Source organism: Melanerpes formicivorus, unplaced genomic scaffold (genome assembly GCF_026170545.1).
Source record: "Melanerpes formicivorus ecotype bairdi unplaced genomic scaffold, bMelFor1.0.p_v2 SCAF_11, whole genome shotgun sequence".
NCBI classification, from domain to species: Eukaryota; Metazoa; Chordata; class Aves; order Piciformes; family Picidae; genus Melanerpes; species Melanerpes formicivorus.
Window position 1 is genome coordinate 13274513 of NW_027142363.1, and position 286270 is coordinate 13560782.

Below are 286270 nucleotides of genomic sequence, written 5' to 3' on the forward strand. Positions count from 1 at the left end.
TTTCACAGACTGGACCCACTGGCCAGCATCACTGCCCATGGCCACTGTTTTGGGCTCATACACATGCCGGAGCACCAAGCTTCAGTGCAAAAGCGGGCAGCACACCTCAGAAATTAGATGCACTGTGTTTGGAGCACTCCCTTTGCTTCTGCAAATGTGTTTTCAAAGGGAAGCTCAAACCTTAAAATATTTATCAGATCAGTTAGAGAAGAGCCCTGCAATCTCAAGTGCTTTCAGCCTTGGGGGAAGGGGCCTGAGGAGCCAGTTTTTCTTCATCTGAAAAAGGGAGTGAGAGCATCTCTAAACACTGGTGCAGGCAATGCTTCAGCAGACAGAGATGAAATTACCCCCTGAGGAGCTGTATTTCTCCTATTAAAAAAACTTGTTTTGCACATCTGTGAGCATGACAGATTTGGCAGATCTATTTGGCAGATGCATAACAATTATTTTAAAGGCAGAACCCCTATGCAACCCTAGTTTGCCTTTTCAGTACTTACAATCTGGGCACCAAGGAGCCTTGGCTCTGTCCTTTCCTAATGTTGCCAGCTACAGTAATTAAATGTAGGGTAGATACAATCTTGGTGTGATGGGGGAGCTGGAGAACTTCATCTGCAGTTACAGGAGGAGGAAGACAAGCTTCTGTGGACCCTGGGGACAGCTGAAGGCACCCAGCCCACAGACAGCACCTTTCCTCTGCTGTAGAAGGTAAGGAGTGATGGGGACTTGGAAGTTTGAACAGAGAGATCTTCACTTCAGGCAGGCCCAAAAATGCAATACCTTGAAGGGTGGTACAAAAATGTATATTATTTTAAAATGGTGTAAGTATCTGCCATATCTTTAGCAAAAATAATTACCTGATAGATTACCCTTTTATGACATATTTTTTATGTCTCCTAGAGTAGTCACAGCCTTATTCAAGCTGAACTATGAGGGCTAAAGGAAATTGCTGGTGGGCTTCCCAAAAACAAGCTGCAAATAATTTTACTCCTGAAGATCTTAATCAAACATGCTGAGCCGATTAATATTATCAGGCCTACACCAAAACTCCACATCTGGTCACCTGAGGTTGAGCTTGAACCGAGAAGGACAAAAAAGGCCTAAAAAGCAGGCCATGGACCATTGCTTTATGAAAAAAAGTATAATCTTTTGATAATTCCTTCTTCAAACTACCACCCTAATGATGAGGAGGCTGAAAGCTGAATTTTTCAGTTACAGAAAGATTTCTCCAGACCACCTTGTGGATCCTTTCACTTAACATTACTGGATTTTTATTTAAAATGGAGCTTGAAAAAAATGTGAATTCCTTATTTGCATGCAACCTACATACAGGACAAAACATGCATCAATTATATATATATATATATATATATATGAAATTCTGCAGCCCTCAGAGGATAGCACAATGGAGTTTTCCACTTTGTCGGAGTGGCTGGAGAGCTCCCAAACAGAGAGGGACCTGGGGGTGCTGATCGACAGCCACCTGAATATGAGCCAGCAGTGTGCTCAGGTGGCCAGGAGGGCCAATGGCATCCTGGCCTGCATTAGGAATAGTGTGGCCAGCAGGAGCAGGGAGGTCATTGTGCCCCTGTACTCTGCACTGGTTAGGCCGCACCTTGAGTACTGTGTCCAGTTCTGGGCCCCTCAGTTTAAGAAGGACATCGAAACACTTGAACGTGTCCAGAGAAGGGCAACAAGGCTGGTGAGAGGCCTTGAACACAAGCACCATGAGGAGAGGCTGAGGGAGCTGGGATTGTTTAGCCTGGAGAAGAGGAGGCTCAGGGGTGACCTCATTGCCCTCTACAGCTACCTGAAAGGTGGTTGTAGCCAGGAAGGGGTTGGCCTCTTCTCCCAGGCAACCAGCACCAGAACAAGGGGACACAGTCTCAAGCTGCACCAGGGGAGGTTTAGACTCGAGGTGAGGAGGAAGTTCTTCACCGAGCAAGTCATTCGGCATTGGAACGGGTTGCCCAGGGAGGTGGTTGAGTCATCGACCCTGGAGGCATTCAAGAAGAGACTGGACGTGGCACTTGGTGCCATGGTCTAGTCATGGGGTCTGTGTTGATAGGTTGGACTAGATGATCCTCGAGGTCCTTTCCAACCTAAGTTATACTGTGATACTGTGATAGAGAAAAATTGAGTCCCACAAATATTAAAAGGTTGCCCGTATCCATGGAAGGGACCTGAACAGAACTGCACAGTTTGCTACTGACCAACTGGGCTCTCCTTCTCTTGTAAAATGGAGTCTTGGGAACAAGGGAAAGATATTAAGAGGTGCCTAAAACATGAAGGTCAAAAATTCACTACCTTTAAACACTGAATTTAATAAAAGAGTGTCAGTGTTATGACTAAACCAGCGAACAGTGTCACCATTCATAATGGCAGAAAAAGTAATGTTGATAACATTATCTATAAGGTTAATTAATGCATAATTGTTCCTTGGAAGCCGTTTTCTTTTGTTCCAAAGCAAGTTGTTTGCCAAGCAAATGCCAATAGATGTGTGAACCACCTACAGCAAATGTTCATACAATGAAAGTTTCAGAAGTGACTGGTGATATTTGCTCAGGTATTATTTTCAGCCACCTGCGCTGAGTTTACAAAGCGGGTGGGCAGCCATCCTATCTTTTGTGTTTCCAGCTTTCGTTGCTGAGCTACAACTCATTCCCAACAGTGAAAATAAGCCTGTCCGGTTTCTTCCTCTGTCTGAACCTCAGGGCTTCCAGAAAGAGATCATGTACCCCAAGCAAAAAGGGAGCTCCTTTTCTTTCAACGCTTCCCTGTGCCTAGGCAGAAGCTGCATTTTAAAACCCACATGAGTGGATCATGGTCTAGGGGATGTTTTCCTAAATGTCAACTGAACATAAAAAATGGCTTGAAGAGCAACATCAAACCTCCAGTAAGTTTTTGCTGCCCACATCTTCCTGTGGTTTTCAGCTTGGCTCTCCAGTAAGCCAAGGTGGTTATGCTATTCCCACATGTGGAGAATTAAGAAAATTATTGGGCAGATTATGAGTGCCACTCTTATTACAGGAAGCCATGATAGCCTCTTTTTAAAAGTCACCTTCAGCATGACTTTACAGCATACAATTCATAACAGTCTACAAACCTCACGTAAGTCCAGAAAAGGGTGGCAGAGGACTTAAAGGACAGGAATGCTAGGGGCTTCATTTCAGCCAAGTAGCTAAGTATTTAACCCACATTGACTTGAAGCAACTTTTAATACAGCATAACATTGAAGGAGAAAACAAGCTTGGAAACGGTGCAAAGCATGTAGTGGATGGAGACAGTAGTAAGAAGCAGGGGAGACCTTACTGCTCTCTACAACTACCTGAAGGGAGGTAGTAGACAGGCAGGGGCTGGTCTCTTCTCACAGGCAACCAGCACCAGAACAAGAGGACACAGTCTCAAACTGCACTGGGGGAGGTTTAGGCTGGATGTGAGGAAGAAATTCTTCATAGAGAGAGTGGTTGCCCATTGGAACAGGCTGCCCAGGGAGGTGGTGGAGTCACCATCACTGGAGGTGTTTAGGAGGAGAATTGATGGGGTCCTTGGTTTCAAGGTTTAGTTGATTAGATAGTGTTGGATGATGGGTTGGATGTGATGATCTTGAAGGTCTCTTCCAACCTGGTCTATTCTATTCTATTCTATTCTATTCTATTCTATTCTATTCTATTCTATTCTATTCTATTCTATTCTATTCTATTCTACTCTACTCTACTCTATTCTATTCTATTCCCCTGCTAAGAGAGAATAAGAGAGAGAGAGAGTAAGGTAGCTATGCAAGAAGAGGCTCAGATTAAACCATCATGGAAGTGCTCAGAGAAGAATTTGCAGAATTGCTTTCTGAGGTTCATTCTTTTATTGCAGTCTCTCTCTCTTCTGTTTTTTAATGTCAAGATGTTTTTTAATCAGGCTAGTATTCCTTAGTTTATTGTCACTTGAACTCAGGAGAATACAAATGGCATACTTCACCTGCCTAAGACACCAGGAAGCAGGAAGATGTTTGGAAAGCCTAAACTAAATGCTCCAGCTGCTCAGTAGCTAGATAACAGAGCCACAATGCCCAGGAAAAGTACCAGGCACATAAAGGAGCTCAGTGATGGTGTGCATATATATGTGCAAGTGCACATATTGAGTGGTCAATATCCAAACCCAGTTTACCATAAATCATGTCAGATTCAAAGGTTGGTGCCTATCACAACAATTTTGGCTGTCCAGAATGTGGACTGAGGTGAGTTGTGATGCTGTGCATATGTTTGTTGAAATGGTCATCTGCTTTGTAAAGAAATATAAGGTTGCCCTAGCTGTCTGTCTTCTGAATAACAAAAAGGTTGTGAAATATTGCAGAGTGAATCTCCTGTAAAATACAAGCACCAGCAAAGGCTTTAAGTGAGCCTTTTTCTGCACCTGTGCCTTGAAACAGAGGAAAAATGTCCTAGGTTGAAAACCAGCCTGAAGTATTACTTTTTAAGGTGATTTTCCACGTTAATATCAGAGACATATCAAGCACTGTAGATGGAAGCAGTTAAACATTTTCACACACAGGCTGTGTCACCTGGGTGCCTGCAATACCAAGAAACCAGAGTGCTTCCTAGTGGCAGCATGTCTGCACAGAAGACCCAGTGCTGCAATTTGAGCTTTAATTTATTGCATAAATGAGAACTGAATTAAGCACACATGGGCTGTTGGGGTTTTGTTGTTTAGTTGGTTGGTTTGGTTTTTCACATTAGTGCAAGAGATCAGAAAGTTACAAATGGCCAGGCTCTGACCGTGTGCCATGGTTTAACAGACAATACTTCACCATGCTCTGTATGGGTGGATTTTGATTTTTAAGCCTTCTCAAGCCTTTCTTTTGGGTAAGGACTGTACAAACATAGCACACAAAATTCTTCCATGCTCCAAAAAGTTTACAGTTGAAGGACACAACTGGAGATAGTCAGGTAAGAAGCACAAGGAAAACAGTGCAGTGACTGTAAGCAGTAGTTCTAATGAGGTGGTTCAGCACATACAGGCATCTCATTCTGTGTGTAATCTAGCTTGCAGTTAACAGATGAAGAACTATTAAAGCCAGAGTAAGGTACAGAAGTTTTCCCTGAATATGTCTAGGGAATTTGCAGTTTTATTTGGGAGGGAATTTTGCTGATGTTTGAATTGGACAAGAAATTAGCCCCATATCAATATGCAGATTATGAACCGAATGGCAGGCAAAATGTTGCTATTGTACACTTGCATTCACACTGCTGTTGAGCTGACAACTAGACAGGCATAAGGAGATTGCCAAAGAGTGATAAAATTTTTGTTTGGACAAAAGGTGATGACCTGGATTAAAGAGGTGTATCTCTGACTCATCAGCATGAAGATTAATGTTGTGTTTACAAGTGAGATTATCCTGGGAGAAAATGTAGATCATAGGGATGCCATCCAGAAGGACCTTGACAGGCTAGACAGGCAGGTCTGTGCAATCATCTTGAAGCTCAACAAATTGAAATGCACAGTCTTGGACATTGGTCAGGACAATCCCAAACACAAATACAGGCTTGGTGGAGAGTGGATTGAGAGCAGTTCTGCAAAGAAGGACTTGGATCTGTGGGCTGGTGAGAAGTTCAACATGACCTGGCAATATGCACTTGCAACTCAGAAGGCCAGTCATATCCCGGGGTGCATCAAAAGAAGCATGGCCAGCAGGCTGAGGGAGGTGACTCTCCACTCTGCTCTGGCAAGACCCCTCCCAGAGTACTCCGTTCTGCTGTGGAGCACCCAATACAAGAAGGTCAGGGACCTGCTGAAACCAGTTCTGAGAGGGGCCACAAAGATGATCAGAGTATTAGATCACCTCTCCTATGAAGAAAAGCTGCGAGAGTTGGGGTTGTTCAGCCTGTAGAAGAGAAGGCTCCAAGGAGACCTTATAGTAGCCTTCTAAAGGGGGAGACTTTTATCAAGGTTTTGTAGTTACAGCACAAGGAGTGTGCTCTAAATCCTTTTAGGGTAGATTTAGACTAGATATAAGAAAGAAGTTCTTTATTATGAGATTGTTGAGGCACTGAAACAGTTTGCCCAGAGAAGTTGTGGATGTTCCATCCCTAAAAGTGTTCAACAGTTGGATGGGGCTTTAAGCAGCCTGACCTAGTGGACAGTGTCCAGCTCATGGCAGGGACATTGGACTAGAGACCAGTAAAGTTCCCTTCCAACCCAAGCCATTCTGTGATTCTATAATTCCATGATTTCACAGACTCAGGAGAATTATTTGTGGGTTAGGAGTCTAGTGCTCAAAGTGAGTAAAATTATAGAAATCTGCCTTACAGTGGGGTACATCCACCTCTAAAGAAACACCAGAGCAGCAGCAGCTATCTTTCTTAACCCTGCCACTTATTTGCCCCACAAACTCTTTGAGCTAATTCGTTATCTTGTTTTATATTGCAGCAGGTACAGAAAATTCAGATGACGCAAAAGGCAGGGTGTGTTTATTTTGGAAAGTGCTGTGGTCAATTCCACATTTAACACTAAAATAACATTAAATAACATTTTAAAAGTGCTCTGCCTTTTAAAGTGAACAGCACTGCTGCCAAAACCCAGCTAGCGTCTCAGGGACCAAACTCACATTTGGTCCTGATCATCTTCCCTGCCATCTGCTGCCATTTTCCTTGGCACTGGGATGTACAGCTCTCAAGCACTGCATTGGGAAGAAGGAAGCTATTGGCACGGCGTATCCAGGGAGCGCTTTGCCAGTCAGGGCAGCAGATCCGTGTGCAGCACCTCATAGCCCAGGACACGAGCAGTCTTTCACTGCAGAAAACCACGATATGTCGTCAAAGATCTTATCATCAAGGAGCTGTTTGCTCTTCAGAGCGGAAGTGTGCAGTTATCTTCAAATATTCAAGAGGCGTGTAGCCCACATCCCTTCAGAACAAGTGAAAACAGATGGAAACCTCAGCATGGGAAGAAGTGCATTTGCCAGAGTGGCTTTTTCTCATCCAGATGCATATGTTCAGTGCGGTGCTCTTGGTGGCATTAAACAGTGGGTGGGCCACATGACTGGCTGCTGCTACTGGAAGAATTAGTTGGGATTTTTTTTATCTCAGGCTAAAGAGGTTCACATTTTAAGGTCCCAGTCTCACTGCTATTTCCAATGACACCCTGAAAAGTTCAGCATCCTGTCTTCTGAGAGAAAGCTGTCTCTGCAGAAAATGGCAGCAAAGCCCTCACAGATGCTGCGAAATCCCATTAAGATCCACACCATATACACCTTGGGGCCTGTTGCATGTATCCATTCCAGTCCTGTTGCCTTCTGCATGTGGCATAAGAGGTGATTGGCTCAGGAGACTAGCAGGTTCAAAATATCCTGTGTATAAGCAGAGCCAAGACAAACAAAACTGCACCATAGCTCTCTATTACTGAGCAGAAATCTGCCTCTCACCATTAAGTTGTACAAAGTCTGGACAGAGTAAAATGGCATTTGTTCCACTGAATTACAAGATTTCGTGCAGAAATTTGCTATGTTCTCATCCAGCTGAAATATACAACTGCATTGCAGACTAACACTGCAGACTAAGCAGTGCTCAGTTGCCAGATGAATTTAGAAAGTGCCCAAAACCTACAGACTTCACATTACAACATGTCATAGAGTGAAGATGCCTGGCAATGCAAGAGACATCAAGGTTGTTGTTTGATGATTCATGCCAAATTCTTGGTGTGTGCAACACAGGAATGAAATGCAGCCACCTTCATCAGGTAGACTTTAACCTTGCCTAGGCTGCACAAGTAGTATGAAGCCCAAGGCAGCACTGATGGAAATGCAGCAGCTTATGTCAGTACAGCTTAGGGTAAGTACATTGATATTGCAGTCAAAAGATATGTCTATGCCTTGTGGTAGGTGTACTCAAGACAAATATCAGATAGCTAAATATGGTTCTGATTAACTGGATGACTAAGCAGGATGGAGCTTTAATCTTCTGTGAATCCATGAGATCAGTAATATCCCTAATCATCTGAGAACTGATCAATGTCCCAGACCACTGCTGCAAGCTTCTCCCCAGCACTCCTGTCAGCACTGGAGCCAGCCCTGCACCAGCTCAGGTGTGTTTGCAGGAACATGTCCCACATCTCGTTTCCTTGTTACAGTACTCGAGAAATCAGCCAGAAGTGTAACAAAACAAAACAAAACAAAACAAAACAAAGCAAAGCAAAGCAAAGCAAAGAAAAAAACACACACACACAGACACACACACACATACACACACACACGCAAAATTACAGTGAAAAAAATTGCAAAAATCTTGTCTTTAAGGCATTTCTTTGACTCCCTCTGTATGTTGGAAGAATAGACTGTGACATAACCTTCACTTTGGTCTCTTAAAGATGCGTAAGCCATCATGCACTTGACACATGTTGATTGTCTTTGGGCATACCTTGCATACCCTTGAAAACTCAGCTGCTGTGCTTTCCTGGGGTGATGTGTCCCCCAGGACTCTGACCTGCTAGGAAAGGCACTGGCATTACACCTCTCGCTGTCTCCCAATGCAGGCTTACAGTTCCCTTACACCACCCACTGAGAGCCAACAGTAACTTCACAGTAAGTAATTACTCTGCTGGTCTGTACACATTGCAAGAGTGTATCGGTGCTGAGGTTTTCGTGGTAAGCTGGGAGAGGAGTTAACAGCATGCTAGTAGCACTATCTAACCTCAGTTGTTTTATCCCAACATGGCTGTGGTTTGGCCTTCAAACAAGCCGAAAGATAAGCAAATATCTGATGTGACCCCCTCTTGCATCATGTATATTTTATGAAAGCAAACAGTACTGTGTAATATTATGATTCATGCCTCACTGATGAATACTCAACAGAGTAATCACTACACCAGAACAAGTGTTGCAAGTGCTTTTATTCCTCCCCAAAGTGACCAACCAATCTGAACAACCATGAGGAAATCCCATGCAGACATTGTTGGGGATAGAGAGGGAGCATCTGCTTTTCCCCACAGCTAAAATATCAGCCAGAGGATCCTGTACTGGTGCTGCTCCAGTTCTCACAGGCAGGTAACCAGGCAAAGGGCAGGGAAAGGGTATATAGTGTTAGATACTGCAGAAGTCACTTTTCTGGTTCCTGTTCCCTGTTTAACAGATGCACCCTATCTTCCTTGTCACTAGTACCCCAGAGTTACATTTCCCTAACTGTTTATTTGGTGTCTTCTTAAAATAATGCACGAACTACACAAACAGGAGAATCTTATTTCAGAGAAGCATCTCATTGCAAAGGCATCCTGGAAAGAGCAGGAAAAGGCAAAAAACATCATTCACGTCATTAGTGGAATCACACAAGTCCAAACCTAAAAAAAAAATGTGCATAGTTCTCAGCTCTCTTGGGACCTGACATTTAAAATCTCATATATATTTCCTGCATGTCTTACAAGAGCCTCTTAAAAATAGGCTTGGCGGCAGCTGAGTGATGAAGCACCAAATCCAAACCATAGACACTGAGAATCTCAAGCCAACTATTCATTGGTATTTACTTTCTGAATTAACTGTAAGAAGTTAAAATCTGAGTAAGAGGTATACTGAGTCAAGGTTACTAGTATGGCTTCTTTTTAATTGGCATTCAGGTCTCAATACCTCTGGAGGAGTACTGTGAGGCAGAAATAAAACAGTATTTTGTTCTGAGATGGACTTTTGGGATCCTTAGGTCCTGAAATGGCATTGAAACCCACCAAACAGGTCACAGTTCTCATTTAAGCATTCTAGGGTTGTAAATTATATGCAGTTTAAGGAGCATAACACTGTTGCAGTGCCAGTGCTTTTCCCTTCAAAGCTTATCCTGACTAAATAAAAATTGTAACCCAGAAAAGATTTGCCAAAGAAAGGCTCCTTAGGATTTAAACAATAAAAATACTGAGCCGTTCTTCAGTCACAAATTTAGACAGCTTAGAGCAGACACAGCACACTTGTACCTTTTAACAGGCACATTTGTCTAACTAAAAGAGTGGAAACTCTCAAGTTTCCAAACTGCAGTCTTCTCACCTGATCATGTGTGGGCTCTGCACTGCACTTTTGGTCCTTTGGAAACAACTTCAGGTCACTGCTAAGTTTTTCTGTTCAACTTTCTCAAATTTGTTGCAGTACCACAGTATTTCTGTAAAGCTATAGTATCATTTCCTTTCATTCTTCCAATAACAGTTTGGTTTGTTAGTTAGAGTTCTCTCCTAAGTTAGTTCTCTGCAAAATCGAAACCAAGCTATTTTAGCACTGTGAATCAAAGTGCTCCTCAAACTCAAGCTCAAGCTCAAGCTCATCCAACCCCACGGGCACCTTTCAGAAATGAGCTGTGATGAACAAGCACTGTTGTGAGCTGCATTGCTGAAAAATATAATGGCATGCTTATATTTTCAGCTGCTTTGGGTGAGAGTTTAGCAAACAAATTATCCATTCAGTAGGCAGCATTCCCTTCCAGTGCCCAGTTTGTGGTTATAGAACTAGAAGAGAGTGAGCAGCAAAACATACGTTGGTGGGGCTATCATCTGGCAGCTTCCAAAGATAAAAATGGCAACAGAAAGAAATGGCAATAGAAAGAAATGGCAATTCTGTACAGGAGCTAAGATAATTCATCCCAGTGTCTACTCTCTGACAGCAGCCAGGACAGCCTGGCAAAGGGAAGCATAGAACAGAGAACATGCATGATGGTCTTGTGCTAGTTTGTTTTCCCTCTTTTTGCCTTTCTCTCTTTCTCCCTTTCTGCCTCTCCTACTCCCTCTCTCTCTGTCTCTCTCCAGGCTATCAGTGTCATCCTCATCTCCACCATTTTGGAAACCATTTCTCCTTTTGGCCTCTGGGACATCTTGCAGCAATAAGCTCCACAAACCAACTATGCACTACTCTGCAAAACTTTTCCCTTTTGGTTTTTTTTTTGCTTTATAATCCCACCAGGCACCCCCTACTGCTTGTGTTTTGAGAAAGAATACTTCTCTATCTGCTTCCCCCATGCTATTCAGGGTTTTATAGTCTCCTATCATAACCCTTTCCTATTCCATTTGTCTGTTTTCCCAAACTTATGAAAATTGGTATATTTAAACTTCCTTTCTGCAGGGCTCATTTCAATCTCTGCTTTTCTCGTTACCTTTGCTACAGTTTTGCTGTATTCAAGAACTGATAAAAAGGAAGGACGTGCTACATTATTTATGCTATACTGCATTATACTCTGCTATGCTGTATTATTCCTGTGTAAAAGGACATGTACTCGTGAGTTATACAGTGGCTGAAAAATGTTCTGTTCATTCCTTGTCCCTTTCCTGCTAATCTCTAATTGCCTGTTTGCCTTTTTCCCTGCTGCTGAGCCCTGAACCAGTATGTCAATATACCACAACCCAACAGTCACAAGGTGATAGCAGTATCCTGAAAGTAGTCAAATCCCTGATTTAAATGCACCATTGCCTTCAATGTGTCTCAGCCAAAGAACAAATGTGCAATGAAGAAAGGGTCAAAATATGGCCTGTGCATCTCTTAGCTCTCATTCAAATGCCTTGTGTTAGAAAGGGAGTGGAAAACCAGCTGTTTTGCATAGAACTGAATTTAACTCCAAATAGCTCAAATTATAAGCCAGTTCTAGATGGCAAAAATGCAGCAGTCAATTTCAGTTAAACTTATTTAACTTTGAAAGGTCAGAAAGAGTGCATATTTGGCAGATATAAATGCTTTTTGCTCATTCTAAGCATAAACAAACTGTTCTAGGAGAGGAGGAAGCACTCCTAATATCCACTATTTTTCTTCTTCTTCTTGCTTTCTGAAGACCTACATGGCTCTTGAACACAGGAATTATACTGCAAAGTATGGACAAATATTGAGCAACTGACTTGAAGAAAAAATAACTTCTAATGACTGCCTCAAATCAAAGAAGTCTTGGTTGGAACTTGAATGTGCTTTCAAATATCAAATCAATTAATCACAGCCCGGGTTACAGGTTTTATTTAAAAGGCTGATTAAAAACATACCCCATTGTCTGGCACCTGGGGAAAGCTACACAGCAAACTGATACTGCATTACACAAAAGCAGGCATCATGTCTGCCACCTATGCTTTCTTCCTTCCTCCCTCCCTCCCTCCCTTTCTTCCTTACTCTTTCTCTCTCCCTCTTTCTTTCACTCCTTCCTTCTCTCCTCCCCTGCTCTCTTTCCCTTTCTCACCTTCCCTTTCTCTTTCTTTTTTCATTCCTCCCATCTCTAACACACCAGGGTGCACTGTTGAGCACTGCCACAAGGCTATTCCCAAGTAGTCATCCAGACCAACTTGAAACACCTCAACATTTTCAGGTTTTAGACTCAGAGACTTTATTTGGATCCATCACTGCTGCCCTCTTCTAAGCCTGAAGGATGCTCTAACATCTCCACGGGCCTCTGTCATTCCTCATGCCTTTTCATTGATCACATGGTCCTGCATGTACTGTGTATGAAGTAACACAAAGCAGAGCTATTTTGATGGGTCTGCCTCCAGACCTTCTCCTTCTGATGCAAACATCTGATATTTTTTTGTAAAAGATTGATCATTTCTCATGCACATAACTGAGATCCCTGCTTCACGTGTCAATAGAGGGAAGAAAAATGAAGAGTTCTTTGTGCATTTAGTGTTCTGCTGATTGGCAACAAAAATAAACCAACACATCCCTGCATACTCTCACACAAGATTTACAAGAAGACAGTAACTGCATGAGGATAATATCTAAAACCAAGGCCCACAAAACTTTTGGGTAACAAAGTCTTGCAGATTTTCTTTAATTTTGCTCATGATCTCACATACTTTTGTTAATTAATAATTGTCATGTTGCTTTAGGAATCTCTAATGTGGCATTCATTTGGGAGCTGCAGAAAAGTGACAATCATCAGAGACACAGCAAATATGGCTGAATAACTGGAGTCACAAACTGCGGGGGGGAGGGGGAGGGAAGTAAGTATTTCTTATTGAATTCTGCCCAACACGAGTGGGAAAATGCCCCTATACACAGGAGAGAGAAAGCTCCCATCACAGACTAGCAGGAGAGAGGAGACACCAAGAAAGACTACACAAAAGCCAGGTTATTTCATAAGCAGCAAAATTAACTTCTGTTTCCTGTGGGTTTGTATCCACCATTCCCAGCACCCTGGGATGGCCCCTCTGGGTATGAAGCAGCCCAGCTCTCTGTGCATCAGGCTTTGCACTGTAGCCTGGGGTGATTGGGATAGCAGCACCATGGGGAGTGGTTGAAGGGGTGAAGGCAGAGATAGCATAGGTAGAGGCTGACACCCTTGCACCCCCAAGCCTCCAACAGCCCTTCTAGCACACTAAGGAACAGCCATGACCTAAGTTAGCACCTTCAGCTCTCTTCTTGTGATCTGTGACCTGAACTCTGCCTACTGCAATTCCCACATACACCCCAAATATTTAGTTTACAAAGTCTCTGGTCGCAACCACAGAAGCCTTACCTGACCTGCCCTGACCAACAGGCCGACAATGACTCACTGCAAAACCCACAATCCATCATGGAGGAAAAATAATTAATTTCTGGTGAAAATATAAAACAAACACAGAGTTGTTTGCAAATAAGCTGCCTTTTCTCTCCCATGGGATTACCCTGTGTCTTGAAGGGTGTGATGACATTTGAGAAGAGATGGTACGTACACACGTGCGTGTTTGTGTATATCTTGCACACACACAGACCCATCCCACTACAAGCACTGCTGAATGACATCATGTTGTTTAACTACAGCAAACTAAACTGCATAGCACAGTTTTCTTGCAGAAGATAGGCAGGATTATAATATTTCAATAATTTCTGGTGGTACACCTCAGAATTGCCCAAGCTTTTGCCTTGCATGGAAAAAAAAATATATCATTATTTGGTTCTTCTGATTATAGTAAAGAACATTTGAGTTTAGTACAGTCAGAAACCAGAAGACAAGTAAAATACCACCAAAAATCAGCACAGGCTGTGTTCATATGATCTTGGCATTTTCAGGCCAGCCTTATAATGGCAGAGAGAAACAGGCCCTTAGGCAACATTAAAGGTGCACACTGAAGAAGTTTTTAGCCATCATGCCTTTTCTAGAAAGACCTCCAAGAAGTGCTAATTTTCTCCAGCCAAGCTGCCAGCAGGAAATGGCAGAAGAGAAGACCCTTACCTGTCACATACACCTTGGTGGCTAAGACCATCCCAGAAGGTACCTTAACACAGGAAGAAGGGAGAGGTTCATCCCCAAAGGGTGCCAAGGCATGAAGGAGTTTCTCTCACCAGGCAAGCAGATGCAGAAAGGAGCCAGGATGTCATTCCCCACTGGGTGGATTCATCCCATGGGAAGCCACATGTTCACTTGCCTCTTTTTGTTTGTTTCATTTTGGTTTTGTTTTTGTTTTATTGGTGTTGAGAGCACCAGGATACCAAGTACCATGCTTCAAGTGGCTGAAAGAGGTCTCACATACTGCAGGAAACTGGTGCCCTCAGGGCATTGCTGAGGAAGCTCAGGCATCGTGTTAATATTTCAGGTGTTTGGGAATCATGGGGCCAGGATAATAGGGAGTTTTCCAGTAGGTCTGCTGCCAGTAACAACGTGGTTACCTTGGGAGAGAGGGACATTCAGATTGCTTGAGCTGTGCTATCAGGATGTTGGCATACTGCAGAATTAGCCATCACGAGCACTGGAAGTTAAAAACCCCACCAGTGGGCATTTGGTTATATACCAAACCAGAGTTAAAATTATTAAAAGAAGAATCAGTTCACTTTACAGGTTGTAAATTGCTGAGGAGCTCAACAGGGGTATTTTTAAGCACTACTTGAAGCTGTCAGGGCTCTGAGAGTTACTATTCACACAATATTTGGTCCTCTACTTCCTGGTGTTAGGCTTTACTTCGCACTATGAACATCCCAGCTCTGTAGACTTGAACCATGGTGTCAGTGCTGTCTATCCTTTGTCTTAATGACCAAAAAGCACAGGGGCAGAGGTGACAGGAGCAATAATACATTTATACAATTGCATTAGGGGAAAGCTAATTTATTGCAAGGCAGTATTTGAGAGAGACACCATTTAGAAAGAAGACATCAGAAGAAATGCACATCAGAAGAAATGCACCTCTAAACACAAACGCAGATAGCCACAGTTATCATTCAGAGGATCTGAACCCTGCCAGCAAGCAAAACCACAATAAATGGCTAATAAAAGCTAATCTCTATAGAACATAAGAAGAAAAAAAACTGATGCACTTTACCATTATGTTGTGGTTAATTCTCAGACAATAGTGCAAAATAAGCGTGAAGTGTTACTTCCTGTCATTTAAAGGAAAAGTAACCCAAACACTAAGAATTCTTCAAGCTAAGGAATGCAGACATACATCATGTCTGCAAGAATCATAAAAAGATCAAATGTAATATTTTCTTTCAGTGCAGACAACTGCTTTGAGATTTTCCATTCAGACAGCCTCCAAAACCGCCTCCAGCATTTGCCAATTACTACTGACAAATACCATTTGGTAGTGAGTGATGTTTTAAGTGAAATAAAACAGCGAAGAAAACTGAACATGATGAAAGGATTTCTTTTCTCCCTCTGAAGTGACTGTAAGTTATATATTCACAAGGTAGGGTTTACGCTTCCTGCCGGTGACAAATTCCATGTGATGTTGAGCGCAGAGGTGAAGTTTGTTTGACAGTAATAGGAAAGGAAGACAAAACTCATTTTCATGTTCTTTTTAAGCAGTCAGATATTTTCTAGCCATAAACAAAGGAGGAGTTGCGAGTACCTCGCTTCCACGTCATTCTTCATAATCTAAGTGCACTAATGGAGAGAATGATTCTTTAATACTGAGGTGGTCAGCCTACAGAGAGGGTGTACAGTGGAGCTTTCTATCAGCAGCACTTGATTTACATATGAGCTGCAACGTGCAACCATATGTGTTTTAAATATTTATCAGTCATGGAGAGCTTTGAGATAGGTAAAAATAACTCATGCTATGTGACTGGAAGAGGTGTTTAAAGAATTGCTTAAATAACTGACTGTTAGTCCTCTACTGACTTTTTTCCCTTTTAAACACTGGATTGTGGTCCATTTAGCTTTACCTAAGACTGTCAAGACTATTTGTCTATGGTCCTTGCTTCACACCTGCTTGCCACACTGTCTCTAACTATACACCCCACCACAAGCAGGAAAGTGTTTAGGAGGTAGAAAGCATGGCACAGGGAGCCCAAAGCCCAAAGCCTCAGATTTATCTTTACCCTGATCTTTGCCTGGCCTGGGCTCTTCCTCTCAAGGGGAGTAGCATCTTTTTGTAACTAGTACAACACTGTGTAGCAGCAGCAGCTGTTTTCAAACTTATCCAAGTAATGATCACATTTTCCCCCCTGCTTGACATTCAACAGTTGCATCTTGTTATTGACTTGGATTCAGATCTTACTTTCATCTTGAACCAGTGGGGAAAGCAGGGGGGAAACTCCAGAGAATGTGGGTACACTAAGAACATTTCTCTTGCCATTTCATTTTGCAGTGGTCTGAGGTTTCTTTGTTTTACAGCTCCCTGCATGTTTTCTTTAACAAACATTTTACTTTAAAATTAGGAGTGCTTAACCCATTGACTTTCCAGTGTTGCTTCTCTCTGTCTCTTCTTTTTTTAAGGGGAGGGAGAGTGTTCATCCTCATACAGTGATCCTTCCAAGAATTTTGAAATATATATTAACAAGAAATAGTCAATACTATAATATGATTTTCCACCTACATTTGATGTTTCAGCTCAAAACTTCTGCAGGGATATTCCTGACTTCAGCAAAGGACTTCTGCCACACAATCCCTGATTACTCTCAAGGAGGCATTAAACAGGGACTCACTTGTTCACAAGGTCCACAGATATGAATGCAGTGGCCTTAATGTTGTTGTGGGGGTCTATTTATAAGGCCTAGGTGGCCACAGCATGTAGAGGTGACATGTATCAGAATGTGCATGGAAGCAGATGAATTGCCTGGCACATGTACATAAAGCCCAGCATGTGTGGGAAGGAAAGGGGAAGAGGAAGGGGAAGGGGAAGGAACCCTGAACATACATAAATCAGATTTTGTCAGCATGCTTTGGACTACAGCTGTGTCTAATGAAGCCCCAAGGCCAGATACCAAAACCAAGGTGTAACTCTGTTTGAGACATGTGGAATTAAATCAGCATAAAAATGACATGGGATGAACTGGTTTTTCACAGGTTTTGCTGGAAGCAGCCAGGGACAGAGACAATGTTATGCCTCCTTGGGGGTCAGGTCAGCCTAGACTGTACAACCACTCTGGTCTCCAATTCAGTTAAGCTCAATGTTGGGTTCAAAATTTCTGAGTTTCTATTGTGATTTGCATCTGGATGCATGAGAACACAAATCTCTGTATACCTCAGTATGCTGCTCTCCCCTTCCACTCTCATATTCTCTGAACACATTAGCCATTTCAACCAAATGTGACATAAAAGAGCAGTCTCAAATGCCACACCTACTCTGTCTTTGTAAATGCTGTTGGCTGTATGCTCAAACCCCAGCTCTCTGACCATCCACCCCACTTCACCTCTGAGGAAAAGACAAAGGGGTGATCATGAGAGCACCTGGGCTGAAATGCCAGAGGAAATCTGGGGACTACTCATTTATTTCTATTTCATCTAATACATGTGTCCTACATCACTGGACAGCTCCACCCCCAAGAGCATTGTACCCCTGTACTCTGCACTGGTTAGGTCACACCTTGAGTACTGTGTCCAGTTCTGGGGCCCTCAGTTTAAGAAGGACATCGAGACACTTGAACATGTTCAGAGAAGGGCAACAACGCTGGGGAGAGGCTTTGAGCACAAGCCCTATGAGGAGAGGCTGAGTGAGCTGGGATTGTTTAGCCTGGAGAAGAGGAGGCTCAGGGGTGACCTCATTGCTCTCTACAACTACCTGAAAGGTGGTTGTAGCCAGGAAGGGGTTGGTCTCTTTTCTCTAGCAACCACCACCAGAACAAGAGGACACAGTCTCAAGCTGCACCAGGGGAAGTTTAGGCTCAAGGTGAGGAGAAAGTTCTTCCCAGAGAGAGTTGTTGGCCATTGGAATGTGCTGCCCAGGGAGGTGGTGGAGTCACCATCCCTGGAGGTGTTCAAGAGGGGATTGGACATCCCCCACAGCAAATTGCTGGCCAAGCTGTCAGACCATGGCCTGGATGGGAGCACACTGTGATGGGTTAGGAACTGGCTGGAGGGCCAGTGGTGGATGATAGATTGGACATGATGATCTTGAGGGTCTCTTCCAACTTGGTTTATTCTATTCTATCTACAACCAGTCCTTCTTTCTTTGTTAATACCTGGTCCAGCATTGCACTCCTCCTTGTTGATTTTTCAGCTACCTGCAGGAGAAAGTTGTCATCAGTGCACTGCAGCAAGCTTTTGAACTGTTTGTGCTTGGCTGTGTGATCTTTCCAACTAACATCAGAGAGGTTGAAGACACCCATGAGCACCAAGGCACTTGATCTTGAGGCTCCTTCCAGCTGCCTGTAGAAGGCCTCATCAACAGCTTCTTCCTGGTCTGGTGGCCTGTAGTAAACACCCATAACTGTATCACGCATGTTTGCATATCCCTTCACTCTTACCCATAAGCTTTCAATGCTGTCACCATCTCCCTCTGTGTTAAACTCAAAGCATTCTAGTTGCTTATTCACCTAGAGAGCAACTCCAGCACCTCGCCCTGTCAGGCCTTCCTGAAAAGTACATAGTCATCCACATTCCAGTCGTGGCAGCAGTCCCACCACGTCTCTGTAATCGCAATGAGATCATAGCCCTGCGACTGCACCCAGATTACTTCATCCTGTTTGCTTCCCAAGCTTCTTGTGTTGGTATACAGACACTTCAGAGATTTAGCAGAGGAGTATCTGTTACCATTGTGGGCATCATATCATCCACCATCCCCTACAGCCCCTGGGATAGCAGTGGAGCTGGTACCCTGCCTCACAATTGTCCCAGGATTGTCTTCAGTGAGCCTGGTTTTCCCCTCTTCCCCCTTCAAAATTAGTTTAAAGACCTATCAATCAGCCCTGACAGTTCTTGTCCCAGGATGCTTTTTCCTCTTAGAGACAAGCATTTCCTATCTATAGTCAGCAGGCCTGGGGTCTTGTAGAGTGATCAAAGAAGCCAAAATCCTGCCATTGGCACCAGTCCCAAAGCCAGGCATTAATCTGCTGGGTAATAATTTCAAGGAAGAATAACATGAATCAACTCGAGAGAGGAGCAACTCTAGTTGTCAAGTCAAAATACAAAATAGTTGAGAACAGATTGAAGATTAAAAAGCTTCAAGTTTTACTTGAAATCAGCAGGAAATGGGGAAAAAAAGGGGGGGGGGGGAAGACACAAACAAACCTGCATTTTCAGCTATTTATCTAATAGCAGTCACTAAGTATCACTGAAGACAACACATTTCACTACTAAAAATGGAATAAACAGGATTATAATTGCATGTGTATGCACTGTAATTTCTTACCTCTCTGTAGTACAGTTGCATCATCTAGTGGACAACACAGGGATTGCTCGAGTTTTACACAGTTCAGACTGGAGTTCCATGGAGTATCTTTGATTTTTCTATTTAATATAGCTCATTGCAACACTTTCTGAAACTTAATATTGGAATTATACACAGATATCCACTAAAACATTCAGTGGAATTGACTAGAAATGGCAGGGGTTTTTTTTCACCCCAATCCACAGAAGACTGATGCTACATGAGCTTTGTTAAGAGAGAGAAAATCGAGTCACTCCAGCTGCATTCAGCCACTGAGCTCTGATTTCTCTGCTTTGGTACTGAAGTTATAAAAGTCATTTATTTTTATATGGCTCAAATCCAACTGCTAGTCCAAACTGAGGGAAAATTTATACATCTTGTAGTGTCCTCCCTACTCTAATCATGAGGTCTGTGGTGACAGGTTGGACTCGATGATCTTTGAGGTCTCTTCCAACCTTAGTGATACTGAATACTGAATAATTTTGGCTTGTATTTATTGTGCAAATAAACTCATAAAGTTCTGTTAGGACAGTTTTCCCCTGGCTAGAGTTCATTATCTTCACCACTGTAGCCACAGATGCATCAAGTGCAAACAAACACTTCAAATTATGCCAAAGTATAACACTTTTAAAGAGGTATTCTTTACCTTCCGGGTGGGGAGGGGCTACATACCCTAGGAGACATCATTTTTAAAAGCTCTTTCTTTGCAAATGTCATCTTTGAAATGTTTTCATAATGTAGCTAAAAGCTTTAATTATCAGCCTGTGAGAGTTGATACTCCCTTATCTTGTCCTGAAGCAGACAGGTCTAAAGGCACTTAGCAATGATGGATGATCTCTACACATTACTGTTGAAGAAAACTGTAAACTAGAAGCCACTTTCTGTAGAAGATCAAAGAAAAATCCATGCCATATTTACATAAATTGACACAGGAAAGACACTGTCATGAGGCTTCATGTTTATCATTTTTCAGTGACTCCAGACTGTACTAAATCAACTCTCTCCTCTCAAAAAAGAGGGGGGAAAAAAGTCACTCTGTGCTATGTCTGCCTCACAATTATCACAAGAAAAAAGCTTTCCTCATTACACCTACCCAAACCCAGGGTTTTCACTGCAGTCACAGAATGCGTCCCTGCTTTAGCTGTGTTTGAGCCATACTTCACAAGCTGGATGAGACTGTAGCTCACTACCATGGTCTATATGAAGTTTGCACTTACCATGCTAAAAAGCTGGGGTCTACTGCTACTGTTGCTGAGATTTGCAGATACAACCTCCAAGGCAGTTTACACAAAGACAACACAGCCTTTCCACACTACTACTGCGGCTAAATCTCTTCTTAGACTAACACAGAGCCAAATGTATCAGCATGTCACTAAATCTGGGCAGTTAAGATGTTTGCAGCTCACTGGGGCTCTAGTTAGAGACTGAGTAAGCATCTTCACTCTTGAAAACTCAATTTATTGTTCTGTGAGACAGCTGGAGAGCACTCCCAGTGCAGTTAGTTCTTCAGTCACTCTAGCTCTTAGCCAAGCTTAGGCTGCCCTGTCTTGCACATAGTTTAAGTTTGATGCAAAAAAAAACCAAAGAAAGAAAGAAACAAAAAAAACAACTTCAGGTGTTTCCAACTAAACACAGATACAGATAAATGCTTGGTCATGATCTGGTTTATTCCTGCAAAAAATCCATTGCTACTGATGTGTGCTATAAAAGCACCAGCTTCAGTTTATTCATAGAATCAATAAGGTTGGAAAAGACCTCAAAGATCATCATGTACAACCTGTCACCCAACACCTCATGACTATTAAATCATGGCTTCAAATGCCAAGTCCAATCCCCTCTTGAACACTTCCAGGGATGGTGACTCCAACACCTCCCTGGGCAGCCCATTCCAATGGCTAACGACTCTCTCTGTGAAGAACTTTCTCCTCACCTTGAGCCTAAACTTCCCCTGGCACAGCTTGAGACTGTGTCCTCTTGTTCTGGTGCTGGTTGCCTGGGAGAAGAGACCAACCCCCTCCTGTCTACAACCTCCCTTCAGGTAGTTGTAGACAGCAGGAGTTTGTTTTGACATTAAACACACACAGATAGAGATCCAGAACACTTGCTACAGTTCTTAAGGTAAAGCTGGGGGCTTACTGCTGTGCTTACATGCAAGAGACAGACAAGCAGTTCATACTGTCAATCCTCCTGCACTGCCAGATCCCCTTCCTGCATTCCCTGGGGGGGCATGTAGGAGTCATGGTAGAAACCATATTCAGACCACCTGGTATAAATGTGCCATCTAAAGTGCAGTACTGAAGTAAATAAACTTTCAAAGTAGTACCCATCTTGCATGACACATTGCACAGAGGCTGCTCTTAAAATACCCATCTTTGGAAAAGAAGAAGAAAACAAACCAAGCAAACATTCTTATCTTCTTTAATTTTGGTACCATTTCACTACAAAATTTTCAAATGAGAAACACATCTGTTCTTAGAGAATGAAACAGGTTTTATTAAGTGCAAGTAAGATGTCAAACAGCCCAACTGTAATCATCAGAACTGCAGGACATGTTCAAAGCAAGGATGCCTCCAGGCCAGGACTCTATTTCTCACAGTGTCCACCAACACCTTAAGAGAGCAAGCACAGGTCAAGAAGTTACAATACCTGCCATTAATATCCTCCCAACTTTCAAGTATTTGAGCTCAGGGGACTACACAAAACCAAAGCTGTTTGTCTGGCTGGTAACTGCCAACAGCTTCCATGTGTACATGCACCCACATCAGCTCTTGTATCTGTAGTCTTAGCAACCTCAGTGGATTTTCTAATCACAAATGACTTCTTCAAGCTTCCTTTGAAAGCCCTTACTTAAACTGTTCAGCCACCATTCACCCTCTTCATGTCATCCTTGACTTCTGTAGACCTTTCTGCAGACCTAATCTAAATGAATGGGCACAGAGTCAGTTCAGGGCCTCAGTTACATTTATCTCTGCTGTAGCCAAGCTCAGCAGTACAGAAGGATCCTTCTGCAAGGTGACGAGAATTGTCCTTGGTGAGTTAGCAGAGACTGAACTCCCAAATCCAGACATCTTATCCCAGGAGGTACTTCAGAATGGGACTGACTGGAGTATAAAATATGGCACTCAGTGACTTCCAGGGGTTTAAACTATGGTTTGCCCAAAAGATGTAATAAATGGGCTTCCAGCTCCAGAGAGCACTCTAGTTCCTCCCCTAACCCATCCACCATGCCCTCTGCTCTAAATGTAAACTAACCACACACTGTCAGCATTTCCATATGAATACAGAAAAGCCAAGTGTACAAGAGTCCCAGTGCATCAGGCAGGAAAAAAAAAAAAAAAAAAAGAGCTTATTTTCAGAATTTCCTAATCCTAGGAAAAGGTTAGGAAGATGGTACCTCAAAACTAAGAACTTTTGTCTTTAGAAACTGAATAACAGTAACTGTTACAGTTTTCGGTTCCTGCAGGCTTTTGAATCTAAACCAACACATCCTTCTAGGTAAGGAAGGGCTCTTCTCAAAGCTCCAGGTATCAAGGCACTTACTGTGCCAAATAGCCCAAGGCAGGGGGAAAAAATGAGCAGGGAAAGGGAAAATCCCTAGGCTCCAATTCAACCAAGTTTACACAATGACATTCTTGTTCACCTGGTATTAAAGAAGTCTGAAAGTGTATTCGAGCTTGAATATCTAAGTTTCCATTTGCTACATTTCTTTCCTTAAATTATATCATTAGCTAGAATGCATTTACTGATGTATACCATTTATTTCAAAAGTAGAGAAGTCTTGTAGAAAATAAAGCAATATATGTACAAAAATAGAACCATTTTTCAAACACAGTCCTTACAAAATGCTATAAAGTAATGAAAAAAAATCTATGAGATGTGATCCCCCACAAAATGGAAAATAATCACAACACAATCACAATCATAAATGAAGTTTTCCCAGCTTAAATAAGGGTCCTGCCCTGAAAAACCCTTTGAAGCAGCCTCACTTCTCTAAATACATGGAGCTCAAGCTCCTTACTTAAGCAGAACTAAGACTGAAAGGCAGCTCGTGAGACTATCCCTCTGTAGACAAGATAGGAACATGTGATTCACCAGAAAGGAATGGAAACAGAATTAATTGCCTGGGTGGTCTTCCAAATGAGAAACAGAGTTCAAAGTGATACATCCTTTCAATTCTCATTCCCAGCAGGAGGAGACAGAACACAAACCAGTGAGCATGAGAGTACAAATGGGAAATTTGCACTTCCTGGGCTGAAACTGTAAAGGGAATGACTTGGACCTGGTCACAATAGCACTGATCTGTGTTCTAGTCCACATCACTCCAGCAATGAGCAGACACTACATGGAGAGATCTGAGGGGAAAAAAAGTAAAGGATCACTCTTCCTTTTTGTCAAGTGCCAGAGCTCAAATGCATGCTAAGACTGCCTGCTTGACCCTATGATCCACACTTTAGCCAGAGAGGCAGCTGTGAAGCCTAGGACTGCTGAAGCCCACAGTCCTGGGACTGCTCAAATTACCCCAGCAGCCAGGATTTCAACGAGATGTGATCAATGTAATGTGTGTCACCCTCTACCATTTGGGCCAAACCTTGTACTGCTGAAGGTCTGCAAAGAACAAAATGAGACTTAGGTGCTGTGTGACCCAGTCAACAAAACTAGGCATATTCTGTGACTTTGTACATTATTCTTTGTTGTGCAAGTCCATTGAAACAGTTGAGCAAGGCACATCCATGGCAAATGAGCTCATATCAGCCACAGCTATCATAAGTCCATAGAGATGAAGTTGCTGCCATATTCAAGTTGCAAGAACCTCAGCTGATTTTTGTAGTATCTTCAAATCTTCCAAGCGTAGTGCTTCTACCAAAGCCAGGTGTTCTTTGAGGTTCTCTTTCATTCTTTTCAACTGGGAAATCTGAAGTTTATACAAATGAGATGAAATCACTAAAAAGATTATTTCATATAGAACATGAACATAAAATTTGTGGAAAGATTATCTGTGGTAGGGATTCTATGAACTAGGTTAAAATACTACTTTTTTAGTCTTCCACAATAGACATTGGAATAGTAAAAGAAGAAAATAAAGGGGTAAGAAGGTCAAAAATGAGGAAGGAAAGGGTTTTCCTGATATCAGGGTCCTAAGTCCATACTGTCCTCAGGATTTTGCTTGAGACCAGATGCACCTCATACTCTGTGCATGTATGTATTTCTGTTGCAAAAGTGTGGTTTTAATAACCCTTTTCTGTGATATCTATCCAACTTGACATTAAGTACACATTTGTTTGCCAAAATGTAGAAAGAAAGGAGAGATTGGTTCTCTAAAGAGCACAGATCTGCCTCACAGGAAACTGGCTGACAGTTCATTTGACTTGCCCAGATTTAACAAATACAGCACTCCCATTCTGCAACAAAGCACTCGTGGCAGGTCAGCAACATCTTATGTGCCCGCCTCATACAAGTCTGCACTGTATTTTAACATCATAGAATTGTTAGGGTTGGAAAGGACTTCAAGGATCATCTAGCTCCAACCCCCCAGCCATGGGCATGGACCCCTCACACTAGATCAGTTTGCTCAGAGCCATATCCAGCCTGGCCTTAAAAACCTCCAGGGATGGGACTTCTACCACCAAGAAGTAACTTCAATAAACACATTGATACTGCAGCCAGAGGAAAGTTAAATACTTTTCACTTGTTTACAGGGTTTCATAAAAGCTTTGTAATATGGTTCCTCTCTTTGCTGCTACCACAAATCCTGCTGAGCAATTCGGTGCCATCAGTCACACTAGAAACAAGTCCTATACCACCTCAGTGTAGTCCATTCCCTCTATCATTCTGTTCTCACCCAGAAAATTACACTGCTGTACATTTATGCTAGGAGAGACAGGAATCTGGGCTACCTTGTTCTTCCAGTCAAATTACCTGGAGAAGGGCATGCTGTGTCTCCTCTATCAAATAATGGCATATTTTTGCTGTTATAGTCAAAGTCTGCTGTTCATTTTTTGCTGAAATTACATCACCAAGCAGCGTTCTCCTCCAGCAAGTACTAGAAGCAAAATGTTTGAACGATACACAGTCACTTGCTGTACTCCCCAGCTGAATGATAAACATATGGTTATGCTAAGAATAACATTGCTGGCATAAGGCAGATAAAGACAGCGTACGTGAAAAAGGCATGCAGTATTCAGATAGGAGCCTGACAAGGCAAGCAAGAGAGAACAGAAAAATTGAGTGGTCTGGAACAGCACTTCCAATCTTCCACCCTTACCCTTTCAGCCAAAGTCACAGTCTGAACTTGGACCAATGCTCCTGGTCTTTACTACTCTGCTATGCTGCCAGCAGCACCAGCAAGGAGTAAAAGCTATCCACTCAGAACTTTCAAGTGTGGCTTCTGCTAAAGTTCATCTCACATGGGCTTGAAACCAGTATCACAGGGATATATTTTGTTCTTACAAACAGCTTATTCCATTCAGCAGTGAATCTTCAAAGCATAAAAACCAGCTTTGAACATGAGAAAAGATTTCTTTTTATTTACTATTACAAGCAAAGCCCAGGTAAGCCATTTTCTATTAATGCTGTCTGAGGCAGATTTGTCATTCGGAACAAATAATGAAACCTGTGCTGACAACCACCGGAGATGAATTTCAGCAACTTACTCGGCCCTAGAATTTCAGAAGCAGCCTGTGGAACACACGCTTTGAAGTAGTCAAACAAGCATCAATAGCATTTAAAGTCCCATCAAACAAACTTGAAAAAGGTTTGGACCTTAGGAGCCTTTGGAGCCTGGACCTTAAAGTGGTATCTGCCTCTCAGAATAGAAAGGGAAAACAAGAAAGCAAAAGACTAAAACAGCAAATGAGCAATGACTTTATATTGTCTACTGTTCACTACCTTTCCCTTTTTCTCTTCTCACCTGGAGTCAATGACATACACACAGGAAATCCAAATCAATTGTCACAGTATCTCATATCCAGCCAGCAAAAAACAAATAAATGAAAATAGCACATGCACACTGTCTAAGCATTCTGAGTACCAAAACGTACAATTCATCTGCTGCAAGACTTAACAACTTCAGAGCTGTCAGGAGCCTCCAAGATGGTCCATCCCATCCAAAGGTCAGGTTTCTAAAAAGTCAAAAGTGGTGAGATGCAGAATGTATAGGTGAACTTATATAGAGTGTGATAGCTTTCTTCCTGATCAATGTCAACAGGGCAAGATCTGCTCCTCAGAGCTAGAGGACTCCTCGACTTCCCTTACTCTGCTGCTGTCCACAAACAGGTATCACAGTAGCACAGTACAACTAAGGTTGGAAGAGACCTTGAGGATCATCGAGTCCAACCTGTCTCCACAGACCTCATGACTACACCATGGCACCAAGTGCCACGTCCAATCCCCTCTTGAACACCTCCAGGGACGGTGACTCCACCACCTCTCTGGGCAGCCCATTCCAATGATGAACGACTTGCTCAGTGAAGAACTTTCTCCTCACCTTAAATCTAAACCTCTCCTGGCGCAGCTTGAGACTGTGTCTCCTTGTTCTGGTGCTGGTTGCTAGAGAGAAGAGACCAACCCCTTCCTGGCTACAACCTCCTTTCAGGTAGTTGTAGAGGGCAATGAGGTGACCCCTTGATCATCCTCTTTCCAGGTTAAACAATCCCAGCTGACAGGCTGTACCTTGAAACCTATCTCAATTTTTGAAGTAATAAACACCAATATCAACATTCTGCCACAAACAGTAAGCAAAATGGTTTGTTAAAAAAATTATTAGTATTATTTTATGCTGGATTTTGATATTAGAAACAAAATCTGACTCCCAGAAAACCTGAAAAGAAAGCTCACAAACAAACAAACTCCAGATACCTACTCTAAGAAACCATGATCCTTTAAAATGGAAAGTTTTGCATTTCTCTGCTTGTCCAGTGGTGGGAAATATTTGAGGAGAATATCTGCATAAAAACACATGTCCGATATTTAAATAAATGGTATGTAAAAGAAATCACAATCCTCAGTTCTGAAATGACACTTCAACCACACTTTTCAAGCAGCTACAGGGCAAAGAACAAAAGCTGCTACATTTTGGTGAACTTCAACATAATCAAAATCGTATCTACTTCTCAAGAGCTATCAGCAATCTCTGGATTGTATCCTTATAATGGAAATCCTGACTTGAAGTAATCAACCACTCTCAGCAACTTCAGCTTGTGAGGATCAGGACTTCAAGACTGAAGTCAACGGTACAGTCCAAGATGTCTTGGAATGTCTACGTATGTGCTGCTTGGAACCACAATTTGACAGAAAGACAAGTTATCAAAGAACACTTGCAACTTTAACTCTCCAATCCTTAAATTCTGTGCTGTTCAAAGTGCTATCAAACCCTTTTCCACTTATTGGAAATACACACTCAAATACCTTGATGGTACAAAGAAACCCCAAATTCATAATGTCTTAACATGCATTGTGCATGTATGTATACACACACGCATGAACCTCTTCACTGTTCTTATATCAGCCCTATTTATGGACATCCACTGTTGAAGACAGACATGCATTAACAAGCTCTGATGCTCTGCCTCCATTAGTGTGCCTTTCAATGTCAAGACAATCTATAAATCCAACCTGATGAGACATAAACACAGCTATGAGGATTATCCATGGCAATAAATCCATATTCCAGCAGCAGTCGCTGATTATCATGAGGCCCATAGCAGATGAAGACTTCTTCATATTTTTTGCATTGTGAATTTGTCTGAATTTCATAGCTTCTTGTCTGGTCATTAAATGCAGCCTTTACCTTTGAGAAGTTAAAAATAAAAGGTTTTACACTTGGCAGGAAGACAGGGTGTAAAGGAATCACATCCTCAATATCAAAATCCAACAGCACTGAACACTTCTCTCACACCGGAAGAAAACAGCGTTACTGATGTCTGAAAGGGCAACCCATTAGTATAAAGAACAACCATCAAAACCTTAGTCTGGAGGATGTATCACCCACTGTGCAGACTTATTACAGGGGGTTCAAATCCACAAATAAACATGGCTTCATGCAGAGTTGGCCACTTTTGAGCTGTCCCAACTCTGCACTGGCACATAGTCTCCAACAGAAAGTGGAACTGCCCTATATGCTTTCCCAAGGCTGCTCAGAAGCTTCAGCCAAAGGTCAAGTAACACAGAGACCATGTAACTTGAGTTTTGTCCTAGGAGCAGAGCCCTTTGGGAAAGCAGCGTAAGGTTAGGAGGAGACTGGATGAGGCACTTGGTGCCATGGTTTAGCTGATTAGATGGTGTTGGGTGATAGGTTGGAGTTGATGATCTCAAAGGTCTTTTCCAACCTGGTCTGGTCTATTCTATTCTAGAATAAACAGTTATATTTAGAAGTGTCTCATTCATTCTCCATTCATACTCTGAATGCAAGTCTCACCCAGCCATTATGGGCTCTCCCTGTCACTTTGACTTTTGCTACTTACACTGAAACATTTGCATCATCTTTACTCGATTGCCTTGAACTCGAATAACAAGCTCCAGGATATACACAAACAGTGAGTTACTCAGCCTGCTCATGTACTCAAGAGATACTTTCCCAGTATGAGATCTTTCACTGACCTCCAGACACTCCTAACCCATCACATTGAGACAGTGCATTTACAAATAAAGAAATTTTGTGTGTTCTTACCTGAACATTTGGACTGTGGTTTAGCAAATCTAAATACGGTGCCAATGCATACACATCTGGCTCAAGAGAAAAACATTCCCTCTGTGAATGTTTCATGTATATTGTCCTGGTATTAATAGTGCACCAAGCCCACTCTAGAGCATGGTAGTTAAAAATAGTTCCTGTGTTCTCAGCAAACAAAGGCTGCAGGGAAGAGAAAAAAGCCTTGGAAGACATGTACAACTCATGGACCATTGCCCTCTGCTCCTGAGCCTTCTTTCTTAAAGGTTCAGGAAGAAGGCTTACTACATCGTGCTCCAAACAAACAGGGCAAGTGTAGGTCTTGGGTAAAACATCAAGATATGGCTTCCATTGAGATCCTTCACCAGCATACTTCTCTGCTATTAAAAATGTGCACAGTGCTATCAAAGGAGATACAGGAGGCTTCCATCTATTAGAAAATAAAATAAGAATACCAATGTAGCAGATACACAGAGGTGAGATAGGAAATGGATGCAGCAGTAATTTGTCCATCTAGTTCTTTTAAATGTTATAAATAGCTTCTATTTCTAACTCCTTTGTAGTTCATCTCCAAATTCTTCTGGGGCTGTAACAGCTGATTTGTAGTAACAACTTCAAGCTCACCTCTTGGGTTGTTGGTTTTCTTGGGGGGCAGGGGGAAGGGTTAGGGTTTTTTTAGGACACATCACAAGTACTCAATGACCAGCACAGGTCTTTGTTCCGAATTTTCCAAAAGGCCATGCTCAGATCACTGTTTTGCAACTCCATTTTATCCTCCTTTTCCTACTGAAACATACGCACAAACTCCCCATAAGCCATTCATAACTGGCATTTAGATTCAAGCTGATTCCAGAGGCAGGTCAAGTTCAACCCCATGCCTTCCCTCCAATTCTGCCTAGCTAAAAAGGGGATGCTCTGAGTCCAAATCTTACAAATCTGAGCGCTCCACACCTGTGAAAGTTCACAAGAAACACACAAATTAGGGTATGCAGTTTAAAGCCCTAGCACCACTTAGGAGGATTAATCTGTTAATAAGCAACACACAGTAAAGGCCAGCTTGCCCATAAAGCATCAATTTTCACTTACTTCATAATGTATTCTCCCAAGCAACTACTAAGGACAGTGCTGGTGGTGAGTAAGCATTTCTCAGGCAATGAAATAATCAGATCTCCTGCCTTTGAGGGGGGGAAAAAAAAAAGGGGGGGGGGGGGAGGGGGAAATCACATGAAAAGAATAGTAGAAGTCAAGTGTAAATGACTTATCTGCTACACAATTTCAGAACAGAGAAACATTCCTCAGAGAGTATCAGCATCAGGAAGCAAACAGATGTGATGTTGAATTTGATGGAAACTGGGATATTTGAAAATAGCCTCAGTGCAGGGAACAAGGGTGACTGGAGTTAGTAGGAACTGTTTCTCACAGAAAGATAGCTGTTCAGAGATTTGGTGCCTGGCTACACACTTTCTTCATAACCAAAATATTTTAGGTTAGGTTTCACAAACAGCTGAACTTCTATAGACATAGCAGTATGGGGTAAGGATATTTTAGGTCACGCCTATCCTGACCTTGTTTGTTGTGCATGTAAATTAGCTTTCATGCCTGACTTGAGCAATATGTATCCATGCCCGTAGGGAGAGGATGTGAATCAAGTCAATTGTCTCCCCATTCCTATTCTGAGTTTCCCTATATTACTCAAGCCCAAATGAGTCTAGGTCTCATTTCACTTACTGCACACAACCTGAGCCTCTGGCTTCAACTGCTGACTCTAATCCTGAACTAGCACTGTTCTCTACACATGACTTCTTCACTCTACCTCCTTCCCACCTCTTGCTATGCTCTCTCTTTCACATAAGGTTTGGGATCTGATTCCCCATTATATGATATACTATTCCCATACCAGTTAGGTAACTCCTCCTACAAGCCTTTTTGGTGAGAGGCACTTCTCAGTCAGAATTCAGTCTTTCTGCAGCAATATCTGAAGAGCAAATTATTTTTCCTATTATTCCACTTTCCTGCTGGGAACATCTGAGAAATAGTGGTTTTATTAGCTAGTCTGTCAACAAAGAAGAGGGCTTTCAAAGCAAGGTTAAAGCTATGGTTTCATATTATGGCTAATATAATCTAAAGCCAAACGCTGCTTAAAGCTCCATCCCTTTTCCTCCATTCCCCTCCCCAAAACACCTCTCCTCCTTTTGCACCACCACTGGTATGACCAAGGTAGATTTCAAAGGCCAAAGATATCAAAGTTAATATTTTTTTTAAGAGAGAGTTTTCTGATAGTTTAGTTCCCTGACACAATTTACCATATCAGTACTGAAGACTGCTACAGCCAGTTCAAAAGAAGTTGTGGGAGGCTGTGGGTGAGAAAGAAGGTGTAGAGCAGGGAAAGGACCTGCTCCTAGTGTCAGTTAGCCACTGATTGCCTTAAACTGAAACACAAGTCTACATACATCCAAAATCTCTGCAAATGAGTAAAGGAATGTCTTCATCCAGCAAGCCCTCAGGCACAAAGGGCATCACCTTGCAGATAAGGCAACACTGCAAATCCTGGTATTAGGCCAGAAATTACATTCATAACAAGGCCTGTGAAGACCTCGTCTGGAATTTTGAGTAATGCTTGTTGCAAAAGTCATTGTAACTCAAAAGAACCTGAGAAGCTCATGCATCAGACTCAACATTACTAACCTGAATAGCTCTTGTTGTCATCAGTCCTCTTCCTGTTTCTGAAGCAGGTACAAAGAAGATGTTTAAATAAATAGTTTTGAAACACAATCTACACAGATCAAATACAAGTATATACCTTTACTGCAAACAGTACTAAGTGAATCCCAGCTCTAAAATCTTTTCCTTATCTGTGTCACTAGATCTGCTAAATTTACATGGGAAAAAGAAGATAAAGAAATGATAACAAGGTTAGGTTCAAATACAGGCAATACTTAAAGAGATGTTACGTTCTTCTTTAAACTTGTGCTACTAACACAGGTAATTCAGCACAGGTGTGCATGTTCTGCAGCACACCAGAGTATACTCAAAAGAGTTCTACACAAGATCCTCTTCATAAAAGAAACGACTTGCACTATTTTGGGCCTTCATATCTATTTGTTTATATTAAATGACATTCACATCCATTTGCCAGAAATCCTTAAAAAACTAATTATAACTGATTTTTTTTCCTCATGCTACCCAGGTATGTGATCCATAATGAAAGCAAGAATCTGAAATTCTTAGAACTAGAATATTTTTATCACCAGTAAATAACTAAAACATTACCCAAGAACTCTGCTGGTCTTAAATTACTGTCTTCAAAACCTCTGTCTTTCAACCACTTCTTAAGCTGAATGTACTCCAGCTTGTGACTGCAGTTGACTAAGAACAAAAAAAAAAGAAGGGATTAATGCTATAAAATAGCACTCTGTGGCAAAATAATGGAAATTGAAAATCTTACTGCATAGTCTTAAAAACTGTATTTTGGATATTTTAATATGGCATAATAAGATAGCAACTCAAACTAGCTTACCAAGTTCTCAGGTCTCAGATCCTGGTCTTACCAGGATCTCAGGTAGTCAGGATCTCAGGTAGTGATAGGACTAGGGGGAATGGAATGAAGCTGGAGGTGGGGAGATTCAGGCTGGATGTGAGGAGGAGGTTCTTCACCATGAGAGTGGTGAAACCCTGGAATGGGTTGTCCAGGGAGGTGGTCAAGGCCCTGTCCCTGGAGGTGTTTAAGACCAGGCTGGATGAGGCTCTGGCCAGCCTGATCTAGTGTGGGGCGTCCCTGCCCATGGCAGGGGGGTTGGAACTAGATGATCCTTGTGGTCCCTTCCAACCCTGAATGATACTATGATACTATACTATGAAGTTCTGGGCTTCAGAGGACTGTGAGCTCTCAGGACTGTAGGAGTTATTCAGTATATTCAAAGGTTAAGGAATTAAGAATAATGGAGTAGCTGCCATTAGCTGGAAAAGAGAGCTCACAATATTCACTACACTCTGCTTGAGATTGTAAACTAATGGTGCAATATTTGAAAGAGAAAACTAACAGGTATTAATGCTATTTTCAAAGCACAATGGTGTTTGACAAACATACACCACAAAATGACGCCTTGCAACAATGGGTTATTTTGTTTAGCAGTACTTCCACAGACAGTACCTCCATCCACAAAGCTCTGCAAGCATTTTCTTCGTCTTTTTCGACCTGTCCGACCTCTGCATTTCTTCATATTTAGGAGATTTTGCCTTATTTAGACAACCTGCATTTAAAAAATAAAGAAAGTTACTTAAAAATATTTAAAATCCCTTTCAAATCCCGTGTTTCTTTTATCTCAACAAGAGAAATCAGAGCATTGCTTGTTTGATAAGCTGGCTCTCAAAAGTTTAGAAAATGCACTACAAGCAAACCCCTAAAGAAGGGTGGGTGACAGGGACAAGGGAAGACAGGAAGCCTTTATCTCCAAATATTATCTTGGCCAAACCATGGCCTTAATCCTCTAAACGAAATGGAACACTGGTGCTGTGTGCACAGAGTGTAAGTTTTCAAACAGCAAACATATCACCGCTATAGAAAATTAATTAGCATAAACAGCCTCTGCAGTTTACTTCTTTGAAGAACAAGAAGCACAGAATGGAACTCCTGGACTTGAAAGCCTTTTCAACCAAAATGATTGTTTCTATGGTCACACGCACCGCAGAAAACCAGACTTTTCGCACATCACCACCCCCAGGAACCCCAGTCCGATGCAGCACCGGGACACTACACCTCTGCTCAACAGCTCCAGCGTGCATGACAGGTGAACTGCATCAACCTTACTCCTTATATTTCCATCTGTTGTTGAAATGTGTTCTTAATTTCCCCTTGCAAATATTGCCTTTAATTGAGCCTCCGAAGTGCAGATTTTGCTTGAGGGCTTACAAGGACGGGTGACACCAGCACACTGGTTTCTCCCCGCCGAGGCACTGCCTTCCCCAGAAGTCTGACCATCCTGACCCCAGGGCTGGGGAGGCTGTTTGAACATCCCCCTTCCCCGCCCGGCACAAGTCCCCCTGGCTGACAGCGAGGGGAGATGCCGGGCGCCTGTGCCTGAAACTGCCCAAGGAGCCACGGCGCTTCCTCGTCGCACATGTGGGCCTCTCCTCCCTCTCCCGCGCCCACCCGGCTCAAGCTCCCTATGGTCTGACAAAACCCCGAACCGCCAAAGCGAAGCGGCGCGGCTCCTGTGCCCTCTCGCATTTTAAGGCATTGAAGATTACCAAGAGAAACCCTGGACGACTCGACAGCCGCTTCGGCTCCCAATTATCTCCCCAGACTAAAGTCGCGATGGAGGAGAGAGCAAAAGTAAACAGCATGCCGTGCGACCCCCGCAGCCCCACCACCCGCCGCTGGCCCACCTGCAGCAGAAGACGCATGGACCACCACCACGGCACTGCCCGCTGCCGCTGACAACGACGCCCCCTCCTCCGCCCGCACACACCGCCCCTGCCGGCAGCGGGAGGCGGGGCTCCCTCGACGCCATCTTAGCTGCCTTCGACTTCCTTTCGCGGTGAGTCTGCGGGTGGGAATCCGCTCGGTCTCTAGTCGCCGTGCAGAGCTCAGGAGCGAGCGGGGAGGCACCCGGTGCTAGAGGTGGGTGAGGCTGTCCCTCCGCAGCCGCCTCGCAGCTACTCGCTGTGCTGAGCTGAGCAGTTTGGGGGCGCTGACGGCCTCCCGTCTGTGCAGGGCTGGCTGCTGGGATGCCTTGCATTCACGTGAGGAAGGGAAAAACGGTCCTGAATGAAATGTGTGTGTTTGCAGGGGGGTGGGACCTTGATGGTGTTACGGGGAGGCTGTGAGTAGGCCCTGGTGAAGTCAGTAGCCGGGCAGGCTTTCCAAAGCTGCTTGGGATTTCATGCTCGCTGGGTGGCTGCCTGTGGTTACGGGCTCGTCTGGAAAGGAGGCGGCAATTAAGAAGTGAACAAAACCAGCATTTAAAAGTTGCTTTTAAGGGGGGAGTACATCTTTAAATGTGGTTGGGTTTTTTCCCCCTCATTGAAAAAAAAAAGCCACAACACACACACACACACACACAAAACTCAGGCTTTGTCTCTAGAGCCGACTGGTATCTTAAACAGAAGAAACGTTGTTTGTAGTCAGACTGGGGCCCACTGTTTCCTGATGAAAGCTCTAGAATTGGTTCTCCTGCCTGACACTTGAGGATCAAGCCATTCCCTTTTTTGAGCCTGAGTTTTCCAGCTTTGATGGTCTCGGTGTTTGAACGGAACCAGCTGGCTGTCCTCGAGCATCGAACATCGAGTGATGTTTAAGGCTGGGGTCAGAGTGGCTGGAGAGCAGCCAGGCAGAGAGGGACCTGGGGGTGCTGGTTGATGGTAGGATGAACATGAGCCTGCAGTGTGCCCAGGCAGCCAAGAGGGCCAATGGCATCCTGGCCTGCATCAGAAACAGTGTGGCCAGCAGGAGCAGGGAGGTCATTCTGCCCCTGTACACTGCACTGGTTAGGCCACACCTCGAGTCCTGTGTCCAGTTCTGGGCCCCTCAGTTTAGGAAGGAGGTTGACTTGCTGGAGCGAGTCCAGAGAAGAGCAACAAAGTTGGTGAGGGGCTTGGAACACAAGTCCTATGAGGAAAGACTGAGGGAGCTGGGGCTGCTCAGCCTGGAGAAGAGGAGACTCAGGGGTGACCTTATCACTCTCTACAACTACCTGAAGGGAAGTTGTAGACAGGCAGAGGTTGGTCTCTTCTCCCAGGCACCCAGCACCAGAACAAGAGGACACGGTCTCAGGCTGTGCCAGGGGAGGTTCAGGTTGGATATTAGGAAGAAGCTCTATACAGAGAGAGTGATTGCCCATTGGAATGTGCTGCCCAGGGAGGTGGTGGAGTCGCCGTCATTGGAGGTGTTCAGGAGGAGACTTGCTGGGGTGCTTGGTGCCATGGGTTAGCTGTTTGGGTGGGTTGGATTGGTTGATGGGTTGGACGCGATGATCTTGAAGGTCTCTTCCAACCTGGTTTGGTTAATTCTAAATAAAGTTTATTCGAGGGAATCTATATTCCTGTAAGGTCAATGTGCAGAACTCACACCCATCACAAGTCAATGTAGTACTAAAGATTAGTCATTTACTTTATTTTGTTTTTTTCTTTTGTTCCCAACCACTGATTGGATTTTCTTCATAACCTGTAACACCAAACATACATTTCTTTGCATGTACCTCATGCTACATTATTAAGTTACAGTTACTGTGCACTCTATCTTAGTTTTACATGTTTCAGAGTGGAATGCTAAATGGGATTGTAAAGGAAAAAATACTTTAATTCATTTTCAGATAGCTGTCTGTGTCCATCAATGTAAAACTTCCTTTGCAGTTTGCAGTTATCATCGCTTTGGTATACACTCAGAGCAATGTCCAACGTGCCAGTGGCTGTGGTGACCGGTGCCAACAAAGGGATCGGATTTGCAGTTGTGAAGGCTCTATGCAAGCAGTTCCCAGGGGATGTGTACCTGACAGCCAGAGACCCCGGCCGTGGCCAGGAAGCAGTGGCAAAGCTCCAGAAAGAAGGGCTGCATCCACTCTTCCATCAGCTGGATATTGATGATCTGCAGAGCATCCGAGCTCTCCGTGATTTCCTAAAGGAGAAGTATGGAGGGCTGAATGTTCTGGTTAACAATGCAGGAATCGCTTTCAAAGGTAGGAAGAGGACTCTCTGGGATAGCCCTACAAAGCCATGTGGAGAACAGCAGTAGATGCAACAAGGATTTTACAAAGCTACTTACAACAGAACTTCTGTGCCAATGCCATATTTTGGCTTCAATTTTTTTCTTCTGAGATAGGTGTTTCTACCCCAGCTTGCTTCTTGCCTCAACAGATTTCTGCTACCATCCCAGAATTTATGCTTTCCTTTCTTTATTGTAGTACTGTTGTCATTGCTGTCTGTCAAATTAGATGTCAAGGTAAACCTAATCTTTATTGTTTGGGTTTTGTGCTGCACTACAGTTAGTCCAGCAAAATCCTTAGTCCAGCAAAAACCGTTCATGCATGAAATGATTATGTATCTGTGGGTTGCCTTCTGGATTAGTTTATTGTGAGAGCAGTTACTTTAGTAATGACTGTTCAATCAGGGGAGTGTGTATCTTTCAGGTGTAACAAGTATCATAGCATGTTAAACGAATGAGTGGCTTTTAGAGTATAGGGGAATCTTCCCTCTTACAGTGTGGTTAGGGAAGCAGGATTTTGGAGTTGTGTAGGTTTTTTGGTTTCTTCTCCCTCTGTTGTAACTCTGGGCTGTGGTCTGGCTTCATGCCTCAAGTTTAAATGCAAGCTAGCAATTTGCAAAACTAGATGACATCAATGCCTACTGCTTCAGAGTATAAGTCAACCATTAAAGCTGGGTTTTTGCACTTAAACCACAAGTGCCTTAAATATTAACTGACCTGTTACTGCTTCTGTTGAGTTTACATAGATCTGGGCAAGTGGAGACCTGCAAGTGACCTGAGCAAGTGGAGACCTGCTTAATCTATGTAGGTGACCTTTTATCACTGCAGAGGTAGAGACTGTAGCAGAAGTACAGGATGCCTAACATATGGCTTTTAGCTGACCCAAATTTTGTTGATGGTGGCAAGCTGTCAATTCTGCCTGGTGAAATCATACCCTTACAGTGCAGTTCCATTGTCTGCTTATGCTTACCTAAATCAGATTCCTTCCTAGGTGCTAGTTCCCACTCTCTTGCTTGTGCTAGAACAGATCCATCAGTTCAGGGGGTGATTTTTGACACATTTACCAGGTTTAAGGCTGGTTGGCTTTGGGTTTGTTCAGGGTTTTAGGGTTGGGGTTTTTTGCTTGGGTTTGGTTTTTTTGGTGGGTGTTTTCTTCAGCTTTTGTGGGTTTATGTTTGGTTTGTTGTTGGGTTGTGTTTTTTAAGACTGCACCAAATCTTACCTTTGCATTCATTATAGATTTTTACAGTGTTACGGTTCAGCACTGGTCTGACTTTAAGCCCCATCTAAGTGTCAGGATATAAATGCAGTTGTCTGCCTTGTTGTTGGATAATAGTACTAAGGTGATGATTTAACTTCACATCTTCAGGGGCAGCATCCTAGATTCAGCATCTTCCTTTCTGATTACCTTTCTGCCCCCTGTGTCAGGCTGGCTGCAAAGTGCTGTACTGTGCATTTAAGAGGAGAGGGCACCTCCAAGTTTACTTTGTGCAGGCTCTGAGCACTGAGTGTGAGTAGGTAGGTACAGCCAGGTCAGTGGGCAGGTTGGGCAGCATACCCTGCAAGAGCAGTTTTTCCTTGTCTCTTGCTTGTAGAAAAACAAATGGCCTGTGGGCTGGCAAATGACTCTAGAGATGGATACAACTGGCTGTTCTGGAGCACAGTTAATATTTTCAGCTAAGAAGTGAAGACATAAACAGTGCATTACTAATTTTGCAGAGCTATATGATTATATATCCATTTCCTTGACATTTAAAAAGAAGGGAACTAAAATAAACTTTTGGGGTTAAGTAGTTAGGTAACTTCCTTTCCAACAGTAGTATAATTCTGATTATTTTTTTTTCCCCTTTTTCTCTCTGCCTTCACTACCACCACTTATGAAAAGTTCACGACACAACTCCATTTGCAGTCCAAGCAGAGGTTACGCTGAAAACAAACTTTTTTGGAACCAGGAATGTTTGCACAGAATTGTTGCCTCTTATGAAGTCTTATGGTAAGTGTAACTTAAGCAGAGAAATAGTTTTATGTGAGTTTTGGTCCTCATTAAATGGGAAAATCCTGTCCAGTCTCAAAAGCACACTGCCTCATAACAAGGGGAGTGCACATTGCTGCGCTGCAGGCAAGAGAACAAATGGCCTTCCATGACCCCCAAAATGTCTCTGCTGTGTATATTTACATCTGCTTTCAAGCTGGTGACATTCTTCTGTTATGGATTGAAGTGAAATTCTCATGATGCCCTTAAGAAGACATGAAAAATGTGCATGTCTTCTGTCAGTGATATGCATGCATGTAGTGGGTTGAGAGAGAAGGCCTAGCTTTCCCTCCCCCACAAAGAGGAAAAAAAACACAGCTAACTCAGTCGGAGAAGCAAAAGGGATGCTATATTTACAAGCAGTGCAAAAATGCAGGTTTGATATACACAATATATACAGTATTTACAATATATATACAGAAATATACAGCAAAGAAAAATACAGGAACAAAATTCCCTCCTCCAGACAGAGGAGGGTCCCCCCGTGTACCCTGCTCTCTCCCCCTACCTCCCTTTTTTCCCAAAAGGGGTTAGAGAGAGAAAAGGCAGTTATTAAGGAAGAAAGGTTTTAGTAGGCCTCATGCAAATTGATGCAGGATTAGTGCTTATCTTATCCAAGGTCGCTCTGGCTAGGTACCCAGACCCAGAAGCAGGCCAGCAGGAAAGGGAGAAGGAAAGGAACAGAACTGAGAAAAATTCCAACTGCACTAAAACTTAAAGCTGCGTTCTACCAATGCAATTCATTTAGACCTGTCTTTGTTTACAAAATACTCAGCCAGAGTGTCCCAGCACTGTCCCTTTCTTAAAGGCACAGCTCAAATGGTCACATTGCATAAATTAACTGCTTTGGAAAGGACCTTGTGATGACACAACTAGGATATGGAACTACCTGTAAGCAGTGTTTCAGCTGATTTTGTTGTGAGATGTCTATCCTTGCTACTGCTGAACAAACCTCAATAGGCTTGGTCTGTCTCTTGTCTGGATCACAGCCTCTGCTGTATTTGCAAGTGTGTAGTGATACAGTTATCAATGGCACTTGAAGATGGACACTAAGTTACTGTGACTTGGTGATGTTAACAGCGACTGGAAAAAAAACCTTTTTTTACTGAAAATGGTAAATAGAATGGACCAGGATCAAAGAACATAGGTGCATCAATAGTAGAGTTGTTTGCAATGTGCAAATCTGTGTTCTTTTGGATGGCTGCCCTGCACAGACTGCTCATGCTTTCAAAACCAAGGCAATACTGGAGGTAACCTATGCTACTGACATATCATAGATGATTTGAAAGGAGGATATTTAGGTCTGATACCCACACCAAGTATAAGAGGGTTGTTTGGGTTTTTAAATACAATTCTTTTCAGGGCTTGTAATCATGAGATATTGTATTAGATACCTGGATAAGTGCTTGCTGCTATGAATGAAATGCTATCTATACCAACATTAAGTACCTCTAGGTTTTCAAAAGAAAAATGAGAGAAAATTTGGGAAATATTAGTCTCTAGGGAAGAAGGAAAGGATAGAGTAAAGCTGATGGGAAAGAGAGTAAACAGTGCCAAAATTGCAATTTAGTTTTCTTCTGCTAAGGGTAAAGGACAAATGTGTTGATGAAGTAATAAAAAGAATGGATTAATTTCCATGGCTTTTAGGATCTAAGTCCTCATGTTTATTCTCTAGTTCATCCCCTGAATATCTGAACTAGCAAGAAGGAGGGAAACAGTATTAACAAGCTGGGGGCAAGAGTTGATCTGCTGGAGGGTACAGAGGCTCTGCAGAGGGACCTCGACAGGCTGGACAGATGGGCAGAATCTAACGGCATGAGATTTAACACATCCAAGTGCCGGGTTCTGCACATTGGCCACAACAACCCCATGCAGTGCTACAGGGTGGGGTCAGAGTGGCTGGAGAGCAGCCAGGCAGAGAGGGACCTGGGGGTACTGGTTGACAGTAGGCTGAACATGAGCCTGCAGTGTGCCCAGGCAGCCAGGAGGGCCAATGGCATCCTGGCCTGCATCAGGAACAGTGTGGCCAGCAGGAGCAGGGAGGTCATTTTGCCCCTGTATACTGCACTGGTTAGGCCACACCTCGAGTACTGTGTCCAGTTCTGGGCCCCTCAGTTTAGGAAGGAGGTTGACTTGCTGGAACGAGTCCAGAGAAGAGCAACAAAGTTGGTGAGGGGTTTGGAACACAAGCCCTATGAGGAGAGGCTGAGGGAGCTGGGGTTGCTCAGCCTGGAGAAGAGGAGACTCAGGGGTGACCTTATCACTCTCTACAGCTACCTGAAGGGAGGTTGTAGACAGGCAGATGATGGTCTCTTCTCCCAGGCAGCCAGTACCAGAATAAGAGGACACAGTCTCAGGCTGCGCCAGGGGAGGTTCAGGTTGGATGTTAGGAAGAAGTTCTATACAGAAAGAGTGATTGTGCTATGGAATGGGTTGCCCGGGGAGGTGGTGGAGTCGCCATCATTGAAGGTGTTCAGAAGGAGACGTGATGGGGTACTTGGTGCCATGGGTTAGCTGTTTGGGTGGGTTGGATTGGTTGATGGGTTGGACACGATGATCTTGAAGGTCTCTTCCAACCTGGTTTGGTTTATTCAGGAGGATGAGTGAGTTACTGATGCAGCTGACACATTCCTCTGTACTAAAGTGCTGGGAGATAAATATCTTACTGTAGTTTTGCATGCTGGAATTTGTAAATCTTTGAGTAGTCTCTGTACAGCCAATGGTCTCACTGCATTAAGAACTGGATTGCTTTAATTGACTTGTGTAGTATTCTGCCTTTTGAGGTACATTCTCATGGCACTTCACTCAGTCTGTTGCAGAATTGGGTTTCCACCAGAATTTTAAGAGTAAAGTCTAGCTGCTGTTACTGAGAAACCAACTTACTATGAATATGCCTGTAGATTATAACAGGCTGTTTCCTGGAAGAATACCTGAAGCTTGATAGAGAGTTTTTGCAGTTTCACACCTTAGATTACCTTCTGTAATGGAATTCTGTAGAAACATCTGGCATCAAGTTAACTTCAGAAGCTCTGAAAAATAGCCCACAAAATATTTTACAGGAATTGGCCTACATAGTGAATACATAACTGTAGAGGATGATCAGTCCAGTGTCTGGGCTTGGGTAATGTGTGTAAAAGTAATCAGTCTGTATTCTCTTTTACCAGGTAGAGTGGTGAATGTCTCCAGCATGGTAAGCAGCTCAGCTCTAGGAGGCTGCAGCCAGGAACTACAGAAAAAGTTTCGCAGCGACACAATCACTGAGGAAGAGTTAGTGGGACTCATGACCAAATTTGTGGAAGATACAAAGAAAAGTGTGCATGAGAAAGAGGGCTGGCCAAACACTGCCTATGGGGTATCTAAAATTGGTGTCACAGTCTTGTCCAGGATTCAAGCCCGGATGCTAAATGAGAAAAGGAAAGGTGACCACATCCTTCTCAATGCTTGCTGTCCTGGATGGGTGAGAACAGACATGGCAGGTCCTCAAGCCACTAAATCCCCAGATGAAGGGGCTGAGACCCCAGTTTATTTGGCCCTTTTGCCTTCTGATGCTGATGGTCCTCATGGCCAATTTGTTAGTAACAAAACTGTTCGACCCTGGTGAGTTTATGTATGGGGGCCTGTGCTCTGGTCTGGCATTTAACTAGAGCAGTCTTGTGCTGCAAAGTCCTCTATTGCTATGACATGGGTTACAGTTATGGTGGTACTCCTCTGGGATTGGGTCAACGCTTAGGGTACCCTCACCTTGCTCCCTGCATTGCTCAAAGTCTTGTCTGTGGGTGTTCCAGCTCAGCAGGTGATACAAGCTAGTTTGATGCCCTAACATAATGGTGCCTAACCTTGTTTACCTGATTTTACTCTTAAGTCATTGCCAGTCCTTCTCCCACACTCCAGAGACAGATCTCTGACATGGAATTAGGATGAGGAAGCAGGTGCCTTATGCCCTCCAGCACAATAGATCTTTCTAGGGACCGTTGCTAATACTTAAGGTCGTGCAGAGCTTCGTAAAGGGAGAGGGAGTTGTTCTGAGATCTGGAGTCTGACTTGTGTATGGAGGGTGTGACAAGACCAGAACAGAATCACTGCTGTATATAGATCCCTTGATATCTGCACAAATTAGAATTGTGTGAAAATAGCAGCAGCATACAATTAATAGAACTTAATTGTTTGGCTTTATGTATATCAATAAATACTTACTGATTTATATTCATCTAACTGGCTTATTTCAATGCTAAAAACTGAGAGTGTTTGAAATTACACTTTAGGTTTTGTGGCTAAGTTCATAGCTGGCATGAGTGATGTTCAAACTACATAAAAAGAAAATAAGCTACAGAAATTGAGACTTTCAGGTCATTTATCACACAGGAAAATTTGTTTCCTGTAGAAACCTGGATTGAGTGTGTTCTCCGTGTAGTAAAGGAAAATGAACTATAAATGTTACACTGATATTACAAAACAGGTGTCGCAGTAACCAAAACAAGTGATCCGAGCAAAATTACAGCTAGAGGAAGAATTGACATGGAGAACACTGAATTTGGTTTTGCATTTTAAATGTTGGTTATTGCATTTCAAATGCTTGATCCTGAAATTGCAGGGATCAGCCTCCATGATCAGCATCCAGAGCTGAACTGCTCCTGTGGCAGTTGGGTACGGCAGAGCAGCATTGCTCAGGGGACTGAGCCTTCTTTCTGCTGAAGCCAGGTTACATGTGGCGAGGTCAGTCTCCATGATCAGTGCCTGAAGCCAAGCTCTTATCATGGCAGGTAGGCAGAGTAGTGGTGTTTGACAGATGGAGTTTTGTTTTGGGGGTTTCTCTGGGAGTTTGTTTGGTTTGGTTTTTGGTTTGGTTTTTTCCTCTCCTGAAGGCAGGTTCCACATGGTGAGCGAAGCAACTCCCCTCACCAAACTGGCTGGCTGGAGACGCAGATTCAGCAGGCAATTTAAATGCCCTCTACAGTGACCATGGTGTCGGGATGCGGAGAGCAGCCTGCAGTATCAAGCTTCTGGAGCCGGACTGTCCCACGGCAGCTCAGCAGAGCAGCAGGGCTCAGCAGGCAGAGCAACTCCCTTCTCCAAGCTGGCTGCTCTCACAATAGAGGTAGGCAAGGCATGGGCAAGGCTGGCTATTTAAACACCCTTTAAAGTGATTGTAGGTCAGATCACAGGGATCAATCTGTGAGGTCAGCATCCGGAGCTGAACTGTCCCACGGCAGCTTAACAGTGTGGCAGTATTTGGCAGTCGGCATCTGTTTTTTGTGGAAGCCAGGTTTCACGTTCCAAGAGGAGCAACCCCCTTCACAAGCCGGCCACTCTCTTGAGAGAGAGAGGCAGGTGATGGGTGGGCACAGACACCACCTCAGCAGGCCGTTTGAACGCTGCCTAAAGTGATCGTAGGATCAGATCGCAGAGATCTGTCACGGCAGATTCGTCACTGACTCCAATGTGTAATTGAGGACATTTTATTAATAGATCTGAGGGTATTTTATACATTCTAAACAACTGATGTAATATATGGGCAAAGATACAAAATCTGCAGCTGTGCTGATTTAAAAAACACATATTCTTTTCACCACTCAATATTGTTTCTACTTTCTTATCTGCAAGGTCAGGACAGTCTTGGGTAAGTAACTTTCTTAGACAGCATTCCAGAAAGCTTGCATCCCACAGTTTTGAACTTAGAAGCACATTTCTTTGTTACCCGCTTCATCTCTTAAGGGGGAGTTAGATCATGCTGGTCCAACTCCCACGGAGAGCAGCCTCCAAGATCAGCTGTCCCCACAGCAGAGCAGCAGTGCTTGGCAAATGGGAGTTGTTTTTTTCTTGAACCTGGGTTGCCTAGAGGAGCAACTAGTCTCACTGAACCAGCTGCTTGAGAGAGAGAGATGGGCGAGGTATGAGCCAAGCTGCATCCTCAGCGGGCTACTTAAACACTATTTAAATGCCATTGATCAAGGTGGAGGAGTTGGAACCTACTGTGCAGTGAGAAATCTATGACCCTGTAGCCATCGCTGAGAGTTGGTGGGATGAATCCTATGACTGTGTGGCTATTGATGGCTACAGACTGTTTAGAAGGGACCGGTGAGGAAGGAGAGATGGAGGCATTGTCCTCTACCTCAGTAAATGGATAGAGTGTAAAGAACTGCCATGAACAGGTCAAAAACTTACAGATAAGAATTAGAGACAAAGGCAACAAAGGGGAAGGAACCTTGTGGTTGGCATCTAATAAAGACCACCTGATCAAGGGGAGCTAGAGGAGGCTTCATGCTTCCAGGCTTTTGTCCTGCCAAGAGGCAACATCTGCTGGAAAAATAACGTGTCAAGCTGTAGGCAATTGAGGAGATTTCTGCAGTGCCTTGATGACAATTTCCTGAGCCAGATAATAGACGCTCCTACCCAAGAGAATGCAATGTTGGATCTCATGGTCACAAGTGCAAGTGAAGTCATCAGTGATGTCAAGATGGGGGGCAGCCTGGGCTGCAGTGATCATGCACTAGTGGAGTTTGCAGTCCTAAGGGATATGGGACAGGCAAGGAGCAGAGTCAGGACTTTTAATTTTAGGAAAGCAAACTTCCATCTCTGTAAGGAGTTAGTCAGTAGGACCCCATGGGAAAAGATCCTCAAGGATAGGGGAGCAGAGCTGAACTGGCAGATCTTTAAAGACACTATCCTTAGAATGAAGATCTCTTAATTCCCATGAGTGAGAAATCAAGCAAGGAAGGGCAGAGACCAGCATGGCTGAATAGAGACCTGCTGGTCAAAATAAAGAGCAAGAGAGAACTACAGTGGAAGAAGAGACAGGTAACCTGGAAGGAGTATAGGAACACCACCCAATTGTCAAGAGATGAGGTTAGGAAGGCCCAGGCACAGTTAGAGATGAACCTGGCACAAGGTACAAAGAATAACGAGAAAGGTTTCTACAGGTACATCAACCAGCAAAGAAAGGTTAAAGAAAGCATTCCCCCTCTCAGGAGAGAAAATGGAGAGCTAGTGTCAACAGACAAGGAGAAGGCTGATGGACTCAATTTTTTCCCCTCAGTCTTCACTGGCAGTCTTTCTCCATCCCTCATCCCTCTCCCAAGTTGATGGATGACTAGGTGAGGGCCAGTGGGGTAAATCTCCCACCATAAAGAAAGATCAAGTTCAGGATCACCTGAAGAACCTCATCATGCAGAAATCTATGGGACCTGATGAGATGCATCCCAGAGTTCAGAATTAATTGACTGATGGAGTTGCAAAGTCAGTATCCATAATATTTGAAAAGTCCTGGCAGTCATGTGAAGTCCCTGGACACTGCAAGAAGGGAAATATTTTACCCATTTTTTTAAAGGGTGGAAAAGAGGATCCTGGAAACTACCATCCTGTCAGCCTCACCTTTGTGCCTGGGAAGGTCATGGAACAGATCCTCCTGGAAGCTATACTGGAACAGATGGAGGACAAGGAGGTGGTTCAAGACAGCCAGCATGGCTTCACCAAGGGCAAGTCCTGCCTCACCAACCTGGTGACTTTCTACAATCGTGTAACTGCATCAGTGGACAAAGGAAAACCATCTCTCTGGACTTTTGTAAAGCATTTGACACAGTCCCCCACAACATCCTTCTCTAAACTGGAAAGATAGGCATTTGGTGGGTAGACCATTCAGTGGATAAGGAACTGGTTGGATGACTGCATCCAAAGGGTAGTGGTCAATGGCTCAATGTCCAGATGGAGATGGGTGACAAGTGGCATCACTCAAGGGTCTGTACTGGGACTGTAGAAAAGAACTTGGGGGTACTGGTGGACGAGAAGCTGGACATGAGCCAACAATGCATACTTGCAGCCCAGAAGGTCAATCTCATCCTGGGCTGTATCAAAAGTAGCATGGCCAGCAGATCAAGAGAGGTGATTCTGCCACTCTGTTCTGCTCTGGTGAGATCTCATATGGAGTACTTTGTCCAGCTCTGGGGCCCCCAAAACAAGAGAAATATGGACCTGCTGGATTGGGTCCAGAGGGGGGTCACCAAGATGATCAGGGGACTAGAGCACCTCTTCTCTCCTTTCTCACAAAGGCTGAAAAATTTTGGGCTGTTTAGCCTGGAGAAGAGAAGGCTCTGGGGAGGCTCCTTCTCTGGGGAGAAACTGATACATTTCAGTATCTGAAGGGGACCTACAGGAAGGCTGGGGATGGACTTTTTAGAAAGGCTTGTAGCAATAGGACAAGGGGCAATGGTTTTAAACTGCAGCAGGGCAGGTTTAGGTTAGACATGAGGAAATTTTTTACAATGAGTTCTGTAAAACACTGGAACAGGCTGCACAGTGATATGCTTGAGGCCCCATCCCTGCACACATTCGAGATCAGATTTAATGTGGCCTTTGGCAGCCTGATGTAGTTGGAGGTGTCCCTGCTCACTGGGGTTGGACAAGGTGACCTTTGAGTGTCTCTTCCAACTCCATGCAATCTGTGAATCTTGAAAGGTTCTCAAAGCATTTCAGGGTCTAGCGGTAAAGCCAGGGGTCAGAGGCAGCCTGAGAGTAGGGCAGGACACCTGGAACAGCCCCAAGTTGTGGGGCAGCTGGCTGCAGGGAGCTGGAGTGAGGTGGGATTTGGTCACCCCCTAGGCTATAACCTTGCAGCTCTTTCTCTGTCCTGCCAGCAAGCACAAAGGCTCCAGTGCCCTGCCTCAGCTTCCCTGCAGGCAAGGTGTGCACAGCAGTGCCTTTGGTAGGGGGAAGGTGCTACCCTCTTGCTGTGAGAAGCTGAAGAAGCTGGAAACAATTGCCTATAGATCTGTCATTAGCAATAACAAATCAGCAACAGCAGTAGTAATTCTTAACCAAGAGTCAGAAAGGCAATGCCAGAGTGCCTTAGCTGTGTAGGTTTTACATTGACTTCCCCTGGCAGTTTGTGTTCAGGGACATAAATAATATCAGCACAGAACAAGGGTGTGATTATTAGCTGGTCTGTTAAGGATACAGTGCCCATTGTTTCAATCAAGATGGAAGTATCACCAAATGAGTCATGCCCCAGAGCTCCTTTGAAGAGCAGTATGAGTTCTGCTCCAAAACTTCTCACATTAATTTATTCTCAATGAAGAAAAAAATCTAAGGCCTTTAGTTTAATGTCTTGGACTCAAGCCATTCCTCAACAGTTTAAGGGCAGCAGATCAATTACAAATCACAGTATAAAGTTTTTTAGTCACTTTATGTACTGCCTACAGACTGCCTACAGTCTGATCTCTCCAAAAGCCACTCAGTTCATACAGTAACAACTTTTCTTCTGAGGTGCAACAGGAAACAAGTATGGTTTGTGTTTGCTCTGGTAGTTGTGTTACTGATGTCTCAGCAAATTAAAACATTGCCATTCTGATTTACTAATAGCTTGTGCACAGCTTCATGAGGTGTAACTCAACAGTGGAGATTCATACCTAGTTCTTCATATTTGCAATGCTTCTTGAGTCGCTAAGTATCAAAAGTTGTGTGCCCTTCTGGTTGACATGTACAAACTTTCCAAACAAGCCTTGACCGAGCTGGCTTATGATTTGTGCAAAGACCTGACTTGCCAGAGTCCCAGGTACACTAAGGGTAGCTGGATAGTATCCATTCTAAATAGGAACTATTAGTATCATTATTAGTATCACTAACTAAGGTTGGGTGAGATCTCAAAGATCATTAAAGTCCATCCTGTCACCACAGACCTCATGACTAGAGTAGGGAGGACACTACTGCCCACTGCAGGCTTGAACTCACAAACCTTCCCATTAAGGGTCTTACGCACTACCAACTGAGCCACATCAGGTTGATACTAGTTTCTAAGTATCCCTGCTACTCTATAAAACTCCTTCTGCAGTCTGACTCAGTATCTGTTTGGTTTGGTTGTGTTTTTTTACATTTAAGCCAAACAAATTACAAGTTTGAAAGCTTTACAAAAGATATACTTCGAATTCTTCTCTTAATTCCTTTTTGCAGTGCTTGTTCTTTGTTAAACCTGCTTATCCTGTTTCAGGGTAAGGAAGCAAAGTGGAGGATGATGGTCATATAGTCATGTTCAAAACTGTAATTTCTCATGGTTATGGAATATTGGGGATTATGATCCATACAATTTCTTCTGGTAGGAACAGAAAGAAGAACAAAGGACAGAACTCTTAACAACCTTTGCAGCTATGGTGTCATACTGGATGAAGGAGAATCGTCTGTGTGGACAGATACAGCCTCAGTTGTAGGAGGTGGAAACAAGAGGCAGAAAATATTGGCAGTCTGACCAGTCAGAGCCAGGAAGGAGCTTGTGCAGGAGAAGCACATTCCCCAGTGACACTGACAGGTCTGTGTCCTGGGAAGAGAGCTGGGCCCACACAGGGCACGCTGCCAGGAGAGGGCTGTTTGCTGAAAGCAGAATCAGAGGACAAACTGTATGACAAGTGTGGCAGGCTGCATCTTTGCATAGGGCTTGCATTGTTCAACCAGAACTGACTTCTTTTATTTTTGAAGCTGCCTCCCTACTTCTTTCCCCATGTCTGTTGTGCCCAAAGTGTTTTGTGGCTTTCAGATTCTGGCACACTTGCCGAGTGGTTATTGTGTAAAGTTTAAGGTTAGGAAAGGGATGAAATAACAATGATCTGTTCTACTGCATAAAACTTACACAAGTTGTTTTAGACAAGATTTATGCTTTTTCTTCTTACAGCATGTCACCACCATTTTTACTTTAGAATTTATTAGCCAAAGAAAATGCCAGCAGTGTTGTAACTGTGGTGACATGGGACAATAAGGGAGTTGGATTCACAATTGCAAGTCCTCAGTTTCCTGGGAATGCCATATCTTGTGCAGGATACAGGCAGCAGTGGCAAAACTTTGGGAACTGAAGCTGTATGTGCTGCTTCGTCAACTGAATATGAACAGTGTGCAGGGTTTCTGGGACTCTCTGAAGGAGAAGCTACAGATAGCCCCATTAACAACACAGCCATCATTTTCAAAGGATCTATCAGTCAGAGCTTTTATTTGGGAAGGCAGTGACCTGAAGCTCTGGGAGCAATCAGTAAGGAGACATAGAATACATAGGAAAAACCAGGTTGGAAGAGACCTTCAAGATCATCACATCCAACCTATCAACCAATCCAACCCAACTAAACATGGCACCAAGCACCCCATCAAGTCTCCTCCTGAACACCTCCAATGATGGTGACTCCACCACCTCCCCAGGAAGCCCATTCCAATGGGCAATCACTCTCTCTGTATAGAACTTCTTCCTAACATCCAACTGGAGCTGACTGTAACAGAAACTCGACAAAGTTCTGGTCTTGGAGGACAGTTTTCATCACCTATAGCTCTTTTTACAGTATCACTAAGGTTGGAAGAGACCTCAAGGATCATTGAGTCCAACCTGTCTCCACAGACCTCATGACTAGACCATGGCACCAAGTGCCACGTCCAATCTCCTCTTGAACACCTCCAGAGACGGTGACTCCACCACCTCCACGGGCAGCACATTCCAATGACGAACAACTCGCTCGGTGAAGAACTTTCTCTTCACCTCGAGTCTAAACCTCCCCTGGTGCAGCTTGAGACTGTGTCCCCTTGTTCTGGTGCTGGTTGCCTGGGAGAAAATACCAACCCCTTCCTGGCTACAACCACCTTTCAGGTAGTTGTAGAGAGTAATGAGGTCACCCCTGAGCCTCCCCTTCTCCAGGTTAAACAATCCCAGCTCCCTCAGCCTCTCCTCATAGGGCTTGTGCTCAAGGCCTCTCACAAGGTTAATTATTCATAGCATATACATCTGAATGAATGATACTCAGCTTCCTGTTTCCCAGCTTGGATTGCTGTCTAGTCTTCAGGTCCTGCTCACTGATCTAGAGTTGTGGTAACTCAACATTCTTAAAGTCCTCCCCTGTCTCTGTTCAGGTACATATTCAGACACCTTGATCTAGTGCACATTGTCTGCTTTGTTTGATTGGAGCTATGCAACATCTAGAGGACATAGGGCAGTAGCAGCTCTGATGGTATTTTATTTGGGAATATATTGGACTTTGCTGTGGACATAAAATACTGAAAGCAAGCAACTTCCACTTCCCTCAGTAAATAATGAAAATCTAGCATAGCTTTATGGTAGACATTCCACATGTTAAATTACCAGGGATATGTCTAAACAAAATGGGGAAAAAAAAAAAATCTGACAAGTGATATAGGACTGGAACAGACTCTTTCAGGGCATGAACCAGACACATCTGTTTCCACATCACGTGAAAATGAATGTGAATGTTCATTAGACTGAAATGCAGCCTGGCTGTCTCCAGAGGTTATTACATCAGTGCATCTATTACTTGATCCAGTCCCAAGGGCCAGGATTTAGCAGGGGCAGCGCTGCCATGGTGCATATAACAAAATGATTTATGGCCTTTCCTGAAAGGCAGTTTTGAATATTTAGTATGATAAACGTGCTTTGAATTAGCATAATCCCTGATACAATAACAGCACACAAACAAACAAAAAAAAAAACAACCACAAAACAAACAAAACCCAACAACACATAATCAAACAAAGAAAACAGCCTTCAGAGTTATTTTTCAAATTACTTCCCAGCCATCAGATTTGTAAGTATAAGAGCAGCAGAAGTGGATTGGTCTGAAGATTGTTTGGGTTTGGTGCATCTTCTGACCAAAGCTGCTCAGCAGGCTGAGCACATCAGGGGCCTCTCCATTAGGAGATGCTGTGGTGCCTGCCAGCAGTGAACCTGACACAGTAGGAGCAGTAGGATCCCTCTCCTCCACCTGACTGCCTGGTTCTTTGACATTCTGGGAGACCTCTGCCTCATGGTAGAAGAGGAAATTTGGTTCAAAAGTTAGGTGGAAATCAGAATGAAATTAATATAGGTGGGCACTCACATACAACTGGCATGGTCAAAAACCACAAATTTGCAAGAATTGAAAAGACAGCAAACCTCCATAAACTAATTTAGAATAGAATTAAGCAGGTTGAAAAAGACCTTTGAGATCAAGTCCAACCTATCATCCAACACCATCTAATCAACTAAACCATGGCACCAAGTGCCTCATCCAGTCTCTTCTTAAACACCTTCAGTGATAGTGACTCCACCACCTCCCTGGGCAGCACATTCCAATGGCAAATCACTCTTTTCTGTGAAGAACTTCTTCTTAATATCCAGCCTAAACCTCCCCTGGTGCAGCAAGAGGTTTAATAACATGCTAAGTAATATTCTATATTTTAGGACATAAATACCATGTGTTAAGGACCTCATGAGAAAACAGGAGTTCTTTGCTCTTGTTGGGCACATTCAGAAAGGCTGATCTTCATTTCTAAGAACTATGCAATGCTACCTTTGAAAGTTACAAACCCTTACAATTGAGAAATTGTATCTTAAATTGATTGTGTTGCAGTTTGGAAAGATAAGCTATGTTGATGCCCATGGTACTGAATATACCCACTGCCATGTATACCTAAGGAAAAGTGTTACATTGCAAGGGTAAGTCATTGCATTTGTTATGTAGAAGTTATGTATAAGTTATTTTATCAGGAGTAAGCCCCACTTGAATTTAGAACCAAATGACTGCGTGCTATAATACCTCCCCATTTCTCATGAATTGTTCTTTAAAATTATGACAGATCTGTAATAAAGCTGTAGATCCGTGCAAAACATTTTAACCTCCCTTTTCTGAGGTTACCCAACCTGAAAAGCAGGCATCCACACTGACCTCAGCACTGCCGCCAGATGCTGACATGGGTGGAATGAGCTGCATGAAAGCTTGTAAGCAACTGCTCGGACTTTATAGTGAGGTAGCAAATGCTGGAGCTAGGCCACAGTGCTACGTGGCACCTGGTCCAGCTTTTGAAGATTAACACAGCTGGGGAATGCAAGCACATGTGTGGAAGCCTTCCTATCTTTCCCATATTGCTTCTGTTCTGCTACTGCGTGCAGTCTCACTAGTTGCTAGTACCCATAACATTTATTTGGTAGAACAACATACCAAATTGTATTGCTAAAATCTAGATGGGAAGAGGAAAGGCAGGTGGTCTCAAGAACATGTGCTTTAACATAAAAGTTACTGGAGATCATTGCTGAAACAGTATCCACCGAAACCTTAACAGTTTCTATTCTCTCATCTTCAGTAACTGAACAGGTGGTTTTTCCTTGATGTTTTTTCAGTGACTTCAAACTACCAGGATCATATTCTGCCTGCATGTTAAAGAATAAATTAAAAACAAACAAACAGAAGCAGCAGCAAGGGGGGAAAAAAGTTGAAAGCTGAAGTTAGAGAATGCTTCCAAAGCACAGAATCTTTGTCTGGTACGATATTCCAGTATTTAAAGGGTGATTACAGCGACTCCCTTTTTAGAAGAAAGAAAAGGAAATGGAAAAGAACTGGGGTAATGGATACAAATTACTCCTGAGGAGTTTCCAATTGCACACAAGAGGAAAACTTTTCACAAGAACGATCAGACATTGGACACTCTTTAAGATTCAACGGGACAGGGTGTGGGCCGTCTTATCTAGACAGTGCTTTAGTGAAGAAAGGTTGGACCGGATGATCCTTGAGATCCCTTCCAACCTGATACTCTATGATTCTGTGATCATGTATTTTATTTCTGTGAGTATTTTGATAATTGTTTGGGGTTGTTTTCTTTTGATAGTTGTTTGGGGTTGTTTTCTTCTGTAAGAATACTAAAGATCTTGCACACGAACTTCCTTGAAACCTTTTGTAATGAACAGAGGGCTTTTTATATTGAACTCGAAATGTGACAACCAACCGCATACCCGTGAAAGCCGTGTCCACAAAATCTGTCAGAAGTGCTTCGTGCTAAAACCGTCTGGAACAGAGGCAAAAGTGGCAAACGTGTCTTTGCCGACATGTTTTTGTTTTGCTTCCCTTTGCTGGGGAAATGGGAGGCTGCCGCTCTGCGCAGCCGCCGCCTTGTTTCCAAAAGCCGAAGCTGATGCGTAAAGCGAAGGGAGGAGCACGGGCGAGACCAGCCGGCAAAGGGCTGTTCCGACGATTCCCGGGCAGCCTGGTGGCCGGCGGAGAACGGCCCGGGGCTGCGGGGCGCCAGCGGCGGAGAGCGTGGAGACGTCCGTCCCGGTCCCTCTCTTCGGGCCGTGCCGCCAGGGGGCGATCGCCCCCCCGTCGACGCCACCGGGCTGTGCCATTTCTTCACGAGGGGATCGTGGCGGACCCGCTGCGGGCTGTGGTGCTCACCGACAGTGACAGGTCCGTAGCGGCTCGGCGGCGAGTAAAGCTGAGCGCGGCCGCCACTGTCGAGGACGTCTGGAGCTCTCCGGCACCACTTTGCGGTCTTTCTTCTCCCCGCGCTGTCTTCAGTGGTATCGCCCCAGCTGCCGACTGCGGTGTGGCCCTGGCGGAGCGGGAGGGGTGCGGGTTTTTGGCTCCCTCTCGTTGCCATAGAGACTGCGGGGTGCTGTCCCCCTCGGCCCGCACCAGGCTGGGACACGTCGCTGTTGCCGCTGCCGACCCGGCAGGTCTGCGGGGCCCTTCGCAGGTAAGGGTGTGGCGGGGAAGAGAGCGCGGCTGGCTCGACGGGAGAGCCGTCGGATGTTTGGGGAGGGGCAGGTGGCAAACGTGCCGGTACATGGAGGTGGCCCACGGGGGACCACTATGCGGCGAGGGCCGTCGGTAGCACTGCCTTGGAACAGCGCCGCTCGCTGCCGGCGGGAGAGCCCTTCCTGTCCCCGCCGCTGCCGCAGCCGCGCGGCCACGGCCGTCCCCACTTGGCAGGTGAAGCTGAAGCTTCGCCGCGCCGCTGCGTATCAGCGGGGTGGGGGTGGGGGGGTGGGGGGGGGAGGCTGTCGGACCCCCCAGCCCGCCCCGTAGGGCGGTGAGCCGTGAGAGGAGCTCCCGTCCCGCTGTGGCAAGACCTGGAGCGGGGCTGCGTGCCTCTGCCGGGGGGCTGCCAAGCCGCAGCCAGGCTCTGGAGCCATCAATAACCGACGGCGGGGAGCGGGGCGGGGAGATTGCCCGCAGAGGCACCAAATCCTAGGGAGGCAGCGTCTGATCCATTGGGATCAGTGGCAAAGTGTCCACCTCGTCAACCTGCCTTAAGACGACGATGAAAGATGACGAGTAGCTGTTAACGTCGCCATTTACTAAGGAAGTTTGTGACCCGAGATTTGGAAGACGTACCTGAAGGTTACTGGCAAGTGGCTTTTGTTTTGTTTTGTTTCAGTTTAATCTTCCTGCCTTTGTATATAACTACAAACACGATCTATTTGCCATATTTAGATTATTGGCTTTTTCCAACCTTGCTGACATTTAACAACGTGCATTAATGCACAGTAGATCCATCACTGCTTTTCAGGGTGAGAACGCACTATTCCCCTGTCTTTTCACAGCAAAGTCCAAAGAAGTGTCTAAAGATTTGAGCAAGGCAATTTTTTCCCCACATTTGAAATTTTATGTTGTGTTAGTGTTCGTTTTTTCTTGAGTAGTAAGTTCTGTTTTACCCCTGGAACCTAATTTTACTTAAATAGACCAGATTTTAATGCTATGAGAACGCTTTAAGACATGTTTTTTTAATAGAATTTTAAAAGTGCTGTTGGTAATTTGATTGATTCCTGTTCTCTAAGTGGGTTCATTCAGATATATTGCTTTTACAATTGCTTTCTGTCAGCAAAACAGCTGTCCAATTCTGGACCCATCTCTTATTTATGAATGTGGCAGCACTCTTGACTTGGCAGAATGCTGCTAGGATACTTCCTATCTCATGCTTTGTTCCAGGGAGTATAAATACAATCCAGTGGTCCAATGATTAAGGTACTTGAGATGAGGGAAAATTCCTTTCCCTCTTGTTTTGGGGCAGTGTTTATATCAGATTGCTCATCATTTTCGCTGCAGTACATTGTGGTTTTTAAACTTTGTCAGTTTCTATTGGGAGGGTTGACATTTTGCTAAATCCTTGTTGGAGCATGGGTAGCTGTATCTTGGATAAATGTTGCACCCTGCAAGGCAGTGGGATTTTTTTCTTCTTTAATTGTCAGCTGCAAGAGCCACTGCATACATCCTGGTGAAAACAGAAAATTAAACTTTTACTGTAGCAAAACAAGCAAAACCAACTGGTCAGACATGGCCCTGATGGCACTGTGCAAGGATACTTCTTTCTTTTTCCTTTCCTTCCCCCCCCCACACCCCTCCCCCCCAGAGGCATATCTGGGTTGGATGACATAGGTTGTATTGGCAATGGCTGAATCCTAGGAGGGGAGTGCAAAGCTAACTTAAACCTGTGCTTGAAATCCTTTCTCTTTTTATGGGTGCTTCCAGCATTTTTCTGCTTCTGAGAGTTTGCTACCAAAAAAACCTTAATTTGAAGTAGTTACTGTTGATTATAAAGTTAACAGGAGATACACAATTGGTAGCTATTGTTCAGGGGTATTTTTGTGCTGTAAGAGCTGACCAGCTTTAAAAGAATATACAGGACACAGGACTAATTAGATTTATTTTTATGTCTTAACAGTAGTAAACTAAATGCAGATGTCTTTCAGAAACACTATAAAATGTTTTGTTACAGGGCTGTACTTTCCTTTTGGTATCAGTTATGTGGTATAGACTGACCTAAACCTGACTTTCCTCAACCTAAGCATCTCTGTAGAACAATATTTGTATATTGGAAGAATAGTTTTATGTTAGCTGACAGAAAAACTAGTGTCATAGCTGTCATTAGCTGACAGGACAACTAGTATAGGAGTGAAGGTGTGACTTCAGTATGTAAAACCCAAGCACGTTTGTTTCCTGTTCTGAAACAAGTGCCTTTTGGGGGTTTAATCTAAATGTATTGCAGAATATGAGAGAACCAAGTTTGGATAACTTCTTTTTCCTCTGTAAAAAAAAGTATGGATACTTTTTTGTGAAACAAAGGAAGATTAGAATCCATGCATTGACAGACACAACACCTTATCCTTGCACTTCAGCAGCTGCTGACAAATTGAGATGCAAAGTTTTGAGAGCTCCTTCTGCTGCGGGCTAAGAGGCTCTTTAATGGGATTCTTCTGGAAAGTTGTATTTTGGTATGAAACGTTTCACATGCCACTGCTACCGGTAACCTTTCAAAACACTTCACAGGTGATAAGTTACACAAACTATGTGCTTCTCCCTAACTCTTTGTCAGTGGTTTGGCTGTTTATAGTGAGACTTTGTATTCGTTCCCTTTGTTATTGTGTGAGAGATCCACGTGCGTGTTTTATAAATAGGGAAATGTGACTACAAGGCTTTTAAAACAGACAGTGGGGAGTTGGAGTCACGCCTGTTCAACTATTTTTAACTCTGTGTGTTGAAACTTGATCAGATGACCTATTTGTTGTGATCCATCATTGCTTCTGCATTTTTATTGTCATCTTCTAGTACTTTAGTTTGCCTGAACTGCAGTGCAGGTTGTCTTTTTGTAAATGCATGCATCTTTTAGCTTACCAGGAAATTTCACCTTGCTATGAGAACTGAGGATGGATCCAGAAGAGCAGGAGTTACTTGGTGATTACAGATACAGAAATTATTCTTCAGCGATTGAGAAAGCTTTACGAAACTTTGAGTCATCAAGCGAATGGGCGGATCTTATATCTTCTCTTGGCAAGCTCAACAAGGTAAAGTGTCACAGGAATAGTTTTTTCTTTTAAATCTTTGCATTTTTTACTAACTTTTCTGTAGTTTACAGTGCTTAGAAAAAATGAAAATTCACTTGAGACAAATAGCTCATAAAGGAAGGGTAACGGAAGCAGCTAAGTCAGTATCTTGTATGTAAGTGTGAGAAATTCTGGTGAAACCAACAAGTTTTCCTTCAAGTGGTATTTGTTGCCTTTATTATAGTGAAGTTAATTTAGTCTTTGCATCGAAGAAACCCTCAAGATGCTGGTTATTCACTCTAGAGCAGCTAAAAAAAAGTATATAGTGTGTGTGTATACATATATTCAGTATTCAGTATCATATATATAAAGATCACTTTTACTTGACCATGCCCTTCCCATGTATTTGAGGAAGCAATTGATTTGCTGCTTTTGTATGATCATGGAAAATAATGGCCAAATATAGGAAGAAAGACGACTTCTGTGGGAAAACACCATGTCCTCCTATCTGAGAAACAAAGCATGTGGTGTTTGTGTCCCATTTAGTCTCTTCTAACATAAGTTCTAACAAGATCACTTTTAGAATAGAATAGAATAGAATAGAATAGAATAGAATAGAATAGAATAGAATAGAATAGAATAGAATAGAATAGAATAGAATAGAATAGAATAGAATAAACCAGGTTGGAAGAGACCTTCAAGATCATCGCGTCCAACCTATCACCCAACACCACCCATGTCCTTCTGTCTGAGAAACAAAGTGTGTGGTGTTTGTGTCCCATTTAGTCTCTTCTAACGTAAGTTCTTTCTGAGTGTGGTGGGGCAAAAGTAGTTACAGTCATTAAGGAAATAGAGATAGGAGGAGGCAACTCCTACAGAGTTCGTAAGGAAACATCTGTTGTTATTTGATAGCCGCCTCACATGACTTTGCTGTTCTTGCTAAATCTTAATTCTACAGAGTTTTCAAGGGGGAGGAGAATCCATAGTATTATCACAGTATCACAGTGTAACTAAGGTTGGAAGAGATCTTGAGGATCATCGAGTCCAACCTGTCACCACAGACCTCATGACTACACCATGCCACCAAGTGCCACGTCCAATCCCCTCTTGAACACCTCCAGGGACGGTGACTCCACCACCTCCCTGGGCAGCCCATTCCAATGACGGACGACTCGCTCAGTGAAGAACTTTCTCCTCACCTCAAGTCTAAACCTCCCCTGGCGCAGTTTGAGACTGTGTCCCCTTGTTCTGGTGCTGGTTGCCTGGGAGAAGAGACCAACCCCTTCCTGGCTACAACCACCTTTCAGGTAGTTGTAGAGGGCAATGAGGTCACCCCTGAGCCTCCTCTTGTCCAGGCTAAACAATCCCAGCTCCCTCAGCCTCTCCTCATAGGGCTTGTGCTCAAGGCCTCTCACCAGCCTTCTTGCCCTTCTCTGGACACGTTCAAGTGTCTCAATGTCCTTCTTAAACTGAGGGGCCCAGAACTGGACACAGTACTCAAGGTGTGGCCTAAGCAATGCAGAGTACGTGGGCACAGAATTATAGAATATCTCCAGTTGAAGAGACCCATAGAATCATCAAGTCCATTTCCATGCTCTTCACAGGACTGCCTAAAACTAAACCATATAACTGAAAGGATCATCCAGATGTTCCTTGAATTCTGACAGGCTTGGTGCTCTGACATCTTTTCTGAGGAGACTGTGGCAGTGACCCACCACCCTCTCAGTGAGGAACCTTTTCCTAATGTCCAGTCTGAACTTTTTCTGATACAGTTTCATTCCATTTCCTTGAGTCCTATCAATAGTCACCAAAGACATATAATTCTGCTGCCCCCCTTGAGGTAGTTGTAGACTACATGGAGGGTATCCTTCAGCCTTTTCTTCTCCAATAAAATTACCTCAGCTGCTTCTTGTAAGTCTTGTCTTTCAGGCTTTTTACCATCTTGGTCACCCTCCTCTGGATACACTCTAATAGTTTGATATCCTTCTTCCATTAAGGCACCTAAAACTGTACACAGTATTTAAGGTGGGTTTGCACCGGTGCAGTGTATGGTGGTACAATTGCCTCTCTCAACCAGCCAACTGTGCTGTTCTTGATGCACCCCGGGACACAGTTGGCCCTTTTGAGTGCCAGGGCATGCTGCTGACCCATATGCAACTTGCCATTGAGCCAAACCTCTTGCTGCACTCTAGCTGGTATCCCCCAGTGTTATCCCATCACAGATGAAGAATCTGCAACTCACTCTTGCTTAATTTCATGTGATTGGTGATTGCCCTGCTCTCTGGTCTACCCAAGTCTCTCTCTGCTCACTACGGAGTCCACAGCTCCTCCTAGGTTAGTATCTTCAGCAAGCTGACAGGATGTACACTCAAATCCTGTGTCCAGATCTTTTATAAAAACATTCAAGAGCACTGGCCCTAAAATTGAGGCCCTCTGAAGCCCTCTGATGACTGACTGCCATCCTGATAGAGTGCCAACTACTATAACCCTTTGAGGCCAATCCGTCAGCCAGTTGCTCAGCCAGCAGATTATGCACTTGTTTAGCTGTGGACAGTTGATCCAGGAAGATCCTGTAATGGACAGTATCAAAAGCTTTGCTAAAACAAAAAAGATCCCACATCTACTGGCTTCCCTTGCTTGACTAACAGGGTGACCTCTTCCTAAAAGCAAGTCCATTAAGTAGGACCTTCCTCTTGTGAACTCATGGTAACCAATGTCTACATTCTCTCTCAAATGTTTTTGAGTAACTCACAGAATAGCTCCATAGCTCTCCATAATTTTACCAGGTGCTGAAGTGTGACTGACAGTCCTGTAATTAACAGGGTCTTCCTCCTTACTCTTCTTGAAAATGTGGACAATGTTTTTCAAATTGAGTGTTTTTCAAAGGCAGCCATGTTCTCTCCAGAGCAGAGAAGATGGATGTTACCCTGCCTTCACTGTTTCATCCGGATTCTTGCTGAGTCAATAAAGAGAGCCAGGGGCCTTCCAAATGCTTCTCTCAAAAGGGGTCATATTTTGTATCTGTGGCAAGAGGTAGATCTTTTAGTTTGACCTACATGAACACAGTGCAGTGATTACCACCTATCTGAAACTCTTACTCTGTAGCAGCATGGTAGAAACTAAGCAAAAAAGCTTTTAGTTGTTACATCAGTCCATCTGCTGTGGTGTTTTATGGACTTAATCATTTTAGGAGCTTAAGAATTAGTAGAGCACATCATCTCCACAGTTCATCATCTTCTGTCTGTTATCTGAAGATAAGGATGCCAAGAGAATGTGCTGTCAGAGGACTGTGAAATAAGATACCAATAACTATGCTCTTAACTCCTGTGATTACTTGGTGTCTTACATCCTAAAACCTGAATATTGTTGTTGAGTTCTGTTAGCATTATGGGGAGGGGAAGGTGTTCCTCACATAATTTCTTCTTTTTGAGATGAATGGATGAGCAGCAAGAGAATGGGTTGGAGAGAGGAGATCAACAGCATCTCAATGATAAAAATGTTTTAAACACTGCACATGGTTATGGCCAGGAACCTGGACATTAGTATCTGGTGTGCATTATTGCCTCTTAATAAGCAAATGTGAAAATGATGAGAAGGGGAGAGGCTGAGTAAGTTGAGGAGTTCCAGAAGTACTTTTCATACTTCAAGAGCAACATGGAAGATCTATTTTATGCTTATGCTTCTGAAGTGTTGTTGACTTTAACTGTGTGTTCTATTACTTATATAGGTGTAGCATTTTCTGAGGCTTTTTCTCCTGTTGGCAGGAGTCCCACAAGTTAACACAGGCACAGACCCTTGTTTCTGTAGAAGCTGAATGGCATTATCCTTTTAATTTAAAGTCTGGAGAAAGCAGCACAGGGTCTTCCTATTTAAGAACAAATAAAAAGGAATGGAGGTTGCTGTCCAGGTCCCTTTGGCCTTGACTGCAACAAGTGATCATGGAGCTCTTGCTGCAGTTCTGGTGAAAAGACAGTTCTGTTACTACTTAGCAACCGATGTTAAAATGAAGGTTCTCTTTCACAGTGTCTCTGTTGTTTCTATGCTTCTAGCTGGTGTTTCACAGTGACTTGTAGAACCAGGAAAGCATCAAAGAAACCAGTTGTCTTCAGTCTGAATGGTCACCCAAATGGGTCAGTTTGTAGATCTAGAAAGATTATTTTGTGTTGCTTAAGGGAGATGAGCCTCATCAAACTTCAGATGACTGTGACATGGGTAGCTTCACCTTGAATCACTTTCAGGCAAGGAGAGAAGTAAGGGGCTTTATTTTTCATTGTTGCTGTGACTCATCTCTTGCTATTTAAAGTAGGTCAAATGAATGCTGTCCTAAAATTGCTTATGTTCTTCACCAGTTTTATAGAGAGCCTAAGGTGAGTTACTACAGTATTGTCCATGTTTTTAGCTGACCTAGGCTTCTGTGGTTAAGTAAGATGAATCTCCTCTGAGGTGTTCTGAACAGAATTACAGGTACCAAGTGCGAGCATGAGCAAAGGACGGAGGGAAACTGCATTTTCTAACAAAAGCTAGAGTTGGCACAATTTACTAACATAAGCTGCACCCTGAGTTTGTAAGGGAAAGATTTCTGAGTTTTAAAGTGTGTAGTGTAGGTGTTATGCCTCATCATAACAAAAGGGAAACTTCATAGAAGAATATAAATAGATGCAAACAGGTGGATTAAGCAGACAGTGAAATGGATGTTAATGTTTCAAAGAGAGGCTTCAGTTTTGCCTTGAAACTCACTCATATTCCACGTGTAAATATTATAAAGTTAGGAAAATCCAAGTTCATAGGATTTTTTTTTCACTCTGGACTATAGGCATATATTTTCTGGAAATGTTAACTCTGGGTGCAGACAAACAATATAGATGAGTGACACAGTTTACAAAACAAAGAACAGAGCAGTAGTAAATATTGAATTGCACAGCCTGCTTTTGTAGGGAAACTGTGAAAGGAGGCTTTCCAAAACAGTCTCTAAAATGTACTGATTCACAGAAAAGCACACAGTCTTACTGGAGTTTTGGCAAGAGATACTCCCCTGCTTCTTCATTTACTCTGTATATGTTTAAAAGAAACACCAACAAAACCCCCAAACTAGAAAACCAACAAACCTACCAATAAAAAAACCAAACCAAAACAAACCTATCTTGCATCTGTTTGACAGAAATAATGGGCAGGATTTTGCCATGCATATTGGCAGAAATATCTCCATCAGCAATTTTTCAGCAGTATTTGGATATCAGTGGTATGGAACTTGCACTAAAGTTTTACTAGTGACTGTTGCCACTGAGCCTGGGTGGCAAGCAGTCTGTTTTTTCCTGAGAAAGATGTGAATTTATAGTTCTTGTTCACTGTGAGAACAAAATACTGTAACTCTTGAATTTTGTTTTTCTAGAGGGATTAATGTTTCCATCATAGTTAACTTGCTCAGTAATGATAGCAATGTTTGCTCTGAAAGAGCGCTTTCAAACTGCTTTTTATCCTTAGACACAACACAAGTGTGTAAATACACAGACTGTAAGCTCTTACAATAATGATTTTTAGTCTATAGTCTATGATTTCAGAGGTTTGGGGTTTGGGGTTGGTTTTGAAATTTGGCTCTCAATAGAAAATAAATAAATTACTTTTTGTTTCTGAGGGCTTTCCTTGCTTCAAAAATGTGAAGGTGAATATGATTTTAGCCAAACACTTATCTATTTGAAGGGAAAGGGGAAAGAGCGTAAAAATCACTGCAGCTGTGTAACTATTACTTGTTTCAGCAGTAACTCTTAATGTTACAATAATGTTCTTGAGGGGAAAGAAGAAAAGGATTCTTTTCAAATATGGATTTAATGAGTTCAAATGAGAACTCCAACTGCCATGGCTTTAGAACAGCTGCTGGCCAAATTACAAACACAAGCACCACTTGCCTTCTGTTCAATGCAAGCCTTATCTCTTTGAGAGGAAGGGAAGCTCTGCCTCATAATTGCTTTATGGAACTTCACCACACCCGATGCACAAACGCAATGTGCAGAGCTAGGGATAGTTCATACATTTACTTTTCTCCTTTATTTTGAATAATACTCTAGCTCCTTAGTTACACTTTCTTCACAACCAAGTGAAGGAAGTTCTTTGAACTCCATGCTGCTATTTTTATGGAAGCTGGAGCTCTGTTTAGCATATTTTAAATTATTTGGAAAATGTGTTGGGTTCTCCTCCCTCTCACCTTCCAATCACTGTGGTCTGAAACAAGAGTATAATATCTCCCAGTTGAAGATAATCTTATAAATTGGTCTATGTGCTGCATTTTTCTGTAATTCTAGGTATGTGAATAAAAATATTTGCTTGGAGTTGTTTTTTTTATGTCTGGGCAAAGTGATCTAACCAACCTCTACTGGGATTGTTTAGCCTGGAGAAGAGGAGGCTCAGGGGTGACCTCATTGCCCTCTACAACTACCTCAAAGGTGGTTGTAGCCGGGAAGGGGTTGGTCTCTTCTCCCAGGCAACCAGCACCAGAACAAGGGGACACAGTCTCAAGCTGTGCCAGGGGAGGTTTAGACTCGAGGTGAGGAGAAAGTTCTTCACCGAGCGAGTTGTTCATCATTGGAATGTGCTGCCCAGGTCGGTGGTGGAGTCACCGTCCCTGGAGGTGTTCAGGAGGGGATTGGACATGGCACTTGGTGCCATGGTGTAGTCATGAGGTCTGTGGAGACCATTTGGACTCGATGATCCTCGAGGTCTCTTCCAACCTTAGTTATACTGTGATACTGTGATACTGTGACAAAGCAGTGCAGAATGACTTAAACCAGTAACTGTGAAAATGTGAATATATCTGTGTGTGTGTGTTTGTTTTGTTTTCAGGCAAATGTATACATTGCTGCAAAGACAGATAGCTTTCCCTCTGTAGCCCAAGTTCAAAGAAACTGAGCAAGCAAATGCATTAGAAAATGTTTGGTGTCCATAGTGTTTCTAGTCAGTCATAAAGAAAAAGAACCTCTAAAAAGTTGAAAACTGGACACTGCATGTGAACACAAGCCATTACTTTGCATGTTTCATTTTTTTCCTGACTTACTGATTAAGGTCTTTGTTTTAAAAGCCAGTGGTAAGTCAAATACTTCTTGGTTTTCTGGGATTGTTGCTTTCTCAGTCATCTGTGGAAAGTAGACTGTGGTGCGATATATTAAATGTGGCATGCTTGCTGCCAGTTCAGGCTTCTCAAGCCAACCCTTCCTAGGAATTCTAGTGACATTTACCTCTTCTGCCACCATAACTGTTCACGTGGAAAATAGTTGGAGACAAGGAGGGAAAGTAGATCATGAATGGGCTACAGCCCATATGTAACCTAAGACAATCAAATTAAGCTCACAACAGTCAAACAAATGGGTGCATAACAGAAGTTGAAACCTGTGAACAGCTGTTCACCTGCAGCTGTTAGTGTTGGATTCTGAATGTGAAAGCAATGGTTTGAGACGGGATCTTCATGTGCATACAATGTCAGTGACACTAGGCTTGCTACCACAACATTCAACTACCTGTAGCAGCTGAAATTAGGATGCCTTTTCAGCTGTCCTAGATCTCAGACAGTTGACTCTTTTTCAATTGTGGGAGCTGAGGATATTTAAAAATCAATCTTCTTAGCTCTGTCTTTTGACTCACAGAGGCTAATCAGCATTTAGAAATATGTGTAATATCATGTCATTCTTATTTCAATGAACAGTTTTAGATCTATCTGCTAATTAATGTCTTTCAACCCTTTTCAAATTCTTTGAGCCATGCAGTTCCAGGGAAGCTCTATTAAGAATCTAAACTTTTCAGCAAAGTAGCAGCCAGCACACCTCTCTGCTGGAATGGCTCTTGATCCATACACAGTCTTGTAATATATTGCAGTGTGATTTAAAATGCTGGAAGATCAGAAACAACTGTTAACCAAGAACATCCATTTTGGGGGGGAATTGTAGCTCATGTCCAACTGTGTATTTCTTCAACCCAAGTTGGGGAAAAAATACTACATACTGTTGAGGAGAGACTTTCATCTCTAAATCATTCTAATGTGATGGGCAGAAACCCACAGGTTTTGTATGAGGAACATAATAAATATTTTCACATTTTGCTTCTTGTACAGAGATGTCTTCTAATTATTGAGGTGAAGCAGCATGGTTGGCACACATACGTGAATGTAGCTTTGCTCTGAGTTAGTCTCATCTATTGGAATGTGGACATATGAAGGTTTCAGAACTACCTAGGAGAAATACTTAACACTGAGTTGTCCCTGAATATCCACTATTCAAATCCTAAGGCACCTGTACTACTTTTCCCTTTTCTGACTAAATGTTTTCATTAGCTGTCCTGTGTGTTTGGGGAAGGAGAGTTCTTATTTGCTTATTTACTAGGAGAGATTTACTCTACTTCTTTAGGAAATGAAATAAAACTGCTTTATTTCTGTGTGTGAGAGAGAGTGAATGTTCTCATTTTCTACCTAATTGATATTTGAATTGTAGTTGATAGATGATTAAAATGGTGTTTGCTCAATCTTAAGTTTGAGGGGGGAATACTAACCACTGGCATTATTTTTGTTGTAATGGCCACCTCTTATATATACAGAAGGTGTGGGCAAATACATATCAGCCAATATAAATAGAATGTTTCAAAGTCCAGCTTTCAAGCAATCTTCAAAATTACTGCATGTATCAAGGGTTTCACTCTTTAATATTGAAATAAATATTAATCATAAATGTCTCAAATACAAAAGATATAAAAGGTGACTTCACAAATATAAGCTGCTTTAATTTGTGAAACACTGCTGGATTCTTGCGTTCTAGCTTTTAGTACCTAGTAAAATGCAGATCACATGGTCAAAGTGGGGGAGGGAAGGAAAGAAATTAATTGGCTCTGAATTGCATCGGTACTGTGTATATTTAAGAATGGAGTCACCTTTCTATTTACTGTTGTTTCATAGTCTCAGTTTTACTAACAGCTGGTCTCAGTTTAGGCAGGGCAGGAAATGGAAGAAATAATGCAGTAAAAGTCGCACCCACCAACTGCGGTCTTACATGATAAGTTTCACACACCTTTGAAAGATGGTGGGTTTTATCTCTTCCTCTTACTGCTGCTGCTGTGAGTATTCAGCATTCAAGTGAATGCTGTGATCACCGCTGAACTGGTTTGCTTTTTTCTTGGAAATAATCAAGGAAAGGTTGGTTCACTCATATGCTGCTTTTTCAAAACCCCTTTTCACTTAAGGTAGAACAACCTCCAATTAAAACAATTATGTAGGATAAGAACATGACTTAACCTTTGGGAGAATCAAGAATTTGCCTAATCCTGAAAACATCCCAAGTGTTAAACTGTGGTGAAACATCTGTGTGCCTTTGCAGACAGCAATCAAAGGCTAAAGTGCCACTTACTTGCAACTTGTTTCTGTAACTCTCTCTGAATTGAGGAGACATAGATAATTACCCTGCTAAAATGTATGTGTTGCTCAAGGAAAAGCGTAGTCTTTCCAAAGAAAGGTGCTGCAGTTTGTTTCAAAGAGCTGGCCCTTCTGCAGTACTAATGACTTTATTTCCTGTCTTGGAGATTTTTTAATGAATAGAATAGAATAGAATAGAATAGAATAGAATAGAATAGAATAGAGACCAGGTTGGAAGAGATTTTCAAGATCACCGCGTCCAACCTATTATCCAACATCACCTAATCGATTAAACCATGCAACCAAGCACCCTATCAAGCCTCCTCCTATTGATATGTCAATACAGTGATTATACTTAATAAAGGTTACTGAAAGCAGCCACATAGAATTACAGATAAATTCTAAGATGTTATTATTCTGACTGTTTTGCTTGGAAGGCTATTTGTTTACGTTTCAGCTGTGCATGAACTGAAAATCTGCACAAAAAGGTAATGATTCAATTCTTACTTATTTTTTAATAACTTATAAATTTTTGTCCTTAAAAGCTGAGATGTTCTTCTTGTCACTTACCCAGTTCCACTGGAGACAGGATAAGGGTATGCTGTACCTACCCTGTTCTTTGACTTCTGTTTGCAGCCTCTAAGCAAAGTAAGACCAGACTGTTCGTGACTGATTCCATATGAAAATTCAGATGCGGTATTCTGCTGTTTCAGTGTAACAAAATGCATTTATGAGAGAATATAGGAGAAAGTCCTGAATACATTTAGTTCTTCTCATTCTTTGGCATGCAGTCATCATATATGTCATCTTTTGTATTCCAGCTATGTATTCTTATCCCCTTTCTTTCACAGGCTCTTCAGAGTAACCTGAAGTATTCCCTATTGCCAAGACGGCTGATCATCAGCAAAAGATTATCTCAGTGTTTGCACCCAGCACTACCTAGTGGAGTGCATTTAAAGGCACTAGAAACCTATGAAATAATCTTTAAAATCATTGGGACAAAATGGCTTGCCAAGGATTTATTTTTATACAGGTAAACTTTTCTTTAAAGGCATATGCATGTCACAGCCTGGTTTAATTCAGTCATTTTTTCTTATCTTTTATTTTATTTCTTATTTTTTAAATACAGCTCTGGTTTGTTTCCGTTGCTGGCAAATGGAGCAATGTCAGTGAGGCCTGTGCTCCTTGGTTTGTATGAAAAATACTTCCTTCCTCTCCAAAAGTCCCTCCTGCCTGGTCTTCAAGCCTTTGTAATTGGACTGCTGCCTGGATTGGAAGAAGGATCAGAAATTTATGACAGGTGACAATAAATATTCATTTGAAAGCAGTATGCAGTGTTTCACTTTCCTAGGGAATTCTCAAGAAATTTCTGTCAGCTCTCTACAGAAGGAGCTTCTAAGGCTGGAATAATACTGAGTTCCTGAAAAAATGCAACAAATTGATTTGAAGTAGAATAACTTTCCCCTTCTATTTTCATCTCAGGAGGAGAATCGAAGAGAAGAGGAAAGGGAGGGTTAAAAATAGATGTGCTGAGAGACATTAATAAGATCTATTTCTTAAAACTGCACCAAATGCCTTAATAATTAACCTGACTCCCCAAACCACTGCTCTGTCAATAAATTCTATTTAAGTGTTGCAACACAAGAGAGGAGCTGAATTCTTTCCAGTCTTTCTGTATCAGTTATTTACCCTCAGGTAACATAGGCAAGAGGCAACTCTTGTAAAATCTGCTTTGGAAAAAAGTTTCTCTCCCCCCCCTAGGTTGCTTTTGCAGAAGGGTTGGTTCTTTTATGGATCCCTTGAGTGAAACCAAGAAGGATACAAGTAGCTAGTTTGGGAAAAAAACCTTGAATTTTGTTTTGTTTACGTGTGAAGGAGGAAAAGTTAGAAATATAGAAAAGGAGGAAGAAAAAGCAAGGGGTAGCAAAAGCAAAGATATTTACCACTGTGGATCCAGGTGGTGTATTGCTGATCCTGAAGGTCGTGATCAGTGGGGAAGCGTCAAACTTTCCCTGTTACCTCCAGGGTTTTATTGCTTTTCCAATCCCATACGTAGTCACACTGTCCCATTCAGCTGCTGTGGTTATGGCATGTTTGACTGGTATCAACACCGGTCCCACAGTTAGCTAAATGTGCCAGTCCTGGCCTCACAGTAACACTCCTGAGAGAGGAACTTGTGACTTTGTCTGGTTATCAGCTGCTATTGTCACAGAGCTTGTGGTCTTGTAGATAAGTAGGATCTTCCTGGGATAATGATGTGAAAACACCTTGGGAAGGCAAACATGAGGATGTGTTGTTTTGGACTCCTGTGCATCAGGAGGCCCACAGAAACTTGTCACAGTGAGCCTCAGCATCTGTTGGTTATCAGCACAGAGTTTGTGGTATTGTAGATAAGCAGGGATCCCCCTGGGACAATGGTGTGAAAACTCCTCGGGAAGGCAAACAGTGCTGAGGCAATTAGAGGAAGACAAACTTGACTCCTTACATAGGTGCCCTGGTAGTAATGGCAACAAAACCAGGATCAGGAAGTGTGCTGAGTAGAACAGCTCAGCACCCATTTGTGTAGTGGTTTTACTTGAGTTACCAGAATTATTTTTTAAGATGTTATAAAACTTCCAGCACCATAGGCTTCATCCAAATGTTTCTTTGCTTAAAGAGTCAGTAAATGTTGCATTAGAAACTCATTTCCTTTTGTATTACCAGTCTGGCTATGTCAGTTACTATGTATACATTTCATACAAAAGAAAACAAACAAAAACCACACAAAGACCAAAGTGAGATGTGCTAGGCTGTGTTGATTACAGTTGGAAAGCAAAATACTGCTGTGTCTAATCCCTTGTTTAAAGAACAGGTATTAAATTGAAGGCTCATATTAGTTGCTGGAGCAACTAAAAGTAGCTTGCATGTATTCCAAATCTGGCAAGCAGCATTCAGTTGCCAGTTTTAGAATATCAGATCCATGTATACACCTCTTACTCATCTGCTGTAGAAACAAATATTTTAGTACATGCTTTTTTTTTGTCAGATGATGTGTAGATTTCTCTTTCCTACAGAACTAGTTTGTGACCGCTTGAGCAGCTATGTCCCTCAACCCGGGACATAGCTGCTGGGGTCTTGGGGGAGAAAGGGGATCCTTTGGAACTAAATCCTCTGTGTATCTGGGAACTTTTTTAGTGACACTGAAGTTGTCTTGAAACTGACTAAATCTGAAGTAGTGAGTTAATGGGAACTGCTGAGCAACTTCCAAGATCTGACTTCCGGTTTCATCCCCTTTTCCCCTGTTCTTTCTTGATGGCACTGTTTACCTCTGTGCCTTGAGCAAACAGGATCACAGACAGGAACTGGCTGTATATTTCACTGTGATAGATTTATGATAAAATTGATTTAATGCTATTTTGTGAAATATAAAATAGTGCAAGGAAGTTTTTTCTTTCATTGTAAAGATGCATTTCTCTGTTTCATTGGAGCATGAAACAGAGACCAAGGTGTCTGATTGGGAGATGTGTTAGATCTATTTAAAATTCAACTTAGTATCATAGTATCAGTCAGGGTTGGAAGGGACCACAAGGATCATCTAGTTCCAGCCCCCCTGCCATGGGCACGGACACCCCACACTAGATCAGGCTGGCCAGAGCCTCATCCAGCCTGGTCTTAAACACCTCCAGGGACAGGGCCCCAACCACCTCCCTGGACAACCCATTCCAGGGCTTCACCACTCTCATGGTGAAGAACCTCCTCCTCACATTCAGCCTGAATCTCCCCACCTCCAGCTTCATTCCATTCCCCCTAGTCCTATCACTACCTGATATCCTGAGAAGTCCTTCCCCAGTCTTCCTGTAGGCCCCCTTAAGATACTGGAAGGCTACAATTAGGTCACCTCGGAGCCTTCTCTTCTCCAGACTGAACTTCTTGAGAGACTTTTCACTGAATGTTTTCAAATCTTCACCATCAAGGACTAACACTAATATATCCCCTGCTTTTCCTGAAAGTGTCAAAAGTACTAGTTCAGGTCATGCTTCACTCTAGAAACTATTTCCTTCTTAAACACTCACATACATCAGAGTTTGCACACAGACACACACAGAAAATGGAAAAGAAAATAGGGCTCAAGAGCTACTTTATAAAGAAATGAAAAAGAACATCAGATTCTTGGGGGTGGAGTGTCCCTCTTCTGTGCTGGACACTTCTTCCTCTTTTCTTACTTCTACATTCCTCATGTGACATTTTAATTACTATGTTGTAGTCAAATATCAGACTACTAACAGAATTGCCAAAGCAGCAAGTTTGCTTTCAGACACAAGACCTCCAATGCCTTTTAAACTAATTTCAGTGTTAGTGTACAGTCTCGTGTTCATCAACTGACAGCATATAATTTTACTGCTTTTTGGTTTTTTTTTGGTTCAGTGACTTACAATTTCAGCCCTTGGATTTCTATATATAGGTATGTAGATTATCTTCCAGTTCCCAGACTGAAAATTCGCTTTCAGAGTCTAGCATCAGCTTAAATTATTTCCAGTTCATTGTCACACACTTTTGGTTGTAAATATTTTGCAGTCAGAGCTACCCCCACAATTTGGTTAAAGCTTAGTATCTTCATCTCAATTTTTCAGGCAAGAAGTTTCCTAAAGTATGCATAGAGACTTTGTTTCAGTGAGGGTGCACAGTGACAAAGGATTGAGTGTTTCTCAGTTGCTTTGATACAGTCAGATGCTGGCCATCTTCCTGTGAAAACAGCAGTACAAATAGCAGAAAGATGAGGAAATAAAATAAATAATGCCAACTACAATTCTAATTCTGTTTACAATTGCCTTTTTATGCTATAAAATTAAACTAATAAAACCATGATTTCGTATGCCAAATGTATTTCCATACAGAACAGATGCTCTGCTTGTGAAGCTGTCCTTACTGATGGGCCAGGAAGTGTTCTATGGAGCACTCTGGGGCAGTGTCCTGGCCAGCCCATCCATCAGGCTGCCTGCTTCTCTTTTTGTGGTCAGCCATATCAACAGAGAGCTACCTGGAAAACAGCAGAAGTACATGCTTGGCACTGATTATAACCTCACAGTAAGTTCATTGCACGTTTTGTAGAACAGTCTTACAGAGCTCATTGAACATACTACTAGCATACTAGCAGATTATGACTTCTGTGTATTCAATTAGAATGGCATGCTCTTAAAAATATTTTGAGGAGACAGAAAGAGAGGCTAATGGAATTGCTTAATATGAATACTTCATGTGAACATTTTACCTGAAATACAGGAGATAATGTCCCATACTGATTTTGGGTAGCCTGCAGAATGTCAGTCTTCTGAAGCTTCTGCAGGTTTTGGTTATTGGTACTGCATACCCTCTTGAAAGACTGACTCTGTTTCAAAGCAGATGATAGGTTAGACATCTTTTCTTTACTTGTTCTGAATTTGCATTTAAGGTTGAAGACCAGCTTTTCTGTAGTACGGTATATCCAGTGTTTAACCTGGATTCCCCTGTGTTTGCACAGAAGACAATTGCCCTGGAAGACAATCTTGAAATTTAGTATCTGGTTTTTTTTTCCCTTCAGCAAAATGGTAGCAGGTGGCAGTTTAGTAGGTGGCAATTTATGTTGAACATGAGTGATGGAATAACTATAGTGCTAGTTAAAGTACTTTAATATCTGCATTTTGTGAGGCTTCACATTCTGTTTGATATGCACTGTGGCAATCTGTATTGTTACAAAACCAATTATTCCATAAGTATTAATGATCCTTTTAACAGTACTCCACAAATATTCCTTTTTTTTTTTAAACTCATTTTGGGGGCAGGAGTTAAATGGCTGAGTAGTTATCCTCTTATTGAAAAATGTACTGTTCACATTTAACCAAGTTTATTTTATTTCCTTCTTGTGATTATTAACAGGATGGGATAGGATGGGATAGGATAGAATGGGATGGGATGGAATGGAATGGAATGGAATGGGATGGGATGGGATGGAATGGAATGGAATGGAAGGGAATGGAAGGGAATGGAATAGAATTAACCAGGTTGGAAAAGACCTTGGAGATCATTGAGTCCAACCTATCATCCAACACTATCTAATCAACTAAACCATGGCACCAAGCGCCCCATCCAATCTCTTCTTAAACACCTCCAGTGATGGTGACTCCATCACCTCCCTGGGCAGCCCATTCCAATGGCAAATCACTCTTTCCATGAAGAACTTCTTCCTAACATCCAGCCTAAACCTCCCCTGGTGCAGCTTGAGACTGTGTCCTCTTGTTCTGTCATAGATTGCCTGGGAGGACAGACCAACAGTTATAATGTTACCATAAAGTAAAACACCTTTATGCTTTCTTTTGCTTTTACAGATAAAATCTTTGTGTGCATCAGTATTGGATTCAAATGTCCTTGTGCAAAGAAACACTCTAGAAGTGATTCTCTTCTTTTTCCCATTTTATACTGCTTTGGTAAGAGTATTTTGGTGTTGTCGCGTGCATTTTGCGGGAAGCTGTCTTCTGTGAAACCAGTCTAGTTCCTGCCTCTGTGATTACCAGATGTCTGGATTTTATACCTTGAAAACCAATGAAGTTTTGCAGTGTTTATGTTCCCTCATTAGTGTTAATAGTAGAGGAAACTGGTGATTTTTAAACTCCTTACAACTCCAGATAGAGGTGTGCTTTCACAGTGATTAGTGTGTAGTACTTGGAATGTGCTTGGAGTACTCAGGCCTGAGAAACTGCGTATGGAAAAGATATTGAGCTCCTTTTTCAAGCAGGATTTCAGCATTTGGAATTGTCTTCACTAAACTAAGATACTTCTGTTAAATACTAGAAAAGAAACTATTACTTGAAATAGGAGCTGTTCCCCATCATTTCCTAACTTACCTAGCAGTATAGTCAGTGTTTTGAAAGTAACAAGTAATTTTAAGTCTCATGGCATAACATAATAAAGTCTTTAATATTTTTTAGCTTAGCTGTACCTTAAATAAGAACATAGTATCATAGTATCATAGTATCATTCAGGGTTGGAAGGGACCACAAGGATCATCTAGTTCCAACCCCCCTGCCATGGGCAGGGACACCCCACACTAGATCAGGCTGGACAGAGCCTCATCCAGCCTGCTCTTAAAGACCCCCAGGGACGGGGCCTCGACCACCTCCCTGGACAACCCATTCCAGGGTTTCACCACTCTCATGGTGAAGAACCTCCTCCTCACATCTATCCTGAATCTCCCCACCTCCACCTTCATTCCATTCCCCCTAGTCCTATCACTACCTGAGATCCTGAGGTAGTGATAGGACTAGGGGGAATGGAATGAAGCTGATCACAATTGTGTCAGAGTCTCTTTCTTGAGATTTTTAGTATACAAAATACTCTGTTGTTAATGGTTTGGGTTTGGTTTTGGTTGGTTGGTTGGGTTTTATCCCAAAAAACATTAATAATATTGTTAATATTATTATCATTAATAGAATTATTATTATCATTAATATCATTATTATAATTAATAGTGTTAATATTATTATCAATATTATTAATATTATTAATATTGTTAATATTTAAAAATAAATCATTACCAATTTTACTTGTTTCAGTGTTTACAAACAGCTAAAATATCTTTGCTTTTCACCCTAGGACTGCAATGAAAGCACTATTCCATTGCGGAGGACTGATTTAGTCTATATACTGTCATCAGCTACACAGACATTGTTGAGGAGAGATATGTCACTCAATAGAAGATTATATGCATGGTTGCTAGGTACTGTACAACACATAGTGGTATTCAATATTCTGCATACCTAAGAGGGAAAAATAAAGTGGTGTTTAGTTGCCATTTATTAAGTACCTGTTTAATAAAAATAAGCATTCATTTGGCAAACAGGTCTCTTCAAAGCAGAAATCATTCCACTGTCCTGAATCACAGTATATCTGATGAGTTATTTATGGTCTTGTCCATGGTTCATTCTGAAGTGTTTCAGTGGGCTGAAAGGCATGAGGCACTTTTTTAGCCTTGCTCTGCTGGAATAGTCCATGAGTTTCCATGTGGGCTTAACATGTCGAGGAGACGTATAGCATCTCCTCATCTACCTCCTTTGAATTGTGTAAGAGGACACTAAAACTTGACAGGGCAAGTTTCATGTAGTTGCCTGAGAGCTGCCCTTGCTGACCCTGTGACTGGATCTGGCCTTGGGTATCATAGTATCATAGTATCATTCAGGGTTGGAAGGGACTACAAGAATCATCTGGTTCCAACCCCCCTGCCATGGGCAGGGACACCCCACACTAGATCAGGCTGGCCAGAGCCAGATCAGGCTGGCCAGAGGTTTGATTTATGGTTCAGTATACCATATCTGTATGCATCAAACTGTGATACATAGGCCATCCTTGGACAATAAATGAGCTAGTTTCAAGCCAAGTGTTGAAATGGCAAAGGTTAAAAATACACTGTAATTTCAATATTTGTTTAAATGACGTGTGTAGTGCTCAGTACTGTAGTGTAGTGTTTATCTCTATACTCCTGATGCCTTTCTTTATCTCATAGGCTCTGATATTAAAGGTGGCACTTTTGCTCCAGACTCAACAACTTCTGAAGAGCATGCTGTCTATTTCTTTGGAAAATACTCTAAAGATCTTTTGGTTGAGGTTGGTGCTCATTGTATATAGATGTATTTACAATCCTTTCAAATGTCAGTGCAAACTGCATCTGGAATTGTTTTCATTACACTTTGTCCTTCACTTTCTGTCCCTAAACGAAACATCCTTTTGGTGGTTACATTTTCACCTCTCTGAATGCCTGCTGTGCTGTATTTATCCCCATATAGTATGTGCTTACGTTACAAATGGATTCTAATGGAACCAAAGGGTAGCATTTTTCTGAACTACTTGAATTATTCAGAAATGCTTCTCTGAATAAGATCAGCTCTTGAGTACAGATGATGAGATATTATTGATTTATTTCCCTATATGGACAATCGAAGCCAAATTGTACTAGGAAAAAACTAAATTTAGGTACACTTCACATCTTAATAAAATGGCAGGCTCTCTTCTGCATGTAACATTTTGATACCTTCTTTTTCCCTAGAGTTTGATTGAAATTTTACATCAGAAATTCCCAGAGTCTGATACAGAAGAGCAGCATCAAGCTTATTTGAAACCCTTCCGCATCCTAATCAGTCTCCTTGACAAACCTGAAATAGGTAATGTTGCTTCTCACTTCTGACTGCTAACAGCTCTTGTAACTTGGTGTTCATCACCTTTGACAGCAGGACCGGACTAGAGGAAAAGGTTTCAAGCTGTGCCAGGGGTGATTCAGGATGGATGTTAGGAAATGTTTCTTCACAGAAAGGATTATCAAACATTGCAATGGTCTGCCCAGGGCAGTGTTGGAGTCACCATCACTGGAGATGTGTAAGCAGTGTGTGGACCTGGCACTTACAGACATGGCTAGTGTTGACTCTTCAATACTGGGTCAAGGATTGGACTGGATGATATTTGAGGTCTCTTCCAACTAGATACATTTTGTATTCTGTGACTCCATACAACACTCTGCACAGTTCTCTTAATTCTGAATGTGTGTGCAGGACGCCATGTTCCCTGCCTTGAACATGGTTCAGAACAGTGCTCTGGATGGAGCACCCGCTCCATGTTATCTGCAGATTACTGTGTACCATGGATGTATCCTAGGGAGGAAAATGTTCTACCATGCACAGAACTGCCATCTGAGGGACCAGTTAAAACGAACCACTTCTGCCCTGCTCTCAATATACTGCTCTGTTAATTCCTTGGAGTTTATTCTCTAAAATACTGTCAGACCTTTTTTTTGGTCTTATAAAGCGTCTTCTATTTGGAAAATGACAAGTGCTGGTCTTGTCCAGGTTTTTACCTGGTTCTTGGCTGTGCTTGGAGGCCTTCCTATACACTTGTGTCAAACTCTCATGACTATCTTGCTTTTCCAGACACTGCAGTCCCACAGGCAGGGGTGGTACTGGTGTCAAGTACCTGCAGGTAAGTGGTGCTGCCCACTTACCTGCAGGTACTCCAGCTGGAAATAACCCGTTACAGGTGTAGGGAGGTAGGGGTGCCTCTGTCTAGTGGCACTGCTGGCATATGCCAGCCTGATGCTACTGTGGGAGCTATAGTTTGAGACTTCATGACTGAGATGTGAAGAATTTCCTCCTCTTCCCTGTCACATGTTTGTCCCCTTGAACATGAGGTTGCCAGCACCAGAAGGGTGTGGCTCTACCAGCCCTTATTTTAGAGAGCAAGTTCTCCTTTCTCCATCAAAAAATTAAAGCAAAGCAATATGCCAGATTTGTAGGATTTAACAGGAATCCTACTGGCATTTGTTAGAAGCTAATAGAATCTTAATGATTGGCTGTATTCCAAAATATCATTCTAGGAATTATCCTGAGAAGCAGAGTGATGTTACCAGAGACTAAGCCTTAGAATAAAACTCATGTACTGAGACTAAACACTTGGCTGGCATGTAGTTAATTTTGAAGGCTCCTGTATCTAGTAAGCTAATCCTCTTTCATGGGTCAGGAAAGTCCTTTTAAGCATGTTTCCTGTAAAAGATTTATCAAAGCACTGCCAGGAAAAATGAGGATTCCGTACTGCTTATCTACAAATGAATACCTAAATCTGTTTATACAACAGTGCTGTTAATGTTTGCTTCCACTGGTTTTAGCTGGGTTTTAGCTGTTCAAGAAAAAGTAAAGACTTTTTTTTTATTATTTATCACAGTTAAAGCCTCATTCCATAAAGTATTTTGATTTCCTGACGAAAGTCCTGAAGAAGAGACTAAGGTTGTTACATTATAAATGTATTGATTAATCTCAGTTAATACCCTATTGTATGTTTTATTTAGCTGACAGTCAGGTTTAGTCTGAACTACAAACAAGGGTCATTTAACTAAACCATATTATACAGTTTAATGTTTCTCTCCTAGGCAGCACACAAAACATAACTTCTTGAGCCTTAAGCCAATATGACTTTCACTCCCTTTTGGAATGTCTTGGAGTGTTAACAGTGTTTGTTTGGGTTTGTTTAAAGGAAGCAAACTAAAGCATAACAAAAATCTTTGTCCTTTTCTGTTGCTCTTAATCACTTTAGCTTTTTTAATGTTTTCCTTTTTAGAGGCACTCATTGGAATGCTTTATGCACTACTTGTTGTTTAATGGTTCCATGTTTATGGTATAAATACTTACTATTTGTTAAGATCTACAGACAAATTCAGATAAAACAAAGAAGTTGTGTCCCGTGAAATTTGGGTGCAATTGTCAGCACCCACCTAACTTACACTTTTTCATAAGGCTATTTAGAATAGAATAGAATAGAATAGAATAGAATAGAATAGAATAGAATAGAATAGAATAGAATAGAATAGAATAGACCCGGTTGGAAGAGACCTTCAAGATCATCATGTCCAACCTATCATCCAACACCACCCAACCAACTAACCCATGCAACCAAGCACCCTATCAAGTCTCCTTCTGAACATCTTCAGTGATGGTGACTCCACCACCTCCTCAGGCAGCCCATTCCAATGGGCAATCACTCTCTCTGTGTAAAACTTCCTTCTAACCTCCAGCCTAAACCTCCCCTGGTGCAGCCTGAGACTGTGTCCTCTTGTTCTGGTGCTGGTTGCCTGGGAGAAGAGACCAACCTCTGCCTGTCTACAACCTCCCTTCAGGTAGTTGTAGAGAGCAATAAGGTCACCCCTGAGTCTCCTCTTCTCCAGGCTAAGCAGCCCCAGCTCCCTCAGCCTCTCCTCATAGGGCTTGTGTTCCAAGCCCCTCACCAACTTTGTTGCCCTTCTCTGGACACCTTCCAGCAAGTCAACATCCTTCCTAACTGAGGAGCCCAGAACTGGACACAGTACTCAAGGTGTGGCCTAAGCAGTGCAGTGTACAGGGGCAGAATGACCTCCCTGCTCCTGCTCACCATACTGTTCCTGATCAGGCCAGGATGCCATTGGCCCTCCTGGCCGCCTGGGCACACTGCAGGCTCATGTTCATCCTACCATCAACCAGCACCCCCAGGTCCCTCTCTGCCTGGCTGCTCTCTGTTTAGTTTAGTTTAGTTTAGTTGCCTAAACCAAATTATTTAAGCATTTGAACTTTTAAATCTGCTATTTTTAACATCTTTTCTTTCCCAAAAGTTAATCTAAGATTAGTGTGTTAAATGTGCGCTGGGAAACCTGCTTGTTCTCTGTACGGATCCAGACACGGCAGTTTTTTTTCACATGTGAACTCAGTTTGTGGCTGTTATTATTATGCCCACTTAAGAATGATTGCAGTGTAAGTGCTTTATGACTTAAGTGTAAGGTAGAACCAGTGCCATGGCTTTCCAAGAACTACTTTAAAAAGTTCATAAGTGAACCACAGATGGTATTTAACTAGAATTAAAAAGCAACAACCCAATAAAACCAAAAGCCAACAACAACCACCAAAAAAAAATACCCCAAACAAACAGCAAAAAACCCCACCAAACAAAAAACCCCAAACAAAACACCAAAAATATTTAACCCTATATTCACCTTTATTTTAACTGGAAAGTCTGACATTTTTTAAAGCCACAGAAGCATTTTCTTCCTACTTTGGTGATCGTTTCTTTTTAGCTTAGTTCCTAATAATGTAAGTCTGTACAAGCTAGTAACTGAGATATTTGGCAATGACTTTGATACAACTATTGGATTCTTTTTTCCCTTGAATTTTAGGGCCACAGGTTGTTGGCGATCTGTTCCTTGAAGTTATTAGAGCCTTTTACTCCTACTGCAAAGATGCGCTTGGCTCTGATCTGAAACTGAGCTACAATCAAAGTGGCAACATACTTGCAAGGTATAACTACAAGTTATCAACTGTGAACTGAAACTTTGTCATTTATATTAAGCTAACATAGTAAAATCTGACCAGTTAAGGAAGGTTAGGTCTTTAACAAAGTTCTTCATGAGATTTTTCTATTGCTTCTGGTTTTCTGCACATACACTTGACGGGCAGAGAAGAAAAATTATGTACACTGCATATGATTGGTGTTGATTAAATTCAGCTATATTGGCCAAGAATTGGTCTGGTGACAGAACTTCTAACCTTTTAATTTTCAGAGTTGAAAGCTTGATTTCTTTTATTTGGGAGAGAAAAGATCAAAGTCTATCTTTTACAGAGTGATTTAGTCCTTCATTTTAAACAACCAGTGTCTTTTAGCCTATAGAGAAAGGGGGGGGTGGCAGATTTTAGAACACATCAGCTTATACTGAGATGTGCATGCTCTTGGAATCTTGGAACCTTCACTAACATCTGTTTACCTGCCCTCCCCCTCCACCCCCCCTTTTTTCTCTCTTTCACACAGTGCCATCAAGGAGAATAAAAATGCTTCGGAAATCGTCAAAACAGTCAACTTGTTGATCACATCCTTAAGCACAGATTTTCTTTGGGATTACATGACCAAATGTTTTGAAGATTGCTTCAGGTGGTTATGTTGTCAAACAATAGTGCTTCTCTTAAAAATGCCACTTAACAGCTATCTGTGTAAGATAAGAAAATTTACTGAAGGGTTTAAATTCTAGAAGCGCATAACACGTGGTAGCATTGGTCAGGTATGTAAGCTGCATCCTAAAATAATTCAAGAATGAAAGCAGGTAAATAATAAGATATAAACCAGCAACCTGAGGACAAAGTAAGTTACTCTGAAAATGACAGCTGAAGAAGGAAAAGGTATGGGAGGGAGAAGTCTTCCTCAGAAGAACAAGTGGTGTTTGAAGAAAAATAAAGATCTGCCTTTTCTGTGTCTTTCTGAACACAAGAGAGAAGGTCATACTTGAAGTAGTAAGGCTGTATAGAGATTCAATCAGAAAATTAGAAGCCCTTTAGCATCTCACATGCAAGCTACAGTCTAGGTGATTTTGGCAGAATGTTTTAACCTGCTGTGTTAGAAGAACCATTTTACTTTGCTGCAGAAAGCCTAGCAATTCTGTATTTTGTGTGGGTTTAATGAAGCTTTTTTATTGTAAGAAGAATTTTTACAGGGAAAAAAAAACAAAAAACCTTACATAATGATGTTTCTCTCGATCCAGAAACAAATCCACGCAGATGAAATACCCTCTTGAAAATATGAGCACTCCTCCTACGGTGTCTGAACTCTGCACACTATTGGTGTTTCTTCTTGATGTGATTCCTTTGGTAAGGCAACCTGAAATTGACTACTTCAAAGTCTTAAGGAACTTAAAATCAAGTAATTCGTGTTGTGAGTAGTAGGCAAACTGACATACATGTGCATATGCATGCTATGTCCTGCAAAGTGTAGTTTTGTGCGCTGAATTGTACACAGCCACCCATGCTACTGCCTAGCAAAATGAAAATTGTTTGCATTTTTAAATATGCTGACTCTATCAAAGAATGAAAAAGTGCACCTTTTGATTCTTGGATAAATAATCTCCTGGGACTGTTGGATATATCATGACATTTTTAGGGTATGATTTAGTGTCCATCCTGTAGAAGGAAGAAAGAAGGAATAGCACTGAAACAAGTTTGTACAGCTTACCCATTCGTGAATTGACTTTATCAGTGTTGCTGGACAGCTGAGTAATAAACAATATGTGGTAACTATTTTAAATAATGCTTTTATTTTAGGAGCTCTACTCTGAAGTGCAGACTCAGTATCTTCCACAGATGCTCAGTTTTATGGTGCAGTCTCTCCTGGAAAATATGGAAGTATTAGATTTGCCAGAACTCACTCATGCCTTAAAGACCTGTTTCAAGGTGCTTAGCAAAGTGCAGATGCCCCCTTCCTATTTGGACGCTGAGACAGGAAGTGGAAATGGGGTAGGTGCCTTTCCAATACTCAGAGATGTTTAAAGTTGTCACTGACATAACTTATTTTAAAATTGCTAATTTTCCTGACTTAAACCTAGACAATAACTGCAAAAATAAAGATCTTTGAACCTTACCTTCTTTGGCCTCTTCCAGAGCTATCGGATGCCTTGTTATCCATACTGGATATTCAGCCTGACCTGTTTGAATTATTTGTGACAGTGAAGGCGTGTAGTCTTGTCTAAAACAGGACCTCTAGAGAAGCATTTGATTTAAAGGTTTTTAAAAGGCATTCAGCATTATGCAGTTGCTAAAGGTTTGAGTTTGCCAAATCAAACCCAGCTTTACGGCTGGTTAGGTCTGCAAGGCTTTCAATTAATATATTGGTTTCACACAATGTGGTATTATTTGTGTGCAAGAGACCGTGACAGGGAATGAAGAATAGGTGTTGTAAAGCAACCACATAATCACAGCCTGCCAAAGTTTTGCAATAAATACATGCATTTGACTAGAAATGATCCAACATATGTAACACTGTTTCTAGTGGTGTGTTGATTTTAAGGAAACAGTTCCATCAGCTCAGCATCTGTAGCCATGGATCTGTTGGTGTTTCTTGAGCCAATCATATAAACATTTGTTAGGTTTTAAATGCAGTTAAGTTGAACTAAATAACTGTCTCATGATTCTGTAAAAGTAATCTGTGTCTGAAAACTGCAGATACTAGGGCTTTTTTCTGTCATTGCTGCTCCCTACTGCCTGCCATAGCTCTATGTAGTCTAAAATGATCTACAGAGTGCCACATTAACCACATTAACGTTACTGTTTTAGAGCCCGGTGAAAAGGGAGAATGTGGACATAACCTTGGAGACTAAGTCTGTGCTGCAAGAGGAAGATGAGGCTCCATTCCCAACTCTGAAGTCAGAAGATAGTGGCATTGGTCTAAGTGCCTCTTCCCCAGAGCTCTCTCAGCATTTGGGGGTGCCGACCGTGACCCTGGAGAGGGATGATGTCTGGAAGAAAGGGGGGAGCATTCAGAAAACTTTGTATTGCATCCAAGAGCTAGTTGCCAAGTTTTCCAGTAAATACATTTTTGGGATGCAATTTCAGGAAACAAGTAATGAAAGAATCTCAACAATGAATCTGAATGGAAAGGAGAAGAAAGAGAATGGCTACAGATTACCTGAAAATACTGGCAAGAAAAAGAGCCCCTGGGATGCAAAGCAAATCACAGTACCTCAGTTTAAACAAATGCTTTCAGACTTGTTCTCAGTCCGAGGGTCACCATTCAAGAACAAAAGTTCTGATCCTCTTCCTTCTGACCACAACTGTGGTACTAAAAAGGAAAAGGAGGAAGAAGAGTGGGACTTAGAACAAGTAATGCTTGTCTTGGGACCCCTTAGAGGTGATTGCAAGGAAGCTTTTGCTGCAGCTTGTCACCTCTTGTTGGATTGTACCACATTCCCAGTCTATCTTTCAGAGGAGGAGATGGAGCAGTTCTCTCTCTCCCTCTCTCAGATTCCTGGTAAGAAAAGTTCCCTTTGCTTGTCAGCTTGAATTCAAAGGAATCCAATATAAACTGACATATAAGAATAATCTTGTGTAACAGGAGGACCTGTTTGTTCTGGGAATTCAAATTCATTCATTAGCTTTAGCAGGAGCGGTTACTGGCCTGAAGGATAGTTGACAATATGGGTTTGTAGTAAATGGAGAGGTGGGAAACTGAAAACTTGGATTCTCTTCCTTATCTCATAAAAAATTTAATCTCCCTTCCTTAGCAATATATGGGTATATCACCACTTTGCTAAGGGTGAGTTGTGTGGTTGAGCTGTCTGCTTGAAGTGGACGTTTGAGTATTTGTAGTCCCTTCCACATGGTCAGCAATGGACACAATGGCTTGCTTACATAATTGTGTTTCTTAGGAATATCTTCCTAGGATTATAGAAGTTTCTTTTCAGAGTCCTTTTAAACTTCACACTCTGGTCAATACAGTAAGGTTTAAAGCCAAAAAGGGGAGAACATCTGATAATGGAAGTCTGGGCTGAATGTGTTACACAAGTTGTCTGATGGGGAGAAGGGAAAGTGGTAATTTTGTTGTAGTAGTAAAGCTGCTGAAACATTTGTTTTAGAAGCCAGAGGTGTGAACCATACTTCAGATTCCTCTACTCAAGCTTTAATGAAACTGATTATTCAGTCAAGAGAAACAAAGATGGCTTGACTTGATGTTAGCCACATCAATCCAATGTGTGCTTCATGGCTTCTGAAATTATATGCTCCACACTACCCTAAAGAGCATCCTTGGATCCACAGACTTCTGTTGGCTTTGACAATAACTACTGGAAAACAGCAGCTGTAAAAAATAGTTGGGAAAAAAACATAATCTGGGAAGGAGAAATCCACTAGTTAGTGGGTTACTGAGGTCCTGCAAGAGTTTTCACCTGAGAGGAATTGGGATAAGAATATGACTTGCTTTGAAGCAAGCCCCTTCCAAGGTAAGGGACTTGCTGACAGCATGGCAGTTAGATTTGGGCAGTCATTTTTGTCTCTTGGTCTTGTGAACTTGATTGAAGAATTCTTGAAAATATGACCACAATCTTGAGATTATTCAAAAACTTCTTTCTCACTTACCTTCTGAGGAGGTTGTGATGCCAGCTTCCCTCTGTGGCTGAAGTCCTTAATGACAATATGCTGTTGTGTGAATGACTGCTATGTTCAGAACGTGTCCATCTTCACATTGCTGGAGGTGATCAACCATTCCCAGTCACTGGCACTCGTGATAGAAGACCGAATGAAGCGGTACAAAATGTCTAGCCACAACCCCTTTTGTGGAAAGCTACAGATGATCACCCTTCCTCCTATTGCTCCCGGAGTTCTAAAGATCATCTCAGAGAAAACAGATTTCTACCAGGTGTCAATTTTCTCTTTCCTTTTACAGTCCAGCAACACTGAACCTTTAAGGATGGGGTGGGAAAGCCAAAGTTATTTGAGGATGGATGTTTGGGGGGCATCATGCCTGTGTTACAATGACACACTGCTGGTTTTTGCTTCCACAAGCATTTGAAAGCAATTGCATTCTTCATGTGCTTCTCAAAAGGATGTTCAAAAGTGACAGGTCATTTTCAAACTATCAGTTGGTTCTGTGCCCTCATTCTTGGGGCAGTAGATATAGTTGATTTCTGATTTGAAGGTTTGGTTTCATTAGCTTGAAAGCTATGCGATAGAGAACTTTGATTCACTCTAAGCTTTGATTCACTCTAAGCTATCATAGTATCATTCAGGGTTGGAAGGGACCACAAGGATCATCTAGTTCCAACCATGGGCAGGGACACCCCACACTAGATCAGGCTGGCCAGAGCCTCATCCAGCCTGGTCTTAAACACCTCCAGGGAGGTGCAATAAGAGAAAGTATAAGTGGGTAACAGTAATGAAACATTCCATCCTCCTTGTTTTCAGTATGTATATTTGAGTTACGCTTTCCTTCTCCTGATCATTTATTTAGTGTTGATATGAGGGTTGGTTCCAAGATCTTTTCATCATTAATTACTGTGTTTGTAATTGGTGTGCCTGGCACAGGAATAATCTGTTAGACTTTGACCCAGAAAATAAAAGCAGAAACTAATTTTCTTAACTGCTGGTTGTGTACATTTGAATTACCTATCCTGCTAGGATAGGAAGGTTCCATTCCTTTAGGTCTGAGTGTATGACCTGAATTATGGCTCTTTGCTAAACTAAAATGATTTGGAAATCCCTTTGGTAATAGAGGGCATTTGTGCAATGGGAATGTTTTAAGTCAGGGAAGAAAAGGGTATTATTACTATTATCATCATTACTGTTCTTCTTATTAATAATTCTTTTTCCCTAGAGAGTAGCCTGTGTGCTCTGGGATCAGCTGAACAAAGAGACACGGGAGCATCATATTGCCTGTGTGGAACTGTTCTACAGGCTGCACTGCTTGGCACCATCAGCAAATATTTGCGAAGATATCATCTGCCATGCACTTCTGGATCGTGATAAGGTGACTCCTGTATTCACTGAAACCCCTTCATCACTGTAGAATTGTTGCATTGCCTCCCAGACTGCCTTAAATTCCCTTCCACCCTATATCTTCACTCCACGGTCCCTCTGTCTTCTAGGAGTCCAACAGATTCTGTCCATGCCTTTGCAATTCCCTGATATTTATTCATCATGGAACTACTGCTAAACCTAATCCCTAGATACAACAGCTCTCCATGCATGCTGGAGCTGTTTTAATTTCAGCCCAAATTATGTAATATCTAAAAACTTGCAGGATTTGTAAATATTTTCAAAGCCACCCAGCTTATTTTGTGTTGATTTTGTAAACTTCATATTCCAGCAGACTTTATTATCTTGTAAGTGTATGTCAACACAATGTTGATCCTGTGTCCACTTCAGTATTAAGATCCCCTAATAAGTAAGCTGTAGGCATTTGCCTAGTTTAATGACAGAACAGTTCTTCATAACTTACAGTATATTTGTGAGGAGTGCCTTGCACAATAAAACTTACAACAGCCACCTTTAGTCTTTGGTGTTGTTTTCATCTTTGCTCTTGCAAAATTGAAAGTTTGGAAATCCTTTAAAATCTTTTAAACACAATTAGCATTAATAAACACTACCTAATATACCAGTGTCTTCCTGTTTTGCCATCCAGGTTTTTAAACCTCCTTAACACCAAACCAAAACTACAATGTTTATATGCAAGAGTCACAGCATGCATCAGGTTGAAAGAGACTCCCAAAGGTCATCTGGTACAACTCCTCTGCAGTCAGCAGGGTCCTAAAATACATTTTTAGTGTATTGGCAAGTCGTCTTTTTTCTCTCCCACAGACACCATGGCTGTTAATTTCTGGCTGTGCATTATTGAATCATAGAATTCTTAAAGTTGGAAGGCACCTCAAGGATCATCTAGTTCCACCCCCCCCTGCCAGGGGCAGGGACACCTTACAGTAGATCAGGTTGCCCAGAGCCACATCCAGCCTGGCCTTAAAAACCTCCAGGGATAGATACCTAGTGTTTTGGTTTAGTCTCAATCTCTCAAACTATCTGGGAAAGATTAGCAGTCATGTAGACAATAGCTGTTGTTCTGCTAAAGGTTTAAAAATCACTAACATTTTACTTGGAGACAAATGCTGCAAAAAAATATGTATCTGTCTTGTTTCCTTACAAAGGGGACAAGGCTGGAAGCACTGTTCAGATTCTCTGTCATGTGGCATCTGACCAGAGAGATCCAAGGCAGCAGAGTGACTTCTCACAATCGGTCCTTTGACAGGTATTTTCTATTTCCACTGACTTAGACTTAGATTTATATATTAAAACTATATGATGCTTTGCTCTGTTCTTTTTTCTTTTTCTTAGGTGGGAAAAAGTTCTCTATAAAGAGAACAAAAAAATGAACAAAAGGAAGATCTTCAACTTTCTTGCACCTTTGCAAAGCACTCTGTGTGCATGGTGCACTTTCCTGTGTGAAGGAAGTTCCTGTAAAATTAGAAAGAGCTTCACATATGAAGAGCAGCTTGTAGACAAGCTTCTGCATAGCAGATATTTCTTTTATCTTGGAATGGGTTAAATTTCTTTCCAAAGAAAATAAAACCAGCTACCTGTGAGAAAACAAAACAAAACAAAACAAACCTCCAAAACAGCAACAAAAGTAGTCTAATTTTTTTTCACGCCGTCATAGCCTCTGTATAAAATGAGACAAAAGCACTAAGAGTGTTTCTAAATAAATATGTGAAAGAGCTTTAAAATATGCTGCTCTTCTAGAGTGTGAGTGTGTGTATGGTCTTGCTTCTACAAATGCATGTGTGCTTGATCTCAACGCGGGAAAACGTGCATGACCAAGCTGTTGTTAGCAGGCATGAGCCATTAGCTGCTGCTCAGTCGAGCATGCGTTGTGTCTGTTCCCTGCCACTCTTCTGTGGTTTGCATTAACTTTGTTTAGGATTTTCAATTGTACTTCTTCGTTCTGATTTCTCCACTCAGGTCTCTGTTTGTGGTACTGGACAGTCTCAATTGTTCAGATGGTGCAATTGGTGCTGCAGCACAGGGCTGGCTGATCCGTGCTCTTTCACTTAATGATGTTGCACGGATTCTTGAACCAGTCCTGCTGCTGCTGCTTCATCCTAAGACACAGCGCACGTCCATCCACTACATCAAACAGAAAAATTCAGCAGGTAAAACTGTTCTTGGACTGAAACTGTAAGTGCTAACACAGCATTGCATACTCCTGAACACCTACTGAAGGTAGTCTCTGAAGTGCAATGGTATCCTCCTACCCTAAGTTGTCTTGTATCAGTTTCATATTTTCCTCCTCATCCAAATACCTCTCAGTGTTGTGTACAAGAGAGTTCAGGAGTAAGTCATGCTAGATGATGGTCTAATGATAATTTCTATTACAGTGGCTGCACCTACGCTGTTAGTTTGGATTGCTCCCTGCTTTGCTCTGGGATCTTGTCCCACACTTCTCATTGCCGTTCTCAGATGATCCACACAGCATGTGTGTTCACTGTTCATGGGATCCCTTCTCGAGCAAAACTAGGTCTGCAACCAAATGAAATCCAGGAGCAATTTGGTGACTATATCAGTCCAGGAACTGTTCATGTAGGCAGGATGGACAGACAAACCTCACTCTCTCCAGTCTTGCCACAGTACACCATGCACCCTCATACCAGGATTCTTTATTTAGAATACTTTTTGATAATGATTCACTCAGCATAGTGTTACAATAATCACTCAGGTTATGAGAACCAGCTTGCTGTTTAGGGTGCACTTACACAAAGAATCTACACCTAATTCTGCTAACTTCTAAAAATTATATCCTAATCATTACCTTTGTCCAAAAAAGATCCATCTTGATTTAAAAGAAGAATAGCTGAGCCCTTGTTGCATATGTCAGATGCATCCCAGAGTTAGGATGCAGAAGCAAAGAGAGATATTTTGAATTGAAGATAACCTTCAGCCACTCAAAATTAGGAATGTTGCAGAGTGTCTTCATCTTGGCAAAATAGATTTGACAGATCAAGATCTCCATTTCAAGACCTGTAATGAGAAACATTTTGAACCGCGTATGAGCTGTGTGTCAAATATAGGGCAGACAAATGTTACAGAGACTTGTGGGAAGCAGCTGAGAAAGGAAGACTGAGACAGGTATGGACCCAGGGTTCACTCTTAAGTGCAGAGTCTGGGGGAGGCTTGCAGTCTGTTCAGGTTTGGGATTGCTGGGAGTGGTATGGAAATGACACGCTTCACCATTTGGCCTAAATAGACAAGGGTGTTTCCTGGAGCAGAACAGGAAGACAGTGAAGTGTCTGGTAGTTTTGTGTAAAGAAGCTTCCGTGTCAGCTGTCTGTCTCATTACTGTTAACCTAGCTGTTGACTTGCATAATTGTTTTTCTGTTTCAATTGGCAAATAGTTAGACCTTTATAGCATCCACAGAGACCTGTTTATTAGATGCTATACACAAACAGAGCTAATATTTTCCTTCCTTGTTCCACAGCATGTAATGAAGGAAAACATTAGCTCTTAAAAAGTAAAATTTAAAAACAAATAATGTTTTGTTGCTGTCCTTTTCCTTTCCCTTCTGATCTCAACAAACATTTTATGCTCAGGAGGCATAAAAAAGAATTGTCTGTCTAGGGAGACATAGCATGGGAAAAACAGCATATGCTTGATGTTTTGATCCTGTACTCTTGCTTACACTTAACCCAGCTGGTCGTTTTAGCTCCACTTGTTGCAGTTAATAGTAGACTAGAGCAGAGTGACTTTTTAACCTCTTTTTTCTCACCATGGCTTATTCAATATAAATCTGCTCTTTTGGGGTAAAAATATTTTTTCTTATTTTTTTTTTCCCCAGAAAATATATGTGATTGGCTTTGCAAGAAAAAGGTGTCTTTGAGAGAGTGTGACATGTCTGAAAGCAATTCTGAGGAGAACCTTCCACTGAGCCAGTTTACTACGGTGGATAGAGAAGCAATTTGGGCAGAAGTAGAAAAAGATCCAGAGAAGCCAGAGTTAAAAACTGAACCATCTGAAAAAAATGTCTCTTGTAATCCAGTATCTTCATATGAAGCAGATGGTGACCAAGATAATAGTGAGCACACAGAATCAGCAGACACCAGCACAGGCCATGACAGTGAAAATACATCCTCTTTTTCTCCTTCTCTGGAACTGCAAGAAGTGAGCAATGAGGACAATGACAGTGCTGCAACTGATGGCAGAGAGACCACAAACCATGTGAGTTCTCTCAACGCATTCCTCTCTGAAAGCTCCAAATCCAATGCAGTATTAAACCTTGTGCGTGTTGACTCTGAGAGGACTCAAGCATCAGAATCTCTGTCAAGTGATGAGGAGGTAGACTTGGAGCTCCAGGAAATTACCCATTCTAGGTTGCTCAAGCAGCAGAAAGAAAAGCAGGAGATGATTGAGGCACTGTTCAAACACATGCTGCTGTATTTGCAGCCTTATGATTCTAAGAGGGTATTGTATGCTTTTTCTGTTCTGGAGGCAGTGCTTAAAACAAACCCTAAAGAATTTATTGAAGCTGTAGCTAGTACAAGCATGGACACCAGCTCCACCGCACATTTGAATCTTATTTACAATCTCTTGGCTCGTCATCAGGAAGCTCTTGTCGGGCAGAGTTTTTATGGCAAGCTTCCGACTCAGTCCCCAACCATGTGTCCTCATTCTCTTCTAATAGAACTGCTCACTTACCTCTGTCTCAGTTTCCTGCGCTCATATTATCCGTGCTACTTGAAGGTCACCCACAGAGATGTGCTTGGCAACAGAGATGTTCAGGTAAAAAGTGTGGAAGTCCTGATTAGAGTGATGACACAGCTAGCTGCCATGGCAAAGGCAGCAGAGAGCAAGAATGTGGAGTTCATACGCAATTTGCTAGGAAGATGCAAAATACAGGAGTTCGTTCTCCTTTCTTTGTCTGCATCAATGTACATAAGTCAGAAACGGTATGAACTGCTTATGGCAGGTGGAGTGAATAATGCTCCTGAAGAAGAACTCTTTGAAGAGAGCCTAATCAATTTTGGGCATGATCAAATATGGAGTGAACATCCACTCCAGATTGAGTTGCTGAAGCTCTTGCAGGTATTGATTGTCTTGGAGTACCATCTTGGACAGACCCATGAGGAGCAGGAGAATCAGCCAGACCTCTCCAAGGAATGGCAGCAGGCTCTGAATTTTCAGCAGGCTATTGGTGCAATGCAGTATGTCTATCCGCACCCCATAACTTCACAGGGATTATTCGTCTCTGCTGTGGTTAGAGGTTTGCAACCAGAGTATGGCTATGGGATGCATCCTTCTTGGGTTGGCTTAGTCACATGTTCCCTGCCCTATTTTGGGAAGTCTTTGGGCTGGACTGTAGCACCGTTTGTCGTGCAGATCTGTAAAAACCTGGATGAGCTTGTCAAACAGTATGAAAATGAAGCTGTGAAGACATCTGCAAAATTGTCTGCAAGGTAAGAAGAGTCTGTAGTGTGGGATTTGTTATGCTGAAGCTTTTGAACATTCCCCTTACTAGAGCACAGTACGTAGTAAGTACATAGTAAGTTACTGGTTTAGCATTGTGGCTCCCAGAGCTTGATCCTCAAACCCTGCTGTAAATGCAGGCATCTGTCCCTCAAACCTTGGGTGCAGCAGAGGCAGTACTGTTGCAGCAGGGCTCCCTGTGGTTGCAAGAATGACCAGCAGCTGTGACAGATCCTGTTCCCCTCTGCCTGCTGTCCAGATAAAAAGAAGTTCCCAGTTTTGACAAGACTGAGCATTTTGGAGGACTAGTTGAGAAGAGACACCCTGGAGAAGAAAGAGCCAGTGATACTGTTCAGAACAGACAGTGAATGAAAGGAGTAGGGAGAAATAATTTTAACACTAAAGACTTACAGTCAGGTGGGGAATAATACTCTGAAATACCTAGACAAGGAAACAGAGTTGTCCAAGCATAGTTTGTGAATCCTTTGTTTTGATATTCCTTTCTGGTCATTCTGATACCCTTTTAACTGTTGAATAGAAACATTTCAGCTGGAATGTTTAATCAAGGAAATACCACTTGGCCTGTTAAACTTCTTCTTTGTTTGTTTGTTTGTTCCCTTCCCTCTGAAGCTTAAGTTCTAAAAGAGAAAATGTTACACCTGATTACCCACTAACCCTTTTGGAAGGTCTGACAACCATTAGTCACTTCTGCCTTCTGGATCAACCTAATCAAAGTAAAAAGGTGAGTGCTTAATGCCTACTGCTTTCTTGACACCTTGGCACCAGTTCATCAAAATATGCAACCCTTTCTCATTCAGAAGTGAATGTAAGTAGTAAAGCAGCACTTGTACAAGAAGATAACTTTAAAGAAGCATCATAGCACACCGAAAGAAAGGAACAAAGGGAAAGGAAAATTGATCCTTTGCTGGAATTTAATGTTCACAATGGAGACAGAGGAGTCCTGTGAAACTTCATTCAAATAAAAGGAGAGTTCATGGGGCAAAAATCCCAGTGAGGTCTCTCAAATTGCTGGAAGGTACAACTTCCCTTTTACCCTAAATTCCCAGACACAAATTTCCCTCTCCCTTTGGCTGAGGTACCTGGAATTTACAGTCTTCCCTACCTGCCCACTACATGTTGCCCTTTACATATGCCCCCCACTTCCCTGCATCATATATCATATGTTCATTTAAACAAGGTTCTTCACTTCTCTGGCAGAGAAGTTAATATTCAGTTGCCTATTAAGCCTTCACTCTGTCCTGAAAATTCAGAAGTTCAGGCTATCTTGAGTTTGTTGTCTAGGGTGGACAGTCTCTAGCTGATTTCCAGCATGACACCAGCATCAGTTCTTTGTGACTTACATATAGCAGACATAAGGCTGGATTGTTGATATTACCAGTCTTGTCTTTTCTTTGTTATCTCAACGTCTAGCTGCTTCTTCATTTGTAAAGACACCTTCCACCTCAACACTATCAAAATTAAAAGTGTAAGGGAGGAGGAGAGAAGGTTTTTTTTTATTTGAAGATAGGAAAGTTAATTTTAAGCAGGAAATGTTCATGATGATCCTGATCACACAAATATTACTCCTGCATATCTTGTCTGCAGTTGCTCTGTCACCAAAATAGTCTTCTGTTTACTTTTTATTTAATAACATAGAATCATAGAGTGGTTTGGGTTGGAAAGGACCTCCAAAGGTCATCTAGTCCAACACCTGTGCAGTAAGCAGGGATGTCCTCCCTTAGATTAGGTTGCCCAGAGCCCTGCTGAGCCTCATCTTGAATATATTCAAGGGTGGACCCTCAGCTACATTCCCTGGGCAGACTGTTCCAGTGTTCCACTACACTCATGGTAAAGAACTTCCTCCTAATGTCCACCATAAATCTATTCTTCTCTAACTTCAAACCATTGGCCCTCATCCTATCACTGCAGGCCTCTGTAAACAGTCATATCCCAGCCTTCTTGTAGATCCCCTCTATGATGATTTGTTCTTTACAATTCTTATTCCTGTAACACTTGTCATGAAGAGGATATTATCCTAGTGGTTTCTTAGACAAATCAACTCTCTGTGGCAAAATAGTGAAGAAGGAATTCAGGAGACTCAAATAGCAGCAGTGTATTTCAGAAATCGAATGGCTGAATTATTTTTAAAGCTGTCACTACAAAAGTTGGCTCTAATTCTTCTAATTATAGAATAAGAGCAGTCACTCTGTAGTGCACAATACAATGTACTTTAACATTCATATTTTTATTTTTTCCTAGTCACCATGTTTGGCTGAACCTGCAAACCTGAGAAATGCTAGGAATGCCATTTTGGAAGAACTGCCTCGCATTATTAATACCATGTCCCTTCTTTGGAGCATTATAAAGAAGGAAGACTCTCAAAAAAGACCAACTGACTTCTTTGGAACAACTAAAGGCTCTTCTTCAGTCTATTTTAAAGCAACCAAAGTAGGACTTCTTTTAAAATGCTGTGTGTCTCACCAAGCCTATAACCCCCACCCTCACAAGTTCATAGGAGTAATTTTGCCATTCCCTTAATGACATTGGGCCACATAGAATTTTTAAGAACTCTCATGATCTGCAGACTTGCACAGTATCAATTTATAAAGTAGATTTTTGCCTGCTCTTTTTGCCCATCAGCACCCTTACCTGATCTGTTTTAATGTTTTGCTTTTTTTTCTGTGAGTTTCAGGTAATAGCTGCTGTAGAGCCCACTGCCTCTGATTGTCTGAACCTTCTGCAGGCAGTAAAACATGTACCTGAAGGAGTAAAAATACTAAACTTTTCCCTCCTTCTGTGGCCATTGGTAAATCATAGCAGTGAGAAAAGTTCAGCAGAAGAAGACAAAATATAACACACTAAGTTAGTTTTTCTGTTTCACAATCTGTTTTCTGACAAATGTGCCTTCCATCTGTAAGAAGGATACACTGACTCATACCTAGTCAAAACTCATCTGCCTGACAAGTATATAAAGAGGTTCTTTTGTTGTGTATTTTCTGAATACCCTGGCAAAAGGAAGAATGTTTTAGAGACTCTGAGAGAGCCTTTGTCTTCCAAAGTTTGGCACTGACAACTTTTTTTCTATTATTCTCTGTAGACATTAAGAACTAAAATACTGGACTTCATGAATCCCTTGACAGCACAACTTGGAATCCAGTTGATGGCAGCAATTGCAGCAGTATGGAATAGCAAGAAACCTCGTAGGAATCAAAGCAAAATCAAGGTGAAACTAAAGGCATACTTAATATTTCAGTGTAAAGACAAACATTACATTTATATGGTCACATCTGAACTCTGGGCTCATTTATGGATTCTTTGGGGTTTTCTACAGGTGACAACAGCAAGCCACTGAAACATCTGAAATGCTTTTATTTATATGTAATTCCACAAAGTATCAGCACTACAATTAAACCTAAACAAGTAATCAAATAAAAAGGACAGTGTGGTAGTTTAAGTCTGAGAGTAACAGCATTTTTTTTTAGTTCAATACTGGACTGTAATCTTAGGATTGCAACTTGCCACTTGCTCTTTAAAGACCTTGAATCAACTCCATTTCCGGAGAAAGGTTAGAGCTGCATGTTCTGAAACGGAGCATTTATTCTGAGTAGAACACCTCTTTCTTTTCAGCTTTCATGTGAGTATAATGAAGTTGTTTTCATGGAGGTGTTGAGACAAGATCTGTACGTGGCAAATTGTGGGATGTTTGATTTAACTTTTTCCAATTTACATTTTGTTTAAGTATTGATATTGAAGGTATTGCACAAAAAGTTGGGGGTTTTTTTCAGCTTTGTGTTTTGCCTGGTGTAGTGACCTGAGGAGTGTGTCTTTTGTTTTGCTTTGTCAGATTTTTCCAGTGGCAAGTGCATCTCAGCTTATTCTTGTGGACTTAATATGTGCACTTAACACATTGAAAATTGACACTATATTACATCTAGTCAAAGAGGTGGTCAAGAAACCGTCACAAATCAAGGGTGAAGAGGTAACCATGGAGATAATTCTCTTTTCTTAGTATGTTCTATTCTGGATCTATTCCAATGTGTTTTCTAAATATTATTAGAAGGAAAGTGAAAGTTTGGGTGATATTTTTAAAATATATGATTCTTTTTTGCTCTTGAATGAGGTATGTTTTCCAGAATGTGGGGTTCTGTGTTTTGGTCCATCAGTATAAGCAGGTTCTTCAGAACATTTTGCTAGAGAAGTTGCCGGTAATGAAAAGATATGGAGTCCTCCAGCACCAAAGATGGTTACAGCTTCATGCTGCATGCAACTCAGAAATGCATTTCTAGCTTTCTACCCTTACCTGAATAGTTAGAAATACTTGTGTCTGCTGTCTTCCAATTTGCTTTCAAGGAAGCCAGTTTTGCTACTATGCACACCGTTATAGGAGCTCTGACAGCTCTGAATAAAATGTAGCAGGTATTCCAAAGTAAGGCAATTTCTTCTCAACTAGGGTCCTCTATTAAAGCTCTGAATTCCCTTGTACTGATGCATAGGTAGCTTTATGACTGCTAGTCACCTGTTGGAAGTACCAGTGGCTTCTGAGAAGGGTATTTTAAGCATTATACATAGGTGTTCAACAGCATGGATTTTTTGTTTTCATTTTTTTTCTGATGGCAAATAATGATGAGTTTGCTTTTGTTTTTCAGAAATCTTCTCTTGTAGATATCCCTATGCTGCAGTTCAGTTATGCCTTCATTCAAAGGTAATTCAGTCATTATAAAAGAGAATTTTCTGTCTGACTAGTTAGGATAATAGCCAGTGTCATTATTTCTGCTTTACCTTGATCTTTATGACATAGCGACACAGAACACCTTTAGGTAGGAAATGGTTATTGGCATTTCAGGGTTAAGCAGCAGACTGACACAAAATAACTAGGCTATGACTTTAGGCTGATAATGGCAGTATGAAAGCCTCATTTCATATTAATGAAGCAAGATACTCCTGACATCTCATTAACAGGATACTTTTATAATTCATTATGATCTCTTTCCTTATCTGTACTGTGTTGCCAGATGAATGGATAGACAACTTCTAAATGCAGTAAAAACACTGTGGCTCCACTCTGTGCTGGACTTTGGAACAACTAAAGTCAGTCCTAATGGGTCAGACAGTTGATTAGAAATATTACTTGATCAAAACTCTTCTTCAGATACTCAGCTTTGCTCATATGGAAGCCTTGGGATATATCAGAGTGTACAGTATACTATGTGCAATAAGCTATGGAGATAAGATATGGCTTGCAGTGGAGTAGTTAGCTAAACTTAGTCCTTTTCTGCTGGCTGGCATACTGCTAGCATTTACTGATATATGTATATTATCTATGCTGCTGGATATTTATACCATGTTGTTGGATAGCTTAGGGAGGAACAGGATCTAAAGGACTGCTCATGATGGCCACCAAGATACTCACATATGTTGTTTTTTGTATTAACTCTAACTCCTGAGCTGAGTATGTTTTGGGTTTTTTGTTGGGTTTTTTTGGCAGACTACCTGTCTCAGCCTTGCAGGAGAATTTTCAGTCCTTATTAGGACTACTCAAAGAGTCTGTGCAGTTGAACTTGGCTCCTCCTGGACACTTTCTTCTTCTCAGGTAATGTGTGAGAGAGAAGGTTTTATAAAAGATGCATTGAGTAGACCTGTCCAATTACTAACTTGGAGTGAATTGATTCTCCCACAGTACTCTGAATGACTTTGTGACTAGGACACCTACTCTAGAAAACAAGAAGGACCAAAAAGACTTGCAGGTACAGTGTATACATGTATATGTTTTAGTTCATAAATCTGGCACTGTACATCTCAGTAAAAGTGGAGATGACCTGATCTGTGCTTTGTATCTGAATTCACCTGGGCTTTTAGAATGTGTGAATGTGCATCCACGTGTTTTGGCTTAGGCCTGGTATGTATGGGAGACTCGGACATGAGAGACGTGATGCACAGAATGTCTCTAACAAAATGTTGTGAAAAATAGGTTAAATTGCAGTGGTAACTACGGGCATTGCACAGTTTTCCCTGGGTAATTTTATGAAGTTTATCAGAATTCAAATTGTAATACGAGTGTGATGTCATGAGTTCATGTCATATATGTAAGTGTTGAAATCTCAAAGCTCTGTAGGAAAATTAGTAGTGTAATTATCCTTGAAGCTCATAACTGTGTTTGGCAATGTAAATGACAGTCAATTTACCTTTTATGTAAAGAAGGGGTGGAGTAGAGCAGGATTCTTTTCCTATACTGAATGTGATTTCACCAGAACAATTTAAGCACTACCTTTGTGAGTACAGTTTGGGCTCTGAACTAATATAATGCTATGCCTGAGGTTAGACAGTGTTATGGTTACAATAATTTTGTGTACTAATAGAGAAATTATCTCCACTTCTGCCAGCAAAATGATCATGATGATAAAAAGAGAACTTTGCTGTCTTACTGCCTTACAGCCACTTCACAAGTGACCTCTGCTTTGCTTTTGATACTTGGGATTTGGTTTCATTAGGGAGACCAGTACTTCATTTCACTAGGAATTAAATTTGCTGAAGTATGCAGTTAGTTTGATACACATCTTTCTTACCTCTAGTAGAAACACTGATATATGAACAGATGAATGGGCATAAAATAAAACCCTTCCTCACTTGGTGCTCTGTCTTGTTTAATGTTCTCCATATATAAAAGGAATAAAGAAACAGTGGTATGCCATTTCTGAGGGGCTGACCAGTTCAAATCATATCTTTGACAGCTGACTGCTAATGTCTGGCAAGATTGATGCCATATTGATACTATGTTAATGGCAATGACTTGCATTAAAAATTATGATTAATCCTCCATGATAAGACAGCTTGGATTTTTTTTCTTGCTTCTCATTTTCTTGCCTGTTCTTTTTGGTGGTGAGCAGTAGTTAATTATCTTGAGAGCACAGATTTTTAAATCAGAGAAATATTATGTTTCTAACAAATAAAAGTGCCTACTTCTCATCCTCCTGACACATCCATATAAAAACTCTCAGTAGGATTGGCCAAGAGATGATAGCTTTCATCTGATGCCACATTCTCTGGTTATGTTATAGGAAGTGACCCAAAAAATCTTGGAGGCTGTAGGGACTGTTGCTGGTTCTTCTCTGGAACAGACTAGCTGGCTGAGCCGGAACTTAGAAGTGAAAGCTCAGCCTCAGATTTTGCCAGATGACTTCAACATTGAAGATGTGAATGGTAATGTGGTTTTATATAACTTTCTACAGCTTCATCTCATCTGCTTAAGTCAGTAAAGAGTACTAAGTGTTTGACAGTGTGGAGTTTGCATGAGATGGGAGTAATGAAGCCAACAATATAAAAAAATGCATTATCCTCCAATAACAATCTCAGCCTAAGTCTATTTAGTAAACATTTGCAGATTGTGTATAAATCAGAGGAAAACTTAGAGCAGGTGAATGCAACATCCAGAACAAAACAGCATGGGGCATGAGGTATGTTGCTTTGGCAACGTGCCCAGAAGCATTTCACTGTAATACCAATATGTAAGTGACAGGTCTTGTTTGAAAGGAAATATAGGAAACAGCAAAAATCAAACATGTCTGAAGAGAAAACAAAACCATTTTGCCTCTTTCAGATACATCAGTGGCACCATCTTCAATGGTTTCTGCCTCTGCTCCTTCAATATACAGTGTCCAAGCTCTTTCTCTCCTTGCAGAAGTAAGTAGGAACCAGTTTTGTAGTTGCAGCTCTCATCTTTGGGGTGGTGGTTGTATTGACGTTATTGAGCAGAGGAATATATTAGGTCTTCCCGGTAGATTAAATGGGAGCTTAAAATCTTTGCAGAGGCACCCCATATGCATACACATTCTGTCCTGAAATATGGCATGCTTTCCCCTTTCATCAGAAACACCAGTCAGAGCTCTAAAGAGACACTCTTTTTGTTTTTAAGGTTCTTGCTTCTCTTTTGGACATGGTTTACCGGAGCGATGAGAAGGAGAAAGCTGTGCCATTGATTTCACGTTTGCTGTACTATGTATTTCCTTATCTACGCAACCACAGGTGACTTGTCACTCAGCACGGGATATTGACTAAGTCTGATGTTTTGGTCCACAGCAAGACTTTTGCTTTTTCTTGTGTTTGCCCTCTTCTCTGTAAAAAGGTTATAAGCTGAAACCTGAAACTGAAACCGATTGTCTGAGCTTTGTGAGAGCTGTTTCTGTTCAGTTGTAGATATCCCTCCCATCTTGGTTTTTGACCTTTGCTTAAAGCTCCCCTTCCTGTGTATGTTAGGGAATGGAGAGAGGCAGTGGAATCGGGGCAGCAGAGCACTGGGCAGGTCATAGGACCTATCACAAAATAGGAAGAGTGCAGTATCTCCCTCTACTCTGCCAAGTTTTTCAGCCAAAAGCATAGGTGTGGAAGAGACAGATGATATCCTGTCAGCTTGTGGTAGGGTTGGAAGGGTAAGGCCAAGAAGCTTCCTCCCTCCCCCCTGTAAAGTAAAGGGAAAGAAAATTGAAGGGAAAGGGGAAAAAAAACTCACAGCTGAATTAGCAAAGCAGTGGAGCTGTATATTTACAAAGCAATGTAGGATATGCAGGGGAATATATACAAATTTACAATATTTACAATATATAGAAAGATATACAACAAAGTAGCACAGAAATGAGAGTTCCCCCCTCTGCTGAGGAGGTTCCCCACCTCCACTCTCCGCTCTCTCCCCCCTTTCCCCAGAGCGGGGTAGAAAGAGAGAGAAAAGAGAAAAAAAAGTTAGAAGCAGTTTTGTGTTAATTGGAAAGCAGTTAATACAGGCCTGGTAGCTTATCAGTTTCAAGGCCAAAGCCTTGGCCGAAAGCCCAGCACAGAGAGCTGCTGCTCGGCAGAGGAGCAGAAGAAGGACTAAAGATAAAAGTGCCGGAGTGCCCAGGATACCCTCCTGCATTCCCAGTTCAGAAGGTGCTTCCTCCCACTCTACCAATGAAATTAGTTTAGATCCTTCTTTTAGTTTACCAACTTCCGACCACCATATTCCCTTTCTTAAAGGCACAGCCTCAACCAGTCACATTGCTGAACAGGGAGAGGAGAACATTTCCTAGTCATGAGGGTTTCCTTTCCATCTTCAAGGGTCTTATCAGTTGGTCCTGGTTCCCAAGCCTTCCTCATGCATCTCTCCCCACCTTTCTCCCAGTACTGTTGGCAGATCTCTTAGACAATAATTTCTCCTTTTTCTGACAGCTTTCTACCAAGTGGTAGGAAGCAACACTTACTCTTCTCTTCCCTGCTCATCCCCGGTTCTATTTTTCTGAATTGCAACTGTTCCTGCTATAGTCATTATCAGATTTGCCCTCCTCCTGGCTGCCACCTATTGGCTACTGTGTTTTTCTGAGCAAATCAATTTGTATTGAGGTATGGGAGAGCATCAGCCACAGCTCACAAGTGGGCGAAGTGAATATTGTCTCGAGCATTATTTAAGTCACAGTCAAAGCACTAGCCAGTGTACAGTTAAGAGCAAAAAGGTTGTAGAGGGTCAGGGAAGATATAACCAGGCATGCCTAAAAGGAATGATGGGTTGAGTGTCACTGGGAAACACTAAAGCCAGCAAGCCTCAGAGTGCAGCAGAGTTTGAAGACCCTTCCATGCTCCTTCTCAAGGGGGAGGGATTAAATATTATGCAGCAAAGTATTAGCAAACTGTTCTTTTCTATCTATTATATTTATGCATTTTCTATTGTATTACAATGTTTTCTCCCTACCTCAACCCTAACAAAATCAGTCAGATTCTTGATGCATGGAGTGTATGTCATTCTTGTGGACAGGGCACCCAGTGCCTTCATCATTAGTAGCAGATATGGAAAACCCTGCATTCAGCCACCAATGAAACTGTTCCTGGGAATGCTGGCATCATATTGCCATGCTTAGCATGCTGTGAGCCAGTGGCTGCAAGCCAAACACTTCCATCTCTGCCCCATGTGTGCAAACAGCACTGTTAAAACTGACAGGGACATCCTGTTGCTGTCAGGATTTCCTCATGAACTGGTGCAAGGGATAGAAGATGAATTCTGCAATGCAAATGGAGATCTGAACGCCAGGAGTTGGCCAGCTTCATTTTCAATTCTTTTTTTCCTCAAGGAAAATAAGACCATCCCCTTTGTTCTGAGACTGAGGGTGTTGTAGTGTGATGGTTTAACCCACTGACATCGACAAACACTCGGCTGAGCACAGCCGGAGAAGCAGATGAAGCTGTATTTTACAAGCGATAATGGAATGCAATGAATATATACAAAATATACAGCATTTACAATATTATACAAGAATTTGCAAAGGAAAAAAACCCACAGAAATCCTCCTTGGGAGGAGGATTCCACCTCACCTCCCTCCAACCTCTCCTGTCCCTTTTTCCTCTGTTAATTAGAAGAAAAGAGAAGAGTAGAGATGTTAGGGGAATTTCAATTAGCTCAAAGCAGTTGTTAAGAAGTTAGTTTTTCTTATCTCGTTTGCTGATTAACGGTCTCTGTCCAAGGACAGCATGCATGCCAGGTAAAAGACAGAAGATGGAGTGAAACTGAGAGAAAGGAATGTGAGAGAGATTTGCTATGGTACATCTCACATCTGACCAATGAAATTCATTTAGAATTAATCTTTCTTTTCCTTTTTACACCCAACTGTTCAGCTAGAGAATCTTGCAGCTATCTTTTCTTAAAGGCACAGCCTAATCTGTCACAGATGGTCATATGACATGAGCATCAGAAGCTTGCAGAATAGAATAGAATAGAATAGAATAGAATAGAATAGAACAGAATAGAATAGAATAGAATAGAATAGACCAGACCAGGTTGGAAGAGACCTTCAAGATCATTGCATCCAATCCTTCAACCAATCCAACCCACCTAAACAACTAACCCATGGCACCAAGCACCCCATCAAGTATCCTCCTGAACACCTCCAATGATGGTGACTCCACCACCTCCCTGGGCAGCCCATTCCAATGGGCAATCACTCTCACTGTATAGAACTTCTTCCTAATATCCAGCCTAAACCTCCCCGGTGCAGCCTGAGACTGTGTCCTCTTGTTCTGGTACTGGCTGCCTGGGAGAAGAGACCATCATCCGGCTGTCTACAACCTCCCTTCAGGTAGTTGTAGAGTGCCATAAGGTCACCCCTGAGTCTCCTCTTCTCCAGGCTAAGCAATCCCAGCTCCCTCAGTCGAAGTTGCTGAGATGCCTACAAATTTCCCTTGACGGTTGTCCAGTGTCAGCCTGTCAGGGCCAAGAGTCCTTGTGATCTGTGCAGCCATAACTATAGCGAGATGGTCACTAGTTAAGAATGTGGAACCCCCATCAGGCTCACAGATGTGTTGGATGATTTCCATGTGACTCACATGTGCTGCTCAGCAGTTGAACTATAACTTCCAAGACTGTCTTCCACCCTCTGTCCTTGCCAGCTTGGTAGGAGTTTGGTCTCAGGGCTCCACCAAAGAAAAGCAGTAGCCTCCCTCATGAAAACACAGGGGCTGCTGAAGCCTTCTGTGAAGTTGTAGTACCACCACACAACAGAGGACCTTGACAGCATCCCTTCTTAACCAAAAGTCACATTCCTGCCAGTTTGAGTATCACCTCACCAACCTGAAACCTTTGTTCACAATGGGCAAAGCAGTAACTGCAGAAAGAATTTGTAGCGGGATGCTGTTTGACATCTGTGTCTTCAATGAAACTGACATGTCAGAGGACAAGCATCAGTTCATACAGGGTCCCTTCACCTTGATCCTACCAGTTTTCACTTGAGCCCCACGCTCTTTCCATACTATGCCTTGCAGAGCATGGCATTCACATTTGTAGTGAGGTGATGCATAAGGTAGCACAGGGAGAAAAAGGCCAATGTGAGAGGTATTTATACAGGTGATGACATCAGAACTGATATATGTTCTCTGGGTGACAGATGAAGTCTACTGTGGTACTTTCTAAAGGGGCCTGCTGACAAGGATTCAAAGCTTACTGGAAATTTTATGCTGGGGAAGTTTCCACCTCTGTAGTGGAGACCTGCAGTGCAGTGCTGTGATACAGCTTATCTGAAAATATCTCCCCAAACCAGGTACACTGGAAATGTGAGGAGCTTCTTCACCAACTGCTTTGATCTACTGATCTCCTGTTGCTCAGAGTTAGGAACTAATGTAGACATAGCTTCTTACTAAAAGAATGTGGTTAGAAGTTCTGGGGAGCCCCAGAGTTTTATTTTCTGGTTATATAAATTTCACTTTATATATACTAATATATATTTATATATGTTTATGTAGATTTATTTTTATATGTTTATTTATATATATTTTTACCATTATTATGTGTACCATAATTGTATTTACTATTATCTCTTTCCCCAGTGCCTACAACATCCCTAGTTTTCGTGCTGGTGCTCAGTTGCTGAGCTCATTGAGTGGATATGCCTACACCAAGAGAGCCTGGAAAAAAGAAGTTGTTGAGTTGTTTATGGATCCAGCTTTTTTCCAGATGGACACTTCATGCACTCAGTAAGAGATTGCAGCACTCCAAGATTCTATTCTGAATGTGCAAAGAAAGGCTTTAAAGAAAAATGGCTAATATTGGAAAGAAAATTCTGTTTGCTACTTTCTTACAGAATGCCAAATTGTTAAAAATGGGTCTCATAATTCTACTAAAAGCATTGTAAGCACTGAAGTTTTCATTGTACAGCAAAAGAATCAACTTGTCTCATGCTCCCCTTAATGATTAGGGAATTGCATACAGCAGAGCTGGAGGGCCTAGATTTCAGTCTATATTGAACCAGATAAGAGTCTGCATGCTAAATATTACTTGGAAGCTGTTTCCTTATATGAAATGTTTGACCAAAATATTTTGTGAGATGAATCCATACGAAAGCTTTCTCTGGTTATCTAATTCCTTCTCTATCCCATTCAGTTGGAGATCCATTATTGATCATCTTCTCACACATGAGAAAACTATGTTTAAAGATTTGATGAGTAAGTATCATCTACTCAGAACTTATTTCCATTTCAATTTTAAATCTATTTGCACTTGAGCTATCTGGTATGTTTTTAATGTACTCATTTGTTCTGGAAATGCTAATGTTAGACTCCTGCATTCACATTTTGCCATAACCTGAAGTTGCTGAATCGTGACCTTCTGCAGCTGTTTCCTGTTAGCCAAAGGAGACTTTGGCTAACTTTGCAGGTGTCTGTATACTGGCATGGAGCTGTAGGAATGTAGTGCTCCAGTACAGCAAACCTTTGAGCAACATGTTTGGACTTCTAATTCAGGCTTGAGGAGAGTGTAGAAGAAAGTGCGGGAAGGGGTGGGATGGAACCCCTTAAATTTGTGTGGAGCTTCAAAAGACAAAGCAACTTTAATGTCTTTTTTCAGACCTTTCAAAATAATATTTGCAGTGCAAGACTAAGTCATAATGCACTTATTAAAAACAATACATATTTTTTTAACTTGCTTCCTTTTTTTCTCAGTAAATTGTAAAGTTCTGAGATCACTCATCTATGGGTCTAGGAGACTGAAAAGAGGTCCAACAGAGAGCTACCAGGATGATTAAGGGAATGGAGTATGTGTCCTATGAGGAGAGGCTGAGAGCCCCGGGGCTTTTTAGTCTGGAGAAGAGAAGACTGAGAGGGGATTTAATAAATGTTTATAAATATCTGAGAGTTGTGTGTCAAGAGGGAGGGGACAGGCTCTTCTCCATGGACCCTGTGATAGGACAAGGGGTAATGGATATAAACTACAGCACAGGAGGTTCCACCTCAACATGAGGAGGAACTTCTTCACTGCGAGGGTCACGGAGCACTGGAACAGGCTCCCCAGAGGGGTTGTGGAGTCTCCTTCTCTGAAGACTTTCAAGATCCATCTGGATGCATTCCTGTGTGACCTGTGCTAGATTCTGTGGATTCTATGCTCTGGCAGGGGGGTTGGATGAGGTGAGCTTCAGAGGTCCATTCCAACCCCTAACATCCTGTGAGGCTGCGATCCTGTGAAGATTCATGCACATAAAGGCAGAGACAGGAGTTTAAGATACTTTCCAGCCACACAGGAGCTCCAGTGCTTGTTTCCTATAATTTTCCTGCTAGCATGAGCAGATCTGGATCAACAAAAATTTATTATTCCAATTAGTAGACCTAAAGGGAGTTTTTCTTTTCAAAATATTTCAGGACATATGAATTATTTTCAGCTCAAAACACAAGTAGTCATTCACTCTTATCTCTATTATAGGTATGCAGAGCAGTGCCTTAAAACTGTACCCAAGTTTTGAGCAAAAAGCAATGTTGTTGAAGCGGCAAGCTTTCGCTGTCTTCAGTGGGGAAATTGATCAGTATCATCTCTATCTTCCCTTAATACAAGGTAAGATCTCTAATTTCACCTGCCTTTCTTTTCAACCACAGTGGATATAAAAATCCTGCAAGAAGGGGGTGTCACTTTTTTACCAACATGCACTTTAAACAAAATTTATTAAGCTATGAATCTCTGAATTCTAAAAAATGAATAATCTCAGTAACCGGGGGACAGGAATCTGGACTCCAAAGCCTTTGGTCTGGAAACAAAACTGGAAACAAGGTTGTTTTGTGGCAGTCTTCCAGTTTCCACTCTTAGGCTGCTGTCATTCTCATTAAATGTCAGTTTTGACAAAATTTTGTTCAATATAAAGCCATTGTGCCTTCAGACTTTTTCTAAATCACACTTTTGTTAATGGAGTTCAAAAGACTCAACTCAAAACTGATGACAAAGCACAAATTGTGTTTTGCCACGTTCTACATTTTTTATTTCCCAAAACACACATTCAGGAAAACATTTGCTCCTCGGTTCAAGGACAGTGAACTGCTTGAAAGAGTCCAGCACAGAGCCAGAAAGATGATTAAGGGAGTGGAACATCTCTCTTATTTGGAGAGGCTGAGGGAGCTGGGGCTCATTAGCTTGGAGAGGAGGAGACTGGGCAGTGAGGTCAGGAAAGTTTATAAATATGTGAAGGGAAAGTGTCAGGAGGACAGAGCCAGGCTCTTCTCAGAGATGGCCAGTGATAAGACAAGGGGCAATGGGTGCAAGCTGGAGCATAGAAGGTTCCATGTGAACATAAGGAAAAACTTTTTCACTGTGTTGGTGACAAAACACTGGAACAGGCTGCCCAGAGAGGTTGTGGAGTCTCCTTCTCTGGAGACATTCAAAACCCATCCTGTGTGACCTACTGTAGGTAATCCTGCCCTGGCAGTGGGCTTGGACTGGATGATCTTTCATGGTCCCTTCCAACCCCTGATGTTCTGTGATTCTTTGAAAACGTTACTCTTTTCATTTGCTTTTCAACTTTTTGAATGTTTCTTTTAGAACGACTGACTGAGAACCTCCGTGTTGGGCAGACTTCTATAGCCGCTGCACAGATGTTTCTCTTCTTCAGAGTTCTTTTGTTGAGGATTTCTCCTCAGCATCTAACCTCATTGTGGCCCATAATGGTAACTGAATTGGTAAGGAATAAGTAGTAATTTGAAACTAATTAGTGTTGTGGGTTTTCTAATTTACTTTTTTTTCTTCCAAGTACACTCCCTTTTTCAAAAGGGAAATGTTTGCCATGTTTTACATTAGTCTGAGAATTTGGGAAAAGAATTCACATCATTAGGAAGCATCTTTCCCATTAATTCTTTTGTTGTTGCTAATGTTATCTCTTGCATGATTTGTTAATTTGTTGCAAGTCACAAGAGTAGGCTAAGAGTCCTTATACTCTGTGAAGCATTATCTTTTTTGTGATTGAGTTGTACGAGCATTTCAGCATCCCTTACAAAAACTTTATTTCTTTAAAGATTCAGACATTTCTACAGTTGGAAGAAGATCTAACTGAGGAAGATGAACCATCAAAGTAAGAACTACCATTTGTCTGATAGAGAGCTTGTGGGAGCTGGTAACAATTGCTTGTCCTGTATCTGTGAATTTTTATTCAATGAAGTAATTCTCAGAGATGGGGAAGAGACAGCAGGATTGTTTTAATTGCATTTGTGTATTTCTTGGTACTGATGAATCATACCTTAGGATGACTTTTCAGCAGCTAAAATGGTGGTATGTTCAAAATACATAAATGCCATGCTAGTTGACTACAAAAATAGAACTAATGCTAAGTCAACATTGGAATATTTTAACATATTACCATTTTGGATTACTTTTTCTTCTAACAAACTTTCATTATTAATCATAGTCCTTATGCAGAATAAAAATAGCTTTAGTTGTGTACAGGTATAAGTGCTCATTTGGGTATATGTGTATGTTTCTTGCTGAATGAAGAGATTTCATGTTTGAATGGTACACTTCTTAATTGTAACTAATACAGGAGCAACAGCAAAATAAGCAAAATGAAAGTCCCAGGTGATGGCAGCGGATCTGATATTCAGCAGAATGAGCTGTCCTTGTACTTATCAGCTTGTAAATTTTTGGACACAGCACTTTCATTTCCACCTGACAGAATGCAGTTGTTTCAAATGTAAGTCCTCTAATTACTTACCTGTTCTCCAGGCTGTTACTGTTCTTACCATTTAAAGTAATTCCATATCTATTCTCTTCTAGACTTAATCTTGCTGTCAGTTTTTAATACAAGAACAGATAGTAGTACTCACTCAAATGTAATTCAGGGAATTTGGATAAATGATTTGGTCTTGTCAGTGTAGGAGGATTTGCTTAGTTGCAGGTTTAGTTGATTAGGTGGCGTTGGATGATAGGTTGGACACGATGATCTTGAAGGTCTCTTCCAACCTGGTCTGGTCTATTCTATTCTATTCTATTCTATTCTATTCTATTCTATTCTATTCCATTCCATTCCATTCCATTCCATTCCATTCCATTCCATTCCATTCTATTCTAACCATCTTTATTAGGAGGCTGTCTAACTTGGAAAAATTGGGAGAAGAGAAAGACGGAGATTGGGTTTTGTTTGCACACACTAGGGATTTCTTGGGATCCAGTTGCATTTAAATACTGACATGACAGTAACATCCTTGTTCATTAAGTTTCACTCTAGTAATAGCATAAAAACATAGTTAGGAGAGCTTTTTTCTGTAAGAACCCAGTGCTCCACTAACTATGTATGAGTCGAACAAGGATCTCTTTTTTTGTTGCTTTGGTCTTCTTATCCAGTAATCCATTTGTTTCAGGTACAAATGGGCATTTGTCCCAGAAGTGGACACAGAATTATCTACTGTGACCTCTCATCTGATAGAAAATCATCAGGAATGCAGACCACACATTATAAGAATCATGGATCTGCTGAAGAAGAAATATGGGGTAAAGAAAGAATGCTTCACTTGATTTGGTTTTTGTTGTTGTTCAGTTGTTTGGTTTTTTTCCATTAACTTATTATTCTAAACAAATTACAAGATTTCTTTTTAAATCTGCCCACAACCATCCAGTGGAAACAATCCAGACAGGATCACTATTCATTAAAAAAAAAAGCATGCTGTTGTTTGTCAAAAAAGTTTATAATAATAGCATTTTAAATTATCACTAAGAGTTCATATTCATTCTTCCAGAAAAGGAAATAGCAGCAGTAGTACTTCGCAGAGATATCACTGTAACTCTTTTGCTTGGTATCCAATTCTGAAGTCTAGTCCAAACTTGCAGTCTCGTGTAGATTCATAGTTTCATTCAGGGTTGGAAGGGACCACAAGGATCATCTAGCTCCAACCCCCCTGCCATGGGCAGGGACACCCCACACTAGATCAGGCTGGCCAGAGCCTCATCCAGCCTGCTCTTAAACACCTCCAGGGACGGGGCCTCGACCACCTCCCTGGACAACACATTCCAGGGTTTCACCACTCTCATGGTGAAGAACCTCCTCCTCACATCCAGCCTGAATCTCCCCACCTCCAGCTTCATTCCATTCCCCCTAGTCCTATCACTACCTGAGATCCTGAGAAGTCCTTCCCCAGACTTCCTGTAGGCCCCCTTCAGATACTGGAAGGCCACAATTAGGTCACCTGGGAGCCTTCTCTTCTGCAGACTGAACTTTGTTTAGTGGAACTTCTAATCCAAATATAGAAGTAACTTGGTATACCATCAATACAGTTTATATTGTGATACAAGTGTAGACTGTGGATCTCTTACCAAGCGTATAGTGCAGGGCTCAGATAAATCCTAACAAGATTGTGTCTTAATGCAAAACCTTTGGTAAATCTTGGTTTGTTTGCTTACAGGAAACAAACAACACTGAGGGAACTTCCAATAAGCACAAATTTCCTCTTTTGAACTTGCGCTCTGTATCTAGCATCACCCAGCTTATGCCCTTCTTCAAGACTCTGTGTTGTGCATTTACAGCAAAAGGGAGCGAGTCCCAGAATTCACATACTTCTGCATCTTTCTCCCTGGACTACATTAGCAGTAGTGGCATAAAGATCTTGCAACAGCTTGAAGAGAGTGTTGAATGTGACTTCCTTGAAAGCATGGAAAGTTAAGCCACACGTCGGACACTTAGCTCATGGTGAATAAATGGCAAAAAAAAGGGAAAACTGTACTGCAATTCTCCCCTTCTTTTTTCCCCCCAGTTTTTGGGTTTCTTCCTGCTGTTGTGGAGTACTCATCAATAATCCAGGCTTCAGAGTTGGTGTTAAAAAGCTGGATTCTTCAGTTCCTGGAAGGGGGAGAGGGGGAAGGCAAAACTTTTGTGTTAATTTATCATGGTTACTGTATCCTTTTATTTGTTTTCAATGTGAAGGAATAAAGAGATTTTGTAAATAAAGGAAGAATATTTTTGATCTGGTGAAAGCAGCAACTGTACCACTTAGCCAGTAACTTCTCAAGTAAGTAATTTCAACTGCTTTTGGAACTGTATTCAGAAAGTAAACTTAAGAAAAAGCTGAAACTGCATGTCAGTGTACAATCATTTTTGCAGACAAGCCATTTCCTGAGGTTAAAACCCACTTCTGCTTCTCCTTTCTTTAACTTGGCCTAAGACTTACCCACTTCTAAACACCTAAATTTTGAAGCAATGTATTTTATAAGTTTTAGCATTGTGCAGATAACTGCAGACTTAGCATGTTTGTAATTTCAACTCTGTGCTATAGTAGCATTCTTCAGGATTAGTGCTTCCTAAATAAAAAACATGCATAAAAGACAAAGTTATGCAGTAACATCTTGTAATTTACATTACTTGAGGGGGAGGTTATTTTAATTGACTACAAATATTCTAGTTAATTTTTTTTGTACTAAAAAACTTTGTTCTTTCAGTGACTAAGGCCACTTTGCAACTTCTGAAATGCAACTAAATGAAGGTACTTCTGTAAAAATGTAAACTGCTGCATACCCATAGCCTACCTTTTTAAAAAAGAACACTTTTTATGCAAAACAATGTATGTGGCTGTTCATAGGTGTTAGTAGCGAGGGAGATACCTTGTTCAAGGTTCAGCTTAATTTGGCACAGCACTGCTACCACTACCCAGGAGAGGAGTTAGTTCTAACACCAAACACCACAGCTGGAGGTCTGAAGGACACTTCTGATAGCTAACAGATATGCACCATCATAGAAACATAGAATCATAGAATCAATAAGGTTGGAAAAGACCTCAAAGATCATGAAGTCCAATCTGTTACCCAACACCTCATGACTACTGAACCATGGCACCAAGTGCCACGTCCAATCTCTTTTTTAACACCTCCAGGGATGGTGACTCCACCACCTCCCTGGGCAGCCCATTCCAATGACCAATGACTCTCTCTGTGAAGAACTTTCTCCTCACCTCGAACCTAAACTTCCCCTGGTGCAGTTTGAGACTGTGTCCTCTTGTTCTGGTGCTGGCTGACTGGGAGAAGAGACCAACCCCCACCTGGCTACAACCTCCCTTCAGGTAGCTGTAGAGAGCAATCATAGTGACACAAACAACAGAAGTCATTAGTAGAAGTTGGGGTTTTTTTTCAAATGAGGAGGTGGACTCCATTGAATTTCCATATTGAGTGGATTGTCTGACTGCTGGTTTAATATTTTTCATGGTGAAAAGCTTTGTCTAGTGCTTTTTATGTGTTGTTTGGGTTATTTTTAACACTTTTGCCTCCAGTGAAACTGGTTTTGTAAGATATACCTGTAGACTGGTATGTGTTACTTGAGCTATTTGGAACATCACAACTGAGGGAAATGTGCTGGGGATTACAGCTCACCACTTTTGGTTTTGCTAATTTACAAAGGACATACAAAATAAATGAATAATGTCACCAGATTGTGAGGTCAGGGATTTATTTTTTCTCATTTTTTCCCCCCAAAACTCACACAACAAACATGGAAGGCTACTCTGCAGTATTTGTTTGCCTACAAATACATGAAGTTTTCATCTTTGGATTATAAATGAAAATAATGAAACACCAAACAACATACTTCACTATGATAATACAATGTTTGTCCTATAAGAGGCTTATTCTAAACTTGAGTAGCTTCTTTGCATTTTTGCAGTTAAAGGAAGTGATAAACTAAAGTACAATACTGTGTTGGCACTAAGAATGTGAATTATTTGTATCAATATAATTTATTAACAGTCACTAATGGTATTGGAACGAGCACAAGTGAAAAGTTGTCCTTTGAAAGCATTAGTTGAAAATTGAAGCAGGATATTTTTTAAATGTTTATTACTTACAGATCTGCAACAACTTTTAAACAGACTATTGCTAATACTCAGGATAATTTGGTGGTTGCACTCTGGGTTTTGGTGGTTGCACTCTGTATTTGGGTATTTCCCTTAAAATCCCGATAAGAGGCTATTAATGAGCTATGGTAATGAGCTATTAAAGTCCAAGGCAACTTTGGTGCTTGCACTCTGTATTTGGGTATTTCCCTTAAAGTCCCAATGAGGTCATTCATGAGCTATGACAATGAGCTATTAAAGTCTAAGACAACTGTTTGCCATCACCCACTCCTCCACCCCACCCTCCCACCCCCCATTTTTTTTTATCATTCTGCCATAAGCTATAAACTGTATCTTCATATAGTTTCATCACTAACCGGAGGTGGTGAACCTGTTACTTAGATTAAGGGTTTTGTCGTCCTTCCCCTGTGTGATGGTTTAACTGTCACACTCTGGAAAGGAAATGCATTATTACAGCTGCCTGTACTTCAGATGTGCAGGGGGTTGGACATCAGTCACTTTGTCCTCAGCTGTGGAGGTAAACTTCAAAAAGCAGAATTAGTGACTTAGTCTTTGTAACTAACTTCTAAGATGATCTTACCTTCTACAAAAATATCACTTGCTTCCAACTTCTGCCCTTCTTACATGCATTTATCATCCTCTAGTGGTTCTGCAGGTGGCTACTTACATGGCCTTAGACATCTGTGGTTTGCAGAATCCTTTCACTGCAGCAGAATCTAATCCTTAAGAAGAAAAAGTTCTTTAAAAATTAATATGTAAGTAGATCTTGCATCATTATAAATAGCATGTGAATAAGGAAGAAATGGCTTTACCTAAAAAAAGTCCTACTTGAGTGGTACAGGGGCATAGTTAACAGACCTAAAGGCATCTCTAGCAGTGCAACTTTATTCCTTTTCTATATGGGACTAACTTGTAATTTTACTTCTTGTCCTACTTCTGTTAAGGGGAGTTGTACATGAAAGAGGGTTGTACTGCCAAGACAGAAAAATTTAACTAAATCTGAAAAAAAATGTTTGCTTAGAACCCATTAAGAACAGGAGAGAAGATGCTTTTGCTTTGCTGTCTAGTTCTTTGCTCATTTTCAGAACAACAAGGCTTAGCTTTCCCTTTCGGATGTTTCAGACTTGACATTACCACGGTGCATGACACACAGAGGGAAACATATTTAAATATTCAAAGGGATTTCATTTTCTTGAAAGAAAAAAACAGTAGGTAGCTGCCAAAGAACTGACAAACTTGGAAACGTGGAACATTATGTAATAGTTAAGTGTATCCAATACTATACTTGAATGCAATTCTTATTAAATGTTATTTTGAAATAAATTTTCAAATGCAATTTTCTCTTTTTTTTTTCAGACTACCTTTACTGCTTATTCACCAACTTCAGGTTTTTTATCTGATTTTGTAAAAGCTCTCAAATTCAGTTCCAATAGATGAAGGCTTTGTATAGAATTCCATAAAGTTTGGATCCCTGCAGTAGTGGCTCAGTGCCGGGCTGTGCTTGTCCCTATACTGACCTATGGAAGGACAAGACTACCACTGCCTCCCTAATCCTCTTATTACTATTCCCAACTGCTCTATCTCTTATGTCCCTGTCTTTTGCATTCCTTAACTTTCCACCCAGGGATCCTAGTCCTGGGTGTGGATGTTTGTGCCTGAAAGAACAGCGTGGAGCAGATGGCAGAAGCAGCTGGTACAGCATCAGGGAATCAGGACTGGCCAACAGGCCCCCTGTATGGAGAGAGCTCCTTGCCCCAGGAAATTACGCCTAAGGCTTTCTGTGTGCCTCACCATTCCAAACTTTGGCCTGTAGATTTATGCATGTTCAGGGCAAATGCCTTGTTCAGTACAGCATTTTCTTTCAGAAGGATGTAGACTTGTCCTTACAACTGATCTTGAACGTCTGAGGCCAGAGGAATATGCTTTCAATGACTTTGTGAAAACTCATTTTCAGACTTAAATCTTTCTTCGTAGCTTGTCCATCTTATGTAACGTGGGGTGTACTTCGCACCTCAGAAGTGGCTACAAGTTCGATCACACTGCACTTAATGGCTGCTGTGCGCGCAGCGGGAAATACGGCAGCGTAGCAGCTAGCACTATCGAAGGGGTGAATGGGCCCCTGCTGAAGGAAACGCGGGGCTGCGTCAGCTTTCGCCGCCAGACTAACCTTCCGTCTTTGCGACTAGCGCCGCACGGCCCCGCCTCCCGCGCTCGGCTCGGGGCCATTGCGTCCCCGCAGCAGCGGCCGCCGGGCGGGGGCGTGGCCTGGGCGCAGGGCCCCGCTTATCCGCGGGAGCGGGCGCCGGTCCCCCGGAAGCGGGCGAGGCGGGGGTGAGGCGGAAGCGCGGGTTCTCGGCGTTCCCCACCCCGGTTCTCGCTGCGGCACAGAAGATGGCGGCGAAAACACAGGGCGGCATCCGTCTCAGCGCGGTGAGCGGCACGGATCCCCGTGGGGAGAGCGGGGCCCGAGAGGCGGGGGAGCACCGCTTGAGGAGACGATCTCTCTCTCTCCCTTGGTGGCCCACACTGCGGGGGTCGGCGCTGTTTGGCAGCCAGGGGGCCGGGGGTGCCTGTGTGAGGCCCACGGCGGCCGAGGGGCAAGCAGCGGGCTGGGGGCAGGGCGCTCTGGGGATCAGGGGGCTACCGTGCTGCCGCGGCCGCCGCTGGAGCAGCTTTTAGCCTTCCGTCAGTGAAAGTGAGGAGCGGAGCCTGCCCAGGTGGGGGGCAACGCCTTGCCTCTGCAGGGGTAAAAAGTTGCCAGCCAGGTGCTGAGAAGGGCGGGCTCCGGAGCCTTTCAACTAAAATAAACAAGCAGCCCCTCTTTGTCTCACGCTTCTTGCTCCTCACGCGCTGTCCTCGGCAGTGTCCTTACTCTGGCGCGCTGTGTTTTGGTCACTTTACTGACGGGAAAGGAGGCGGGTACCAGCGCCCGCTGGCCAAGCCCCGCCAGTGGAAGAGGGGGAGCGGGCGGCCCCGGCGGGGCCTCGGTCACCAGCGCCGGGGCCCGGTGCGTGGCAGCTCGTGGGGGGGTTCTGTCTTCTATCTCGGCACAAAATCGGTGAGGTTAGCTCAGGCCGTGCCCGAGGGGAAGTTACAGTCTGTGGGTGAGTTAGTTATTGGGGGCGAAGGAGGGGATTTCACAGTCTGTTGTAGTGATGTAATTGGTTGTGGACACCGTGACCTCTAATGGGGATCTTGTAACATAACGTCTTAACTACTTTTGGCAAGGGGGCTAATTACACTTGAAAAATAAATATGAACGTAGTTAAATCCACTACTGATTAGACTTTCCAGCACTGTATTGCTCGTTGCTGTCCTTTTGTGGAAATTAGTTATTTCCGTGTTTATACTAATACAAATGAAGCTGAAGCTACTTTTTCAGTTTGATACATCATCGACGAAACAGGATTATTTTTTAAGCCTGAGTCCAGCTATCTAGACTTACAAGTCACACTTACAGTTGCAAACACCTCATTCATAACCTTACTTATAGTGGAAAGAAGCTGGATCATTACAGAAAGTAACTTAAACAAGTTAAGAACATTGGTATATTCTCAGCACTGCTTAAATAACCTCATTATAAAGTGCTATGGTTGTCGAGATTACCTATAAATGTCATCTACTTGAAGTTTAAGAATTGGACTTTTACTTCATGTCTTTAATTCTTGCGTTTGAAATCCATTGTTTTGACAGATAAATTTAATTAAAGAAGTGTTCTTTTTTAGATAACACAATGGTTAAGAGTAAAAAAATTAGAAGAAGGAAGTCTCCCTTTGTTTTTAGTGCAGTCTTCTCAAGAGGAAAAATACCTCAGCATGAATAATCAGCCATTGCAAAAAAAACTGCATATAAGAAGTCAGACTGCAGAGTTCAAAGTTGTTCTGAAGTTGAAATCGCTTTGGCAAGATGAACTTTTACAAATGAGAAATCTAATCTGAATTTGGTGGAACTGGCAGCTTTCTGGATTATATTCTGCATGCAGTTTGGTTTTGTTATTAGTTATAACTGAAAATTTACATTCAGTCTTTATAGAGGAAGTGATGAGTTGTGTAGGTTTTTGATAAAGAAGAGGCTGGTAGAGTTTTGTAGCAGGTTCTGTGCTATAGTGTAAAAACCTCTATTTCCTAGAAAATGATAGAGTTGATGGTCCTAATCTCTTCTGTCAACAGCTGTTCTTTGGAAATATGTTGGTTTTCACCAGAACACTTCCATTAGTTTAAGAAGCATGTATAAACAACATGGGTAGCATAAGTAGGTTTGGGAACTCATTCCCACACTGGCATTGATCTCCTGTTGCTCTGTGTGATGAGATAGATCAGAGAAATGCTCTAGGTTGAAAATAAGACTCTTAAATGGATTGTGATTTGGATCAGATCCCTGGTGTGGTTTATTACAGTCATGGAACTGCAAGGGAGAAGAGGAAAATGAGAGTGGGATTAATCCCCAAGATGTTGTGAAATATGTTTGTAAGGTCAGACAGATTGTTTTGGTGGTTATTTGATTTTTGCACAACTTATGATCTGCAGGGGATGGAAGAGTTCCAACTTTCTCAGGAAGCTAAAATTCCTGAAGCTGTCTCTCATTTTGGAGAGAGAAGTTTGTTGTTTCTTAAATATTTGTTGGTCATAATAGTAGAAGGTACTCCTCTTAGTGCATTTTAGTCTTTTTATAATATGCACTGTGTATGCAGTTTGAAGGAGGGAGAGGTTTAGTTGTGTCTCCAAAAGGAGTTCGGCTGCACTTGGTCTCAGGAGAAAAACTGAAACCAAAACCTACTTAATGACAAAATGACAGGCTTAGTGAATAAAGTAACTGGATTGTCTCAGCTACAGTCCTGTTAACATAGCTGGAAGTGAGTGTTCACCAGGGAACTAACTGGTTTTTTATTGTACTTATTGAACTTCAATTATTCGTGAGCTAATTAAAGTGATGCTTTAATCCCATTTTGTCCCCTTAAACTTAATTTTATCAAATATTTCCTGACAACTTGTTGCTGACAGCTGAGTGTGCTCTGAAGTAGATAATGAAGGCAATGACCTTAAAGCACTATTCTCCTCTTTTCTTTTTCTTTAATCAGTTACGGCCCTGTGTCCTTGTTTCAATGTATTACATGAGCAAATCATGCTATTTGCTGTAAGAGTTTCTTATGAAACCACTCTGTGGGATACTCACTCACCATTTACTGGGCAGAGAGGTACTACAGTCAAAACCTGATTGGTTACAATTTCTGTATTCCAGCCCATACCTTCCTGTTTCATGTACCTGTTCACAAGTTCTGAGTTCTGTGTACCACCTTCCTGCCTTTCTCAAAATCTTACTACTTAAAACAGCGATCCAGTGTGCTGTTTATTGAAGATGCTGTTTCTTTAAGATGATGATCTTTCTAAAGTTAATCATTAATGTTCAACAGTGAAGTGAGGGATGGAGAAGCATTGCCTTGCACAGGAACACTAAAGGTATTTTCTTGCCTTGCATAGGTGCATTTTGCTTCACAGAACAAAAGAGTTGTTCTGATTATGTCACTGTTGTTGAGGTTCCTTCTGTCATTAGCATTGTCTGTTGATCAGGGGAGGCTCACAACTGTGAGTTCATGCCTTTATCAAAACTACAGTCAGGACTTTTTCCAGGTGCATGTTGCTGAGGTTAAAGTGCTGGCAGCAACTCCAGAGGTCCAGTCAGTCTCATGTATTGTTGAAGTTTCCCACTGGCTCACAGCAGAGAAACATTTTTAGCAGTAAGTTGCACATTCAGGTGTTCAGTATCTGCTAATTGGTATGGTGGGGATTTTTTAAGAGTTAGTATTTCTGTTTTGACAAGGGAAGACTTCAGACCAAACCAGATCAACCCAGTTGTTACTTGTGTACTGCTGCGTGGCAGAGGAAGAAATCAAAGATCCATTTAACCTTGTGCCATGGATTATGTGAGATTTCCATTAATAGGCTTGATGTATTTTTTTTTTTTTCTTATCAGATTCCAAATTTATTTGCAAGTATCTGTTAGGAATTTGAAAGGGCCCAAGTTTCTTATTCTGAATCCATTTACTGGACGTTATAAAATTGGAGTTTTAAAGCACAGGTAGCATCAAAGAGTGTGATGTATATTCATACGTCTGCTCTAGCTGTGTGGAGAAACACAGGCATTAAGTTGCAGTCAGAAAGTGTGCCCTGTGCTCTTAGGAGGTTTCCTGGAAAGTTATGTTTATCTGAACTGGGGCTGCTGGTGCTGCCACCTTACTCCAGCTCTGGTATATCTGGCAGCAAGATCTATAACTTGCTAGTAGACTTGCTCTTTTAAGTTGATAAAATAGCCTTGGAGACTTGAAGTGGTTGATTGCTTTTTACTTAGACTTTACTAATGATACAAAAGTGCTATCGGCATAGTATTGTAAAATTTATGAAGTATGGCTATGTGTGCACTATTTAAAAACATTTTTTCTGATACTCTGTGAACATATAATGGGTTATATTATGTTCTCAATATAACCACCACTCGCTGTACAAGGACTGTTTCCAGCATTGCTTGTTTGCAACTTACTGCCTTTTGTGCCATCACCATAACTATGCAAGTGAGACTTAAAAGCATGTATGTGCAGTGAGTTTGTGTTAAAGGCCCTATAAAATTGCAGATATTCTCAGTGGTGGTGCAAACAGAACTGTATCAGTTTGAGCAGTTAAATTTCTCTAAGTGTTGTGCTAACACAGCCTTAAATTATATGGAGACTTGGTTCTGGTTTTCCTAGCCTTTTGCTCTAAGTGACTACATATGAACACAGGGTTTCATAAATTACTTGTAGATGTCAGTGACAAAAGTATTCTCAAGATATATCTCATAAATAAGTGCCTTATTTGCATACTCTCATCTAATCCTACTATTGACTATGCTCCTCTGATTGTATCTTATCATAAGTGAGGATAAAATTTAAGAGATAATTGCTGTAATGGGTTGGGGCAAGCCCCCCTCCCCACCACGCGCAGAAATAATGACTCAGACAAACAGATTGCAAAAGTGATGGAAAGTTTAAATAGAACAGTGAGTGCGTGCAGAGAACTAGAAATACAGTGACAAGAGAAAAGAACCCAAAACAGACCCAGAGAAATCCCATCCCTACCTGAGGGTACACCCGAGACCCCCAGGGCTCCTTCTTCCCCCTCCCCTTGCTAGGCTAGTCTCAGCTGGCCAGATCTGAGACTGCCCATCCCCCCGTGGCCTTGGGCCTAGCAAGGCCCAAAGCCAGGAGATCTCTCCCCCATGTTACCGACTGACGGAGAAGAAAAGAGGAAGTGCCAGACCCCGCCGCGAAACGTATAGTGGTGCAAGGGATCATGGTAGGAAATAACCTAATTTCCTGTGTCCACCCACTGGGCTGGACTTCTGGACACAGGAAACACCCCTGTAGCAGAGGGCAGCCAGCCCAAACTACGACAATTGCTAAAAGCACAAACTAGTAGTTGAGAGAATCTAACAGGTGATTTGATCAATGTGGGCAAAAGAAGCAATGATGTCAGCAGTAAGCTGTTGAGCATATTAGGTGCTGTTCACTTTATCTGAAAAGTTTAAATCTCAAGGGTTAAGAACAGCATTTTTAGTATTTGAGTTTGTTCTTATGTTACTAGATTTGGATTCTTTGTTTCCTGTAAACTCAAGTATCAGTGTACAGTAACAGTTTACTCTATTTTGATGAAGAGTGTATGATAGGAAGACAGTATAACCAGTGTTTAGAATATGGTATGATACTACGCTGAACTCTCCATTTAATAGCTATGTTAAGGTTTCTCTTAAAAGGTGTTATCATGCCAATATCTAAAAGTAAGTAGTATTGTATGAAACAGCTTTATTTAATGTTATTTTATTTAATATACTGTTTTCTGGTTTGATATTGTTGAAGAGCACAAACTGATGCCATTCTTTGTGGTTTATTCCAGCTTTGTCCAAAGTTCTTGCATACCAACTCTACCAGTCACACCTGGCCTTTCAGTGCAATTGCAGAACTTATAGGTATGTGGATCAATACTTTGCCTGAGTCCCTGACTGTCTTACTGTTTTCCTTCAATCAGGGGAGGGAGTTGATCTTATTGTTACCATTCAAAATCTTAAAACATTTTTTTGGTACAGTTAGATGGACTTTTTTTCTTTAATAGTGTACATACTGCCTGACATGGCTTGAAGGAGCTTTATAGGATTTGCTAGTTTTTTAACTGAATTTATTGAGGATTGCCAAATGTAGAAGAATGTGGAACCAAGTGAATTCCTTATCTTCTAGTCCACCAAATGGACACGCATTGCTTTTTGCTGTTCCCAGGCACATTCCAAAGATATGCGTGTACACTTGCTTTCTGTACAGACACAGCTGACCACAGACAGGAGGACAGTAACTTTGCAAGAAGCCACATTAACACAGGCAGTGCAACAGTCATCTTCTCTTCTTGCTTCCTGGCTAGCCAGGTTTGAAGTTCAGTAGTGGCACGTATATATACTCTCACTCTCTTACCACTCACGCTTGCCTATGTTTCTGGGTGTTTTGCCAAGACCTGAGAATCTTTCCAGTATATGTGTCCTGGGCTTTTTACCACTCTCTGGCTTAGATCTCAGATCTTGACAGTTGCTGGTTTCTTCCAACTTCTCAGCTTGTCCAGCTTGAAATTAGTTAGCAGAGCAAATGTATACAGGCCCACACTGAGAATAGAGAGCACATTCAGACAGGAAGATGTTAGAAATAGTGTTTAGTAGAACATGCAACAGAGTGGCACAGGGTTCAACCATACAAGCATACTATGAGCCAGCTTGACCACAATCAGCCTGTCATTCTCTGCCCCCTCCTATTATACCATTCTTCTTCCATCCACTTTGGCCTTTCCCTTTTCTTTGGTGTTTCACGGAATGTTAGGGGGTAGAAGAGACCTCAAAAGATCACCTAGTCCAACCCCCCTGCCAGAGCAGGATCACCTATACCAGATCACACAGGAATGCATTCAGATGTCTTTTGAATATCTCCAGAGAAGGAGACTCCACAACCCCGCTGTTCACCAAAACATTCAGCAGTAATTTTTGCACATTGCCACAATACTGCTCAAATATCCTTATTTTCTTCTTTTGGGTTACCAGATTTCTGTATGAACATCTTCAGGATTATACTTTAATGGTTCCCTCTAATGGTTCATATATCAGTGTCCTAAGTCTTCTGCTTGCTGTAATTGTCTCTGTTAGCTAGAGCTTGTGTATCTTCTGCCTTATTTATTAACTCCTGTTGATTGTGTTGCCTTTGATTTTTGAGTAATCGTTAACTGGGTGTCTTCAGAATTGCATGTTTCCCAAGTTCAGGAATAGTTAGCAGACTTTCTTTAAGGAGTTGCTCAAAATTATGCTTATCTAGCAGTTTGCTAAAGGGAACAACTCTTGTCACACATTACTTTGCTGACCTAACGAGCAAATAGGAATTTTTCAGGTAGGTAAGGCCAGAGCTGTCACTAAGGAGGAAGCCAGAAGCACGTGGCTGTGGGAAGGGCTGGCTGTTTTGAGAATAACAGTATGTTAATGTTATTTCAGCTTTTTAATCACCCCATGCCATACCTGGCTAGAATGATGATGGATGTGCTGCGCAAAGCATGCAGACTTCTCATCTTCCTTTGCCTTTGGTTTGTGCTGTGCTGCTTTAACAAAACTTAGAGATCACAGTAGCAACATACTGGTTGTAGAGGTTTCAAGTTAGTCATGTCGATTTACATGTTTTGTAATCTCTTTCATATGGTATGTAAAGGTATACCATGTGCCAAATATTGGATATTATAAATAGGGTTACATTTTGGAAGCTTGCATATATACTTTATGCAAACTTAACAAAAAAAAATTGCCTTTTGGAGTCTAGTTCTTCCTGTCAGCTTTTTGACAATTACATTCCTGGCTTCTCCCATTAGTCCTCAGTCAGATTAAACTTAGGTGAACTAATGCTGATACTTGGAAGAGGGTAAATTGGACATCTAGGGAAAGATCTAGAGATCTAAACTAGCTTTGCTGCAAGAAATATTTGTGGAGCCATGGCTTCTGTTTCACTTGCAGTAGCAATGCTGTAAGCTCTTTAAAATCTTGTGAATAAAAAGTTTTGTCTTAAGCTATTTGTACTTCTGTGAAAGGTGTATTTTCTTACACTGGAACTGCAGTGCAGCAACAGTTTTTCAAATCAAAATTCTAGATTTCACAAACCTATGTGAAACGTGGAGTTGTGCTTCAGGTTTTTGCATGTGTTTTTCTTTTTTCTTTCAGTCTCTCAGATTTCATCATGTGACATTGTGATAGTATTTAAAATCTAATTTTGCAGTTAAAAAGACTGCAGGCAGGTGACATGTTGTTGCATTTGTCCTTGTTAGTGATGTGACATTGTCTGCAGACAGTAACCCAGCCTCCTGAGAGCCAGTCAGAGAGATTTGCATGACTAGAAGGAAGTACCTCTTGCAACAGCTGCTTGAGAGGCAGGAAGTGGAAGTAAAAACTTGTCTTGGTTTCATTTTTTGTCCTCACATTTGAGCCTCTCATCTCCAGATAAATTTTTGCCTGTATAGTGCTGTCATCTCTAATATTGATGAGAAATTACGTTGTGGTGGACAAGGTTTTGCTGGGTTTGATGCATCTGTTTCATTGTAATGTTTTGATTTATTGCTGTCATGTATAAAAAAGATAGTACCTTAGGAGCTCTAGGTTTCAGTGTAATGTTTACCTTACTAAAACCTATGGCTTTTTCCTTTTGTGCAAAAGTTGGCTGATACTCAGTGGCTTCACAAAGAACTTTCTCTCTGTGCCATCACAAAATTTCTGCAACTATATTATATGCTGAAATGGAGCTGAAAAATGGCTGCAATTTTAGAGCTCCATTAGTTTAACATGTGACTCTTAAGGGTCATAGACCTGTGATTAGGGAACTAAGTTAAGTTGCCATAGTCACCAAATAAATAAATAGATGTGCTAACATAGCTCCATGATAAAGTTAGGGCCAGCTCTCCTATGTAGGCTTTTGGCAGTGTTACAAGACTGAAATCCAGCAGATTGATTATACATGTATTACTGATAAGGACTTGTTGTGCTATATAAGGATTTAAGTAACTTTGGAAAAGTTACTGACATCTTCACTGGAATTGAAAACACTTAAAAATTGAACAGTTTAAGTGTGAACATATTTTAGCCTTTCAGTATCCCACCCTTGTTTGCACTCTTTCTCTTCAGATAATGCTTATGATCCAGATGTGAGCGCTAAACAGATATGGATAGACAAAACAGTGATAAATGACAATATATGCTTGACATTCACTGATAATGGAAATGGTATGAACTCAGAGAAGCTACACAAAATGCTAAGGTGGGTAATCTCTTTTGCAGTTCTTCTCCTGTATAAAATTACAGTTCTGTTATTGTTTAGCTTATTCTGGTTTTCTCATATGTAGTCAATTAGTTTTTTATATAAACTTAGTATTTCTGGAGATAAGCAATTATCCAAGTGAGACTTTAAAACAGACATGATAATAAAACTTCCACACAACTTTGTGTTGTTGTCTCATAAATTCTTCTTAACCTTTCTGTCAACCTTCCTATTTCACTTCCTGTGCAGTGGTTGTGCTGTGTAAACTGTAGCACCCTTTAGTGGAGCTAAGGAGAATTCAGTTTGGGGTTTTGTTTGGTTTGTTTTTTGTTTTCTTAAATTAAAGGCTGCTTTAGTTTTTAATTTAGCAAGTAAGAGAAAAGGGGAGATTCAGTTCAAAGCCTTTGGAATACTGTGGAAAACTGTAGGGAATGATGTTGATGTGGTTTGTCTGTTTAAATAGTCTATAGAGTTTGTCTGTTTATCTTTAAATATTGTATACAGTTCTGAATTATTAATATTTGATCTGGCAGAGATATTAATTAAGGTATTTTATGTATTAATACAAACATCCTGCCAGAACATACTTACAATTCACATTTAATAGTAATTTAAATTGAGAAAGAGATTTGCAGCAATGCTGGCTTGCCCACAAGGGGGACTCTGTGGCTGCTAAACAAAGGTGGCTGGCACTAACCTTTACAGAGACTATAGTGATATGGTCAGTTACTCATGACCAGAGCTTTCTGGGGTCTTTCTGGGGCTGCAATCCTTATAATCCAAACTACAGTCTGCTTGCACAAGTTAGCATGAAAATGGCTCTTTGCCACATGGTGGCTTTGCTGGAGGAGACTCTCCAGAGATTTGTAGCTTTTATTTTTGGAGCTGTCTTGGCACCACACAGAGCTTTCCACCTGGGGGAAAGCTTTACTGCCAAGTGCTTTGCAGAGCACGGGGAAGAAGCAGTTTGTCCCCGAAGTGGCTTTATCGGCTTGAGCAGGCTACTGCAAGGCTCTTGGGTGCACAGGATGTCTCCGGCTCTTGGGGCGGCTCTCAAGCATGTGGGGCGGCAGCAAGTTCTGCTCGCTGGCTGGCCAAGCGGCTCTCTGCTCAGTAGTGGTGTTTGGCTTTCATCTGGCACCTTTTGTGGTGCAGAGGCTACAGCTGTTTTGGTTTGCAGAGCAGCTTTGGCCACAATGTGCTCTGGACTGCTGTGAACATGAGTGGCTTTGCCGGTTTTGGCTAGGGTGTGGGCAAGGCTGTCGTTCTTTCTCGGTAAACAAGGCAAGAGAGAGTGCAGTTTACCAAACAACCCATATATGAGATTTGCCAAAGACAATAATGTCCAATGGCATTAGACAAAACCAGAATAATTCAACCTGTAGCCCAGACATGGGAGATTCACAAGCACAGCACATGGCAAGTCACAGGTGAGGTGCATGGTTCTTGTTTACATTAGGCAAGGACGCGCCCAAACAAGCCTCAGTTTACAGAGACATGCAGATGCCTGGATTTTGTCTATTTTTCACTCCAAAAACCCCAGCTCCTAAGGGAGGGGGGGAAAAGAGGGTTTGTGGTTTGGGCGTGTTGGGACTTGTTTTGCCCTCCAACCCAAGAGTTTGAGCTGATCTTTCCACCGCTTTTGTTTCTATAGTTAGCAAAGCGATAGCTATTGGGTTCCTTTCTTAGTATGAAAGATTGCTATGCCTGCAGGTAAAATTCTGGGTTTAAATGTGAGCAATTATTTTCTATTAGACACCATAATTAATAGTTTGTAAGCAACATGGAGTTTAGCAAGCACAGTTACCTGTTTTGCTTTAAATACCATAGATAGTCATTAATAGAAAAATCTGTAGCTCACACATTTTCAAGCTAGGGGAAGAAATGCCCTAAAACTTGTGAGTTTTCTTAGTATTTACTTTGAAGCCACAGGATAATTACTAGGCTCACATAAGAATGCTTACTGCATAATTCCAGACAGATTATTTCTCTTCCATACTTAAAAATGAAAGTAATTTTCCCTAAATTCTTGCAGTGTGGTTTTATCAACTTTCAGGATTTGCTTAACTGCACATTGTTTAATTGTACTGTATTTCTCTAAACCAAGAGTAACTCATTATGCTTGAGCCACATTAGTCTTGAATGCATCTTTTGGTTGTTGGGGTTTTTATATACATATAGTTTTGGTGGATTGTGGGGTTTTTTTTGTTTGTTTTAACACTCTTCTGATGTTTTTTGTTTTAGCTTTGGCTTCAGCGAGAAATCTGTGATGAATGGCCGCGTTCCAGTGGGACTGTATGGAAATGGGTTTAAGTCGGGGTCCATGCGCCTGGGAAAAGATGCAATAGTTTTCACCAAGAATGGGGAAACCATGAGTGTGGGCCTCTTGTCTCAGACTTTCCTTGAAGCCACAAAAGCAGAGCATGTCATGGTTCCTATAGTGACATTCAACAGCCAACATATCCTTCCAGCAGTTTCTGAATGGGAAGTTGTGGGTACATGCAAAATTTTGATGATAATATCAGTAAAGGCAATCTCCTTGTCTAATCTTACGGATATGCTAAATTGTAAGATGCAAGGAAGGCTGTGATTTGTTAAAACCATAAATTTGTAGGAGTTCTGAGATGTGGAATAGGAACCTGTAAAAGGAGTTGCAGAAGTTTCTTCATCTTCCAAAGATTACTCCATTCAAAGCTTCTCCTTAACATAATGCTTACGACAGGTCAGTGATGCAGCAGAATCAAAAAACAGCCTGAAGGCCATTTTAACACACTCTTTATTTGCTACTGAGGAAAAATTACTGGCAGAGCTAGATGCTATAATAGGGAAAAAAGGCACAAGGATTATCATTTGGAATCTTAGAAGGTAAGATGAAGTTCATTCTCTTTATATCTCTCATATATTTTGTTATCTATCAGTGTATGCAAATGCTAACAGTTACGTTTCTTTGTGGAATAACTCCAAAAGACTGTGGGCAGTTAGCTGTAACCAAGAAACTAACCCTAAACTCACATGACTGAAGTGCTGTAATGTTGCACAAGAACTGTTGCTAATATCTCAAGTAGCAAAGCAGAAGGAGGGAGAATGTAAAGGGCTTCATACTTTTCTTTAAGGTACTGTTGCTTTTGCCAGAAGGAATATTGAAATACAGAAAATACAGATCTGTTATGCATTCATAATTTCATGTGTTTGAAAAACTGCAAACAAAATTTCTATGTACAAGCAAGTGTTACTGGCTTTTTAAGTTTGGAGTCTGCAGTAGCCATCTAGAAGGATATCTAAACCTTTCTAAACTTCTTAACTGTAAAGTAAATAAACAGTTCTGTGTATTTGTCTTATTTATCTGCTTGCCTTTGTGGGATTGCTTACAGCAGCATAGATTTCCAGGCTTTCCTGCCTTTGGCTTGCTTGTATTTTTTTATTATTCAAACAGCTGCAAACCTGCTGTAGCTGTGGCAGTTGGGTGTCATCACTTCCCATCTAATTTCCCTTTTTCTCATATCTTTGCTGCTTTGTTAGCAGGGAAGCTGTCTGATGGTCTGTCCAGAAAAGTGTTATAATGCCCTTAACTGTGATGGAGTTAATCTATTGGAAAGACATTGCCTTGTGCTATGTTCTTAAGTGTTTAGTTTACTGTACTGAAATAAGAAAGTATCAATAGGAAGCAATTTTGAATAGTTTCAGTCCTGTTGATTTGGCAAGAAAGTAACTTGGGTTTCAGTTTCTTATATTTATTGTTGCTCATAAGAAAAAGGGGAGTGTTTGCATGTGTAGGAAGTCACACCTAGATGAATACAGATTAAATGCTATGGGACAGAAAAGATCTCAGTGAGTTACAGCATGTGAAAGCTTGGTGGTTTATTTCATCAATTTCTTGTGAGTACTAGAGCCCTGGGTCACTTCTTAGCTTAGGACATTTAGTTCCAGCTTTATGGTACTAAACAAATGCATTACTAATTCTGTTTGTTGCCCCTTGCCACTTCTCCAGAAGAAAAACTTTAGCCCCTTTACATTTCAGAAATTAATTTGTATTGCTTAGGTAGACTTCCACTTATTTTTTAGGCATGAACCTTTTTAGGAATGTACATCACTTCATTTGTTCAGCAAAAAGAAGATAGTGACCTCAGCTGACTGAAGTTATGGGGGGAAAAAATTTGGGGAGGGAATTCGTGTTATTGCTAATATGTTGTAATTAAATCTACTCAAAACCAAACCAGAGCTTTATTCTTGCCAGCTGTAATATATCCCAATGTTTTGCAAGGGTTCTGCTAGTATACTGCAGTGCATACATCTACAGTTAAACATTGTGTGAACATCTGGTGAATGGTTCAGTAAGAAAGTGTTGTAATTACTGAGTGGGAAAAATGTGGTGAGTGCCTTTTATACAGTGCTAAAAAGCTTAGGAAGACAATACCTAGACATCAGGAATTTTGCACTTACAAGGAACACATGTCTTCATCTATCCAGAATTTAAAGATGATAGTGACTGCTTTTGCTTTTGTTTTGTATTTGTTTGGAATTAGCTTGGGATTCGTGAATGTCTCACTTTTCTGTCACTTCTCTTGGATATCAGAAAGGAACTGGTCGACTTTTATGTGCATTTTGGCAAATCTGTGAGGAAAACCAGCATGGCTTAGAGAAATTCCCTTTCTCTTGCATCTTCATGATACTCACTGAGTCCACCAAAGCATCTTTATGTTGTGTTGGCTTTTATTCCCCATAATTAGCATATATTTTTTTTATTTCTTACTTAGAGACAAGAATGAAAAAACAGAGTTTGACTTTGACAAGGATAAATATGACATCAGAATTCCAGAAGACTTAGATGAAACAGGCAAAAGAGGATATAAAAAACAAGAGAGGCTTGACCAGGTTGTTCCCGAAAGTGACTACTCACTGCGAGTATGTATAACTTAAAGTCTAATTTTGGGAGCTATTTTTGTTCTAATGTACTGTACTATAGAAGTGTTGATTACAGTGGGAAGGGTGAATATCAGAATTGAAATGTTTTAATGCCACTGTTAATCCTGAAAATTAGTGTTGAGAATTGAAGATAAAATGTATTTATGAACTTGTGTAAACATTTGCTCTTCATTTAGAAGAAAATTGGCAGATTTTACAGCACCTTGCTGTTAAATGTTAACATCATTACCCACTAAGGGGCAAGAAGGAAATGCAGTCAGTAGCTTCAGAAATTAGAGGGATGTGTGGTCCACACATGTGGATGCACATGGGCCATGTGGATCTTTTAAAACAGATAGCTTTGGGTTGACAGTCTCATTTCGAAGAGAGGTAAAGGAATGGGGAAGCAGCTCCATTGTTTTAAAATATGGATGCAGACAGGGAAAAGACTTTTCTGTAGGCTGATTGATGTGACCAATGTCTCCACTATTGGCTCATGATATATGAGATTCGTAGCATTCATAAAGGCTTCTTTATGTAAGAAAGTCCATCTATAATTACTAGGTGTTCTGGGCACTTCTTGTGGATAATATTCAGAAATACTATTACAGTTGAACTAAAACCTTCAATTGTTCTAAGAGTCTCTGAAGTTCTGTGTCCACTTCAATTGGTCAAAGTTGTAAATATAATGATAAACGCAAATTAAAATGCATAGGTCTATGTGCTTATAAGAAGATGGCATGGCTGTTATCTGTGATATGTAGTCATTTTGAACAAAATTAGCACACTTGCTTTTATTTGTTACTTTGAAGATGACAGTAAAATTTTTAAGCTCTCAATAGGGGATAAAAAAGAAGCTTGAATATTTGAGAGTTATTTTAAATGGTAGATTGCATCCTCAGACATCTGATTAACTTGTCATATTCATAAAAGTTATATCACAAATTGAAAGATATGTTTGCTTATTATGCACTTTTGGCATTTCCAAACCAAAACCCAAACCAGCAAAACCTTGCATTTCATAAAGTTTAAGTAAAGCTTGAATTTGTCTTCCTAAACAATCTGTGTTGTAAAAGACTACATTTTTGAAGGTTTTGTTAATAACAGGAGTTACTGTATGTTTCATAGGCTTACTGCAGTATCTTGTATCTGAAGCCAACCATGCAGATCATTCTGAGAGGACAGAAAGTGAAAACACAGCTTGTCTCCAAAAGCCTTGCCTTCATTGAACGTGATATCTATAGGCCAAAATTTTTGAACGTATCCTTTGCTAATATTTACATCATTGCACACTGAATTTAATGAGCTTTGTAATCTGTCTAGATTCTGCTCTCTACATTGCACTTAAAGTCATGGGTTGGGTTTGTTTTCTTTTTTTTTTGGATGGGGATGTGTTGCTCTTTCTTTGTTTTCTCTTACTGAAGGAATCATCTCAGTATTAAAAGAAAAAAGGCACACCAAACAACCAAAATCCATAATAAATTCCAGGACCCAGTTTAGAGTGACTATTCAAAGTAGCTATGTTTTTGTGTTACATGACATTAACTAGAACTTTTCCTTAATAGCTGGTAAAAGGCTAAAACTGTAAGAATTACTTTTGGATTTAACTGCAGAAACAAAGATCATTATGGAATAATGATGTACCATAAGAACAGACTCATCAAAGCGTATGAAAGAGTTGGCTGTCAGTTAAAGGTAAGAAATTTAAGCTCAAACATATTGTAACATCTGTAGAAGTCATCTCCACTCCAGTGCTGATTTACCAAACAAACAACAACAAACCAAACACTCAGAGATGGAAACTAGAATATTGATGTATCCTTTATAAAACCACTTCTTATTTTAGTTTGGCAGCATTGAAAAGTTGTATTATATGCCATTGTTCCAATGTTTGTTTTTGAAACTAAGCTTGATACACAAAATAAGGGCCTAAATGTATTTTTTCAGGACAAAAAGAGGGGTGGAACCAGAGGGAGGATCTTGCTCTAGGGAGTTTTCTCTTGGAAAGGAGTCATAAGACAAAGTTGTTTTTACCTACTATAGCTTGTAATTACCCCAGGCAAACTCTTGCAGTATTGACATAGAATATATGGTTTTTTCCTAATCTTAATTTCTTCCAGGCAAACAACATGGGTGTTGGTGTGGTTGGGATTATTGAATGCAACTTCCTCAAACCAACTCATAACAAACAAGATTTTGACTACACAAATGAATACAGGTAAATGTACAATTTTATGTGGACTTTTTATTGAATAGTGGTGTTTGCTGTGGAATAGCAAAGGCTTCTTTTCTAAGTAAAGGCTAGAGGGGTTGAGTTACCTAAGCACTTTCCAGGCTGAGGCATAAAGATAGTCCAGGGAAGTTTTTTTTAATACAAACCCTGAGAATTGTTCCTCTTTGTCTTTCTTACTTTCCTGTTGTGATGGCAAGACTGTTTTCTGTGCTGCTTCATTTTAAGGGATATGAGGAACAGCCGTCTCCTTCAGTAGCTGCTGGAGCCCAGCCTGGGGACCCAGGGTTTCCACCTAGGCTGAGGCACGCAAGTTTTTGCACTTTCCTGTTTGCAGGTTCAACCAGTAGTGAAGCTGAGTTCAGGTCCCAGAGACAGGCAAAAAGGGCACTGGCATGGCTGGGTACACAGACTGCCACAAACATGGTGCACCTGTATGTAGGAGTTGCCTAAAGCACAGACATTCAGGTCTCATTCCTGCTTTTTATCTGGTAGAGATAGAAGCTCACATGCATGGCAATTCACAAGCACATACACATTTGTGGATCCCATGAGTAGTAGCACAGCCCCTCTGTCCTCCTGGTACCTTTGACTGGTATCCAACAATCTGACTGACAGGCTTTGTTTCTGGTTATTGTCTTTGTTAATGCCAGTTGGGTAGGTTTTATGACTTTGTGCTTGTCCCTTTTCCTTATCCTCCCAACTGAAAAAATAAACGTTCTTACACTTCACTTGTCTTTGCCAGTTGATGTGCCTGGCCAGGTTCATTCTTAGCACTGCTTCCCTTGTCAGTAGGGTTTGTCTCTGTCCTTTATTATAGGTCTTTTGACCATACGTACTTGAAGGAGAAGGCTCTTTCTTTCTGTGTGCCCTGACACTTGCTTTCAATGTGGACTTAGAAATTTAGGGCATTGACTTGCAAACATAGGTGAGGTAAACTTTGGCAGAAGTCATTACCTTTTTCAAGCTGCATATTTTGCCTTTCAGCCTGCTGGGCTTCAGCTTCCACTGGCAGTCTGAACTGTCTATACAACACCTTTTCTGAACTGCTGATTTGTACGGAAACTCTGCATATAAAGATAACCCAGAACCACACCAGAGTGCTGTGATAAACAGAGGTGTTAATTGCAGCAATTGAGGGGGTATAGCAAGATAAATCTGGTCATTCTTGCCTGTTGAAATGCCAGCCCTCTGGAGGCAGAGCAGTGAGACTGATAGCTGCTACAGCCACTGCAGTTCAGTCTGCCTGCGTCTTTTAAGTGGTACTCAATTTGTGCTGCTCTTGGCAGTAATCTTGCAGCCTTAAGGAGTTCCAGTGTTTTTACCACCATTGCTCTAGCAAAGCCATTAATGAGACTACCTGGTAATGCAGATCAGGGAACTGGTCAAACTGGAAAATAGCTTATATTCGTTTTTTTCAATGCAGATGTTCCCTGAACTGTTTCTTGGCAAGGGGGAAGGAGTTAGGATGCCATCGGATAATCATTTGTGCTGACCAGGGTTTGTACTATGTTTCCACAGGCTGGCACAAGTAGTGTTGAATGCATTTTATTTGTTTCCTTTTTAAAAACTCTTGTAATGGGGACATAGGAACACAACACTTCAAAGATTTTTATACAGGCTTTTTTGAAAAGATTTTTAGAAAGTAACATTGGAGCCCAAAACAACATAAAACTTGATGCTGTAATTTTATGATCAGCATAAGCTGACCTGCCTTCTTCCCTCCTCAGAAGAGTGGTGTGATCCCATCCATGCATTGCTGCTCATTTCTGCCCTTGTGGCACTTGTGGGTTTTGGCACAGAATTTGATGACTTGTGTTCAGAGGCGTGCTGCCTAAATTGAAACTCTCTAGGTCAGACTAGTTCACTGCACAAACATTTGTGTTCAAGGGCAGTCGTGGTGCAGGTGTTGAAATAGGCCAGGCAGGGAGGGGCTGACTTTCAGGCTCTGGTTACCCATCCACTTTACCCTGAGGTAAATTCAGCATGGTTACAAGAGGCAGTCTTATCTCCATCTCACCTGTGGGGCTTGTTTTACTTCTGGCACTACTCACTTCTGTGCATGCTAGCTCTAGTAGTCATTGAACTGTCCAATGAAACCTGATCAGGAAACAGCTAGCTAAAACAACCTAGGGTAAGACTGGCCTGCTTTTGGTCTGCAGGCAGACTTTATACTATGTTAAAGTGATCATATGTTTGCAGGCTCCATGTAGTAGTGTTGTACATCAGCTTAGAGTAGTCACAAAGTTAATGGATATACAGGGTGATTGGCCCAATACACAGCTGGGCACTAGACTGACAGAAGTAGTTTTGTGTTTGTTTCTTCTATGATTGAGATTGAACTAGTGACATAGCTTTGGGGTTTGCACTGTGCGTTCACAGTGAGTGGTCTTGATTTTAGTCTTTAGTCTGTGTTCCAACTTACATTCCCAGCAATTTGCTTGCTGACAAACACAACTTCCAACAACTCCTAATTTCTAGGGTTTTCTAAAAGTGAAAAGCTTACTGTTGCACAAATATAAAAGCATGTAAACACTAATATTTCTATTTATTCATAGAATCACAGAAACATTCAGGTTGGAAGAGACCCTCAGGATCATCAAGTCCAATTGATAACCCTGCTCTACAAAGTTGACCCCTAAACCACATCCTCAAGCACCACATCTGAACAACCTTTAAACACATCCAGGGTTGGTGACTCAATCACCTCCCTGGGCAGCCCATTCCAATGCCTGACCACTCTTGCTGTGAAAAGTTTTGGGTTTTTTTCCTGAAGTCCAGTCTAAACCTGGCAGATTAGTTGCAGTTGCAGCTTGAGGCCATTCCCTCTTGTTCTGTCATTGATTACCTGTGAGAGGAGACCAGTGTAAGGTTCTTTTACTGTCAGGTTCGTTCTATGCTGGGATTTGATTATGAAATGTGGTCTTTCAAAAAAACCCTTTCTTTTTAGGCTTACAATAGCTGCATTAGGAGAAAAGCTTAATGATTACTGGAACGAAATGAAAACCAAGAAAAATGAAGAATATCCTTTAGCTTTGCCAGTTGAGGAGATACAGTGAGTATCACTTCTTAATAGAAGAATTTTACATACTTCCATTACTGTTTTACACTCAGTCATGAAAAGGAACTTCTCATATGAATATTCTGTACATTTTTTTTCCATTACAGAAAACAGCCTGATCAGACATGGGTACAGTGTGATGCATGTCTGAAGTGGCGAAAGCTGCCTGATGGAATAGAGCACTTGCCAGAGAAGTGGTACTGCTCATTGAACCCTGACCCACAGTTCAGGTAAAATTGGATTCTAATGAATATCTAAATACTGCTTTTAGTTCATATTTAATCACTAATAAGCATGGATGCTTCTGTCATGCTGTGGCTTGGTTTTAATTGTTGGATTTTGTTGTGTTTTTTTTTCTCTCCTTATCTTAGGAATTGTAATGTGCCAGAAGAACCAGAAGATGATGATCTAATACATCCTACATACGAGAAAACTTACAAAAAAAAGTGAGTACCAGAGGCTTTCTGAAGTGTCTCAACACTAGAAAAGGAACGTGAAAACTAGATGCATAGTTACGCAGTTCTGTTGCCTGTGGTATAATTGCAGGAATATATCCAGCCAGAGACCAGTGCCCTGAAATAAAGACTTGATCATAGCCATGAATGAATGAATAGCACTGTTCTTTTCTCTGTTACTAGCATCTTGGCATTATAGTCAAATTTGTATCTTTGGCTTAATATCAGTTTGGCCTCCTAAGTAAAAATTATCTAAGTCATAATGAAAGCAGCCTCTCATTTAATCACTAAGAGGAGCAATGCAGCAATTGGTGTTTGAGTACAGCTCTTAGAGGGGCATAGTTTCATAGTAGGTATGCAGTGTGAGGATAGTTTGGGATGTTAGAGAAGCAAGATACTAGGTTTTTTGGGAGATGTTGCCTATGTAACTGGGCTTTTTTAAAGTCCACTTCGAAGCAGCTGAATACCTCAATTTAAGAGGATTCTTAACAAAGGTGTATGGGGAAAAAAAAGCCTGACTTGGGTAATTTTAACTACTGCTGGCTAGCATTCTGGCAGTGAGAGTTTGGGGGTTTTCTCAATTTTTCAAAATAAAGCTAAGAGAACTTGTTTCAAGCTAAACTATTTAAGCACTACTGGTTTCTAAATTCATTCAGGAAATTTTGTCATTCAGTAGATCAGAACATGTTCATTAGAACTTTATTGTATCTAGCTGAGATAAGGACTGTTGTGTTTGCATTTCAGATTGAGGTTGGTTTGATTTTACAATGAATCACCATTTTTAATCTAAGCTCTTAATTTGTTTTTCCTCGCTGCTGTGCAGAGACAGGGAAAAACTGAAGAAGCGTCTGGAGTACAGCCACCAGGTAACTACTGAAGTTGATAGGAAATTGACTTGGGTTGCATAGTTGTTTCTGCTGGCAGCAATGCTATGCAGTTTGATTGCTTTAGTTACTGGCCAAGTGAGTAGTTTAAAATCCTGGTTTCTTTTGATGGTTGTAAGGTTATGGTCAGTATTGGTTAAGGAAAAATGCACCATCTTTGCAGTCCAACGATTGAAAATACACCGTTGCTTCCTATGTAGTACTTAAGAGTTTGAGAGGGGCAGAGCCCTCTTACTAAATAGTACTGGATCTCAGTCACTCATATAAGACAGACTTGTAGTCGCTGTGCTTTTGCAAGGAGGCAATCAAATTAAATTCAGATGCAAATCAACATGGTTGAGTTAAGAGAATGTACTGTAGCTCAAAAGCAGATTTTTCAAGTGTGATTTAGCTTAAGTTGCTTTCAAATGCTAACCTAAAATCATTCTGTCTGGTGAGGAGATTGTGCCTGTGCTGTCTTAACCTAGATACTTCATTGTATTAACTTTTCTGCCATTATTTTTACCCAATTACAAAAGGAATTTCTAAAAGTAAAGTATTGTTCATTTTAGACAAACTGAATTAATTATGAGCAGCTTTAACATAGATGGCTGGTCCGTACTTTGTGTATGATGATCAAACTTCAGACAGAGATACTCCTTGGGAAAAGCCCTTGCTTGAGATTCTGCACAGTACTTTAAACCAGCTGTATCTAAAGAGAGTCTTGTACGTTCAGAAAGCTGCTTTCTGCCAGCAGTAGATCTGTGCATGGAGTGTGCAGCTGGTTTACAGTATTCAAAGTCCTCTGAAAAATCTGTCAAGTCTAATTGTGATATAGAACTTGCTGCTTTCTAATGTTTTATGTCTTAAACCAACACGAAGGAAATGCTTCACATATATCAGTAGAGTTTGAGGGGAGGGGTTTTGCAGTTGTGAAGTTAAGCAAAGATGGGCTCTGTAACATGGAGCATACTTAGCTTTTCTTAAAGTACTGAGCCTGGGTTCAAGGATATCCTTATAGTACACCAAAAAAGTGTTGGTCAGAATTTTAGGTGTTGGCAGGTAGTTAGCACAACTCCTTAAACCTACTCAGAAGAATTCACTAATGTCTGTTTCTTCTCATTCTTAACTAACATTATCTTACAGATAAGTAATGAAATGTTTTTAAAAACACCTGTTTCTTCAAGTAGAGACTTCAAAACGTTCTCAGCTGTCAGTGGAAAGGAAGCTGTTCCAAGATCACTTTTACCAGAAACATCAAATACTTCCATAAAAAGACCTATTCTTATTTTAAGTAGATCAGTATCTTCACCTCATTGTGATTCTGACAACAGGTTAGTATGCCTGTACAAAGTAGAGTTTATCTTTATTTCTGAGATTAGTAACTTGGTAATGAAAACTGTGGTGTTTGGTATAGTCTCGTCTTCAGGTGACAGCTGCTAATATTCTATGTCGCTTTAGGCAATATGATTAATGGTACCTAGAAACCTTGTGGAGTGCAAACAAGCAAAATTGGTTGGTGGTTTGTCTGTTTAGGAAAAGACTATACTGTGTTAACCACACTCTTCAGTATGTTTTACCTACCATCGGTTGGTTAAGGTGCAGGAAGGATGTTCCTGCAAGTACTAAGTCAGTCAGTCTAAAAATAATGTGTGAAGGTAATAATTTAGTGTTTGGATGTTCTGCCATTCGTTTCTACAGTAAAGGAATTTACTCTGGCTGCATGTCTTAAAATACTGTTATAAGGAGACATACCTTTCTAGTTACTGAGTGGTAGGTTTTTAATAGTACTTACAGAAACACTAAACTAACTTTGAAACACATGGCTTTGCAGTATTTGAGCAATACAATAATCACTTTGTCTTGCTTCTCAGTCTTAAACGGAGGACACCTAGTTGCGTGACGCCTGTGTCTTCAAAAAAGCCTCGATTGAATGACAAAGCATGCAACAGCCACGATGATGATGATGATGAAGATGTCATTATTTTAGAGGAGAGCAGTACTCCAAAGCCTTCAGCAGATCCTGATACTACTCCTGCAGTAAAAGCTGAATGTATTAATTTGGATCAAGAGGAGACGCAGAAAGAAAACTGCGATGCCAGAGAATCTGGCAGTGCAGCCACGCCAGAATCAAGAAGTGAACAGCTGACATCAGCAACACAGACAGAGCTCCCAAACTTAGTTGTTAAAAAGGAAGAGGTGGAAGATGACACAGATATTCCAGTTCCCAGGGCAGAGATGGAAACTGAACAGCACAGTGTTAATGATGTTTCTAAGCCATCTGTAGATCTTGAAAATGAACTGAAAAATCAGCTGCATTTAGTAAACAAAGAAAAAGAAAGGTACCAAAACAAATGTGAAGTATTAACCAAACAAGTAGAAACACTGGAAGAGAGGATTGTGGAAATGAATAACAAATATGTAAAAAAAGAAATGTGCCATCAGTCAACTGAGACAGTTTCCTTTGAAGAAGAAAATGTTCATGAAAAAAGCTTGGCCGAAGTGACCATTCGCTATGAGCAGGCCTTAGAAGAAATAGCAAAATTGAAGGAACAATGCAATACCCTCCAGAACCTGAAAACTGAATGCAGCAGGTGTGCTGATGGTGAGAGTAAGAGCGAGGTAGATGAAATTGCTGTGCAACTGGACGATGTTTTCAGGCAGCTGGACAAGTGCAGCATTGAAAGAGACAGATACAAAAGTGAGGTAAGTTTGTTAAAACAGTGACAATCCCTCCAATTAAAAGTCAGTGGGTTTTTAATGCGTGTTTCCTAGCGGCTTTAGCACACGTGCTGTATAGTTCAGTGCACTAATTAATCAAGCCACCGAAAAGGAGGAAGAAACGCTAAACTACCCTAGGAGCTTTTGGGGTTTTTTTTGCTTCCATAGACAGAAATAAGCAAACTTGAGAGAGACTGCAGGGCTCTGAATGTCTGACTACAACAGAATTGCAGAATTACTTGCATAGGAGAAGACCTTTTAGATCATCTAGTCCAACACTGAAAGACTGAGCAGGTTTAGAGGGACCACAGCCATACTGGTTCAGCTGACAGATGGTCATTTTAAAGCAGCTTGTCTAGGTTGTCCTACCTTTAAAATCTCACTGAAAATGAAAAGCAGTCAACAAAGTTAAATTATTCAAATCTGTGTAAGTTGTCTTATCTCAATCCACCACAATTTTATTTGATAGATAAAATTAACTTTTATTCACTTGACAGATTGAACTCCTAGAAGTGGAAAAAAATCAACTTGCCTGTCAGTGTGAAGAGCTCAAAGCGGAAATCGCACAGTTAAAAGCTTCAATTCCCCAGGCAGTAGCACGTGCAAATGATTCTACCACCAGTAATGTAGAAGAATCTGTAAATTTTTCTGATGGAGAAAGGTACCAATTTTGCTCTTCCTAGATTGTTTCAAGCAAGATTTTTAGCTGGCTGATTGTATCTGAAATGTCTTGATGAAGGTCAAGCGTGATAATCGTATAATCAAGTGTGATGTTTGCTGTTGTTTTCAACTCACTCCTAACTCAGAAACATGTTTTAAAGACATTGAATTTATGTATTTATTTGTTTTTAATGATTTAGGGTTTTTTTTTAGCAGGGTTGGACATTGTACAATAGAATGCTACACTGACAGCTCTTAAAATACTGAAAAATGTCCAAATTTCTAGACATGACTTTCAGATCAAGGAGAGAGAGAGGGGATGCAGGAAAGAGGCTGATCATTAGCCTGTGCTGTGTAGATTATCTTCACTTATATTCTGTTTTTCTTTCTTAGATCAGTAGTACTCTATGGAAAAGAATTTGGGTTTGGTTTTGAAACTTACGGTTCCTGTAAGAACTTCTTGCTGCAGACTATTCCTATGGAACTAAGTTGTGGCCAGAGTGTATATTTGAACTAACCAAGGGTTTAAACTTTACAACTAGAGAGCTTGCAGCTCTTAAGGTAAAAGAGCAAATGCACCAAAAAAGTTCACATACTAGATGGAAGCAGGGATGAGCAGTCCAGCAGGAATATAGGCACACTCTCTGGCCATGTAGGATGGATCTGAAGGGCAGAACTCAGCTGGAGTTATAACAGGCAAGGCCTGATGAAGGACAACCAGAAGACCTTCTGTAAGCACAGTAGCAGCAGCTACTAAAAAAATGGGAGCCTGCTGCTCAGTGGAGCAGATGCTTGGTAGCACAGAACATGAGATATGAGAGGCACAACTTACTGTGGTACTGAGTATCCTCACTACTTTTTTATATTTTGATTATTTTTTTTTTTTTACTGGTGAGTTGTGGCTCCTACATCCCAGAGCCAAGTGGTAATCTTGGTGAGGGAAGTGTTCATTACCTGTAATAAAAAGTGACTGAATAAAGGGACCATTTAAGCAAAGGCTATGGAACCAGGTGAGCTTTATCAGAGGAAGCTGGCTAATTGATGAAGTTGGCCTTGCAATGAATGATATCTCCAAAAGGTGGTGGCATCGATGGTTCCTGATGCCTGGAAAAAGGGAGTCATCATGTCCTTATTTAGGATGGGCAGAAAGGAAGATCTGAACTACAGGCTGGTCAGTGTAGCTTCAGTCCCTGGGAAGACCATGGAGAAATCTGCTTGGAAGCCACCTGAAAACCCTGATAGTCAAGGTAATTAGGAACAACCATCATGGATTTACTGAGGGCAAATCATGCATTTTGCAACCTCATTGCCTTTTACAGCGAGATGACCAGTTCTGTGGGCCTTCATTTTGGCAAAGTTTCCAATGTGGACTGCCATAATATCATGATAGTGAAGTTTGTGAGGTATGATTTGCATAGGTAGACTAGGAGATAGTTCTCAAAACTGGCTGGGCTGCTGAGCAATATCAAGAACAGTAAAGGTTAGTGCCTTTGTTCATGGCCTAGATGATTCCACAAAATGAACTCAGTAGATTCACAATGATGTCAAATTGGCAGGAATCATTGATATTCTGGAGGGGGGCTGTTGAGACCTTTGCAGGTTGGAGTAAAGGGCTGAAGGAAACCTCATGGGAATTCAACAAAGGCAACTGCAAAGTTCTGCACCTGTGTTGGAAATTCCCTATGCAGGTGAACAAGCTGGAGGATTGCTCATAGGAAAGCACCTTGTGGTGCTGGTGGACTAAAAGTTTAATGTGAGTCAGCAGTGCACTCTTGTGGTGGAAAAGTCCTGTCTGCTGGGCTATATGGTTGAGAATTCAGCCAGCAATTTGAGGCCAGTGGTTCTTCTCTGCTATTGGTCATTGTGAGACTAGACATGGACTGTTGTGTCCAGTTTGGGGCTCTCTGCTGCATGAATGACACTGGCATATTGGAGCAAGTCTACAGAATGGCTGTCAAGATGGGTAGAGACCTAGAGCAGCTGACATAGATGGGGAAGCTGAAGGAAATAGCCTTACAGAGTGGGTTAACTTGAAATCCTGTTGCTCTTTTCTGCTACCTAAAGAGTGTGGAAAAGATGAAACTAGTTTCTTATGAGCACAGCGACACAGCAGACACAAGCTGCAACAAGGGAAATACTGTCCAAATACTGGAGTGGGGGGGAAGTGTACATAGTGAAGGTAACCAAACTCTGCAAAAAGGACTCAGGGAGACTGTGGAATCTGTCTTTGGAGATTTTAAAAGCACAAGAAGTTTCTAGGAAACATGATCTGTTTAGCCCTGCTCTGAATGTGTGTTGGAGGGAAGGGAGAATTGGACTGGGTGACTTCCAGAGGCTGCTTGCAATCTGATTTGATTTCCCTCCCTCCCTTTCCCCCTGTGGTTCAATCTACTCTTTATCTGCCAGTGTTGAATTTTCTTCTTGGTGCATCTGACTTGTGCTTCCTAAAAGAATTAGTACATGCAGAACTTTTAAGTAACGTTACTGGGATGTGATGACGCTACGAAGACTGGCTATTGGAGATAGGGAAATGATGGTAGCAGGAAGTGCTCAAGAGAAAGGAAGAGTGATTTGGAAGCAATTCAGTCATGAGGAGAACAGAAAGGATCCAGGAAAGAAAGCAAAAAGAGGAGGCATAGCATTTTCCCTGTGCTATAACTCTTATTTCCTTTTCATATTTCACAGCCCTTGGACAAACTACTTTCTGTTGCCTTTTCTTCTTTTATTTGCATAGGAGGTAGTAGTTTGTGCTTCTAAACATATAAAAGTACCGGGTGTTAATATTTTTTTAAGGAATAAAAAGGTGGTGTGGGATAAAGGATTGTGCTAGTGCTTATTGTTAACTTTTAAATTAAAGCATTCCAAAATAATGCTGCTGTATTTTGGGAAAGGCAGAATTCAGTTGAAGCCTTAGTGTTAGTGCCAAACAAAGAGAATACATACCCCTTCAAAATCAAATCTCGAGAGGCTCAGCTTTGGAAAAACTGGTAAATTTTGAAATTACCTTGGTGCAGCTTTGAGTGGATCAGGGTGTTTATTGGTTTATGGAAGTCAGTGCAGAATATTGGTTAAATAAAGGGCTCTGTATTTTAACATAAAAATTCATTTATGTCTAATTATATCTAATTATTTTTTTCACAGCCTGAAACTGCGCTCTCTTCGAGTGAACGTTGGACAACTTCTGGCTACCATCATGCCTGATCTAGACTTGCAGCAAGTAAATTACGACATTGATGTAGTAGATGAAATTTTAGGGCAAGTTGTGGAACAAATGCATGAAATCAGTAGTACTTAATATTGTAAGATTTTAGCAAATTCTTACTTGATCTTCCACTATAACCTTTGTGTAGGTTCCAAATTGTATATACTGCTTCTTCACTTTATATATTTGACATAGTTTGATAAGTGTATATACACTACACGTTTAGATGTTCCCACAGATGCAGTGGGTGTTATTGTCACTTTGTCTTAAAGGAGCACTGTCAATATTGACCAACACTGATGTACTTAATTAAGGATTTTGCTTTTAAAATGCATTTGTAATTAAATTTGCAAATATTTTTATTATTAGGAATCTTAATACTTTTCTACAAGAGTTTTCGTTGACTTTTGCTCTTATATAAACATTAATACTTGTAATTATTTCCTCTTCTACAATCTAAGTAGTGGAATATATTAAAAAATGCAAAAAAAGAACCTTCCTTGATTTCCTTCTCAGAACGGACTAGTGGTGGTCTTGTATACTACAGTATTGTTTCATTGCTATCAGCAATGCTGTATGTGGCATTAATGGGATAAAAGTGTAACTAGTTAATGAAAGCTTTGGCCACATGGGTAGTATTTGTGTTCTACTAAAAAAAAAGGAAGAAAAACTCTTTAAGGGTTCTTATCTTGAAAACTTAGATCTTTGACTCCCTTCTGGATTTCTTTGTCACTGAAGAATGTTATCTGTACCATAGTTTTGCAGCATAAACAATGCTAAGGTATGTGGCTAGGATATTTCAGCCTTTTCAGTGATGGAAACCATAGTCTTGTTTGTGTCCTGCCCTTGCTTATTTGATTGTTGTTTTCCTGTGTGCAAGAACCTGTCTGTATTTGAGCAGCAGAAGGATCTTCAGTACTACCTGGAGAGCGGTGAAGTAGAAAAGGACCTGGGAGTCCTAGTGGATGGCAGGTTGACCATGAGCCAGCAATGTGCTCTTGTGGCCAAGAAGGCTAATGCCATTCTGGAGTGTATTAGAAGGGGTGTGCTTAGTAGGTCCAGAGAGGTTTGCCTCTCCCTCTACTCTGCCTTGGTATTTCACTCTGAAATAGGTGATCCAGCTCTGTCTGGGGGGTTGAAATAGATGATCTTTCAGGGTCCCCTCTAGCCCCTAACATTCTGTGATTGTATTTGAACACAGTAGTGCTAGTTCAGTACCAGGACACAGCTTCAGTAGTCATACAGTTCTTGCCTATTTTTTTCTGAGTCAAAGGCAGTTTTTGGAATGGGAAGAAATGTTGTGAACTATTAGAAAGGGCACATTGGGATGGCATATCAAGGCTAGGTAGGATTCCTGAGCAACCTCTGCATAGCGTACCGCTTCTTGAGACCTGAAGGCCTTTTTTCCGGGAAGCCCAATGCTGAAGAGGATTGACACAGAGGTTCTGCAAGGTATACAAGTTTTCATATGGATTATCTCAAACAAATCAGTGCAGTATTAAACATCAAACTCTGCCTTGAAGTCTTTCATGTTGAGATGTGAAGGTGCAGAGATTTGTCTCTGAAACTTACCTTCCTACTAGAATGTGCCATGCTGAGTACAAATGAGTCAGACTACTACATCCTTGATTAACTAGTTGAAGTATTTGAAAAGGAGGCATTTCCTTACCTGTGGTGTTAACTCCGACAGGGTGAACTAAAGCTGAAAATGTCCAAATATAACTTGTTTATGCTGCGTTAGAATTTAGACAAGTTTTATTATAGGTAAGATAGGGGAGCCACTTCCCTCCCACCCTGCCCTCCTTTTGGTAAATGGTTTATAGTGACTCTTGAGCCACTCGTTCTGTGCTGTAACACTCATGCAAAAACTTCCTGGAAGAAATGATGCCTAGAACAGTAGCTGTTAAAACAGTGACAGTATTGTTAGCCGACTGCATGTTTTCCGTTCAAAGTCAACAGGAATGAGAAGAGAGGCGGCAGAGGTGATCAACCTGCCTTTTATTCTGTGGTGGCACTTGTCCTCGCAGTGATGATCAAAAAAAAGGATGCTTGCTTTTTAAAAAATGCTACAAAAATTTGGAACAAAAATAATCATGAAAAATTGTTCAGTATGTTCATTCCTAGGAAGTATCTCCCTTTTTCATTTTCATTTATTTTTTTCTTCTTGTATACCATGCATTTTTATTTTTTTTTTGGCTTTTGCACTGCTGCTGTCCTGAGTTAATTAAATTATGCTCCTTTTACTTGTAGTTCAGTCAATTTTGTTTGATGGACAGTATTTTGAGTTTTGAGATGCTATATATTCTAATATGCCAATAAAGGTAATGCAATACTGTTGTACTTTATAATGGGTAAACTGAATGTTTGATTTTGTTTTTTTTTGAAGAGGTGGCTGTAATATAATGGTATGACTTTTAAAAAGTTTCTATTTTCCATTTATGGTATGTAGTTTTCAATTTCTTAATCATTATTTATTATGTTTCATCAGGACTCTCTAGCTGAATTTCTTATAGACAACTGGTAAACCACAGCTTAAGTCTGTATTAAAACTGGCCACTTTACCCTGTACATTTACACTTTGGAGAGCAGTTGACTAATGGAAAGGGGTTTTATTTACTTGTTAAAATGTATTTTTTGTTAAAAAAAGAAAAGGAGAAAAAAAAAAAAAAGACAAAAGAAAAAATACAACTCTGAGTTTGCTGGATCAAAACTTGTATGTGATCAAATGCAATGTTTTTTGTTTATAAATAAATACTATGCAGAATGGTTAAGAGTTCTGACTGGTGTTAAATATTTGGGCCTTGCGAGAAAGACGCCTCGCTCTACTTCTGAGCAGAAGACTTGGGCACGCTATGTCTGCTCCCAGGCCGGGTGCCCTAATGCAGCCCCAGATCAGCTGCCACGCTCTCCTGCTGCAGGGCGTCTGTTACCTGTCACAGAATTTGGGACAAAGCTCAAAGCCTTGTCGCCGCTCCCGCCCTCCGCCAGGGGGCGGTGCCGCCGCGCGGGGCTAAGGAGGCGGCGCGCAGGCGCGGGGTGGGCCCGGCGGGCTGGGGCGGGAAACGCGCGCCCGCGCGGGAGCCCGGACAGGCTGCGCCGCGCGGCAGGTAGGGGCTAGGGCTCTCTGTGGCCCTCGGTTGCCTTAAGGGCAACGGGGTTGGCGGTGTCCCGCAGGTACAGCGGGCAGAGGAGCCTCTGCAGCACCCGGGATGTCTGTGGGTGGGAAGCCGGGCTGCGAAGTGGCGGGGAGTTAGGGAGTTAGCCTCGGTGCTCGCAGGGCTGTCGCCAGCGAGAGTGTTTGGTTTCGTGTGGCTGAACCTCTCATGGCGTTGGGTATTGTCAATCCCTGGCGGCGGTTTTCGAGGCCCTTGGGACTTCGGAAGCGGTCCCGGAGAGCGGCTGCGCGGCCGAGAAACGTCTGCGGCCAGCGGCGGTTCTGCCTCTCTGCCTCTGCCGGGGCCTTCCTGGCTTGCCCTTGTTTTGGCTCCTTAGTGCTGCGCTGTCGGTACGGAAGTAGCAGTTGTCCCCAGGGCCGGGTGGATGCGCCTGGTGCCAGCCTGGCGCGCAGCGGCTCGGGCTGCCCCCTTGTCAGAAACTTGCTTTGGCAAGGTCGGGGCAGCTCAGGGAGTGTGGGCGCGATCCGGGGGCTGAAAGCGAAAAGATGCGGGGTCTGCCCTGGGATTTGTTTTTGTAACCCTGTCCTGTGCTTCCGTCATAGGATTTAATTCCACTGAAAAACGTGGCTGTATTACCCTTCACATGCCGTGTCCAGGCACTAACTTTAGCCACAATCATAGCATCTCGAAACGGGCTACGTTTAAACCATCCTGTCACTTTCTGCAGTGAAATTGCTGGGTGATCTGTCTGCGGTGCGTGTGAAATTTGTGTTATCTGTTGGTTCACCTCAGTCGTAAGCAACAAGATTTTCCCAGGTATTTGCTTTGTTTTCTTTAGCAAACATGAAGGTTATCACTTGTGAAATAGCGTGGCATAATAAGGAGCCTGTTTACAGCTTAGACTTCCAACGTGGAGCTGATGGGAAGATCAATAGACTGGCCTCAGCAGGTGTGGACACAGCTGTTCGTGTAAGTTTCAAACCTGTTTGTTTCGGTTTTGTAGCATTCACAGAGCATGAAAGGGCTTGTTATCCAAGGTGTGAGATAGTTGGCCAGCACATGACAGCAGTGGCGGATGGTTGAGGGAAAGAGTATAGGATTGTACATCAATACACAGAATGACTATTCCCCCTGCATGCTGTCCCTCAGTTCCACTGGTGACTGTTGAGCTTTTATTTCTTAGAAAATGACCTGTGTTGACTGTTGAATGATATTCCTGAATAGTAACTGCTAATTTAGGGCACAGCCCTGTGGTATACTGAGAAACACTGGCTTTACTTTCCTTATCTTCATCAGAAGTAAATTTTATCTGTGATTTTGTAAGTAGGCTCTCAGTAGCATGAGGTCTTTCTGCAGTTTTTTTAAATCTCGGTTTCAGATGCATCTCTTCTAAGTAATTTTGTGTTGGTGCTAGAAAACTTTAACCAGTTGATCATGTTTTTGAGAATCACTTACAAATGTGTTGAATAGGAGAAGCCCTAGAAGATGTGGCTGTAGGATTCACCTTGCAAAAGCAGGTGTTTTTTTACTGTCTTCTGAATTCTCAGTGCACATGAGGACTGTCCCCATTGTTCAGTGATCTCTTGATTTCCCTAAAAGCCTTGGCCCTAGTTGGAAAGCTCTAGGAAACTGAACGTACTGAGTGAACCACATTCTTTTTATCCAGATATGCAGCAGCTTGTTAAAGAAAGTTAATGGCCACATAAATCACAATTCTACTTGCAGAGAAATTAAATTAATTTATTTAACAGCTCCTCAATATGGAAGGTAGATGTAGTGGTTGGAGCTTTTCTGTGTCACTATTAGAACACTTCTGAAAACCTGACACATTTACTTCCCCGGGTTTTTGGGGATGGGAATCAAAGGGAGTAGGTCACCCATCACTGCTGGGCTGTTCTGAGTTCCTGTAGGTCTCTTCAGTATCTGGGCCTGGTAATTTCCTGTAAAACAAACCTTTGCTAAAATCACTACTGCTAACCTTTCCATTTGGGACAGTTCCTCAAACTCATCCTGCCATAAAGGCTTCCAACCTGGGACTCTCCTTATGCTGTTTAGTAATAAACTTCAATGCAAAGAACCATGTAGGTTCTCTGCTTTGTGTGTATCTGTCTATTTATCGATCTTTGCATGATAATCTCATATTTTAATTAGTTTTTGGGCCTGCTCATATTCTGTCAGGCTTCCATTCATCTATTTGAAAAAAGAAATGTAAAATATTGTAAAAAAGGGTTTACTATCTCTGCTGTAAGCACAGACAGAGAATAAGGTTTTCTTTTGTATTAGTGCTGCATTTTCTTCTGAATAGGGAAATGTTCTGTTTCAGCAAAGAATTTGAGATGTAAAGGGCAGAGTTATATTTGTATTTGAAATGCCTGAACTGGATCCAGATTTTTCCCTCAAGATCCTCAATTAGTGAAACATGCCAATGTCTCTTAATGTCTTTATTAGCCAATTATTGGTGTGATATGTACGTTATTAGAATGTCTTGTTCTTTTAGATACTAATTGGGACAAATACCATTAAAAGTTGGGGGTTTATTCCAGTGGCCTCAGCAAAAACATTTGCCTTCCTTACTGGCAAACTGACTTCTTACCCAATGGTGTATGCATTTCAGGGGTTTGGGACATATGTATAGGCTACTGAATATATATTTGAGTCATATTTATACATATTTTAGGGCTAGAAATATTTCAGACTTCTTTGACATAAGCAATACTGCTGCTACATCTTTTGGAGGGACTGTTGCATGAAGAGGGAAAACTGGCAAAAGTTACAGAAGTCTTAATTCAGGCTGTGGCATCATTATGCACTGCAAAATAGAGAATAAGTGGAATCAGGAATTCCTCAAGCCATCATGGCTGGGAAGGTGTCCATGGCATGCAGCTGTCTTAATGCTCTGTTTGTGATCATTCTTGCTCAGTTCATTTTCTTGGAACCAGTGAATCTGTTGACTTTTAGAGTATAGTGCAAAGCTCTTCACCTTGCTCAGACTTCTAAAGAGGGCTAATTCTCTTTTTTTTTTTCTCCAGGTATTGTAGGGAAATCTCAGCTTTACCCCTTGAAGCACCTCCTCCCTTCCTTTTAAACTGACCTGGGTGTCTGTGGGCCTTTTTCTCTTATGATTTTCTTACTCTTCTCTCGTAACTCCTGTTAGACCCTTTCTTAAATGTGTTGTCACAGAGGCACAACCAGCATCACTGATCAGCTGAGCTTTGGCCAGCAGTGCCAAGCTCTGTCCAACATAGGGCCAATGTCTGCTATGTTTTTACAGAAGCCACTCTTGTAACTCCCTCCAGCTACCAAAACCTTGCCACATAAACCCAGTACTCTTAGAGGGAAAATCCATGGTGCAACCACAGCTTTAGCTGTGAAGGTTTCAGATAAGTTCAGCGTGACCGCCCAAAGAGTAAACTGTGGATTATTAAAGCAATGCACATGTGTATCATCTCATCCCTGAAAGCTGTTGTGCTTTTCTACCTAGATATGGAAAGTGGAAAAAGGGCCAGATGGAAAAGCAATTGTGGAATTCTTGTCAAACCTTGCCCGCCATACCAAGGCAGTGAATGTTGTGCGCTTCTCTCCAAGCGGTGAGATCCTCGCATCCGGAGGAGATGGTGAGAACTACTTTTTATGTGCTTTACGTGAGGTGGTTGTAAAGGCAATCTAACTGTAATGTGCTAACAAAGCAGTGAGGGGGAAAGAAAGAATTTTCCTATGATTTCTTCTACAGATGCTGTTATTTTATTGTGGAAGCTGAATGATAGCAAAGAATTGGAACCATTAGTTTTTCAAGATGAAGATGAAGCGCAGCTCAATAAGGAGAACTGGACAGTTGTGAAAACTTTAAGGTAGCTTAATATTGCTTTGTGTTCAGTGGTTTTTTAATTCCCCAGTGGCTTTTACCACATGGTATAATTTTCTGTTCAGTATATGTAGAACTGCAATGCTCTCTAAAATTTACTGCCTCTAATATTCATCTTTTTACTATATTCAACTTTTTTTTCTTGCAGTACCAACCTACATCTGCTTTTAAGTTAGAAGATTTGGCATCTTTGTGACATTACTGATGGGTTCTGAAATTCATATCTGAGATTTGCAGTCACTAAGCTTAGCACAGAGATATATAAAGTAAATATGAAATCATATTGCTAACTTCCTATCAGAAGATTTTATCATTCTGAAAGCAAAAAGCAGCAGCAGATAAAGTGATTCATACAGTTTTACCAGATGATAGATGTGAGGCTCAACCAATCTTTTTCAACTACTTTATTTTAATAATTTAAAATCTACTATATTACACAGCTTCTGTTTCAAATGTACAGTGATTAAGAAAATATGCAGACTGTGCTTGCTAAGACTCAGTAAGTATTAGTTGATGGTGGCTAAGGCATCAAACCACACTAGGCAATCAAATTACAGATCTTCTCACACTCAGCTGAAGTCTGAAGGAAAAAGTGATTCTAGACTCAGAAATGTATTTTGAGTGAGCAGTATGTGTAACTCCTGCTTTCTGTGTGGTATTTGTTAAATCTTCTGATCTATATCTGTCTGTACTGATGAAATAATTAAGAACTTACACTTGCTTAGAATCATAGAATGCTAGGGGTCGGAAGGTACCTCCCAGGATCATTGAGTTCAAGCTCTCTGCAAAGCAGGACCACTTAAGACAGGTCACACAGAAATATGTCCAGGTGGGTTTTGAAGATCTCTAGAGAAGGAGACTCCACAACCCCCCTGGGCAGCCTGTTCAAGTGCTCCACCACCCTCACAGTAAAGAAGTTTTTTTCTCATGTTGAGGTGGAATTGAGGTGATTGAGTTTAGGTTCATTGCCTCTCATCCTATCACTGGTTATCACTGAAAAGAGACTGGCTCCATCCTCCTGACATTCACCCTTCAGATATTTGTAGATATTGTTAAGGTCCCCTCTCAGTCTTCTCTTCTCCAGACTAAACAGCCCTGGGTCTCGCACTCTTTCCTTCTAAGAGCGATGCTCTAGTCCCTTAATCATCCTTGTAGCCTGCTGTTGGCCTCTCTCTAGTAGTTCCCTGTTCCTGTTTAACTGGGGAGCCCAGAACTGTACACAGTATTCCAGATGAAGTCTAACTGGGACTGAATAGACAGGGAGCAGAACCTCTCTCAACCTGCTGGATACACTCTTCTTAATGCACCCGAGTATACTATTGCCCTTGGCTACCAGGGCACATTGCTGTCCCACGGATAACTTATTGTCAGCCAGGAGTGCAAAGTCCTTCTCTGTGGAGATACTACTCTTCAGTATTGCTGCATAGTGTTATTCCTTCTCGGGTGCAGAGCACTAATCTTACCCTTGTTGAACTTGTTAGGTTCATCTTTGCCCAGCCCAACTGTCCAGTTTGCCCAGGTCTCAATGAAGGGCAGCACAGCCTTCTGGTGTGTCAGCCACTCCTCCTGGTTTTGTATCATCAGCAAACTTGCTGGGGGTACTCTCTGTCTCCATGTATGTCATCGTTGACCATGTTGAAGAAGACTGGATTTAGTACTGACCCCTGCTATTTGTAAATGTTATATTGAAGCATCAGTGTGGTCCTTTAGAAACATTGACCTCCCAAAGCAAAACAAACAAGCCAAATCCCCCTCCCCTAAACTTTGGTGTTGCGAGCATTTATTGTTCTTATTAAAGTTACACACTGTATGATAACATTTCAAATGACAAGCAGTAAAATTCGCTTTCAGTGGAGGTGGTTCTGAGTATCTTGAAATGTTTGTTCAACTATATCTGAATCAACCTTAATTTTCTGCAACAAAGTCAGTGAGGGGTTTGGAGCTCAAGCCCTGTGAGAAGACACTGAGAAAGCTGGGGTTGATTAGCCTGGAGAAGAGAAGGCTCAGGGCAGACCTTCTTGCTCTCTACAACTACCTGAAGGGAGATTGTAGCCAGGTGGGGGTTGGTCTCTTCTCCCAGGCAGCCAGCACCAGAACAAGAGTACACAGTCTCAAGCTGTGCCAGGGGAGGTTTAGGCTGGAGGTTAGGAAGAAGTTCTACACAGAGAGAGTGATTGCCCCTTGGAATGGGCTGCCTGGAGAGGTGGTGGAGTCACCATCATTGGAGGTGTTTAGGAGGAGACTTGATAGGGTGCTTGGTTGCATGGTTTAGTTGATTAGGTAGTGTTGGATGATAGGTTGGATGCGACAATCTCGAAAGTCTCTTCCAACCTGGTCTGGTCTATTCTATTCTATTCTGTGTTTCATATTGTTCTGCTGAGTATGCATATTTGTTTACTGCTTTTGTGAAACCAAGTTCTCTTGAATAGTAGCACTTCCTAATTGCTTTGGTATAGTCTTTTGTCTTATGTTTGTACAAAACCTAGAAATGTTTGTTTCCAGCTCTCTTAAGTACAAATCCATGAAATGTGTTTTTCATTTTCTGTGAAAAAGATCTTTTGAACAGATGTAGAATGTGCTTTATTTAAGTGTTCTGTCACCTGAACACTTAAACTGGACGTCCTGCTGTTCACTTTACTTCACTGGTATCTCAATTTGCCTCTGGTTTTGGTTGGTTGGTTTTCTAACTAAAAAATGCATACAGCTCATATATGCATGCAGCTAATTTATATACTAATTTATAAATTAGTAATTGGTTTCTTCTCTTCTGGCTTCTAGAGGCCACTTAGAAGATGTATATGATATTTGTTGGACCTCAGATGGAAATTACATGGCATCTGCTTCTGTAGATAACACAGCTATAATGTGGGATGTCAGTAAAGGTAAATGTTGCATTTATCACTCGCATCTCCAGTGGAAGTTCCTTGTGATATTTAACCAAAGGAGTTGAAAATATCTTTTACTGTGATTGCTACATTTCTGGGATTGTAAGGCAGATAGCACAGCATGCAAAGATATCCTCAGGTCAGCAAAAATTATGCATAAGTAAGCTCTTCACCTTGATTATTCAAGACATAAACTTAACCTGTTCCCCCCCCGCAAACTCCTACACAAGCCGCTTGTATATTACTTAGTCCACCCCACACCCCAACAAACAGACAAAACTTGACTGGTATCAGGTAGTGAACTACCTAGTGAAAAATGGGAAGCAAGTATAGGATGCAGTCTCTGTTTTGCAAGATGTGATATTTGTTAGGCTCCATTAGGCATCACACTTGCAATCATTCTCATCCCGCTGCAGTGGAATTGCTTGCATGCTCCAAGAAAGGCCCATCTGAGCTTCTGGTAGTAACCTGCTAGGTTTGCTCTGCAATGGTTTGGTGTTTTCTTACTAGCAGTGTAATCATTACTTTCAATTTTATGTGGAAATACTTAACTTTCTCTAAACCTGTTATCTTACATTTCTAATATTTAGTGTCTATTTAAGAAAAATTATGTTGAATGCAGGTTAAATTTTCAGTGCACATAGACATGAAAATGCAAATGTTCAGCCACTGACAGTTTTTTCATTCTTGGTTTGGGTGCTTAGTGTCTCCTCCCATCTGAACTGTCACATAGACTTTCCAAAAGTCCTCACTTGAATGTCCTTACCTTGTATGAAAATTCAATTAAGAGCGTGCTTAGAGCCTAAGTATCTCTAAGGGCATTATGACTGAATGTCTCTTGTATCATGGACTGCTTATAATGATTTTAAAGGCACATATCTATTGGAATTATTAGTAAAAAAAGCTGAATGGCCTATTGAGCTGATCTGTTACTTGTGTGTAATGCCTTCTATTCTCGCTGTGTGCGATGAATACCATGGAGAGCATTTTGTGTCTTCAGTGCAGGGGGACATCTAGTAAGTTGAAAGTAAGTAGCCACTACTGTAAGTTGGAGGCTCTGTGATTGAAGTTGCAGGTACATGAAAGGAAAGAGTTTCAAGGAGATCTTCCAGTTGGGGTTTTTCAAATCATAGAATGGTCTGGTTGCAAGAGACCTCCAATGGTCGTCTAGTCCAACCCCCTCTGCAGTAAGCAGGGTCATCCTCAACTACATCAGGTTGCCCAGAGCCTTGTGGAGGCCCACCTTGAATATCTCCAGGGATGGGGCCTCAACTTCCTCCCTGGGCAACCTGTTCCAGCATTCCACTACTCATAGTAAAGAACTAGTTCCTAACATCCAATCTAAATCTACTCTTCTCTAGTTTGAAATCATTTCCTCTCATCCTATCAGTAGAGGCCTTTGTAAACAGTGTCTTTACAATGACTGAAAGAAAATTAATAGTAAAAATCCATAGGGTTGTTCAGTACATAGCACCACTGGCATAAGTCCTTGAGATACAAACTGTTGGCAGCTTACTGGGTGTCCTGTAGATACATCGTTAGATGTTTTGCTTTTTACTATGCTCTTCCATAGGCATCTGTGTTGGCTACTGTTGGAGATAATACCAGAAGGACTTCTGAGGTTATGCAACATGGCCTCCACTATATTTGTGCAATATTTTTGAAGAACTATCATTTTTGAAACTTTACAGTATTTCTTTGCAACAAAGCAACACTTAACTAATGGGAAATAAAAACCCCACCTATCACTATGCTTCAAAATGGCATATTTAATGAGAGTTGTCTTTAACTTTACTTTATCACAACACTTGGATCAGAGGCATTCAACTGTGGAACATCAGTGAGGTCAGAGAGCTTTTGCATTGGAGAGATCTTCATTACAGAATGAGCTATAGAGTAACATGAGTTAGTACTGCTGTAGAATGTTTCTGAGAGCTGCCCATGTGTAGAAGTCAGTCAGCACATCTGGTGTATTATTTTCAGCATCTGCTCAGCAGAGTAGCTGAGTTGGTACAGTCCTCTCCGCTGGAAGCTGGTGCAATGCTGGAATTTCTGGCTTAGCATTTAACCAAATTCAGTTTGCTGTTGAGCAGTATTCTGGACATGCCTGAAAAGTTACTTTCTAAATCATGAAGGTTTTGAAATCCTTCTGGTTTGGAATGTATACCTATTGTCTGTTTGGTGTCTAAGCCAAGCTGCTTCTCTAAGTTCATTTGTAGGGAACATCACAAATTCCTCTGCATGTGAAGATTCTAGAGCTAAAGCAACTGTTTCTGATACTCTTATCAGATGCTTTCAAGTTAACAGTTTGTATGTTTTTAAAAAGGCTTTCTCTACATTTTTAAATGTTTTGTTGTATTTCTAAAATGAAGAAATGCTTAAAAATGTATTTGAATTCAGAATATGAAAACTGTTTGTAATTTCAGGGCAGAAGGTTTCAATACTAAATGAACACAAGAGTTATGTCCAAGGAGTAACCTGGGATCCTCTAGGCCAATACATTGCAACTCTGAGTTGTGATAGGTGAGCTGTTGATCTGAGTGCTTTGCCTTAGTGTTCTGTCTTGCTTGAGGGCACATTAAAAGCAGCAATGTGGGATAAACATGACTTTTCTTTTAGTTTTGTTCAGATTGCTCTGGAAGAAGATCGATGTGAAAGTAAAACTATACTTAGTTAATCCTTTCCTTGCAGTAAATGATTCCTGAAGTCAGAATGTCCTCTCTAAGCAGAAAAGGAGCTTACATAAACTTCTTTTTGTAGAGATTTTTCCTTTTCTAGAGTTTTCATGGTATTGCTTGTTAGAGGTACTGAATAAGAGAGTTGTTAATGTGTTCATCCTTGTCTTTTTACAGAAAGATATGAACAGGTTAAGAAATCCTTTTAAATATCTTTCCACTGATAGCATTTTGTTTTTTTTTTGCCCTCTTGCTTCCTCAATCCCCAACAGTTTTGCAAGTGATGTCATTGGGAAAGCTAAACACACACTTCATAAACCTGACCCTTGTCAGAACTTTGAGTGAGCTTAAACTGTCTAGGGCATGTGTGCTGCTCTGAAGGAGCTTGCAGCTGGCTAATAAATGAATGTCACCTGGCACCCACTGCAAAGAAAACTACTGTAATAGTGGAAAAGCACTTTTAATTGAAGATTTGCAGTAGGCTCAGAAAAATAGTAAGTTAATGGCAACTCGATCATTATGAGCCACTCTCTTCTGGTAAACAGCTGTGTGAGTTTTGTGTGCTTTTGTTAAAATGAACAGCAGTGAAACTCAAGTAATAGAATGATGTGCAAGTTTTTCTTGAAGACACAAGCAAGGGCATGAACTACTCTGAAGTGGGGAAATCTCACACCCCCTCACTTTTCAGATACTTTTCTACAGGACTGGTGAATAGCATCAGCTCAGTAGGGGTCTAAGAGGAGCCAGGCCAGTTGCCAGCACTGGGTGCTCACCAGCTCAGGGTGAGGAGACCTTATTCTCTTTTGGCAGACCAGCTTAGCTGTGTCTCAAGCTGTCTGGTACAACTGTCTCAAGCTGTCTGCCGCTGCCTCACCTATTTTCTCATCCTAACCGTCTAGGATTCTTTGTGGAACTGTTTCAGCACATTAAATCTGCAGAAAGCTGTCTTAGGCTGATTTTCTGTCAGCCTAAGAAACCAACATAATATGGTGAAGGTCAGAGCTGTCAGAAAGGAGGAGATGGTGGGACAAGTGGGTAGATTTGCTTGGGCTACCTGCAGTTTCAGTGAAATAAAACAAGGACTTCCAACATTCCCTACAGAGATGTACGCAAATTTTTGTTTATTCCAAAGAAAACTGAAATGTGGAGATGCTGCTAATTGTCTTTGTGGCAAGTTCTCACTCTGCAGAAATGTACTGGGTATTACAGCACTGGCAGGAATGGCAGGGTCATTCCCTGTCCACTTGTGCCCTTATTTCTCCACAACTGTATATGCTGGTACTTCAGCCTTATTGAGTCAGCTGTCAGCGGGGTCATTTAGATGTTCAAAACATGTCCTCCCTGTGGTGTCTCACGAACAGAGTTTTAATTAATGAATGTTTGTCAATTATATTTGACAGTCCTGACTGAGAAGTGAGGTCCTGTAGGATTATGTGAAACATGGGGTGAAAGGAAGGTGTTCATAGCTAATTGTGTTTTCTACCACCTAGGGTCCTGCGGGTATACAACACACAAACCAAGCGTGTGGCATTCAACGTCACCAAGATGCCATCTGGATCAGGAGCAGAAGGAGAGGTACATGGTTCTGCTACTAATTCTCCTATAAAATGTGCTGGGTACTGTTTTATATGAGTTCTTCTATTCTACAAAGCATGCTACAAAATATTTTCTGTTCAATAATCCATAGAATCACAGAAACATTCAGGTTGGAAAAGACCCTCAGGATCACCAAGTCCAACCGATAACCCTGCCCTACAAAGTTCACCCCTAAACCATATCCCCAAGCACCACATCCAAACGACCTTTAAACACATCCAGGGTTGGTGACTCAACCACAAATTCAGTTCCCATCCAAAATTTCATGTATCAGGTGGTTTTGTCTCTGTCTCACTTTTGCACTTTTTGAATAGAGGCTCCTTCAGGTTTCCTCAACCATTGCAGAAGTGACTGAGAATGCTGCCTGCTGCTGTTGATCTCTTGCAAGCTGATTAAAGTAGCAACACAATGTCTTTGGTTGAAGATGTTAAAAATAGCATGGAAAAAAAGTAGTGTGTGTGTGCTGTATTCTTGATAGGAAAAACTTCAAGCATCTGTCAATAGCTTTTTAATGCCTATGACACAGCAATAATGTTTCAAAGTCAGCAGCTTGAAATCTTCAAAAATGTAGTCTGGTTTTTAGGGAAAATATGAATTAGGAACAATCTAGGGAATGCTTTCTAATCCCAAGAGGGAAAACAAAGAGCTTTTTTCCCCCTAAAGCAGTGCTAAGTAATAATAAAATAACACCTCTAAGCTGTCTATCACTTTTTTGATTCCTTCTGTTCCTCGTTTTTTGTTTGGAAACATTTGTGGCAGTTTTATAGAGACTGAAAAACAGGCCTGAGAGAGGACATTTTGCCTTTTTTTGACTAGAGTTACATGCCCAAGGAGCAGGATTTTACTGTTAAATAATGTCATTCTCCAGGTTATTACCATTTTTTTATTATTGGTCTAATGTGACTGCTCTTGGGGTGTTTTGATTGGTAGCTGAAGAAGGATGAAGGACTAATTTTCTTAGCTCTGAAGAATTTGTAGCATAGCAGAAAGTCAGCTTGAAGGAGCCATGGGTTTTAAAACATTTATCTTTTATTTTTAAAGTACAACTGGATGGGGTTTTTTTTTCCTCACTTGAAAGCCAGCTGACAGATTGGTGGCACCTTACACAGCTGTATTTTCAACGTTACAGGCTAGGAGCTATCGGATGTTTCACGATGACAGCATGAAGTCGTTTTTCCGCAGGCTCAGCTTTACTGCCGATGGCTCCTATTTGCTCACTCCAGGTATGTGAGAATGTGCACTGTAACCTGCATTGTGTCTGGTAGGCTCCAGTTTGAATGTGCATTAAGACTGCTTTCACACTCCTAAGGGATACTTACTTATCTTAATTATGCCATTTCTCATTCCTCCTCTTAAAAGTAGACCCCACAATACTCTTCCGTGGATTGAAATTCTGTGGGTTGAAATTTTCCCTCCCAACATCAAATTAGCCAGACCAGCTCAGTTGGAAGCAAAACTACAATCTACAATGGAATGCAATGAATATGTACAAATATGCAATATTTACAGCTATTTACAATTAATGAACAGCTACTGACTTCTACCTCTCTGCCCCCCATCCCTCCCTGTATAAAAAGGGAGAAGAGGCAGAAGCTGAGAAGTTAATACCAAAACAATGCAGCCAAGGTCAAGCAGAAGCGAGTTAGTATCTCTCCCAGAGCGAAGAAGCAAGAAGCGCAGAGAAAGGGACAACTAATTTTAGTCCCTTATCTCTTCCAATGGCATTGTTTAGAATTATCTTTATTTTCCTTTTTACACCCAGTAGTGATTTATTTACAATTTACTACTTTCTGTTCAAGAGCTGTGAAAAAGTTTTAAAGGCACAGCCTAAAATTACCTACGCTGCAAGGAGGAGATCAGTTTGCCCATAGACACACTGCTTGTACAGATGTCTTGTACAAATGGAAGTTTTTAAGGGGGAAGTATATCAAGGAAACAAACCCAGCACTAAATAAATATTAGGGATGCTTTTTTAATTTGTGTTCAGGTTGCACAGCTCTTGCCCAACTGATAAGCCCAATTCCTGAGAAGTAAAATGTTTATGGACATGAAGTGTGTACTCAGTACCATTTTGACTTGATGAGTAACATTTTCATCTTTGTTTTCGCAGCTGGCTGTGTTGAATCAGGAGAAAATGTAACAAACACCACATATGTTTTCTCCAGAAACAATCTAAAAAGGTAGAGTTTAGTAAGATGATTCTTTTTCTTTAAATAAATAAATAAAATGCTGTTTTCTGAAATACTGTTTCTTTCTAAAAGGCCTGTGGGTCACCTGCCATGTCCTGGAAAGGCAACTCTTGCTGTTCGCTGCTGCCCAGTCTACTTTGAGTTGAGACAAGCATTTAATAAAGGTACTGTAAATCCTTCAGGGACTATGATTTTGCAGCAAATATGTGAAAACATCAATGTGACTGTTTACTGGTTTATGCCTTAGCCTTTTAACATTCCATTAAGATAGTTTTGTACCACATCTTAGAAACTGTTTCCTGATTCTGAGACCCTGAATTCACCTTAAGTACCTTGCACGTAGCTTTTGATAGAGTGAATAAATGTTCTCACTTGGCCTCTCAGGCTGCAGAAACACTGCTTAATAATATTCTTTCCCTTTTAACCATTTTGTGTAACAGTAAATAATTTGACCTAGCATCAAAGAAGTAACCCAGTGAAATATTTCTGTTGGTCTTAACTACCCACATCACAGAACTACCAGAGAATTGATCTAGTCTGCAACAATTATCGATGTTTATTCAAGGAAGCCAAGCCTGAAACAGTGCTGATGTTACTCGCCAGGACAGAAGTTCTGATGTGGGGAAAGAACTGTGTGAAATTGCGTAATAACTTAGTGGAGACTGAAATCCAACCTTGTTGTGAGCCCAGTGGGTCCAAGTCTGTATGTATTTTTACAAGACATGGTCTTACCCTGGTGAAAAGCAGAGCTTTGCTCCTTTCTTTAGAGGATCAACTTGTAGTATTCCTTACAGGGTTTATAGGTTCCCTGTTGTGTTCTGTATTTTCGTCGTAATCTTTAGATCCATAGCAGCAAAGTAAGGAGAAGAGTGTCTGCTGTTGGTCTCTAGCTCCTCCAAAGAGAATGCTTACTGTCTGCAACATACACTCAGAAAAGTGAAGATCTATGTTAGGTTAAAAATCTTTAGATATGAGTACCTTGCATTGCATTAACATCAATGGCCTGCCTCTTTTACTGCGTAGCTTCCATAACCATCACAGAACTGAAGGGGAGCTCTGTACAGTAGGAAAGTCTGAAAGCAGCTAGCTAGTGCTGTTTCCAGTGGAAGTGGAAATAATCTTGCCTTACAAAGAACCACAGCTGTGATGAGAAGACTAGCTAGGAGCTGAACCCAAGACAGCACAATGCAGAATATAACCTGGTGGTGTCAATTATGATGACCTTGGTTTAGTCTATATCCCGAGATGCACTTGTCTGGACTTTAATACTAAAGTGAAATACACTGAAAAGTGTCAGGTGGAAAATGTATGACAAACTTTACAAAACAAAATTACATCAATCCAGATAGACAAAGCTATTGCCAATTTGTCTCTCTTCAGCTGAAACAATTGAGGGCAAATTTCAGGTAACAGAAATGTTAATGCTTGACATTTAAACTTTGCATTTTGTAGAAGTGCTGTCTTAACCATTGTCTTGATGCTGATTAATAATGACATCTTTATTTAGATTGATGACTAAGCTACTGCAGTTCCTACCTTGCAATGAATGCAAAAGAGAATTCTCAATCTGTTCGTTTCTTTGCATTCTAGATGAAACCAGTCAGAAGTCGTCTCCTCCTCTGTTCAGTCTGCCCTATCGATTGGTGTTTGCTGTTGCTTCAGAAGATTCTGTGCTTTTCTATGACACTGAACAGTCTTTCCCCTTTGGCTATGTTTCTAACATACATTATCACACTCTGAGTGATATTTCATGGTAGGTAGTTCTTACATTACTAAGATTTGTTCTGATGGGGGTAATGTCGTTTTTACACGTTGAAGTTCGGCACAACATCTTGTGTCTTGCTTCATTTCTATGTTGGTGATTTGCTGTATTTTTATGGGATCACTGTTGTCACTGTGTCTGAACAGCAAGCCACTTCGTTTTTTTTTTCCCCTGTGAACTGGAAAATTATGGTTATTTATCAGTTGGGAAATGAGGTGCAAGCACCCTGGGAACGTGCAGATGGAAATTTTTATGAAAGTGAATGTACTGGGTGCCAGTGAAAAGTACTCATTGTTCAGAAAGTGTAACTGGTAATGGAGAAGTTATTTATAGGCTTTGGGGAGTCATCTCTCTTAAGTTCAGGTGTCTGTATCCTGGCCAAATTCTGCTGTATCTGCACAATTCTGCTTAGTGCTTCTTCATATGTAGGATGAAGTAATTTACCTGGCATTTATGTGGGGGATCAGAAATGGAGCTGAAAATTGAACCCAAATCTTGGGGTCAGGATAAACTCCTCTGCTGAAAAGGCTTCTTCTCTAATGCCTTTCTAGCCAGTATACATAAACTGAGGACCACACAGAACTGATGCATCAGGAGGAAAGGAGTGGAAAAGAATAGAAAGTCAATGGTTTTAATCAGACATTAGTTGATGAAATCAGCAGAAAGAGCCCATTCTCATAAGCACTATGGTGATTCTGAGCATTGTCTCTGCTTAGCACAAGGAGCACAGCCAAAGAGCTTGAACTGCTCTGCTGGTCTCAGTGAGGAGACTTCAGCAATGTTTCTGAAACTGTGGTTGAAGATTTGTGTACCTTCAATTGAGCCATGCTTTGTGCCAGCTCAAATGCCTGCAGGTGCTGGCAGCAGCATATTACAGGTGATCACTGGTGACAACAGAGAGATTATATCAGATGCAAAGGCCACATTTGAAGATACTTTATTCATTTGACTTGGATATCTTTACTTGACTGCAGTTAAGTGTATGCATGTACTTGGGGAAGGGAGGAGAAAAAGAGAGGCATAGATGTGTTATAGATGGGGTGGGGTGAGGGTTGAAGAACAGTTCTGATCTTTACTCTTAATGGGAAAAAACATAAAAATCACAAATAGGTCCAGCGATGGAGCCTTTCTTGCCATTGCCTCCACGGATGGATACTGTTCATTTGTTACCTTTGAGAAGGATGAACTGGGAATACCACTGAAGGAAAAACCACAGATAGATGTCTGGACTTCTGGTGCAGCAGAGAAGAAAGTGAAAAAGTGTCAGTCGCACAAAGTCGTTTCTCCAGGCTCTAGGCTGACAGAGGGGACTCCTTCCAGCAGGGTTATGGATCCTAGCACTCCCCCTCTCCAACCTAGAACTACAGCTGCCAGTAAGGACTTGCCTTCCACACCTGTTGGCATAAAAAATATTCCAGTCTCATCCTCAGACGAGAGGAAAATCAGCCAACCAGCCAGCCAGAGCACTAAAGTAAACCAGCCCAGGAGGATTACTCTCAACACTTTACAAGCGTGGAGCAAGACGCCAAGGTGAGATTTATATTGCTGTTTCCAGTCATAAATATGAAGGCCAAGACAAGCTGTGCTTGTGCTACCTTTAAAGGTTGAGGTTTAGGCTTAAATTCCCAGCCCTGTATCTTGGTAGTATCTGTCTTGACGTGGAACTTTTTGTTCCAGTTGTGCTGCAACTGAAAGGTCAGAATGTATCCTGAATCCTAAATGTGCAGTTTGTATATTTCACTCTGAATTGTGAGGCAGGAGCAGCCTTAACCTGACTGTTACATCATGTCCATGTGGCAGCAACAAGTGTCTGTCCTCAGGTCCCATTTTCCATACAAAGATGGTACCTGAAACCTTGAACTGACAGGAACTATTTAAAGAGCCTTCTCACAAGAAGTATTTGAAGAATAAGAGTGCAAGGCTAGACAGGCTCCCAGTGTGCAGAGCCATGGGTCTGGGGCTTAATGCATTGATTCAGGCTGTTTCCTAAGGCAAAGATCTTAGTTTTCAGAAATAACCTGGAATCCATGTATTAATTGTTAAATAGCTGGCTATATGAGATCCTGAGCTGGTGTGCAGCAGTCAGGAAATAGGTATGCAATTAGAGATCTAGACCTTGCCAGCCATTTTAGAATTAAATAAAATTATTATAACTTCTCATAGGAATGTTTTAATTAGTAGGTGGCTAGAGAGAAAGTGGTGAATGAGAAAGCCTGATAGCAGATTTCATCAACAACCACAAATCTTGGGAGGTGATGGCTTTCTATACATCAATGTTCATCTCTACTGGAACTGAGAAGTCTAAGAATTCTAGGTAGCTGAAAGTGACTGGAGGGTGGACCTCAGTGGGCAAAGAGTTCCCTAGAGTTTTATGAATCTAAAGTGTTTCTATGGACAGGGCTGGAAAATAATAAGCACAGCCAGTCTTAACGCTAAGATATTTGACCAAGATAACTGTGTTCTGAAGCTGATTATCCAGCACTGTGCTGTATATAAAAGTGCTGTCTAGTGAAAAAGATCATGAATGGTATTTGAAGTATTTCTAAAAAATGCTCTATTCAACATACAACAAGAAGAAAAAGTGCATTCTAAAATATATCTAAACTGCATTAACCAATTCTGTTTCAAGTAAATCTTTAAATAAACTATTTCTGGAAATGATGGCTTTAAAGTAATTGAACTGTTTCTATTCTTTCAAAGGAGAGTAAACTTGATTCCACTAAAGCCAGATACACCAACTTCTACATGTACAGATACAGTTCCTATATCTCCTTCCTCAGAACAAGAACTTGGTAAGTTTTTCTGACTATTAATATCCAGCAAAGTCTTTTTGCAGATTGTTTCTATTATAGACTTCTGCTATAAGCTTATAACACAAGCACATTCAAGCACACAAACTAAACCTAGTTGCAGATTCTAAAGCTTCCTTCATTGTCCTACCATGTTTGAAAGGTGCTTTTTTGACAGTATGAAATGTATTCTCACTGCAGTTGCTCTTGGGCAGCTGCTTATGTGACAATATGTCACTGCAGTTTCTGTAACAATGGGTGTTTTTAGCTCACACCAGAACCAAGAAGAGTTGATTCGTTGGATGTAATGTTCTCCACGTGGGTTTTGAAGACCTGTGTACTTTCAGCACATGATTGTTTCAGGTGCTGGATTTTCAAACTAGGTTTGGGGGTTTTCAGCAAGTGCTGAACTGTTTGTGAATTCAGCAAACTAATTTACATTCTTAACCTGGATTTACTTAGCTTACATGGTTTTCCTATCTGCTTGTTTCAGAGAGTCCTTTGCCATCTGATGACAGTCCTCAAAATCCCCCAGCATCAAAACGTCCTAGAACTGAGGAAGTGTCGCTTTCTACATCTGCTGAAGATCAAATCAGCTGCGATTCAAACAAATAAAAAAGCTAAGCTTTTAGTAGCCTCTTCACAGTCTGAAGGTGATGCAGCCATATCTGAGTGCATCTCTTTTAGCAAATGTTAAATCCTCAATTCCTGATTGAAGTACCTTATGCATATTTGACATAGTGCTGTGAAGGAAGAAGCTGCTAGTAGAAGACACAGGATTCGGGAAGAGGAAATAGTTTGCAGAAGAGGAAATAATTGGGAAGTGACTTCAAAGTGCATTTCTATGCTTGAAGACAGTATTCTTTAAGAAATCCCACAGCTTAAGGAAATCAGGACAGTCTGGGTATTGAAAACCCACACAGTAGCCTCAGAGTCTCCATCAGCATCCCTAAGTTGATGTTTATAAAGTATTATGTCTTCCAGTAACCAGTATGGCAGAAGAATAGAATTTCTAATGGCTTAAATGCATTCATAATGATCTGATGCGGTTTAAGACAGAAAATCATTCAAGCATCTTGGCTTATATGTTTATCAATGTGCCAAATGATCCATGCTGTCCAGTACGTGTGGAATGAAAGCTGATGTTCCCATGCTCTGCAGCAGCAGCAGCGTACAATATGACTGATAGGACTAAAACGTAAATCGGAACTTGTAACTACAAGAAAAGGCAAAGCAAAAGGAAGGAACCCTCTGAAGACCTGTTACAAGCATTAAAAATGGAAGAAAGTTCTTAATTGTTTTGCTTCTGTATTAAAAAGAAAAATGCAGATGTAAGATTTTCCTGGTGCAGCAGGATTGGAGCTTCTGTATTGGAAGTTTCCCCCTTCTCCATTTTTCCAGATCTTTGCTTCCATAGCTGATAAAATGATACAAATCCAGTGTATGTTAAGTCTCTAAAAGTTTCTTTTCTGCATGTAATACTCACACCAAGAATTTAATAATTAAACTAAGACCTACAAATTGGAAACAACAAGATAAAATTACTACACTGGATTTGCTGTAACGTGCAGTTTTAGCCTTCAGAAGGAGAACGCTCAGCCGCAGTGTTCTGAGCTCATCCACTCCATTTTGTTTAACATCATGGACTGACTTTAAAATAAAAGTGAGATAACTCTTAAAATGTGAATAGTCATTCTAGCTGATGATAGCATGTGGAAATTCTAAGCAGAATCTTCTCATGTTATAGGCTCTTCTAGCATTTGAAGTTCCACAACACGCAGAAGGAATGAATGGCTTTCATTCTTCCCTGGATTTGGTTGGTTTTATGGTCCATGGTTTATGATTCATTTTCTGTCAGTTTGTAAGGAAGTGGAGTACTACTTCAGAAAAGCAGATGTTTGAGAAACTATTCATGAAAACTTCATGGGGGGAGGAAATAAAAAAATACCTATGTCAGTGTTTCACACAAATGAGGTAAGTTGCCTGTAATTACAGAAATCAATAGGCAAAGAGTTGTAGGAAGCTTACAGCTTTGAACCACTGAGATGAGCGTGCAGCTTCATTAGACTTATCCAAACCTGAGTTGTCTTCTAGTGAGAGATATAAAGACTTAATTGCCAAGCAAAGCCACATCAAAACTTTTATTCCACTAAAGTTCTAGAGATAACCTAAATTAAAGATTGTAGGGATATCTGAATTGATAGCCAAAGCAAATACTTGTAACTAAGATGTATTGCTCAACTTGCTGGTTTTATTTTTGTCCAGTCTGAGCTACAAGAATATTGGTGTGTGCACTTCAGGGGATCCTTTGAATTCCAACTTACATTTCTAAATACTAACTGCAAAGCTGTCCTGGTAGATATTTTTAAATCTTGGGTTTTATTTTAATTTGTTAGGGTTTTTTTACAGTGTATTTCAGTGTAAGCTGCTCCTTCTGTTGAAAACTGCTAAGTTGGGTATATTGTTTCAGTATTATTGGCATACCTCGTCCCTCTGGCCTTCAGACTTCAGGAGCAATTCATTTGCAGAATATTCATCTTTATTTCATACCATAACCATTCAGGTGACATACACAGCTTAATTTTCGCTCTTACAATTGAACTGGAGCTGTAAAGTTAATGTGGCTTTCCCTGCTGCCTTTTGGAGACTGTTTTCACACCATTATCACTGTTGGAAAGCTCTACCTGGTATTTTGTTTTCCCTATTAGGAATATTTTTTTCTCTTCATTTGTAGTTGTCTCTTGCTGCTATCATTTCCTAGTTCTCTGTTGATTCTGTTAATTGCACATTACTTTGTCAAATTTATGTGGCACTAGGCCTTTAACTTTTCTGTTCATGGAGGCCATTACAATAAATATTTCAAACACCATGACAGTCAGAACTGTAGATTCGTGCATTTTATGATCCCTGTTTCAGTCTCCAAGGGGCCATCTGTTGGGGGTTGGACTTGATGATCTTCAGAGGTCCCTTCCAACCCCTAACATCCTGTGATCCCTATATAACATTCATGCTTAGGACATTAAAAACTTAGTTTCATACCATTTATAGAGAGCAGATTCATGTTTTGTTCTCAGCTACGCACTAGACTCTGCTCTAAGGCAGAACATGCCTAGTACTGTATCTTTCTTTCTTGACTGCTTCATAAGGTGATCTGTTGCACTGACACGATTCTTTCAAGGGTGCTTTTTAGTCCATGTTTGACTTAAGTGTATTTTTAATTGGGCAGCTGAATTTTTTGTACTTCAGATGGATCCTGGGTTCGTATTCCAGCTGTAAAGGTGTTGCAGGTGTCACCTTCCTTTGCTTAGTGCCATCTGTAAGGGTCTTAGCCACTCTTAAGAACTGCTATTCTGCCTGTGCTATCTTGATGAAATTGCATTATGGGAAAAAAGCCTTATTTACAACTTCTGGTGTCACAGCAGTAAGGAGAGAGAACAGAACTTGTATAACTAACTTCTTTAAGAAGCAGCAAATTACTGTTAAAGTCAGGAAGCCATGGAACTCTTCAATTTGGGATGTCCAATCCTTGTTCCCATTAGCACATTTTATACCAACGTATGTCAATGTCCCACAGACCTATCCCCTCTATACAAAAACCAAACAACCCACAGTGCACAGAATGATTTCCACAGCCTTTAGGCTGACAGAGGGGAGTGCTTGACCAGCAGGAGTTAGACCAGATGACCTCCTGAGTTCGTGTCCAGCCTCACCCATTCTGTGATTGTGTGAATGCTGTCATTTCCAGTTTGGTATAGTTTGAACAAGCAAGTATTATTAACACTTAAGATGGGCAAATTAGCTAATAGGCATGGGAGTTCATTGAGGTCCATGGGTTTCATGTGCCATTTCTTCCCATCTTCCTCAAAACCACAAAGGTTTTGCACAGGTACATGAAGCATAATGAAAGGTGGGGAGTAAATGCATCCACTGTGGCTGCTGCACAGGTAAAGTCTTCTTCATTCTCTGCTAAAGTAAATATCTACGTGGACTACTTATATTTCAGAATGTTCCAAGTTTACAGATAGTAATCTTTTAAAAGGTGATCTTTATGTCCCAATTCTGTGTACTTCAAGTATGTGTCTGTATGATCAGTTTTCCATGCTAGAAAAATGATTCATTCATTGCCATAACCTGTGTGTCCCTTTTTGTAAGCACAGTGAAGGGCTGGAAAAGCCCAGGCCACAGCGGCACAGAGCATGAGACCTCTGTAAAAGCACAGAGTGGCTGCTGGATGTTACTTCTGGGGCTATGGGGAGAAAGTGCTAGTGGCAGCAAGCAGAGTTTTCTTTTTAACCAAGCTGCAGATGAATCTATATCACAGATTTATATTATTCCTAAACAAATTGTTCCTGTTGTTTCCACAAGCTGCTTTCGAAGACAGGCTTCGGTTTCCTATGAATTAGCATGTTATAATTGACTAAAGTCTGTACCATGGTAATGTTTCTCTGTTGGGAGTGTGTAGTGGTTTGAGCCCTAACTGGAGTTGAAGAGCTCAGATGGTAGCAAAGGAAATCCAAGAATTCCTCCCCCCACCCCCTGAAGAGACTGGAGGTAAATCTACCAAAAAATAATCTGGAGTCAGTTTGGAAGTAGGAGCAGGAGCTGACACTACAGAAGAACCTCTCTCTGTGGGAGCAACCAGCTGAAGGTTCTGGCAGTCTTAATGAAGAGACTAACATGAATTTTGGTATTGAGAAAAGCCTACCAGGCAGTGAGCATTCAAGGTGCTAGACAGTACTACATTCACCAGGTGTTTTTGCCAGCTTCCTGCCTTGTTCCAGTCAGGCCTGCTCAGGAGATCTCACAGCTTCTACATTGCCAATAAGCTGAGAAGCAAAATCCTCACATTTGGTACCAATTATCATCCTCCCCTGACTCGCTCAAAGCCCCATGCAGCAGGTCTGTTCTTCCTCACAGGAGGGATTTTGGGGCACTGCCATTTTCTCAATGTTTGTTTTTGTTTTTACTGGGGTTGCTGGCAGAGCCACTTGTTGCAGAGAGGCAACTTGTAGGTTGTGAATATGTCCTGTCCTGGCTGTTCAGGGATTTATCAGGTGGCCTTTTCTCTCTCACTGCTTTTTCTTCCCTCCTTCCTCCACTTTCCACCATCATTCCATGCATCTACTATCTTTCTGCAACCAGTTGAGCCTGCCTCCCTCCCTCATGCTGGTGTGGCCTGCCCTGCCAGCCAAGTGCTCCAGGCCTGGACTGCAGGTGCTCAAACACCAGCAGAAGAACTGGAATGTGCATACAGGGAGCAGTCAAGTTTTCCTCCTGACGTTTCTCTTTCATGTGTGCCAAACCAGCGTACACTGCTGTTTTTCTTGAGCCTGACAGCCACTTTCAGCCAGATGATATTGCTGAGAATCCGGCTGCTTATTCCCTCCACTGAAAACCCCAGAAAGCAATGGCCCTGAGGCCTCTTGGCCTGCAACCTGAGAGGGTCTGCCTTTTAGAGCATGAATAATTAAAAAGGTTCACAGATTTCTTTCTGTCTGGAAACTGGTCATAAACTGGGGTTTGTCCTGGGGCTGTGAAAACGTGATCCTGGTGTTCTTGAAAGGAGAAGAACCCGGTTTCATCTTTTATCAGGGGAACTGTTGGTATCTCTTCTATATTGGCTGATTGGTGTTTGTCTTCACTCTCTAAGCCTTTGCATTTGGAATTTATTTGTGCTTTCCAGTGATTTAAAACTGGCTGGCTGCAGTAACTTTAAGTTCATTCTGTGTATCAACTACATGCATGCATACACACTTGCCTACTACATGAGTGTCCTTCTTTAACATTTTCCATTTCAAATGTTCTTGCTATGGGTTACATTAACCAGGAAAGCTTAATTTTGAAGGGCCTCATTTCTCTGACATTCCATACATTCTTGCCTTACATGATATGATTTCGAGGCACGATGATGCACATGATGATGATAAATAATGTCACATTTTGTCATAGTATAAACTTCTCCTGTGTACTTGGCCAGCAGAAATAAATAAATAAGCCAGGCAGGCATTTTTGTTTTGATTTCAACAAAGCTGAAATAAGGAATTCTTCAATGTTGCTTGCTGAGGGAAATGGAAATAGGCCAGATGGCTATGGCTATCTATCTGTGTGATCTTAGCCTGTTTAATTGAACTAGTTTAAAATGGTATTTTGAGCTAAATCACTCGAGTGCTGCGTCCTGCATACTGGGAGCTGCAGGAGCTTTGTGCATGTTTTTGTTTCCCCTTTGCTTTGGCACCAGTGAGGTTGCACCAGCTGGATATACTTACTAACAAATAGCAGGGCAGGCAGGAAGGTATGGTTTTACTCTGCAAGTAGAAGAGAGATACGATGTTGGCTGTGCGCTCCAGTATTTTAGGTTTGAGCTTTGACCCCATGAAAATGCTGCATTTCTGCTGTATGATCAGTTATTACAAGGCAATGTTTGGAGCCAGCAATAAGCTAAATCAGTGTTTCTTGCCTGCATATGCAGTAATAACACAAACCAGCCTTCTGCTGCAACATTTGGTCTAGATACAATGTATGTAATTGAGAGTGGTCAGTACAGTAACAAAGATGAAGTGCTGGTTATTGCAGTGTATCTCTTGAAATGGTGAAGGCTGTGTAGTTGGACAGGGTATGTGTGTATAAAATAATCACACTTTGTACCTAGACAATATTCTTCAACTGAAAAAAAAATTGGTGTAGATTGCAAACTCCTGGTGTGGATTAGTTGCTGGAGTAGGTGCTGGCAATAAATAGACTGTCAGTTCTTGTTCACTCGTCGGATTCCCAGAAATAGGTATTGAAAGTTTGCAGCAGCTCAAGAGTATAGCCAGGCAGTTTTGTGTTCTCTAGTTCTACAAAATTTGCAAATCTAAGTCATGTTTTTTTACATAACCACAGAAAGTTAGGGGCTGGAAGGGACCTCAAAAGATCATCTAGTCCAACCACCCTGCCAGAGCAGGATCCTTAGCTCCTGCCAGGAGCTAAGATAACATGTGGCAGGATTTGACTTCCTTCTTGGTAGCTGTAATCTAATTTATTTTTTTCCCTATCTGGATAACGAAGCCAAATCCAATTTTTTTCTGACACAGGCTGTGGAAGTTAGTTTTGTTGTACATTTTTAAGTTAGTTTAGAAAAGCTTGTTGTGCAGTGGAGAATGGAGTCTGAAGGGGGCAAGAGAGAGAGAAAATATAATAAAATCACTGTAAAATCACTGTAAATAATAAAAGATTGTAGCAGCCACAAGATAAAGTAATTCAGAGGTCTGAACACTGAAACTTTATTTTCAAGCCATTTCCATCTATAAATCCATGAGGATGAGGGTCACAGTGGAAGGGTTAATAGAAGCTTATCTATTGCACACACATTCTTGCTACGTAAATCATTACTGCAACAAAAATTGTTATATTCTGTCAGGGTAACAAACAGCTTTAATGATTGCCTCTTAGTTTTAACAGCAGAATTCAGATGCAATCTTCCTTCTGGTGCAAATAAATTCAGGGTCGTGCCTGAGCATTTACTCATAGTAGCCACATGATGGCAATATTGCTAATCTTTATTAGTGTCGCCGACTTGCTGGCTCTGTTTTTGTCTCGTTATAAGGTTATGTGTTCCTGCTAGACGTTCTTTGGTTTTTAGAGGAGCTCTTTCGTTCATGAGTTGAGGTTATGTACATGATAGCCATTCCATGGTGCCACATCCAGCTGGCAGCCAGTCACCAGTGGTGTGCCCCAAGGATCAGTGTTGGGCCCCATGCTCTTTAACATCTTTATTGATGATCTGGATGAGGGCATTGAGTCCATCATCAGTAAATTTGCTGACGACACCAAGCTGGGGGCAGGAGTTGATCTGCTGGAGGGTAGAGAGGCTCTGCAGAGGGACCTCGACAGGCTGGACAGATGGGCAGAATCCAACGGCATGAGATTTAACACATCCAAGTGCCGGGTTCTGCACATTGGCCACAACAACCCCATGCAGTGCTACAGGCTGGGGTCAGAGTGGCTGGAGAGCAGCCAGACAGAGAGGGACCTGGGGGTACTGGTTGACAGTAGGCTGAACATGAGCCTGCAGTGTGCCCAGGCAGCCAGGAGGGCAAATGGCATCCTGGCCTGCATCAAGAACAGTGTGGCCAGCAGGAGCAGGGAGGTCATTCTGCCCCTGTACTGGTTAGGCCACACCTCGAGTACTGTGTCCAGTTTAGGAAGGATGTTGACTTGCTGGAACGAGTCCAGAGAAGGGCAACAAAGTTGGTGAGGGGTTTGGAACACAAGCCCTATGAGGAAAGACTGAGGGAGCTGGGATTGCTTAGCCTGGAGAAGAGGACACTCAGGGGTGACCTTATCACTCTCTACAACTACCTGAAGGGAGGTTGTAGACAGGTGGATGATGGTCTCTTCTCCCAGGCACCCAGTACCAGAACAAGAGGACACAGTCTCAGGCTGCACCAGGGGAGGTTCAGGTTGGATGTTAGGGAGAAGTTCTATACAGAAAGAGTGATTGCGCTATGGAATGGGCTGCCCAAGGAGGTGGTGGAGTCGCTGTCATTGGAGGTGTTCAGGAGGAGACTTGCTGGGGTGCTTGGTGCCATGGGTTAGCTGTTTGGGTGGGTTGGATTGGTTGATGGGTTGGACGCGATGATCTTGAAGGTCTCTTCCAACCTGGTTTGGTTTATTCTAAATAAATAAAGTTTATTCTAAATATTTGGCCTGCGTTTGCATCCTTGACTTCGGGGGGGGGGGGGGGGGGGGGGAAGGGTTAAAAACAAACAAACAGCAATGCCACTCGATCTATGACACCATGTAGTGATAAATACACTATGCCATGATGTGGGTGAGGCTTTGGAAACGTGTGTAAGCCATACAATGGAGGAGTAACAACAGCAAGAAAGGAAGTATGAAGCAAAGATATTTTCTCTGTAACTGAGGACACAGAAATTTTTTACAGCCCATCATTTCTGAGAAGCCCTGTGAGAAATTAATTTCTGCTCTGTGTCATGAACATATTTTTGTTCTCTGTGTTAAAGAATGTCCAAAGCTTGGTACATACCTCATCACCTGCCTGGCTGTGCCATGGGAGACCCCTGCAGTTTTGCTTAGCCCCCTACAGCTGTGGTCAGGACCTGCTTCAGGCTGTCCACCAAATGACTGCCAGACTCAAGTGCCTTTAGAGTCCCCAGCATGAATGAGGGCAATGTAGAAAGGGTAATGGCAGAGGTTTCAGAGCAGGATTGGGGAAATTAGAAAAACAGAAGACACCTGTGGCCAGGAAAAGAGAGGTTCTTGCCTGAATGGAGACATGTCTAACAGACCGTACCAGCACAAGCAGCTGGTTACTGAAGAAAAGGCACACTGAGACAGTAGCGGCAGCAGTGAGGTAACAGCGGCAGGGATGTGTGAATCTAAACTTGATTCTGTGTGGAAAAACATGACACAAATCAAACCACTTTGAGGCACTAGGTGTGAGTCAACACATGCAGGTTTTTAACAGGAACAGAAAATGCTACATTCTGCCTTTTTTTCCCCTCCTTTTTTCTTCTTCTTTTTTAACTTTTTATGAGCTGCAGTGGAACCTGTAAAAGGCTTGTCCCTAGTGAGAACCAAGCAATTTCTGAAATAGTACAGCTGTAAAACAGGAGAACAGGATCTGGCACCGGTGAATGAGCTCAGCTGAGTTTAAGCAAGATCTTCATTACTGTCCTTAGAACCTTGAAGTGATAAATATGGGTGAATTTTGGTGGAGACTGGAGGAAAAATCCGTGCTTTTGGCCAAAGTAACTATCATCTTGACAAACATTTTGCTGGCTTGTTATTTGAGTGAATACTTAATGTAAAACATGCAACCTGCTCTAATAGGAGCACATTTATAATTTCTAGCTGGCTAGTCCTGTCCAAAATTCACTTGGCTTTGCTCTGGGTAAGGGATACCTTAAGAAGGAAATGTTGGACTGCAGCTACACTTGGCTGAAGCACACAATACAACTTGAACAGCTGTGGAAGCCAGCTTCACTGCAATAAGTGAGGTTGCTAAAATCCTGATATTACTTTGATTTTTCTTTTTTTTTAATGAAAAAGTCGAATTCAGAGTTTATGACTTTCATAGAGTCATTTATTTTAGGAATCAGAGATCTGCCAAACACAGCAGGTAGTTAATACCCAATTCAGACTGCATTGAAATAGGAAAGAAGCTAATGGCTACATCCTCTGGGACTCTGATTAACCTACAGGGAACCCTCAGGTGGCTTTTTCCACATGCATTCAGATGAAACTTGAGTCTGAGTTGGCTGCCATTGAATACTTTGAAGTTTCAATCAAGTGTAGAGGGTAGCTCAGCTCATCCTCTGCTGAAATATTCCTTTCCTTTGGACATGGAAGATAGGCCTGCTGTAGATGACATCCACCGGGGTACAAATTGAGTCCCTACCTCTGTCCTAGACATAGGGTATATTACTCCTGTTCATAAGTAAGTGTCGTGGTGCACTGCCACCTTCTGGTGTCTGAGCTGCACACGACTGCTGGTGTGAACTGCAACTGTTGACTACAGTTCTCTATGAGCATCCCATGCCAGGTAGCAGTTGTTTGTGCTCAGCTCTAGAGGTCCTATGTATGATGCCTGCTGTTGATAGTCAGCACTGGTGTCTCAGACTAGTTTAGGGGATTACAGGGTTCGGTCACAAACCTGCTTTGTCCTGCTGGGGGATGGGTGTCCTTGGTTAGTGCTAAACACGCTAGTAATTTTTTAAAGCCCCTCTAGTGAACTTGCCAGCATTCAGCTACCTTTCCCCTTTGCCCAGTATGTGTTACCACATAAAAAAACGACATAACAATCCTTGCATTCTGAGTCTAAATCCATCAGTGCTTGTGAGACTGCCAGTGATGAAGGCCACATAACTATTCCTGTAGATACCACAGGACAGCATAATACCTACCATATTGCAGTTATCTCACAGGATTTCCTGAGGGTAATGAGTTGAATGCCAACAGGGCAGACATTGTGTACAAACATAGCAGACATAAGGCATGTATTAATATAATGCCAAGAGATCCAAAATGAGGATCTGTGGCTGGGTGCTGCTTGAAGCCCAGAGGCTGGATGGCCTGAGAACTGTAAAGAGCTTCACAACATAGGTAAGATGAATGGCATTTCTGGTGGGACGTCTGTAAGGTAATGATGCCAAGAATTCTGTCTGAATGTGAAGCATGGTGTTTGTTACATGTTCAAGTCAGTCAATGAACACTGAAGATGAAAATACCTTTTCCTCACTCCCACTTTTCTGCTCCTGGAAATTTATACAACTAGGGCTGCAAAGTGATGATTTTCCCTCAATGTAAAGGAAGAAAATACTAATTCCATAAAACTATAGAAAACTCTAACAATTGTAAAGCTGATTGATTTATTGTGAATCAAATTCAGGAGGATAATTAGAAATAAAACCAGATTTTAAATCCACCTTTTTTCCACTTGTCCAATCTTTCCAGGTTCAGCTTTATTCCCTATGTCTCTAATTCCTGCTCCCAAAGGCACAGGGGGACAGGGAACAGGGTTTTGCAGTTGGTTTGTCACACATTTCTGCTGTTCATTCCTCCTCACTCTTCCCCTGCTGCCGCATAGGGTCCCTCCCACAGGAGACAGTCCCTATTAAATTCTCCAGCATGGGCTACAGTTCTTCATTAATTGCACCAGCATGGCTTCTTTCCATGGAGTGCAGTCCTTCAGGAACAGACTGCTCCAGCTTGGATACCCCACAGGATCTCAAGTCCTGCCAGAAAACCTGCTGTTGTATGGCCTTCTCTTCACAGGTCCTGCCAGGATTGTGCTCCAGCATGTAGTTCCCATGAGGTCATAGCCTCGTGTGAGAACTCTTATTGTAAAGAATTTCCTCTAATGTCCAACCTAAATCTACCCTGCTTCACTTTCAAACTATTGTCCTTCATCCTATCACTAAAAGCCCTTCTAAACAGTCCTCCACCAGTCTTTCTGCAGGTCCCCTCCAGATACTGAAATGCAGTCATATGGTCTCCCCAGAGCCTTCTCTTCTCCAAGCTGAAGTCTCACTTCATTCAGCCTTTGTAGGCGAGGTGCTCCAGCTCTCTGATAATCTTGGTGACCTTAGTCTGGACCCAGTCCAGCAGGTCTATGCCTCTCTTGTGCTGGGGACCCAGAGCTGGACGCAGTACTCCAGGTGAGGTCTCGCCAGAACAGAGTGGCAGAATCACTGCTCTTGACCTGCTGCTTTTGATGTACTCCAGGATGCAGTTCTGGTCTGTAAATGTGTATTGTTGGCTCATGTCCAGCTTCTGGACTACCAGTACCCCCCAAGTCCTTTTCTGCAGGGCTGCTTTCAACTTCATCATTGATGAATCTGTATTGATACCAAGGGTTGCTCCAACCTAGGTGCAGGACCTTACAATTTACGTTATTGCACCTCATGAGATTCTCCTCAGCTGACCTCTCTGACCTGTCCAGGTCCCTCTGAATGGCATCCCATCCTTCAGTCTTATCACCTGCAATACATTAGGAAATGAAAAAAGCCAGCAACTGGGTGTAAAAAGCAATAGATAGCTTTAATGTCTCCCACTTGACTCTAGACAAAATTATTATGTTGGCCGAATTGTTGCTTAATTGGGGCTTAAATGTTTGCCAGATCACCAGGCTGGCTGAGCAAGGGCATCACACTTAAATTGGCTCCTTTTAAAAATGTTATACGTAATAGGACCAATAAAGGAACTTAAAGAATACAAATGAGAGATGCCTATAACAGATAAATGTATTTATTACCTTGTGAGGTGATCTGATTCAACAACAGCAAGGGATCACAGAACGCTTGCAGGTGGCCTCTGTAAGCACTTTTACCTTCTGATAGTCTTCATGCCCAGTAATTGTACGTCTTTGTAGGAGCATGGGAATGCTTTCATACCAGTAAAACTAAAATCTTAGACTCCAGCCCACATGGCTGCTTTGCCACAGTGTTCACTGACAGGGGCTCTATCTGCACTGCCCAAAGCTCCAGAAAACAAAGGCGGGGAATGATAAAAGGAAGATCTGCCCACTGTAAGTGAAGATCAGGTTTGAGACTTTCTAAAGAACCTGAAGGTGCACAAGTCCAGGAGGCCCAACAAGGTCCACCCACAGTTCCTGAGGGAACTCGCAGATGAAGTGGCCAAACCACTGGCCATCAAATTCAAATCATCATATTCAATAAGCCATGGCAATCTGATGAAGTTCCTGCTGATAGGAAAGGGGAAATATATAAAGCCCTTCCCCAAAAATGTTGAAAAGTAAGACCTCAGAAACTATAGGCCAGTGAGTCTCACCTCTGCGCCTGGCAAGATCATGGAGCAGATCCTCCTGGAGGCCTTGCTAAGGCATGTGGAAAATGAAAAAGAAGTGATTGTCAGTAACCAATGTGGCTTCACCAAGGGCAAACCATGCCTGACAAACTTGGTGGCTTTCTGTGATGGAGGTACAACATCAGTGGATAAGGGAAGAGCAACTGATGTCATCTACGTGGACTCGCGGAAAGCATTTGACATTGTCCCTCATGACATCCTGGTCACTAAATTGGAAAGTATGGACCTGAGGGGTGGACCACATGCTGGATAAGGAATTGTCCAGAGGGCTGCTGCACTCAAGAGTTGTGGCTAATGGCTGTGTCCAAATGGAGACCAGTGACAGTTTAACATCTTTGTCAGCAACATGGACAGTGGGATTGAGTGCACCCTCAGCAAGTTGGGACTGTTCAGCCTGGAGTAGAGAAGGCTCTGGAGAGACCTTGCAGGAGCCTTCCAGCAACTGAAAGGGGCCTACAGGAAAGCCAGGAAGGGACTTTTTACAAGGGCTTCTAGTGATAGGACAAGAGGAAATGGATTGAAGCTTGAGGAGGGCAGATTTAGATATTCAGAAGAAATTCTTTATGGTGAGGGTGGTGAGACACAGGAACAAACTGCCCAGGGAGGTTGTGGATGCCTCCTCCCTGGAGGTGTTCAAGGCCAGGTTGGACGAAGCCTTGGGCAACCTGGTCTAGTGGAAGATGTCCCTGCCCATGGTGAGGGGTTGGAAATAGATAATCCTTAAGGTCCCTCCCAATCCAAACCAATCTATGACTCTTTCTTCTTCCCCGCCTGTCTTGGGTGGTTTCAGTTTTCTTCACTATAGATTGAGTTGTATGCACTTCACTCAGCAAGTTTAAAACTTGCATCACACTCTAGGGAGCCCCCTTGGAGGTCTTTTCTCTCACTTTCTCTCATAGCTGCTTTTTCCTTCCTCTATTGCTTAGTTTCAGACCTAGATGCAAAGGGACTGAGAGCATCTGTGTGCAGCTAGGCACTTCGGTGCTCACGGGTGATTTCTTTGTCCCAACTCATAACTACTCTGCTGCAGGAAATGGTGAGTTACACACACACTTCTTTCACAGGCTGCCGATCTTAGGTGTTTAATGGCTATTTCCCTTCTGCTGGCCTGCTGCCATCCCTCTCATCCCCTGCCTCCTAATTTATTAACATTTAACATTAATGTTAAATGCTGTGAAAGAAACCATGAGCCTATTACCCCTGGTTCATTACCAACTTCCTTTAGAAGTTGCTTTTGTTACATTATCATCAGCCAGCCAACAAATAAACAAGGTGTTTTCCCGAGGATGTATCTGTTAGAAGACATTTGCTTCTACCCAGTTTTCACTGCAGTTTCCATGAGATAAATGCTACTAATCAGCACCCTCATCAGCTACAGAATTCACCCTTTCTTCAAAGAATTGAAAGCATCAGCAATTCTTTGCACAAGCAATTGAGTTCTAACTCTGTTTTCCAAGGCTTATTAATACTTCTTGACTTTTGCTCTCCTGTGTTTTCCATATAACAAGTGCTTAGCCCTTTAAAATGTGAACAAATAAAACAAATAGGCAGCTCACTGCAAAGTGGAAGCATGGGATTACTCTGTCAGCTTGCCCTTTTCTCACACTGCAGGCCTGAGAGCAATTAAATGGAGCTGACATGCATTAGCAAGGCAGCCTAATTGAGCTTGAATTGCTAGGGAAATGGCTATAGCCCAAGACAGTATGGATTCAAGAGTACCCCCATTAGGGAGCATTGATCAATACCAGTGATTATGACATTTTAAAAATAAAATTGATTGTCCTTGACTTGAGTGGAAGGGAGAACTCACTCATACATGCCACCAGGTACAATCACTTTGCTCAGTATGAAACACTTTGTGAAATGGCCACTGCGAGTCTTGCCTACTGCCTTTCTTACAGGGGCAAAACTCCCATGACTTTGATTCTCTTTACTCTGGAGGCCTTTTAGTTAAAAGCTCTATAATAGACTTGGCTGGATTGACAATAATAATAAGCTTATGGGTGAAATTCTGACCTCAGTAAAGTCAATTGAGCCAGAATTTTACCATTTTATATATCCACACATATATAGAGAGTATATACATATGCTCTTAACAGATCAAATCTGCACATTGATTCACTCTTTTTATTTACTCTGCTTTCTAAGTGTTTGGTTACCAAAGATCTTTAAGGTGTGAGCTAATGAAATGAAGGACTTTTCCTCATACTTAAAGCAGAAAATAAAATTAACAACCTTTCCCCCCCAGGACACATTCTTCAAAGGAAGAAGAGGGATGTCTGTGTATCTTGCCTTTCTTCTCTGTGGAGCATTTTAAGTCCATTCAGATGTTTGAGTTTATGGAAAACTGGCAGGTTTCTCAGTGCAGGAGTACACCTGATCTACATCTAAGATGAAGAAAGGGGTAACATGACTTCAGCTGAGCTCCTATGATTTATACTAGATCAGAATCAAGCCTCACTAGGTTCAAACATTTTCTGATGTCATGGACAGACTAGGAAAGGACACAAATTAAACTGAGGAGAACAGGAAATATGGATAATCAGGACACATGGACTAAAGTATATGAATAATTTCTTGAGAAAGCAAGTGAAAAAGAACATCTCTTATACTGCACAGCATAGCAAGGCATGCAAGGAGCAGATAATCTTTTAGTAGATAAACTAGGGAGGGAAAAAAATAAGTAACTTCCAACTCTTCTTTAAGCTGCTCCTGCACCTCATGAAACACTTTATCCTTACTTATCATTCTGACAAACACAAATCATCCTGTGGGCTGTATTCTAAAGCAAACAGTAAATTTGCAGTAGATATTTACAGCTGGTCACAGAATTTCCATTAATCATAATACACTGATGTGAAACAACCTTACTATCCAGCTAATTCTAGGAATAGTCTGATAACTTCTGTCTGAGGTCAGCAGAACTTGTAATTGCTGGATTTAGCTCATTTCATCATCTTATCAGTTAACTCACATACATTTCTTAAAGAAATTATTCAAGTTTTGCTAGAGTTTCATTTACCTCACTCCAGTACTTATGCTAGGCATTGTGGAAAAAAAACAACAAAAATACCAACTGGTTCATGACCCAGAGAGCTTCTGCCAGTGGCTCTATTTGGTGAGCAAATAAACATCATGGTGCATTTCAGGCACTGGTTTTCAGGACTCCTGTGCCCATATGTTGACTGACCAGCTGCCTGCTATCACAAGAGGAAATCCTTGCTTGTTTCTCCTTTCTCACTGTTCTAGCCCTTCCAAGCCTCCTCACACCTTTCTGCTGTTTAAGTTAGCTAACTTCAGAAAATGGTCTTTGTCAGAAAATGGTCTTTGATGTAGTTGCTTTCTACCTCTTTGAGTGTTTTAAATGGTTCACTAAGAGGACTACATTGAAAAGTGGTGGCTGAGCAAGTAAAGGCAGGGAAATGGGATCTCACCACTACAGCAGCAGTGAATTGCTACATCAACTCATAGATTGTGATGGAAGGTCAGTATAATCCTATATGTAATATACCAAATCCCAGTCTGATGACCTCCAGTCTGAGCAGTATTAAAACTCACTGACAGATTATGTATTCCTCCATCACCACAGTGTTTTGAATTCAGATGTACAGAACAGCAGGCTTGAACATAGTTTCTTTGTGGCTTAAAATCAATGTATTCTTCTACTTAAGCCAAAAGATAGATCACCTTTTTTATCCACCTGTCTTGGTCTACATTTGTGTGCAACTCCAGCCTAGCCTTCATGTCATGGGACAGTATCTTCTCACAACTTTTTGGTCAGGTCTGCAGATGAAGGATGTTGGTGGGATTCTATTTTGCAAGGGAGCTCATGATTTTAATCCCAAAGGCTCAGTGATAACAGTGACACCATCTTTTCCTTTGGTCTATCAGCTGCTTTCTAGCAGAAGTAGGATGTGACTACACTATTTTCTTCTATTCATTTCTTTTGATTTGTATTTGGTCATTTGTTATGCCTTGAATCAGAGTTGTACATCTGGCATAGTCTATGAGATAATATCAAGGCCTGCCATATGTTAGAAGGCAAAATCCAAGGTGACTGGATAACAGGTAGTCCACCAGTCCTGAGGGAGCATACCAAGGTGGTGAGCAGCATTCATAAACTCATCCCATTCCCACATGGTCCTATTTAGTTGCATCTTTGAAAGAGCTCCTTGCAGTCTCAGAAGTTGCCAGCCCCTCTGAGCCCAGCCTCCATCCCCACCTGATGCTGCAGCACAGCCCTCACTCCATCCTGATGTTGCAGAGTGCCTGTGCTTACCACGTACCTGGGGCTAAGCAACTGATCTAGTACCTGATGACCCCTCCCCAGCAGAGGGGAGGAACTGGGAAAAGGAGACTCACAGTTTGAAATGAAAACAGATTGAATAGCTAAACTGGTATCAGCATTAATACAAAATATATAAAGTTACATTTAGCCCTGCAAAGGTGCAACAATCACAGTACAGAGGAAGACATTCTTCAGAAGCAGAGCAAGGAGGAGTCCACACAGAAAGCTCAAACAGGATGACCTCCCCACCACAGCAAACTTCTTTATACTGAGTGTGATGGTGTGGGATATGCCTGTGAGCCAACTCAAGTCAGCTATCCTGGCTGACCCAGAATTGCTAACGGCCTGCAGCCCATGGCTGGACTGCAATTCTGTCCCAGCAAAACCAGGACACAGAACTAATCACAATATCCTTTTGCTACCAAATCCTGTCCTCCATCTGTTCCTTCTTGCCAAGTCTCCCACCCCGGCTTCTCCAGCAACATTGCACTGAAGTTGATTAAAATGTGGTATGACTACATCAGATGCACAAACAATGCCTGTACTGCTACAAGGAATTTCTACCCTCCCTGGAGGCCCACCTTACCTCCAGAAGGGCAGGCTGACACCAGCTCTAGTGAGCTGGAGGCAAAAATCGGGCTGTACTTATCTTAAAAATGAACAGAAGAAAACAAAACAAAACACACCATACAAAAAAACCCCAACAAATTCTGACCCCACAGGACTCTGCAAAAATCCAGCATATGCACACAGGCTGAGGCATGTGGCAGGGAGGGAAAAAAGGAAGGAGGAAGGGAAGGAAGGAAAGAAGAGAGAGAGGAGAGAAAGAGAGAGGTAAAGAAAATGAAAGAAGAAAAGGGGAAGGGGAAGGGGAAGGGGAAGGGGAAGGGGAAGGGGAAGGGGAAGGGGAAGGGGAAGGGGAAGGGGAAGGGGAAGGGGAAGGGAGAGAAGCGAAGAGGAGAGGAGAGAAGAGAGGAGAGGAGAGGAGAGGAGAGGAGAGGAGAGGAGAGGAGAGGAGAGGAGAGGAGAGGAGAGGAGAGGAGAGGAGAGGAGAGGAGAGGAGAGGAGAGGAGAGGAGAGGAGAGGAGAGGAGAGGAGAGGAGAGGAGAGGAGAGGAGAGGAGAGGAGAGGAGAGGAGAGGAGAGGAGAGGAGAGGAGAGGAGAGGAGAGGAGAGGAGAGGAGAGGAGAGGAGAGGAGAGGAGAGGAGAGGAGAGGAGAGGAGAGGAGAGGAGAGGAGAGGAGAGGAGAGGAGAGGAGAGGAGAGGAGAGGAGAGGAGAGGAGAGGAGGGGAGGGGAGAGGAGAGGAGGGGAGGGGAGGGGAGGGGAGGGGAGGGGAGGGGAGGGGAGGGGAGGGGAGGGGAGGGAAGGGAAGGGAAGGGAAGGGAAGGGAAGGGAAGGGAAGGGAAGGGAAGGGAAGGGAAGGGAAGGGAAGGGAAGGGAAGGGAAGGGAAGGGAAGGGAAGGGAAGGGAAGGGAAGGGAAGGGAAGGGAAGGGAAGGGAAGGGAAGGGAAGGGAAGGGAAGGGAAGGGAAGGGAAGGGAAGGGAAGGGAAGGGAAAGAGAAAGAGAAAGAGGGAGAAAGGAAAGGAGGAGAGAAAGAGGGAGAAAGGAAAGAAGGAAAGTAAGGAGCAGAAATTTATGACAGTTTTAGCTTGGAGCGAAATCCACTGATTCACAGACCCCTGTGAAAGAAACCATTTCCCTCTCTTTGCTGACATCAGAGCACTTCCAGGTATTTTTGCCAGGACTTTATAAACTGTTCTTACTACTGTCACATATCCTGCTTGGCTGGAAATTTGTTTGTTAATAATAGCACTACACATAAGTATTCCCATCTCACAAACATCTTGGCAAGTGAATTAATTTATCAGTATATAGCAAACACACTACCTAATGAGACACAAGCCCATTTCCTGTACTTGGACTTGTGTTCCAGTATTCATGGCTGTCCAAAGCTCTTATTCAAAGCTGGTATCGTAACCACTTGGCTAGAGATCTTGTAATGTAAACACAGAAAAGAAAAAACCATAACTGACCACCTTCAGTAGGCCACCTTTCATCCTAAAAAGGCATCCCAGAAAATCTCTAATGGACTATGAATAGGTTGATTTCATCTGCTCTGAGAAGCCATTGCCAAAGCCATTTGTGTCCATTCCTTGCACCTCAGAGTCTGTTATTAAGATGTCTGTGCCTCAGTGAAGTTTCTGCTCAAGTTTTGTCACATCATACATAACAGCTACAATTAATAAGACATGAACTTACAACCAGTTGTTACCAAACAATCACCAAAGCCTGGTCCCAGATCATTTTTTAATGATCCATCTCAGCAAGTTCCTTAGAAATGCCATTTTGTTTTTAAAAGCAGTGATGATGACAATGTGCACCAATGCTGAAAAACATTCTTCCAGCATTCAAATCAACATTATAAAAAAGCAAAGGCTACAGGATCAGTTATAGAAAGGAAGATCTGGTGTGGCTGAAATTATCTCAGTTCTGAATAGAATAGAATTGATTAGAATTAAGCAGGTTGGAAGAGACCTTTGAGATCATCGAGTCCAACCTATCATCCAACACTATCTAATCAACTAAACCATGGCACCAAGCACTCCATCCAGTCTCTTCCTAAACACCTCCAGTGATGGTGACTCCATCACCTCCCTGGGCAGCACATTCCAATGGCAAATCACTCTTTCTATAAAGAATTTCTTCCTAACATCTAGCCTAAACCTCTCCTGGTGCAGCTTGAGACTGTGTCCTCTTGTTCTAGTGCTGGAAGAGACCAGCCCCCACCTGGCTACAACCTCCCTTCAGGTAGTTGTAGACAGCAATAAGGTCTTCCCTGAGCCTCCTCTTCTCCAGGCTAAGCAACCCCAGCTCCCTCAGCCTCTCCTCATAGGGCTTGTGCTCCAAACTCCTCCCCAGCTTCGTTGCCCTTCTCTGGACACGCTCCAGCAAGTCAACATCTTTCCTAAACTGAGGGGCCCAGAACTGGACACAGTGCTCAAGGTGTGGCCTAACCAGTGCTGAGTACGGGGGCACAATGACCTCCCTGTTCCTGCTTGCCACACTGTTCCTGATGCAGGCCACTGGCCTTCTTGGCCACCTGGGCACACTGCAGGCTCATGTTCAGCCTACTATCAACCAGTACCCCCAGGTCTCTTTCTGCCTGGCCGCTCTCCAGCCACTCTGACCCCAGCCTGTAGCACTGCATGGGGTTGCTGTGGCCAATGTGCAGAACCCAGCACTTGGATGTGTTAAATCTCATGCCGTTGGACTCTGCCCATCTGTCCAGCCTGTCGAGGTCCCTCTGGGTGCTACCAGGTGGCACCATAATTACAATCAGACATTTTGTTAAATGAAATACACTGAGTGTTGTTTTCTTAGAGTTCTTGCAAGTTTTAGGTGTTTTAACCCTATTAAATGTCAACCTGTCAGTCCATATGTTGCTGCAGAGAGACCTGTAGCTTTCTGGGGCTAACAGGAACCTGTGCTTTTTTGTTTGGGGGGGATGTTTTTATGCTGTAGCATATGTTGTGCTGGACTTCACTGCAATGAAGAATGAAATGGAGAGGACTGGGGTTCTTTGTTCATTAGTTTGTTTTATAATTGAACACTGTGCAATAAGTACATTTTGCAAATATTTTAGTACTAAATGTCTTGATTTTATACTCCTCATGCTTAGAGTCCACGAGCCAGTGAGTGCAACCTCTGCTGGCACAGAGGCTGCCTTGTGTGCCAAAACCTGGCTGAGTGGAAGTTCCCCAAGTATTGCTGGAGAAGATGGAAATATTCTTATTAAGCCTAATGCATGTTCAGTCAGGATTTGAGGCAAAAAAAAATACCAAGACTGAGACTAAGAAATGAGGTCTGTGGTGACAGGTTGGACTCGATGATCTTTGAGGTCTCTTCCAACCTTAGTGACACTGTGATACTGTAAATGCATGCATTTCATTCCATGGTATTTGGGGATAAGATTCTAGAAACTGGTTTTCTGATCTATATAATGCATAGACTGTGAAAAATGCTAAATCTACTAAAGAGCTAAATGGCCATTCTGTGACAAATTCTGATACTTAGTTGTTTTCTTTTTCTTTTCTGTTTTTTTTTAACCAAGCTTAACATGAAAAGTCCACCTTTGTCCCATTACTGGTGTTTCTAAAAGCCCAGTTCTGATCCACAGAGATGGTTTGTTTCCATCGCAATGCATGGTCTCATTTCACAAAATGTGCTAGAATTGAATTTTATTTTCAGGAGATCAAAACATTGTAGTACGGTTTAAACTACTTGTTGTGATGTATTGTCAAATACATCTCTCACAGTGCTATTGACATTCATATTTCAAGGGACTCTCAAAAAAAAAACAAACCCAACAAACAGCAAGTTAAGTCACAGGAAAGCTAATACTTTGTCACAACAAAACTTTCATGCATTATGGAAATGAAAAACTGAGCAGGACAGCACTGCTGAAGATCACTGTGTCTCACCATGAAGTTCCTGATTTTAGGCAAAGCGACGGCTTGTGTTGGAACCCTGCTCAAACAATAAGTTGTGGCCAGTTCCACTTTAGCGCTTGTCATGGGGCAGAAACTTCAGAGCAGACTTTTTGCAGAATTGCCCTCGAGCTGCCTGCCTGCAACACTCTAATTGAAAGTAGGCAAGTACGTGCTGTCTCTGGAATATCACAGCCTCCTTTGTATATATTTGCCAGGTTTTGCAGCAAGCAGCTTTGTGTTCGCATTCTTTCTTTCTCCGGAAAGGAAGGAAAGGAAGAAACGAAGAGTGGTAAACTTTGTATCGTAACCCTTATAAATTAAAAGTCATCTTAGCTTTGCTTTATGCCATGCACAGAAATTATAAAGCAGCTGTGTCCCGCAGGCAAATCTTAGGGAACTCACACATAGTCATTTAATCTGTAGCCGCTATGGGAAGCAGATGTCAGGGAAGAAGCATGGTTTCCCTTGTAGGCAGTTGGTGGTCTATAGGAGGGAGCAGTCCTTCTTGTGCTGCTGGGCTGTGTCTGATAAGGTGTCTCGTTCCAGCGACACTGGCTTGATGTGCACAGCAGGGCCCCCCCGAGAATCGTCAAAGATGCGGAGACAAAGCCGAGGTAAAGAGCTTGACCTATCTCGTACTTCATCCCGCTGGGAAGCGTGGGGTTGTAGAAATTTGTAACAACGTCATTAGTGGTCCAAGAAACAGGTACCAGGCAAACGAGACCAGCCAGGATGAAAACGATCCCCCCAGAGACTGCGATGGAGGCTTTGGCAGAAGTCCCCTTGGCACACTGCGTGCACTTCATACCGATGACAGCGATCACGCATGCCAGCACGGAAAGGACGCAGGAAATTACCATCATGGCACGGGCGACTTGGAGGTCACGGGGCAGAGCCAGCTGGGAGTGGTGGACTTGGCACTGGTAGATGCCAGTGCTGTGCCAGACACACTCCATCCAAAGCCCTTTCATATAGGCCACAGCTGTTATAATATTGGTGCCTACATGTGCCGTTCGCCACCAGTGTGGCAGAATAGTAGCGATTAATGTTCCAATTAGGCCGAGCAGGCTTAGAGAGAAGCCAAGTAACTGAACAGCCGAGCTTGCCATGTTAATGTTTGTCCTGCCTAGTTCTCTTAATAGAGCACCTCCGCTTGAATTCCTTCGGAAAACACTGGCTTTTCTTGGAAGATATGCAGCTGTTTTACTTCGACACCTTCTGCTCTCCTAATAAAAGGTAATTGAGGAAAAAAGGAGTTAATTATTACCCAAATGCATTACCTCTCCAGCCAGTAAGGTGCATTCCAAGTGCAGTTAGTGCAATAATTAGCATAGTTATCGCTCTTAATCGTACTTTTGTGGAAGTAATGGGAAAGTAAGCTTCCCTCTTCACTTATATAAACAGTCTTCTGTTGCCCACTGGGAAGAAAACTCAAGACAATTTATGAAATGGAAAAAAATATTTTAAATGCAAATATTCCTCTTCCCAGCAGACTCTTCAAAAAAACAAACATGATTTCCTTTCTAAAGCAGAGAATTAGCTAGTGTTAACACTTGGAATGAATGAGATTTATAAAGCAGGGAACTGCAGGTTGCTTTACACGATGAAAACATTCCCAGAAGGTCATAGCAGGACTAGGAAAACAATAAGGGTGTATTTGCTCAAAGTAAGGAGCAAAGAGAGTGATTTAAAACCTGTGGAAGAGGATAACAAGTATTGGATTAAAGTCACTTTCCTGACTTGCCAGTATTTCTTGAGGTTGCCTTTTAATAAAGCAACTCAAAGGGGAATAATTTTCATTAGCCTCTGCAGAGTTTCAGCTTATGATTTTAGGTTGTGGGCAAAACGACAGCATGTGAAACCAGATGTACATCGTGGAGCTTCTGAGGAGCAACACCTTCACAGTTTGGTCACATATAAATTCTAGCTGAAAACCAAGGAATACTAACTCTTCCTTCTGTATAAATTGCAGACTAAGTAGTCTTTTCCAATGGCTGCCTTGCAAGGTCTGTTATACATCATGCATTATGTGTGTGGGCAGAAACCTGATATTTTAATACATAAAATAACTATTGCATCAAAATCCTACTTGGAATTCAGAAACAGAAACAAATTGAGGCTCCAGTTCTGCAAAGACCCATGCATGTGCTGAACGCATGTTCGTAGAAGAAAGCCTAAGTGTTTTCAGGACGGGGCCTTAGCAGGTAAAGGGAGGAAAAACATCTGGCTGAACTAATGAAGACCATTAGGACAACAAAATAACACAGAGGGAGAAAAGTGAAAGCTGGTTTACATTCCCCTTATCTCACTAATGAGATGGGAGTGCTCGAGGTGTGTATCAGCTCCGATGTTTGTCTCCAGGTCACGTTTTAACATGCACCGATCTCTGCATAATAACGAGATGGGGAGTCTCTTCCCAAAACAACCCAGAATCTGCCTTGGACAATTTGCCAAAATAAAGAAAAAATACTGAAGAGCATGGGGATTATAGGGGCTAAGAGGACAACAGTACAGGGTGAGAGTTTTTTACTCCTTTGCTTTTGTTTGGAGTGTGTCTGCTGTGTGCAGACATAGGATGGGGAGGAATGCAATTTTGGACAGGATCTGAGTAGAAGTACCCAGCCCTCTGACTGGGAAGAAAGACAAAATCCAAAGACCAGATTTCCTTTAGTGTGGTTAGTTTTAGGAAGCCATTTTCCTCCTGTTAGGTCTTTCTGGCCTTTCAGGAACTATTTACGTAACGCTTAAATGAAAATAACTGGGTTTATGTGGTTGTTGAAGTAATTTGCCTAATGGAAGAAATTTGCAAATAGTGGGGAAAATGCAGAGTCTTTTATAGTAGAAATTATTATTGCAGGTAGGTGTCATGGGATCTCTCTGCATTCTGACAGGGAAGGACAAACTGCAGATTTCTGTCTTTGTACAAGCCACGACTGTGTATTGCAGCATGACAGGGCACAGGTTAGGGCCAAGCACAGCACAGAGGAGCACAGCAATAGTAAGGAAATAGTTATCTCCAGCAGTACTGGACATATTTTTATTCCAACCATGTAACTGGGTAAGAGCTGTAGAAATCTTCAATGATTGCTTGCCTTGCAGATTATTTGGTTTTGGCTTGTGTATTAAGCCTAAGGAATATTAAAACAGTATTTTCCCTTTTTCTACAGCTATTTGTTTTCTATGAGGCATATAACTGTTGTATCTGAGCATGCCACACACCATAGAGAAATTATCCTGCTAATGCTCCTCTAGGACTGAGGAAATCTAGACATGGCTTTGGGGCATAGCAAGAGGACAAGGGACCTACCCAGGCTGCAAAGGAAACCTGCAGCTGAACTGGAAACAGACCTCAAAATCTCCTGTGTCATAGGTTCCTGGCCCTAGTAGCATCATCTTTCATAAACCTGGTGCCTGCCTTGTCTGATGGTTCCCCCATTCCTTCATTTATTTCTCTGTGTACATCTGTGGATGTGTGCAACCTGAGATTATATTCTATCCAATTACTCAGGCCACACATTATATCGCTATATTGCACACCATTCAGCAGACTGGCCACATCTTTGCAAATAGGCTTTCAAGGTCAGGCATCAGGCTTTGCAGCTAATCCCAGGGAGAACAGGGTATAAAAGGTAAATGTGATTTACACCACCAGTCATGGGAAATGGACTCCAAATTTAATGGAGGTCAGAATACTCCAGGTCTTGGCAGCAGCTATTTTTAGATGTCATTAAGGTGTTATTTTTAAACATTAGCTATTAAGAGCCTTCTAATTTAAGAAACTGGTGTTAATTAGCCCCACTTGCTCGGCATCATGTTTTCCATGTGTGTTTCTCAGTGGATGCCAGCTGCCCCTGGTGCTTAGTAACACTTTAATTGCTACGGACCAACTTTCCCCTCCCTGCTTGGAAGTGGCAAAACCAGCAGTAACTTAACACATTTATCTCCAAGAACATCAGTGGCCTTGTTAAAATATCTCACCTTACAGTTTTGTTTCTGATGGGTTAGGCAAGGAACATGACCAGCACAGTGGGATAAGGTGAGCAGCTGTTTGGATATTTCTCATGGACTGACCTAGTTAAACACAAGGAAAGGGGGGGGGGGGGGCGGGAAGAAAGCAAGAAAGAAGCCAATCTTTTATGCATGGTTTGTGCTTGTTAATATGTTTGGGTTTTTTTTTTAAGTAAGCAAGCCAGAACCAGTGTTTGTGGAGCAATGAAGATGGTACCTGTGTGGGCTAAAAGCCGATGAAATCTGGTAAAATGACTGCTTACTTCTAAGAGAAGACAGTAGTGCCCAGTGCACAGCTGCCAAAGAAGAGAGAGAGGGCTGTCTCAAACAAAGCACACTCCTGAAATGCTTTATTTCTGCCTGTGGCTTGCTCAGCCAAACACCTGCATCCCAGTGGCTGCAGAGTACATGAGAAGGGAGTTCTTTCCCAGGAAGCCCCTTTTACTGGGACAGTGGTGTCTATTTACATCCCCTCCAGCAGCAACACCAGCAACCTCCTGGGTTCATCTCCAAGTCCATCAAAATAGATAATTTTGTCTTCCTTCTCTTGGTGTAGTTTGGCCAGTGTCACTGGGAAGCTTTAAGCCAGCTGAACCAAACACCTGTGGCAGACCTGGCTTGATGAGTGCCATTACTTTACTGCTGTACACAAGGTGATGAAGCTCAATATCAGTCCCCCATAACTGGATCAAGACACAGTGTGCAGGTTTAGCCTTGATGACCTCCAAAGCCTATCTAAACACAGTGATTGTAAAATGGTGTGAAAATTTTTGGGTAGAAACTGTGAAACTTTGGAATTTCCTTGCTCTGCCAACTCATGCCAGCTTTATTTTTATGAGCACAAGAGTTGAAAAGACAACTTTTCTCTACAAACTTCAGTTTTACCTAATGCCTCTGTTGTACAGGAACAGTCATAGCTGGGATAAACCCTTGGTTGTGCTTTCCACTGGGCTGTATCACAGCTGTGTTAGCCTTGGGAAACATGGCTCCAGAATAAGCTCCAAATAAACAGCAGAAACTGATGTCACTAATCTGGGTATTTATCCAGGATTAAATGACAGATGCATGTTTTACTGCTGTCTCTTTCATTGTTTCTCATTTTACTGTTTCCCTACCCATATTGGTCTTATCCTTTTCTTTCTGCTCTTTCCAAGCCCTTTGAATTGCTTCTTCTCATGCAGACCCTGGCTGCAGTGCCTCTTGACCCTGAGCCGCAATTCTGCCAATGAACTTTAATTCCAGTGTTTCTTGTATTTCCAGTATTTCTTCACCTTCACCAAGTTACATTTTCACTGCAGCTCCTCAAATTCTGCACCAATTATCTCAAAAATGCAGGAAATCTGGCCATTTCAGCCTCTGCACTGGGAGTTCAAAGTGGTTGGGTATGGTGATGTCCTTAGTAGACATCCTTACCTGCCACAGACCGGTGGAGTCGTGCCTGAAGTACTCCCTGATGTGGACCTTAGCTGAGTCAGGCCTTTAAAGCCACACTCACTTTACATCCTTGCTTAATCTCATATAGCCTGAATTAGTAAGGCTGGGCCCATGTTTAAGTGCCATCTGAGCTTTAAGGCATGCTCAGATAGTATGTTTGCCAGGCAGGCAAATGAGATTACCCACTCCCACTCTGTGAATTCAGTTGTTTCTCCTCCCCAGGCCCTTTCATTGCTAACTCCTGATGAAATGTTTTTAGGGAAAAAAAGATTGACTCAGTAAGAAGAGATCCCTCTCTGGATACGGGTGAGGATGTGTAGATCTGAGAGGAAATTAGGCCTGCTGGGCTCACAGCAAATTTCTTCTCTTTCTCCCCCTTTCATTATTTTTTTAAAAAAGAAATTAGGAAATCAACAAAGGTTTGCAAGGCACATTGTAACTAACCCTGATCCCACACCTACTCCCACCCCTTCTCTGTGAAACAAGTGTTTGCAGCAAATGCTGACATTGATCACTGCAGCGCAGCTGCTCCTCTGCCAGATGTGAAGGAGAAGCCTTAACCCCTCTTCAGATCCATAAAGCCTCCAGGACTTTCCCAGTGTGGCACTACTGGGTTGTAACTGGCTCTGTGCCACCTTGTTGTTTTCTTCTGCATGGACAAGGTCCTTCTCACAAGTGCCAGGACAATCTCCATGCACAACTTTTTGGGTGTTTGGGCTAGGGATGCTGTCAGCCACCAGAAGCACTGCCATTCATTTCATAGCTTGTTCCTGCCTAAAACCAGACACACATTACCTCTGCAACAATTACTGCTGCCTTTAAAATTGTTTGACTTTGAAATATTCTTGAGTTGACCCCATTTTAATTATTTTACTATCACAGATGTAATTATTTCTTTGGGTCACGTTGTTTTTTTCTAGAGGTGTGAACCAAAAGCTTCATATTCACCCTGAAATTACATAAAAGCCAGCAGTCCTGTAAGAACTAGAAAGCCTGCAAAGAAAAAAGGATTAGGTCCACATTTTGATCCCACATAATTTTACCGTCCAAATTTTGAAGTCTTGTCACCTCAGTCCTCCATACAGCCAGTGGCTGAGATAAGTAAGTTCAGAGAAACTTTTTCTTTATCACTGGGGTGAATTGCCCTCAGTGGCTGCTACCTGCTTTGATGGGTCGAAAGGAGCAGCTGGAAGAAGCAGGTTTCATGACCAAGGTGTTGCTTCAGGCAGTGCCTAATCCCAGGCCTGAGGGACAAAACCTGCAACGCTAAGCAGTATGCATGGTGTGAATAGCAAGAGTTAAGGGATAAAGGGATGCTAACCAGAAACTGTATATATGTATATATATATATATGTTTACATTTCCAGACTTAGTGGAGGTAGACATTTCCAAAACTGTTCATTTGGGCTAGACCTTTCAGAAGAGCTCTTGAGCAGCTTGAGTTTTGGGTGCTCAGCCTGAGAAACCTTCAAAAGCTCTACTCTACTACAGCAGTCAGATTTAAGCTCTAAGAACTTTGTATCATTTGTCACATCTATAATTGGGTCTCAGTGTCCACACATGAAATGGACAAAAGAACAAAAGGACAAAGTTATCTGAGAGCTAACCTGTGACTATATGAAAATGATTGATGTGTTCAGGAAGAGGGATATATGCATATTTCTCTTTGGCTGGCATGTGAACAGAAGCTCTTGCACAACTTGCAGCTCACGTGATCTCTTTTTTTGACAGAATGTAGCCAGGGTTATTGGGTTTGAATGATAATAAACATCCACAATGTAGTAGGGGCTTCTCTGTACAGTATAACTTAGAGGAGGATGTGATGAATGGTACATTTATGAAGTGTACTCTACATGTAATATGGCTACTTAAGTTTGCTTTTTATTTATAGTGTTAATGCCTTAAAAGAGCATTGTGCCAAATATACACTATAAACCTTCATTTCTTTTCAGAAAGTCAGTCCTTTCACTGAGATTGCTTTACTGAATCTAGGAGGTGTTTGTTTGTCTGTGGGACACTGCTAGATGAGCCAACTTAACCTACTGGAAATAATGGGCTCTTTTCTGACATGTTGACTGTGGCTTTGCAAGAAACTCTGTTGGGGTTGTTAGTACCTGCCTGGGTAATCTTAACTTGGATCCATCTGCAAACACACAAACATTATGAAGTACTGTATGTGTACATGATAAACCAGCCTTTTTCCCTTTAGAGTTCATCCCTTATTTGACAAACATAAAAATCAAGACATTCAGTGGAAGATGGGACCAGGGGCTGGGGAAATAAATCTTATGAAGGCAACTCAGGGAGCTGGGGCTGTTTAGTTCAAAAAAGAGGAGGCTGAGGGGAGACCTCATTGCTCTCTACAACTACCTGAAAGGACATTGTAGGGAGGCTGACAATGGTCTCATCTCAGAGGTAATTAGTGACAGAACAAGAGGGAATGGCCTCAAACTACAACTGGGTAGGTTTAGACTGGACATTACCAAAAAGTTTTTGGAGTGGTCAGGCATTGGAATGTGCTGTCCAGAGAGGTGGTTGAGTCACCAACCCTGGGTGTGTTTAAAGGTTGTTTGGGTGTGGTGCTCGGGGCTATGGTTTAGGGGTGAACCTTGTAGAGTAGGGTTATCAGTTGGACTTGGTGATCCTGAGGGTCCTTTCCAAACTGAATGTTTCTGTGATGCTGTGATTCAGGTAATGTGCTAAGAAATACCCAGTACTATGAAAATCAGGTACATGGTTCCACTTGCCAAACTCTGGGTGACATTTCTGATAATTTTCACATTTCTCCCCCATGCGCAAAGCAGAAATAATCTGAACTGAGGCTAAATCCATCACTATTTGAAACACTGCTGCTTTACAGTGAGACCACAAAAATCATTGCTCTAAACTTAATGTAGCTTTTTATTGGAAGTTAGCACAGAGGAAAAAGCCAAGGTAAGAATTTACCTCAGTATTTGTGCGTGGTATTGGTGCACAGATGAATTCATGCAAAATAAGGAGACGTGGGAACAAAAACTCTTGTCCGTGTACCAGTGTCTTTATGGATGCTTTTATTTTCAGAATGAAAGTAGCCAAGTCAAGATCAGAGAGTCTCTTTATGCCTTCGTGTTGGAAACAACCATATCCATTTTTAGAACATGATCTGCTGAAACCAGGGGAAGTCTGTGCGTAGGCTGGCCTTTTATCAGGCCTTCAGATTAAAAGGCCACCACATCTGCAGAAAGGGTTGCAGCCAGAATGACGCAGAACTTACCAGGGGGCTCTGTGCCCTGGAGGATTCCTGTCTGCAAGTGTCAGCTGGTAAATTAATCGCCACCCAGTCGGATTACAAACACCTAACAGCTAAACCACAGTATTTATTACCCAGGAATGCCATGAGATGATGGAGCTATTCTAGCTAGAAGATCAGAAGCCCTTGGGCCAGACTCTCAGCCAGCATAAATCCACGCACAGTGAAGAGAATGAAGCAACACCAATTTACACTGACACAGTATTTGGCTTTAGGAGCTTGGGATGCAGAGGGGTTTTTGAGATCTATTTCCCCTGTTTGCTTGCATGCAGCTTGCTGGCTACCTGTTGTATCTGAGTTATTATTTATGACCAGAGACCATTGTACTTGCACAGCCTGCCAGTTGCATGAGATTTTACCTCCAGATTATTCTTGGGTGATTTTGTCCAGTCAGTTTTCAAATGACTGAAGCCTTGAAGTTTCTGACATTTCCTGTGGCAGACTGCTCTGCAGTCTGCTATGCTTCACCGTTTAGAAATACATTCAGAGAGCCAAACCAAATTCTCACACTCTGTCTCCCAGCCCTATTTCCTTTAATCAGCCTAAATAAATTACCTTGTTAATGTCTACGCCCTTCAAATAGCTATTGAGAGTTATCAAACATTTTTTATTATCCATGCCTCACCTGGGCTCTCTCCCTCTTCTCCTTCTGCTTCCCCACTCCTGTGATATTGACATTGTTTAATAGTGCTTAGAATAGTTTTCATCCCAATTTCATTTTATCTTGATTGCAAGGGTCTGTGGTGTATTACACTTTACACTGTCTTTGCCCCTTCAGCCATTATGCAAACTGATCTCAGAAAGCAATCATACTACTTAGATTGGCACTAATTCTCTCACTGCAAAATCTTTGTGTTTATGACTAATGGTCAGCGTTAACATATGATGCAGCTGGTTTCAGAATAGCTAAAATAAAGTTTACCAAGTTGCCAGTAGTATAACCTGCTAGGTGTCTGCATCTTTTGTTATCTTCTCATTTCCAATATAGTTGATGGCTTTCTAGAGGTGATGGCAGGCAGCACAGCCAACCCTCCCTTCCCTAGCCTTCATTTCCGGGTTTACTCCAGAGGGCAGTGATGGCCCTGCTTGCAGACACTGGTCTCCTCTCATTGAAATGTCCAAGGGAGAAAATACACACTATGGCAAAACCTGAAATAAGATCTGGGCTGCCATGCTTCACTCAGCAGCCACAAACTGGAGGGAGGAGGGGGAAGGCCATGTGCTCAATCCAAGCTAAGATGCCTGGAGTCAGTGTGATGTTTCCCTATGGTTTCCATGTGCATGAACTCAGGAGACCATTTGACTCTCCCTTCTGTCCCTTTTTTGATCCAGTAAGCTTTCATCCCAACTGTTCACAGCCATGTGGGCAGTGGCAGTCCACTCACATTTTTTATTTTGTCTGTTTGCCTTTTTTGGTTCCCATGTTTCTGCAGGAAAACTCACAGACAGCAGTATGAGCAACCTCTGAGTAGCACATGCTGTATGCCCAAGTACGTTGCACAAACTGCACCTAGCCTGGACAGATGGGCAGCACAAGGGACTGGTGACAGCCTGTGCTGTCTAGGGGGTCCACACACTGCTTCCTAGGTTTGGCAGACCCTAGAGGGTTAGCTGACAATGCCACTGTAAGTCTATTTCTGGACAGACACTCAGCAGCCTCAGATCAGTCAAACATCCCCGTTCTTGCTTACACAGCATTTGAGTGCATTGAAGAGATATCCGAGAACAGGTCTGAGCTTGCTTGTGTAGGTGTAAGCAGAGGGCAGCTCCCCCACAGTCTATGTGATTAAGGTGATGCTATGCTGGAAACAAACATGATACAAAGATCTTCCCTCTTAGGTGTTTGTCATGACTTTGGACTTGTGATGCACTGGTGGAGGTTTTAGATAAAACTTTAAGTCCTCACACTTACACGCCTTCGGGGGAGACATATTTTGTTTCCAGGCTGACATAGTTCCATTAACAAACAAGCTGACAGCTGACTAACGGAGAGCTCAAGATGCTTGTGACTTACTGCAGAAGACCTCAAGATACTCAAGGGGCAACAGGCACAAACTGGGACACAGGAAGTTCCATCTGAGGGTGACAGAGCCCTGGAACAGGCTACACAGAGAGGTTGTGGAGTCTGCTTCTCTGGAGATATTCAAAATTCACTTGGATGCGATACTATGCAACCTGTTCCAGATATAACAGGGTATTGGACCAGATGAGCTCCAGAGGTCCCTTCTAACAGCTGCCATTCTGGGATCCTGTGGGATTCTGTGGCCTAGGGCATTAAATGTAATAGAAAAATAGGTGGAAGCAACTGAGTTCAAAGCATCATCTTTGCTTTGAGTGTAGTGTGTGTGGGACTCCTGCACTTCAACTGCACGTTGCTTTCAACTGCACTACTTCTTGGTCGCCTGTGAAATTCTCCCCACATCTTTGACACTTCCATTTGTCTTTCAAGATGACATCAGAATAAATAAGACCATTGACCACAAACTCATTTGTCTTTTTGGTAGCTCTCAGAAAGTGCTGCAATTATTTGGCTTCTTAAAACTTTCACACTCTTACAACTCTCATAGTGATTTAATTATTGATATTTTTCTCCCCAGCTGTGATGATTTAGTCTAGCCTGGGTTTTGAAAGACTCAGCCAGGAAAGTCCCAGAGTGCAATACAGCTCATTTATAAGGATCAGCATTTCTGCAACACCAAGCCTACACTGCACTCTACATCTGTCTTATCTAAACACTACCATCACACTGTATTTAGATTTTCATGGTAAGTTAAACCACGACACGTAGATTTAGGAAAGTCATACATCTGGCCTGGAAAGACCATTCTGATTCTTAAACATTTTGCAGAACAGCTTCATATTATTAATTCAGGTAGAGCACATTTGTTTCGTGAAGCTTAGTTCCCTTGCCAGCGAGGGGGAAGCATTGCGGTCTCTTCACCACAGAAGTTCTTACTTCCCTGAAAACCCCCAAAAATTAAGTCAGTTGCCTAACCATATAAATCATAGCCTTTCATAAGCATGCCAAAACTATTCTGATGTGAGAATTGTGTTAGAACACTGGTGAACTCACCTTTATTTCCCAAACAGGACTTTCACCTGTAAGTGAGAAAAGAGCCAAAATAACTCAGCAACGCAACTAATATTTGTGTATGTCAAAACCAAGCCCTCTGAATTCCAAGGCCAGGAAGTTCTTATGATTAAGATGCCTCTTACAGACACTAAAGACCCAGTATAGTTTGTCTGGCTTATTAATGGTCAACAAGAATACTTTAAAGCTTATGTTTAAGACAGAAATTGCAAGGATAAACTTCTCCCAGTACATTTATTTGCTATTGCTGAGCTAACATCAAAAGACACATACTAACTTTTTAAATTTCCTGGCTTTTATGATTGCTCAATTTTGCAACCTTAACATTATTTTGAAACTAGGATTTCAAAATTTTCCCCAAGAGACTAAGAGAGCTATGTGCTTTTGAAACTTTGCTTTTCTGTACCTAATTTCCCAGGGCTTGTTGTTTGGGTTTGTGTTGTTTTTTTTCCCAGCTGAAAATCATGCAGACAGGAGCAAAATCACAGGACCTCGAAAATAATCAAGTGTGTTTCTAGTGCCCTGGTGCCTTAAATTTTCTGCATTTGCTGGGTGTTCATTCTATGGTGCAGGTGTACATCTGCTATGGATCACAGCCCTGTCCAGGAAAGCACTTGACATCACTAGAACCACTCACATGCTTAAGGTGAAGCACTTGCTTAAGCGCTTTCCTGGATTGGGGAATATCTTTAGACGTATTTAAACTTGAAAGGAAATTGAATTTAATTTCCCTATCGATGCATGTGGGATTTAAACAGGTGATGAATTACATCTAATGGCTGCTAGTGTGCATATTCCCCTAACATGAGTGGGAAATCAATCCTTTCTGTCTATACAAAATCATAAAATACCACAGTAAGTATGAGAAACTGTGTTCCTTTAAAACAAAGCACAGATCCTTCTTGGTTTGCATTCAGGTTGTTTGGCATCTCAAGTTAAGAATTTGTTTCTATGCCCACTGCTGGCTGTTTTTCTGGGGGTGAGCAGATGGGACCTCATTTATTAACTGGTCTTTTCAGGTGAAAATTCTTCCCTTGTGAGAGTGCTTAGCAGACCCATACAATATTTAAACCCCCTTAAGCAGGATTAAGCAGTGTCCGAAGGATAATGGTGGCTCTCCAGAATGAGATGGCTTTTTACTCCTCATCAGAGGTTAGGGACTGCCCTGCTGGAAAGCAGTTCCACAGAGAAGACCTTGGAGAGATGGTGGACAGGAAGTTGTCCATGGAACAGCAATCTGCCCTTGTGATCAAGAGAGCCAATGATATCCTGGGGCATATCAAGAAAAGTGTGTCCAGCAAGTCTAGGGAAGGTCTTCTGCCTCTCTGCTCTGCCCTGGTGAGAATACACCTGGAATACTGCATCCAGTCTGGGGCTCCCTAGTTCAAGAAAAACTGAGAACTGCTAGGGAGAATCCAATAGAGAGCTATGAGGATGATATGGGAACTCGAGCATCTCCCCTGTGAAGAGAGACTGAGAGACCTGGGACTCTTTAGTCTTAAGACTGAGTGGGGATCTCATCAGTGTGTATAAATATCTAAGGGATGGGTGTCAAGTGGAGGGGGACAATCTCTTTTCTGTGGTGTGCAGTAATAAGACAAACAACAATGGGTTCAAACTTGAACATAGAAGATTTCATCTCAACATGAGGAGAAACTTCTTTACAGTGAGGGTGACAGAGCACTGGAACAGGCTGCCCAGAGAGGTTCTGGAGCCTCCTTCTCTGGAGACTTTCAAAACCCACTTGGATGTATTCCTGTGCAGACTACCCTATGTGACCCTGCTTTGGCAGGGGGGCTGGACTGAATGATCTCTTGAGGTCCCTTCCAACCTCTAATGTACTGTGATACTGTGATCAGCTGAACATGAGATTCAAAAATGAAGGAATGACGATTTCCTTCAGTCCAACTGAGATGAACTGCAACATGGTACAGTAGGCACCTGCTTCTCACTTGGTACAGCATCTTCTTCCCTTTACAAGAAGAAGGGATGAGCCACTCTATGTCTGTCTGTGATGGACTGTTTCATTATTAATTTTAAATGACACATAGCTCTGCACTTAGAGCAGATGTGGTAATTGCAAGAGAGTCACCTACATTAATCACAGAATCACAAAACATCAGGGGCTGGAAGGGACCTCAGGAGATCATGTAGTCCAATCCCTATGACTGAGTTGCAGGGAAAAACCAGAATCTTTTTAAACAAGTGCAAATCATTTGTGATATAAAGAACACAAAACCCTGTGGAAGCAAAGGTCTTCCAAGGGACTCAGCACCATACAGGAGAAAATGATTCACACTGCTGGTAGCCCAGTTTTCAAAACTGTTTGAAATGACATGGATATTTAATTTGGAAAGTACTGAGTGATGCTGGTTTGTTTCTTTTGAATACACATTTCCCATATGCCAGAGTCTTTTCCTGTGCTGATGAATGTATCTAGTTTAGGCGCTGAAAGGAACAGGAGACACTTCTACTGTGTTCCAAAGAATGGGAAATACCATTTTGCAGGTTTATTTTTCATTCATTTAGGTGCCGTCCGATTGACTGCTGCAGATGGCTCTGTAAATATCTGTGAAGGAGGGACCTTTCGGGAACTAGAGGCTGCTTACATACTGTGCCCAGCATCCAGAGCCAATAGAAACAGACCCAGTGTTCTATATCTGTTTTCGTTTCTTTCTTGTTCCAGTGTAGCAGCAGATTTTTTCCCTGCCTCAAAGATGAGTGGTGCCAGCAGCTGGTCTGGGTGAACTGCAGCCCACAGTGAGCCCTGCCTTGAGTGGTCTGGAAGGTCTGCAAGAGGAGCATGTGGTGGCTGGGATCATCCTGTCCCTGGGAGCAGTGGTTCCATCTTGTCTGTCTCAAGCAAGATGGTGCTTCAGGAGGCAGTATGGGTGGCTCTTGTCCCACTCACAAGGAAGAAAGAGAAACCTTTCGCACTTCAGGTACCAACAGGCTGGCTAGTGAAAATCCTGGGGCATTTCTAGCTCCTTAAGGCAAGGGCAATAAAAACACTTCATGTCCCTGGGATGACATGAGAGAGTTAGCTAGAGTAAGGAGTACTTTTTTCCCTTTTGGCCAAACTAGAAGATTTTAAGACCTTCCTCTTCTTCCTTTATTTTTCAGGGGAAAAAACCCAAACCATCAACCCCTCTCTCTTTCTCCATTCTCTCCCTGCCCCACAAAATGAAGGTGTTGTTTTCAAGCAGTGTACCCCAGCATGAAGCAAATTTTTCTGTGGTTGAGGTTATTTGCATTGTCAGCTTTTACAATGATGCAAGGATCTGACCATTACAGCATCACTGTCTTATAGTTTCATAGTTTCATTCAGGGTTGGAAGGGACCACAAGGATCATCTAGTTCCAACCCCCCTGCCATGGGCAGGGACACCCCACACTAGATCAGGCTGGACAGAGCCTCATCCAGCCTGCTCTTAAACACCCCCAGGGACGGGGCCTCGACCACCTCCCTGGACAACCCATTCCAGGGCTTCACCACTCTCATGGTGAAGAACCTCCTCCTCACATCTAGCCTGAATCTCCCCACCTCCAGTCTTATTTAGCATCGTTATTTCTGGTCTTTTACCACTATTTCCAAGGTACTATTTCTTAGAGGCAGCCACATCTTCCAAGGACTGTATCAGTGCCCATTACAGAGACTGAAAAAGCCACATGTTAGTCTGACTGAGACTAACACAGCAATTAACTCGCTGGTGCTTCCTTGATGCAACAATTCATATTGATGAAAGCTCCAGACCTGCTGGCTCCAAGGAGTTACTTTTACTGTATCAACTTTTCACATGTAATAAAAAGTATAGCCACATGAGAAATTGAACTTATCTGTGTACCCCCAGGTTTCAGAGAGCAAAAGACTTCTAAACCAAGTGATGTGATTAGGAGAAATAAGGAAATGAAATCACTTAATGGGAATGTGTAGCACATAGAAGGAATCAATAAATAGTTCCCAGGAGTTATCAAGGGCCCTTTAATGCTTTTTGGACCTAAACTATCTAATCCCTACCCTTTCTGCTTTATTCGTCCTCCATTCTACCACATATCACTGGAATACTATGCATCCTGTGAAGATCACAGCAGCTGCTTGGTCCCAGGATGCAAGGTAAGGTAAAAGGGTCAACTTTTCATTATGTGGCATATCAGATTCTCCATGAGACCTCTCCGACTTTCCACAACTGCTTAAATGCCTTATTAAGGATATGGATATAAGCCTGTTTCCACAAGCACGAAGTTACCTTCCTTTTCCCGGAGCTTAATAAACGCTATGCAATAACCATCCTCTGGGATTGCCCAGTAGCAGCAGCTCATCTGGATGTTGATAGATAAAGCAGCGCAGTGTGGTGGGCTGCACGGCTGGTGAATCATTTAAAGAAGTAGTTACCACAAAAGAGAAAGGAGGTAATAAAAGCCTGCAGGCCCTCTTGGTGACATCTGTGTGACCTCGCTGTGACTAACATCTGAATCTGTCTCTAGATGTTTTCTAACTTGCTTACCTGGGTTTCTTACACTACACAAATGGGACAAATACACACAGGTAGAAAACTGTCACTTCTGAACTCAGCACCCACTGACGTTACCATTCACTTGATCGAGCCCTGGGCCAACATTTTAAACTGGGGTGGTGTCAAACTGTTCTCTTTTTGCTGTCGAGAACAATAAGTCTTCAGAGGGTAGGGTGAGAGACCCGGACTCTTTTGAGAGACCTGGGGCTGCTTAGTCTGAAGAAGTATGAGAGGGGATCCTATTAATACTTACAAATATCTGAAGGGTGGTTGTCAAGAAGAAGGGGCCAGTCTCTCTTCAGTGATGCCCTCTGTTAGGACCAGAGGGAAAAGACACAGACACAGGAAGAAGCTTCTTTACTGTGAGGGTGACAGAACATTGGAACAGGTTACCCAGAGAGGTTGTGGAGTCTCCTTCTTCTGTGTGGCCTGCCCTAAGTGATCCGGCTTCAGCAGGAGGGTGCACTCAATGATCTCCAGAGGGCACTTCCAACCCCTACCATTCTATGATTCTGTGATTGCTAAGGTGAATACCAGCTGACCTCAGATGATGAAAAGCTTAGAGGAATAAATAAAAGGCATAATTTGGGCTAACAGATGATGTTAATACAAGGTAGTGTCAAGTAACATCAGTCTTCATTTCTCTTTGTTTGGTGATGTCTACCTGAGCTGAGGAAGGTATGCCAGCAACCAGTAGTGCCCATTAACTCATGCCTACAAACCCCTATCACACAGTCAAGACTCTTCCATTGCAACATCTTAGTCTGGACCCTCCCTATATTCATCCAGGAGCATAGTCTGTCTACTGATATTTATTTGGAAGAAGTCCAAATGCTTTTATGTGGGCAAAAGTCCTACTTGTTTCAGTGGAAATTGAGCCAGAGTAAGGACAGCTGACAAGGGCTTCAGGATTTGCCCTATTCTCCTGAAGATCAAAAGAGATTATCTGTGGAATGGACACAGTTTTACTGGATACTTCAAACACTCCATCTAATTGTAATCAGCCTCAGTTCTGAAGTCAGGGTATCCTACACCTAGTAATTCTCTGTGCCGTCAATGTGCCTCCTGATGGGATCACACCAAATCCTATGTCTGAAGCCGTCTAATTTGGGAGATTTGCATTATGGTTTAGATTCAGTTCATAGCTTAAGTGTGTATTTCAATATACAGCCTTTCCTTTGTGTGAGTTTTTCTCATGCTTTGGCTCAAAAAATATGTTTTATGTAGGAGTATAAAAAGCTTTAGAGTCAGATCAAAGATCCATGCACTCCTGTAATCTGTGCCAACAGGGCCAATATCTGAGATTTAGGAAAGGGAGTAAAAATAGGAGAGGCATATAGTATTGATTTGCAATAATGCTGTCCCTGCAGGCTGACAATCACAGATTTCTTGATCCTGAAATCTTATCTTGGTGGTTCATCTCAATGAGTGTTTTCTTCCATTATTTTGTTCATTTACTTTTTGAAGCCATGCAAGCATTCAGTATCCAGTGTCCTCTGGCAGAAGGTAATGCACTCTCTTTTTTCCTAATGTTTTGAACCTGCTATATCCTAGTTTCATTGTATGCCCCTTTCTTCATTTATTAGGATAGTAATTTCCTATTTAACATCTCTGTGCTGCTCATGACTTTATAATACAGATGCAAGCGTCAGGACAATCCAAGACAGAGGAGTTCAGATCTACGTGGTATCAGGAGATACACTTTTTATGGTGAAGCCTCATTTCCACCTATTTCCATTTTCCACTCATGCAACCTGCATTTCTCAGCATAATAAAACATAACAAGGTCTTGGCAAGTGGAAGTAACTTCTTTAATGCCTGTTGAGAATCTGTCCCCATATGTTCAATAAATGCTTTCATTCAATGAATGTATATTCAGCTTTAAAAAAACATAGCAAATTACTTTTTTTTTTTCCCCCTGCATCAAGTGCCAAGATAATAATAATCTGGCAAGTAACTATTTAAGCAGAGTAGTGAAGCCAAGACTCGCTGTTACCACTATAATAATAATTATTTGCTGGTGACCACCAGTCTTCAGTGAAAATTTCAGGTGCCTCTGGTATTTTTCAAACTTTGCTAGGCGACTTCAGGGTCCAGCTCTGCTGTTCTTTCTCACACTGAGTTTTATCTGATTGCAAATTAGCCTCGAAAGACTTGAGTCAAAGCACAAAATGACTCATGCTGAGGAACAGCAGCAGAATCTGATCCTGTGTTACTGGTCTCTCAATTATTTCTGAGTAGCTGGCATTAAGGCTTTACATATATATCTTTACAATACTGGAGGTCTGGGTTTATTAACAAACATTGTTTTCAAAAAGACATATGCTACTTCTATTAGATTCTGTTTGCAAAACCTGTGTATTCTTGGGCTGAATAGTGCAGCTCCTGAAACAAAAAAGTAAATGACAAATTCAGAGTTCTGGAACTGTATAACTTCCACTGAGAAAATAACCCAGAAACCTCACCAGCCACATCTGTGTATATCACCATTCAATTATTTCTGTTTTACTAGACTGCAGGTTATTTTGCCTTATATTCAATGGTCCAGGAGAAAACAAAAATCCTTGCTAATGATCAATGATATGGGGAAAAAAGTTAAATCAATAAAATGAAAAATTATCTGATGATAATCACAGTTGCAAGACTTGCTTCTGGGCACACCAGGAAAGCGTTCTGAACTTCAAACCTCTGTTATTATGTCACTCTATTTCAGCTGGAGTAATCCATTTCGGTCCTGGGAGTACCAGATGCTGAAATCACTTTTGGGGAAAAAAAATGTTACTAAAATATGCTAAAAATATAAATTACAGAAGGATGTTGCTTGGGTAGGTTTTCATTAGCATGGAGCTTATTCTCAGAGAGGGACTCCAGGGAGAAGCACACCTGGAGAGTGTAAAACTAGCTTTTCCTTACCCTGGGCTGCCTTCAGGACACAAACCTGAAGAGACTCATATATATGGAAAGTGCTATACTTGCTGCTGTTATAAATCAGAATAGATCAACAAAACAGCACCAAATTTTAGTCAGCTAAACAAAATGAATAGGCATTGAGAATTAAGAGATCAAAATTTAAGCAAGGCTTATGTTGGAGCAGGCACTCATAACTTGTTGAGAGCCTGCTGAAACAAATGAGAGTCAGGGACATCAGGCACTTCTGGGTCTTGAAGGAGAGGCCACTACACTAGGGCCCTTTTTCCCTTCCCTCTTAGCAGATAAGAAAAATTACCACTGACTCCCCAGGATCAAACAGTCTGGCAAAGCCTGGAGATGCCCAAAACTCAGTTTTGCCTCCTAACTGGGACTCCCAGCCTCTTGCACCATGGTGCTGGTTTCAAAATCCATCCATTGCAGCAAGGGAGAGCTCTCACCTGCAGGAGGGGACACAGAGAACCTGCAGTGGCATACTGAGTGACATGCAATTTGCAGCTTACTTCCAGGTCTTCAGGAAAGAAGAAAGGGGTCAGCAAAATCTTTTATCATTGTGTATTTGGGAATATAAAATTTTCAGGCTTTTTAATTTTAAAAAATATATTGTCAGGTGAGCAGAAATAGGTTTTGGTAGCCACTGTGTGGAAAATAGCATTTGAAATAGATGCTAGCTAATGTGTCTGGGGCCTCCCTGCCCTGAGATTAAAAGGAAAGGCTGTGCAAATCAGGCTGGGCACACAGGGTGTGTGAACACCCCAGCCCGAGGAGGGCTGAGGCACATGTGCTGTAGGGGAGGCTGTGTTCACTCCAGTGAATGCAATAATATTTATTGCTGGCTGCCTGCAGGTGATCTTTGAACTCAAGAGGGGTGCAGAAGAATCTAGACAGTATGACCCATGTTGTACAAAAAGAGAAATAGGGGTACAGGGGTATATGGTCAAACAACAGATTGGAAGGAGTACTTGGAAAAGATTCCCACATTTCCTGTTTCCTGCAGAGGAAACTTCTCCAGACAGAGCTGAGATCCCTCTGAGGGCATGAATTTAAACACAGACCTTCTTTGCCACACCCTAGTAGCAAGTATTGAGGACAGGCTCCACGGTGTGGTCTCAAACATCAGCAAAGCAGTGACTATGAGGACAGCAAGGCTTTATGCTGTGACAATGGCTGCCCACTGCATTTTGAGATTATGTGGCTGCAGCTTCCTGTGTCTGGGAAGCCTCTCCCAAAAGAGAATTACAGTATTTGAAAAATGTGGCCAAGAAAGCAAGCATTGCTCTTGCAGGATAATTGAGAAGTAAATGAGGGTTCATACAGCATTTGCAAATTTTACAGACATTAAAAAAAAACCCCAAAGGAAAACAGTATTACTCTCATGACCCTTCCAATACACATCTTTCCAGTGAGAGTTCAGAACTGGAAATAACCCAGTTAATAATATTAGAACCAACACTTTCAAATGGCATTATCTTGTAATACATGCAGCACAAACACGTACCAATCATCCTGCTCATTTGCACTTAGTGCATGTTATCTGTCTTTTCAATATGGGAGGTCTTCTGAGCCCAGAGAGGGATATCATTTGAATCTCCACAACATGAGCTCAGCTGTAGGATATTGGTGTGTTGATGATGAGACATTCCATATTTAGTATGGTCTGAATGAAAGGCCTCACAAAATACTCTGAAATGCCAGAAACAGGCCAGAATTCAAATCCATCAGTACTGACTCTCACCTGTCCGAGTGATGACTGTTTCCTTACGTGTCAAAACCCACATAAGCCTCATTTCAGTGAAAACCCACCAACAATCTGCAATGAACTATTTGAAAAGCTGCTGAAGTGTGCTGTGTTATCTAAGATCCATGACATATAACCTACAGGGGCTGGCAAGACCTCAGCAAGCAAGAATTCTATATTGGCTCCAGAAGAAAGCCAGCTGGTGGGAGTGACTCGGCCCAGACAAACAAGTGATTTTTCCAAAATTAGACAATCTGACACCAGGGGCTGACCATAGAAGCCATCTCAGAGGTATCATAACAAATAGACTCAGGCAAGCTAGTTCCTACGCCTCTGGATTTTTCTTTCAAACCTTTATCAGTGATATTCATCAGAGACTCATCAATCACACTCCTTCTGTTTGTTGGCTGCATCAAACCATGAGCCAGGAGAACAAGACTCCATGAGTTATGGGCAGCCACTATCCCAGCAGCTTTAGTCCCTCCTCTTTCCCATGCAACACTTTTCCTATCTTGCTGCAGTCTGAATAAAAGTTGACAAACACATCAAAGGAAATATCTTCTGGCAAATAACTGGGAGAAAGCTATTGGGTGTAACAAAAAGGGAGAAACACAGAGGTCTACAGAGGCTATGTTTTAATCGCTATTGGAAGGACTGACTCTCCTGCAGCTAAGATGGATGTGGACCTAGAGTTCCCATTACTCCCTCAAAAAAACAAAATAACAACAGAAACACCCAATTTTGTCTGAAACTGGAAGAGAAATTGTGCCCCACATGTTGGGTGTAGAACTTGGCTGAGTAAACTATGTTTGCATCATCTTCAGGTTAGTCTATTGCAAGCAATGCACTCTCAAGCTGGAGTTAGCCACAAGAAAGCACTTGGAACCCATAACTATCTCATGAGACTTGTCTACTGTAGATGGATATGCCAAAGAAAGTACTTCATACTAGTGCTCTACACTCCCTGTGGACTCTTGATCCAGTTGAACAACTAGCTTCAGAGATCTTGTCTTTCAGCTGTAAAATTTTGAAATGGCCCAGACATGGCTCAAAGTCCAACTTTCTTCCTTCTTCTTTTCAGTATGATAAGTAGGAACAGATGTTAGCATTTTCCAAAGCAACAAAAGAGATTTAGGAGTCTTTTTCAGGTGGTTGGTTGGGTTTTGGTTGATTGTCACAGGCAACCTGTGACAGAACAAGAGGACACAGTCTCAAGCTGCACCAGGGGAGGTTTAGGCTGGATGTTAGGAAGAAATTCCTCACAGAAAGAGTGATTGCCCATTGGAATGGGCTGCCCAGGAAGGTGGCGGAGTCATCATCACTGGAAGTGTTTAGGAAAAGACTGGATGAGGCACTTCCTGACATGGTTTAGTTGATTAGATGGTGTTGGATGATAGGTTGGACTTGATAATCTCAAAGGTCTTTTCCAACCTGGTCAGTTCTGTATTCTGTATATGTCTACGACCATAGTACAAAGTGGCTAATAGAAGTGGACTGTGTCAAGTGAAGATCCAGCAGCAGCTTTTTCATATAGTCCATTCTTGGTGAAGCCAATGGGAAAGGTACCATTGGCTTCAGCATCTCATTTTCTTGTTCAGAACAGTTTTGGAAAGCTCCATGTCTTGACAACTGGCATTTCTATGACATCCAAAACCATGTCCAAGGAAAGAGCACTGGGTAATTTGATGTGAGGCTTGCCTCTCTGTCTGGCTTCATACATGGCTTAATGCACAGCAAAAGAATAATGTCCCAGATGAAGAATATTTATCATCATTCTGGGTTTTGTATGACTAATAACTATACTTTGTTGATTGTTGAGTACTGCAAATGGAAGCTTCAAGCCAGTTCTTTATAAACAGCTTTATTCTAGTAGCATGGTGCCGATAATTAGTGCTAATAAGGGAATCTTTACAAGAATGCTAAAACTCTCAGTCTAGGGTTGCATTCATGTCCTCAAACACTCTAAATGAATTCTCCTATATAATAAAGGCTTTTACAAATCATCTTCCTCTTGGGGAAACGAGAATGTGAGGAACCCCTGTAACTATCACCACTACTAAGCACGCACTTCAGTTTGCTTTCCAACAGGAAAGGATTTAAGGATCTGCCTTTTCTTTCACAAAAAAAAATTAATTATCATCTCTTTTATCTTTAAGCAAACTTAGAATAGACCCAAGGAGAACTAAAAAAATATTATACTGCAAAGCCAATATTGACATAATTTTTAAAGCTGAAAAAGTCATGCAATATGGGATGAAGGTTGGAAAGCTGTCTCTGCCTCATCAGTCAAACACAGGGCTTTGTGACAGCACCTACTGCCTGCAAAAGGATGGGTAGGAAATAATAGCTCTCACTGAAACTAATGATATGTTGCATTTTTGAGGGTGAATAGAAATAGTGGGGTTTGTTTTGTTTCCCCTTAGTTTCTTCTGAGCAGTGAAGGGATTTAAAGCTTTCTGTACAAGTGTTTCATAGTTTCATAGTTTCATTCAGGGTTGGATGGGACCACACGGATCATCTAGTTCCAACCCCCCTGCCATGGGCAGGGACACCCCACACTAGACCAGGCTGGACAGAGCCTCATCCAGCCTGCTCTTAAACACCCCCAGGGACGGCGCCCCAACCACCTCCCTGGACAACCCATTCCAGGGTTTCACCACTCTCATGGTGAAGAACCTCCTCCTCACATCTAGCCTGAATCTCCCCACCTCCAGCTTCATTTCATTCCCCCTAGTCCTGTCACTACCTGAGATCCTGAGAAGTCCTTCCCCAGCCTTCCTGTAGGCCCCCTTCAGATACTGGAAGGCCACAATTAGGTCACCTCGGAGCCTTCTCTTCTGCAGACTGAACAGCCCCAACTCCTTCAGTCTGCCCTCATAGGAGAGGTGCTCCAGCCCTCTGATCATCCTTGTGGCCCTTCTCTGGACACGCTCCAGCACCTCCACATCCCTCTTGTAATAGGGGCTCCAGAACTGGACACAGTACTCCAGGTGGGGTCTCACCAGGGCTGAGTAGAGGGGGAGGATCACCTCCCTCGACCTGCTAGCCACACTTCTCCTGATGCAGCCCAGGATCTGATTGGCTGTGCGGGCTGCAAGTGCAAGTGCAAGTGCAAGTGTTCAAGTCTTTTTCCTCTTGCACCAAGCATACAAGTAGGTAGGGATACCAAGTTCATTACTTCCATTGCATTGTCATTATAAATAGCATGAACCACACATTATTTCATACCACATACATTGATTTTTGTGTGTGTGCATGAGTAAACACACTAAAGATCAAACGGTCTGCCTCTTCAAAACTTAGCACAATCTCAAAACTTTGATATCAAACAGTAGGTGGTTTTAGTCCACACCAAAAATTTCAATAACTAAATACTGCAAGAAGATTAAGTGTGGCATGGGAAGTACCAGAAATGAAGTTCAAATGTTGTTAACTTTGTTACAGGCATTATACCCTTCAAAGGTTTAGGGTCAAGGCAACAAGCAATGAAAGAGGGGTGCCAAACCTGTTTGGATTGCTAAACCGGAGTCCCCAGCTCTGCCTCACTGGGAATTTAAATGCAGAAGAGAGTGAGGAGAAGGCAGCTGACACTTAAGCTTTCTGTATTTGGAGGAGGAAGTGTTAGCAGAGGGAGAATGCAGCACATGTAAAAAATTATACCATTTACTTACTTCTCCTTGCAAGGGCTCCGACTAAAGCAGGAGTTTTGAAGTTCCCCAGTCTTCCAGCTGTAACTGCCTTAACAAAGCATAGCCAAGCTGTTTTGTAGCTGGAGTGAAAGCTCATGTGAATATGATATTGGTTCTCAGGTCCTTTTATGCTGGATGATACTCGCTTTTTATTGCTCCCAGAAGAACCTGCAACAGAAAATATTTTTCTCTGCTTTGCCCGAAAGCTCATCCCTTTTGCAGAAATTCAGCAAGCTAAGTCCAAGGAAATTTGGGGGCAGAGGGTTGTAAGCAGTAAGCTATATTAATTTTGATTTTTATGAAGTAACCCATGTAAGGCGGCACCTACGTTCAGTGCTTTGAATGTCCTCTACAGATCTAGGTGGGCTTCTGTGAATCTGAATTTCTGCACCTCTTGTGACGCCCTGTCTCCCAGGTTGGTCTCAACCCTCACATTACAGAGGACTTCTGGCCTATGACAGGGTGAGCCTCAAGCACTTGTACTTTAGTGAGAAGTGAGGCAAAAACACTTGTTTCCTGTGCAGCAGTGAGCATCCCCATTGTCTCTGTGCTGTTCAATACATACAGTTCCTCTGCTTCCTTTCTTACATTGAAAGCATTCATAGGGACAGTTTTCTCTGTCTAGCTGCTCATTTTCATTAAATGCTTAGGAACCTGATAGCAGCTTCTGCTCTCCCAAGTGTGACTGAAGTTGAATGATAAATTCAAAATTACTGTAGAGAAGTGGTGCATGAGTAAAATGATGGCACAAACCTTCAATATGTAGTCTAAACATGCTCCCAACAACTCTGCATTACTATATGGGAAGAGTAACTTCCAGGCCAAAAAGTTTATACTTAGCAATGATCTAACAGACAATGATTGTAGTAGACAATTGCAGCCTCATTGTTGACTTTTGCTATTTCAATTATAAAACTATACATATAGAATAGAATAGAATAGAATAGAATAGAATAGAATAGAATAGAATAGAATAGAATAGAATAGAATAGAATAGAATAGAATAGAATAGAATAGAATAGAATAGAATTAACCAGGTTGGAAAAGACCTTTGAGATCATCAAGTCCAACCTATCATCCAACACTATCTAATCAACTAAACCATGGCACCAAGTACCCCATCCAGTCTCTTTCTAAACACCTCCAGTGATGGTGACTCCACCACTGAGATGCCATTTGTGATGGTTTAACCCACACACATCAAACAAAAGCTTGGCTGAAGCCAGTCAGAGAAGCAAATGAAGCAGCTGTATTTTACAAGCAATAATGGAATGCAATGAATATGTACAAAAATATGCAGTATTTACAATATTATACAGGTGTTTACAAAAAGAAAACAGCACAGAAATCCCCCTTGGGCAGAAGGATTACACCTCACCTTCCCCCAACTTCTCCCTCCCTTTTTTCTCTAGTTAATTAGAAGAAAAAAGGGGGAAATGTTAGAGGGATTTTTAGTTAGCTCCAAAGTGCCATCAGAAAGACAGTAATGTTTATCTCAAGGTCATTAGATAACTCCTTTGAGAAGCAGAAAGAGATGGAGACAACAGAATGAGACAAGAACATAAGATCGTAAAACTACATCACGCGCATCTACCAATGAAATTCATTTAGAATTCTCTTTCTTGTTTTCCTCTTTACACCAACTGTAGCTCCTGTCTTAAAGGCACAGCCTAAACTGTCTCACCATTGTAGACTGATTTTAAGTATTGAAGACTGTTTCTGAAAGAAGTTCAATTATTACTTAAAGAAGAAATACAGCTGAGTAGAAAGCAGAGGCATGCTGATCTCTCTGAGGCTTACTTTCATATTGTGCTTACCTCTGATATAAAATTGTTAACTTATACTCTCCTTCCCATGCAAACATAATAGCAATATTAAATCCAGTTTTACAGTTTTCATCCTGTATGTAAATCCTCCCTCATCCTGCTTCCTTCTTATATGAGGCTTTTTGCCTGATCTTTTATAGACTATAAGGTACCACTCTGTAGCCCTCTCTCACAAATAAACATCCCACACCTACAAGTGGAATTTCATCTGGGCAGCAAAAATGGAAACTTCTCTTAATGGAGAAGGGTCTGTGCATGTCTCGCTGTGCCACCACCACTCTGTGGTGCATTGCTGCATGAATGCAAGCAGTGAAGGGAGCAATCTGCACCAGCAAGATGTTATATTGAATAGCCTGCACTGGCAGAGAGCTAGGAAAATAATGGGATCAGGTTCAGGTTACTGCATCAGCACTTCCCTTGAGTAAAAATGTAGGCCATTGGATCTCAATAAGGTAGGTGTCCCTATTCTGCTTTGCTAGCTTCTGTAATAGCTGTAGAATACAGGCAAGATTTTGTGTCTCAGGAGTGTGAATTCAATATCCTGAGTTCCCTTGCTAATTACAGATCACTTCATTACTGTGTATTGGAAAGGTAATTTTTACCCTAACAGTTAAATAAGAATAGGAAAAACTATCGCAAGAGAAGCACAAATCACAACTGCAGAAGTAGCAGTCCTGCAGCACCTGCTTCTGCACACTGTGAATTAATAAGTTCTTGGGCTTTATTACAGGCTGGCTCTGTTTAAGTTACTGCTTGGCAAAGATGTATTCAATATACATTCTGAAGGAGTGTGTGAACCAGCTTTCTGGCTACCTTCAAACAATTTCTGACAGTTGGAACTGTCTGCACACATCCAAATCTCTGTGGACCTTTGGCAATGTATGATGTGAAGTGAACAGGAAAATGCTCTCCAAAACCTGAAATTTGTACAGAAATAATGTAAATATTATGCAACAGTTCTGCAAAATGAAACTCTGTACATCTGCGTAGTGTTGGCCTTGATTTTCATTTTGATGTAGAGGATGTTGTGCTTTTTTTCCTCTTCTTTAAAAAGTCTGAGCCTTTCACATGTGGACCTAAAATTCAGTGTAAACTTCTGATGTTTACTTCTGCAGTCATGAAAGGTAAGCTGTTTAGAGGCAATCAGTAAGGTATTAAAAAAAAATTCAGCTGCTAGTGCTATTTAGTTACAAACAACAGGAACAATGCCAACACAGTTCAAACAGCCCTCTGTGTTCACAGCAGGCCAGAAGAGAGGCTATTTTTCCTTAAGTGAAAATTAAATATCCTGGAATCACTCTCCCCTCATGCCTCCCTACAGTCTCATACCTTCTAAAAACATGATGTTGCCCCAGTTTTTTTCCCCACTTACTAACTTTGGGGGAGAAGAACCTTCTTTTGGAACACTGCTAAACAAATATAGTACTTCTAAACCTGCTCAATGCTGGAGCTGGAATTTTAGATCTTGTTTTTAAATCCTATGTAATTAAAAAAAAAGCCCTGGCAGATACAGAGGTTAAGCTTACATATTTCATTCCACAAATAACCACCTTTGTATGCCTTACTCAGGAAAACAGGACAAGCAGGCTTTGTTATTCACTCCCTCTCCTCTGCGCGTTCAATAGGAAGTGCAAGAAGTGCCGGGTCTTCCACCGCGGTGACTTACGCTCTCTGCACAGCGCTCTGACATCCCGGCAACTTGCCTCTGCAGGCTTCAGAAACATCAGCATAGAAGCTGGTGGTGATAATCCCTGGTGGACTAGAAGTGCTAAAGGGTAATACCATCACATACTTGATTAGAGCTGAGACGTACCACTTTTCCAAAGGGAAATGGCATACCCGCTGCTGGGAAGCCACCGGCAGTGAGTGACGTGCTCGCCCAGTAAGAGCGGTCCTGCCGTATGCTAAGTGATGAGCTGACCCACTGTCTGCATCAGCTGGTTTCCTACAGGAATCTCTCATGTCATCTGACATGGATCACTGGGAGATGCTGCAGAGGACAAGCCCAATAACTACCAGAGGTCAGTGCTCAAGGAGACCTTGAAAGCAGGAATTAGAAACACATCTTCCCACATATAAATGCTGTAGGCAGATCCTTTGCTTAGGAGGAGTCCAGAGTCAGTAACCATCTGGTAGTACATGACCCAAGATACCTAAATTTGTCATGGGAGGAGAGGTGTCAGAAAACAGACCGTGCCTAACTGTTTAGTGGGGGATGCAATACTGTAACAAGAGCATCAAGTTCAGCTGAATGTTTACAGTCTCCTAGAGACAAGGAGCCTGTGAGTTTTGAAGTGGTGGTCACTGAGATGGAGACAACAGTGCAGCTGGGCATGACTAGCTAATACGGGATCCCTTCAATCTAATATACATCATTAACTCCCTTTTTTAATCTACAGTAGTACGCTTTACAGCATGAGAATTCAGCTTTCAGTATCAGACAAGGATGGTTAATTGGTTTTCCTATCCCATTCCCTCTCAAACTCAACATCAAGAGCCCCTAGTTTTTTGTAACATGATCTTGGAGGAAGGCAGCTAAGCTAAGCAAGAAAGTCATATTAGGAGTATGTAACTAAAAGTATTTTACCTCTATTTTTCTGATTTTCCTTGTCCCTTTCTCTTGCTACAATCCTCTAAAGTGAGCTAGTTGCCTTTGCAGGAAGGTATATTGAGTTGGCCATAGCCTTTAAAGTTGTCTTGTCAGACACTAAAAGGGAACTTGTCAGCTGCACCTGGAAAGTAGGTGGGAACTGTGGCTGAAATAGAGCTGAGGCAAGGAAGAGGATCATCTTTCTCTTTGCTAATGTCAGAGCTGTTTCAGAAACAGTACACCTTGGGCAAGTATAAATATTCTTCGCCAAAGCTTCCATTTGTCTTGGTGTTCTGAGTGCTGGATGTGATGGCTATGGAGTGGGAGGAAAAGAAAGGCTGCACAATAATCTCATTTTATAGGGCAATCTTCATCCTTTGGGGAGCTGCTTTTGTGGAAAAGTGGATGGAAGGTCAATCCCACACCAGTACTCACAACATGCTGTGGATATAGCGATGTATGTCCTTGAGGAATAAAGGTTTTCTTTTCTTCTAACTCCTAACTCTTAAATGTGTATTTTAAATGAGAGAAAACAAAATGGTTTGTGATGTAGGATCAGACTTTGGTGAACATAAGATTGAACTTTAATGAATATTACCTTTCCCAAGCCAAAAATCATTGGAAGGCTCCCAGGACCTATGGCTTCTTGTAGACAGAGTTAACTTCTCCCAATCTGGAAAACACTGGATTGCCTAAAAAAAACCCCAAACAAACAAACAAAATCTATGCTTTCCCCCTTCCCTAAACTGTCACATATATGGAATGCCTTGCAGCTTCTGCTCTTGAGGCTCGAAAGACAAATTGTTGAGAAGGGAAATGCAATGAGAGTTTCCTCCAGCCTCAAAATTGTGTGAAGCTGGGGATGGATGCTCTCTTGTCAGACACCAAAGCATTGCTGAGTGGGAGCAGTAAAGCCAAGCATCTCAGTGCAGGCATCAAGAGCCCTTTTCAGACATCTGCCTCCTGTTGGAAATGAGCACCTGCAAACCAATTCTTTGAAGCTGGGGGGGGGGGGGGGGGTGGGGGGGGGTGGGGTGTCGGAAATTAGATTGTTGCAAGCACAAAAGACAGCGAAGCACTTTCCCAAATACCCACTAGATGGCAGTGCGCTCTGCCACTTCAACCCCGCAAGATCAGGCTTCTGCCGCAGGGCGCCCGCACAGCCCGGCAGCGCCCCGAGCCTGGGGTAGGGCTTGGGGCTGGCTCCGGGGCTCAGCCCTGCCAGTCGATGTCCCAGAGCTGAGCTCTCCTGTCGTTCTGGTGAGCTCTTTTGGTTTTCAAGGAAAGAAACGAATGAAGCGGTTGTTACGTTAGTGCCTTTGGGTATCAAGCAGTCAACGCATAAAGACATGGTGATGTCTTTGGCTGGTGCAGTCTCGAAGATGCACACCCTTTCCTAAAGAAAATGGGGCTGAAAGGTTAAACTGCCTTAAGGACTTTGCAGACATCAATATCTGAATTAGAAATTTGTTTGTTTGCTGCCAGACAGCATCATCATGAAGCGTTCGTTAAATGACTTACCCAATATTCCTCTTGAAGATGAGGCTATAAATTTTCACTCTGTTTTGTGAATGCTGTCACCAGTAAAGATCCTTTAGGAAGTGCCATGTCTGCAAAAAGCAGATCTTTGTATTAATCATTAAGCTCCCTGTCCTTTCCTCCCTGGAAAGGTCATGGATGTTTTGACCTGATGTGTTTGGTGCAAATCATTCCAAAGAGAGGAACGGGCCCAACATTGAATCCAGATGTGGGTTCAGAATCACATCAGCCTCTCCATCTGTGCTCACAACTGTTGGGGCTCTCCTGGTCCCATGTTCTGGGCCTGTCTCAATCACAGATGTTTCACTCTTGATTTATTTTCAAAAAATAAAATAAAAAACACCAACCCTCTGCCACTATATCATCAAGTCTTGACAGATATATAAAAATGTACTCGTAATCCTGTTTCAAGGGACCGTCTCTTGCAAAGAACATTAATATTCCTGAGGTTTAGTAGTGAACAAAAAATCTGGAGCAAGCCATCGTAGTGACAAAGCAAGAGAGAATGCCTCCTTCAGCCTTTTGCTATACATCTGAGCCATAAGTTTGGCAGAGCCTTCACAAAGCCTGAACAAGTAGGTCAGGTATTTGAGCATTTATCTGGTTTATTTATTCTGTGATGGATGTTTAGCCTTAGCATGAGAATTTTTGTTAAGGGAAGCACAGTGCTGTTCAGTGTGAAGTGGATTAGCAGAGAAGCCAGCAGGAGCTCTTGCTGTGGTAAGCCAGGTACCCACCCTATTGATCTTATCATTACGCAAAACAATATTAGGAAGACTTTTTTAGCTGACTGCTCTTATGGGACTGTGCAAGAGTCTCCTCGAGGTGATGTGGTAGGTCCCACTGCCTGCCTTGCTGAGTAGTGCAGCAGACAAAGCACTAGTAAACTTGAGGAGCTGTTCTGGACTTGAAGGGGGTGAAGCAGATGACCTAACAGACAGGGTTGGGTTTTTTTCTTTTCACATTTCTAAATTTGGATTTTAAAGTGTCCTGTTCCAGAGGATTATGACCTGCTATTTCTAGAAACATACAATTTACTACACTCTGAAACACACAGGAGAACAGGAAAGATACATTCCTTAATGTATCTCATTAAGACTTACTTCTTCCATGAAGCATAAAAACCTACTTCTGCCCATCATAAGACTGACATGTTCATGTTTTTGAATTCCAAACACCTTTGCACATATTTCCTACTAGCTACAATCATACTGCTGTACAATTAATACCATTCAATAATATTTCTTGTTGATAGTGTTTCTGTGACATTATTTTCCTTCGGGGGGGATTTTCATGCAGTGGAATCCTGTGAACTCTGTAGCCTACGGATGTTGGCTTACAGTGTCTGTGAAACAGCAGATATTGGAATAGTTATGAATAATGATAACAATATATTATAATAGTTAATAAGCTCAAGAATGGACAAAGTCAAACAGAAGAAAGCATAGTAGTGTTTTGCACCATGTGAAAGGAGTAATACTTTTGTGACCCAAGGCACATTGTCTGCTCAACTCAGTAAACCCTGGTGAGAATTGAGACCCAAGCTCAGCTAACTTCTTGTGAATTGCCCTTGGGCTGCTGCCAAAACGAAATTTTCTGCTTCTGAAAACCAATTCCAGCTATTGCCAGGAATGGAGGTTAAAATGGAGTACGGAGGAATTTCACAGTCCTGTGGAGTGCCAAGTCAGGCAGTGGTGGGGCTGCTCAGGAAAGCTACTGGAGTGCAGAGACTCTTCTAATGTCTGAAGTTCAAATATGTGGCTTCTGGGTTTGAAGAAACTTTACTTTAAATTCTTTGGACCACATGGTTGACTGGAGGATTTGCTAGATGGAGTGTTCTCCTGGGGGAACTCAGACACTGCACATGAGCAATACTCTCCTACATTCAATTTCTTTGCTTTGAATCTTTAACACAACACAGGAAAGTGAAAATCAGCTGGAACCAAGTGGTTTGTAGTGTGATGTGTTGCCTGATGATGATGACTGGGAGATAGCTACTCCTCAACTGATAAGCTTGTACTTCAGTTGAGGAGCTCCATTTGAGTGCACCACTGTGCCATCTGTGCCTGTGGAATTTGGGAAGGGAGAGTGCACACGTCCATGAAAATGCCTGCTCTTAAAAATCTCTAGAGTAGATTTGAATAAGCTTTTAAAATAAATAAAATAATTTAAATTTAAAAAAAAAAAATTATGTGCTCTTCAGAGTAAGAAGAGGAAAACTTCATCTCTTTCCCCATGATATTTATTTGTTTATTGGTAACAGAGATGGAGAGGGAATCCTGTGAATCTTGTGAAAGCAGGGCTCTTCAGAAAACATATTCACAAAGGGAATGAATGATTGAAGTCCTTTTCTACTTGTGAAGGGCCAGAGTTCCTTTGATTCTGCAATCTCTCCTTTTGCCCTTATCCCTGCAGCATATCTTTGCAGTACAGTCTTCTCCTTGCTTGTGGATTGTGTAAGGTGGTTCTTTGTGGTTTGAGGGCTGAAATCAGCATCAGAAAAGAGTGGGGCAAGGCATCTGCTGGTCTTCAGCACCACAGAGTCCTAAAAAGGGTCCTACTGCAAGGCAGCTTCTGGGGAACCTGAACAGTGGTTGTAGCACACCTGAAAGACAGTGCAGTTTTCAGGAGGATAATCAGAAACCAGGAAACTGACACAAGAACAGAAGACTACTGACATGGAGCATCTCACTAAATTAATTTGCCCTGTGTGAGCCCTTGTGCCCAATCTTGCATGCTTCAAGCCTTTATTGCTCTGGGAGGTATACATTGTTTGATGTTTCTTCTGGTTTTATCTTCCTGCACTTGTTCTCCATAGCCTTTTTTCCTCAGGGAAAAGCTAGAGCTATACATGGACATCTGTCATTCCAATTTTCAAATTTCTAATAGGTGAAATTCCTAAAATGGTTTTCTCTTTGCATTTGGACTGTGTGCCATCATGGATTGCCTGCCACCTTACTCCAGCAACGCGGCTGCACTGCACCACAGCTTTTCTTTGGCTTACGCAGACAGATTTTCTTCTTCTAGAAGTGGGGTGTGAGACAGGTTGATGTATACCTTGGTCTCATCTGATTCTGAGTGGTGCAAATGTTCAGCCAAAGAACTCTCTAGAGTCAGAAGTGAAGAGCAATTCCAAGTCCTACAGCTGAGAATCAGCTTATGTGGCTCAGTTCAAAACCTGTTCTCAGCTGCATGGCAAATTTCCCGGTGCTTGTACAGTGCACCAACCTTGTGTGAAAGTGGTCCACGTTCTTTGTCATAGCAATAGCCTGAAGTGAAGGACTTTACCAAAAATATTTCACTTTAAATAAAACTCCATTTTCTTTTTCTCATGAGGAAAATGAAAATTGGCTCTTGGGTGAGAATATCTGAATGCTGCATTTGCTACAGAGCATAATTTCTTTTAAAACAACACTTCAAATAGCACAGAAGAATCTCATTTGGAGCAAAACCCAGATGATGTGCTAATAATGACAATCATGAGTTCTGGGGTATACCACAGGTTTACAGACTGTGATCTATGTTCAGTCATGTGGTAATTAAGCCACTGATCTTCCCCCTCCACATAAAAAAAATGGCACATTTGCCATTAGCTAGCTATTAGGAAAATAGCTTTTACATCAGTAGGAGGTCCCTCAGGGTATCAAAGCTATGACAAAATCTGTAGGTGAAGATCTTATTGGGTTTTCTAAAATAATTTAATCTCCTTGCACATTATTTGAAAAGTAGACCCAAGAGTTTCTGATTTACTTTCTGAATAGTACCCAGTCAATAAAGTATGTTATATTACCAGTCACAGAAGTCAATACACCTGTCAAGGTTGGCAGTGCCTGTTAAACACACAACCCAGAAACATGAGAAATTAAAGCTGGCACTGGCCTCAGTTTCAGTTCTGACAATTACAACACTCTGCTCTTCTACATTATCTTACCAGATGCCAAACTGGCTACAATTTGTGATCAGGATTATGCAGAAGTCCTCTATGAGTGATTTCTGAGGCAAAAATGCAGAGTTACTGAGTTATTCTTAAGGATTATTGAATATTCTGGAAACGTATTGCCAGCCATATCATCAGAGCAATCTTCCACAAAGGGATAGACACATGTGAAGGGGTAATGTTTTAATCATTGCATCACTGTGGCTAAAATTGATGGTTACTTGTCCATTTTCTGTGGATCCTGTACAGAAGCTTGCCAGTGACATTGATTTGTTATTGAGGACAAGCCTATGCAAGATGACTAAAGATTATTGAGAGTGAAGGAAGCAAGGGACCAAAAGTAGCTGCAGAATCAGTCCTGCTGACTAGCTGAGTGTAATTCACGCTTTTCAGCAACCTGTATGCCACTGGAGAAGGAGTCACAAAAAGAAAACACAGCCCTGAGGTATAACTAATAATCTTCACATTACATGCTGAAATCAAACCTGTTTTATTGTGATCCTAATCTTCCACATCTAAACATTGTGTGCACTTCTGTAGAGAGAACAGTTTCCTGCACTGACCAAGGGCCAATACTGCAGCAGATAAGCAGCATGAGCATGTTGAGTTATATTAATCTATTATCTTCATTTTTTTTCTGTCTTTCTTTTTAAGCATTTGAGTCTCAACCTAAGCAGCTATTCAGACCGTTGGCATAGTCTGAAGGTTCCTCAGAGGGTTCCTCCGTTTACAAAGACCACATTACAAACATTAAATCCATAATTATAAACAAAATTAGATGCTGGGCACAAAGCCTATCTCTAAATCAAAGTGACGTGAGGCAGGGTGGTGTTACTGGAACAGGCTCAAAATCAAGTTATGAACCATGACTTGGCTCAAATTCTCTCCCTAGTCTTCAGTCATTAGGTTTGATATATATAGGAATTTTGCAAGGACACACTGGAATTTCCATTTATGTTTGATCAAAGTATCAGTAGAATGAGACAGGAAAGTTTTGGCAATTCAGAGACAAGTTCTGTTATCACTGAGATGTCTTTAGGACCAGAAATATAACTATTTCAATTAATTTTTCTAATAATTGTCTTAGTAAATGTGAATTTGAATCTTCCTGGTAGACCAGACTGACACTTAATTAGGGTGTAACTACATTAGTGATCTTCTGATCACTGACACTTACCACAGTTTGGCTCACAGCACAGAGCAGTCTCTGAGTACACAAACTGATTTCCTTTTGATTAAATGAAACCAGACAATGTGTTCCAGTGTTGCTCTTAATGCTCTCCAATTATTTCTATGTATTCAGTCCACAGGCCCAGACTAAAACCAACCTGAAGAAAATTCCCTTGAAGCACGTCCCATCTGCACATCAGATACTCAACACCATTTTTTCACTCTATAAATCCACTCTTACCAGATCACGTGCTTGCTAATGTAGATGAAGCCTTAGATTTGCAGTTTGCATGTTTAACAAAACTCACTTGGAGAATTATTTCTGAGAGGTCCTCAGATTCAGCAGTATGAAATTCTTGGCAGTAGAACCATATGTCCTTGTGAGCATTCTGAGATTTAAAGGCTGCCTTTTAAATGCTTCAACTTGTGCAGTGGCATTTGTTTTTGGAATTTGCTGAAGAGTGAAGGAATCAGATTTGAAGTTTGAGCATGTGAATTTGCAAGTTGTCTCTTTTGACTATTGATAATACATTACCACCTAATGATTTCTGCTTTGCCACTGGCCCCTCAGAAGCACAACAGGATTTGAGTTTGTAAACAAAGCTTAAAGGCTTGGATAGAGAGGGAAAGTGGTCAAAAATGGAGGCTGTGTTGTGCAAGTGGCCACATCTGAATATACAGTAATTTGAATACTAAAACTTCTGGTGTTCTTGTATCATCAAAACGTTACAAGAAAGAAATCATTTGCAAAATCATACAAATCCTTTGTATTTTGATGGATGAGAAAAGTCCATGGGAAAGAGAAGGAGGGGAAAAAATTGAATGAAAATAAGCAAAGTAGGTACTGATATCTAATGGTAAATTCACTACAGAGAAAAGGACTTAGGAACTAACTAACTAACTAACTAAATACATACATACATACATACATACATACATACATACATACATAAATAAGTGACAAAACCCAGAGGTCAAAGCTGCACTGTGGCACTTCTTTTGGTATCTGTCTGAATGCAAATAGAAGTAGCACTCCTTGCCCTGTCCCCAGTTTACCAGTCAGATCTAAGAATCAGGCAGTCAAGTCTTTCTTCTCATGTGACTAGACACCATCTTGAGTTCTTACCCATGCAACATTCCCTGGTCTATGAACTAAGCAAACTGGGTAAAACAGTGAGTAGTTCAGACATTCAAACCTTCATATCACCCGAGACTTTTGGCAATGCAATGGATACTCCCCAGCCAGGACATTCCCCAGCCACACTATTACTATACTCTGGTTTAAAACATTCTCTGTGGAAATATCACATGCACACTGGGAGCTAGCTTATCTTGTGGGGTGCTCCTGCATGTGTGTGATGCTGTACTTGTTCAGGGTCCATATTCAAAGCCTCCTTTCTGCAGTTCTTCACCTTTCTCTCTGTGTCACCAGACATCAAACTGTACTGCAGTACAACCCTGGATGTAATTTACTCCTAAACCGAACTATTTGAACCAGAATCCATTCCCAAATCATCTGTATGCAGCTGGTATTTGCCTTTAAATAAATAAATTAATAATTTTTAAAAAGAAAAAAGGCTGATAAATTGCATGCCTACCACGAGACCTACGTGCTTGAATACCATTGCTCTGCTAAACCAGGCTTCGAGATTCTGTTCTCTTGATTGCCTTACTCTCTTTCAGGTCTTTCTCATGTGCATGTAACCAGTCATTCCCAGACTGTGCAGAACTGGGTGTATGTTTAAAGGACTTTCAGGATTTGCTTGCACATTAAGTTACAGGAACAGTTAGGAGTGGTTTAAGAGGTAAGAGGAGCATCCAATACAATTCACCACAAGCTCCACCAACCCTGATTTCAGAAGGCAGTTAGGTGACATTGATAAGAGTCTTGAACTATATCCTCAGCAGACAGGGATGTAAAACAGTGGACAACTTTGTTTTTATATGCTGTTTCCACCATCAGGTGATCAATGAATGCAGACCACCTGCAAGCAGGTTAGCCTCAAATTTACTGTTTAATTTGCCATTCACTGAAGTGTTTTTAAGTTTTTCATGTCAGCTTTGGAATAAACAGAGGCTGAATGTGCACTTCTCTTCAGGAGATGAGTCTTTTGTGAAAGCCTGTGTCTGGTTGCCAGAAGGGGCTACAAAACCAAACCTTTTTCTCTGCGTAGCAATAACAAGATGCCTCTAATTTGGCCAAGACTTGATTTTAATAACTTGTCTGCTAAGTAAATTCAGTTCACATTTAAAAAATAAAAAGAAAAAAAGAAAAGAAGAAACATTAAAAAAGACATTTTTGTGTTTCCACAAGTTGCAGGATACCTTCTTAGAGTAACTGTAAAAATTAATGCTGTGGTTGTTCATCACAGATGTGATAATGTCACAGACATGGACCACCCTGCCAGCTTGTCAGCTTTAAAATATTACTTCTGGAATAATGAAAAATTGGCCAGCTTCTCAGTCTGGCTTTTTGATTTATGGGTAGCTCCTTTGAGATTGATTGGTTGCTTTGTTTTGTTACCTGGAATGAATGATGAATATTTTAAAAAATACTTGAAGCTGGATCCAGTGCAAATGAGATAATTTTACAGTGACTTGTTTAGTTGTTTCCAGAATAATTGGACATTATTACCTGCCCACCATGCATGAACTACAGGTCTCTGGAGGGGTTAAATAGCTTCAGTTGATGTTTCCTTAATATTTCAGAGTAGTTCATCTGCACCGCTCGTACAGGAGCTTTTACCAGATGGTTAACCAGCCCTGTAATGACATTTCACATTTCCCGTCTATTACTCACCAATGGAAAATGATACAATTTGATTTGCTGTTCAGCACAGCTCATGACTGACTCATTTGTGTACCTGTTCTAAAGAATCATGGCCAAGTGTCCCGCCATGGTTAAATTGAAAGGGAGCTTGCTATTACTTTGAGTAGGATCAGTACTGACATCTACCATACTGAAGCAAATAACTTGCTCTCTTTTTAATGATTTAAGGAAAACCTGGGGTTTATAAGACTTTTCCTGAGATGGTTTGGCAAGTAAGACATTTGGATATCCATCCAGAGAGCAATTTAATAAATAAATAAATAAATAAATAAGAATCCCTTATGATTTGATACTGCTCCTGAACCTCTGTATCTGCAGGTGGAGGTGAGAGAAGCAATACTAAGTAACTGCAAGGCCATGAATAGCTGACATTTGTTTGGGGAAAATGTGCTACTTTGTTCAATTCCTAAAAGTCAGGATCACAGAATCACAGAATATTAGATGTTGGAAGGGACCTCCAGAGATCATCGAGTCCACCCCCCCCTGCCAAAAGCAGGATCACCTAGGGTAGTCCACACAGGGATGCATCCAGGCAGGGTTTGAAAGTCTTCAGTGAAGGATGGCTCCTTCCCCTCTCCTTTGGCTTCCCTGACCACTTTGGTGTTTGTTCAACCACTGCAAAGCATTCTCCTGGAAACCAAGAGTTGCCTCGGGGCATTGCCCACAGCAGGGAGGCACCACCTCTCTGTCTTGTCAGCTGCTGGGAGACAGATGGGAACAGAGGTCAACTTGCCCTTGGTGCTTTTTTGGACAGGGGGGAGGTGAGAACAACATGTAACCCAAACTTACCTTTGTCTCCACTGGGCAGCATTTAGGCAGGGCTTTTTAATAGTTTCTTTTTACTGGAGTGTTTCATTACACTGCTTTTAGATATGGAGTGCCCTTGTGTCTGACAACTGATCGGTGTTTTATATATTGGTATTTTATAACCAAATATCTTCAACATGAATAAGGTAGTGGGAAAAGGCATTCAGAAAACTTTCTGTTTCAAAACAGTCTTGCCTGTGTGCTGTCAGAAATTTCACACCAGGAGCTGGATCTGTAAGCAAATGAAAAGCTTGTTTTCTGTTCCTGCTCTCCTTGTGATTCTTCCATGAATTCACATTCCATCTTCTTCTGTTCTTGATTCTATACCACTTCCAGTTTGACTTTGTTTTGTCATCTCTGATCTGTTCGTGTTCATTGAAAGCTCCTACATCCATTATGGTTCTGTATCAGTTCAGTTTTGCAAACTCTTGTCATTCCTGTTTGACCTCCATCACTCAGCAGAGTGAAGATGCTACTGCAGTGATTAGTAGCATTGGAGCTGTTGGTAACAGCTCTGAGGACTGGCTTGTGGAAAGGAAGAGAGTCCAATCTCTCACAGCTACAAACAAGCATGAAACAGACACTTTGTATGGAGAACTGAAACAAAATTACTGCAAGTACCAAAATGTTCCTCAGGATCCTTCAGCAAACTTCATTTGTAAATAAGAGACCTGTAGCAACTCCAGGTATTATAGCGTGCCCCTAGGAGGAAGAGCACCTCTCCTATGAAAACCACTGAGAGGATTGGGGTTGCTCAGCCTGGAGGAGAGCAGGCTCCAGGGAGAACCTATGGCAGAATTTCAATGTCGAAAGCTGGTGAGGGACTGTTTAGAAAGGCTTGTAGTGACAGGATGAGGGGCAATGGTTTTAAAATGGAGCAGGGTAGATTTAGGTTGAACATTAGGAGAACGTTCTTTACAATGAGCGTGGTGGAACACTGGAACTGGTTGTCCAGAGAGGTGGTGCAAGCTTCATCCCCAGAGACATTCAAGGTCAAACATGATGGGGCCATGAGCAACCTGATCTAGTGGAGGATGTCCCTGCTCACTTTGCAGGGGTTGGACAAGATCGCCTTCAAGGGTTGCTTCCAACCCAATGCATTCTATAATTCTATGATTCTATAATGAAGGTATCAACAATGGCTTAGGACACTACTTTAAGTGAAAAAGCTTCCATAATCTGAAGAAGTGGACCACATATTGAATGGGTGAAGGAGGGAACCCTACAGGAGGGAGCCTCCCTCAGTTTCTGGAGCTTGCCCAGATCACTGGGTTGTCTCAAGAGCTCTCCACTCTTTAGTGACACGATCCTACAAAACCCCTTTTGTTCTAACATCTCTTCTCTGGCTAGTGTCTGCTTTGCAATGTGGCTACTTGACATATGGATTACACTTCTATGCTATTTTCTTTCTTTGCTCAGTAAGTGTTTGGCCTCTTAGAGTTCTCTTGACTTGAACCTTTGGGATCTTGCTGAACACGGCTATCTGTAGGAGTCTTTATAATAAATGTATGTGCTGGGAAATCATTTTGTTATGATGGCAAGGAAATGAGTGTGGGATGAATGCTGCTTACTATTTGAATAGTGCTACTTTATTGTTTCCTTCTGTGTTATCTCTGTCCATGTCTTCTCCTTACTTTTTCTTTTCCTTTGGACAACTATTACCTACTTATTGTGTGTGCTTTACCAAATGCCTCACTGCAGTCTCCAAGTGTTACCAAATTCTTGCATACAAACGTGACAGTGGAGGAAGCAGAAAGAGGAGATGGCGTTCAGAGTTGCGCCGTATTATTTTGCCGTCAGAGAAACAAACTGAAAGGCTTTTTTGCAACTTTTCTGAGTAAAAAAAAAAGATATTTCAAAATAATAAAAAAAAAAGGCAAGCTCATTTTTATCCATAAAAGAGGCTACTTCTTAGCTGGAAAGAATTTTTTTCCCCCCCTCTCACCAGGAATATAAATAATTCGAGCAGAAGAGAACAGAGAAGCCACATTAATCACGCGTGCATGGATATATTTTATTTCAAAATGATTTTCTTAAATCTAAAAAACATTCATGACTGTCTTACTCAAGTGCAGTAGTTTTCATAATATAGTGGACATATATAACTATTTATTTCTTTCCTTAGAGACTTGGGGTTTAAAACATTTTTCTTTTTAATATCCAAAATTCATGTAAGGTTTAGGATTGACTTAGGCTGAAGCCATAATTCTTAAAGCGCTTGTGCATATGCCTGACTCCAGGAATGTAACTCTCTTGCAGTTCAATAGAACAACTTTGTCTAAGTTATATGCTTAAAGAAGATCAAAGCCTGAACCTAACTTTCTAGAAGTTACAAACATCAGTTATAATGATCTAAGCTAAACAAAAAAAAAAAAAAGGGTCTTTTTAAAAGCAACTGTAGTTTTAAACAAGACAGGATAGACTGTAGGTCAGACTGGAGACCAGCTCCTTGCTGGTCCTCTGAGTTATCCCTGCATGAAAACCAACTTTTGCAGAAGTGGGAGACAAAGCGGGGCAATGGTAACCAAGGGACATGGCAGTGAATGGAAAAAAGGTGAGCTCAGAGAGGCTCAGAGCATTTCTACTCTTTCAAGCGAGTTTTAAGTTGCAAAAAGAGGTAGAGAACCACTGCTGCATATAACTCTCCAGGAGCTCCTTTGCAAGCCCAACTTTGGCATGCTTGTAAAAGCTTCAGCACTGTTGCACCCACTGAGAAGTATTGGTGAAAATGTACGTTGTCTCCAGAAAAATGCAAGGGCTTGGTAGCCATCATGTGGGGATTCACAGTGCCTTGCCTGTCTTTCCCTGCATTGCTGTTGCTCCAAGCAAAGCAGGATGGCTGCAGAGACTCTTTTTAGCTCTGTGGTGATGAGCGGGGAGATTTCCAGAGGCACAGAAATGGCTTAAGCAGACAATTACAGCTGAACACCCCTGGTAGAGAGGCATCCTTTCCTCTTTGTGTTGGTCAGAACACTTCTCATCTCCCTTTTCCACAGTGAGGGTACAGTGGGGTTATCAGAGAGTTCATCTGGCTGCTAAAGAAGTTTCAGGCTGATTTAAGGGAGGGAGTGCTGGAAAGTTTTTTAAAAATTAATTTCCTGTGGAAATATGTTTTGTGTCTTGGTGAAATACCAGGACCTGAACATGCTCCTGGTTTTAATAAAAATGTTTAGGGCTTGGGGTTTGTTTTTGTCAGTTGAAGAAATTTCTACCATCTCCACTACAAAGCTTCTTCACCATGTGAGAGAGCAGATGCAGAATTTGTTTTCCCAGATGGTGTCCAGAGATTTTTACAGTAACAGATGGACATTTTAACTTCTCTCCTGTGGAGATCTGAGCCGTACAAGGAGGGGAGAAAGCAAGGCTCGGGAAGCAGCTACTGAGCACTCTGTATGGTGGTGGAAATGGGGAGGCTCCAGAGATGCAACCAGAAGGAAGAGTCACTGGATGCCTCTGAGGGAGACATAAAAAGGCTAGAGGAAGAGGAAAAGGGAATATCTCTATAATCATGCAGAAGCAGGAAGACTATTTGAAAGAGTGGAGATGAGACTGCACAGATGAACGCCCCAGATACTCTGTCATGTCTGTAAAATCCTGAAGTAATTTCACTCACACACAAATTGTTCTCATATTTATCTTACATTGTAGCCTTTAGCAAAAACCCCATCCACCTATATTTCAGTCTGTATGGAGAGAAACCGTAATTATATCCTCAAAGTACAGTGAATATTTTCCCTACAACCTTTATAATACACACAGGACCTTGGTATAGACAAGGAATGATGTCCAAGTTTGCCATTTTCTTAGAGGCACTTCCTGGGATGGGCCTTTCATGAGCTCTTCTCCCACCGTGACTATGCCTAAATTGCATTTATTTAGGTATCTGAACTACTGAAACCATTTTTTTTCCCTAAACATCTGCAATTCAGTGTGGGTAGTAGAATTAACTTAATGCTACAGGACACACAATGCTGTACTCAACAAGAGTACTGATTTCTTAGCTGTTTATTAGATACAACCAAATAAAACTTATGACAAATGTATTGGTTTATTAAGTTCACTCATTCCTAAATGTCTGTTAGCCATTTTCAATTACTTCACACTTGATTGTTCTAATTTACTCAACAAATATTTCATCATTCCTTGCATCCAAAGGCTTATTTGAAGAATTTGCTAGAGACTTTCAGTACTTCGCATTCAAAATTCAAAGTTTGTGGAGCAGCTGAGACTTTGTAATTGCAGCTCTTTCCATTCCAGGTGGAGAATGAAGAATCTGAAGCCTTGAAGGTTTGTTTGTTGTTTGTTTGTTTTTGTTTTGTTTTTTTTCCCAAGTAAAGAATTATTTGGGTTTCCTTTTTTTAAAGAGCAGGTAGCAAAAAAAAAGCCAAGGTAGGCATGCACTAATATAAACTTAAAATTTGATAGCACAAACCCTTTCCTTCTCTGTCTTTCAGAAATGAAGTTATGAAAGTCACTCTAAAATCATGGAATTTCAGCATATTTACAGGGAAAGAGAGCATGATAAGAGCAGTTACATTGCTTCTGGCTTGTCCTTGCCCTGGTTGAGACATGTTACTTCGAAAATCCTATCATGGCTGTGCAAGTTATGGAATATCATCTGCAGGGTGGAAGCCTGAATGTGCAAAGCAGATTTTCAGCTGATAGGACCTGTCATAATGCCCATAAAATAAATAATGCTTCAACCCATGTTAGCTGGATTTTACCTCCTGTTTAGAAGTAAAATATTAGGAAAAATTAGGAAAATTAGGAAAAATTAGGATCATCTAGTTCCATGGCAGGGGGGTTGGAACTAGATGATCCTTGTTGTCCCTTCCAACCCTGAATGATACTATGATACTATGATACTAGGAAACACCAAAGAGGAGGTCAGGAAAATGATGGAATCTATTTATAGCAACTTATTGCAAACCAATCTGAGAAACTGATACTTTGTGGTTTAAAAGTCAAACAGACCAAAGTGTCTGTTTCTACCCTGTACCTATAGTTTCTCAGAGAGACAGCCTTGCCTCAACAAGTCTGCAGTCTAAATGCAAGACAGAAGATGGGAAGGATACATAGTGAAGCACAGTAGTTTACCCCCTCTTTTGCAACATGTCAACATCAACACCAAAAATGGAACCTGCCAATGACAGTTTCAAAACCCCATTGCCATGCAAATGAAAAATGCTTACAGAGTTGTATTTTAGAGTCCTCACATCCTTAAAATTACACTATCTGGGGACATGAGGGAACAGAGAAACAAAATTACTAACCTGAGGAATGGTTTTGTTTTGCTTTATTATTGTAGTGTTTAATAATTCTGAAAATGCAGTCTCATACATTGTGAAAAGGTTCAGATCCTGAAGTGGAAGCACTGCATTTTAAATGCTGCAAAATGAGAAAGATTTGTTTGGTGCTGATATATGGATGGAGGAGAAAAATCTCTGAATTCCAGTCTTCCAAGTAAGGTGAAATAATTTTACTCATTGAAGAGGTAGGTCCCTTATAAACAATTCTTGCAGGTGTTCTCCCAGGGTTTTCTTTCCCCAAAGTGGAAGCAATCTCAGAACATACTCACCAGAGTCATTGATGCAACAGTATGCATTTGTTTTTCAGAGCTGTTGGTTCTCAGTCCTCACTGGCAAACTGAGAAAGAAACATCTAAACAAATGCACCTTCTCTAAAGAAATTATAACCATCTGAATAATCTCTTGTGGAATTTCTATGTCAGGAGAGATGAGTGGTCCCCCTTGTCCATACTCATTCTGAGTGATCAGAGGCCAACAGAATAAAGGAGCTGCAAAATATTTCAACTCAAGCTGCTGATGTAATAATAGCTCCTTGTTAGACCTTGGCTTATTTCCTGACATACAAGGTTTTATATACTTTCCAAAATATGCAAGTCCTCACCAATGCACCTCTGACTGGTTTTGCTATTCATGTATATCACAGGTGACATGCTGAATGGAAAAAAAATTAAAATGAGCAACCCCAAATTATAAACAAGTTAGAAAGTGAATAAAGGGTGGATGATTGAAAAGCCCTCTGGCCCAGGGCAGCATAGGAACTGTTCTGCAAGTTGATGATTTTTTTTTTTTCTGAAATGATGAAGTGTATCATTATGAGGGGAAGAAAACGAAATGAGAATGCAGGGAAGTAAGTATTTTCTACAAAACATAAAGAATGGCAGGTAACTGTATTTTGGCACTGTGTTTTATTATAGTAGAAATTATCCCATTACATTAGTTCTTATGAAAGATCATCACTGTAATACCACTCCTGTATTTATTATTCTGAAGGAGCAGGCCAATCAGTGTGTTAAACAGCTGTTGATATCATTTTCAAAAGTGGGGTTTTTTGAGTTTTTGTAAGTCCAAAAAAGGGAAAGTGCTGCTGTCCTGAAAATATCTAAGGTTTGCTAATAGTGAAAAATGAGATAAACGGTAAAGTTACTGCATTCATCAGTCAGCCACCCCAAAACATTTGCAACTGATTATCAGTTTTAAAACTTGGCTGGCAGTTGTGAGGTTCCTTGTAAGCAACTTGCTGTATCATGCCAAATGTAGGAAAACTAGAAGGTACTTCTGAAATGTGCTGAGAAAAATGCTTTATCATTGTAGTTGTTAGTTGCAGTTGTGGTAGTGTAGTAATAATAACAACAACAACAACAACAGGAGTGCAGTACAGGAATAGTAATAAGCTATCCAAGGAAGACTGCAAAGTTATGAAGACTACAATAAAAATATCTCATGCATTAACCATTTCCTATTTTATTGTCTGCAAGTTTCTGTTAAACCATACTCAAGTTGTGTCTCTTTCTGCTCTTGCTGGAATATTTATCATGAGAATGAGGTGCCAGAACCTGAAGGCTTGTCCTAGGAGAGAGAATAGTCAGTCAGGGTTTATTGCAAGAGACTCCACAAATGGTGATCTTTGAGTTAAACATATTTTTCTTCCTCCTTTTTCCTTTTTGTGACTCATGTCTGGTATGCCTTGGCTTCTTAAAAAGATTTGCTACCCCACACATTGGACATCACTCATCTTTTCCCCCGATCTATTAGACATCCTTCCTCCTTCCCTCCCCTCACTATTGCTCATTCAGGAATGTCACACCCCATGTCAGAAAGCCAGACTCCTTGTACCATAAGCACTCTTTTCTTCCAGATGGTTGGTTGTGCCCTGCTGCATTGTCACCAGCAATGGAAGGTGAAAGCTGACCTCCTTGAACAACAGCCCTATGTATATCTCACTTCATCATTTGTACTACCATGTCCAGTCCAAGAGGGTGGGAATGAACTTGGTACGTCCTTCACAACTACAGTTGTAAAGAATATTTCAGATAATATACACAAGATCATTTGTGTATTGGAAATACATGGGATTTGCATGTGCAGTGCTCTCTGTGTAATTGTTACTCAAATTTAGTTACTCATGATACTTTGTTCATATGACTATATCAAATGCATTTTCTAAAACTCAAGACAAGACTTTGTCTATTATTGTTTTCTTTAAATATATGTCATGAGATTGACACTCTGACTCTGTGGTAATCTATTATCACTTTCTTTGTTTTGTCCCCCTCTGCTCAAGTACTCCTACTTTAAAGGGCTCTCCAAGCCCCTGCTTGCTGTCTGGTGCTTCTTGTTCCAATCAGATCTCCATTACAGCTGATGTAAGTATTTTCAGTAAGGAGATATATATATATACTTACTGTATATATCAGAGTGCTTGGAATTGAGCCTGAACTGAAAGAGAAGCAGACATTAGTGAGCTAAAGATTATGTCAAATATTGGCTCATGGAAGTCACTGCCTTACTACCAGAACAATCCCCCAAGAAAGCAAACAGATGTAAAGCTTTTAGCTCATTAACTTATTTGTTGCAATAGTCATGATAACTGTTCTGGTTTTGTTGTTTGTTTTTTGCTGGTTTGGGTTTTTTTTTAATGTACTTTATATTACTTGAAAACTCACTGAATTGTGGTCATACTTTCATACCACTCTCATTTATTTGAAGGAACTAGTGTAAACACCAAGCTGGAGATTTGGTGTGTAATCCTTTTCACACTGTATAGTTTCTCCCACCATACAGCTACAGCTGGACCTATATTTTTAAGTTAAGTTCCCTCCCTCAAATTCCAGAGAAAAGAAATTATTGACACTGTGGGCAAACCCAGGAAGCTAACTCCAGGCAGAGCTAGCTTGCTCATAACACGTGAACTGAATTTGTGCGCCGCCTTTTGCATGGACCATGCAGATTTGTTGCATCACTGTGCTCATTAGCCATTAATAAGCAAAACATTAGCAGGTCCAAAAGCATCACAAGGCCATCATCTACTTTGAAATAAAAAAAGTATAGACAAAACCAGTCTGAAAGGTAATGAAGAAGAAGCTCTTTCTGAGGAAACCTTTGCTCCTGCTTATGCTATCAAAGATTTGCAACAAAGATTTGTCCAGGTCCCACCACGCTCATTCAAAGTAGATTGTTAGTAGTTTAAATTATGGGGACATCACAAGTCACATTTAAAATGAGGAGAACATATTGAGCAATATTATTTTTATATATATATAAAGGAAAAATATTTATTTTTTATATATATATATAAAGGGAAAACAACCCAAACTGAACTTAATTCCTGGATCATGACAACCAGAAAACAATAAAAGTATCTTATATCCTGTTTCTAAGAGGGTTTGGGTTAGACAGTACCCAATACTTACTATTGCATATGTTTCATAGCTTCCTAGTTTTGGTTGTTACGTCTTTAAGGCAGTTTAGCATCAAAAAAATACAACTAAGTGCAGTTTAATCAATGTGTCTATCAGCTGGAACAAAGAGCAACAGAAAGAGACACTTCCAGACTCCTGACCTGTATTCTGCGGGCTTTCTTCTTGCACTACAACTTATAGGTACTGAACTTGAGGAATAGGATATAGAATATAAGGCTATCATTCTTGCTAACTTGATTACAGAAATCTTATTGTATTAGCAGCATTCCACTTTTACTTACAGAGCGCTTAATGGAATTAGTACGTTTTATTTTCCTGTGAGATACTATCATTATTTAACTCTCTAATTACTATGAAATCCTTATTGCTTTGTCACAGGAGTTTTATGATCTCTTTTTCCTAATGATAGGAGTTGCTTTTGAACAAAGGGAGGGAGGCTTTTTTTATTTAATCATGGTCTTAAGAGATTTGAAACTTCAGGGATTAATAAAGTATCCCCAAAATCATAAAGCAAATCACAGCATACCAAATCATTTCTCCTTTGAGACCAGTGCCAAACATTTTCTGTGGTGTTCCAGTGAAACTGGACACTTCCAGCCCAATGGCTAGTAAAGTCAGTAAAGAAAAGAGAAGAGAGTGACTATGTGACCAAACTTTTATTCTCAGTGCATAGCTGGAATTTCAGCCTCTCTGCACAAGTCCTTGCCATTACAATTTATTAGATGTTTTATGTAGCAGATTTTATTGAATGATTTAGGTAGTCTTGACTTGATCCTTTCCAAATGTGTTCAACAGTATTCTGCTACATGTGAAAGCATTTTTATATTCTCACTTTCGTGTAACTAAATCTCGGAAATCTAGATAAAGTTACCCGCCTGCTGCAGATACTGTTTTACTCACAGAATTAATTTGGAAAGCCCTGTAGGGTCTGGCCTTTGCAGCCCTTTCCAGAAGATCTTAGATTATAAATTAGATTGTCCGACATGCATCAGCATTTCCAGCCGGAAGGCATGTGTCTGCCAGCGGAAAGAAGAGGGGCACTGGAACCACCAAGCTGACTAAGAGCTATTAAGCTCCTGGGAGTGCGAAGGTTAAGATAAAAGGAAATGGAGAATATTAAAGATGCAGGAACTACATTTTCCAGAGCATATCTTGATTCCGTGGTGTATTGATCTGCAGTCCTGGATTTCATCAAATCTAATACTTCATCTTCAACATGCTCACGGAAAAAAATGGGGGAGCAGGGAAGACAGCCTGAAGTAGTTGCTCTTCAGTAAACCCAGGGAGTGGCTCTGCTTCTATAGTAAGCATGTATTAGAAAGCTTTTGATTTGCATTCAGACGCATCCATATTGCAGTAAAATTCATATTCTTCATTCTGAACAAAAGAACTTTTCTTCTCCTGAATTATCTTTTTAACAATAATTCCCCTAGAAAAACTGTTTTTACAAGATATAGACTCCCCTGTGGAACCCTGCACCTACTTTGAGTGCCACCAGTGCCAGAGCAGTGGATACATCTTTGTAAATGCTGTTTCAAAATACAGCAATGGGAAACCATTTCATTTGCAGTGAGGGAAGTTTCAATGGCTTCTTAGTTGTTTTGTTTTAAGTTATTTTCTTGTCATTCATAGATAAATGTACTAACTTTATATGTGCACAGTGCCTATACACACATCTGCACATATTCTGCATGCCAATTTAAAATAACATGAAATCATTTACTCAGCTACATCTTCATGAAAATTTAATAACTTCTTTTTTTCCTCCCAGGTCTGAGCATCATCCTAATTTTCAGTAAAATGGATGGAATTCCTGTTCTTTGAAGTTCTATAGTACAAACAGTACACATCAACAAACTTTCTTGGAAGTTATCAGTGCTGTTCACCTAGCTAGTAAGTTTATAAGCAATGGGGGAAAAATCCCTATCCATGAAGTCTGAGCTGAAGAGAAAGCAATTCTCATTCAGTCCTGGAAATCAGAATCTTCCCTTACAGGTTTGCCCAAGTGTCTTTGCAGCCTGGAGGATACATGTTTGTTTGTCAAATGTACTCACTTTCTTACAAGAAAACTCAGGAAATCAGAGGAAATCCATACTTGACCTTCCTTCTCTATAAATAAATAAACAAACAAATAAACAAACAAACGGGTCTCTGTTCCCACGTTTTCATCAGTAATGCAAACACATCCCTGATCTCCCCTCCTGTCCCACAGCAAGTTGATTTTCTCTAAAGATACATGTGGAAAACATTTTGACAATCAAGGCACTCTATAGCAAATGTATCACAGTATAACGAAGGTTGGAAGAGACCTCAAGGATCATCGAGTCCAACCTATCAACACAGACCTCAGGACTAGACAATGGCACCAAGTGCCACGTCCAATCTCCTCTTGAATGCCTCCAGGGACCGTGACTCCACCACCTCCCTGGGCAGCCCATTCCAATGACGGACAACTCTCTCGGTGAAGAACTTTCTCCTCACCTCAAGTCTAAACCTCTCCTGGCGCAGCTTGAGACTGTGTCCCCTTGTTCTCGTGCTGGTTGCCTGGGAGAAGAGACCAACCCCTTCCTGGCTACAACCACCTTTCAGGTAGTTGTAGAGGGCAATGTATGTTCCTTCTCCTCTCTCCTTAGAATTACCTGTGGTCTCAGGTAATTCTAAGAGATCTGCAAGTGTATGACTTCTTACTATAAAAATCATGTGAATTCCTTTCTAAGAAATCAGTTATCCATTTGGCAATGTGTTCATTTACGCACTAATTCCTCTCTTTTAGTTTAATGTTGTGATGAAAAATTGATAGCACCTCCCATTTCTGACCAAAACCTTGTAGGAAAATCTATCAGCTTTTATTTTGACTGAAACTCTTAGAGTCTGTAAACTGAGGAAAAATGTGAACTCCATTTCACATAGGTTCTGTCGTGAATTTACATGGAAACACTGATCTTCCTTCTCTGTTGATGCTACTTTGAAGTATGTATGTGAAAAACTGTTAAAATCAAAGGAGTTCTGGACATACTTCCTTTTACACAGGGTATTTCTAGACTACCAATCAAATACACGTTGTTGGACTAGACTTATGAAATTAAATTAGACTTTTATTTGCATTTGCTTTCATGAAATTTCCTTCCCTAGTTTAACATCTAAGCACTAATGTGCACAATATCTGTACTTTACACTTCTGTTCTCTTACCAATTTTTATGGTGGCATTGGGTTCCACTCGTCAGAAATGACTGGGTTCACTATGCTGGTAGAGTATTTGGTAGAGAGTGGAGAAAGAAAGGAAACTTGGGAATTCTTTTCCACAGGCAAAAACTGAGGGCCTAATCAACCAGCACAACATGATAACTATGTGTAGTCTGCTCTTTTTTATATGCAGCAGTACTGGTGGCAGTGAGTTTCCCTTGGAAGATGGAAATTTAACAGTGAGGCTGGAAACACTGGAACAGATTGCCCAGAGAAGATGTAGGTGTTCCATCTCTAGAAACTTTCAAGATCAGACTGGATGGGGCTCTGAACATCCTGACCTAGGTAAAGATATCTCCACTCATTGCAGTGGGGGTGGACTAGATGACCTTTAAAGGTCTCTTCCAACCCAAAATATTATATGATTCTTCTAGTTGTAGTTGTAAAACTCAGGAGAAGAAAGTGTACCTAGCTTAAGCTCTATTAGAAAGAAGAGAAAGCCAGAAAAGGAGCATGAGGAAGATAATGTTTAATGTGCAAGCAGTAGTCAAATGTAGACCAAGCAAATGTATTTTGCAATCTGCATAAAGTTTGTCTTTGTCGGGCATGCTTGCTTTGAATAGAGTGCTCCATATCTCTTCAAATACGTTGCTTACTGCCAGTTAATCAGATTCCATGCAGATCTATTTGTCATGGTGTCTGGGGGATGATACTCTTGCAAAATTGTTCCAAACCACTACTACATGCCTCTGTAGTAGCAGTAACATATATGTAGACCTCTTGTGCGATGCACCTTGCATCTAGATAGTCAACATCAGAATCCTGGGCAGAGGGCATGGTCATGTCTGGAGTATCAAGAATCAGTCCAATGAAACTCCTTGGAGAAAAAGAATGAAGAATCATAACTGGATTCAGTGGAGGGTAAGGGAGGAGAATTTAAGATGTAATGGGATGTAACTAGCATAACCTTGAGAAAATAGTGATTTATAAATGGCAGAACCATGGGACAAGCACAAGGGTTGTTATATTTCAGTACATTACATCTTTTGTGTGTGTATTTTTGAACTTCTCCAGATCAGACAGAGGAGGCTTCCTTTGAAACTCTGGTAAAACATCTGTTGAATTAAAGCTCTATACTTCTGAATTTTCTTACAATGTGCTTTCTGCCATTGTAGGCTCTACTATTTGACTTCAGTTGCTCCTCCAAAATGCACATAACAATTCACATGATGCCTCTTTCTAAATATCAACATTTTAAGAATCACAACTGGTTAGCAAATACAGTTTTTGTGGAAATAAACTTACTGCACCATTTAATTCAACCACACACATTTGTTTTCTGTTTAAACTCTTAGTATGTATGATGATAACAAAAAGCTGGTTCATGTATCTTTATCTTAGAGTTGTCCTTTCCAGTGAGTCTAGCTGACATGCTACAGTAATGATAATGCTGAGAGTGAAGTTTTCATAACTCTAACGTTAAAGTATATTTTTTGACTACTGCTTCTTCTTCTGGAGTGATGACATTTTCAATCTAAAAGAAACAATGTTTGACCTAATTACATTATGCTCCTCTAGCAATTTCAGAGGGCATACAGAATAACATTAAAGGCAACAGGGTTTATAATCATAAAACAAATTCTGGTAGGAATGAGCAGTAACCTGAAAACTACTTTAGTTTCACTTTTTGATTACTCTTTAGCAGCAACACTTGACAAAAATGTATTAAGCACGTGGAAGATAAAAATAACTTGTAAAGGCCTTGAAGTTTGAAATCATAGATAGTCATCACTGTGATATTAAAGATGACTTGAAGAACAACCATACAAGGAAGATCTTGGAAATACATAGTCTGCAGTTCAAAAGCATTTTCAGGCATTTTGAAGACGGCAAATAAAATATTAGCACTTACTCGATGATTTATTGATTAATGAAACAAATATTTGGAACAAAAAAAGTAGGATTTTTTTTTCCTTTTTTTTAAATATTACAATGTTTTGGCCCTATAAATACACCTGGTCTTTTAAGTTACGAGGAAGGGTATTTCAGCCTGAGCTGGTAGACCACACTTTTCAAGACAAACTAGAGAATGTCCACAACCCAATCTGGTACGATGTTGTGTTCCTTTCAAGTGACCAAGGTAGGGCACTCAGTTTGCAGTGGTGGATGCTAAAGAAGCGAGCAAACCTTTGGTGGGATAAAAGCAGCCACTGTCTCCACAGTCTTCTAGCAGCGGGATGTCATTTGCAAATATTTTCACCACATATGTCTATGCTGTTCTCCTCTAGTTCAAGCCCTCCTTTATTTCACTAGCAGCATTTCTTATCAGCGTATTTCCAAAGCACTTCTTAATTGCTTGCGGTTGCTAGTACCTTCTTTTTTCATTTGTTTCAAGTTACTGAACTTCTGGAAGCAAATCTATGTTTTCAGCTGGTTTAGAGCTCTGCCTTAAGGGATGCAATGTGAAAGGAGTAAACGTCAGGCTTATCACAAACACCTCCCTTTTCACTTGAATTGAAAAGCGTGCCAAATGTTTTCGGTATTTCTTGTCCTGCAATAAATCTCCGCATCATTCACTTTTACAGTTTCGTTATATTTCAGTAAATTACCTCCTTTTTTTGTGTGTTTTTGAATCTTTCCAGATCAGACATGGAAAGCTGAGAGCTTAAGGTAGGTATTGTGGGGGGACATTTCTGTAAAAAAAAAAGCTGTAACATTGTTTTCCTTGGGGCCATTCCTGCAACTTCACGTATTTTGTATTTTCTGCTAGAACCTGTATGCCAGCTCAGCTTATTTATCTTCCTAGCTGTCCCATTATGCTTTGTTTTGTGGTGGAAGGGAGGAAAAAGAGAGAAGGAGAGAGCAAGGGAGCAGTTTAGAGGCTGCACTATTTCAGCTATTGTAATGAAGTGAATAAATCGAGTTCTGGCCCTTTTAAAATAACATTTGCAACAACATAAGTACAAATGATCCTTATGGCAAGTATAACTATTAAAAAGATTTCTCTCAAATGATTATTTAAAGTAAATGTGTAATCTTTTAATCACTCTGAAGATGTGTCAGAGTAATTACTCTGGCCTGAATCCAGATAGTCTCTATCAAGATGTGTTGTTATTTAGAATAAAACCTTTATTTAGAATAAACCAAACCAGGTTGGAAGAGACCTTCAAGATCATCACCTCCAACCCATCAACCAATCCAACCCACCCAAACAGCTAACCCATGGCACCAAGTACTCCATCAAGTCTCCTACTGAACACCTCCAATGACGGCGACTCCACCACCTCCCCAGGCAGCCCATTCCAATGGGCAATCACTCTTTCTGTGTAGAACTTCTTCCTAACATCCAACCTGAACCTCCCCTGGCGCAGCCTGAGACTGTGTCCTCTTGTTCTGGTACTGGGTGCCTGGGAGAAGAGACCAACATCCGCCTGTTTACAACCTCCCTTCAGGTAGTTGTAGAGAGTGATAAGGTCACCCCTGAGTCGCCTCTTTTCCAGGCTGAGCAATCCCAGCTCCCTCAGTCTTAATGTGTTAATTGCACTCATCAGCACAGTGTTAATGCACTAATCAGCACAGCTGAAACATGTTTATGGATTGGTAGGGCTCCACACTCTAAGTTTATGAGAAATTTAGGCTATCTGCCATTAAACTCCTTCCCAGTCTAGAATAACACATTACAATCAGGTCTAACACACAGAGGAAAAGACAGATTTTTCAGAAGAAAAACCAGTAGTCTGAACGCTTCTCTTTAAGCCAGTGGTAAATTGAATTTAACCTAACAGAAGCAGAGAAGCAGCAATTCTGAGGTGCCTTGATGATCCTTCTGGTACTCATTTACAGATTTGCACAAGTCTGCTCTCTTGTTGCATCAGTGATTTCTCTGGCATGTAGAAAGTACTGAGAGTAAAGTCTCTTTTAGACTCTACAAAATAGCATTTACAGAGTGTGGTTTTTAACTCCCAAAGGATTCCACAACAGACTGTATTACTGAAATATTTGTAGTGGAAAAATATGATCATGCATCATCTGTATGACTGAAAAACTGAGATTTTTTAGATCAGAAATCTTTTTTTCTGTGCTGGAACATGGAATAGGAGAGGATCTTCTATAACCCCAGCCATGCCTGTATCAAACTGTCTACATTTATTTCTGCAGGTTTCACTAGATTCTTCCTCATGGGGATGAGGTGTTCCCAGTCATAAGCTGATTCAGAAGGATCCTGTGTCTGCTAAACCACTTGAATCCCTAAGCTGTGTCCTCATCTACCAAAATGCTAAAGAACTGCAAATACAGATGTATTGGAGGCAGGGGCCTTTCTGAGAACTTGTCTCTCTTCAACCCACAACTGTAGTAGCTTCTTCTCATATAATATGGGGAATCTGTTCACCTTCACTGCTCAGATGGGGGAGTTTCTGCCTCAGTAGCTGCATACCTTGCTTCTGTACTGTGCTGCATTTTGTATTTCTACTTTGGAGAGAAACCTACCTTGGATCTTCTAGGATGATCTCTTTTGGCTTGACTTGCAGATCAGTTCAGTTAACATACAAGATAACTGAGTGATGTAGTTGGCTTGGTGTCAGGTCATTTCTATTTTATTTAATGGATTGCTGTTTGAAAACCTTAATTTTCTCAACTGATTGGCTTAGACACAGATTCACTTTCTGTAACCTTTGCATAGTATATGATATTAGGAGAGTAGATTTAGACTGGATATTAGAAAGAAACTCTTTACAATTAGGGTGGTGAGACACTGAACAAGTTGCTCAGGGAGGTTGTGGATACCCCCCTCCCTAGAGGTGTTCAAGGCGAGGTTGCACAGGGCCTTGAGCAGCCTGGTCTAGTGGAAGGTGTCCCTGCCAATGGCAGGGGGGTTGGAACTATCTGATTTTCAAGGTCTCTTCCAACCCAAATCATTCTATGATGCTATGAATCTATACTTCCTTTCCAAAGCATACCCCTGGAAATAAAAAAGAAAAGAAAAGTCACTTTTCCTCTATAACAGTCTTATCACAATTCCCCATTGAAGTGACAGCAATAGTGATGGCCAATTACATGGCCGTTAATAGCTCTTAAATCCAAAGCACCAATCTAGTCTACACCACACAAGTGGGTCACAATACAGGCCTTTGGGGTTTGTAGGGACAGATCTGAATTTGCTGAACAACCCTCAGGTCCTGCTGTGAAAGCTGGGAATATTTCCTTTGTTTTGAGGAGTGCTGTGAAACTAAATATGCCAAATCTTTCCCATCAGCTTGCCTATTTCTTACAAGATGCTTTAGACCCTTGACATATTATGAGTGTGATTTTGTTATAAAATTCTGACATTTGGATAATATTGAAATATTTTTTCTTTCTATTGCTCAGCAACAGCATGCTACTTTTTATCTGTCAGTATTCAACAAAAAGAAACTTTAGTATTGCTGCTGAAATACAAAGTGTTTTTCTCCATGTTTTGTTGTGTACTGCTAATCAAGTTTTATTGCACCATTTCTTCTTGACTATTCTGCTCCTTCCTGGAGCACAAGCCCTGTGAGGAGAAGCTGAGGGAGCTGGGGTTGCTTAGCCTGGAAAAGAGGCGGCACAGGGGGGATCTTATTACTCTCTACAACTACCTGAAGGGAGGTTGTAGACAGGCGGGGGCTGGTCTCTTCTCCCAGGCAACCAGCACCAGAACAAGAGGACACAGTCTCAAGCTGCATCAGGGGAGGTTTAGACTGGATGTTAGGAAGAAATTCTTCATAGAGAGAGTGATTGCCCATTGGAATGGGCTGCCTGGGGAGGTGGTGGAGTCACCATCACTGGAGGTGTTTAGGAGGAGACTTGATGGGGTGCTTGGTGCCATGGTTTAGTTGATTAGATGGAGATGGATGATAGTTTGGACAGGATGATCTCCTATTCTTCTATTCTATTCTAGTCTAGTCTAGTCTAGTCTAGTCTAGTCTATTCTCTATTGGCAGTACCTACTAACTTTTTGATGAAGTGCATAATTTCTGTGAGACAGTTGTTTGCATGACTATTAGATTAATCTTTGAATCCCAGTTGTTTCCCTGTGGCTTGATAGCTGCTTTCATTACAACCTGATTTTGCCTCTCTGGCAGGTAGTTCTTCACTTGCTTTTGTTAGTTGAATTCCTCCCTATCTTTCCTATTTTCTAAAGATTATCTGTGTCAGCATATTTGATAACTTACAGAGGCCAAATAGGGTAGATGCATTTCCTGTGTCTAGACAGTCACCAACTATCTGACTATCTGAACTATCTGACATTATTTCTTCAACAAAATTCTGTAACATATTATATCTTCTTGCACTTTCCTTTCCTTTTCTTTTTTTTCCCAGTGTTTGTTCTTCAGTGTGTTAATATTAGACCAATGGACCCAAAGATGCCCTGGTCTGAGAAATACACTGTTATTAGGGTTTTGTGACCCAAATTCTTCATTTGATCAGTATGCTAAAATTTCTTCCTCTGCAACTCCAATTTCATTTTCAATGCCATGGTCATTTCTGTCTCTATAGTCATCATCCCATGTGGTCTCTCCTTAACAACAATAGCTTATTTCTCAGGAGATTAGGCAAGATATTCAAGCTCGTCTGAGTCTTGATCTTATGATCATCAATGCCTGATTTATTCTCATTGGATGTGAATTTTCTGTGTCTTTCTAATAGAAATTCTGGATTAATCTTTTGCTACTTGAATTTTTTTCCCCAAGACCCAAAAATTACCTCAGCATGACTCCTGGGAATTCTCACTTTATATTTACACTTTCTTACTTAGAACACAGTTCTCAGCTACTTACTCTCCATCCTTGCAGCAATTTCAGTTTACCTTCATTTTGTAAAGCACTTTTTTCATGTATCCATTTGAACTGAAGATCTTTCTTATGAACATTTTCCTTTTCATGAGGGTAGACTTGGGCCACTTATTTTTGTACTTTTGATTTAAAGAAATTTACAGCCTCCTCCATACCAAAGTTCCAGAATAGAGCTGAATAGTCTCAGACTAGTCGTTTTGAATCACTGATCTTTTAAGTAGACAAGATCTCCATTATTTTCTAGAAGGTTTTTATCCTATATTTCAGCTTTCCCTCCTTTCATGGAACAAGAAACACGCAAAGTTTTTCCCGTATCAGTGTCTCACAATGCAGAAATGGATGTGCTTATTTTGCTCAAGGATGTGAAATCAATTTTTTTTTCTGAAAGTCAGCTACAAGCAACTTGACTTTGTTCCCTGCTAGTGTTTGAAACACTAATTCTGCAAGAATCACAGGATTTTAAGTTTCTCAGTTTACCTTCTTCAAGTGTTCATCTCACCTCAGTCTGCACAGGGTTAGATTAGCAGAAAATGCTTTTCAATCTTCTGCTTTTAGCTTTACATCTGAGTTAACCTGATAGGCACTGAAGTGAAAACCAAAACGATGCAAATATTGTTGTAATGCAGATAATGTTTTACAGATCCCAGGAATGCCTTCCTTAGTGCTGATAGGAAATGTGCAAAATAACAAATCTATGATGCATTGTTACATAAAGTATAATTAGTGTACAATTCATTAGTGTGTGACTTTTATATCCAGCTTAAGTTCACAGGGATGAGATAAGTTTTGGATTGCATTTCATTTCATTTATGTGTAGATAGATATATTTACACATGTACACATACATAACAATGAGTGCTCATGTGCATAATGTGTGTATTCATGATGCAAACCCCCCAAAGAGGCAGGTTTAGAGCATCATCAGAGTGCCTTTTCATACAAAGGGGAAAATCTGTAATTTAGAAGCAAACCCCTGTCATAACAAAGTGGTTTAATTTTAGTTACAGACCAGGCTTAAACCATACCCAATCTAGGGCAAAGCCCATCTCTGAAGTGCACAGCCTGAGGTAAATTGATACATTCATTCCCAGTGCAGACTTCTTCTACACTGATTACTGGTCTCTACTAACAGTGTTTGCAAGACGGCTTATCTATTCTCCCCTTCTATAAGAGACACTGTTCAAAGAGCTTGAAACACAGCTGCCTCTTTACAGGCTTTACCTAGTTTTCAAAAGGAGGGGAATCACGTGGCTGGGGGATGGATGCCTCTGCAATAGAAAATCTAAATTAACCTTCATAGAAAGTGGGGAGTCTTGTTTGGATCTATCAGAAAAGGAAAGCACTTGTAGGTGAAATCTTCTTAAGACCAAAGTGAAAACTTGGAAGGAACCCTGTGAAAATGCTGGGCTGCAAGGCTTCCTGGGCATTTCAAACAAAAGAAATTAGCTCTCTGAATAAAAGGTTCCTGGTTTAAATGTGAAAGTTTTCACCATGAAGAGGCAGTGCAATGCTAAAAGTCTGAACGGGCTGAGAGTTTAACACTGAGCCTCTCTGCCTGGCTCTGGCACAGTCTGCCTTATTCCTCACCCCAATCCTGCTTCAGAGCAGGAGCTGTGACACCAAATGCACATTTGTTTCATACTGTCAAGAAATCAAGTGGTAGACCTAAGCATATCCTAACCTCTGCAGACAATATTTCAGTAATTTCCCACTTTTGAATTATTAGTTTGGTCAGCTGGACAAACACAAAGCTGGAAATTATGCCAGGACACCTCCTTCAGTGTTTCTCATTCTCAGTCCCATTTCAGTTGCCAGCATGGGAAGGCTGTGCAGTGGCAGGAGGGAGGGTCTGCCAGCATCTGACACACTAGGATGTACTGCAGACCACCTCTGCCTTGGGAATCATAGAGTTTATCTATCTCACCCTGGCTAGTGCCAACCTGTACCTCAAGACCAGGAGCAGCAAGAGACTGGAAGTGACAGGAATGACCAAAGGAAGGGGCAAGAAAAAAATAAGAGAAGGAGAAGGTGAGAAATAGGGTATTACAAAAGGAGCAGCTTGTTCATATAAGCACATAACCCAGAGATGTAGTGTAGTGCAGAAAGACAGCTTCTGACTTTCATTTTCATGAACTTTTATGAGAAGGAAAAACATTTCTTTGTGCAAGACTTGTGAGAGCACACACATATCACCGCTAGTTTGCAGTCCAGCCTGCCCGGTTGCTCAAAAGTATATGAGAGGAGAGCTTTCTCTTCTTTTTAGAGCTCTGCTTGCAAGATGTAAAAAGCTACTGAAGCAAACTCAGCACAGATTTTTATTGTAAAATATGCCCAATTTGTTATGGTAATTGAGATAGTTTTGATTTGCCATCACTACAGGTTTTTACCTCAGCCTGTTGGAGAAGGAAGTTTGCAGTGTGATGGATGAGCACTGACTTCAGGCTCAGGCAGTGATGGACATAAAATCTTTTCCAAACTGACCAATGCCTATCCTTCCTATTCTTGGACTCTGGACAAGATTGTATAACTGTTTCTTGGTTTATGATGTTAATTCACTTACCCTGAGAGATCTGGAGTGTATGGGGGCAAAAGGGAGATGATGTACCTGTAAGCCTGCGATAAATCTGTTACAACAGGGCTGTGGTTTATCCCACACCTGTTTTGGAAGTCAGTGTATGGCATATCTGGAATAAAGTTTACTAGAGGTATAGCTGTCTACATTTCTACTAAGTGAACAGCATATTAGGTATTCTTTTCTGCCAAAACACTTTGCACATGTGTTTGTAGAAGAGCTGAGCCCAAAGTATGGAAAGTATGGGGTTTCTATATGCAAAACTCTACACCTGAGATAGTGATTCTTGCTTTACAGAATGCAGGTTTTCATTTCAGAAACAGCTTTCTGTCAAGAAGGAAAACTGCAGCACTTACAGTATGAGTGGGAACCATAGATTAGTGTGCAAGTTCCCCTGGGGATTTCCTTGTTCCACTTTTGCACTTCAACAGGCCTTAGGCAGCAGAAATTGCATGCCTACTTCAGTTAGATTCTGTTTCTTCTTGAATTATGTGCAAGATATGCAACCCAACCCTCCTGTAAAAGTCTCGCAACATGCAAGCTCATATACCCCCCATGCAAGAGAATTTGCTTTTATGGAGACTACCCTAATGTGTGAAATCATGAAGTTAACCCCCTGGCATTAGTGCTGGGCCTTTGCCTTCACAGTTCAAAACTGAGAACTCCCAAGTGCTGGTCCCAAGTGCTCCTAAAAGCCCAGTGGATATGGCTGCAAGAAAAGCAGCTTTCCACCTCCAGATATATTTCATTTCCCCAAGCTTACTACAATAAAATGCATCAGACAGATCTCGCTGTCTTTGGAAGCAAGACCACCCAAGGGCATTGCTGTGAAACTGTTTTGAGTGAATGTGATTTGAGCAGTTCAATACAAGGTCAACGGTTCTGGCAGGTTGGTTTTTTTTCAGTTTCCTTTTTCTTGCATGTCTTCCTCCTTCCTCCCATTTCACAATTGTGAAAAAGTCCAATTTGATTTAGAACTGCAATCCCACCCAATATTCTGCTTTTCACAGTGTAAAAGAGGAAAATGTTTTACCAGCTCTGCGTAGTCAGATTCACTTAGATAGTGAAGAAAATGCTTACAAGTAGCAGTTTTAAATGCAGCTGTAGCCTCTGATTTATTTTAAGTACCTGTTATTTTAAAATTATTCCATTAAAAAAGAAAGAGGAAAAAAAAGACACCACCCTGTACTTTTATTTCTTTTGCTTACAGAGACCACTGGGAGGACTTGTGAGATGTCAGGGAGATAGAAAGGCAGGGGAAGTGGACTGTTAACACTAGGATCTCACCTGCTGTCAGACCATGCTTAGCACAGAATAGAATGGGAGGCTTGGATGGAGGTCTGTGAGGCTTGATCCTGTGCCAAGTCAGGGCTCAGCTCAATTGCTTAAAGGCATGTTCCTGCAGATGGAGCTAGTATGAGTATCACTGTTGACTCCCACAAAACCACCACTGGAAATTTCTCTTCCTCCCTTACTCACTTACTCTCCCTCGTTTTCTTTATGTCCCATCTCTTTCACTTTGTTTCTGGCCTTTGCAGAGGTGCAGCCATTTGGCCAGGGTCTCTGCCAGTAAATTTAGGGGCCCAGTGCCTTTTCTCACTGGACTCAATAGAAATCTTTCTTATGACTGTAAAAGCAACTTGACTGAACATAAATTATCAGGCATGGAGAATTAGCTGTTGCATTAAATGTAAGTAATGATCACAGGTAAGAAGTAAAAGAAATATTTTGGTAAGTAAACTCTCTTCTGGAAAGGTTTCTTTAAAATCAATTAAGATAAATGAATGATTAATTCAAGTACTTTCTCAGAAGATGAAAGACATTATTTCTTTCTGCACAGAAATTCATTGAATGGGAAATTATCAAACACAGCATTTATTGCTTGGAGTCCAGACGAATAACTGAATTCAGTGTTGCCCTTCCTGACACCCATTTCCTACTCAAGAAGAGAACCAGACTGTAGGACTGAAAAAAAAGAAAAGATTAATAAATGGTAGAATGAAAGAAGAAAGGCAATAATTGTATTATTTTACCTCTAACACATCCCTCAATTAATTGGCTACACTGCTGTTTCTCACAAGAAACTTTCCAAGCTGTCCTGTTCAACACTCAGTTTCTCAGTTAACATCTCCCTCTACAATGACTACAAGTGAATTGTGCAGGGCTTGGGTCTGTCCTTCCAGCCACATGGAGCATAAGGATTTGTGGAGAAAGACACCATAAAGCCCAAAGGTCCCTTAGAGTATATGCTCTGTAAGGCTGCTCCATTAGCCCTCTCCTGTAACTCTGCTTTCCTCCTTGATGCAAGCTTCCTTTGAAAGACACAATATCCTTGGCTGCCCCTAAGACTGTGGGAGTTGGCAGTTCTGTGCTGAGCCCTGTTGAAATTTTCTGCTGGAAAAATCCTGCACCACAATGCTGCATGGAGAGGCCAGTTTCTTCTGTGGCTTCCTTTGGCTCCAGGACACATCCTGTCCAAAAAGATAAAGAACAGACATCTGTGCCCTCAGTGAAGGAGGAAGATGTTTCTACAAGGGATTTGCTGCCCTCTCACAGACAGTTTGATCTTCCTTTGTCATAAGAGTTTCTGCTCACCCACCAGGACACAGAAGAGGAGAGAGCAAGTTACCATCATTTATTAAAGTCCACATGCATTTTTATTTTTGGTTTATTTTTCCCTTAAAAGTCTGCTTTTCATTAAAATGCTAAAACGTTATTTAAAAATGGGTTTCAATGTTATTTTCTTTTATAAATATGTATCAAGTGTATCTCTGGTTTCTGTTATTACAATTAGAGTATTTTGCTTTTATTTCTGCAGAGTTCACATGCTTTTTATTTCAACAAAATAACCCTAGCCATAGCCACTCCACTATTGGCAGCTGTTAAGCGCAAGGATATCCTGCTACTTTTGTATTTCCATCCATCACCTTCCTCCTCCCCTTCTCACATCTGCATGTTTGTCTCCATCACCTGTCCCAACACTTTCAGGCCAGGAGCGCTGTGTCGCAGCCCGTCTGTCAGCCTGTGTGTTTGCACAAAGCTGAAGCAAGTGATACCCAGTCCTGGGCAAGGTCTCTCTCGCACAATATAAATTGTGATCCACAGAGGAGATGTCTGTTTCTACGGAGAGCTAATCCTCACACATCCTCGTGTGGGGTAAGTACACCTCTCACCTTTCAGAATGAAGGACTTTCTGAGCTCAGAGGCACCAGCCTTAAAACCAGGGTACCTCCTGCTGACGGGGTGCTGGCTGTGATTGCCACCCCCAGGACAGCATCAATCATATTTGGTACAGGCATGCATAATTCCCCTCACCAAATTTCCTGAGTATAGGAAAATCATGCATGTAAACATATCCTCAGTGCCAGAGCACTTCAGCTGGCTTTTGTGGTTGATGACAGCTCCGTCATCAAGCTTTGAAAAAGGCAGCATGAGGATTGTGTGAAGTGGCAAGCTGCAACCTACCCCAAAACACCTCTAACCACAAACTCTTGAATTTTCTGTATATGTTAACCCCTTAAAGTATGCTTACAGCTATTCAGTGGTTCTGTTGAAGAGGTATTAAACAGAGGTCATGTATGGATTTTGTCATCCCTTGCTGCCACAAGGCTCTGCTGTGCAGTGAATACGGACAGTGGCAAAGTCCAGTGGTCAGTGATGTTCCCAATAGATGTCAGGGCAGATGTAGCAATAAAATCTGCAAGGGCAGGCACCGTTTTTTTTCTTGCTGTATCATTAAATATGAGTGCTGGAGAGGAAGGTTACTTTCTAAAAGTAGCATCTCACCAGAACCAGGAATGTGGCAGTTGCTGCGCTTTCAAAAGCTACAAAACACTTACATGTAGGTATATCAGATATTGGTAGTGTACTGTCTTCACCCGAGGAGATTTCAGCCTGTAACTTTCTTTTTCAGCTGTGACATGGGTGTTTCCCCAGCATACAGATGGGAATTCTTTGCTCTGAGTCTTCTTTTAGACAAGCAGAAATCTGCACCACTTCATATATCTTGTACAGACTGGCAATCAAATTCTACCTCATATCTACTTCAGCATTTGCAGCTTAGTGCAGTAAAGAAGCTGGTTGCTTGGAGGAATACAATACCATTTTGAGAAGTACGTAGGCTTTGAGTTACAGTTGTAACAGTTTGCTTTGCTGGTCTCCACCTCGGGCAGAGGAAGCAGTCAGGAACTAGCCAGGCAGAGCCTGCAAAATGTTAAAACAAAGTCAGCATTTCAAGGTCTACATCTCACAAAAGTCAACTTAGTTCCTTCTCAGCTGCTCACTGGAGAAAACTTCTGTTTCCAAAGACAGTTTATATTAAAACCCCCAGTCTGAATCTGTTCTGAAATTTCAGTGTGAAGCAATGAAACAATTGGTTTTCTCAGGAACTGTCTTTGAATAATTGTTGATTAAAACCCTTGGATATCTTTTGATAATAGTCATTACACATCCTCCTGGTTTCCCTTGCCTCTTGCATTTCCCTACAGGTTCTAGATGTCTGCCCACCTTTTCCCCCTCCTTCATTTCCCTGCACCTGGAATTCTATACCACAGCAAATCCACACTGGGAAAAAAATCTCGAGCATTATCTGTAGGTTGAAAATTACAAGTTTGGGTTTTAATTAAGAAAAAATTTCCAGGAGATGTTTCTCCAGTGACTCCAAGTTTCACCAAGTTCAAGTTTGCATGGCTATTTAAAGAAATGTCGTAAAAATGAAATGAAAATATGCTGATTTAGGCCCCAATTCAGCAATGTGCTTAGGCATGTATTTAAACTCATCCATTAACACGTCTGGGTGTTGAATAAATCCCCTGTGGTATTTAAAGCTTGGAGAGTGTTTAAGGATTGTTGTGATTTCAAATCCTCCTCAGTAGGACACACACACCAAAAAAAAAGTATCCCATGCATAAGATAAAAGCACTAAAACCACTTTCATTTAAAAAGAAAAAAAACAGAAAGGTTAATGCTTATACTTTAGCCAAGGTTTTGAATCAGGCCAGACTGAAATATACAGCAGGGTGTGCTCCTGTAGCCTCTACTGAAAGGACAAACCAGCAGCGCAGGGTGATGGATGCCTGTCACTAAGTGGTAGGAAAATTCCTGCCTGCTTTCTGCCACTGACAGACGTGATGTCAGAGGCAGAGGTCAGCTGCCCTCTTCTTTCTCGTTTGGTGGTGAAGGGTGAGTGGTGTTCTTCAGGAGGCTCTGTGTGAGGGCCCAAAGCTCCCAAAAGCTAACAGAAATCACTGGAGGAGGTTCCTGCTGCTGAGATTAGTCCCACCAAGCTGCTACAGTCTTACTCATCTCTGCCTCAGGCTCTGCCATTAGCTTCCAGCTCCAGACAGGCATACTGGTGTACACATAGGGTGATAGGCACCAGCCTAGCTACGCTATTTCAAAGCCACACTCCCCTTTATCAGAATTATTTTCCCAGTGCTGACAAAGATAAGAGAGGCTTAACTCAGCTGAGTGGGTCACTCCAGCAAGGAACTTGTTTCACTGTTATTAAGCAGCACTTAAGTTGCATCCTCCTGCAAGAGCAGTCAAGTATTTTTGGTATCCTAAAGCTGTCAACGTATTTTCACCTCCTTTTTTATTCTTCACCTCTGACGATAAAAACAAGGAGAGTATGGATTGTTCTGCATAGTAACTGAAGAAATAAAACAAAGTCTTTGGCTTTAATCCAAACTGCAGACAACATTGGACTGTCGGTAACGTCTCTTTGAAGCAGTGCTCTTTCAGCTCAGCTTTCATACGAATATACAAAGAAAGTTTGATGAGAGATGTAAAGATAACAACTTTAAATTTCAGTGCTTCCTGAGAAGGGTGGAGAATTGTTGTTCTTAGGGAAAAGCCACACTGAACAAAGTAAGAGCGTGGCATAATTCTGTTTCTCATTTGGCCTCTACCTGAAAGAAACTAGGCATAAACTGGATAAGCCACTAAATGTGACTCAGCTCATTCACAAAAGCTACCAAAAAGAAAAATAATTTAACAAAAATCTTTGTTTATTGAAAGAAAATCATCCAACAATAGACCTACCTGCTTCAGCAGGCAAGCCTGACTGTTTGGTAATGCCAGGCTGTGGTAATGCTTCATTATTTTAAATGCAGGATTTCCCCTCTTGATGTTTGAACAGATGGTTTTGAGGCAATACCTCTATGATTCTTTTTGATTTATTGCTAATTCATCTTAATGCTAAACTTGTTTGGACTCTCTGAGGCAAGCTATTAAAAGCGGCAGAGTTCGAGGATTTAAAGTGTCATCTCAGTATTACATGCAAAAGGATCTAATAAAATGTTTGAGGCAATAATCATTAGCTGTCCCAGTATTGCCTCTGCCAGTTCCCACTAGTGGGAATGTCAGGAGGAGATGTAAAACACTGGGATGTTTAAGCTGGGAAAAAATTATACAGCTGTGGACACAGGTGGAGCTGGACTCACTGGTATTGAGGGGAGGAGGGGGAGAGAGAAGGAACAGGTAAATTGAGAAGAAGGTGAGTCTGTTGGTAATGAGTGGGCTGTTTAAATATACAGGGAGATGAAGTGAAGAGGGTTATTTTCCACATAAATATGCTCATGTCAGAGTACCCAAAACATGAAACTGAAAAATGCCGTAACCTTTAACGTAGGAACTGTAGAAAGCAATGTCCCCTTACTGAGGACACTGTCCATTCCATTGGGTCCCCTACTCCTTACACAGTAACTGCTAGCAGTAACAGCGACACAGCTCTGGAGGTTTGTATTTCAAACTCTGATGGTCACATCCATCTATACTCCTCCTCCTCCTTATCCACGTTGGTCCCATTGCTTCAGTTAAGCACATCAAGTAATCTGGTCCAAGGCTGGGCTCTGAAGCAAGTCACCATCCCTGGAATGCCCAGGCTTGGCTACTGCACCTCCAAGTGTGTGCCACCCAGCTTAATTTCAGGCATCATCCCTGCATTATCTGAGGACTGCATTCACCATGAAGAGCTGGATCCACAAGACAGGGATTTCAGTTGTTAGCATATGTTTTGAAGTAACTTTGTTTTACCTTCTTGCTCCTTTAGTCACCCTCTGCAGCTTTTAGAAAGCCACAAACTCATTTCCAGCCCTGTTGCTCTATGTGAGGGTTGGAAGTAAGCTGGGAAAGGAGCAGTGATACATGAATTACTTATTCTGTGGTAAACAAAGGTTGTGCATGTGCCCTATAAGATAAAAAGACGTGAGCTAACTGGCCCAGATTCGATACAGATGTTATTGAAATAAGTCTGGTAGGCTTGAGGGATGATGTTGAAGCAGGACCAGACAAAGCATGTAAAATCCTGCTGTAGGTGATAGCCAAATTTCCATTGGTCTTAGCAGTTCTGGGACTTTGTTCATGCTGTCTACTGCTACTATCTGGGGTTTAATCATTGTGAATTTTGAGGGAAAACCCGTGCTTAAAACCCCAAACCACTTGCTTTACATAAAATTTAACTCTTTCAGAGTTTTTCACAATCTGTTTAGCCTGAACAGAGCCCTATTAAATCTGAAAAGCAGTATTTTTTGCTTATGATGATTAAGGAAGATAAACCCAGTTTAACTTTAAGACTGTGTTTTCAGGACTAGCAATTGTGCAAACAATGGTGGATATAACATAGAAAACAAAATTAATTCTCAATAGCATCTCTTTTTACAACGTCATTGTGGGCTTTGTTGACTTTAGACTGGCTTTTTTCTTTTCCTGTGAATGCCATGGAATTTAAGATGACTTGAAACACTCAAATGAACACATTTAAATGTGTGTATTTATGGGTAAAGGAGGGGGATTCGCACTTAAATCCTAAGTGCTGGAATTAGCTCCCACAAAGCCCAAGTGTGTTGACTTTCAAATGTATTCAGCTGATGGAGCAGAAATGTGTTGGCTAGCTACAAGTTACACTTTTTTTCCCCTCTCTGGAGAAAATCTTACTATAACAGAATAAGTGCAATATGTTTCAGTACACAATTTTAGCTACAGAGTGGTGGGATTCATTTGCAGGACTTCAGGTTCCCTTTCCTGGTATAGCTGGGTGAATCTTGGACTGTCTGTATTGTTCTTGCTCCACAAATGGAGAGCTCTCCATCTGTCCTCAGACCTAAATTGTGCACTCAAGGGGGGCTCTGTAAGAGAGACTGGGGCAAATTGGGCCGTAGGAATTTAATATATTAACCAGGGCACTTGGAATGTTAGAGCTGACAATACCCCTGTGGGAGACCCTTGCCATAGCAGAGGTATCAGAAGAGAGCAGAGTGCCCACACGTTGTACCAGATCAGTGTGCCAGGAAGCCAACAGTGTAAGCACAACAGCAAAAACATTTTCTCTTCCACTTTTACAGAAGAAAATAATCTGGGAAGGAAAGGGGATCAATGGCTGGAGATGTCATCTGCAGCTGAAGTCTGAAAGTTCATCTGCTGGAACCAAAACTACAAGGGGCAACTCATGTATCATTAGAATTCTGTTTAGACTAGTTCCATTAGTCAGATTAATTGTATAAATTGTCACAGATTAAACCTGAAAGAAACTTGCCTAATTGCCTCATCTTTCTGTGGTGTAAGAGAGTAAACATTTTTAAGCACTTGCCCATGCCTCTGCATCATCTATTACAATTATTTTTACAAGTCATGATGGTTCTGGCTCTTCCCTTTCCTATGGATGTTTAAACACCAGTACTGCAGCTGGATGCAGTAGCAGGAGGAAGAACTATTCTTGTAGCAGGAGGAAGAACTATTCTTGTAGTAGCAGTACACTTGATGCTTTCAAGTCGGTAGGCAGGACAGTGCTGCCTTGAGAGGCTCAGCCCAGAGCTTCTCAGGAGGCTGCTCCATTATGCTGACATTTTTGCCTTCTGTGTATGAAAGAAAGGCAATTCTGCAAAGATCAATATGCCTATCATCATGCCTGGCAGATTTCCTACAGCCTCTGACACTTGCTGGAAAAAAAAAGAAAAAAGAAAGAAAAAAGAAAAAAAAAAAAGAAAGAAAAAAATCAAACCAAACCCCCAAATCCTCAGTTGTCCTTACTCCTTTCTTCATGAGAATAAAACCTACAATCTATGTCTAGATTTTGCTATGCAGACACCAGTATGCACTCTGTCTGTCTATCTATCTATGATGAAGATAACTGTACCTTAATTTAACCCACGGTCCATCTCTCTGCAAAATCTTCAGTGAAACATAATGACTAGTTTGATACACAGTGCAAATGACTGTTCAGAATCAGTCACAGGGGTTTGGTGCAAAATTCTTTCTCTGTGACAGAAAAGGAACATATAATGCAAACATTGTGTGCCTGACATATTTTTATAACAGAGTACTAAGAAAATACTTGCTACCTGAAATATTTCTGTAAGTCACTGAAGCAAGCAATCCAACATGTGGGTTACATTACATTCAGAGCTGATCTTAGTTTTGTAACACACACTAAACAGCAGTATGTAGGAGGCTCAGGTTTAATAAAACTAAAACTTTCGGCGGTGCATACAGCCAATAAAGATTTAAGCATGCTGGGCATGATCAGCATACTAATTGCTGCATTAATAAATCCTAAAGCCTGGGTTGTTTTGAAAGGCAAATAAAATTATTGTAGAAGCCTTGAAGAGCATTTACTTGAAAAAGTTAGCATATGTCTGTACTGAGATGTGCGTGAATATAAAATATCAGTGGCAACACTGATCGGATTATTTTTTTCCATGGTTTTTTCCTACCTCTCTGCTCTGGGCAATCAGGACATCGCAGGATCTGATGTTAAATTGCTCTACTCCAGTGTTTATTGACAAAACATCACTAAAACCCAATTATGTTTCTGTAACTACTAGTGATAATGAAGTTTATTTTTCATTTTCACTACTGCATCGAATAGGTCATGTTCTACAAATGAAAGGCTCTCAAAGAATACAGTTGGACAGAGGTATCTATTCAGCTACAACACTCCAGACCACAACCACAAGCAAAAGGGAACATGAAGGCTATTACCCCAGCATAAAAAAATTGTCCTAGGTTTCCACTTCACAAAGCTGGAGTGAAATATCTCCCAGGAGGCCAGGAAAACAAGAGGCCCCTGAAGTCTTTTCTTGTGAGGAAACACAACCACAACTGAGTCTGAACTGATATGAAGTAGTACTTTGAGTGCCGCAGGCCAGCACGCAGCATCTTGTCAGGCTGTCATCAAGAAGGTCTTCCAGTCCCACTTCTGCTTCCCAGCAGCCCCCCAGCTCCTCATGGGAGAGAACTCTGCCCACCTCACCCAGAAAAAGTCTGGAGATCAGTGGCAAGAAGCTTCCAGATTAGGAAGGACAAGCTTGCAAAGGTGAAAAGGGAGATTAAAAAACTAGCCCTGAGAGTTTATAGAAGTGGGGAGTACTCTGCATTTCCAAACCTAGTGGTGGAGGAAAAATAGCTTTACATGCCACAAAACACAAAGAAAAGTTTCATTTTCACCAGGAGCTCATTTGCCTAGCAAAAAGCACACTCCACTGTTCTTTACCTCTTAAATAAAAATTGTTTATTAAAAAGTTTGGAATTTTTTTAATGAACGGCAGGATTAATGAGCCGTGCTCAAGCAGCAATGATTCCTGCCAGCTTGTGCATTAGTCAGCTATTAACATACTTCTTGGGTAATTTGAAGGCATTTTTTTCATAGTGCATTGGAAATCACAAAAGACTCGTTGAACTCAACAGGATCTTTGCTCCCAGTTCATTTGCCTTGCAGTCTGATGACTGTGGCTGTTCTAATACACGTTGAGATTTTTCTCTGTGCCATCAGTACAATTAGTGGAGAAACTCGGCAAATACTATTACAGCTTCCTTTTAGAGACACCTCATTTTTAGAACAGCAGTTCTAAGTCTCTCCTCCTCTTTCTTCTACTTACTGTTACGTGGACTGAAAGAACAGATAGAGAAAATGGCAGGGTGGGGGGAGGGGAGGAAAGAAAAAGATTGTGTCTCTCTTTCCTTGTAAGCTCTTGTCCACCCAGCGTGATGCAGATAAGAAGCATGTGTTAGAGCTGTGAGTTCTGAATCTTGAGCAGAGTGTTTCCAGCACGCAGAAGATACCAGTACAGCACATGATACTCCCATTGGGAGAAAGTGATGAGCGAAATGTGTTTTGTTATTGTAGTGTCAAAAGGAATCCCCAGGCTGGAGAAGCTGTGGTTTCTAGCAAAAAATCAGGGGGGGGAAATATGAATGAATAAAAACTATAGAGTGAGGCAGATGTTTTGGCAACGCTACTTCAGGTTTCTACCAAGCAACTTTAATGAAGCAGGAAGCAAGGAAGTGGGATTATATTAAAGGACCTGGACCCAGACTGTAGATATCAAGCATGGTTCTGAAGTCTGCAGCAGATTCTGTAGGCTACATGGACCAAATTAACATGTTTTTGCACCTAAAGCAGGGACAGCAAGAACAGTGACATTTGGTTTTTTTCTAGCATCTTTTGTCTGCTTTATTAGACACTCTTGAGAGAGTAGCCATCTTCTACTAACCATTTATACTGTAGCAAACAGTGTTGTCATCAGCAATCCTGTAGCCTCAGCTAGACCATGTGGCTTTGAATCTCATAGACTATACAATCCTTGATTTCAGGCTGCATACATATCAAGCTATATGTTTGCAGCATCTTGGGTTCTTAGTCAACAACAGTAGTTCTTAGGGTGCTGTTCTCTGTCAGTTTATATACCGAAGCTGATTTTTTTCCAGTCAATTACCACAGTCTTTTTCCCTTTAGAAGCAGCTGTACCGAATCTACAGTCAGTTTCCAGTGCAGACATGTCCTTAAGTTACAGAGCAGTCTTTCCTTTTTCACAGAGTATATTAAATGAATCTCACTCCTTTTAAAATCTGACTATCAGAGCTAAAGGAAGTGTTCCACACATGCAACTGTCTTAGAAAATATTTCAGGTCTTCTGTACTTCCTGAGCAGAATTCAGTCCTCCTCTTGTAGCTTTGTGCCATAGAAGTTTAACAGTACTTTGAATTTTTATTTAATAGGGCTTGTTTAGTTTATAGTGCTTAATACCATGGCACTGCCCTGTTGCTCCCATTGCAACCATGATGCTGCTGCTCCTGAACTCTACATTTAAGTTCAGCAAGTTTTTGGTGAGCATAGGTTAAAGTTCAAGCAAGCATGAGTTAAAGGATTGTTTGGGGTGGAAACTTAAAGAAAACAAGATAATAGCTGAGTTTCTGGATTTCAGGTTTCTGGATTTTGAGTTTCTGGGTTTCAAATTTTAGGTTCATTTGAACCAAAATCTCAGAACTGAAGATTACAAGATTGTTTAGAAGCTATGCCTGCATTTGCAACACAATCACTGGATCACCCTCAGCCCAGCTGATGAGTGAATCCTAATAAATGAATTATGTTTATTCAGATCATTAGAAGTATGCTAGGATACTATTTGCCTAGTGGAATTTACTGTCTGGCCATTCTGGAAACAGCATGACTATAAGTCTCTTTGACTGTATCGGTTTTATCACTCATTATCTTACTCAAACCCAGAAATCAGAAATTGCCAGATGGAGTGGCAGGTAACATTTTTAAACCCTGCCAATCTCAAATTTTTATTGTTTGGCACAAGTGTCTAGGTTCAGTCTAGAAACTTCAGCCTAGCAATTGCTGACGAGCATACCTAATATACCGCTCAGACCAAAAGTCCCATCATGGCTTGCATGGCTCAGGGGAATGTTCCAAAACATAAACCCACTTGTTCATACAGTGACTCTGACAGAAGCTGAAACATGCTTACCAAGGTCTTTTAACTGTTTGCCAGCTTCGTGAAGTATTGCACTACAAGTGTAAGCAGCAAAAATAGTGCTGATCGGTGACAAAAAGTACACTGATGGCTAATCCACTCAATCTATACTCCACAAAAACAACGTATTGCAAATAGATGCCTTCAAATGAACTTCTTAAAAAAGATTAATGGTAAAGCAATGTAACAAATATCATACAGAGCCAAAACATTTCACTTTTCATATTTTCACCTTTCTGTAGATAATCTGCCTGAAAGTGACCATTTACCATAAACCTATATTTTTTGACTAGTGATAAACAATTTTTGTTGAGATATTTGATGCTGTATCTCCTCCCACACTTATCTGGGTGCTCTGTGACACACAAGGATGCATTCTCCATGTATTAGGAGCAGAAAACAAAAAAATTAATGTATTGTCTTGGAGTGATAATAAAAAGACTAAGACAAACCTGTGCTATATAGGACTGCTTATAACCCAGTGTATTTATACATCTGCAGGGGTTGATTTTCTGCTATTCGTGTTTAATGACAAGCTAGCAGTGTTGCTCTGTGGTGATGCCAGTCTCAGCTGCAAAAGGTAAGAAATTCTAAATAATTAACAAGGAGAAAATCAACCTTAGTAATCTGTCATGCTGGATTCAATATATAGCCACACTCCATTTGCGCACCATGCAGTCCTCCTTGTGTAAATAGAGAGTCTCTGTAGCCGATGTGCTCCTTTCTCAGTGAGGAAGATGAATTATGTGGCTCAGCCTCATTGGCAAGAAAACAGACAGCCCCCACATGTCAGCAGAAGTATCCTCATCACCAGTCATGTAAAATCTAATCCCCGTCTCTCACAACAGTCTCCAAAACATGGAGTATTCTCTGAACCACAGCCAATTTTTTGGTCATTCACTGCATCAAAAGCAGCAGTTGCTGTTCTCTGTGTGTGTATGTGTGTGTGCGTGCATTATACCTTAACATATAAATACATGTACTTCTGATGCTGTGACTTTAAAACTGAGAGGGGGTGGAAATCAGTGGAAATCCCTAGCAATTTCTTTTGACGGATGATACTTGAAACTTTGAGTTTCATTCATAACAATATGCAAAGACTAGTGGTCTTGACATGACTCTCTTTGGGGAATTTTTTGCAGATGAACATTTTCCCCAGTCTTATTTCATAATGTGTGAGTGAAATACAGTACACAATAGATTGATAGGGGCTGCTTTAAAGAAGCCTTTGTCAAAAATTCCTGAGTGCTTGACCCGTTTCTTCAGTAGTAAGTCCTACTAGAAATGCAATCTGAATGTACAGTGAGTAGGACAAATATGGCTTGGCATAAGCAGCTACAGGTCTGCAGACGTGTGCCCTGACGGGAGGTGAGTGCTAGCTGAATTGCTGCTCCACTGAAAAGGCACCTGTTGATATAAAATACAGTTAAAGAGCAAAAGAGACTATGCTGCAGTGGTGATCCTCAGAAGCCATGTGAAGGTAAGACCAAAGGCATGTCTCAGCATGGCCATGCTTTTAGCACATGAAAACAGGCATAACTGTCTTGCCACGCAAGCTGAGAGGAGCAGTTGCATCCCCACCAAAAACCCAGGGCTGGGGGAGAAGGTCTAAGGCAATACACAGATCTGACAGAATAAACGGGTGGGCTAATGTGTACTAAAAGCAGTGTTTCAACACACTGATCTAGTTTCAAATTATTTGAACAGGCAAGCAAGCCTTTTTTTGTGAGGTATTTGGTACCTCATGGAAATCTCAGTGTGGTCATTTTAGCATCTCCTCTTCCACTCATAGCTGGAAAATTTAAAGTCTGTGAAAGTCCTATGCACATATGGTGCACTTACACAGTAGAGGGGCATATGACTGTATTTGTCTTTGCCTAATAAGTAAAGGGTAGGTTTCTGAGGGTGATTCAGCACTGCTTAAGGAGCAGTCTCCCATCAGTGGCTTGCACTGAACATGAGGGAGTTTCACAACCCTGTAATCACTGGGGATTCTTATTTCGCACCAAAACCACATTTTCTTTCTCCCCCACTGGCTGCGCATTAACACTGGGTACTTCATATTCACCAAAGGGTTCAGGAAAACAGATTATCTGGAATTAAGTAGGTACCACTTAGTAGAAGAGTGAAGCAGAATGAAAAAGAAGTGAGTGCCAAGCTGTGAATGCAAATTTTTCACTTCTTAGCATTAATCTTATTCTTGATAAAAGGCTGAGGCTGATAAACCACACACAGCCCGTGGACTTTACTTATGAGAGCAGACAGTAAAGGTGACAGATATCCACCAGGCATAAAGTGTGGCTTGTAGGCAATTTTTTGTTAGGTTGGGGTTTTTGTACAAAGGGTCAGAAACTTAAGCTTAGCATGACATTTGATTTCTTTACTAATCTTAACTGAGATTCAGAGAACTGCCCAGAACTGAGATTAAGACAGCTACCCAGAAAAGCCAAATCTTGACAGTAGTTTGTTGTCCCTGAAATTTTTCAATTTCTTTATGGAAAAAGCTTTTAAGAACTGATTGTCAGAGACAAATTTATAACTCAAAACAACTTACTGTCATACCTCTTTATAGCCACATACTTAAATCCATTTTTATGATAGACAAATTTACAATATACTTAGACTATTCCATAAATTAAACTTTATTTCACTTAGACAAGTAAAGCATTGTTAAAGTCACAGTGTTATTACAAATATAAGAATTGCTGGTATCCTAGGTAATCCTAGGAATGGTGTCAAAATCTCTTCCTTGCTTGGTTTAAACACACTGCAAGCCAAGAATTCAGTCACAAGACTTTGGTGTCCTATTGTTCAGTGGGAAGGGAAGGGAAGGGAAGGGAAGGGAAGGGAAGGGAAGGGAAGGGAAGGGAAGGGAAGGGAAGGGAAGGGAAGGGAAGGGAAGGGAAGGGAAGGGAAGGGAAGGGAAGGGAAGGGAAGGGAAGGGAAGGGAAGGGAAGGGAAGGGAAGGGAAGGGAAGGGAAGGGAAGGGAAGGGAAGGCAAGGCAAGGCAAGGCAAGGCAAGGCAAGGCAAGGCAAGGCAAGGCAAGGCAAGGCAAGGCAAGGCAAGGCAAGGCAAGGCAAGGCAAGGCAAGGCAAGGCAAATAATTTCCAATCTTTGTAACATCATCCTTATTGGCATGGCCTGTAACTCAGGTCTTTCCTTACATAAACTCAGGTACCAGCCACCACATTCACACGAGAGACAGCGTAGTGAAGTATGTCCACAGAGGAAAATGTGGACATACAATAAGCATGCAATTTCTCTTACCTCTTCTATTAATGTATTTTTGTTAGTGGCAATAAAAGCTGCAGAGATGGACTTTTCAGGGACTCTAGGTGACATATTTTCAAATGCTACTGCTGTTTTCTCCTACTCATCCTACTGGCAGGATTGCCTGCAAAATGCCCACTGGGAAGGCTGTCTTTTCACAACAGCAAAGGAGATGTGGAAGAAGCATTTGCACTGATCAGCCTTCTCATAATTTCTTAATGCTGGCCGAGTTTTAGTGTCCAAAAGGGTAGTCTGGTCTACCAAACTGACAAATGTGGAATTTTTATGTGTACACATGGTCTTGTGAACTAAGCTCACCTGCACCAGAGGGGGATATATTCTGAATACTGCCACATTGTTCTTCAAGGAAAAGAAGGAGAAGATAGCCTCAAAACTGCATTATAGCTGCTAAAGTAGACAACAAGTCAGATCTTGCAAATAGGAAAGAATTACTTGCACAAGGAATTATTTAGTTTTAGTGTCTGTTAGCTAATGTTTACTTTTCAACCAGGAGAATTTGATATTTGCAAGAGGAAAAAGAGAAGTTTTCTGCCGGTTTCTACATCCATAAATCTACTGCATTTTTGTAATTCCTTAAAATAGTAATGAAACTGAATGTAATTTGTGCATTAATATTGGTTTTGCTTCTCGGCATATTTTCTAGCACTTTTGTTCTAGATGAAAAACATGGCATTAAAAATTTTGCCAATCACTTGTTAGAGGTGGCTGAAAGATTTGTTTTCTTTAAGTCAGGTTCATACTGCTTAAATAACTAATTTTGCTTCCATTAACCTCCTATTTTTTTTTTAATCCTAGATAGCAGTTGAAAATATGTTTATTTTCTTGGCACAGAGAACATGCACACTTGGTGAATATGCGTTATCTAATAACTTCACATTGTCACCTGATGATCCACAAATCAATCACATTTTTTCTTCCTTCACAACAGAGACCTCCTAAGTGTGATTTTAGCCACTTGGATGGACTGCAGTGTGCTGCACTTTTCAAAAGTCAGATTAAAATTCAGTAAAGGAACTACAGTCTTAACTTAAAGCTGTGAGATAAGCAGAAGTGGTGCACCAATCCTACCTAAAAGTCTGTTCCTGGGCAGCCCAAACATCACTGGTAGTGACCCCTGTGAGTCTGGCTGGACAATCTCCAGGTACCACCAAACCAGCTCAGGAACCTCCTGAGGAGGTGTTACAACATGAGAGGAGCTGTGAGATTTATCAATAGGGTTTGAAGCTCTACATTAGAAGAAAAAGTGAGAGTTCCACAGAATGATTGAGAATAAGAAACATGTTTATCCTTGAAAAGTAAATTCATTCTGCAGTAGGGGAGGTTCATAGGAGAGTGAGACAGCATAATGGGCTGGGCTTTTGCAAGACCAGGCAGCTTGTAAGATTAATAGGAAAGTATTTAAGCCCAAAGAGTTGGCACAGTATCTGCTTCACGCAGGTAAAGACAGAAGAAGTAGACAAGTTTCTGTAAAGACTAGAAATATATATAGTTATTATGAAACGCCAGAGGTCTAGTGGCACTTATTAGTCATTAAGAAGGAACAGTTCCAAAGCAGGACACAAATCAGCAATGGTTACAGAGTACTAGTGTACATATTGCCATGAATCATACTTTTTCCAATAGCAAAGAGTATATAAGCACTATTTGTACTTTATATACATTCAGGTCCTGAATATATATTTGTTTTTATTGTTATTTCTATATCATTAAACAAACATTTTCTATATCATTAAACAAACATTGTCCTTAGTCCATCATAGAAAACCTCTGTATCTGACCATCTAAGTGTAGCTGTTGCAATATGAGTTGTGAAAGCATTAGAAGAAAAGGGGGAAAAAAAAAAAAAGAAAGAAAGAAAACAGTAATTCTACAAAAAGCAAAACAGGAAATTGAAGGTTGCTGATGATGAAACCGATATCCAACTGGTAATTTGAGCAATGAAGTCACTAAGCCTTTCCTGCACTATAAATTTTAGTTCCTGGGACATGTTTAATGTTTTTGTTAGATTTCTTGGATAGCATGCACCAGGTATTTTTAGCTAAGAATAATCACCATCATTTTGTTTAGTTCCCTTAAAATACGTAGTGCAAAAGCGTAATGTAGAAACAGAAGGTGAAAGCTTGCTCATACTCTAGCGTCAGTACTTACTTACAAGTCAGCCTGTTGTGCAGATGACATAAATGATAAAATAGGGAAGGGGTTTAAGCAGTGCACACTCCTTACAAAGGCTGCTTAGTAACCAGCATCTCATTGCCTCACTGGAAGCTTTATGTTTGTTCAGGCTTTCTAGTTTAAAAACAGCAAAAAGCCCTTCTGGAACACAGCAAGGATGGAGACTCAAGGAGCAGTGGGCAGAGTGGGTGAAATGTAATTACAGCAAATTGAAGCCTTTCTTTAAAATGGAGACAGCAGAAGATTTACGTATTTTCTGGACTGCAGTTAATGCTTGAAACTGTGATAGCCACGTTTCTGATGTCCAAGCATAGGCCATTTATTTATTGTATACTAAAAAGCAGCAGTTTCTGAGAGACAGGCCATGTCATCTGTCAAGGCAACTACAAAGCCCTTTTGGCTTTAGTGAACTTCAACATAGTATCTGTCCCAAATCTTCCTAAAAACTATTGTGTGATGTCCTGACACATCTGTAGACATTATTTTAATAATCACATATTTTTTACTGGCTTATAAATGGTGTTTAAGGAATAGTTCAAAATGGGTTTAATCTAAATAGACAATTGTATTTTATCATCTCATGTGGTAAAGGTGAGCATGATGGAGCTGACATCATGAGAAAGGAGAAGAGCATCTTTGTACACTAATTTGTTGCTTGATTGAAGACAGACCTAAACTGGGATGGAAGAATGAAAGGGAACATCCTAAAAAGTATGAACTGAACTAATGTGAGCAGCAAAGGAGAGGATGAGAGGAAATTAAAAAATAGGAAAGAGCTGGTCTTAGTAATTGACCTGCAGATCCAACCTAGGCTGTGAAATTAAGAGGATTTGGGTGAATAAGCATTTTGTTGAGCATCTAACAAAAGATTCAGGGCATGAATTCTGGTGACCTGATCAGATTTTAATTCTCCACACATTTTCTAGGAAAGAAAAGTGAACTGACAATCCAGAAAACTTAGGGGATGCAGTGCTGTCCATTTTCTTTTTAATGTGTGCATTCTAATACCGAAGAACGGCATTAGAGAGGAAGCTTTTTCTGATGCAATTCTGACTGCTGGGGTGGAACTAGTTCACTCAGAAGGTAATTTGAGTAAAGATGACTGAAATGACAGATATAACAGTCAAGGAAAAAGAAGAAGAACAACAACAACAAAAATGAGAACCATTAATGCATTCAAGAAAGTGAATTTCAGAAAAAATTAGAGAGTTATGTGGGATTGATCTCCCAGGAAATTGGTTCAAGGGAGTGGAAAGGATTTTTAAGGAAGTGGCATTAAAGCTCACATCAGAAATTACCTCATTATGGAAAAAAAAAAAAAGGAAGATGGTATGGAAAAGACCAGGGTGACTAAATTGTGACTTTTTTTCCTCAGGCCTGAAACACAAGGAGAGAGCATACAGAACTTAGAAACTAAAGCAGGGACTTCTGGATAAGCACAGAAACATAGCTTGAGCATGTAGTGACAAAGTCAGAGAGGCTGAGGCATAAAACAAATGCAGCTCACATCGGGCACCTTGCAGAAAAACAGGCTGGGAAACATCACTTGGCTCCCTTACTGTGACATGTCCAGTTTGAAAGAATACATGGAGCACTCATTTGATGAACCAACCTTAAGCCATTAAACTCTACCCACAATGCTGTAAAAAAAAATCTAGATTCTCTTTCCAAAAAAGTGACAATTATTTCTGTGCCACAGAAAGATGGCAGAAGAGGATCGAGCTCTGTCCCAGGACCCTACAAAACCACAAAACATCTCACAACTCCCAGAAAATTGTACAAAACCACTTCAAGCTGTTGAAAGCAGAAGAGAGATGTTGTGGATGGTCTGATCTATGAGAGGGAAATTCCCCTTCCAAGCCAAACCCGGCAGTGAGGGTACAAGTAGGGGGATGGTAGGCAGCTGCAGTGTTTTTTTCCTAAGTGAGTAACAAAAAGAAAATCACAGAACAGAATGAGAAAGCTATTGACAGAGGACCTTGAGGAAGACTACTGATGTGATGAAGACTGGAAAAAAGAGACAACATAGTAGGGACTCCTATGCGATGCATGCAAAGGTGTTTGGAATGGTGTGCCTGAGCAGTAGTTGGCTATGGTCTCTAACAGCATGGGAGGAGGTGCTGAGCACAATTTTGCAGCAGGCTGTCCTGAGATCTAGTACTAGTCAATATTTTTATTACTGAGTTGAAGAAGCGACATTTGCTAGATGACTCTAGTTTGGGAAGACTTGTAAACAGTGAAAGAGTGAAAGCAAATTCTGCATGATGTCTACAGAACTGAGAAACAGCGTTTTAAAACTCCTAATTCAGTAAGAATGATAGCAAAGTGCTATGTCAAGGATGGCATAGGCACAGGACAAGAAACAAGCTGAGAGATGATAGCTCTGTAAGACCAGACCTAGTCATTATGGCAGGTCATTAGATGAACCATGATCCACTCTGGTAAGGGTGAATGCCATCCAGGGGGTTGGATGGGAGCAGAGGCTGCAGGGTAGGGGAGGATATCTATCCTTTCCACCACAGAAGGACTCAAGTGGGGGGAATTCAGAAAAAAGGAAAATTAAGCAACTAAAAATACAGACAGCAGGATCTATGAAGAAAAATTTGAACTAATGGGGGGAGAGAAATAAACATAATAATTTGTTAACTATTTCAGAGATTTCAAGTCCTCTGTACAAGGCCTGTTAACATTAGCAGAAATTGGCGTTGTTGGGGGGTTGTTGTTACTTTTAACAGATAAATTAGACCAATTTAATTGAGAGAGCCTCAAAAACTTTGAAAGGAATATTTTGATTCATAACCTTTGAAAGCTCCTCTGAAGGGAATGAAATGTTTTTGAAAGAAAAAAAGTGCCTTTCACGGGAATTTATAAAGCTGTGATGGGAACTGGGATGTTACTTGTATCTGTGCAGTTACAGTGAAGTTATTAGAATCCATTCACATCGGACCTGAATCTAGTTGGAATGTCTCAAATGACATTTGAGTTGGGCCTTTAGAATATGTCCACAGAGGGCTGTAGCTTCTCTTGTTTCCCCAGCCCTGTAGCTCAGGTCCAGCCCTGGTTACACACTTGCCTCCCCTGTGTGCTGTCTGGGACTCAGTAGCTGCAGCCAGCATGCTGAGCAGGGAGCTGGAAAAAATCAGCTAGGGAAGAATGCTTTAAAGAGCAGCACGTCTTGCATTTTGCTTCTGTTGGAGGTTAGGCTCTTAACCCAGGCTGTTGTTCCTTTCAACAACGTAGCAAGAGGTCACTCTCTTCTTTTATCATATAGGCTAAAAAAGAGCAAGAGGTTGTGGTCATCACAATAACCTTTTGTCCTCTAATTCAGCAGCTAAAGCACTTCTCAGGACACAGGTTGTTCAAGGCTCTGACAAGACAGTACCCTGGTGACAGAGTTACTGGTAAGTCTGGGGACTCCTCTGTTTGTCAGGTCACGCACAGAAAGCCTTCGAGAGTCATTGTGTTAAGAAAGACTGTGACGTTCTGATCAGGTGCATGGGCTCCCCACATGGGAAGACAGAGACAGGGACTTAGCCCAGCTCTTAGGCTTGCTTATACATTATACATGATGTCTACACTGGATAAACTTATTCAGTAGCTCCTAGGAAGGGCCTGAATCCAGCCTGCACAGATTTGTGGGGACTGCAACCATTCTGGTCACTTACAGAAGAAGGGATTTATGTATCTCCAAGACTTTATGCACCTAAAAAATTATATGGGGAGGAATTTTATATTATCCATTCTCTAAATGAATGTGGACCAGGTCCTCACCTCTGAAAGACATGGATGATCCCACTCAGTGCATGAAATTCAATAGAAAATAAAGAGTAAGAAATCTTTACATCACAGTGTGCTCCACCACGTAAATCTTCAGCATTGTCCATGAGAAGATTGAATTGTCCATGAGAAGACTGAAAGACTGAAAGACAATCCTTTCAGTCAAAAGAGTAGTGAAAAGAAATATATCTGTGTGTGAAGCTGTTCTTGACTATTGATATTTATGAGCAACGAATGCCTGACCAAAGCTTCAAAAAGTAAAGCAAAAATAACAGGGTATCAATGAATTGGGGTGACATCTATCCCTTTGCCACCTGCCCAATATACTGAAGTGGTATTCATAACTCTCCTAGGGGTTTTGTTTTCAAGGCTTAGTCCCATAAATGGTGGTTTATGTCATGAGGCACTGAGGCCGTCGGAGAGCTAAATAAATGTCATGTCTATTAGCGAGTGCCAACAGAAACTTGATTGCAATAAAGCCTCAGTTGTTGAATGCTTTTATGAATACCAACGTTATTCATTTTGCTCCTGGAATCTCTTCTGTTTTGTTTATGCACATGCACACACATATATCTAATATATATAGGACGCACAAGGAGATGAATCTGGAATATTTCCCTCTGCAGTGTGTTGGAGTGCAGTTTACTCAACAGTTGCATGACCCACTCCACATTTCTGAACAGGATGCCTGTGAGAAGTTACCAAGAGATGAATAGAGCATTTTCATCCAGTAGCAATTTAAACCCATAAATGTGGGCAATTATAAAACAGAGAATCTTGTGTAGAATAGGTAGCATAATCAAATTTTAATTTATTATTATTAATTTATTATTTATTATTATTATTATTATTTTATTTTTCTTCCTTCTCATTAGTTTCTTCTACAGGAAGTTTTCTTCATTATAAAGCATCAGAGTGCTCCACACTGGATGGCACAGTTCTGACTCTCTGTCTGAACTGATTTTTTAGGAACTGTAACTGATCATCAAACTCCAGAACTTCAATTCCAAGTTTGGAGCATCCTCTGCTGGTACAGAAGGTGTGAAGTTCTTTGTTTGTTTGTTTCTTTGTTTGTTTGGGGTGGTGGGGGGCATGTGGGGTGGAGGGCTTTTGCAATTCTTGATCACAAATATATATTTCTTATTTTACAAACTGTAAAGTCAGGTGTTAGAACATCATGAGCCCGCTTCAAGGAGTTTATTATCAGTAACACAAAGTATTTGAAAGCACTTTGCTGCCCTTTCCTTGTCTGCAGCCTTTTTTCTTTTGTATTTTGATGAGCATTTCATCTCATATTCAGAGCGACACCTCCTATTGAAACCAATTAATTATTTCACTGTGAGTAACATGGGCCCACGGAGGAACTTATGTAATAACGTGAGTTTCTTTTCAGCTGGTTTCACGATTCATGTTTCCATGTGTTCATACCTGACAGGGAAGGCTTGCTAATGTGATTTTATGTGACCTACTCGGCTTTCTCCTCTGTCTTGATGGGGAGCCCCTACAGTCCTTTGCTGCCACCAGCTTTATTGCAGTACTTTGGATTCTGTTGGATGGCCTCCATTAGAATAATCACGTCTGACTTTGTGTTCAGAGACTCAAATTTGTTTATTAAAATGTTGCACTCAAGTCAATATTCTGTGAGCATGGCAGACTAGTCAGGATTTTCCTGTAACCTATTGGTATTATGTTCAATAGCACCATCCTGACAACAGATTTATTGCAACATTTAATACTATGTCAAGTAGCATCTCTTCTTCAGGTCAAAACCTGAGCAATTTTAGTGCAATTGAATCCCTCAGCCTGAAAAATCCCTTAGAGAAGTGTATTTCACCCTGTTGCCCCCTTGTGCCTTTTTCTTGAGGCTCATCAAAGTCTGCACAGACTTTTTTTCCCCCATTCAGCTGGTTTACTGCCTACATTCACTTTTCTGTTCAGCCATGTATAGACATGTCCAGCTGCTCCCAGCATTGTGGGGTTTTCATATGTTGTAGGAAGAAGTCATAGATTCTTTTTCAATTGTCTGACAACTAAACACTCAAGCTCACAACTAATATTTGGTTCTGTTTGATTAAGATGAGTGGCATCTTAAAAAGTTCCATCATGTACAGTAATCATTGTAATCATGTGGACAACCCCTTCCTTAGCTTCTTTAGTCATGACTTTTGCCCTTTTTTCTTGATTGATAAGTGACAGCTTTGCATTCTGGACCTTGAAATATATATTTACAGTAGTCTAGGAAATTTGTCCTTAATCAAAGGAGGCTTGACTTGCCAGCACATCGTTAGAATATTATTGAGTAACTCATTAAAATGTTAATAGCTTCTGTCAGGATTTATTGATCCTAATGTCAGCTTTTCCCAGAATAAGAAATAAAGCTGATTTTTATCTTATCTTTGGACTATACTGAGTGATCAGTACTTAAACAGAATAATGAGAAGTGCTTGAGTAGAATAATCAGCATCTAGCACATATTTCACTTCTGAACACTGACAGAGCCCTCCAGACATATGAGTGTATTTTATTTGGTGTGTGAAACACTATCTAAGATGAGGAAAAGTAAGAACATGCTTTACATGGATGATTTTGATGGGTTAGGGGGTTTGGTTTGTTTTTCTGAGTAAATAGAGGGAATACAATAATGTAATATATTTTATATTGGATTAAAATAGACATTTTTTTAAAACAGCTTAGTAAAATACAAGTTTGGGTCTCCTTGTTGTTTCATTGTATCTTAAATGATATGTGCTAAATTATGACCAGATTCGATTCCACTGAGAATATTTGATACAGAATATTTTCTGCTGTTGCCACATTGCTTTGGTTATATGTGGAACTTAACAAAAGAGTGACTGACTTAATGAAGGAGAGGGAAGGAAAGGGTATTTGTTTTTCAGAGCCAGCAGTTAATCTCAGAATCTTTCCCACCATGAGCAACACTGTCCAACAAGAGTGAAACAGCAAATCCCATGCTGAGCCTTGCAGAGGCAGGATTGTCAAGTATTAAGATGAATGAAAGAAATATAAGAGAAGAACGGGATCTTTATATGTTGCTTTAAAATCATTAAGACCACCTTCATCAGGGTACTTGTTTTGAGTATGTCAACAAGTATTTTATAGCATTGACTTTTAACAGATGGGTGTGATGTTATGATGTTGTGACAGTACATAGAAATATGTCCCTTCCAGGTTTATTTAAGCAGCAGCCTACAAGGCAATTCCATCTGAGCCTGGAATGTTAGAATCATAGTTTCCCTTGTAAATATGCTGCCAACTTGTTCCTGGAAGATGATAGTCATTTACTGGTTAAATGACTGGGGCAATGCAGATGGGCAAAAAAGTTACCTAGCAGCATTTAAGCTGCAGAGCAGTCAGTCTGGGAAAGGGTTACATAACGTGTCTGCAACGGAAAAAGCTCAGCCCTCTGATAGAAGAGATTCTTTTCAATCCTGTGGTCTTACAATTTGAAGTAAAATGGTGAGTGAGTTAGTAGTTTATTTATAAGATATGAGCAAGAGTAACTACCAGGAGGGTGATGAATGCTGTGAAACTGTAAAGAAAAATAATAATTTTAGGACATCCTGAGAGAAGCTTCTGTCTAAATCAGAATACCTTCCCTGAATACTAAGTAGAGTTTGCAGTCAAGGAGAATTTATAGAAGTTACAGTTATGAGTGATATTGTTATGGACTTGTTCAACTTAAGTTTTCAACAGATTAGTCAACATAATAGGACTATGAAATCTAGCAAAATGGCCAGATGTCATCACATGCTTAGTGAATTTTAATCTGGCATTTGCAGTATTTGAGAATATAATGTGAAAACCCCTAACCGATGCCTAGTTTATGTGGCTTGCGGTTCTGAATTTTATTAACACTTTTCTCGTGACAGTTGCCAATAAATCCTGGAATTGCTTCCATTCCTTTAACAGGACGAAGGCAACAGCTGTGAGGATGCAGACTAAAAACATCACTTGGTATAGGTGGATGGAATGCACTTCTGAAAGCTGATTTAACACTTAATATAGTATATTAATTGTGCCAAAAGAACAATTATCTAGAGTAGAACTTTCACACTAAGGCCTCCAATATGAAAACATTTAAGCTTATGTGTAATTTTACATTTATGTGTAATCCTGTTCTATATGCCACGTGGATTTGTTCATACATGTAAGAGACTTTAAGATCAAGGTCAGGGTTTATAGAGAGCTTTGAGATTCCTCAGGATAAAAAATGCCATCTAAATGTAAAGATACTGATTGTTAGGCATTAGTGTTTTACAGACAGTAAATTTAATGGGCCTGATTTTCATTTACCTTTACAGTCAGATGAGGGATCTATTTTGGAAAAGTCACTACTGTGGGGGAAGAAAAACAATAGTCAGGAAATTGCTAATGTTAATGTGATGTAAAGTCAAGCAACCATTTCAGGTCTCGTTTAAACTTTGATTCAGGAAGGGACTGAAACATGCGCTTAATTTTAATCATGTCAGCGGTCCCAGCAGTCAGTGAGGCCACTTAAAATTAGGCATACTCTGCCTGCACAGAGGGCTCAGTCAACAGAGTACAAAATACATTACCGTTTCTCATCCGAATTGCCTGGGCCCAGTTCTTAATGGATGGATGGTCTTCTCCCAAAACACGGCAACAGAATAGATATTTAATGGAGCAGAAAAGCTTCTCTGCTGAAGCCAGTGAAATGAGATGGTGAGATTTCAGTAAGGGAAGTCTCATCTTTCGAGAGGCATGTATTTTAGAAGGACTAAGAGAACACATCAGGCAAAATTCCTAACACAGGTGCTCTGAGAAATCAAGTGTAGCACCCCTGATGGCTCATCCTGAGTAGCCATGCTCCTAATTTAACTGTCTAGGCTAAGCACTGAAAATAAGAGGGCATGAACGTTTTGCAGAGTTTTATCCATCTTTTTCTAACTCCCCCTGGGACACATGTTGTATCATATCATTGATTTGTGCCAGCAGTAAATAATCACATCAAAGAGTTCACTACAACTGCGTAAAGCCAAAGGCTGCTTCAGAACTGCCTTCCTCTCAATGGTGCTATTCAAATTATCTGTATTTTTCTTCATTTTGAGAATTAATCTTTCAAGGGAGCTACTTTGAATGTCTACTGAAAACAAAATCCCCTTGTGTATTGAATTTAAAAATAGAGTGTACATTCTAGCTTTTTTATAGCCCATATTTATAAATAAGACATGGTCACAGTCCATATTTTGCACTTTCATTTTTAAATGCTGTGTGACCTACAAGTTAATGGGGTTTGTGTTTGTTGTTTGGGGTTTTTTTTTTCTCAAGCACAGAGATCAGAAAGAGCCATTTATGTGGTTTCTGAAGTAATGATGTGCAACTTAACATTCTGAATAGGCATCCATATGTGTACTCATATATGTGTGTATGGGCAGAGGCATTTTCATATGTTGTGAGTGTATGTTTAGCCATCTTTTACAAAGCTGCTCACCACTGAAAGGATTTATGCAGTTTGCCAGGGGTCCGCATTCTTCTGAAGAATCCATTAAAATCAATTGGCTTTTGACACTCAGGGACTTAAAGAGCTGTTAGTGCATTCTGAGCTCTTCTTTAACTTTTTAATTTTGGCTTAAAAATACTGAAATGTATTTATTTAGCACTTATATATAAGCTTCCAAAATATAACTAAGTATTGTATGTGATTATAGTTGAAAGAGGGGACTGGGAAATAAGAGTTCTTTTATAACTGTTCAGACATCTTCCTGAATGATCCAGGGCAGTTTAGCAGATATTAACATTGGAAGGGGTAATTACAATTTTGCCTTCTTTCTCAAAGATCTCCCTGGATCTCCAACCAGGATTCAGGCCACAGGATGCTACCCATTTGACTTGCCTGTTTGACTTGCCTGTGTTTGACCTTATGGGAGTGGTATGAAGTTTGATGAGCTAGAAATAAGACTGGAGGGTTTTGAATCAACATGCTATGTATGTACACACCCAAGTTAATTTTAAAGTCCTTAATTTACAGGAAATTTATCATATTCCTTAACAAAATTTGACCTATTACTAGGCTGAACTCTAAACCATGCAGTCAGATGCCAAATACCATTGATGTAACAGACAAGGCGTCTCATTGGGATGATACTTTCTCACAGCCCATTTCCAATAGAAAAAAAAAGGGAATCTAAGGGACAGTGGGGATTCAGTTGTTATTCCTCCCTTGAGTCTCCTGCATGTTCAGGAGCTCAGCCTGAGGCTTTTTACAAATCACAGGTAAAATCTCCTGTGGTTGTAGGAAACAACTTTAATGAGGTACAAAACATATCATTCATGAAAGCAGGACTACTTTAGACCAGGTTACTTTCCATTGTTCCCAGTCTCTTAATTCAGTTTGCAATAGCTTTTAAAGGATGTGGTTAGAAGCAAGTTGCAATGTTTCTTTAGCAGGTTATTGACAGTAAATTGGTTCAGTATCCTTACTAGCACTGCAAAAGTTCTACCCCCACCAGCTTCCAAGGTCAGGAAGGTACCTGGAAATTCACTAAAAAGTTCCATGGTTTAAAATTCTAAAATGAATCTTTACCTTCATTTAGTAATTTGCTTTTCTTGGTCCATAAGAGGATCTTTACACAAACCTTATTCACGTAAGGCTTAAGCAACAACACAACAAAATGCTGCTGGTAAGTGTTCAGCTGACTATGGCATTGCCCATGTGTCTTGATAATCATTCACTCCTTAAACTCAACTTCACAATCAACAAATAATTTCAAAGGAGATCTTAAAAATAGTTTACCAGTAAAAACCATGAGCATTTCACACAACATAATTAGAGAAGTGAAAATATTCCTCTATAGAAATATTGCAAGGATTTTTTTTTCATTCCATCTCCTTCAGCTAAAATTTGCTTCCAAAGATTCTATTTTCTGTCTAATCCAGAAGATTGGAGTTAAAGTGATTTCACAACAACATATCTAAAGGGGCAGCAGAAGAGGCTTTCTTGGGGAGAACAAACACCCTGATAAAAGAAAGCATTTCCTCTTTAGAGGGGCATGATTCCTAGGGTATCTATGGAGTGAACATTTACACTGTAGAAATTACTAGAATAGTCTATGAAGCACAACCAGATCTTCTCTAGCAAAGATGTTATTGCTGACTTGGATAGAGGGCAGAGTGTCAGATGTTTTATATCCATGAAAACATGAGAGTTTGTGCCCATGACCTTGAGTGTCTCAGACCAATCATCGAGGACAACCATTACTGATTTGTTCACAACAGGATGCCCCACCTTTGGAAACATTCAAGGTCAGCTTCTATGTGTCTCTGAGCAATCTGATCTGGCTGAAGATGTCCCTGCACATTACAGGTGAGATGGACTAGATGACCTTTAAAGGTCCCTTTCAATCCAAACTATTTTATGACTTGATGATGTGTCACTAATAACAGCACTGCATCCAAGCCATTTGTCCATACATAAATAAGCTAATAATTTTTAATGGTGATCAGCAATTTATTAACCCATTTTGCTTTTTCTTCTCATCGCATAGTGGAGATAGGGAATAAAGCAGACAAAACTGACACTGGGAAAAACTGATTGGTTTATTTTATCCACTATCCCATAAAAAGTGGTAATTGGCATTTTAATGCATGACATGTTGCATTCCTTCATAACTCTACAATAATTGAATGCACATGAAACTGTAGAGCACTGGGTGACCCCGGAGTGTGCCACACACCTGGAAGCAGTGAAGTTCAATTAATGTGTCATTGCTACTAATAACAGCTACTAGTGAGAACCTCCAGCCTGTTTCTATGTCAGAGGAAACAGTAATGCTTGTATTTAGACAGATAATATACAGTAAACACCAAGAATACATTGTTTACACAGAGAGCTGCTTTAGATCAACAATAAAAATCTTGGTCTCTTAATAAATTGGGGGGGGGTCACTAAAATGTAGAGTATCATTTACCCCTGCATTGTATTGTCTAGCTTTGTGTGCAAAATAATTTGCAGATCCTAAAATAAAATCAGTTGAGACCCATTAGTAGACTGAAAGAAACAGTATGGAGACAAAGGTTCATGCAATAAAAAGAAGACATAAATCACACATTTGTGCAGAGAAAAAAAAAAGATATGGCAAAATGGCCTTAAGGATTTGATTTAATCTGTCAAATCCCAAGAAATTTAGAGGTAAGAGTTGAAACTTCTTCCTTACCTTCCCTTATTGTTAAAATCAAGTTATCAGGAGTCCTGTATCAAACATATGCATATATAGATGTGCATAAATAAATAACCTGAATATTTTCTTTATTATGTTTAGAAAAATGGAGGACATTGGAACTGGAAGTGTGCGTCTATGGTGGACCAGAATAGAGGCAAGCAGGTCTGAAGTTCTTTTCAACATCAGGTCTGATTGCACTAAACAGTAAACATTGGGCTCTTGAGAAAAACTGTGTATTAGATGCTGAACCTAAGAAATTATTAAACTGCTTAGCCAAAAGCTCGCAGGGAAGCAAAGATTGTTCCAGTATGTCCTGGTTCCACAAGATCTCAGTCCTCACCAGGATTACAGAGTAGGATATTAAGTTACAAACATTACATCATTTGAAAAGGCCTCCACTGACTGAAAGTCATGTTAATACTGAAGACCATGATGTTGATTCATGAGGAGTTTAGCCTCTTCACAGGAACCCTGTTTGCAGTATCAGGCCTCTGCATTTTTACTGGTGTTGAGACAAATCTCAGAGGAGTTGTAGTTTCTGGTTGAATAATTCTCAGAGATAAAACATCTTATTGAAAAAGGGTTTGAACTTCTGCAGAGCTTCACTGCTCTTCTAGTAGCTATCATCACCACATCTATTTTATTTCTCCAATCATGCTGTTCTCTCATCTCAGATTTGGCTAAGATTTATCTGTCAGTTTTATCTCCCCCTAAATTCATTTCAGCTCTCTAGCTGATTCTCTCAGGCATTCATGGTAAATAATATTCTCTGTGTTCTTCATGCTCCTATTTCCCCTCACTTTTCTTTTATATATCTGTTCTACTGACATGCCTGAGATTCCATATGTTTATGAAACTGGAGTACAAACTTCCTCAACTTCCTCAGTCTCTAATAGTCAGCAAAGCACTGAGAAGGCAGTTGGGAGAATATTTATCTTGTACTAATTGCACAAATATTCAGCTCAATCTAAGATCCTCTCTGTTCTGGTTTTAGTTTGTTGGGTTTTTTAACTATCTAGTCCACACTGCCTGTGTCCAAAGGGTTAGAGACACCAGTGTAATCAATCCCACTGTGAGTATTTGCATGGTCCCAATACTTGCAATCTATTCAGGGTAAACAGTTGTCTGCCAATCCCCACCACAGAAAAGCTCCCCAAGATATGCTATTAGCATGAGTCCAGTGATGAAGAAACCCTGAAGCAGAGAAAGTTTGGGGGGGGGGGTAGAATACAGAAAAGGCTCTGAGTTCAAAAGGGAGGAATGAGGAGAAAAGCACATTAGGAATTTGACTAGCAGGAGAGAAAGAAATAAAAGCCTTTCTGAAATCATTCAAATGATAAAGGGAGTGCTTGGAGACAACAGTACCTACCAGATTGTGCTGTTTCCTACTCTCAGAAAAGAAGTACATTGCATTTCTGGGAATGCAATAAAACACAAGTTTGAGGGGAACAAGAGATGGAGGGGAGGTGTTTTTCTTCCATTGCAGCTTGTTGGCCACCATTTAGAAGACTTAAGCCCAAGAATATTATTTGGCTGAGGCTGGTTTTATGGAGCTGGTTATATGAGAACAGTGGAATAATTTCATATGTTTCTCCATAGAAACTTGAGCACAGATTTCTCTTGGGCTTTCTTTACATATGAAAAATATATTTTAAAATTCCTTTGGAGGCATAAAGCTAGGTGTTGCACCTTCTCATAAACAACCCACATTCTAGCATCATTTTCAAATTCAGTGGTAGCTACCTAAACTGCTGTGCATTTGGGCTTTTCCGAAGCAAAATGCATAAAAAGGCAGAGTTGTGGCATGTAAGATAGCTGGAGTGAGATGCTGAAGGAGTGAGATGCTGAAGGAGTGAGATTCTGAAGGAGTGAGATGCTGAAGGAGTGAGCTGGTTCTTACAGCTTTCTTCCTACCTGTGAGACTGAGACATCTTCCTCAGCATGATACTCCCTGACTGGGATTTTATTCTGACTTTATATTTTGTTTGTCTGTTTAGTTTTAGGGGCTTAAGGGGGAAAAAAGGTAAAAGAAAACACTGTTTAAGATACATGACTGAAGGCAGAACACTCATTTTCTTCATTGTCCTGCCATAATGCAGAGTGGTCCTGAATTCATGAAGTAAAAGGAAAGTTCAATTGCCTTTGAGGAAGATCAGACTCTTATATCCACGGGATATAAATGGGGCTGAAACTCAGAGTTGCTCCTGTTCATACCAGGCTTCTCTGCCTAGAAAAGCTAAAGGAATAAGGGGGGGAGGAGGGGGAAGTGATCCTGGCCTGCTTAGCAGGGCAGCTGGCTGGGAGAAGGAAGGGAGTCCTGCACTTCATCCTATTCCAGAACCTTAATACATGTATGTGCTGTGTCTGTTCCCAAATAATCAGTGTCACAGAATAATAGAATGTTAAGGGCTGGAAGGTACCTCAAAAGATCATCTAGTCCAACCTCCCTGCCAGAGCAGGATCAGGATCACCTATACCACTTAAACAAACCATTTCAAAGAAACCATTTAAAAAGACATCAAAGATTTGTCCTTTCCTCAGTATATTTGGGGGGTTTTATGCATAATGGGACAATTCAGAAGGAAAGTGGTACACACACACATGCTCATATTGACAATGGCCTGATGTAGGAGAAGGTAGAAAAATATGTTTTGTTTGTACAGTAAGATTTTGTTACTGGGAGGACCACCAGGATGGCTTCTGTGAGAAGCTGCTAGAAGCTTCTCCTAGGTCTGATAGAGACAAGGCCAGCTGGCTCCAAAACAAACCTGCTTCTGGCCAAGGCCAGGAACATGAGCCATGATGATAGCACCTCTATGACAACATATTTTAAGAAGGGGGAAAAAAGCCCTGTGCAACACCAGCATCAGACAAAGAGATCATTAAGAACATGTCAGAAAAACAACTCTGCAGACACCAGGGAGGAAAAAGGAGGAGTTACTCCAGGTATTGGAGAAGAGGTGCAGCGGCTGCACCCCTGCAGCCTGTGGTGAAAACCATGGTGATGTAAGCCATCCGCCTGCATGGAAGTTAATAGTGGAGCACACGTACACCTGCAACCTGTGGAAGACACTGTGCTGGAACGGTGGAACAGGTAGATGCCTGAAGAAGTCTGTGACCTCAGGGGAAGTTCACAGTATCACAGTATCACAGTATCACTTAGGTTGGAAAGGACCTCGAGGATCATCGTGTCCAACCTGACACCACAGACCCCATGACTAGACCATGGCACCAAGTGTCACGTCCAATCTCCCCTTGAACGCCTCCAGGGTCGATGACTCAACCACCTCCCTGGGCAACCCATTCCAATGCCGAATGACTCGCTCGGTGAAGTTCACACTGGAGCAGTCTCCTAGCAGGACTTTTAACCCTGTGGAGAGAGGAACTCATGCTGAAACACGTTTTCTGGCAGGACTTTTGACCCTGGCGGGGACCCAGTGTGAAGCAGTCAGCTCTTCAAGGAATGCACCCCATGTTAAAGGACCCCTCTGGGAGCAGTTCATTAAGAACTGCAGCCCATGGGAAGGACTCACATTGGAGAAGTTTGTGGAGAACTGTCACCCCATCATGTGATAGGAACCCCATGCTTCAGCAGAGGAAGAGTGTGAGGATGAAGGAGCAGCAGAGAAAATGTGTGATGAACTGACCCCAATCCCTATTCCCCATCACCCTGTTTTTCTTGGACAGAGAAGGTAGAGAAATTGGGAGTAAAGTTAAGACCAGGAAGAAAGGAGGGATGGGGCAAAGGTGTTTCAAGATTTTATTTTAATTTCTCATTATCCTACTCTGATTTGATTGGTGATAAATTAAATCTTTTTTTTTCTCACATTTAGTCTATTTTTCCCATGACAGTAAATGCTGAGTGATCTCCCTGTCCCTATCTCAACCCATGAGCCTTTATATTTTCTCTCCTCTATCCACTTGGAAGAGAGAGCAGCTTTGGTGGGCACCTGGCATCCAGACAGGGTTATTCCACCACGATTTGATGGCTGTGGTTGAATCCCACTGGCAAAAGGAGGGAACTGAGTCTGTATCACCATCATAATTGACTGATCTATCTTGTATACAAAATGAGGACATCTTCTTCAGCGGATCATAGAAAGGAGGGTGCTTTCCATGCATTTTCACAGTGTGTTCATGGGACACAGAATGAAGGAGAGAAGCAGAGGAACACTTGCTTCCTAGGTCTGTATTAGGTGCCATGATAACTCTGCCTACTAAGGCTGAGATGCAACTGGGGGGAAGTTTGAGGAGCTGATATTATGAAAACTGGGCTTTAAATACAGCCATAGTTAGCAAGCAACTGAGTGGAAGTACTAAGCATTCCCATTTTAGACTTCAACATTTACATTCTTCGTGAGTCCTTTTCTGGATCTGGCCTTGAGCTCTGAAACTGAGAGCACATTCAAATGGCATCCAGTGACTGAAGTGTCTAATTCTTTGGTATTGATGGGTCTTGGGGATCGAATTTCAGGATCAGTGTTTAAAGGTCAAATAGATCATTTTAGAGGGCAGTATCTTCTGAGTATCTTCCTGAAGTTGAGGCTGAACTTAGGTCATCTTTGTTCAGTTAAGACCAAACATATCCAAAGTTGCCATAATAAAAGTGTGGAAACATTGATAATATGAACCCTGACAGAGGGAAGAAGGCATGCAAAGTTAGAGCCAAAGCTGGAAACAATAATGAGAAGTAGCAGCAAGTTGCTGTACTGAGTAGCTCTACTTTCAGTTACATTTCCTGACTGGCTAGAATTTCAACTACAAAATCTGCTGGTGTGAATTTGTTGAGGGCTGAGTTATCGGTATGAGCAAATGTCTTGTGTGCCCATGCAGGATTTTTTTGAAGTATTTCAGTGGCAAATGGCAACTGACATTGTGGCAATTAGTTACTAACTTTTCAATCTCATTGCTTCTAGTGACAAGAAGACAACAATTGTCTATATTGGAAAACTCATTTAGAGGCAAGGATCACCACTTGCATTCTGCCTTTGATGAGGTCAGCTCACATGGGCTCCCAGCCCTTGAAAAGCCTTGACTCTGCAAGGATGAAGGCTGGGAAACTTGCAAACCATTTCAAACAAGACACCATGGTATGAGGCCGTTGCCTGCTCTGCCTTTTGAATCGAAAGGGATCATGTCCATTGAAACCACATCACCAGTTGCCCAATAGCTGAGCTTGTGAATCCTTGTTTTTTCCCATGCCTATCAGCTCAACCACACTAGCAAAGAAGACAGACTGCTTTCTGCTTGGTGTCTTGCCATGCCCTGATGAGGTTCAACTGCTATGAGTATTTCACATGGTTTTAAGCTAATGGCTTGGAGAGTTGGCTGGTACATGTCCATTTAGAGGGCTGAGGTGTTAAGTTCACAAAACTGACCTTTACTAGAACTTCGGCTTCCCTTCTCCACCCCATATCTCTTACAATAATGTCCCAGTCCCATGTGAACAGATCATTCTTGGCTTAAATTCCTCTGACTATACATGGTAAAATACCTATTTAGAAATAAGCTGTTACATGTGTCACGAAGCATTCAATGGACAAATGTAAAAGTACTGAACCAGGATGTTACAACAAGTCAAAGGCACAGCACTTAATGAGAGCATATACATTTGTTTATGAATGTGCTTAGAACATGGTAAAACATCAAACAGCATTTTCTATTCATCATTTCTAAATCATGACCAAAGTATTTATAAACTTTATCGTAAAGTATTACCAAAGTTCTCTGACAGCCATTACATAATATATTGAATGCCAAGTAGCATAAAATACCACAAAAAAACAGAGTTGTTTTTGCACCAGAATTCCTCTATTCCTCACAGATCCATTACTCATCTCCACTAGATTAGTCACACTATTCATATAAGATGAGGACCATTGATAAAACAAGTTCGAGTCACTGAATATAACATTTTAAAAGTAAATAAAAATACTTACATTTCCTTTCAAAATGTTCAAAGCATTTCAGACAGGCAGAGCAAAAATTCTCCACTGTGTGCTTTTCCTACTCAGTTTTTTTTCTATTTCTTCAGCCTAGAAGCTTCCTCTCTGTGATTGATACATTCCCTCTCCTGTTCCCAAGGACAGCTTCACCTTTTAAACTGTCTACTGTAGTTAAAAGAAATCTGATTTGCAGCTTATATTAGCAGAAGCAAATGTTTGGTCATGAAATTTTGAGTATGACAATTAATACTAATTGTCTGAGTTTCAAGAAAATACTTTTAGAAAATTTACTAAATTCCAGGTCCAGCTGGGGGGGTTTGGGGGGGTGGAGGGAGTGGAGGGGCGGAAGTTCGCCTTAACAAACTAACTTTATTCTCCTTGGAAAACTGAAACTGAAAACCTGACCCAAACATGAGCTTTCAGTGTTTTTAACTTAGACATATTTTTTGCAAATGTCATCCATTTGGATCAGTCCATCAACTCTGACAGCTCCTGCTGTGTTACATGTCTTTATTGTCACCACACTGCACGTTATGTACACCATGTACCCTACTCTGCATCATATAGAGAAAATAGATAAATAAATAAAAATCCTAATTCTAAGGAAATAAAAGCACCTCTATTTCACTCTTAAACAGCAGCTATTTTTCTGGATAGTTATCTCAAGTCACTTTCAACAAACTCAGAAAATGCTGTCTGAGTAACAAGAAGAAGCATTGAGTTTTCCTTCCCTCTGCTCTGATTAGAAATGGGATCCACACCCCAGCTGGATATTTCCAGTTCATGCCCAGTAGAAATAATTTTCTGTATGATTGCCAAATGTTGTCCCATGTGGCCAGATAAGGCTGGACAATGGCAGTAATACAGCTTCAAGTAAAGAGCTGAAAATGATCCCCTGCAACCAGAGTCCTCAATTCTACATAGTTCAATAATTCTAGCACCATGATATAACTTCCCTTTTTCCTTTCAAGTGTTCAGTGTAAATTAATGGTATTGTCAATTCTTACATTTCCCACCTTACTTATTTGTAAGGACATGTTCAAGTGGCATACTAGAAGGTTGATCCTGTGGTTTATACTTAACTAGTAATCCTCATGCACACTGGTAACCCCATTGAATATCAATATAAGATTGTGGTGCCAGTGAAAGTTAAACAAATCCTGAGGAATCTGTTTTATTAGCATTTATAGGATTTGTGTGTGCGAGCGTGTATGTGTATACATCCACACTTGGGAACAGTAGTTACAGGAAAAAAAATATAAGGGATTCCTCCAGGGACAATAAGCGCTGCTAGTTCTTGAGCTCACACCAGTGCTGATGTTGCAGGCTGTAAATGTTAAAGTATCTGATGATATTTTCTTTCCTGAGGAACTTGGTGGTATTTCTCACAGTTAATACGTTAGCTAAGCACATCAGACAAAAGTTAAGGCCTGCACTTTGCTTGGCCCTGGGGCTTTTTTTCCCTCCACCTGGAACCGTCCAGCATTGTATGTGCTATATGGGCATAGGGGACTGAGAAAAACAGAAGTACGTTGTACGTTGTATGAATGTGACAGACCAAAGCCACCGTCCTGAAGAGGTGTATGTCGCAGGAGTCGGCCGAGCGGCACCGGGACCACTTGCACACAGGTCGACGGCAAGCTCCTGCCTGCCCCTCTCTGAGCCCTTTCTCTCCACCACTGTCCCCAACGAAACACGACAACGTCTGCGAACTGCGGCCGAAGCGCCCCTGGAATCTCCCTCGGTTCCCGGCCGGGGCCGCCACCGTCCGGGCAGTGTGGGAGGCGGGCGGGAGGAGAGGGAAGGGGACGTGAAGGCAGCGGTGGTGGGGCTGCCCACCCCGCCGCGGACCAGAACGGGGTTCCGCCTGCCAGACGCTATCTGAGTCTCCTTAGGGATTAACATTTTAAAAAGGCGTTAAACACCCTCTTTTTGAGCTTCCCCTTCGGGATCTCGCCTCTGCTTCCCGGAGTAAAATAAGCCACTCGGGTTTGCCCCCAACTCCAGGAAGACACGCGTGGTCTACGCGCCCAGAAGCCCCCGCCGCGAGTCTCCCTTCGCAGGGAAGTGCCCCGCGGTCGCCCACCGGCGTAACCTTACACACGCACACACCACCCGTGAGGTCCGCAAGTTCCGGTAGCTCCCGACTCACTGCGGCCGGGCGATGCTGCAGTGACGGCCAGGGCGCTGCTGATAGTGTTCATTTATGGTGTTATGCAGGTTTTGGTTTTGTTTGGTTTTGTTTGATGCGGCTTGCTTTGCTTTGTTTTGTTTTGGGGTTTTTTGTTTGTTTGTTTTGCTTTTGCACCATACACTTTCTTCTTTCTCTTCATGTTTACTTTACAAAGAGAAAAGAGCGAAGTATTCTTCCTCAATAAAGCTCACCTGAGAAACAACAGCTCTCCATGTCCCGTTCAAACCAAGGAAAAATGTTGTTAAATAGCAGTGAGCTTCGTGCGCGCCCAATTTCTGATTCAGTAATAACGTATCAGTAAATGTATGTTCTGAATAGTTAAAGAGTTACTTGGGGGGGTTATTCTCGTTATTTATATTCGTTGCTGGCATGGAGTTTCTTATGAAAACCGACGGAAGGAAGCCCTTGCCCGAAGGTCCCTACATCCACATCGAACTCACCGAATTGGATACTGTGAATTCACCTCGATAGGTTTGGGCCGCCGTTGTAGCAGTAATCCAGTTGCAAACAATCGCAAACCTGCCCTTTCTCCAAATCACCGTTATTTGTTAGAGACGTAATGTGCTGGTTTTCCTTAGAGATCCAATGGCTCGCCCCTATATATATTTTTACAGCACCCAGAAATGTCCCATACGTTTTCCTTCTCGGGGTTAGTGATCGTGGAACTTGTATTAGACCCATCGGGACCTGTCTTGAAATACAGCTAGTTTTCTGCACGCACATAAATATATAAAAAACTTTCCCCGTATAATTTTTTTTTAGTCTCTGCTAACGAGTCCACTTTCTGCAGCAGGCGGAGGCTGTACGGTATTCTGAGAATTTCCCCGAAAGGCGGAAGCTTCCTTTCGACTGATTCTTTTTTTTTTTTTTTTCCTAGGTTAATTTTGGTCTGGTTTGCTCGGTGAAAAGTCCCAGGCGGTGTATGCTTCCGTCAATAAATAAAAAATAAAAAATACAGAGTCCAGTCTAATCGCCGACTACGTCCCCGGGCATGTGCCAAGTGGCCCTGTGAGAGGGCTGCCCCTACGAGAGGGATGCCCCTTGCTATAAGGGTAGGGGGCTGCTCCTGTTTGGGGGTTTAAAAGGGCAGTGCAGGAGGGGATTACAGATCGTAGCGCCCAGGCTCCTCTGTGCAACCGTTTCGCTCAGGTTTGCTTGACCTAGGAGCCAGCTTTAGCCGAAATAGTACCCAGGACAGCAGGGCAGAGAGTCTGTTCCCGCCCCCCGCTGTAACGCCTGCAAAAGCCGCTTTTGCCCAGACGCTCCAGGCAAGGGACGGGCGCAACAGCGGGTACCTGAGATGGAAGGGAGGAGGATTTGGGACGGAACGGTTCAAGAGGTCGTGCGTTCAGGGCCCAGGGCCCTTCAGGGCGCTGCTTCCCACCTCCTTGACCCATGTTTCAAGCAACAGATGCAGAAGGTGCTTCAGCCTCCCTACTCTTCGTCCCCTGAGCGTGGAGAGGAAACTGGCTTCCCCGGGCAGCGCGTCCCCGCCGGGGCGGCCAAAGAGAGGAGAGCTGGGGCAGCAGTGCCGGTACGGGGGGCCGCGCAAGTCCCGCCCGCCGAGACGGGGCCTCCGCCAGCGGCAGGGAGGTTAAAGAGCGTGCCCTTTCCCTCGACTACGCTGGGCTGGGCGCTTTCTGGTGTAATAGGATAATTACAGAGGGGCGGGCGAGCTTAAGCAAACACACCCGCCTGCCGGCCGGGCCTCTAGCGGGGATTAATATTAGGGACCAGTGCATTGTGTTTTGCAAACGGGTGATCCCACCCCCCCTCGGTGCCCTCCCTGTGTCTGCGGTTGCGGAGCCGCGTTTCGTCGGGCTCTGGCCGCCGCACTGCCTGGTCCCTCCTTTTGTTCGCACCGAGTGTATTGTCCTCCTCTTTAACCGTCGGCTGCAGTTCAGCTTCCTAAGCACAGCTGAGAGCGTACTAGACCCGCGCGTGTCCGTGTTCAGCCGACCCGCGGGACCTCCTTTTGCGAGGGGCCACTAGACAAGGCCAGTTCCACGTGATAGCGGGTGTCCTTACGCCTGTGCCCCTGCCAGCAGCCCGGCAGAACCCTCGGAGCGCGAAGGGCTCCCACTGGTTTGGGACCATGTTAAATCCTGGGTTAATCCTAGCGCTGGTGGTGAGAGGGGACTCGGGCATAGTTCTTGTTTTAGCAGCCACTGTGTCAAGACAACTCCTGTAAAGGTGTCTCCGAGCCACGCAATTACCTCCGAGCCCTGTGAGCGCCGCGTCGCCCGGCTCTGCCCACGCCGAAGTGCGTGGGGCCACCACCGGGTCTCCTCTACCTTTAGAGGGTCTAAGAGGTGCCTGCAAAGCCCGGCCGCTCGAAGTATCTCTTCATGCTCAGGTTAAGCCTCAGTCACCGGCTGCCCATCGAGCAGTGAGGAGTTACGTCGAGAGCTGGTGAACAGCGTGTGCGGGTGCGGCACCGGTAGGGTGGGCAGCGGGACCCTTCGGCAGAGCCCGCAGCTGCCCCGGGAACGCGGGCCGGTGCTGCTCCTCTCCTCACACGCAGCAGTGCGAGGGGCTGTGTATAAACAAGTGTTTGTGTGCTTGTCAATGTATTCATGTACTTATATGTGTTTGTATATGTGTATATATATATATATATATATATATATATATATATATATATATATATATATATACACATACCTACTCACACGTATAGTGTACATGCAAAATATGTATAGTGTGAATAAATACTGGAAGTGCGTGCTATATATACATGTGCATGTGCATATATGATACACACACGGTTACATAAGTGTATGCAGGTACACTTTTGCCCCTTTTCCCCAGAGCCAAAACAACAGGAGAAAGTGTTCAGGTGACCTAATGGCGGTGCAATGAGTCTGGTGAAGTAGAGGCCGCGACGTGCCCGGGCCGCGACACGCGTGGGCATGCTCGTGTCCCAGCCCCTGCGGTTTGGGGTAGTACGAGGCCCTCGCCGACGCTGAGGGGTCACCGCCGGTGAACCAAGCTCGTTCGTGAGCGACGGCAGGTTATGGGGTGAAGGGGCCGTGGATCTCCGCGGCTTTCCGCGGTCGCAGGGAGCGGGATCAGGCTGCACAGTAAACGGCTTCCGCCCCCGGCTCCCCCCTCCCCGGCCTCCTGTACCATGGCAAGTGCTAACTGCGGCTCTTTTCTGACTCCTCTGTATTTGGGTCCCTCG

At 41.5% G+C, this 286270-nt stretch overlaps 6 protein-coding genes across 17 annotated transcripts; 4 read left to right on the forward strand and 2 right to left on the reverse strand.

Moving 5' to 3' along the window:
• Positions 1 to 21893: 21893 nt before the first annotated feature.
• On the reverse strand, positions 21894 to 34840 carry SETD4 (SET domain containing 4). 2 transcript variants are annotated; one of them, XM_068144577.1, is made up of 11 exons: positions 34529 to 34840; positions 33294 to 33393; positions 32414 to 32509; positions 31829 to 31866; positions 30230 to 30318; positions 29144 to 29573; positions 28090 to 28264; positions 27338 to 27419; positions 26517 to 26597; positions 25396 to 25519; positions 21894 to 24391 (listed from the first exon to the last, which is right to left on the reverse strand). In XM_068144577.1, exons 2-11 carry the CDS (start codon positions 33361 to 33363, stop codon positions 24275 to 24277), a joined length of 1302 nt encoding a protein of 433 aa, XP_068000678.1. In that variant the 5' UTR covers positions 33364 to 33393; positions 34529 to 34840; the 3' UTR covers positions 21894 to 24274. The 2 variants fall into 2 exon arrangements, with proteins under 2 accessions (XP_068000678.1, XP_068000679.1); XM_068144578.1 differs by lacking the exon at positions 30230 to 30318 and having other exon boundaries at positions 29144 to 29326; positions 34529 to 34836.
• LOC137444179 (carbonyl reductase [NADPH] 1-like) lies at positions 34596 to 43081 on the forward strand. Of its 4 annotated transcripts, none has more exons than XM_068144583.1 (4): positions 34596 to 34680; positions 36501 to 36816; positions 38728 to 38835; positions 42039 to 43081. In XM_068144583.1, exons 2-4 carry the CDS (start codon positions 36531 to 36533, stop codon positions 42473 to 42475), a joined length of 831 nt encoding a protein of 276 aa, XP_068000684.1. In that variant the 5' UTR covers positions 34596 to 34680; positions 36501 to 36530; the 3' UTR covers positions 42476 to 43081. The 4 variants fall into 4 exon arrangements, with proteins under 4 accessions (XP_068000684.1, XP_068000683.1, XP_068000680.1 ...); XM_068144582.1 differs by having other exon boundaries at positions 34650 to 34680; positions 36494 to 36816; XM_068144579.1 differs by having other exon boundaries at positions 34673 to 34763.
• Positions 43082 to 54251: 11170 nt separating this feature from the next.
• On the forward strand, positions 54252 to 112930 carry DOP1B (DOP1 leucine zipper like protein B). 4 transcript variants are annotated; one of them, XM_068144584.1, is made up of 37 exons: positions 54252 to 54348; positions 57262 to 57436; positions 67649 to 67830; positions 67927 to 68097; positions 71672 to 71861; positions 73139 to 73237; positions 74403 to 74526; positions 75310 to 75410; positions 75850 to 75964; positions 79486 to 79606; positions 80115 to 80234; positions 80839 to 80944; positions 81395 to 81586; positions 82403 to 83096; positions 84208 to 84479; positions 85434 to 85586; positions 86758 to 86858; positions 87569 to 87759; positions 89440 to 91054; positions 91695 to 91806; positions 93324 to 93512; positions 94162 to 94287; positions 94909 to 95043; positions 95711 to 95766; positions 96550 to 96654; positions 96742 to 96808; positions 98120 to 98261; positions 98659 to 98741; positions 98974 to 99083; positions 103398 to 103544; positions 103951 to 104012; positions 105262 to 105390; positions 106366 to 106502; positions 106836 to 106891; positions 107357 to 107506; positions 108174 to 108303; positions 109212 to 112930. In XM_068144584.1, exons 2-37 carry the CDS (start codon positions 57299 to 57301, stop codon positions 109467 to 109469), a joined length of 6879 nt encoding a protein of 2292 aa, XP_068000685.1. In that variant the 5' UTR covers positions 54252 to 54348; positions 57262 to 57298; the 3' UTR covers positions 109470 to 112930. The 4 variants fall into 4 exon arrangements, with proteins under 4 accessions (XP_068000685.1, XP_068000688.1, XP_068000686.1 ...); XM_068144587.1 differs by having other exon boundaries at positions 84211 to 84479; XM_068144585.1 differs by lacking the exon at positions 54252 to 54348 and adding an exon at positions 54813 to 55002.
• A 998-nt stretch (positions 112931 to 113928) lies between these two features.
• On the forward strand, positions 113929 to 143853 carry MORC3 (MORC family CW-type zinc finger 3). Of its 3 annotated transcripts, XM_068144590.1 has the most exons (18): positions 117078 to 117100; positions 119567 to 119639; positions 122856 to 122988; positions 125233 to 125445; positions 125704 to 125853; positions 127743 to 127890; positions 129019 to 129150; positions 129466 to 129585; positions 130011 to 130108; positions 133071 to 133175; positions 133289 to 133411; positions 133553 to 133627; positions 134460 to 134502; positions 135646 to 135833; positions 136374 to 137205; positions 137718 to 137881; positions 139018 to 139127; positions 141022 to 141107. In XM_068144590.1, the coding sequence occupies exons 3-18, from the start codon at positions 122957 to 122959 to the stop codon at positions 141024 to 141026; spliced, it is 2538 nt and encodes an 845-aa protein (XP_068000691.1). In that variant the 5' UTR covers positions 117078 to 117100; positions 119567 to 119639; positions 122856 to 122956; the 3' UTR covers positions 141027 to 141107. The 3 variants fall into 3 exon arrangements, with proteins under 3 accessions (XP_068000690.1, XP_068000691.1, XP_068000689.1); XM_068144589.1 differs by lacking the exons at positions 117078 to 117100; positions 139018 to 139127 and adding an exon at positions 113929 to 114074 and having other exon boundaries at positions 141022 to 143853; XM_068144588.1 differs by lacking the exon at positions 139018 to 139127 and having other exon boundaries at positions 117079 to 117100; positions 141022 to 143853.
• A 264-nt stretch (positions 143854 to 144117) lies between these two features.
• Positions 144118 to 164825, forward strand: CHAF1B (chromatin assembly factor 1 subunit B). Of its 3 annotated transcripts, none has more exons than XM_068144591.1 (14): positions 144118 to 144189; positions 145037 to 145167; positions 147680 to 147812; positions 147929 to 148046; positions 150839 to 150942; positions 153372 to 153468; positions 155111 to 155195; positions 156346 to 156439; positions 157327 to 157396; positions 157478 to 157569; positions 158996 to 159158; positions 160278 to 160697; positions 161868 to 161959; positions 162450 to 164825. In XM_068144591.1, the coding sequence occupies exons 2-14, from the start codon at positions 145042 to 145044 to the stop codon at positions 162569 to 162571; spliced, it is 1716 nt and encodes a 571-aa protein (XP_068000692.1). In that variant the 5' UTR covers positions 144118 to 144189; positions 145037 to 145041; the 3' UTR covers positions 162572 to 164825. The 3 variants fall into 3 exon arrangements, with proteins under 3 accessions (XP_068000692.1, XP_068000693.1, XP_068000694.1); XM_068144592.1 differs by lacking the exon at positions 144118 to 144189 and adding an exon at positions 144452 to 144587; XM_068144593.1 differs by lacking the exon at positions 144118 to 144189 and adding an exon at positions 144792 to 144951.
• A 19571-nt stretch (positions 164826 to 184396) lies between these two features.
• Positions 184397 to 185249, reverse strand: CLDN14 (claudin 14). The gene has a single exon (XM_068144838.1). The coding sequence runs from the start codon at positions 185172 to 185174 to the stop codon at positions 184464 to 184466; it is 711 nt and encodes a 236-aa protein (XP_068000939.1). The 5' UTR covers positions 185175 to 185249; the 3' UTR covers positions 184397 to 184463.
• Between the last annotated feature and the right edge of the window lie 101021 nt (positions 185250 to 286270).

Bases quoted from the DNA above. Each gene is read 5' to 3' on its own strand.
- MORC3 (XM_068144589.1), top strand. From the start codon at position 114,036: ATGGCGGCGAAAACACAGGGCGGCATCCGTCTCAGCGCG. The intron at 125,446-125,703 runs ACATATCCTTCC...AACATAATGCTT, and splicing joins ATAGTGACATTCAACAGCCA to ACGACAGGTCAGTGATGCAG. The intron at 133,628-134,459 runs GTGAGTACCAGA...GCTGCTGTGCAG, and splicing joins GAGAAAACTTACAAAAAAAA to AGACAGGGAAAAACTGAAGA.
- CHAF1B (XM_068144591.1), top strand. From the start codon at position 145,042: ATGAAGGTTATCACTTGTGAAATAGCGTGGCATAATAAGGAGCCTGTT. The intron at 159,159-160,277 runs GTAGGTAGTTCT...AATCACAAATAG, and splicing joins ACTCTGAGTGATATTTCATG to GTCCAGCGATGGAGCCTTTC. The intron at 161,960-162,449 runs GTAAGTTTTTCT...TGCTTGTTTCAG, and splicing joins TTCCTCAGAACAAGAACTTG to AGAGTCCTTTGCCATCTGAT.
- SETD4 (XM_068144577.1), bottom strand. From the start codon at position 33,363: ATGAAGAAATGCAGAGGTCGGACAGGTCGAAAAAGACGAAGAAAATGC. The intron at 32,510-33,293 runs GTACTGTCTGTG...TTTTGTTCTTAG, and splicing joins GCAGAGCTTTGTGGATGGAG to TCAACTGCAGTCACAAGCTG. The intron at 30,319-31,828 runs GTTAGTAATGTT...CCCCCCTCAAAG, and splicing joins TGACAACAAGAGCTATTCAG to GCAGGAGATCTGATTATTTC.
- LOC137444179 (XM_068144583.1), top strand. From the start codon at position 36,531: ATGTCCAACGTGCCAGTGGCTGTGGTGACCGGTGCCAACAAAGGGATC. The intron at 36,817-38,727 runs GTAGGAAGAGGA...ACTTATGAAAAG, and splicing joins TGCAGGAATCGCTTTCAAAG to TTCACGACACAACTCCATTT. The intron at 38,836-42,038 runs GTAAGTGTAACT...CTCTTTTACCAG, and splicing joins GCCTCTTATGAAGTCTTATG to GTAGAGTGGTGAATGTCTCC.
- DOP1B (XM_068144584.1), top strand. From the start codon at position 57,299: ATGGATCCAGAAGAGCAGGAGTTACTTGGTGATTACAGATACAGAAAT. The intron at 106,892-107,356 runs GTAAGAACTACC...TAACTAATACAG, and splicing joins GAGGAAGATGAACCATCAAA to GAGCAACAGCAAAATAAGCA. The intron at 107,507-108,173 runs GTAAGTCCTCTA...CATTTGTTTCAG, and splicing joins AGAATGCAGTTGTTTCAAAT to GTACAAATGGGCATTTGTCC.
- CLDN14 (XM_068144838.1), bottom strand. From the start codon at position 185,174: ATGGCAAGCTCGGCTGTTCAGTTACTTGGCTTCTCTCTAAGCCTGCTC.